The sequence below is a fragment of the Pectinophora gossypiella genome, chromosome 13, assembly GCF_024362695.1.
Source record: "Pectinophora gossypiella chromosome 13, ilPecGoss1.1, whole genome shotgun sequence".
NCBI classification, from domain to species: Eukaryota; Metazoa; Arthropoda; class Insecta; order Lepidoptera; family Gelechiidae; genus Pectinophora; species Pectinophora gossypiella.
Genome location: NC_065416.1, coordinates 739 through 256,743, shown reverse-complemented (window position 1 = coordinate 256,743; position 256,005 = coordinate 739). Strand labels below are relative to the sequence as shown.

Genomic DNA, 256,005 nt, shown 5'->3' with positions numbered 1-256,005 from the left:
ACCCGGGACCCAACGCCCAACGCTCAACCACAGGACCATGGAGGTCGTTAAGTATATTGAACTACACATTGACAGTCAATTTCCCAACTAACGCTCATTACCTTAAGATAGTATATCATGTTGCAGAGGACTGAATCCAGTAGTCAACTGTGTTCTTCTATTTATTTTATTTAACGTTTTTTTTGTACATAGAACATGAGATAAAAATTACATAACACACCAGACAACCAAACAGGTTTATTTCCAGCAGCAAAACACTTCCAAGACTTAGAATTTTTTCTTGCTTACGAAGACAAACAGAGCGTTTTGTGTTCCTAAAGATTACTAAAGTTTTATTGTAATTGTTTTCTTATTTTGATTCAATAAAGTCTAATTGTGTTTGTTTATCTTGTCCATCCTTAATCTATGCGTTCAATAGACCATAACACAGACAACAGAGTGACATGTCGGCGCGTCTCATTGAGGCAACTGGCGATCCGAGAGCTGGCAGTTATTTTGCGCAGAGAATAGGCCTGGCAGTTCAGAGGGGCAATGCTGCCAGCGTTTTGGGCGCTCTGCATCAGTATGGCGCGCTGGAGGAGATATTCTATTTATAATAAGCTCGTATTGTTATTATTGATATTATTAGATCATTTTATATTATCATAAGTCGTGACAAAATAGATATATTTTACGAAATCACAGCTTAACAAGCAACTAAACGCATCCTTAATACTCAGTCCAGCAAAGTTTGTTCAAACCTATATTTTCTTCTAGTCTCCAAAGCGTTTGTATACCGGCTCCAAAACATCCCCGCTTCCCGCGGGTTTCGCAGCCACTCACCACAGCGAGTCCAATCGGCCGTGAAGACAGGAGCATCCTACAAGTGATAGTGTCATCCATCTCTGGTTGTCAAACACCAACAGAGACACAACTTCAGACAGATTGGCAAAATTTTATGCGCTACTGATTTTCAAATTTCCGCAAGTGAAAAGAATAGAAAGAGTAGCTTTTAAGGAAAATGTTTTGTTGAAGAAAAAGGCTGTAAAAGATTTTATTATTAGGTATATATTGTAAAAAACGAAATATATTCCAGAAGATAGCATCATGCCCATATCCCAGAGGAGATAGGCAGAGATGTACATAGTATACAAACCCTGACCTCGCCAGCTATGTTTAAATCCTACTTAATTGAGGAAGTGCTTATTGCCATTAACCGGGCACAAATCCTGAAAACAACGTAATATCAATTATCTATGATTCAAACATGAATTCATCATCATCATCAATTTAAGAGCCATGCTCTTGTCGGTGTAGCATTTTCCATTCCAGTCTTTCAATGGTCAATTCCTTGACTTCCCTATAAGACACGACGATGAGAGGAAGGGGATGAATTCAAACTAAAAAAAATATTTTTTTGGAGATTCAGAACCAAACCCGGGATTCGAACCAACGACACTGCGATGTGAGTCAAGCATTCTTCGAAGATGTTGCGGATCATGGATTTTCTTCTGATTATTTTGATGGTTGAGATTAGACGTTGTCGAAATCACTTTGTGAGACTGTCCTTTGTTTGGTAAGGACTTTTCAGGCTTGAATCACCTGATTGTTCGAAAAAGTAAGATGATTCCGTGCTTCGGAGGGCACGTTAAGCCGTTGGTCCCGGCTATTAGCCGTAAAAACACCTCTAGCAACCCGCACTGGAGCAGCGCGGTGGAGTATGCTCCATACCCCCTCCGGTTGATAGAGGGGAGGCCTATGCCCAGCAGTGGGACGTATAATTATAGGCTGTTTATGTTATGTTATGTATGAGATTAGACGAGAATTATAAAGTTCTGCGCATAAGTGTTATCTGTGTGTTTCGGTACCTATTACAAAAGAAAAAGTCTGTTTACAATACCGGCGAGTTACAAAGATGGAAACATAAATAATGGGCGAGGCATAAGTGCGGCAGTAAATCTAACGTCCCATACTCACTAACAGTAACTGGTTTTATCTTCCGCCACCACAAATCCTACTTGACTCTCTAAGGTCAGTCACGATCATTATCGTCTTATTCCTTTCGTGTAGCAATTAAATATTTATCAATCTAAGGATGTACAAACAAATTGTTAGTGCAATATTATGAAGGTTTAGGAAATATAGTTGTTCCGGATATTTATAATGAGTAGTTTATAAATAGTCATAAATTATCAAATATGTCAAGAATGATAATGGTGCTAATACCTGTAGACAGCATTGATATTTATTTTAAGTTATACTTACCTGTCATTTTCTTATCCACCGAAAAAAAAGGGACGGGTAATCGACAAGCATAAAATTTATGGAACACACGTCAATTTTAAGCACAAATCTAAAACAACCATATAAAAAAATACATTGGCTTATAATTCGACAAAATTAAGTTGACAGGCACGTCAAACGGTTTGTATACCAGCGAGATAGCTATTTGATTTGCCCGCGTTATTCATTCATTTACTCATTCTTCCTAAAATTAACAACTGTCAATCATCCGTCCCTTTCCTTTTCGGCGGATAAGACAATGACGGGTATAACTTAAAGTATTAGGAGGTGTCTGCAAGGATTGGGGCCATTTATATGCTTAGAAAGGAATTTCGTAGACTCTGCTTATTAGAAGTGTCACTGTAGGAATTATAAGCATGAAATGTATGTTTATATGTTGACGTGTTAAGAATATTATCTTGGCGGTTTGTAAGGTGCGTATAATTTCAGCCACACATTATTACATCAGTCATCGGATATAATCAGAGCAGAAGCTAAGCGATGATCGATCATGTCTGTGGTATAAAGCCAGTCAGTGGCTGTAGGCTGGAACTGCTCAATAGCTCCACTCATTTGGAATGTGCTAATGCTGTTGGTGACAATAGGTTGTAGTATTCATTGTACTGCTACGCTCGAGCCAAGTAATCAATACCACATGAAGCACATCTACGAAAAGTCTCGTCAAATGTACCGACAAACAGTTTGAACCTCAAAAAGTGTATTATTTCATTAGACTTATGTCTGTAACCTGTTACGTGTGTTTATTAAATAAATAAATAAATAAACCTCACAAAGATGATACAATGGTGCAGTAAATGATTTGATTGATTGATATAGAGAATTGATTCAGACAGAATATGAAGACATTTGCTTCCGCAACAATTGAAATTACTATAGCCCGTGGTTTCGTGGACACTACAACTAGTTCCTCAGTTTTCTTTGGAGACATAGACAAGAGTGTAGTTGGCGGTATAGCGACGAAGATTGGCACACTGCCGGCCCTTATCCTGTCTAATACGGTATATAAAATACTAGCGACCCGCCCCGGCTTCGCTCGGGTGATGAAGAAAAAAATAAATTATTTACGACATCACAATAAAAACCTCAAAAATAACAGTATTTCTTAACTGTTTAATGGACGTTATTATACATATAGGCCTTCCTCTTGAATCACTCTATCTATTAAAAAAACCGCATCAAAATCCGTTGCGTAGTTTTAAAGATTTAAGCGTATGTAGGGATATAGGGACAGAAAAAGCGACTTTGTTTTATACTATGTAGTGATAAACAGCCTATATCATCGTAAGGCCCAAATGCCTTTTAAAATCCAAATCCCATTGTTTAACTATTGTGTCTGGAAATCCAGGCGTTACGAGGATATAGGTACGTACTAGTGCTGGACACAGGCCTCCCCTCAATCAACCGGATGGGGTATGAAGCATACTTCACCACGCTGCTCCAGTTGCGCACTAAAGTGCACTATTAATTACAAAACACCTCGTTTTACACAGACACTACACATTGACGTTATCGTACACGCGCATCTGTGTGTATGACGTCTGACGACTATCGGATTGAAGACTAAAGTAAGACGGATTTGTAACCCTAGCTCAGCCGCTGGTGGGGAGCGGAGAGTTGCCGTTCTATATATAGTGTTGTTCCTTATTCTACGATATAGTGTATTTTACCAAAAATCTGCTACTACGCGCATAAATAAGCAACTTATTCAGAAACATGAACCACCATTAAAACCATGTACCTACTTAATAATTAATGACTCGTGGGACGCTGAAACGCTCTCGATTCAATCAAGTGGAAGCTCAAACTTTTAACTGCGGAGATACACCCATCAACTAACGTAGGGTGTCCATAATGTATGCCATGAAATGGATTATACTAAAACGTAATATTATTATAATATAAGCTCACGACTATATTCCCAATTGTGCTAATCAGAAGTACATGTTAACACTTTCAAGGACAGAACGTCTAATGACGTTCCGATTCCAAGTTGTCGTACTACCTGTTATGAACCAGCAATGACCCATGGTCTCTGTCCGTGAAAGGGTTAAGTGCAGTTTTCACTAACACGGTTGGTTTGACCATTATAAACGGCGATACGGCTCACCACCTATCACGTTGATCTAACTCGGTGAGGTGTGGATACTCAGTTCGTTTTGTGATGAATATACTTCTGACTACCCTAATTGGGATATAGTCGTGAGCTTATGGGTGTGTGTATACGTGAGATGAACTGAATATTAAAGACGGCGAGACGGCTCTTTGCGAGGACTTTGCAGGCTTGCATCGCCTGATGGACCGAAAAAGTAAGCATAAGAGGACACGTGAAGCCGTTGATCCTGGCTGGCTGGTTGAGCCGTAAAAAATCGCCTCCACCAACCCGCAAAAGAGCAGCGTGGTGGAGTATGTTCCCTCCGGTTTATTGAGAGGAGGACTGTACCCAACAGTGGGACTTATATGGGCTGTGTATGTTATGTTTATAAAAAAATACAATAAAAAAGTTTTTATTTGTTGTTTTCAACAGCATAAAGTTATGAGGCCAGGAAGCAAAGTTAATGCTTGAGTTGGGGGTGAATATTTTGTTTAATAAAAGTAAAGGAGTGAGAATGAGAAAGGAAAAGAAATTCCACGATCTGATAACAAAAGTCACATCGAAATGTGACGTTGCCAAAATGCGCTTACGAGGTATTCATTATAAAGCGACGTTACAACATACTTTAAATATTAAATCTTATTGTCACCCTACACTAACTTCACGGACAAAGTATCGAGGCATCTTCGCTCTCATGACACCGCACACAGTTCGAGGCTTTGTGTCAAATTAATTAATTTGCCAAATACTTTCCCTGAGCTATTTTTGGAGCTCATTGGGAAAGGGAGATAAGAAATCAATTATGGTATGTCTGCCGTTTACATTAATGAGATGAACTTGCCGAAAATTGAATGGAAAAGTTGTATCGGAGCCTCAAAGAAAGTCAAACAGTATGTACTTTATCATCATCAATTTAGGAGCCACGCTCTTGTCGGTGTAGCATTTTCCATTCCAGTCTGTCAAAGGCCAATTCCTTGTAAGCTCTTCGTGAACTTACTTGTTGTATGTACTTACTTAAGAAAAACGCTAGAGCTTGAACTTTGCACTATTACTTCGCACTACTACTTGTAGGTACCCCAGTAGAATATAAGTAAGAGTGCTCAATAGGGTAAATCAGAGTATGTTAGCTAATATTTGGCAATATCTTTTTCCTGAAGACTTATAGACTTTCCTATGTGTTATAAGTTTGTGGGCACTGTGAGTCATAAATATTATCGTCTCTTGGCCTCTCTAGCCATAACACACCGAGTGACTGGCCATCCTGACGTCTGAACAGCCGGTCACCTTTAAATGTTACTTTATTGCTAAATTACGTTGGAAGCAATTCTCTAGTGACAGGCACTAGGCGGCACTAATTGGGCAGCAATTATCGAGCACTATTTCTACTTAAAATACTCCGACAAAATACGACTACCCGGCGATTCTGACGGACACTAATCATCTTATCACTTGCTTTCGGGTATAATTTTGAATAAATAAATAAACATTTATTACTCCCAGACACCACAGACACAGACAAACAGGTAAGTACATTACATTCAACACAGGACAGAAACCACAAGGAAATCAATACACACACAAAAAAAGAAAAACTAAAAGAAAACCAAGATCAAAAATCATTAACAAAAAAAAAAAAAGAAAAACGAACCAAATTCATAAAAAATAATAAAATAAAAATAAGTGTCCTAAATGCAACGCACTATTACGCGCTATTTTGCTATATGTTGGTAGGAGATACCTCATTCGAACATTTCTGAACTAAGATTATTAGTTGGCAACTTTGCCGTCAATACTCATGTTTCGTAAATAAATCTTAAGAATTCTCTAATAAAAGTTCACTGTTTTCAACACACATTTGTTCAAGTTTCTTTTCATTTAGATTTTTCGAATAGTGTGAGAAATAAGTTTACGACTATATCCCAATCGGGGTAGACAGAGGTACATCCATCGTAATATCAACTAAGTACCCACACCTCACCGTAGTCGAACCAACTGTGTCACTTAAGATGTAATTCTGATTAGAAAAAATATATCAAAAAAAATAATAATATGATGTCGCGGTAAATATGTCTGGAATGTTTTCTTTTTTTAATTACTTACTGCAGAAATAGGCAGTGAGCCGCCCTTCGTCAAACAAGGAGAGTCTTAATCGATTCCAATGGAAGCTTCGAAACTGGGTCAAAAGCTGAACGGTAATTGAATTTCCTCCCCTCTATTCTTCGTTTGTTTATTCACTAGTGGTCCTTCATCTACTGTGAGACATTCATATGTCGCGCTGCCTTCAATGCCTTTCAATGGTAACCTTAATTCATCGAGGCTGTTTTGAGTGTTTTTACATTGTATTGGGGATAAATCAGAGCCATTAAAAACTCATTTTTAATCTTAAAATGAGAAACTGACCGTAAGTGCAAGCGAGACAGATAGTCTACATATTCTTTAATGGTTAATGGCCATTTAGACCCAGCGCGGCGGGGGGAATTTAGCTCGACACCGATAACGAATTGGTGCGGGACGAAGAGTGTCCATTATATACAATTTGTTATTATTTATTCTATGCTTTGGCTATAACTGCTGCCTTTTGTCACACCCCGGACACTTCATAAAAACTATCTCGTTTTACACAGACACCACACATTAACATTACCGTTCACGCGCACCTGTGTGTGTGATGTCTGATGCCATACGATTCAAGACTAAACTATGTTCGAGGGGGTGAGGTAAACCTAGCTCTGCCGCTGGTGGGGAGCGGAGAGTTGCCGTTCTATACGTAGTATTATTACTTATTCTAATCTTTTTTGCAAGAAAATACATCGAAGGCTTTAATATACCTACATATATAAACTCAGCCTCGTAATCCCTAATGGGGTGGGCGGAGAAACTAGCAGGTACCTATCTACCTAATCTTAAATCAATTATGATGGATGAAAGTATTAACCAAGCAATTTAAAATAATTATTTGAATCTCAGCTAAACGTAAGTGGGTATGCATGATATAATTCATATGAGAGATATTTCTTAATTTCGTTTTCGTTGTAAACATCTCGCCGCTTCTTATAGAATAAGATAGCTCTGGAGCATACTCCACCACTCTGCTCAATTTTAGGTTTGTTGATTTGGTAAGTGCCTGTCGAGAGGTCTGAGTGAGCGAACTCAAGAATTTGACTGAGCAAGACTTTTTTTTACTGAACTAAGCGTTTATCAATGAAGGGGAAATTATAATATTTTATACAAAATGTTACAGGTGCTTTGGATAATAAAAAAAAAGAAAACAACGGAAACATCGCGCTCTAAAATTATGAAACTCTTTTATTTATTTTATTTTATTTATTTATTATTATTTCAAGTTCTTATACCTAATTTACACCACTATCCAAAACAGACCCAAAGAGCGTGTTAACGCGATAAATTGTTTTTAATGCAGTGTTACAGTAGCAACCCAAAAAGACCGAAGCCTGTGATAGGGTTAGCTACAAATTTCGTCTTAAAACAATGACATAAATATTCAGTAGGTAGACAGCGCGGCGTAATTTTAATACAAAAAAAAAAACTTAAAATAGATATTAAAGGATTAGTAATTAATTTAAAATTATGAAGTTAGTAAATAATGCTAAAGTTAGTAACAGCATTGTAAACAAATTATTTTAAAAGCTCAGAGTAAGCATACATGAAATCATCTAAATCCATGTTTAATAGAAACTGTTTTAGTTTAAAGTTGATGTTCTTAACATTATACGGCTGCGAGTTCAATATTCGGTCTCTAATGAGATCTATCTGCTGTTGCACTTCGTCTGGCAAATTCTCATACATTTTCTTCTTTTAATTCTTCCCAATAGTGATGTTTAGAAGATACCCGTGGTCGTATGCCGTGGTAAGCAAAGACTTAGGACAGATTATCATACGACCACGGCTATCTTCTAAACATCACTATTCGGAAGAATTTCAGAGATATATACCTATTTTCTTGTTTCATACTTTTTAGACCGTGATTTTTGTGTAGTCGGGTTTTAGTTTTTAAACTTAATTTGTTAGTTATATTTTTTAAGGTCTTATTTATTAAGATAACGTGCTTCACATACGTTTTATATGCAAGATTTTGAGATAAAACCTATTATCTAGTAAATACAAGAGAACTCGCTACTAAAAACTAGTAAATATGTAGGTACATATTTGAAATTTTCAAATTAAGCCTTTCCATTTGATACCCACTATCTTTTGAAAAAATCCTTGTTTTAATACCTAATATTGTAGAGAAAAATTGCACTTCTACTTATTATTTACAAACCAAGGGATAGCTGTAACTGGGTTTTTATTGTAATAACGTATTTTATGTTTTAACATCTACAAACTTCGTTAAGTATCTACCTTTGTAAAGTTTAAATTAATTATCACCAAGCAAATATAAAATAAATGAATTGAAATATATTTTGATTTCCCTAGTAACTGATAATTATTATACAGTGTATATTTATGGAATATGTTTCGTGAAGTAAATTACAACGTAATCAATCATCCAAGGAATATGAACAGACAGATAATCACATATTATGTATATTAAGATAATTGTTTCCGCCATATGAGCAGATACTTAACTCGATTACCTACTAGATATCTCTAAGATGATGGCTCGTGGAAGGTATATTCTTATAATGTGTAGTGTTTCGTATCATGTCCACTGGGTGAGACTGGTGAGAGCCTTCAGCGCTCTCCATTTGTCCGGCCAAGTAGTTAATGCTATCCGAGGCAAACCTGCATAAACAGGAGCACTGACTCGCTTCGCGGACTACCGCGCAGTCCACTGCAATGTATGATAACCGTTTCATTGTAAAAAATAATAGAATATAAATCAATTTATTTTAAATTAAGTAGGTATAGGAGTTCACACAGTAGGAGTGAACATAATAATTAAACTTTATCTTTAAAAAGGGATGTAAATGGTCGGCAGCGAGTGAGCGGAAATAAAAAGAAAAACTAAACGAATATCACTTTATTAATACATACATACATACATAAACTCACGCCCGTAATCCCAAATGGGGTGGGCAGAGCCACAAGTAATCAAAAACAACCTGCAGCCACTGTTGATACGAAGTCCTAAGATGGATATGATGAACCTTATGGTGATAAGGGATCAGCCTATCGCCCATAACATTAGTCCATCATGTTAGAGGACGCAATCCCTCTGTCGGTTTTTACGACATGCCCGGGAAGACAAGCAGCTGAACTTTATTAATACAAAGGAAAATACATAAATAAAAGTAACTTAAAAATTAACGACCGTTCTTAGAGTGCAAAAATTTAAGAGAAAAACAAAAGACAGTCACATCATATAGAAGTTAAAATATAGAAAATCTTATAAACTAAGGAGATTGTATATACATACATACATAAACTCACGCCTATTTCCCACCGGGGTAAGCAGAGACTATAGAATTCCATTTGCTTCGATCCTGACACACTTCTCTTGTTTCCTCCACATTCATCAATTGCTTCATACACGCACGCCGGTTCAGAGTAGAGATTGTATATAATTTATAAAAAATATAAAGTCCGTATAAAAACGTTCGTTCGTCGTTTACAAGGTACTTATTAAAAAAGGCGTGGTGAGGTAGTGCTCGTTTAAGAATCGACGGTAAGTACAGTCGTGAGTAATATCATGCACCCACTTTAGAACCCTGTCGCACTATCATGTTTGACATTTAATGAGACTTACCGTTTTATTTGTCAAAAAAGTTAATGTGACATGGTATCAAAGTGTATACATATTAGTACTCGTGACCGTACATAAGTCAAAACCACATCGCGTCCGCGTCGTGTGATAACCGCCTAAGTCACGTCAAAAAATATTATTATGTGTGCCTTCAGTACTGCGACTGACTACTTCTTTTTCTTTGCGAGTCGATGGCGATCGAAACTAATTTTTTGCTGACCAATAATTGTCCACGCTTACGGCATTGTGAGTGGCTTCGTAAAGGTCTTTAATAGTGCAGGTGTTAGGGCACTTAGGACAGCACAAAAGGTGAGCCATAGTTTGTGGTGATACTCCACACTCGCAATCATCGCAACCAACGACTGACTGACTACTTAAAACTAAAACGAATGTAACGCTTACAAATCGGTCCGCGGAGGTCCGTGTTGCTCTATGTTACAGATCGATACTCTGCGGGAAAAGCTTTATATAGATGGTGGTAAATTTAGCAATAAGGAAAAAGGAGAAGATTTGTCGAAAGTTTCAATTAACCCGTTAAATTTAAGAGCAATTAAGTTTACTTTCCCAAATATCTCCGCTAAATTACAACCATTCAAAGTGAAGAGTTAAGTGTAGCGCAACTTTACGCCGGTGTTTGATGACCAGCTCAGTTAAAGATGGGTATATTAAAGAGGAGATTGTGTATTAACGTATTTCACAAGGTATCAATGTTATTTAAATTATGTTGTTTTTTTAACACTCATTCGTTTTTAAGAAAACTCAAAAAAATCCCGGTATGACTAGTAGTAGAACCTCTTCATACAACTGGTTGCATCACAGGATTCCTTTCTCCCGATGAGCCAACCGCCAAATGGTAGTCCCTATGGAAAAATGAATTATTCTGGTAGGTACTGAAAATAAACAAAACATTATCAATCTGACTCGTGCAAGATGTGAATCCGCAGTTCTAGTCAAACCAGGACTTATGTATATAGCTAAGGTATCATTCTTGCGATCAGTTGAAACAGTGGCGGTCCTAGGGATGCGAGGTGTGACACCGCACCGGGCGTCGAAATAGTGGGGGCGCCAAAATCAACCAAGACTGGCTGACCCCGGCCACAAACTAACTTCATCGGGTTAGATTAAGGCCACATAAGACTCATACCGGGAGGCCGTAAACTAATCGAAGAAAAAAATATTTAGAGGGGCTGAAGGGCACCACTTTGAGGTCCACATAAATATTTTGCGAGAGCCACCACTGAGTTAAAATCTATATTGTAGACTTATAAGTCAGAAAATATTAATAAGTACTTAATAAAGTTTCTTTTTTTGACGTGACGTGACTTATTGTAAATTTGCCGCAGATGGCATTAACTGTTTGGCCGGACAAAAATTAATCAAGTGTGTTTAGTCATATATTATGGGGAACTATTAAAATTTAAGAACACTCATCAGTAGCGACACCTGATGGAAGAAATATATAGATTTTATCCTCTACAAGTGGAACATAGCGGGCTCGACTATAATAAAATTAAATAGATGTTGTACTGTCATAATCACATTTGACAGTAACTGATGAAGCAGCCTTTGTTTCAGTTGTTCTGTTCGTTCATAAAGCCACACCACGATCCTGGGCGAGCCAGGGATCAAAATGACGCAAACATTGTCCTGCCCAATCCAGTTTCAAATTACATATGCTATTGGGCATTATACTACATGTACAATATGTCTTGCGAAACCACAACGGCTCTCGGGTTCCTAACCTCCGCCTCGCCATATCTCAACAAGCGAATTTGTAAATGAGATTACGTCTAAGCTGGCTTGTGTACTTGAAGACAGAGGTATTATGTGAACATGTTAGAGGACGAAAATCGATTATTTGGAAATGAAGGTTACAAACGTATTAGCTCAGTTGGAAGAGCATTTATCATTCACTGTAAAGTGGCAAGTTCGAATCTAACACAGGCCTAACCAAAGATTTTTGAAATTGTTTTTAATTTTATGTTTGGATCATAAAGTGATTATCGTGATCAGCAGTGAAGGACATCGTGAGAGCCACATTCTCCAGAAATGCGTTATGGAGGTATGTGACCTAATCCGTATCTAGTTGGTTTTCCCTTCGCGGGTTAGAAGGTCAGATAGGCAGTAGCTTCCGTTAAAACAGCGGACCTGAAAAGTCTTCATGTTAGGTTAGGGCCACGGAATAATTTAAATTCAAAAAATATCTATATTCAGTAGGTATTACCTGCTAGGTAACATAGTTACACGTTGAATTTGTTTGAATGTCGTTTTTAAACCGCAAGGAACGTCTCATCCGCCTAAAACAAATAAAGAAGTATCAAAATCATCATAGTATGCAAATAAAGAATATTGAATATTGAAACTACTGCAGCTTCTCACAACCTGTATAGCCGGGGAAAAGAAGCTGTGAAGAGCAAAGAGGTAATGACGAAGGTTGTAAAATGAATTGAAAATTTGTCTAGAGAAGGCTATATAATGTTTTCCTTTTTCCCACTTACATTTGCATTATAATTCTGTTTCGTCAACCGTCAGCCGTCCGAGGACTAGGTACGATACTTGAAGCTCAGTAAGTACCTAAATGTTTCTTGTTAAAACAATAACTAATTATACCTCCGAGTGAAGCGTCTGAAATGATTATCCAACTAAATAGAAAAGCGACTGGGCTCAGTTAAGTCAAACTGAATGTAGGTAACAGTCCATAAACTTCGGAATCAGTGACATTAATTGGACTCGAACTACGATTTACGAGCAATAATATAGCGGCCAAATACGTATACTACTTATGTTACTTATGTTTAACCTAGCCTATGTACTTAATGGAGTTTTCATGTTTTGTTTTGTTTACGTGACTTATTCGGGATTCTCTTAAAATGCATAAATGTTTTTGTCATAATGTTAATTATCATAATCCTTTTTGCATAAGGTTTTTTAGCATAATAGTACTTTCCCATAATAACATCTAGGAATACTGGTTTGTTAGGTATAACTTACTTTTGGACTAATATTTGTTGGCATAATTTTTTTTTGATTCGCATATAAATAGCTTTCCATAATTCTTTTTTAGAATAATAGTGTTTTGTCATAATTTTTACAAGGGATAATAATAGTAGGTTAGGGTGCGGCGGAGGTGGCCCTTGGGCCACCCCTACGCCGCCAGCATGTTTATCTTACAAATCAAAAGTATACTGAATGATGACCAACAGCATGAAATAGTCTCAAAAAATATAAAAGTTACAATCATGAACCAAATGCAGCCAAGGATAAGTAAGTTTCGAAAATGTTCAAAGTTGTGCCAAAACTTTCTTATTCGGAGTATAGTTTTTATGCTTATAATAATTATGCTTATTTATCATTATTGTCATTAATTATTATGCTTACAGTAGTTATGAGTTTCAAAATTATGCTTAAAAGGTTATGACAAATTAATACTATGCGTAACTAATAATAGGACAAGTAACAGTATGCCAAGTTAAATTATTACATAAAATTTTATGAGTAAAAATAGAGAACCGACTTATTCCCCTATTCCCATTAGTCTTACCAGTTGAACTATTGGGAATTTCCTTCCCAATAGACATACTAATAAGACCACTAAGAATTTTGTCCCCTTAGACTTCCAGTAAAACAAAATTCTCAATAGTACTACTCGTTTTAGGTTTATCGCACTTGTCAATTACCACTTGGGCGGGCAAATGGGGAGAGCTGAGAGTTTTCACCCGGTATAAAATTTAAGACTGCAAGACTAAGGGTGCATATTTCAAAGAATCAATCGAACCTTGTGTCTCGATTGCGATAAGCGATGAATGTAAGAAAACGTCAACCACACCGGCGGCGGGGCGCTACGTGATTCTGTTATTGGTGAAAAGGTAAGAGACGGAATGATGCGCATGACATGAGGCGTGCGGGGCATATGTTTGTACCCGGGTTAACAACAAAAGATACGAGTACTTGAGTTACATTGGTTTGTTTTTAATTTTATTTATGTTCCATATATGTATAACATTAATTATTCATACGATTTTCTACAGTAGATTGAACCTGCTTTGTTATGTTTGTCATCATAATTCCCATTGAATTTTCAATATCGGTTGAAAGTAATTTAAGTGGCACAATTTGTTTTATGACAAAAACCAACAGTAATATTTTACATTATGATACCTTTTTAACCGACTTCAACAAAGAAGGATATTTTTCTCGATCGTATCCAAGGTTCGATGATGCCCTTATTTGCAGCCAGTACTGTATAAAACCATTCAAGAATGCGACCGAAAACCCGACATAGAAGTTCAACCGATTTTCGGAATCTTACTTCCTCCCCCGCCTTGCTACCTGAAACTTAAAACGAGTTCCAGGCTTAACTCAATGAGTAACCGTAATTTCCTTTACGTGATTGTACTTCATAACATCATAGCTTTCAGTTTTGTAACAAAGTTATACTACCAATTATGGAAATATTTGTTTGAAGAGTGATATGTTTTTGACATAATAAGTTAGTTATTACATTGTTAATTCATATTATCCTAGACACAGATACTGCCTAGCAAAAAACTCACTATAATATTGCTCTAACGAACTATGTCGCCGGATAACAACTGTGTAGCCGCATAAAATAGGTTGTTACAGATTGAATACCTTAGTATTCCCGCCAATATCTTCCCTATAGAAATAACAACAAAACGCACCTCGTGGACCGGGTGAGAGCCTTCAGCGCTCCCCATTTGTCCGGCCAAGTAGTTAATGCCATCTGCGGCAAATATACAATAAGTCACGTCAAAAAAAAAAAAAAGCACCTCGTGGATCAATTTAAAGCAAAACAAAACGCATCAAGTGTCATTTTGTATTAGAACCGCGCGCGCGCCGCCGACGACAGTTACAAAATAATTCAAAATTATAGAAAATCTGTGTCTTTATAGCTCATATTTTCTTAGTTCATAGTGCCTTTCCTATCATCAGTTATTAGTTTGTGCTTTTTCGCGATTTGTCATCGCAGGTTTCGATTTCCACTTGTCCCTAAGGGAGCTGTTTAGAGAAATAAATAATATATACTGACGGTCGCAAGTCAAATATTTATGAAAACATTACGTATGTAAGTACATAAAAATATTTCCTTCCGAACTGTGAAAGACATACTTACAATACAAGAAATAAAAATATAATCGCTATTCAAAATTATAGATTAATTAAATTAAATTCTTCTTTTTTGGTGTTATGTTATGTGCTGAAATCCCTTCAAACAATTGAAATGTTACTCAATAGTTCTAAAGCTTTCAGCTGAAAACAATGTAGGGCTGCAGCTGCTGAATACCCAGAAATATTTAAGCTTTTCCTTGTTTACCTATACAAAGAAACGACAAAACCGTCATTAATTAATAACTTTAACGTTTTCGTTTGAAATCCTATACAAATTGACAGAATTAAGTGTCACTAAGTAATAATCAAGCAAGTAATCTCAAATGCAATATGAGTGTCTAAGATGCAGAGTTATTTCGATGTGATTTGATCGATTGCTTACCAAACACTGACTTTGATTGACGTAAATTCGAGCATAACTATGTTCGAACAGGAAAGCCGTATGTCAATGCTCTTAAGTCTAGGTCAGTGCGTAAATTATTACGCACCTAACTTAACCGCTGACCTAATCTTTATACAGTATTCCAATAAATAATTATATACAGTATAAAGATGTATTTTGTACCTATTCGAAAAGAGACTTTATAGAGTAATAATTTGTTTGCTAATGGATATTAAAGTACTGATAACAAACAAACAAAGTGTACAACGGGGAAAGTCTTTCACAGTGAATTCACAGCGAAGCACCCACACAGACGTCAGACAGCATCTTGATAAGGCCGGATAATTGAGGCACCGGCAATCAATTAGATACTGATCAGTTGTATTCTCGTCGGCTAATGAACACTTCACTTTCAATTGATTATCTCGCTATTGCTCTTCAGTCGTGTTTACAACGAGACGTTTAGTTTCATAGACTTTATGAGCAGGGAACTCAGGAAATTCCAACAAAATGAGATGTAATAATTCATACAACATAAACATAAACAGCCTATATATGTCCCACTGCTGGATACAGGCCTCCCCTCAATCAACCGGAGGGGGTATGGACCATACTGGAGTACGCTGCTGCTGGCTGCTCCAATGCGGGTTGGTGGAGGTGTTTTCACGGCATATAATAATTCAATAAATAAAAGTTTTTAAGCCCTATCGCGGTGAACAGAGCCACAAATAGGAAGACATCTCATAGCCACACTTGATATTGAACCCACCTGTGTACCACTCTGTGAATATGATGCTAACTTTTGGGATTTATCTAAATATCACTTAAGAATTTGATTTATTTGTTACACCAACAAGTTACTGCGATATTTCCGTGCATCATAGTACATTTTAATAATTTAGTCTAATTGAGTAACTAAATAAAGGTGAACAACGCATGGAAAACACAAAAAAAGGTTTACAAATATCAAAATAACATAAAATTGGGTGCCTCCCTATCTATTTGACTAAGGCAAAAATAAATTACAAAAATACTAATCGAGAAACAGAAGCCTGTCTAAGGTGGTCACAATAATAATATACTTTATTGCACTTAACAACTAGTTACATCACAAACAAGAAATGGACGTTTACAAGGGTGGACTTATCTCTAAGAGAGATCTCTTCCAGCCAACCCAGAGGTAGTATTAGAGTAACTGCGGAAGAATAAAAAGAGGTGCAATATATTAAATACATTATAATAATTATATCTACATATAAAACCGTTTAAAAAAATATATATACACAAACATATGCCTAAGCCTCTATAAATATATACACATATAAAATATACTATACCTACATACATACCTATTATATATAACAATATACTTAGACTACGAATACTCTATGGATAAAAAGTGCTCTTTGACTCTCTTCTTAAAAATTAGGTAAGAGGAACTCTCCTGAACACAAGTCTAAGGTGATTAGATACATACGTAACATCACGCCTATTTCCCATTGGGGTAGAGTGAATTCCACTTACCACGATCCTACGATCCATGTTCGCTTCTTCCACTCTCACGAAAGGCTCCATGAAAGTTCGCCGGTTTAGTGTACTCTTGACTTGGCTACACAAATTCTATACACACCCTCACATCCTATATTTTCTCATTACTTCCATTCCCAATCCATCTAAAGTTACAGCTCAGTAACTAATAGGGAAATAGCTGAAATTATGTTGGCTCCCTCACTCACTAGTACCTACGTGTCGGTATTCAATGTGACTCTATTCATGTGGAATAGAATTCAAACATTCCAGCTGCAACAGAATGCTCTAAAAATACTGCCCTTACATGAAATTCTATTCCAACGTTTCATTCGCACGTGACCTTTTCAAATAAGTACCGCCGTATTGTCACCCGCATAACGACCTCCGTGGTCCAGTGGTTACGCGTTGAGCTCACGATCCGGAGGTCCCGGGTTCGAATCCCGCTGGGGACATAATAATATCACAAAAATCACTTTGTGATCCCTAGTTTGGTTAGAACATTACAGGCTGATCACCTGATTGTACCAAAAGTAAGATGATCATCCGTGCTTCGGAAGGCACGTTAAGCTGTTGGTCCCGGTTACTACTTATTGATGTAAGTAAGTCGTCGTTACATGAGCCATGTCAGGAGCTTTTGGCGGCTCAATGATAACCCTGACACCAGAGTTAATGAGGTTGGTATTCCACCTCACAAGCCACATGATAAGGAAACTGCTAGGTAGTGGCATCTTCCTTTCTTATCAATAATGTTATAGTGCCTCTAGTGACATTACTGATTGGACGGACGAATCCCATAATATAATTTGAGCTCTGTCCAGGATGTATTTAAGCTGTATATCGTCGCCATAATAGTAAAAACCAGGGGCCTTTCGGCTCAATGGTAACCCTGACACCAGGGTTGGTAAATCACCTCGCAACCCACACGATAGGAGAAGTCACCCGCGGGTCCCACCTCGCATGACCTCACAATAACCGGCAATACAAGCAAGGAGCGCGTAAAATTTTATGATCCGCTTAGATGTAGTCACATGTAAAGGGATACAATCTCACACGCCACAGGCAAAGTTTTATTATGAACCGTGTCTCTCTCTGGCCGAGTAGTCACATACGGCAAATCTACAACAAGTAATGCCAAAGACCTAACATAGTGGGATCGTGTCCTTACTAACATGATGGAACTTAAAAACAAACATAAAAAGCCTATTACTTCCCGCTGTTGAGCACAGGCCCACACTACGTACACACACACTGTCATATTTCTTTTTTTTTTAATATGAATTCTTTCTGCGCCTAAAAACAATCAAGTATAATCTAGAAATACGCAGCTGAATCGCGCGTGACAAGTAGTACCTTCATCATCACAAATTTAAGAGCTACGCTCTTGTCGGTGTAGCATTCTCCAGAGATTTTAGGGAAAAATAGAGCAGTGGTTTCTGTCTTGCCTTCTGCAGTAGTCTGTCTGACGCGAGTGGGATAGCGCCCAGAGTAGTAGGTATATTTCAAAGCCGTACTAGGACTCCTGTCCTTCACGTCTGAATAGTACTGACAGTTACGCTGCCCTCTGTCAGTTTCCAGGTGACTCACCTCAAGTACACCTTCAAAGAGTAAAATCGAAATAGTCTGATTTGGGCGCGATTTGAATCCGCAGCTCTCAAATACGAAAACTATGTACAAAAAGCATACCAATAACTGAACCGTTACATTCATCTCACGATAGATTCCAACGTTCTGCGAGTACGATCACTCATCCGACTAGAGAAAAAAAAATACCTGTTCCATTCAGTATTGTGTAAAACAGCCGAGCTTATGTGTGTTATTCACAGTTAAGGCGCGTTTATAACCGCGTGTGTATTTCGGTTTCACGAGATGTATCCGCCTTTATTGCAGGCTTGCGAGGAAACGAGAGGATTACTGGGTCGGGTTTAGTGAAGGTTTCACAGTATGAGATAATGAGCTATCAAATAAAGCTATTCTTTTTCGTAACATCAGTACATAATTATTATTAACGGGTTTGCGTAGTTTCTAATGGGGTGGACAGATTTAGAAGTCATCACAAAGTTAAACGTCGTTGGTAGGTATAATCATAGAAATTGTGGACAGGCTAATTTACAAAGGAAGCTGGAAACAGCAGTATATAGGTCACATTGCGAGCAATAACAAGTATAGGTAAATATTTCTACAATTGATAATCTTCGGGTCAATCCTAAGACGCCGTTGACCAGGCAGACGAAAGATATCTTGGTTTTGTATATGGTACAGACTTGGATACGATATTGTGGTATTGTACGGATTGAGCATTTGATTTGTGCGGCTGCGAAAAAAAAAACGATCGCTGTATTGATGATCAACCTCCGGTAGATCGGAAATTATATTCTTCGGCATAAAGTTAGATACTCGATGTCGACAATCAGCAATAACAAACTTGCGAAAGGTCAATTATTACAATGATGGTTTATGGTTACACGCTATAATGATTCCTTTATAGATTACCCATAATTCCCCGTGTAATTTGAAGACTATTATACTGAAACTTGAAGACAAAAACACTGAATCTTTGAAGATTTTAAACTTTTCTTGTGCCGTGAAAATTTTATCTGTCTACGATGAGACCTAATGTCATAAAACAGCCAGAGAATAAGGAATAATACTACGAATAGAACGGCAACTTTCCGCTTCCCACCAGCGGCTGAGCTAGGTTTACCTCACCTCTCCTCGGTTTTACTTTAGTCTTCAATCATGGACGTCAGATGTGACACACACACATGCGCGGGTGCGATAACATCAGTGTGTAGTGTCTGTGTAAAACGACATGTTTTTTATGAAGTGTCCGCGGTGTGCTACATCGGTCTTACAAAGTTTTATTTCCAAATAGCTGCGTATTTTATAATTCTTTTGATCGCGAAGTCACAAAGCGAGCAGGCTTCACATAAGTATGAATCTGTTCAACTGAAGGCATACTTGAGTGCTGCACCTAAGTGCATGGTTTAAGCTAAGTGCTCTCATAGGACTCATGTTTCTGATATCTGATGTGGTTCTAGACCTAAAATATCATATTGGTACATGTTTATCTGTGGTTTAATGTTAAAGTGTGACGGCGTGGGCGATACCTAAGTAAAAATGGAGGCAAAATAGAAATCAAAAGTATTTGCCTAGCGCTATGAATCAGGCGTAATACCTGTATATCGTCGAGTTAAATAGTGAAAACAGAGAAGTGTGTTTAAAAAATCACATTCGGATATGACTTTGTTATCAAAACCTCGAAATAGGCAAGGTAATTTCAATCCAGATAAGAATTTATGGTTTAATTTTTTATCCGGATTAAAATGAATTAAAAAAGAAAACAATTAAAAAAAAAATTAAGAAAAAAGACGCTTAGGTCCGTGGTGGTCATTATAAGCGACTTTATTTATTTCTGAGTCGTCAGATGGAGTATATGCAATTGATAGAGTATTTCAACCGCACACAGTCTACATCTACATAGAAACGCCCAAGGAGGGGGTTAAGCATTCTTAGAGAAACATTTCCCCCTTAAAGTAAAAGCAGATCAGAATTTTCCCATATCGTGCGCACTGGCAGTATGTTCATATTTAACATGGAAATTATTATAACTATTACTGAACAGATTTAGTCGAAATTGCTTTGTCTAAAAATTGAACGTGTTATTTCAAATACCGCACAGTGTGTGATGTCCGTTGCTTTTTTTTTTTATTAGGCACAAACACACAACAATTAATATAACTTTCTTAAGGCTAGTATTAGTGCTTGCACCAATTACAGACGTGCAGAACTTATGTAATTAACATGTATGTAGAATTTGGATTAGGTAGTTAAAGAACAAAAAAAAAACGGAATAACAAAAGGTCTTAAAAGTTGCAGCCAGGCAACACTACAAAAAAAAGAAGAATAGGTTCTTTTCTAAATGAGCAAAACTAAAAAGTTCTAGCAGTGCGTATGATTCGAAAGAACGCTGATGCGCTTCCAGCATTACATACCTTTGGCTGTATTTTCTTTTCTATCGTATTTTCGAACATAATACGAAAAAGATTTCTTCAAAAGCAACATAGACCGAAAATATCTTTGATTTGTTCGTGAACGAAAGTAATTTCCTTTCCTTTTCTATTACAGTGGAGAACTCTGATCCACAATGGGGAGTTATGAAAAATCATTTACGAACATCTACTGACTATTGTATTTTAATAACAGTAACTCTCAATAAACACCTCTCAATAAAGTTTCGGGTACCAAACCTTTTAAATGAAACGACGACAAAAATAATTCTTGACACATTTTGAAACCTTTGTGGGTTTTTTGCTTTCCGAGAATGATGTCATTGCAACATACTTCAATTTATGGTTGATAAATAATGTCTATAACGGTGACGGCATAATGTTTGCAACTTGTTTGTGTGATGCATGAAAGTAAGACAGTATTTCAAACGCTAATGCTTCTTAGTTCTGTTCTATAATTCGGTTTTATAATCATTATTATATAATACAATACAATACAAATAAACTTTATTGCACACAACATACAAAATAACTTTTACACAAAACATAAGTGTTTTTAACATAATATAAGATAATTAAATAGAAAAAGTTTGACTCAAAACGGGACATCGTGTTGTTTGTCATCATCGTCAGCCCATTAACGTCCCCACTGCTGGGGCACGGGCCTTCCCTATGGATGGATAGGGAGATCGGGCCTTAAACCACCACGCGGGCCCAGTGCGGATTGATGGTTATTAACGACTGCTAATGCAGCCGGGACCAACGGCTTAACGTGCCTTCCGAAGCACGGAGGAGCTCGAGATGAAAACTTTTTTTTTTGGTCACCCATCCTATGACCGGCCTTTGCGAAAGTTGTTTTACTTCAACAATCGCAGACCGAACGCGTTAACCGCTGCGCCACCGAGCTCTTCGTGTGTTATGTGTTGTTTAACGCAATTAATTTCTAAAATGTTACAATTATAGGTTAGTACTAAAAATACTTTTTTATAAGTTAGCTATGACTAATTATAAACCGCTAGACAATAATTTGTTATCATTATACAATTATTATATCGCATGAACATTGAACATGTACTTTGTATATTGGACCTATATAAACAGATGGATTGCTAACAAAGGCAGACATGAGGAAACGTCGATAAAATACCTATTAGCGTTGACAACCTATTAGTATTCTGTGGCCCAGGGGTTTGAGCGTTGGGCTCACGATTCGGAGGTCCCGGGTTCAAATCCCGGTGGGACATAACATGAAAATCACTTTGTGATCCCTAGATTGGTTAAGATGTCATGAGATCATCATCATCATCAAGACATTACATGCAAATCAATTGATTGTCCAAAAGTAAGATGATCCATGCATCGGAAGGCACGTTAAGCCTTTGGTTCCGGTTACTACTTACTGATGTAAGTTAGAAGTCGATACATTGACGATGTCAGGTACCTTTGGCGGCTCAATAGTAACCCTGACACCAGAGTTGATGGGGTTGGTAGTCCACCTCAGAGCCCACACGATAGAAGTAGAGAAGAAGTGTTGACAAAATATAATAGAAAGCTATCAGCCACACTTGCTACTAAAGTAATTCCAACTATTACTACACTACGCCTATAACGTTTGATCACAATCTAATCTAAGGGTTCCCAAACTTTTAAGTTAACGGAGTCTGGGGCCATGAGCAAACCCATCAAAGGTAAAAAAAAAAAACGGAAAACCCACCAAACACTTTTTGTTTCATGAAACCCTACATCAAAGTATTACAAATTACGAATACTGTCATTTAAATACGAATAAAATCATCCATTACAAATATTTTCAAAGTGAAACCCGGCTATTGGCCGTAAAAACACCTCCACCAACTCGCACTGGAGCAGCGTGGTGGAGTATGCTCCATACCCCCTCCGGTTGATTGAGGGGAGGCCTGTGCCCAGCAGTGGGACGTATATAGGCAGTTTATGTTATGTATTTAAGTAAAACCTACGACACACATATGCATTTACAACATTAAAATTTACACACATTAATATTTAGTTGGAAAACATATATATATATATATATATATATATATATATATATATATATATATATAACTATATTATGTATATATACTTGAAGTTTTAATGTGAATTTGTTTCAATATTTTATCAATAAATTGCTTTAAAATTCCAAGAAGAAATAACATAGTGGACCCCTTAGGTTCCGCGAAACTCGCTTTAGGAACTCGTGGATCTAATCTACACGTGTAACTGGGCTTAGGTGAGGTATCAAATCGTAATACGTATTAATCTCTCCCTCGTACACAATTAATAAAACGAAGTATCAGACTCTGAAGTAACAAGCTAAGTCTGAGTGAAGTGCCGAAATTACATCTTAACCGGATTCCGTTCCGGGACGCAATCAAATTTCTTCGGAACCCAGTTACGAACTTCAACTTTCCGTAAAACAATTATTGTTTTGATTACAGACCTCGTTAACGAGTGTTACTGTAGATTTTGTACCACAATATGGATATGAATAAAACTTGTGATTAATAAAAAAAGAAAACCACAAACAATAAATTAAATTTCGTAGGTAACTGTTGTAATTTTCTTGTCCATAAAGTCTGTTATATAATTCTCAAGCAAGGTATTAATTGAATAAATATAAAAACGTTTAACAGTACTACATAATCTACATATTTTTAAGTTGTGGGTGAAAAGGAGCAGCCGCAGAATTGCAATATATCAGAATACATAATTTGACATTGATCGATATTTATGTAATTAATTGAATATAGTAATGTCAAACCCGCAGTGGAGCAGCGTGGTGGAGTATGCTCCATACCCCCTGGGAGGACCACCGTGGGAAGTATATAGGTTGTTTATGTTTATGTAGTAATACAGAAAAATATAAAATATTACAATACATTTTTTTTAATTTATTTCACAAAGAAAAAAAAACAATAAGTAACAATAAAGAATATTGAAATTTACCAAGAGGAAAAAGGGCATCTTCAAAAGATTCCACTACGTTCAATATTCAAAAATTCTCACACCTCGATGGTATCCCATAAATAATAGAAGATCACCATCGAAAATGAAAAGCAAAAAACTGAATCCTATTCCAACACGGGGAAATTTTATCACTTGTAAATGTTTCAGCAAGTGAGATTGCAAAATGAAAAAATAAGAATAAAATCCAATGTTTGCTCGAACGCTATTTTCAGACGCATGATATTGTTGAGAAGATTGGAATGGCAATACACTCATCCAGGAGGAAATTGAGGTTCCACACACTGAATATTAAAAGCGAACGTAGCTCCCTGTAGACGCGTATGTAAATGTACTGAACACTTGAGAAACTGGTCACATACTTGGAACATACCTAAACTAAGTTCATATCAGTTCACAATGTATTTCGTGGGTGATTTAAGATAGAAATTTACTACATTTTTTTGCCGTCTAAAGATATGAAACAAGTGTGCCTACTACTCGTATCACTCTCAATAAAGGAATACTAAAGCTCATTTTGGATGACATGTCTCCCACGCTCGGTTACCTAATGTGATGTGATCATGTGACTAATCACATCACTATATGCTCTATCACTTGTACACCCCCAGCTACGGAGTAAATAACAGTACCTATCCTACCTTAGAAATACAAAATACGTGACCTTGCCCTATGCCCAACACGTGGAACTTCATCTGGCAGGTTAAAAATCACGCATTTAACCTTCAGAATTTGTTTTCAACATTGAACGCCCGCCCACCTTCAGCAAACAATTTTCAAAAATAGATGGAAAGCGGCGCCCCAGAGGTGAAACGGTCCATTTTTTCTAGCCTCACACACCATTGTAACACAGTAAAGATACAGACAGATACACAGCATGGTTTTGGTAACATAGAAATCGTATTTCATCAAACTTACCAATTTGCCCATTTTTGTCCTTAACATAATAGATCTTCTTTTTCTTCTAATCCTTTTATCTTCTATTGGGATGTAGGGCTCATAATAGGTAAGAAAGAAAAATCTAGAAGTTTCTGCATACGGGAAGGAGACGAAACGTAATAATTTAAGTTAAGGAACAATATAAATAAGTGTCACACACCCGCCCCGTCTGTGCAGTACAGTGTAAGTATGTTCTTTCACATAAAGGGTAATTTTCTATGGAACAATATTTCCAAAATCTACTGTCATGATTTTATGTCACAAGGGAATATCAACGTCAAACGGGACGATGATGAAGTGACAATAGTGGCGTCATCAATCATTAACCTTCAAGAGTGGTTTCAAAATTTGGATTGGCAAGGGGGACTGGCATTCGGAAAACAACAACCGAAGAAGTCGGACGTGTGGTGACTTACAGAGTAGCGCTGGGCTCCGCTATATTAGAACGGGTTGGTCTGGAGAACAGTATCATTACTAGTACTTTTATACATCTGCACCAAATCGTTACATTTTGTAGCAGTAACACGATAATTGACACGCCTACATGCCGACGAAGACTTTTGTGTCTCTACATAATATATACAATATTGTGTTCGAAGCTGTGCTACTGGTTTTGTTTGTTCGCTGTATACGTACTAGATGGTTGATGTTATCGGCTGAGGGATGGCCGCCGCGGCATCACTCAGTGCGGATAAACCTGCGTCATAAATATCCCGTCGGCTCTGCTCTCCTGGTACAAAGGCTGACTGATGCAAAACCTATAATGGTAATATTCTCTAATGCATACACAACAAGAAATAATTGAATATTCTTTTTAGTTTTTTCTTTGGTTTAAATGTCGATGGTGTAGGTAGGTACTGTGATGTGTACACACACATCGTGTGTGTTGCTTGTCGAGAACTATGTGCACAATCTTTATTAAAACATTATCGCTATAATGTTGTGAGATTTTATAAAAAAAAGAAAATATTTGCTTCTGTCCTCTTACATTAAAACATACATACATACATAAACTCACGACTATTTCCCACCGGGGTAAGCAGAGACTATAGAATTCCATTTGCTTCGATCCTGACACACTTCTCTTGCTTCCTCCACATTCATCAACCGCTTCATACACGCACGCCGGTTCAGAGTAGATCGTATTAAACCTTTTCTAAGGACATCTCACATTTTATATTAAAAAAAAATGCTTATATACAGTGCTAATAAAGAACAAAGAGACGATGTTCAGGAATATTGCTCACTTTGTCTACATGTGCTGTGGTGTAGACCATAGTAATCAATCAGAGAAGAAAAAAAAGGATCGAGGATAAAAAAGGCTACATAAGAAATGTTGTCCATTTGTTCTCATAACCCGGAGAATCCGATAACATGAGATCCTATCTCGGAGGGTACAACCTGCAATTTGAGAGGTCAAGTGAGGGCAAGCTTTTGGTTAGATAAGAATACAGTGAAAATTTAGAAATTTTCGGTAAAATATTTTGTTGTTTTGGCGCGTTATGTTTATGATTTTTGAGTATTATAAGGGCTACTATATTTTATGTTAAGTCAGTTCGGTTCGGTTGAATTTTTTTACCAAATCCAGTAAAATAAAAAGCGGCATTGGAAATATGAAGCTAATAGTTCACCCAACCACCGCTTGCTATGCATTTGAATGGGTGCGGGCTGCGGGCCATTCCAATTGCTTTTCAATGCGTAGGTAAATCTTATCGAGAAAATTCGACGTTGGAAGGTATTTTTTTTATATGCATACGTACATTTGTGTATTTTTTTTCCCGGTTCGATCACGGGTCGTATTCGGATCACTGGCGCGTGTCATGGCCGCTAGTGTGGATGCAAAACGCAGAAACGATACGATCACACGACACGGGGATACCCTCAGAATGATGGACATTGTTATGGAAGCAAAATTAAGGGGAGTCCTATGTATTTTATTCGCTCTCAGTCCAACATAGAAGCAATATCATGTGTTAAGAAAGAAAGAAAAGAAACATTAATTTAGTTACTTCTACGTCATATCAATTTTACTTTTACTTAAAATTCAATTTTATTATTCAATTTTATTTTTACTTTTTTTTTTTAATTTTACTTTTTTTTATTTTAGTGAACTATTGTATTTGGATAGTCTTGTAAAGATAGTCTAAATTATCAATAGTTCTAAATTATCAATGAAGGGAAACAATTCCACTCATTTGAAATGTATTTATTATCTTGTGTATTCAATACACATAGTCATTACAGGTACATGTCTAATGCGACATATATGTTAACAATTATACTTACTTCTATAAATAAGCCTGCAAAAAGCAAGAGCCAATAATACCTCCCTAGATACTCCGATACAAAACGTACGTCAACAAAACGAATGCAGTGAGATTGTGTATAGTCGCATTGCGAGGACAATCTACATTATTATCATACTGGAGCTGCACATGTCGCCCGCGTCGCTACATGCCTCTGATTGAAACTAATAAATTGTCCTTAGTTGGACCCGCTTGCACCAACAGCTGTTAGCGAGCTTCCTCACGGTCCGGTGCGACATCGAAACAAGGTGACGATTTGAATTAAACGACAACTAACACACACTTTTTACAAGTCGTGTCTAGTTGTCACGTCACAATAAAATCATTTTGTATGGAACCCCCTTCCCCAGAGAGCGTATCTCTTCGGAATACAGGCGCAATGTTGTGTATGTGTGGTAATGTGACGTACGAAACGGAAGCGACTGTCTCACTCTAGAAGCTAGAAGAATACGATTTTTTATAGAGTATCCGGGACGTGACGTCACGATATGGGGAAGACCGGCATACTGTTCTAAAATATGAGTTTGACTGGATTTATTGAAGAAGATTATTATTTGTAGACCAAGTGATATAATCGGGTATGATAGATAATTTACTTGACTATGTTTATAAGTTTAAATATAAGAGAAAGCGAACTTAGTAAGTAGACGGTCTTCCAGTGAAGTTTGAGGCAAGTCAGTCCACAAAAGAAAGGATTTTGATAAAAATCCGCCACTGGGCATTGCAGTCAGATGCGCGAAATGGACCGATATTATCCAAACTAAATTATACTAGCGCCATCTACGGTTTTCAACTCGGGCTAGCTATTTAGGGACTGTTTTATCGACAGAGACGTAAGGCGCTAGTTATTCAAAAGAATTCAAAATCAGAAGCTATTGGTATTAGAGAGTCTTCCCCACATTACATGTGACCTAATAGCTGGCAACGCGATGTTACCGTAAAACTACATTCATGTGATATCCGATCGCGTGGTAAGGAAACTCTCGTAATAGCAATAAAATGACGACTTTACTGTCTTGAGCACAACGTTGCAACATTACACCTGACACTGCGTCAGAGGGACGGCGTACGTACAGAAGTTAATCCCTTTTGAGCCGACGAGTGTATAGGAGACAGTTTGTGACACAACTTTGGGATAATAGTCCTAAGTTGAATAGCTTTGTATAAGTTTATGCAATAGATGAATGCGTAATGAACGGAATAGTGACTTTTTATCCCATTACATACATACACATACATAAACTCACGCCCGTAATCCCAAATGGGGTGGGCAGAGCCACAAGTAATCAAAGACAACTTGCAGCCACTGTTTATCCCATTATTTATTATATAATGTTGATTACCTTTGATTGTTTATTTTTACACAGCTATTTGCTCTTCTTCTTATCGTGTGAATTGTGAGGTGAAATACCAGCCACATCAACCCTGGTACCCTGCTATTATTGAACTGCCATAGGCCCCTGACATGACTCATGTAACGACTACGTAGTTACATCAGTAAGTAGTACTGGGACCAACGGCTTAGCGTGCCTTCTGAATCACGGATCATTTTACTTTCGGACAATCAGGTGATCAGCCTGTAATGTCCTAACCAAACTAGGGATCACAAAGTGTTTTTTGTAATATGTCCCCACCTAGAGCTATTTACTAAGAATTTGTCTACATTTTTAATGTTCGCTGTCTCGTTATAGCTAATCAGATGAACTTATCAATAAAAGTAATGCTTATATCTGACTGCGATTGCAATCAATGAACTAAACGTTATTTTGTTGTGATGTTTTACCCATCTATCTGCATACATCTACTAGATACTGGCAGGGAAAACCCATCACTATATTTTTTATAGTCAAGGCTGGCTGATAAGAATAACTTTGAATGATACGACGTAAAAATGACTAAACAATTCTCGTAATAAGAACAAAGGTATTTATTTGTTTAATTATAAACGCCCTGGCTGATCAGGGTACTGGTCATTCTACAAAAAAAAAAACACACTTGAACGTAACGTAATGTTTTTAATGTAACACTGGGACTTGCGCAGAAGAGATTGACTGTCAAGCAACTGTCCAATGGATACTTTGGGAGGGATTCGACAGCACAGCAACCTTTCTGAAATGTTTTTATTTCAAATAGTACGAGTAAACGGACATTTTACAACTATAAAACATATAAAAATAAATTCAGTTATCCGTAATAATCAACCATTATAGGCCAGTTTCCAACTAATCAAATCAATTTCTTTTTACGTTACATTTTGCAAAAACACACTGTGACCTCTTATAAAAACGTGATCAAATATCGACATACATACATACATACATAAACTCACGCCCGTAGTCCCAAATGGGGTGGGCAGAGCCACAAGTAATCAAAGACAACTTGCAGCCACTGTTGATACCAAGTCCTAAGAAAAAAAAAAAATCAAAAAAATCAAATGTCGAATTTATTATTATACGTATTTTCCTTGATTAAAGTTCATACTGAGTTAAATAGAAAAAAAAATGTTTTAAGCCAGTTTTAGATGTGTCTTTATTTAGTAAAATCAGAATTTCATTTATGTTTAACTTATGATACTATCCAATTGATAGTGCAACCGGTCCCCATACAGCAGAAGGATCGCGAATGGAAATCGAGGAATAAAAACGGAGGCATTCGAGCTTATTTATTCTATTAGGAAAACATGCTGAGCGCCGGCGCGGCGTGTAACGAGCTCGAGACATGACGAGATACGACGAAATATGCCGAGATGTGCCGAGATATTCCGAGATGTGCCGAGGTGCAAACATACTAATGATATTCGAATAACGTCCTCAAGTGACGAGACTAGTTGTTAAGCTAACGTAATTACAAAGACGCTTCCTATTGCATTGTTCTCAACAGGGTGAAGAGTACTCATGCATGCATTTCTATTTGTTAGAATGCAATGCTCTTTCATATGTGCTACATACACTGTAAACTTAGGTCTGAAATTTCATTCACATTATAATTATTCATATTACATCTGGGAGGGGTCATTAGTTTGCATTGCGCGCTTACTTTTAAATGCACCAATGTCAAATTGCAATATTGTTGCTATTGTTGTTTCTCTTTTGTTTTGTATTTTGTTTTTTCTGTCTGTGCAATAAAGTATTTGTTATGTTATGTTGTTATGTTATTGCTTTTTTAGATGAATTGCCTCGCTGTGGCCTTTTTAACCCCCCTGTTATCTAACGAACGTTGAGTTTAACTAGACTGCTAACTTGTGATACCTATATACACCTATATACATTGATGTATAATATTTTACCATATACACAGTATATAATATCACGCTTACTTCTCGTTGGATTACTCTAACTCATTTATTTTTATACGTGTTATTTTTTATTTATTTGATTGTGTTTCATTTATTTTCTGCGGAAAAAATCCATTAACTTTTTTTAAAATAATATTAGGATACGTATAGCATCAAAGTATTGTTTCGTCCTGCGAATTAATCCACACGAGGTCCTTAGTCCAGCATTATCCGGTGCTTGGTTAAATTAATAGAGGTCACGACTACGGAGCCACGTAATTAACGTAATCTGTAAAATGGACACACACGGGTTACGACGGCAAATAGTCCATAAACGTACCCGTACAAGGTCCCTGGCATTGTACGGGATAAAAAATACTTACGTCCCGATTCCAGGAATATTTATTTATTTTATTATTTCAATCAAGCAACTAAAGGCCATACAATATATACTTAAGAATACATACAATATTATAATTTTAATTAAAGTAAACTATTTAACAGCCTCCGTGGTCTAGTGATTAGAGAGTTAGGCTCACGATCTGGAGGTCCGGGTTCGATTCCCGATGAGGACATTGTCAAAATCACTTCCTTTGTTTGGTAAGGACTTTTTAGGCTTGAATCACCTGATTGTCCGAAAAATTAAGATGATTCCGTACTTCGGAGGGCACGTTAAGTCGTTGGTCCCGGCTATTTATTTATTTATTCATTGAGTACAACTACATCATATATATAAAACATTCACAAGTAATACAATTATTAAAATTAAGACTTATATATATGACAATTACAGTGTACATAGCATCTACAAATTAGTAATAAAATTAACACAGCAGTCTCTACTTATTTAAATATGAATAAAATATGAAAGTAAAATAGAATAAAAAAAAAAAAATATGAGCTTATGAATTTACTTATTACTTACTAAATAGTTAAGAATTTGGACTTAAGTATTTCAGGACATTTCTCACAAATCTTGAATGAGTGTCATGGAACACATCAAGGTTTTCAACGCGACCATTGGCGAAATTGTATTGGTTTAAAATTCTAGTCATCGGTGATTGCAAACCCAAGTTTGTTTTAGACGGAGGGGTGTAAAAGATGTTTTTAATTTTATATCGAGGATATTTATAGGGAATTTTGAGTGAAACTCTGTTAAGTAGGTGATCGCAGTGAATATGTCCATTGATTAGCTTGTGTAGGAATTTCATGTCCAGTAGAAATCTTCTGTTGGCCAGAGTAAGCATGTCAAACTTATCGAGACGCTGTCCATAAGGTTGCCGATGAGAAAAACCTCTGCTACAGTAAGCCAAATGTCTGGTAAAAGCTCTTTGTATGCCCTCAACACGTTGTGAATGAATTGCATAGAATGGACTCCATGACGTACTGGCATATTCGAGATGGCTACGCACAAGAGCATTATAGAGGAGGACCTTGGTTTCGAGGCGTTTAAAACTAACCGTATTTCGATTAAGAAAAACTGTCTTATCAACATGAGATGCGAATGTCAATTGACTATCCATAATAACGCCCAGGTCGCGTACTTCCTTCACCTCCTTTACAGCTACGCCGCCTATCTCGTACATAGTAACAAGTGGTTTCTTTTTTCTAGTGTATTTAATATGAAAACATTTGTTAACATTGAGGGACATACAATTTTGCTCGCACCAGGTTTTAATCGCATTCAAGTCATTCTGCATAAGGAAAGCATCGGCATTGGAATGTATAGAATTATACATTTTTAGGTCATCTGCAAACAGAGAAAATTTTGAATTTTTGATATGATCTGTAATGTCATTGATGAAGACCAAAAAAAGTATTGGCCCAATATGGGAGCCTTGGGGAACTCCTGATTTAGCAAAATATGCTTCAGATTCATAACCGTCAACCACCACGCTCTGAGATCTACTAGAGAGGTAGGACTTGAACCATTTGAGCAGCGATCCTTCGATACCATATATTTTAAGTTTTTGTAGAAGAATGTTGTGATTAACTCTATCAAAGGCGCTGCTAAAGTCCGTATATATGGCGTCGACTTCTGATCCCTTATCCACCTCATCAGATATATCTGAAATAAATGGTACTAAGTTGGTCAGTGTAGAACGACCTTTTCTGAAGCCATGTTGGTTATCAGAGATATTTTTATCGACATACGATGTTAACACAGGACACACGAGCGACTCGAATAGCTTAGAAAAACCTGAGAGAATTGATATAGGTCGATAGTTTTGTATATCATCATGATTCCCTTTTTTAAAAACTGGGACAATACGTGCTTTTTTCCATTGATCAGGAAATACCCCTTCATCAAGAGAGCGATTAAAAATCAAAGTTAGTGGTAGAGCTAGCGATGTACCACAGCGTTTTATGAACAGAGGAGGGATAGAATCAGGTCCTGCTCCCTTTAGTGCGTCAATTTTTTTGATATTTTTCAACACATCGCGCTCATGGAATTGTAACTTATTTATACAATTATCAGAAGAAATGTTGGTTATGTTTAATGATTGAAGAGGTATGTCTGAAGAATAGGCCGATTGAAAGTGAGTAGCAAACAAATTGGCGATATCTGAACCTGACTCAACAGCAACACCATTCAATTGCATTCTAGCTGGTATATTAGAGTGACCACCACGTTTATTTTTGATGAAGCTCCAAAACAATTTAGGATTTTTTGGGATAGAAGATTCTATACTATTTTTGTATTCATTATAGCATTTATCGTACAACTTATGACAACGACTTCGAAGTAATTTATATTCGATTTCATCGCGAGGATTTCCATATTTACGGTGTCTAATACGAACCCTGTCTTTTTCTGCCAAGAGCTTAGAAAGCGCGAATGAAAACCATGATGGTACGTTGGATTTCTTAATGTTACGTTTAGGTACAAATTTATTAATGGTGTGATATAAAATATCGTAAAATACGCTAACCATTTCGTTTACAGTACTACAACATACTAGTTCGCGCTGCCAGTCCACTTTTTTAAAACTACATATAATACCCTCATAATCAGCCTTATAATAATTAGGTTTAATATTAATTTTAGGACGTATATAACTAACATCACAGTAAGAAATATTTAAAACTAAGGCAGGGTGGTTTTGGTAACATTTTGTTAGGTTGCTAAGAGGACTAGTCACATATGCTTGGGATGATTTACATAGGATTAGATCAAGAAATCGACCTTCGCTATTACTAATACTATTAACTTGGTATAGATTATTACTAGCTATAAAATCTATTAAAGAATAACCCAGAGCTGCGTTATAATTAGATGGCTCCATATAATTACAGTTTTCTTTGACATTCCAGTCAATAAATCTTAAATTAAAATCTCCTAAAATAACGAGATCATCTGTGTATGGAATAACATTATCAATACTTTCAAGGAGACGCGATAAAGATTCTAGTTTCACTGGTGGAGGCAAATATACTACACAAATGGAAAGCTTTCTTACCGAGCCATTAACGATAATTTCCAATGTCACCCAAAGATTTTCCAAGTTAGTCTCCCAACTTTGTACACGAACTGAAGGAATATCTTTTGAAACCGCTAGCATTACGCCTCCACCCTCTTTTTTTGTACTATTTAAGCAAGTTCTGTCTCTGCGATATAACACATACTCATCACCTACCAACTCACCATTCGAAATGTTACTATTTAACCATGTCTCAGTAAAAGCGATAACTTTATAATTGCAATTATGAACACTTTTAAACAACTCATTAGTCTTTGTTCTGAGTCCCTGAACGTTTTGATAGTAAATATCAAGCATTTTTAACAAATTAGATCTAAATCATTTACTGACATAACAATATGTTTAATTGAGGCTATTAAGGCTTTCAATACTTTTAATGTAAAGTGCTTGATGAGTTTCATCTTTCCGAACAAAAATACGCCCATTTCGAATCCAGATGAATTTGTAGGAGAGCTCCTTGGCTTTTTTACGAGTCGCGGCGTGTAGGTGTTTGTTCGCAGGTGTGAGATGCTCAGTGACGTAGACCGGAGTACGGGTTCCCCCAATTCCGAGGTGGCGAGAGCTCAGCTTGTCTTGGGGGTTCTTCTTGTTGAAGTTGGTGACAGCGGCTAGCACCGTATCGCGAACTCGTGCGCTGCGCAACTTAACCACTACAGCTCGCGGTCTGTCGTTGTCTCGAGCCAATTTAGCGACCCTGGTTGCATGTAGAATATCATCGGGCTGAAGAGGAATCTGTACAGCTTTTGTTAGTTGTGTGAAAGTGTCCATCAAATTCTCTGAGCGGTGTTCTGGTATGCCATTGACTTCGATGTTTCCCTCCCTCATGTGCAATTCGACTGAATTGAGTCTATCAGCTAGTACAGATACTGTAGATTTTAGAGCCTCGTTGTCAGTTTTGAGCTGAGCAATCGTAGCGGACCTTTCTTCCAGGGCCGTTTTCATGTCCTCGAATTGTTTATTGAAGAAATTAACTGACTCCTGGAAGTTATCAATTTTATTATTGATGGTTTCAAGTTCCGCCTTAACGAGCTTCTTTAGAGTCACGCTCATTGCGGTTTGAAGCTCTTGTTGTATAATTTCACGGAGCCTTTCCTCAGCAAAGTGGCTATGAGAACACGGTGGCGGCGGTGTTAGCGGGAGAGACTCAGAAGGCATGACAGCGGCAGTGGTGGCACCCATAAAATTCGATTGACCGTCAATTTTTTGCGTCTTTGATTGGCAAGCACCATTTGGGCGAGATGTAGGCGCGTTAGTATTACCTACTTTGGGTTGTTTTCTGAGGCAATCAGGACATTTCCAGCTTTTTCGTGGTTTATCCATCAACTGGAACAGCTTGTATGACACGTTGGCACAGTGTAAATCATATTTAAGCTTGCAAACAAAGCAAGATAAAAACTCTCTTTTCGGTATTGCGTTATGGCATTTAGCACATTCATTCGTCTCATTTCCCTTCAAATTATTATTAGTGGTTGCCATTTTACTTACTAATAAATTTCAACAATGTTTACTTGCCAATCAATCACGAAGTAAAATACACCTTATTACGCCGCACTAGAGCTAGAAGTAGAGATTGCGCCATTCACGAACTCGCGGCCGGTTGGCTACTAGCGAGCGCGGGGTCAATGAATTTCGGGAAGCGCGGGCGCGGTTCCTGGAAGCGCGCGCGTACAAACTTCGGCAATAATTTAGGTAGGTAAGTAATTTCTAACCTTTAAAATGTTATTGTTTATTGCACGTCAATTAAAGGAAAATTCACTTATTTGCACACACTACACTGTAACACTATTGATTTTCGATATAACTGTAGTATTTTTATAACTTTATGTAAGGTATTTATCAGTAAAAGCAAATAAAATTTTTTTAATTTTTTAATTTTAGCTATTAGTCGTAAAATCACCTCCACCAACCCGCATTGGAGCAGCGTGGTGAAGTATGCTCCATAACCCCTCCGGTTGATTGAGGGGAGGCCTGTGCCCAGCAATGGGACGTAAATAGGCTGTTTATGTGGTTGTTGTATGTTGTAAAGTATTTAGGGATTTATTCTTCGACTTCGCGTCTCTGAAGCGTTGGAACACCACTCCCTCTGGCCAGAAGTCCGCTCGAAGCAGCTCAGCAGCTTGAAGATTGAAAGACCTGAAGCTTATAGGTCTCTCGGACTCGAGGAGTGTAACCTCCTCCGCATCGGCTTCGCTAGATCAGCCGCTATAGGTATGACGTACAGTCACGAGCATGGTACCATGTCACATTAACTTTTTTGACAAATTGAACTGTAAGTCTCACTAAATGTCAAATATGTTAATGCGACAGAGTCCTAAAGTGGGTACATTATATTACTCATGACTGTATTCATGCATCGGTATGTACTTACGTCGTATCCTACGGCTGACTACTTTCTATCATAAGATGGACAGAATAACTTAAGCTTTGAGGACATTGTAAGATAATTTATTGGTGGCCTTTTCATATTTATTGTTTATTTATCTCAGACGACTTGATCTACTCGGCATAATCGTAAATACAAAAGATAATAGTCTTCTTATGTTGTGTGGTTTGTGAGGCTAATAACCAACCTCATCAACCGTGGTGTGAGGATTACTATTGAGCTGACAAAGCTCATGTAACGACTACATACTTAAGATAAAAATATCCGGGTCCAACTGCTTAACGTCACATCCGAAGCACAGCAGCTTTTAGGAAATCAGGTGATGTACATAATATCAGCTATAGCCAGTCAGACAATGATAATAAGTCAGCAAAATCTTATCGGAATTAATACGTAAAAAAATAGACAGGATTTGATAAGGTCTAGATACAGACGACGACGTCACCACGGTATGCAGACAGAGCACGTTTTATGGACATGGCGAGATTAATAGGACGATAGAAGAAATTGCGCCGTAATTTATGTTAGCTGAAACTTTACAGAAAAGGTTATTATAAAGTTAGTGATTATTTAGAAGATATGAATGCATGGGATTAACTGTCTGAGAACTGGTATTAGGCAGGTAAATTACTCAATTGTTTAACAGTATTTTATGGTTTTTTTTTTAAAAAGAACGTCTAGGGCCTTAGGTTTTTCTTGCAGCTTCTTTTCCCCGGCTATACAGGTTGTGAGAAGCTGCAGTAGTTTTACGCGGATGAGACGTTCGTTATGTAAAAATTGACGATTCAAAGTGTAAAGAACTATGTTACCTACTGGATAAAGATACTTTTGAATTTGAATTTATGGTAACTCAAGTCAAAATATATTTTTATTCCAATATAGGATTATAACCAAACTGGGGATCACAAAGTGATTTTTGTGAACCCAACACTCCTAGGTACTAAACCACGGTGGCCGCAGTTTGTTCACGACATTGTCGGTTGATCATCCGATTGTCCGAAAGTAAGATGGACACGTTAAGTATGAAGTCGTTACCTGTGCCATATCAGGGGACTTTGGCTGCAAAATTCAACCCTGACACCAGGGCTTATGAAGTCGGCCCTTGACCTCACAACCCACACCAGAGTAGAAGAAGAATGTAGGATCATTAGAGAACGTTTATTGAAGGATCTAGATCCTTAAATATATTTTTCCCTCGCTTATTAAAAGTGTTAAATATCAATGACCATTTTATATTCATGTGCTCTACATAAAACACTGAAACGTGTTTGATAAGAATAACGCCAGTCATTGCAATAAAATTTAATGTTGATTCACAATTCTTCAAACGAAAAATGCGTGAAGAGACGCATGACTCCTTGTAAATTGTATTATTATACCTAATGATTTTATCGAAGAACTTTGTACCTTATCAATTTATTATTTGATGCTATAAATTAGTTCACTTTTTTTAAGAAAGCATTTTACTATCTTTCAGTTTTTTTAAGGTGTCTTAATTAGAGGTTTGCCTCACATAACATTAACCACTTGGGCGGACGAATGGGAAGCCCTGAGGGGTCTCACTCGGTACAAAAATTTAAGGCAGAAGGGCTGAGAGTCTCAGTTGGGTGTACCTAGGCTCAGAGCATCGCCTGAGAAGATTATATTTTAAAGAATAAATCAACCCTAGTGGACGGATAGCGATAAATTAAGGGGTAAACGTCAACCACGCCGCTGGTATCGGGGTCTTGAAGTGTTTGTAGTCATGAACTGATTGGCCACCTCTTTAGCTAAAGTAGGTCTTCAAAATGGTACCTATATTACTTTACCTTCGGGCGATGTTACTTTTCACTACCATTCTTAAGCTTATGTATTCGGAAGCCGCAACTACCGGAGATTTGAGTGGCGCGGAACAGAATTATGATTTATGATAAAAATTTTATGTTCTACCTCTTGACCTTTGCTTAACGTAAAATAACCTCGAGTTTTCTCTTTGTTCATTGTTATTAGAATCACATTTCACAACTGATAACAAATTCACATTATGTTCGCAATCTTACACGGTGAGAGGGATTCTAATTTTTCCAGCGTATTACAAAGGACCTGAATATTAAATTACCTGCGTGAAATACACGCGGTGTGCAGTAAACTGAGCCTGTTACAGGAAACTGTCACAGTACTGGCGATAGAGCGAATACAATTTTATTTTTTTCACGTGTCTGCTTTTTTTTTCTTTTTATCCTTAATATTCACGCATACATAAGAGGACGCTTATTTACAAAACCTAGTATGATCTTGACACGACATCCAAACAACATCTAACATCCTTACATTTATTTCATCACTATGAAACAAACTTCAATAGCGATAAACAAGACTATTATAATAAATCAATAACTTATTTTATGCCTTTAATATTGAATAGTTATTTTAATCCCAAACAGGGTGGGTACGACCTAGTATTGCAGTCATAAGACAACTAATGGTATTATCAAATCGCTCTCCGCGTCTCGCCATCAGTAGGCCAGGTACCCCACAACACAGACAGCCATCATATTACACAGAATAATAAGAATAATACCCTAATATCTTTGAATACATTATCTTTATCATTACTTCTTATATACAGTAACAGATTTTTCTCATAACGCGAAAAGGGTTGCGATTTAGGAAAAGAATTTCTTTTACGTAGTTTACCTGAGTTGGGTCTTTTTATATTAGTTCCCAGGAAGGAATTTATTGTGCTAATATTCAATATGAATGAGTGTCTTACATACACGTTTACTGCTGATGTGAGGATTAGAATGGATTATAAATATCTTGCTTGCGCTAGAGATACCTAAAGACTATATTTTGTCCGGATAAACGAATATAAGGACAGGATTACAGTAAGTGGAATTCCGTAGTTTCTGTCAACCCCACAGGAAAATATAGGTGTCTTATACAGGGTGTTAGTGACATCGTAACGAAAACTGAGGGGGATGATTCATACCATGATTCTGAGCTGATATTAAGTGGATTTTTTTGTCCAAAATTCGTGATATATTTTTAGTTTGTTTTCACTTCTATACTTTTGGGATGGTAAATTCCACTTGATATTAGCTCAGAATAATGAGCTGAATCATCCCTTTTAGTATTCGTTACGATGTCACTATCACCTCGTACAAGTACATACAGGTAGTCATACAAGTAGGTATGGGTGTTTGTGACAACGTAACAAATAGTGAGGGAGATGATTTCCTAACGGAAAATTCATGAATATTTTGTGGTTTTTTAATTAATTTCAATTACATACTTTTGCGACTGAAAATTCCACTGGATATCAACTCGGAATCATTGTCTGAATTAACCCTCAAAGTTTTTGATACGATGTCACTAACACCCTGTATAAGACACCTATATTCCGTCCGTGCTTCGGAGGGCACGTTAAGCCGTTGGTCCCGGCTATTAGCCGTAAAAAAAAACACCTCCACCAACCCGCAGTGGAGCAGCGTGGTGGAGTATGCTCCATACCCCCTCCGGTTGATTGAGGGGAGGCCTGTGCCCAGCAGTGGGACGTATATAGGCAGTTTATGTTTATGTTTATGTATGTCACTAACACCCTGTATATGTGTTGATTATAAGCAGAGTCTGGCGTATGGAAATATATATAATATCAAGTCGATAATATTTCCTTAAAACAATGGAATCAGAACGAATGACATTAATATATCCGAGAGCGAGTCGATGGCGAGTCTTGACCTATCAGTGCGATGGCGCGCCGGCAAGTGGTACTGCTGCTGTGGTGTGGACTTGTGGGTTGCGCCGTGAGCTGGCAGGAGGTCTTCGACCAGCAGATGTACCAAGATGTTGTAGATGAAGAGCTCTGTACAAAGCAGCTTGACTTGATTGCACGTCAGCAATCACAATCGCTGAGACTTCAGTGTAAGTTTGCATATCCAAACTATTTTGGCACAGGAGATCACCAATCGCAATCATAATTATTATTGAAATCAGAAATCACAATCATTTATTCAACGTAATTATCATGGATAAACTTGTCTTGTTAAAAGTCAATATAACATTTTTGAATTTACGTCATTTCGCAAGGTGTTATGTCTGAGGAGAAGAAATGACAAGAAACTGCAACAGCAAGATTTATTTATTTTTACTTTCAAAATTGCACATATATTATATGGTTAATATAATAACGTTTATGGAAATAACTTATTCTTGTGGTAAATTTTATTCAGCTTTAAACAGTCTAAATGCCTAATACTACCACAACACAATGTGCCAACATTGTTTTTAACACATACTCATAATATGTTCTTTAGTTATCGACGCGAGTGCCAAAATACCAACTGGTATCGCTTTGGGAAATATAAACGACTTCGGCGACTATTACCAATGTCTAAGCATCGAAGGCACAGTGCAAGAGATGGTGGTTCAGGGGAAGTACTGCGCGATTCTGGTTCCTCTACAGCAAGAACCCATCGATTGGTCCAAGGTGCCAGATTGGAACATCACATGGCCTCAGATTCCAGGTCTAAACAATACCGCACCAAACATAACGATGACAGAAATTAAACCTAAACTCCACTCGAACAAGTGGACGCAAAAATTGGCTAGCTATGATGAAGATGTGCAATCTAGGTCAGCAAATTTTTATTACTCTTTCTGTCAACATACATACATAAGATCACGCCTATTGGGGTAGGCAGAGACCACGGAATTCCACTAACTATGATCGTGACATACCACCTTAAATTCTTCCACTCTCATCAAAGACTTAATGCATGCTCGCCGGTTGAGAGCACTCTTGATTTGACCTTTCTTTAACACATCCTGGATCTGATCACGGTATGTACGCCTAGGTGTTCCGCTTCCAGCCCTACCACTTACACCCGTATTATAAATCTATTTCGTAAGTCTACTTTTAATCATTCTCTCTACATGTCCGTCGAACCATCCAAACATCCCTTTCGTAATTCTCAATTTCTGTCAAATTGGTATAAAATGAAATTTCATGATCATGATTATTCAATTATAATTTCCACAGAATATTCCCAGGATTGGTCCAAATCCAGCACGGCTCGTTCTTAGGGGTATGCGTGCCGAAGGTTTGTACGCCTCATCAGGCGCTGACTCATTGGCAGCAGGCCATACCCTTCTTGAACATCCACTTTCAAGATTTCTACTGCCGCTTGCCCGGAGACAAGCCTTTTTTTGCAATTGACCACGTTGCTATGTGAGTTCGTGTATATACCTCTACATAGTACCGGTCACAATAAAGAGAATATTCGACTTTTGATTTTAATTTCAATGGCGCAAATAACAAATACATAATATTATTATAAAGATGTTATAGAAATCCAATAAATATAAGCGTTATATTTCTACATATTTCAGAATCTTTATCACGTTTCTCTTGCTGATCACTGCGATAAGCACCACGTATGACCTGATGCAGAAGTTTTACTGGAAGCGAGGTATAATAGTTTACTGTTAATACACCTAAACTTTTAGATTAAATTGTTTTAAGGGGCCTTTAAAGTCTCAAGTGTTGGCTTTGGCCCCACGCACTCCTTCCAAATGTCCGGGACTCCATGGGCCCGAGATATGGAAACGACTTACAATAATAATAATCATAATGATATACAAGCTGAGCACAGTGCAGGGACTGTCGCATATCTATTACAATTAGTCATGGTTATTCTGTTTGTGTTATCATTGCATAATATTCACACCTGTATTCTAAGATACGGAACTTCCTCTACTCGAGTGGGGTTTAGCTAACGATTTTGGTATTTTCAGTTGACATTGACATTGTCTAAGAATACCGATTTTAAGCTGAATCAGAGAGAGTCTTCCTTAAGGTCGCCTCAGCTGAGGGCGGAGTCCAGGAAAGTTCGAGTAATCTTAGAATAAGGGTGTTAGTTTTCTATAACTATTGTTTTAATATAATATTTTTTGTACAATATCGTTGTCAGAAGCATCCGAAGGTAGCGACCTGTTCCGATGTTTCTCAGTGTATACAAACACCGGTCGGCTGCTGAACTTCAGCTCCAACTCCAGAGCGCTGGACTGCATTGACGGCGTCCGATCCATCGCCTTGCTGTGGATCATCGTCGTTCACACATTCTCTTTCACAATACTCGGATACATTCACAATCAGAAGAACTTGGTCAAGGTGTGTAGTGATGTTATTGTGACGAGGTCATACACACGTATTACTCAAAATTCCACCTATTTTCCGACGGAATAGGAAAATTCCACTTACTACAATCCTGACACACCTCTTCCGACTGCTTTGTTTTGAGTTTAATTCTGTGGGCAAAATTTTGCACCAATCGCAACGTAAAGCTATTATTTATTCTTTAGATTCTGCAATAATTTATTCGTGATAAGAAGTTAAATGTACAGTTCAATCATTATAGTGGATGAGTCACTACCCGATCGTGTTGGTCTATTCGGCGTCTGTCAGCGTGGACACGTTCTTCTTTCTCAGCGGCTTGCTCCTCGTCTATACTACCATCGGCAAGGTACCCAAAAGTAAGTGTTTTGACAAATCGCAAGAAATTCTTGCTATGAGGTACTCTATCTCCTGCGAGTAAAAAAATAAATATGTTTAAAGCACAAATGGATTAGTAGTGAATGATTGAATTGGTAGTGTGGGATGCAACGAATGTGGGATGTTATCAGCTGGGCACACCTGACTGGCGACACTGATAGAATTCACGAAAGCATTGAAAGTATCACCTTTCAGAAATATTCCTGACTTCGTTACACCTGTTTTATCTGAACCGGTTCCTACGCTTGTTTCCACTGCTGGCTATGGGAGTGCTGTTGTCCGCGTCCTTGGTTAACCACATGGCTGACGGACCGTTCTGGCTCAACGTGGCTCAAAACGCGCAAAACTGCCGCGAGTATTGGTGGAGCACGGTGTTTCATATCCAGAACTACGTGAACCCCTTAAGGACTGTAAGTTGGAATGTTACATTTTACTATTTAGACAGTAACATTGTAATTTCTTGGAACATTTTTTTACCAGTCACAATGCCACATTTTTCGTAACTTTAGATGGCATTACCTATAACTATGAGTCTATGTATTTAGCATGAAAAGAAATCGATCTTTAATTACTTTATTATTGTTAGGGATGTCAAATAAATTATTGCTAATTATCTATTCCCAGTGCATGGCACAAACATGGTACCTGTCAGTAGACACGCAGCTGTACATTGTGTCGCCGCTGGTGCTGTGGTGGCTGTGGGGGCAACACAAGCGCGCGTGGGTCGCGCTCACTGCGGTCACGCTGCTCTCGCTCGTTTGCACTACTGTCATCAGCTACGTCAACAACTTCTCCGCTGCTATAGAAGACATAAAGTACATCATAATCATTATTATCATCATCATTATTGTTAGATGAAGCGAAATCAACCGACTAGATATCTCACTTAATTAAGCCACAAAAAAGTTTGAAAATTGTCTAAGTGTTATCTCCCTGCATTGAAGTTGTTGTGAAAGTTAGTCTTTATTAAAATTATAATATTTTATGCAGCCACATTTATTTTCGGTATTGAAATTATGCAAAGACTACTGTCTGCATACTTTTTAGGTTTCTGCATGAAGTGGATGAGGTTAGTGAAAGTGAAACCATATTTAAGTTAAATCTATAACAACATAACATATTTTGTTCCCTACAGCCGCCTCTCAGAGTACAATAACTACCTGATGAAGTATTACGTAAACACGTTTGCTCGCGCGCCGCCTTTCTTTATTGGAATGTTCTTCGGATATATACTAATTCTGAGTAAAGATAAGAAGATAAAGATATCCAAGGTAAGGTTTAGAAATCCTTTTCTATGGTTTATAAACTAGTAGTACTAGTAGAAAAGACAGATAATATATAATTCAGCTTCCTAATATCCCAAGTATTTGAAAGAATTTATTTAGAAACGGGTGGTAGAAACTTGTAGAAGAGGTAGAAAGAGAGGTAAAGATCCTGAAAGCTAAAGGTATATCTTATAATTTTCTTCAAGAGAAACGCAAGCCTGTTGTGGGTGGGATCGTTGTTTATATTGGCATTCTGCATTACGGCGATATACCCAGTTCTACAAGAAGACCACACCGCGCAATGGTTCGACAACTTCCTCAACTCGTACATGCGAGCCATATGGGCGGCCGCGCTGGGCTGGATTATCTTTGCTTGTGCTGAAGGATATGGAGGTTAGTATGAACAAAGTAAATAATACTGTCTAACTGCTACCTAGGAGCTTGAAACACAACGAACCTAACCTTCTTCTTTGTAAGACATCTCTATCCAGAGGTCGCTACGGGCAGCCAGAGGTCCATCCGTCGCAAGATGTACTAAGTACATACATCTCACTGAGCTTTCTCAGATCAACATGGTGCAAAAGGCAGATAATACCTTGATAATTATATTATATTTATAATGATGATGTACCTTATAGACTCTGACGGTTAGTTCTATTATGGATGTTAAATATAAAGTGATGCAGTTGAAGAAGGATATGATGTACTGTTGATCAGGTCCAGTGAACTGGTTCTTGTCGCTGTCGATGTGGAAGCTGACGGCGCGGCTGTCGTACGGCTTGTACCTCGTCCACGTGCCAATCATGCTGATCGCCAACGGGACCTGGGTCAAGACGCACTACGTCACCAGCGGAGAGTTGGTTGGTAGCTTCTTGTTTAGTTTGTTTATTTTTAGGTGATATAAAAAAAATGAATTGAATGCATGGGATTAACTGTCTAAGAACTGATATTAGGCAGCTAAATTACTCAATTGTATAACAATATTTTATGGTCCGAGGTTTTTCTTGCAGCTTCTTTTACCCGGCTATACAGGTTGTGAGAAGCTGCAGTAGTTTTAGTCGGATGAGACGTTCGTTATGTAAAAATTGACGATTCAAAGTGTACCTACTGAATAAAGATATTTTTAAATTTTAATTTTAATTTGAAAGAATAACCAGTATTACATTATTCCTTTTTTTCTCTTTAAAAAAATCCTATACCTGTGCTGTGTTCGTGTTTGCCATTGCATATTGCAAGTGTTTATTCATTAATTCAAACTGAGCATCAAACCGTACCTTTATTTATTTTTTTATTTTTAAAAAGGTACACCAATAGCTTATATAATAAAACATTAAATAAAATTAAATTTACATTAGGAATTAGACTGTTACATAAGCTAATTATAAGTGCACGCAACATTTGCAGTGTAAGACAACGTAATCGTTTAGGAAGATAACTAAATTATACAAATACAATTATACAGATAATTAAAAAAAAATTACAATAAATATACAATGCTGGAGGAGATAAGAAATTATAAATTTTATCCTTATACTACCTAAGAGAATTGAAAAATAAGTTTCGATCAGACATTGCGGCACTTAGTTCATTATGAGTCACGCAGGCGCGTCTCAACACTGTACAGTCATGAGCAATATCATGTACCCATTTTAGAACCCTTCGGTTTAAATTGTCAAAAAAGTTAATGTGACAAGGTTGCAAAGTATATACATACTGGTACTCGTGACCGTACACCCAACGCCTGTTCACCCTTACACCGTTCGACCGATTTCGATGTTTGGTATAAAGATAATTCTAGACTCAGGAAAAAACATAGGACAAGTTTATCGCGGAAATCACCTCTTCCGAAGGGGGATACAAATAAAAACGTGATGGGGTCGTTAACCGAAATCCACATGGATCGAGTTGCGGGCGAAAATATAGTACCTTTATAGTGTAAATGGAAGTATGTTTGGGTTAATCTCGAGAAGTTAGTTTTTTTTATGTAAGTACCTATATTGTTCTGAGTCAGGGTAATTTACCCAGTTAAAGACGGTTCGAGAAGCACACATAAAATAATCTGTCACAGTAGACTTAATGTTGACATCGCGTTGCGGCAGCGCTGCTGTCGCACGTCAATCGCACTGTTTGATAAATCCATACAAAATGATATTTGAATATTTGAGAAGTCGGTGTAGTCGGTGTAGACTTTTTTAAATAATTAGAAGAATTTCGTTTACTTACCAAGTTCAACAATGATGCTAATGTCATATTTATATATATACTTACTTATAATTACGTACAACATCGTCAACAAAAACATTCCTCACATAATTTATGTGACAGACTTTGGCACCCAAGTTGCGTGCTATGGATACGTGTTTATAGCTGTTGTATTAGTCACAGTAGCAATAGTTCAGGGGTCTAAAACGTATGTTTGACAAACGCATATAAAAAACAATATTTCCATTTGTCATTTGCTTATACAAACATTAGTCAAAAATATTGTTTTCTAAAATAATTACTTCAATTTGGCTTTTTTAGACCCCCAGTTAGATATCTTTATACGCAGATAATTTAAGATCAAACCTATTTCCTGTTAGGATAAGCAGATATCTCGTAGTTCTACCTTCGCTTCTTCCACTCTCAATAAAGTCTTCATGTATGCTCGATGGTTAGAATACTCTTAATAAGATTAAGAAGATTATCGATTATGATGTTTTTGTCAAATCGGATTAGAATCATTAAAGAAAGAAAGAATGTACCTATTTATTATTATAATACACATTAACAATACAAAAAAATAATAGTGGAAAATTTAAACGCACACGAAATTACATATTAACAGAAACGTAAAAAGAACAGAAATAAAATAAAAGCAAAATGTTGGTCATTACAAACATGTGGTGGTGATGGACATCCTCAATAAATGGACCTCGCTCAGCATTTATAAGCCGCGGCGACAGCCACGACGCTACGCATTAAGGGTTAGGTAAAAATCAACGAGAGTTGAGTATTAGTACGGTCACGATTACTAATAAGTTTACACTTTAAAACCATGTCACATTTAACTTTTTTGACAAACTAAACCGTAAGTCTCATTAAATGTCCAATATGATAGTGCGACAGGGTTCTAAAGACGGTACATGTTATTGCTCATGACTGTACGAGTTTCACGCACACATGCAAATCATTACCAAGGTGCTTGTAAGTAGATAACCTACTGATCTCTTTTTGCTATGTTAAAGTGTACAAGGTACAAGTGTACAAGGGTGGTGTTCGTCCGAGGGAATACAAACAATTATTTAGTTTCACGCATCAAGTTTTTATGGCTAGAAATAAATTGTACGGTTTGCTCTTGCGGTTGCTGGTTTTATTGCTGCAATTTGTATTTTAGGAAATTTCACGAGGTGGTTTTCTATTTTATAAGATGCTAGCAAGCACTAGTATGGCTCATACTCCACCACCCTGTTCCACTGCGGGTCGGTGAAGGTTTTTTTTTCTACGGCTAGTAGCCAAGACAAACGTTTTAACTCCTCAAAAGCACAGAATCATCTCACTTTTTAGGGCAATCAGTTGATTCAAGCCTGCAATGTCGCTACCAGAGAATGCAGTCTTACAAAGTAATTTCGTCAATTTTTATTCTATTTTCTTTAATGATTCGAACCCTGACCATGAGCTCAACGGACTGTTATGATAATAGTATTTTATTATTTATTATTTCAGTTGTACCGGTTCGCAGCGGACTTCGTGTTCTCAGTGATTGCGGCGTTCACACTATGTGTCCTGGTAGACGCGCCGTGCATTACGCTGCAAAAACTATTGATTCAACAGCTCGGAGGTGACACCACATTTTATTCTACTTTATCCTTTATCACAACCTCCGCCCAACAGCCTCCGTGGTCTAGTGGTTAGAGCGTTAGGCTCACGATCTGGAGGTCCGGGTTCGATTCCCGATGAGGACATTGTCGAAATCACTTTGTGAGACTGTCCTTTGTTTGGTAAGGACTTTTCAGGCTTGAATCACGTGATTGTATGAAAAAAGTAAGATGATTCCGTGCTTCGGAGGGCACGTTAAGCCGTTGGTCCCGGCTATTAGCCGTAAAAACACCTCCACCAACCCGCATTGGAGCAGCGTGGTGGAGGATGCTCCATATACCCTCCGGTTGATTGAGGGGAGGCCTGTGCCCAGCAATGGGACGTATATAGGCGTAGGTGGGCGTATATGTATGTTTATGTCATCCCATATCATGCGGGCCTTAAGTGCACTTTTACTCCAACACTGACTCGACCATTATAGACGGCTCAACACATATCGACGCTGATGCTGACAAATCTGAAATTTTCGGCTAATCTGATTTGTACCTTTTTCTATTGTCTATAAGACACAAATTAGTTTAGCAAAAAATTGCAGATACGTCAGTTTGCAAAGTCAACCACGACATCACGTTGGTCTCACAGAAAGCTCGATGATGTGTGGATACTAAGTGGATACTAATTATTATTTACGATGGATGTACTTCTGACTACCCCGATAGGGATATAGTCGTGGGTTTATGTTATGAGTTGTTATTTTATCTTGAGTAATTAAGATTATGAACTCGTTGTTATATTTTTTTTTTCAGGAAAACCACCACAAAGAACTAAAAAAACGGAATCCACAGCTAATATAGTAGAAGATGGCGAGGCGACAGTCAAAACTTCTTTATAAAGTTCACTGTAGTTAGAAGAAATTAGGATTTACTAAATTTGTATTTTAAAAATATAAAATACAATTTGCAGACAGATAATTTTTTGCTATATTATATAATCTCGGAAAATGATGAAGAAATCTCTCTTTGTAACACTGTATCCAATCAAAAACATAAATGTGAAGTGAGAGCCAAGTTCAATATTACGATTAATGCCTTGGTTGTTGACTTCAACGACAAAAGAAGTGAGATGTAAATGGGTGCCAAGTTCAATGGTCAGTTCTGAAATTTATTTATAAGTAACAGTATAACATAATGTCATATCTTCTTATAACATAGGATAATGTATTGTAGCCTAAGGTCTCTCTTGGCTAGTTTTTATAAACCTACCAAAGAATTATTATGTTCGATCGCTAGTTTCTACCAACAATCCAAATTTTCAGAATTATAAAATAAGAACCGACAAATACTTGTAGGTTTAGAACTTGCGAAGGCTATAATAAATTCATATATGAAAATTAGCCAAGACAGACCTTAGGCTACTAAACATTATCCTATGTAATAAGAAGATATGATACTATGTTATACTGTTACTTATAAATAAATTTAAGAACTGACCATTGAACTTAGCACCCATTTAGATCTCACTTCTTTTGTCATTCAAGTCAACAATCAAGGCATTAATCGTAATATTGAACTTGGCTCTCACTTCTCATTTCTGTTTTTTATTGGATATCATTACTTTTTGCAGGAACTTACCTACTAAAACGGAAATACCTAAGTATCATGAATCGATGAAATATTTCTAAGCGTTGCTACTCATAGTCAATACATCTGCATAAATTTTACCCTTGAGTAGTAAGTTTGACCTAAGAATGCTGTCGACTCCTTCGACCAACCTTCATTGATCAATCAAATATACAATTATCTAGGAGTTGCTACTCAAAGTCAATACATTTGCATCAATTTTATCCACAAGTAGTAAGTTTGGCCTAAGAATGCTGTCGACTCCTTCCACCCACCTTCATGAATCGATGAAATATACAGTTTTTTAAGAGTTGCCACTCAAAGTCAATACATTTGCATCAATTTTACCCCTAGGTAGTAAGTTTGACCTAAGAATGCTGTCGACTCCTTCCAACAACCTTCATGAATCGATGAAATATACAGTTTCCTAAGCGTCGCTACTCAAAGTCAATACATTTGCATTAATTGTACCCTTGAGTAGTAAGTTTGACCTGAGAATGATGTAGATTCCTTCGACCAACCTTCATTGATCGATAAAATATACAGTTATCTAGGAGTTGCTACTCAAAGGCAATACATTTACATCAATTTATTTCCTAAGTAGTGAGTTTGGCCTAAGAATGCTGTCGACTACTTCCAACAACCTTCATGAATCGAAGAAATATAAAGTTTTCTGAACGTTGCTACTCAAAGTCAATACATTTGCATTAATTTTACCCCTGAGGAGTAAGATTGGCCTAAGAATGCTGTCGACTCCTTCCAATAACCTACATGAATCGACCAAATATACAGTTTTCTAAGAGTTGCCACTCAAACTTAATGCATATGCATTATTTTACCCCAAAGTAGTAGGTTTGGCCTAAGAATGCTGTCGACTCCTTCCAACAACCTTCATAAATCGATGAAATATACAGTTTTTAAGAGTTGCCAATAAAAGTTAAAACATTTGCATCAATTTCATCCCCAAGTAGTAAGTTTGGCCTAAGGATGCTGTCGACTCCTTTCACCAACCTTCATGAATCGATCAAATATACAGTTTTCTAAGCGTTGCCACTCAAAGTCAATACATCTGCACCATTTTTAACCTCAAGTAGTAAGTTTGGCCTAAGGATGCTGTCGACTCCTTTCACCAACCTTCATGAATCGATCAAATATACAGTTTTCTAAGCGTTGCCACTCAAAGTCAATACATTTGCATAAATTTTACCCCAAAGTAGTAAGTTTCGCCTAAGAATGCTGTCGACGCCTTCAGACAACCTTCATGAATCGACGAAATATACAGTTTTCTAAGCGTTGCCACTCATAGTCAATACATTTGCATAAATTTTACCCCAAAGTAGTAAGTTTCGCCTAAGAATGCTGTCGACTCCTTTTACCAACCTTCATGAATCGATCAAATATACAGTTTTCTAAGCGTTGCCACTCAAAGTCAATATATCTGCACCAGTTTTATCCCCAAGTAGTAAGTTTGGCCTAAGGATGCTGTCGACTCCTTTCACCAACCTTCATGAATCGATCAAATATACAGTTTTCTAAGCGTTGCCACTCAAAGTCAATACATTTGCATAAATTTTACCCCAAAGTAGTAAGTTTCGCCTAAGAATGCTGTCGACGCCTTCAGACAACCTTCATGAATCGACGAAATATACAGTTTTCTAAGCGTTGCCACTCATAGTCAATACATTTGCAAAAATTTTACCCCAAAGTAGAAAGTTTGGCCAAAGGATGCTGTCGACTCCTTTTACCGACCTTTATGAATCGATCAAATATACAGTTTTCTAAGCGTTGCCACTCATAGTCAATACATTTGCATAAATTTTACCCCAAAGTAGTAAGTTTCGCCTAAGAATGCTGTCGACTCCTTTCACCAACCTTCATGAATCGATCAAATATACAGTTTTCTAAGCGTTGCCACTCATAGTCAATACATTTGCATAAATTTTACCTCAAAGTAGTAAGTTTCGCCTAAGAATGCTGTCGACTCCTTTCACCAACCTTCATGAATCGATCAAATATACAGTTTTCTAAGCGTTGCCGTTCATAGTCAATACATCTGCACCATTTTTATCCCCAAGTAGTAAATTTGGCCTAAGGATGCTGTCGACTCCTTTCACCAACCTTCATGAATCGATCAAATATACAGTTTTCTAAGCGTTGCCACTCAAAGTCAATACATTTGCATAAATTTTACCCCAAAGTAGTAAGTTTCGCCTAAGAATGCTGTCGACGCCTTCAGACAACCTTCATGAATCGACGAAATATACAGTTTTCTAAGCGTTGCCACTCATAGTCAATACATTTGCATAAATTTTACCCCAAAGTAGTAAGTTTCGCCTAAGAATGCTGTCGACTCCTTTCACCAACCTTCATGAATCGATCAAATATACAGTTTTCTAAGCGTTGCCGTTCATAGTCAATACATCTGCACCATTTTTATCCCCAAGTAGTAAATTTGGCCTAAGGATGCTGTCGACTCCTTTCACCAACCTTCATGAATCGACCAAATATACAGTTTTCTAAGCGTTGCCACTCATAGTCAATACATTTGCATAAATTTTACCCCAAAGTAGTAAGTTTCGCCTAAGAATGCTGTCGACTCCTTCAGACAACCTTCACGAATCGATCAAATAAACAGTTTTCTAAGCGTTGCCACTCATATTCAATACATTTGCAAAAATTTTACCCCAAAGTAGAAAGTTTGGCCAAAGGATGCTGTCGACTCCTTTCACCAACCTTCATGAATCGATCAAATATATAGTTTTCGAAGCGTTGCCACTCATAGTCAATACATTTGCATATTTTTTTTCCGAAAGTAGTAAGTTTCGCCTAAGAATGCTGTCGACTCCTTTCACCAACCTTCATGAATCGATCAAATATACAGTTTTCTACGCGTTGCCACTCAAAGTCAATACATTTGCATAAATTTTACCCCAAAGTAGTAAGTTTCGCCTAAGAATGCTGTCGACTCCTTCAGACAACCTTCACGAATCGATCAAATAGACAGTTTTCTAAGCGTTGCCACTCATAGTCAATACATTTGCAAAAATTTTACTCCAAAGTAGAAAGTTTGGCCTAAGAATGCTGTCGACTTCTTTCACCAACCTTCATGAATCGATCAAATATACAGTTTTCTAAGCGTTGCCACTCATAGTCAATACATTTGCATAAATTTTACCCCAAAGTAGTAAGTTTCGCCTAAGAATGCTGTCGACTCCTTTTACCAACCTTCATGAATCGATCAAATATACAGTTTTCTAAGCGTTGCCACTCAAAGTCAATATATCTGCACCAGTTTTATCCCCAAGTAGTAGGTTTGGCCTAAGGATGCTGTCGACTCCTTTCACCAACCTTCATGAATCGATCAAATATACAGTTTTCTAAGCGTTGCTACTCAAAGACAATACATCTGCACCATTTTTATCCCCAAGGAGTAAGTTTGGCCTAAGGATGCTGTCGACTCCTTTCACTAACCTTCATGAATCGATCAAATATATAGTTTTCTAAGCTTTGCCACTCATATTCAATACATTTGCATAAATTTTACCCCAAAGTAGTAAGTTTCGCCTAAGAATGCTGTCGACTCCTTTCACCAACCTTCATGAATCGATCAAATATACAGTTTTCTAAGCGATGCCACTCATAGTCAATACATTTGCATAAATTTTACCCCAAAGTAGAAAGTTTCGCCTAAGAATGCTGTCGACTTCTTTCACCAACCTTCATGAATCGATCAAATATACAGTTTTCTAAGCGTTGCCACTCATAGTCAATACATTTGCATAAATTTTACCCCAAAGTAGTAAGTTTCGCCTAAGAATGCTGTCGACTCCTTTTACCAACCTTTATGAATCGATCAAATATACAGTTTTCTTAGCGTTGCTACTCAAAGTCAATACATGTGCACCATTTTTATCCCCAAGTAGTAAGTTTGGCCTAAGGATGCTGTCGACTCCTTCCAACAACCTTCATGAATCGATCAAATATACAGTTTTCTAAGCGTTGCCACTCAAATTCAATACATTTGCATAAATTTTACCCCAAAGTAGAAAGTTTCGCCTAAGAATGCTGTCGACTCCTTTTACCGACCTTTATGAATCGATCAAATATACAGTTTTCTAAGCGTTGCCACTCATAGTCAATACATTTGCATAAATTTTACCTCAAAGTAGTAAGTTTCGCCTAAGAATGCTGTCGACTCCTTTCACCAACCTTCATGAATCGATCAAATATACAGTTTTCTAAGCGTTGCCACTCATAGTCAATACATTTGCATAAATTTTACCTCAAAGTAGTAAGTTTCGCCTAAGAATGCTGTCGACTCCTTTCACCAACCTTCATGAATCGATCAAATATACAGTTTTCTAAGCGTTGCCACTCAAAGTCAATACATTTGCATAAATTTTACCCCAAAGTAGTAAGTTTCGCCTAAGAATGCTGTCGACTCCTTCAGACAACCTTCACGAATCGATCAAATATACAGTTTTCTAAGCTTTGCCACTCATATTCAATACATTTGCAAAAATTTTACCCCAAAGTAGAAAGTTTGGCCTAAGGATGCTGTCGACTCCTTTCACCAACCTTCATGAATCGATCAAATATATAGTTTTCGAAGCGTTGCCACTCATAGTCAATACATTTGCATAAATTTTACCCCAAAGTAGTAAGTTTCGCCTAAGAATGCTGTCGACTCCTTTCACCAACCTTCATGAATCGATCAAATATACAGTTTTCTAAGCGATGCCACTCATAGTCAATACATTTGCATAAATTTTGCCCCAAAGTAGAAAGTTTCGCCTAAGAATGCTGTCGACTTCTTTCACCAACCTTCATGAATCGATCAAATATACAGTTTTCTAAGCGTTGCCACTCATAGTCAATACATTTGCATAAATTTTACCCCAAAGTAGTAAGTTTCGCCTAAGAATGCTGTCGACTCCTTTTACCAACCTTTATGAATCGATCAAATATACAGTTTTCTAAGCGTTGCTACTCAAAGTCAATACATGTGCACCATTTTTATCCCCAAGTAGTAAGTTTGGCCTAAGGATGCTGTCGACTCCTTCCAACAACCTTCATGAATCGATCAAATATACAGTTTTCTAAGCGTTGCCACTCATAGTCAATACATTTGCATAAATTTTACCCCAAAGTAGAAAGTTTCGCCTAAGAATGCTGTCGACTCCTTTTACCGACCTTTATGAATCGATCAAATATACAGTTTTCTAAGCGTTGCCACTCATAGTCAATACATTTGCATAAATTTTACCCCAAAGTAGTAAGTTTCGCCTAAGAATGCTGTCGACTCCTTTCACCAACCTTCATGAATCGATCAAATATACAGTTTTCTAAGCGTTGCCACTCATAGTCAATACATTTGCATAAATTTTACCCCAAAGTAGAAAGTTTCGCCTAAGAATGCTGTCGACTCCTTTCACCAACCTTCATGAATCGATCAAATATACAGTTTTCTAAGCGTTGCCACTCATAGTCAATACATTTGCATAAATTTTACCCCAAAGTAGTAAGTTTCGCCTAAGAATGCTGTCGACTCCTTTTACCAACCTTTATGAATCGATCAAATATACAGTTTTCTTAGCGTTGCTACTCAAAGTCAATACATCTGCACCATGTTTATCCCCAAGTAGTAAGTTTGGCCTAAGGATGCTGTCGACTCCTTTCACCAACCTTCATGAATCGATCAAATATACAGTTTTCTAAGCGTTGCCACTCATAGTCAATACATTTGCATAAATTTTACCCCAAAGTAGAAAGTTTGGCCTAAGAATGCTGTCGACTCCTTTTACCAACCTTCATGAATCGATCAAATATACAGTTTTCTAAGCGTTGCCACTCATAGTCAATACATTTGCATAAATTTTACCCCAAAGTAGTAAGTTTCGCCTAAGAATGCTGTCGACTCCTTTCACCAACCTTCATGAATCGACCAAATATACAGTTTTCTAAGCGTTGCCACTCATATTCAATACATTTGCATAAATTTTACCCCAAAGTAGAAAGTTTCGCCTAAGAATGCTGTCGACTCCTTTCACCAACCTTCATGAATCGACCAAATATACAGTTTTCTAAGCGTTGCCACTCATATTCAATACATTTGCATAAATTTTACCCCAAAGTAGAAAGTTTCGCCTAAGAATGCTGTCGACTCCTTTTACCAACCTTTATGTATCGATCAAATATACAGTTTTCTAAGCGTTGCTACTCAAAGTCAATACATCTGCACCATTTTTATCCCCAAATAGTAAGTTTGGCCTAAGGATGCTGTCGACTCCTTTCACCAACCTTCATGAATCGATCAAATATACAGTTTTCTAAGCGTTGCCACTCAAAGTCAATACATTTGCATAAATTTTACCCCAAAGTAGTAAGTTTCGCCTAAGAATGCTGTCGACGCCTTCAGACAACCTTCATGAATCGACGAAATATACAGTTTTCTAAGCGTTGCCACTCATAGTCAATACATTTGCATAAATTTTATCCCCAAGTAGTAAATTTGGCCTAAGGATGCTGTCGACTCCTTTCACCAACCTTCATGAATCGACCAAATATACAGTTTTCTAAGCGTTGCCACTCAAAGTCAATACATTTGCATAAATTTTACCCCAAAGTAGTAAGTTTCGCCTAAGAATGCTGTCGACTCCTTCAGACAACCTTCACGAATCGATCAAATATACAGTTTTCTAAGCGTTGCCACTCATATTCAATACATTTGCAAAAATTTTACCCCAAAGTAGAAAGTTTGGCCAAAGGATGCTGTCGACTCCTTTCACCAACCTTCATGAATCGATCAAATATATAGTTTTCGAAGCGTTGCCACTCATAGTCAATACATTTGCATATTTTTTTTCCGAAAGTAGTAAGTTTCGCCTAAGAATGCTGTCGACTCCTTTCACCAACCTTCATGAATCGATCAAATATACAGTTTTCTACGCGTTGCCACTCAAAGTCAATACATTTGCATAAATTTTACCCCAAAGTAGTAAGTTTCGCCTAAGAATGCTGTCGACTCCTTCAGACAACCTTCACGAATCGATCAAATATACAGTTTTCTAAGCGTTGCCACTCATAGTCAATACATTTGCAAAAATTTTACTCCAAAGTAGAAAGTTTGGCCTAAGAATGCTGTCGACTCCTTTTACCAACCTTCATGAATCGATCAAATATACAGTTTTCTAAGCGTTGCCACTCATAGTCAATACATTTGCATAAATTTTACCCCAAAGTAGTAAGTTTCGCCTAAGAATGCTGTCGACTCCTTTCACCAACCTTCATGAATCGACCAAATATACAGTTTTCTAAGCGTTGCCACTCAAAGTCAATACATTTGCATAAATTTTACCCCAAAGTAGAAAGTTTCGCCTAAGAATGCTGTCGACTCCTTTTACCAACCTTCATGAATCGATCAAATATACAGTTTTCTAAGCGTTGCTACTCAAAGTCAATATATCTGCACCAGTTTTATCCCCAAGTAGTAAGTTTGGCCTAAGGATGCTGTCGACTCCTTTCACCAACCTTCATGAATCGATCAAATATACAGTTTTCTAAGCGTTGCTACTCAAAGACAATACATCTGCACCATTTTTATCCCCAAGGAGTAAGTTTGGCCTAAGGATGCTGTCGACTCCTTTCACTAACCTTCATGAATCGATCAAATATACAGTTTTCTAAGCTTTGCCACTCATATTCAATACATTTGCATAAATTCTACCCCAAAGTAGTAAATTTGGCCTAAAGATGCTGTCGACTCATTCCAACAACCTTCATGATACGATCAAATATACAGTTTTCTAAGCGTTGCTACTCATAGTCAATACATCTGCACGATTTTTATCCCCAAGTAGTAAATTTGGCCAAGAATGCTGTCAACTCCTTCCAACAACCTTCATGATACGATCAAATATACAGTTTTCTAAGCGTTGCTACTCAATGTCAATACATCTACACCATTTTTATCCCCAAGTAGTAAGTCTCGCCTAAGAATGCTGTCGACTACTTCCAACAACTTTCATTAATCAATCAAATATATTGTTTCCATGCGTTGCTACTCAAAGTCAATACATTTGCATAAATTTTACCCCTAGGTAGTAAGTTTGGCCTAAGAATGCTGTCGACCCCTTCCACCAACCTTCATGAATCGATTAAATATACAGTTTTCAGATTAGTGATTCCCGTCTTCTCTGCAATGATTCACGTTACGAATTGTTTACGCGATCGCTTGCAGTTTGTTGTTGTCCCTGCCGCCCGCTACCCGCCCGCACGTCAACGAGCCGGCCAGCCGCTCATTGCGTCATCCGTGACACGAGTGAAATAGTTAAAATACTCAAAAAGTTATTAAAACAGTGCTGTATGTATGTGCTGCATGTAAGAACAATGAGTGGGCGAAAAATATCAGGTGTTTGGACTTTCTTTTTAGAAGTAAATCAACCAAACAAAGTAAAAAATGTAGTTTGTATGCGAGTCACTAATATCTTGTGGTGGTAGTAATTCTGAGTTTTATTTAAATAATGCCATTGACTTTGAGTACCTCCTCAAAAAAAAAAAAAAATTCCATAACACATTTACATAATTAATACATAAATAAGTCCATAATACATTCCACCTATCTAAACCTATAATCAAATTATATAAATGAACATATTTATTTTTTATGAACGTTCTACCCCGCAAGGGATCTGGGCGTGACATGTATGAATGCTCGCTCGTCAACCTAATGACGAATTTCGGCCGAAGTTCGGTTTTGTGAACCGAATTTCGGCCGAATGACGAAATTCGGTTAAACCTGCCGAATTTCAGTTAAACCGAATGTGAAACGAACTTCGGCCCTTCCCTAATATTTATCAATTGATAAAAACAAAAAAATACGCTCTTGAATGTGCATGTTGATGAAAAGTTCGCTCCTTTCATAATGGCATTAACAGCAAAAGCTCATCCTTTTCCTAAATTCATGTTTGGAGAATCATTCAAAAGCACCCGCCCTTTATTGTGTCGGACTTTTGTGACTATAGAAGATGAAGAAAGATGGCCAGAAAAAGAAAGTTCATTAAATTTTGTGAACAGTTATTAACCGCAACCGCTTCAACTGCGGCATTAGAAATACGTTTTTCAACATTCGGGCTAGTGCAGTCGAACAGATTGTGCAATGAAAAGGCTGTAAAGCTTGTATTTTTGTTTAAATATTATAACCAAGACAACTAAACCAAGAAGCAAGATATAAGTTGGATTTTGGGAGAACAAATTAGTTGTACTTCAGCTACAGCAGTGTCCAGACCAATGGAAATAGATTCATCAGCTATACTTCATGCATGTATGCATACAATAAAAAATTAAAAAGGTAAAAATGAAAAATTATCAGATAATTATTGGTTATGATAATTATCAAGAAACATAATTATCTTGATAATTTCGAAACCTGGTTGTATGTTAAGTTAATAACATAACATAACATAACATTAATCCACATACCTACCACATAAAGACCGGCTGTTATGAGTTTTGATTACTTACTGATTTTTACATCTTACATGTATGTACTTATGTATTCATTTAACTAAGAAGAGCGGCGGTTCTCTGCTTACCTATATACATTTACACACACAAAAAAATATGGTAGGTAGGTAAGTACTTCTACTATTTGAGCTACATTCTTCCATTATGACATAAGGTGGGTATTTTGTTTTGATAAAACAATTTAAAATAGATAAACTATTAAGCATAGGTAGTAGCACGGAAAGTTCAATCACCTTTGCATTTTTATTCCTCACATTTCGGCGACGACGAAATCACTATTAGTTGACAAATAATGCGCAACCATTAATCCATCTATTTTAGGTAGATTATCCGATTGCCCTTTTTCGAATCCTTCATCCATTTTATTAATCGAATAATATTTACTATTATTAGGACGAAAACAACAAAATACTGCGCAAACTTTTACACCTATTACTACCTATAAAAAAACAAATCATCAGCCGTATGACGCCCACTGCTGGGCATAGGCCTCCCCCAAGGATCTCCACGACAAAAAAATGCAAAGGTGATTGAACTTTCCGTGCTACTACCTATGCTTAATAGTTTATCTATTTTAAATTGTTTTATCAAAACAAAAAACAAATAATTTTGTTTAATTTTTTTGTTATCAAAATGAGAGATGTGGTGTAAAATAGTCTCTGCTTACCAAGGTGGGAAATAGGCGTAAATCGTTTTCGTATCTTCGACCTGTAGAGTCCTGGACTTTAAGAATGCGTGCGTGGAGCCGAAGACAACACGTAGAGGCCCCTAGCTAATGTGGTGGGACACCAACCGGCGGTTATCCTTGCACGTTCTATGGGAGTGATCTCAAAGACAACTACCGGTTCGTGTAGGACTATTCCGTATCATTATTAACGTAGAAACATTTTCTTTATTTTCATCAGTCGTGCGTGCTGCGACTAATAATATCCAATGAATATCTACTTAATAAAAGTGCGAGGCGACCTCATTCGGAGTGGACACTGGCTGCTCGACTCCAACAACGAGAAACAATGTAATTGGGTTCCACAACTCGTTACAACTTCTTACTAAAGGTTACTTAACTGGGACTCCGCTAACTTCTATTAGTCGCGAATAAAGATTATGTTCTTGTAGCGGGGATTCACAGGAACGGGGGAAGTTAGGAGAGAGGTGTTGTGTACTTATGTCGGACTGCGAGCGAATAGTAACGCATTCAGATGGTTATCTCTTTGGGCATTTACTTATTTATTTATTTAGATAGGTATACCAACAGTACACATATTGTAAAGTTATAAAATGCAAGTCTTAAAAACTACTTCCTTTCATAACACACTATATAATTACGCCTGTATCTTTGTAGGTAGAGGTATATAGTAATACACCTACACCTTGCCAGCTATTATTATTATTTCTAGCCTACCCCATCCCACTGCAGGGCAAAGGCCTCTCTCCCTTTCTCCCAGTCTTCCAGATGTTGGCCGCCATACCATTAACAAATACAAATTCAAATTCAGATGTATTTATTGCATTGCTACAGGTCAAGAAGGTCTCAAACAATATTACATACATCCTTTGCAGCATACCAGTCTAGGTGTACAATTTTTAATGTTAATATATTTAAATTACAATTTTAATTAGATATTAAAATAATGTGAGTCAATATAAATGTGAATATGATTAAAATTAATTTGACTAGGTACGCTTAACTAAATACATTGTCAAAATTATAAGATAAGGTCAGTCAATATAAATGTCAATATTCTTAAAATTAAATTGATTTACGCTTAATTAAATACAATGACAAAATTATAATTATCAATATTAAATCCATAACTCATAAAACTCCAACCGGGCTTATGCCTACGTGGTACCAATTATCTATGTTCCAAACATGAATTCAAAGTTATTTATTTACTTGTCGTAAAAAATCAACAGAGGGACAGTATTGTTAGCATGATTTCATGGCAACAGTGGCTGCAAGTTGTCTGCCCACGCCATTACGGTCGCAAGTTTATGTATATGTAGGTATGTGTGTATTACAGTGTTTTATAATAAAAAATACTAGTAACTTCTTATTGCAACTACTTTATTACTATTTAAAAAGAAAGTGTTTATTTATAGCATTAGAAATACAATTGTTGTGTTGTATTGTTACTTTTATAGTAATGTGTCATTGTTACTTATAATGTAACAAAGTAACATTGTTACTTTTATAAGTAACAATGATTAATTTTAGAAAATTCGTACAATTATAATTACCTATTTCAATTGATTACCAATAATTGTTTGTTTGTAAAAGACAGATAACAATTATATTCTGCACGCACGCCACCTAATAATAACCGGTATTGTGCGAATCTTATCAGGTTTGCTCATTCATAATGTGATCTTTAATACAGTTTCGTGACTCATACAAAGGGTAACTAATATACGAATTATATCCACAGTATATAAAATTCCGGGGCAGTCTATTTGCGCAATCGATTGCAAAAATCGCAATAGGACAAATTCGTTAGTGGGAAAATTAATAGCTTTTTTAAATACACAAGTGGACCTATGAGATAATAATGCTATGACGTAAGATTGTTGTTGCATATTTTGGCCTTATACATAGACAGAGCAGATACCGCATATTGAAAGAAATTTTGGAGGGGAAAATAGATGGGAAACGGGGAAGGGGAAGAAGGAAGATAAACTGGCTGGATAATATAAAAAATGGACTGACAATAGGGACGCAGCCGTGCTCTCCGGACTGGCTCAGAACAGGGAAGACTTTGCGGTGATGGGCACCGACGCCCGATAGGAAATTTCACTTAGAAGAAGAAGACTTATGGCAGTACATAATAATGAAAAAGCTAGCCAAGTGGGTTCATACGGATAAGTGATTTTGAAAACATTGTGCAACGTACTTTGCTAAAATTATTCGACAGTTTTATCCTTCCTTCTCATGTAAGGGAACAAACGCTTTTCCGTGCCAAATTAATTAACTTTCACCCAAAAATCTTTCCAAATTATAAAATGAAATTAGAAACATAATGATTAAACTCTCCTGTTATGAGTAATCAGCAACTATTAATTGATAAAACTCGTATCTGTATCAACAGAAGACAGTTATACCATTATCTGATATTTCGATAATATTTGTTTAAATCCTTAATAAATTAATTTATAGACTTGCTGTTCGTTCGTATTAATTTAATCCAATATGAAGACATAAATAAAATCAATTAATACATTGTCGGAGCCAGTAGAGCTACAAAACAACAGAAGTATTTTACCAGACACTTTTAGAAGCTATCCCGAAGCTATCGATGTCCAAAATTGATTTGTGTGTAAGGGGATTATCACACGACGACGCAGCACGCCGCTGCACGCCACATGACAGGCGGACGCGGTGAATCGTATTTGTACCGGTGTGGTACACCGAGCGGCGCGGCGTGGATTGACCGCGAGGATTGTCGCCGTCCTGTGTGGACGGTCTTCAGTCAGTACCTTCATACCATACATTCCCTAGACAGCAGTGATCCGCGGGGTAAAGCGATTTGTCGTGTGCCAAGCACCGGCCCACTGCGCGGTATTCTAAAACGTAAGAAAAAAAAAATGATTTGTTCCATTTGGAGGGGAGTTCATCTGCGCGGACAGGCCGTGACAATGTGTTAGGAATCTATGGACTACCATACAAGTCAACGCTACTTACAATCCGCGTCAATACACGGTGTTGTGTGTTGCGCCGTAGGCCTGTAATAATAAACCGATACCAGACTTTATTTCTTAATAGATCGCAGAACAATATTTTCACGAAACATACAACTTGTGAGCACATCGAAGTAACAAATGAACAACTACACAAATAGTCAATTCACACGTTATACGAGTACGTAGTAAACTTATTTTAACGGATCGATACGTGATTAAATGTAAATAAGACAAAAAACCATTACCAAGTTGTGTTGGCGTCTAAAAAAATAGTTGTGAAGTGAGGGTAGTTACACGTACAACACCTTCGCAATGAGCACTCTTCGCGTCATTCACCCCACGACCACGGTCGCTGCAACGCATCTGAAATGATGGGAAAACAAAATTATTTAACAATTAATTAGGCATCGATTCGTTAAAAAATTTACTATATACAAAAATAATAATTATAAACACACAAAGTCAGGTGCAAATAATATCATATCGATAAAAATTTCTTTAAAACAATCCGATTAGAACGACTGTTACTAATTGATCTGAAAACGAGTGGTCGACAAGTTGAGACCATTGTACAATTAATATTAGTAATTACTAAGTAAATAGTAGCAGTGGTAAATAATAGCACATAATAGTGCAATGGGACGACTGCAAGTGATAATATTGTTGTCGTGTGGATTTATGGGTTCGGTGGTGAGCTGGCAGGATGCCTTCGACCAGCAGATGTACCAAGATGTTCTAGATGAAGAGATCTGCAATCGGCAGCTGGAATTACTCAACGAGCATCCACTCAGGCGTCAATGTAAGTGTATACCAGAGAAAGAAATAAGCATTTAATATTTACAAAACTAAATAGTAACGTCCATACTGTAGATTTTTTGCTGAAATAATCAAATAATATTCTACGAACAACAAGTAGAAGTCCACAAAAAATGGGCCTATATTTATTTTATTTTGTTTATTCACCATAACCTTAAAGTAATATTTTAATTATTCGAAATATCAAGAATTAAATCCAGGGCATATAAAGCCAGACAAACCAACCATATATGGTTAATTGTCACGCGTCGAAAGAAAAATTTTACCTAGTTAATAAATAATAAATTGTACTTAATTAAACAGATACTTTTTTGACAAGAAAGATCAAACTGATTAGTCCCTATGCCATAGGTAGAGTATTAATAAAATAAATGTTTCAATACGGATCCTGCCCCCAGAAATTAACTATTCTGAGAAAACTAAAACAATGTTATAGAGCTATCAAAACTCAAATCTACCACAACAAACTGACACCATGTCATTACTGAATAACAACCCAGGAATTTATTTTCCAGTTTTGGATGCAAGCGCAAAAATTCCAAGTGGTATCTTAACGGGAAACCTTGCTAACTTTGGCGACTACCACCAATGTCTCAGTATCGACGGTCTTGTGCAGAACATGAGAGTTCAGGGCAAGTATTGCGCGATCCTGGTTCCTCTCCAACAAGAACCTATCGATTGGCCTAGTATACCAGATTGGAACATAACATTGCCGGAGATCCCAGGGCTGAATTTTACCACGCCAAGCCCTGGGTTGCCAGAAGTTGATCCCGAAACCGTCGCAGTGGTGGAGAGATATTCTAAGATCAACTTGTGGGCGCACAAATTTGCTGGCCATAACGAAGATGATCACTCCAGGTTAGTTGCTAGCTTAATATTACAATTATTAACCTTCATTACGCTCGTGGCTGTTTCCTCAGCAAACGTTGGAACAAGGGTTTCATTCGTTTCGACGGATAATGAACAAGAATTGTTAGCAATTATCACTTAAAGCGACATCGTCTAAGTGGCTAGGAGAGTGGAAGGTGGAGTGGAAAGAAAGAAAGAAAATATTTCAATTACGATCCTGCTTTAAATCATACAAACAAATTAAAAAAACGTAAGAGTCCACTAGATTCAAATTTACAAGAAAATAAAACAAATCTTTATTTATTCATCTTCCGCAGGATATTTCCAGTATTGTTGACAGCCCAGTACGGAATGACTCTAGGTGTTTGCATACCGAAGGCGTGCACGGCTCGACAGGCGCTAACGCACTGGCAGCAGGCCGTGCCTTTCCTTAACGTCGAGTTTCAGGAGTTCTACTATCGCCTGCCCGGAGACAAACCCTTCGTTGCTGGTGACTACGTTGCTATGTGAGTTACTGTAACTTGCTATTGGTTAAGTTTCATAACATGATGATTTCTACATCGTAGAACGAATCAAAAAGTGTACGGGATGAATATATAATATTTATAATTATGATTTGCATTGAAAAATAATGTTTTATTACAAAGATGAACACATATTAATGAAAGATACGTATTTCAATCTTATTTATTTAAGATTTCATATTGCTTTATTTTCTATCTTTTGTAAAACATTGTGTTGAACAAAGTCACAAAACTAATATCAATGACTGCTGGCTTGTTTCAGAGCTCTTTTATCGTTCATCTTACTGCTTACTGCGATAAGCACTTCGTATGATCTCATGCAGAAGTTCTACTTCAAGAAAGGTCAGTATATCTTCTACATATTATTCATCAAGTCCAATTTCCTCCTTCTTTTGAAATTCACTTACTAATGAATCAAGTAGTAGTCTTATTTGCAACAAACTTTCTCTATGAACTGTAACACAGCCAGTAAGTAATTCACTAACTGGTACATTAATGTTACCAGATACGTCAGAAGGAAGCGACCTGTTCCGAAGCTTCTCAGTGTACACCAACTCCCGTCGACTGCTGAACTTCAGCTCGAACCCCGGAGCCTTGGACTGCATCGACGGCATCCGATCCATATCTATGATGTGGATTGTGGCTGGACATACCTACTCCTTCACTATACTCGGGTACATTCATAACCAGATGGATATTCTTAAGGTTTGTAGTGCTATAGTTTTCTTTTACATTAAATACCTACCTAGCTTTTTTAACTTTTTGATGTTATAATGTGTATTATTCAAGAAGTCATATAATTAAATAGGTACACCTTTATGACATTCTTAAAAAACAAGTTGTCAGGAGGAGTATTTGGGTGCTTTTTTACAAGTACCTGTGTATGTGATTTCAATGGCGCATCTGTTGCATGCTTTTTAAAGGCCGTTCAAATGTTCTATATTTATGATGTGTTCTATAGTGGATGACGGACTTCTCGAGCACATGGATCAATGCGGCGCCCATCACCGTGGATACCTTCTTCCTCTTCACCGGCCTGCTCATCGTATACACCACTGTCGGCAAGATGCGCAAAGGTTAGTGTGACGTCATCGTTTTTTTCTTTTTCGTCATTTTTCAGCATAGGTGGGGGCTTAGAAGTTCAAGTACCACCATATAGTTCTTAGATACTTAGTTTAATAAAAAATATGAGGGCACGAAGAGCTAAAAGACGTAGACTCACTCATCTGATATATCATCTTTTTTTAAATTTCTATTCATGGGCATCTCTTATCTTAATATTATTAATTTATTTGCGCATATTATTCCACTATCAGCTAATTATTTAGTTTTGTGTCAATTTCTGAAGGTTACATTATTTCCAATGTTCTTCCTATTTTCATAATACAGCTTAATTTATCAGAATGCCTTGAACATCATTATTGAATTATTATGAAATGCAACTCTTGTGACTCACTTAAATAGGTATACCAGTACTTATACTGTAGGTAGGAAGCCGTAACAAAAAATATCTATATCGTTGATGATAAAAATTTACACTCGTAATTGATTTATTTGCGAATGACGCCACGACAAAATGTGAATTACTAGAAATATAATCAGTGTGACTAATTCTGACGCTAATCTTATTGGATTAATTTAAATCGTGATTATAAGGTTTACCTTAATCGTTTCCTTGAATTTTATTTCAGATTCAGTAGTGTTATTTTTAGAAGAAAATATTCGAAGTATTGTTAAAACTTTAAATGGATAAAGCTTCATAGTGTAGCGTCTCTTCATTGTAAATCTTACTGAAAGAAAATTTGTTGTAAATTTTAACAGCTGAATAGCCGAGGCTGTTATATTCACCAGGACCAAACCAAAATAAAAACAAAGCCTTCTTCAATGCTCTTCGTTTGTCGACAACGATCTGGCAGCGATGAACCTTTGTATTTTTAAGATGACTAAACTAGATGAATAGTTTTATCTCGCGCCGTTACAAACGCTAGTGTCGATTCTATATAATCTCGATGGCAATAGCAATGCCTTAGATAGAGAATCACATTGCAGGTAAAAATAATTGTTGCAATAATTTTGTTCTTTCAGAACGTTTCCTGCCTTTGTTGCACCTGTTCTATCTGAACCGGTTCCTGCGCATGTTCCCGTTGCTTGCCGTAGTCGTCTTACTATCGTCGTCACTAGTTCACCACATGGCTGACGGTCCCTTCTGGCTCAACGTGGCGCAGAGCACACACAACTGTCGCGAGTATTGGTGGAGCGCGCTGCTCCATGTCCAGAACTACGTTAACCCGATGCAAGTTGTAAGTAGATTCTGGTAGTAGCATGCTATTAAAAGCGTGATATAGAAATTGACTCCACCAAATGGAAAACCCTTGAGCGTCTGTATTAAGATCGATCATTTTTACCTTAAGATGTCCATTCATTATCACATTGTGTTGTTTCAGCCATTTGACTATGGTAAACGCGTGACAATTTGCGCAACTCGACGTCCAAACGCCCCTTTCTCCCAATAAATGATTACTGTTTTTCCTGCTAGTGCCTGCAACAGACGTGGTACCTGTCGGTGGACACTCAGCTGTACATCCTGTCACCGCTGGTGCTGTGGTGGCTGTGGGGTCACCGCCGCGGCGCGTGGATTGCACTCACTGCCTTCACCCTGCTGGCTCTTGCCTCCTCCTCTGCTATTAGCTACCTCAACAACTTCTCCGCTGCTCTCGCCAACTTCAAGTAAATTATACTTATAATTAATATTATTTTTTTAATATTATTATTGTGAATATCATATGGCCTAGTAAGTCTAAAGGTTGTTTTCTTATGTTTAGCTCTTAGATTAAAAGTAATATCAATATCAATGTTTTATCACGGACAAAATAGAATATCTTAAGACTTACTAGTTACCTTATTAATATTTTCTCAAAATAATTAATATATGACGCCATATTTATTATCTAGATTATTTACTACAAACGTGTCAGTAGCTAATGACTTTATTATACCTAATTAGATATAATATAATTATTCTATTTTGTATGAGTATAATGCTATAGGAATTATTATGCCATATTATAAAATTGTGATATATTAGTACATTATTAATATGATACTAATTATGTTTGTACCCTACAGCCGCGTTGCAGAGTTCAATGACTACTTGAAGTACTATTATATCAACACACTTGCGCGTGCGCCGCCCTTCTTCATCGGAATGATCTACGGATACATGCTGGTTTTGTACAAGGACAAGAAGATTAGAATCTCCACGGTGAGTTTTGGAAACATATTTATTTTTTGCACTATATTTGTAAGTATACGTATAGACTAGCTTTTTCCCGCGACTTCGTCCGCGTGGCGTGTTATAAAAGAGAGATCTTTGTGTGTGGGAGTGCGCATATCAAATTTCAAGCATCTAACTTATGCAGTTTAGATCTTTTCATACATTTTTTTTCCCGCTAGCTCCCATTTTTCAAAATACAGCCATAACTAAACTTTATATTTACTAAGGTATGCATGCATGCTAGATTGAAAACACATATATCTTACGCGATTTCGATATTTTCATACAAATGTTTTTTTCCGCTAACTCCCGTTTTCGTGGGAATTTTGCAATATCCTGTTCCAACTAAGCTTTAAGTTAACTAAGGTACCTGTCCTGTATGCCAAATTTCAAGCGTCTAACTTAAGCGGTTTAGATTATTCATACAAAAGGATTTTCCCGCTAATTCCCGTTCCCGTGGAAATTCCGGGAATTCCTTTCTTAGTGCACCTCTACGGTACCTAAGCTACGTCTCTTACAAATTTCAAGTGCCTACGTTTAGCCGTTTAGGCTGTGCGTTGATATGTCAGTCAGTCAGTTTCTCCTTTTATATATTTAGATAATGTTCCAATTTGTTTATTTGTAGTTGTAATGTACTTGGGTTTTCCATACTATGTTTGTATCTGTGGCAGCAAGTTGTCTTTGCTTCCTTGTGACTCTGTCCACCCTTGTGTTGATGTATATTTACGAGTTTATAATCACAGATTTTCATATTTTATTATAGATTTTTTTTTGTAGAGGAAGCAAGAGAAGTATGTATGAATTCCATAGTCTCCGCTTACCCCGGTGGGAAATAGGCGTGAGTTTATGTATGTATTTTCATATTCTATCTAGTTGCCATTGAAAATGATTATGACCACACACACACGCAGAACACATCGATATTGTAATCGAAATGCTTTCTTGATCGACAACAGATTCGGAATATCGATTACTTTGTTTTGTGGATTTTTTTTTTGTTAGACAGAGATAAGGATTTCACCTGCTTGTAGATAAACGCGAAAAAACGATAACGCTAATTTTGTTTGCCAAATGATCTTTTAAAAATTATCGTAAGTATAAGTTTGTTGATAACTATATTAATGGTCTTTATCAAGGCATTAAATCTCAGTCAGATTTGTTGGAACTATAAATCATAGATAGTGACACAGTGACGCAAGAGTGATATGTGAGGAAATATTTACTATTTACTTACTCTCGTTGATAATACAAGTAGCGATGACAACTACGTAACTTTCTTATAACGCACGATGATAATTATGCATTTGTGTAGTGAATTATTTCTTAACTTACAGTAAGTGTAAAATACGAAGAATAGGTGTCTTTATTCGTTATTTTAGCGCCTACTTTACATTTACATTATCCCCTAGCCCAATAGAATGTTTTGAAAAAACATTAAAATTAGCTACATTAGCAACGTTATAATAAATTTTATTATTTATTTATTTTTATTTATTTTACAGTTAAATAATGTTTTAAAACTTTTTGTCGCCCAACATCGGATGGAAATAAATTAAAGTTCGCAGAAGAATGATTATTTCTAATAATATTCTTGCACTGTGGCTTATTTGCGCTTAAGGAGCATCACGGTTATAAGTAAAGACGATATCTGATTCTCACGATTGTTTTATTATTGCACTGTTTGATTGTAGACACATAAGCGTGGCCAATTATTGGTCAGCTAAAATTTAGCTTCGATCGCCATCGACTCGCAAAGAAGAAGAAGAGAAGATTGTAGACACATCATATTGTATGGTTTACTATAACATTCTTTACGCGAGTGGTCTGTATGGCGGTTCTTGATGGCGGCTATTGTTACTGACAACTTGACACGCGCTGGTAGCCAGCGCTGGTGGCCAGTTCTCTGCGTACTGCCATGCAGGTACTCGTCGAAGGAGTCCTCATTCAACAAATATTACTTCTTCCCTCAGACGAACACCGCTCTCCTATGGGTGCTGTCACTCTTGATAATGGCATTCTGTCTGGTGTCCATATACCCGGTGATGCAGGCGGACCACACCGCGCAGTGGTTCGACAACTTCCTCAACTCATACATGCGAGCGATGTGGGCGGCCGCGCTGGGATGGCTCATCTTCGCCTGTGCTAAGGGATATGGAGGTTAGTAATGGAGACTATGATGATTGGAAAACAAACATTATTCTACTGGTGGATAATGGGATACCTTGGTGTTGGGCTAACACTCACATAACATAAGATATGTTCACAACTATATCCCGATTGGGATAGTCAGAAGTACATCCATCGCTAGATGAATTAAGTACTCACACCTCACCGAATTTTCTGTTAGACTAACGTGATAGATGGTGAGCCCTATTGCCGTCTATAATGGTCGAGCCAACCGTGTTAGTAAAAACTGCACTTAAGATTAATTAATAACTTATTGGTACTAATTGGGTGCCGGGGTTTGATACCGATGAAAACAAGCCGGTGTACCACAGAACCATAGTAACTAATGTGGACTGACAATAGTTTGATGATATTAAATTTACATATTTATTTATTTATTTATTTATTTATTACATATTCACACACATTATCATAACAGGCCAGGCCCAATTCGATAATGCTTAATACAATCCAATTACAACTAAACATTAATCAATAGATAACAAAAATAATAATCAAATACATCATCAATAATTCCCATAAATAAAAACAAAAAATTAGAACATTATTAAATTATTATTTCAAAAATTAACAATTAGTCAAATTTACAATCAATTGATATTTTAAATTAGGCAATGAATTCCTAGTTCCTAGATCTTAAATTCCATTTACCTGCTTAAGTACTCTAAAGTGACAACCGTGAATTTATTTTTTTATAAAACGATTTTTTTATGTGAACATTCTTCAACAGGTCCAGTGAACTGGTTCCTATCTCTGAAGATGTGGAAGCTGCCGGCCAGGCTCTCCTTCGCCATGTACCTCGTTCACGTGCCCATCATACTCGTCGCCAACGGCACCTGGAGCAAGACTCACTACTTCACCGAAGGAGAGACGGTTGGTATTACCTACTATAAATGTAAGAGTCACATTGTATAGATCGGAGAGCCACATGATTAAGAATGTCGACCAACAAGCTTAATAAAAAGAAGCGAGAACAAACAGATATTAAGTACACTTTATTACAGACGCCAAACAAATTTCTCTATTGTGATACATGCTGCATTGCAAATTGTTATAATTAAGTGCTTACTGAACAATTTTATCAATGATAAAAAACTATACAAAACAAACCTCGCAATTATTTCTAAAACTACAACTATTATAACATACATAAATTACATAATAATGTAAACTCACGCCTGTAACCTTTAATAGAGTGGGCAGAGTCACAAGTAATCAAAAAGTACTTGCAACCGCTACTACTATATTACGGAAACAGATATTATATTTTCTATTTAAATACATAAAAATCGTGGACGTGAAGTGCACCAAAGTCTAGGTTTTTGCCCCGCTTTGTTCAAAATTTACAAGTATAAATTGTCGATCAATACTCATTTTACTAAAGCCAAATAAGCAGAGGAAATGTATTGTGATGAGTTTGTAATAGGTAACATTAAAGTTTGAAAAAAATATAATAGGATTATTGTTTAATAATTCTATCTGCATGTAGCTGGGCCATTATGCTACCGATTGAAAGAGGATTCAGATTTCTCAAAGGTATTATGGATCACACATATTTCTGGAAAGTTATGTTAACTTATCTCGGGATTTGAATAAAAGTATAATCCCTCATTATATTATATACATTTTGGTCTAAATAGCCAAATTAAGTTATTTCGAATTTGAATATTTAAATGAAATAGCAGGATAGATAATCTGTAATAATTGAGACTCATTACTGTGTGAGGTCTGTACCCACCAATGCTGAGCGAATAAATGATTACTAGTTGAAGCTTATCACTGAAAATATTATGCTGTATTTCGCACGGATTGACAGTCCACTAACGAACGTCAATCGGAATTTTGGATTAAATTTACCTTGCCTATCATTTTTTTACCATTGATTTATAATTATGTTACATAATAACATCATATTACTAACACAGGATAAGTATATTCTTACTAACAGAAATGAGTCTTCTTTCTTCGTGTCAAAGTGCTAATGATAGATTTTTAGCGAGGTTAACAATTATGTTTTGATTCTTAATAAATATTGTTTCTTTATAGTTCTACCGGTTCATGTCTGACCTCGGGTTCACGTTCGTGGCAGCGTTCGTGCTGTGTCTCGTGGTGGACGCGCCCTTCTCCACGCTCCAGAAACTCATGATGGGAGGTAATCGTTTGTTTTCATTTCTATATCTTTACAATGTACCCGCCTCACTGCTAGGTAGTGGTCATCTTTCTTACTTATCAATAATGGTATAGTGCCTCTAGCACATTACTGATTGGACAATCGAATCCCATAATATAATATGAGCTCTGTCCAGGATGTACTTAGCGATATACCTACACGTCGTATAATAGTAAAAACCATTTAAGCGCCTTATTTATTAATCACATTCAGGTGTTATTTTTCTTAATAAAACCTCGCAACAACAACAACGAGCTAAGCTATGACTTTTTTTTACTTTTGCTCTTGGCCCCAGACTTGCCCGAAGGAATCGCCCAGAAGGTGCCTGTTCACTCTGGCCTTGAAATCACCCGGGTTATATGCATTCGGGAATACAGGAGATGGCAGATAATTCCACTCCCTAAGACAAAATAATTTCAATCCAGCTCCAAATTTATGTTGACAATTTTACCCTGACTGAAATCGAGGATTTTTTCAAAGAAAATTGCACCCGAATGTGACTTTGCAAAAAGGCGTTGACGTAGTTGGCGACGATATAATACATTTATGTTTTGTTTCTCTAGGATGATGATTTTCGTATTTTTAATCATGAATTGGTCCCGAAAAGTTCTTAGGTTAAAAAATATAACTATAAATATATAATATTTTCTTTTACAGGTAACAAGAAAAGACCACAAAAGCCTAATATCAGCGAGCCTACCATCGTAATAGAAGACGGCAGAGTGTTCAAAACTACTCTCTAGTGATCATAGTTTTATTATTTATACACTTATATATAAAGTAGGCATTAAATCTCAGTATTTACAATTATAATAATATTAAATTAAGCTCGCGGATCGAATGAACGAAATAAATATGTTAATCTCTCTTATAGAATTGTAAAATAAAGTAGATCTATAGGTCTATAGGTATTTAATAATAAATAAAATAATTATGTGATTACGTAAGATTTAAATTAGTTTATGAAAATATTTGAAGTGATATGAATGCGCATAAATATTGAATAAATGCCAGGGTAATAATATAATGTGGAAATTGATTGATTGTGACTAAATATATCAACGGAATATAACTACGACTTATTATTTCCGGCGACCAGTGATAAGCGGGTCTTATTCTTATTATCTTTATGTCAGGTTCTAATTAATTATGCTACTGTTCTATAATCTGTAAAATATTTATTTAAATACTGGATTTAAAATCGTACCTAATTTTGTGACATTTATTTTTCCGGTCTTCTGTAATTCTATAAATACCTACTTTAGCAATGCGCAATAAAAATAATTGCCATAATATAATTAAAACACATAATAACGGGTTCTTACCGCGTTTAAAATAGGGATATTGCAAGTGCCATGATCACGGGATGACTGATGAGATTGGAGTGGAGTAGGTAGATCCATAATTTCCCGTTATGATGTGTTTTAATATTATTATTATGCTACGAATAAATATTATGATAATAACCGCGTAAACTTGAATCAGACGCAAAATTAAAAGCTCGCTAGTATGCACCCGTTAGACGTTGCTGTTGAGTTAATTCTATCGGGTTTTGGTTTGTTTACGTTTTCTGCCTAAAACATATATTTTTAGACCCTCTCCTTTTTGGCGGATAAAATAAGAAGAGGTTTCTGCTAGAAACAACACAAATATATAGTTAAATGTAGGTGTTGTAGGTTCCGCACCCAACAGACACCAGGTGTCAACTACATTCGTTTTTTCTGGTGTCGTATACTTCTGTATGTTTAGCAAATCTATATTTATACATCTAACTACTGTATTACCATTTAAATTTTGTCTGTCATTATCAGAACGTACACATACTTAAGTCTTAAAGTCTGTCACAATTGTATGTGTCGTGTAAATATTTCACGATTTAATGAAAATATTGCGAAATACGAAACACGTGTTTTGTGAAAATGAGCTCTGCCACCTATCGTGTTGGTCTAACGGAAAGCTCTGTGAAGCGTGGGTACCTAGTCAATTCATCTTGCGATGGATGTGCCTCTGACTGTTCCACAATTTGTTAAAGGACAACAACAACAGCCTCCGCCGGTGTAGTAGTTAGAACGTTAGGGCTCACGATCTGGAGGTGCGGGCTCGATTCCCGACATCACTTTGAGACCTTGAGATTGTTTTAGTTTGGAAACGACTTAGCAGGCTTGAATCACCTGATTGCCCAAAAAATAAGATGATTCCGTGCTTTGGAGGGCACGTTAAAGCGTTGGTTGCGGCTCTTAGCCGTAAAAACACCTTTAACAACCCGCAGTGGTGAAGCCCGGTGAAGTACGCTCCATACCGCCTCCGGTTGATTAAGGGGAGGCCTGTGCCCTGAGTGTTATATAACACTAAGTGACAGTGCGGTAAATAATGAAGCCAATTCCATGGTAATGAGACCAAGTTCATGGACAAAGAACGTAGGTAAGAGTCTGGTTGAAGGTGGATAGCACCAAGGCGCTGATTAGCATGACTGAAGACATAATGACTAGTATAGACAAGTGGTCACAGACCCCTGGGATCGAGATGGAACTTGATGCAGAAGGTGATGTCTCCTAAGCCCTGTATAAATCATCTCGAACAGATCTGATGATATCAAATGGTATTCGTTGCCTTTCACCCACTTGCTTTCTGGGCAAATCTGCGTAAGTTACAAAAATAATCTAATAATGATGTATGCGCCATTCACAAAAATATAATTCGATCCAGCAATTTAGACAAAGTGAACAGAAAGAGGTAGTATTAGGCTTGGAAGGAATTAGTTTTGTTGACTTTGATAATTACAATACCAAAAATAATTTATGTATTTATTATGTCTTCTGAATATTTTCTTTAATTTTCGCTACGGCAACGACCCTTATTTTAATCACAATTTAAAGTTTTAATTGATTGTAATTGTTTCCGTTGAAGTATCTATAATTATAATTTGTTTGACCTGAATCCTGTTACGTACGGATCGGGTCGCAATGTCAATTACAAAGGTACTATTGATTAATATGTATAATTATAAGACTGTACGGACCATCAGGGGTCCGTGCCACTGTTTCGAAGATGTTGTTATTAGTTTGTCTATAAACATCGATTTTCTGTCGTTTGTTCTCTGGTGGCAAAGTTCACAGCAGGTCACATTCCTCTACTACTTCTACATCTACCCTTCCAGAAGACGTAGGTTATACTATCTGCGTAATGGATCCTTTTAAGAAATCTCTTCCACGGAACCTTTGAAAAGCTGTGTAGTTTTCTCGCTTGGCCATAACTTACTCTGGTTGCTTTATCTGTGTCGCCTGTTTGATGTCGGTAAATAAAGTTAACTATAATAGTGTGGCGCCAGCAGCAGCTCTTGTCAGTCCGTACCGCCTGCGCCCGCGCCGCTCGGTCTCTTCTATCAGTGACGTAAGGAATGCATAGAACAGAAAAAAGAGTGTCGAAAACTTGCAGAGAAGAGTGTGAAAATAAATCTTTAGAAGTAACTTAACTTGAATAGAACATCTATACCTACTCTGTGGTTTGAAAATTTAGTTTTGTGTTAGTAGTGCAGCAGACATATCTGAACATGAGTGAAGACACGTGCAAGGGATGTCCGGAAAAGCAAATAACAAGCAACACGGACACCAAAAGTAAATTATAGTTCTATATTTATTTTATACATACAATACTAAACATAAATAGATTATTTACATACCACTGCTGGACTCAGGCCTCTCCTCAATCAACTGGAGGGTTTGGGAGCATGCTCCACCACGATTCTCCACTGCGGGTTGGTGGAGATGTTTGGCCTAGTAGTCCGGCAGTAGTAGCATTAACTCAATATGCCACTTTATAATCCATCTGTCTACCTCACCTGTATCCATCATCTTGTTAATAAAGATCAGAGACCTTAGTTTCAAACGTATGTCTCCCAATGACGCCATTCTTTCTGGCATCTGTTCTTTCTGGTTTCTGGTCATCAAACTCCTAGAGCAGAATCGATTGATAGCGTCCCGGGTCTAATTGAAATATTTTTCTGGGCCCGCAGTACAACTGCTGATTTCTGATTATAACTAAAAATTACTGTTTTTTTTAGTTGTTCGATTTTATTCACAAAATTAATATATTTTTCTTTTTTGTTAATAAACATGCTTATTATACTAATAATTATAAAAGGCATTTACACTTTCAAAGTAAAAAAGTGGGTAGAAGAACATTATCATGTCACACAGCCGCGTGGCAGCGAAATGCAGCCCTCACTGGTTTGTGTCGTAGTAAACTGCATTATTGCTGGTTTTCTCTAAAACACTAGCTAACGAAACAAGACTCTTAGCCAACAATTTAACACTTGACTGAACCAAACGATGTTGAGTATGGTAAGTCGATAACATTATTTCCGCATTAAGTATTTTAACGAGAAATTGCTTGGAGCCTTTTGGATAAAGGCTCTATTTAACCATCCTTTAAGTTCGACAAAACACACAGTGTCTTTGACTAAACTTAGCCTGTTTCAGCACTTACTGTGTAACAATTCGCAGACGGATAATATCTGGAAACACTATCCAGACTTTTAGCAAATGAGAACCAAGACCTTACAAATGGCAACGATATATGAAGCCGTATATAATAACTGTTTTACAATACTATCGTGTTGCAGGACTGGGGTGGGGTGTGCGACACATACAAGCGGCGTGTATGTGTGTGTGCGTGACGTCACTATTCATGGTGCGCAGCAGCATGGGCGTCGCCATACTGGCTATGACTGACCGACGCGGCGAGAACGAGAATATCACGGTATGTATGAACAATAAACCCCCTTGGTCCTGCTCGGTCCCTGTTACCAAACGGGTCAACGATATAGCGCTCAGTTTATTCAGCCATAGTTTAGAGAGGCTAATAATCGTGTGGCATAAGGAAGAAAGACGCATCAGGGGAAGGAGGTGTTCCGATGTAGTGAGAAGAATAGTTAATCATGCATCGAGCTGAAAGAAATTTCGTAGTACGATTGATCTTCAACAATGAATGATCAGTGAAGATGTGTGTGTATATGTTCGCGTGTATATAATAATGTTAACTATGTATTTTTACAGTAGGCATAATTATATAAGATACTTTTTGTTTGGCACAGGTATACGACTGGGACAAGAATACTCAGGGTGTGATCCTGTCATCGTTTTTTTGGGGCTACGTGGTGATGCAGGTCCCGGCCGGAGTGCTATCCAAAAGGTTCGGAGGCAAGGCCATACTGCTAGCGGCGCTGCTCATCAACACCGTGATATCCTTGCTACTACCAGTATTCGCTTCTCTGGTAAGTTGCATTTTGATTTTTAAGATCTCAAAAAACACATCCAAAGTGTCCCAGTAGACCTTTATTGCGCATTCGTTTTCGTTTATTGTTGTATAAGGATTTTCCACCCGCTTCCACTTTACGCCGAGAATTCATTACTTAAATCTGTGAACAAAATGGAAAATTATTTTTTTCTTTTTCGTGTGGATAGTAAAGTCGATGTAACATAATATCCCAAGTAGCATTGGCGAGTCTAAAAAGGGGATATTAGATATCTAATAGAATGCGATTTGATTGTCTACCTCTAGAGTAAAATATCCCTCAAGTTATCTTCAAGAACGCTTATAGATAGCCTCTAGCCAAGTGGGCACAACCTTGTAGCTATTCATAAGAAGGAGTTAAGAACGCACGAATAGATAGAGTTAAGAGTTGAAAATTTTCAAAGTCTAAAGGCGTACTTCTAGAGTCTTTCTAAACTGTTTATAGACCACAATGTGCACTAGTAGATAGTCTATAGATAATGTTAAGAGCTAAACAGAAATCTTTGCATGTGAAGTTTTAAGACCAAATTTTCTTAACATTAACAGCTTTAAGATAATTTATATTTGAAATAGACAACGATTCATAATGGCGCAGATCTCACAAGAATAAAAGTTAATACTACAACATGGCGTTACAAATTTATAAATTCCTATTTATTTACCGCTTATACGAGCTGATACTGTCACCTAGACATGAAAACCTAATGCGGATGAAAGTCTCTCGTGGAATTTGTGTAAAACTCTCTTAAAATAAGAGCGCCCGCTTTAAATGTAATATTTAATTAATAATTTACCAAATAAAAAAATATTTTGTAAAAATAATATTTTTTAAATTAGATTTAAATGCTTTAACCATTTATTTCATTCATAATATAGTATTTTAAAACGTGTAGAATGATTTATTAGACATAATTTATTCATAAAAACACGAATAAATAGTTAGTTATAATAATGTAAAAACGTATCAAGCAATAAAAATGGCGTCTAGTTAAAATTGTCTAGAAAATCGATTCCTTTAGAACAAACATTCTAAAGAATTATCTGTAGTATGGCTCTAGATAATGACAAGACTATTTGTACTTGTTACATACTAAACTTACTAGTCGAAGAAAAAGCAGGTTTATGAGTGATTTAAGATTGCCTATAAACTGTCATTTTTGTATACTGTTTTATCTTCTCGGAGTATTTCTAGACATTCATCAGAGAACTGTATTTTTTACGTTGTGAACAATTATGGATGGAATTGTGCAGAAGCAATCGATTGCATTAATTGACGAGGGAAAGAAAAATATTTTTATTTGTAAACAATGCGAAATATAATCTTAAGTCATTTAGATCTTTCGTTAAATTCAGTCTAGTATGGTTTAAAGAAGGCGATAAAATGTATGAGTGGTATTACATCTATCCAAAAATGCTCAGACGATAACCTCTTGTATATAAACATAGTTACTTTGTTTTTAACTCCCGTGGAGACACTTCGTGCGTATGCGTAACCCTGTGGTATTAGCGTCAAAACGATATTGAATTCTCTTTTATAAATAAACCTACCATTTGTAACATTTTTCAAATTTTTGTGTTCATCATTATCCACCTTAGGATTTTGTATCATAAGTGGCTGCAAATAGTTTCTTGATTTGTATTTCTGCCTACCCCTTCAGGGAATACGGGCGTGAGTTTATGTATGTATGTATTTTTTTTTTTTTTTTTTAAGTAAATATAAAGAAATTTAATGATAGACGTTCTGTACGTTTTTCTACCTCTTAGGTGAATTTTATTATTGGACTTACTTGCAATATTAGAGATTCCTAGAGTTTTAGTTTTTTCAAATCTAGCATATTTCTTTTTTTTTTACTGGTATATAATGACGATGACACAGGTCCGTTATTTTCTCCTGATATTATTCATTTTCCAAAATAGAACTCGCTATTGCAAAATAGAATTCACTTTTATCCGTGCGGCGACGGAGAAAGAATACGATTGTCGCCGCCCCCCTCTTCCCGTGGGTGTCGTAAGAGTTGACTAAGGGTAATTCCAAACATAACACCTCTTTTAGCTGGTGGTAGACCCCGCCACCTGGTTAGCTACCACCCTCCCGCCGGAGCCAGGCGCCAAGCCACTTGCTGCGTTCCGTCTGTGCGCGGGAGTACCAGTGCCTTTGGGGGATGTAAGGGTATCAGTTGTGTTGCTTAGAACTGATTTGGTTCCTTAAGCGACGTCAGGCCGGGAAGCTCCCTCTGGAGGGTAGTGGGATTCGAGACACGGTCTTGCCGGTGGCCGACCGCAGCTAGTTGGGGGCCCTGTGGTATTCCGTCAATCAGCACACGACCCTAAAATGATTTGTGACCGCAGTGAAGTAATAATAAGGTCGCTTTTTCTAAACTTCATTTTTGTGCATTTCTTTTGTCTATGGTGGTGGTTTGGTGGTTTGTCCATGGCAATCCGTCAATCAGCATACGACCCTACAAATACCAATAACAATCACATTGAAGTAATAATAAAGTCGATTTTTGTTTGAATAAAAGTCATGATTGACAAATAAGTTTTAAATTTAAATTGGTGGATAGATTAATACCCCTCTTACAGGTATAAGTGGCAAATCGCTTCACCAGCCCCCTCCATCTCAAAGGCACCACCACAAAGATCACCTTTATACTCGGCGCTGCGTCAATTTGTACACATCCATGAATAATATAAAATGTTATGTCATTACGATCTAAGAAATTAACACATCCAAGTTCCTCTAAGACCTCTAAGTCGGTCCAAAGCATTTAATCTCTCGCCTCTTGAACTATATCTTGAGTATGAGGCAATATATCGGCAATATATCGACTGAACGCTCACGCCAGGACCAGCTGGGAACCCCAAAAAATGAGATCGTGATCTTTAAATTTTTACTGTCTCCGTTGCATAAAGCCAATCGATCTAGTAAAATTGCACTTAGTTATGCTATTGTTAGGCAAATAAACACTGGAAACACTGTTTCACTAGCAAATTTTTAGAATAACTATAACATATCTATAAAAGTAGTTTATTTAGACTTTAGTGTCTCTCTAAAACAAAGATAAGAGTACCACTAGCTAAAATTGAATATTTGTAGAAAGTTATATCTTAAAATATACCATCTTATCTATAAAATATCTTGAAAATAGGTTCCTCTAGGCTTTATTCGTTACTTATAGATAATATTGTCTTAAGATAATCGTCATACCTAGAAATGTACTTAAAATAAGTGCTCTATAGAGCAAATTATCTAAAAATAATCAAATATTAGTGAAGATACTCTATAAGAATACTAATACTTTATAGAAGCCATCTGTAGAAAGCCCTTGTCTAGAAATAAACCACGAATAGACTATCAATAGATAATTTCGTTTTAAGCCTCCAGACCGATGCTACTTGGGATCGACCTTTACTAACAATCTGGTTTTAGGGTTCTAACCTTAAAACCAGATTGTTAGTAAAGGTAAAAATAATAGGTAATTCCCGAGACCAACAACTTAACGCATTTTATTTCGGATAATCTGCTTGACAGCAGACAGAGTAGTGCGGGGCGAAAGGCAAGAGGGAAACCACTGCTCTATTTTTCCTTAAAAAAGTAGCATGGAGAATGCTACGCCGACAAGAGCGTGGCTCTTAAATTAGTGATTGCAGCTTGCAATAAACCAAACCAGGAACAGTCTCATAATGTAGTGGTAAATTTTATGCAATTGTGTGTTCAGGGTGGGTGGCAGTTGACCTGCGCAGCACGCGTGGTAACAGGTCTTGCGCAGGCGTGCACATTCCCCGCGTCGCACACGCTGCTCGGTCGCTGGTTCCCCGACCACGAACGAGTCATGCTCTCTGGCTTCGTGTACTCCGGTGAGCTGCAACTTTTTACTTTCATTTTAACACTTTCAGGGATGCAAACCACCGGTCATTCACTTTTTATTTATGACGCTGGACATCGGGACATCCCGAAGGCAAGGAAGGCATTGAGCTCATTTTGTGCCCCTAAAAGTGATAACTACAAAACTGGTAACTGAAAAAGCACTTCCTTTCCTTTTGTTTTAGTAATTCTTTTTAGTACAAAATAGACTTTCAATGTTTGTTGTTTTTTTATATTATTCCACCTTAAATTTACCTGTCTCAAGATTCAATTGTATTTGTCGTGTTTTTTCATAAATTGTTGCTTGTTCATCCAGGCTCTCAGCTGGGTACAATCCTGGGTATGCCGATCTCCGGCTGGCTAGCAGGCACGACCCTCGGCTGGCCGCTGGTGTTCTACGCGATGGCGGCGCAACTGTTGGCGGTGGCTGCTCTGTGGCACTTCCTTACCGCCTCCACGCCTGGTGAACATCGGTTCATGACGGCTCTAGAGAGGGAATACATTGAAAAAGGGCTGAATACCTCGAAGGTAAAAGTCGTCTTTAACAATTTTTCACGATTTGTCAAGTCGATTCACGCACGACATACAGACGAATAATTTGTTACCTACTTCAAATATTTTGAGTCGATAATGCATTGTTTTTCCATTGTTGTGCTTGCTTTAACAAAACTATCGCGTCCTTATTATTCGCGTCCAGTTTTGACGCTATTGACAAGTCTGGACTAACTATGATTGAATTTTGTTACTTTTTAGAATGAGCGGCGTGTGCGCACTCCATGGCGTCAGATCCTGACAGCGCGGCCGCTGTGGGGCATCGTGTTGGCGCACATCGGCTGTGCATACGGCTTCGTGCTCTTCTTCGTCGACCTACCCACCTTCCTCGAAAAGGGACTCAACATATCGATGCGGAGTGTAAGATATTTATTTTGGTTATTAATTCGATGGCTGAATGCTATCAGCGATGGCCTACTGTACTCAATGTAGTTTCATAACAATAATTATTTATTATTATACACATACATACATAACATACATAAATAGCCTATACACGTCCCACTGCTGGGCACAGGCCTCCTCTCAATCAACCGGAGAGGGTATGGAGCATACTCCACCACGCTGCTCCACTGCGGGTTGGTGGAGGTGTTTTTACGGCCAATAGCCGGGACCAACGGCTTAACGTGCCCTCCGAAGCACGGAATCAACTTACTTTTTCGGACAATCAGGTGATTCAAGCCTGAAAAGTCCTTACCAAACAAAGGACAGTCTCACAAAGTGATTTCGACAATGTCCCCATCGGGAATCGAACCCGGACCTCCAGATCGTGAGCCTAACGCTCTTACCACTAGACCACGGAGGCTGTTCTTAGTATTTATTATTATACTAAGCTTTAAGCGTTGAGGTTGTCGAGCAAACTTTTATGGGGTCATCCTTGTTTTTTGGAGTACGACGGCTCCAGGTCCAGTGCTATACTGCCTCCAAATCGCTTTGGATACATGCGATAAACATGTTCGGTCCAGTCTCACTTTAATTTGGCAGATTTATTCCCAACATCAGTGATACCTGTTGAATTGTGGTAATTTCGGACGTGATCGATTTGGTGGACCCTATCCATCCAGCAGACCCGGTCCATTGCTCTTTAAGTTACTTTATGAAGTAAGTAAAACATTTCAGAGCGCGATCCTGTCAGCGCTGCCATACATCGGCATGTGGGCGGGCGGCTTGTTCGCGACCAGTGCGTGTGAGCGCGTCTACAACAAGGGGCTGCTCTCCGGCCTCGCCTGCCGCAAGATCTTCAACACCATTGGTACATGCTTGCATCTTAAGTACAATTATCTTTGCCTTTAATGTATCTCTGACTATTTCAATTGAGAATATAGTCGCGAGCTCTAGATTTTTACGATTTTTTTTGACATGGTTCCAGGAGCGGTTGGCATCTCCGTGGGGCTGGTAGGTCTAGCGTTCACTGGCCCGGGACACACCACGCTGGCCATTGTGTGGCTCGTCGCCGCGCTCACTTTCAGCGGCTTTTGCGCCGCAGGGTTCATGGTGAGATTCTTCCACTTCTTCTTTGTCCATCTCTTCATCGTGCTGACTCACCCCACACCCCAGACTTACACAGACACTACACAGATGTAGTTTTTGTACTCGCACAACTGTGTCTGTGCCACCTTATCATATGCATGGGAAGTCTTGCTTCCCATTCTTACTTCTTACGTCTTGCAGATGGACGAGGTTACCCAAAATAGGGGTGGAGTCAGAGTACGGATTAATTTGGAGTGGAAAGTATCCCTTCTATATGTTTTGATTTAAGAATACTTACAATAATGGCGTTTTCCCAGGTCAACCACTTGGATCTGTCTCCGAACTTCGCGGGTCTACTGTTGTCGCTGACTAACTTCATCGCCAACATCGTCTGCGTGTTCGTGCCTATCCTCACCAGCTTCCTGCTGCAGAATGACCCCGTCAGTATTATCAATACTTCTAACTTAACTATCAGTTTCAAGTACTAAAACCGGCATCTATATTAAGAATTTGATTACCAAGAGTATGCCAGTCATCAGAGGTAATACATTTAGCAACCACACTCGTCGTGATGGAAGTCCAAAAATGGCTATGATGAACCACAAATGGTGACAATATACCAGCCTATGACGCGAGTTTAGATAGTACAAGGTGTTAAAAAAGTATAAACATAAGTAAGTAAATAGTAAGTAGTAGTAGTAAGTAGTGTATAAGTATAGTGTATACTAATAAATTCTGTCAACTTTGACGACGTGTTCGGGTTTTGGTGTTATTCCAGCTAAGCAGTCTTCTTCTACTATCGTGTAGGTTGTGAGGAAGAATACCAACTTTATCAACCCTGACGTCAGGGTTATTATAGAGCCGCCAAAGGCCCCAGGAACCCACCATGTTAGGGACATGATTCATGTAACGACTACGTACTTACATCAGTAAATATTAACCGGGACCAACGGCTTAACGTGCCTTCCGAAACACGGATCATCTTACTTTTGGACAATCAGGTGATCAGCCTGTAATGTCCTTACCAAAATAGGGTATAAAATGCATAAAATGCATGTTAGAAAATTTTGACTAAAGCTTATGGATTACCTATTGTGCCGGCTAGCACAGTTCAGGGTCTCGTAGGGTATCAGCAAGGAAACAACGTAGGTATTTAGGTATCCTAGGTATTTATTGCTTGCGATAATTCTCCCCACTCACTACAATCAGTGTGGGCCTAAGATGGAAAGGTCACTGGCCTGAGTAAGTCCAGTCTTCTAAGAGTAGCACGGAGTAGCCCACTGGCGTCCTTTGCAACAGGTTAGGCAACAGGGTTTTTATCTTATAGTGTTTTGTTGATTGAGAAATGTATCTGTCCAGACGGATCTAAGCCGATGGCGCATAGTGTTCCTGGTGGCGGCGGGCATGAGCGTTGTCACCAATGTGGTGTACGTGATGTTCGGCTCAGCAGAGTTGCAGCCCTGGGATGACCCCGACTTCCTGGACAAGAAGGTTGCACAGCCAGGTAACGATATTCGATTACATACATACACAAGGTCACGTCTATTTCCCACACATCTACGACTCTGACACATCATTTTCTTCAACTGTCTTAAAAATCTTCTTGCATACTCGCTGCTTTAGATATACAAAATCAAAATCAAATCAAATATACTTTATTGCACAGAACTACATTTAAATATATACCTGATTGCCAATCGGACATCGGGGTACAGTTATCACTTTGGCACTCCGATGTCGACCGGTGTAGTCAACATTTTCCCTTCTTTAGCGCTTATAACTGTAGCAGAGTACAAACTCTGCACATACTGGCCTTCCCTTCTGACCGTCAATCATTTTAAATTTCGAAATTCTCATTCCATTCTGCATTTCTTTTCATTTTTACACTGATTCATTGCATCCTCGACCTTCATAAGAACAACATAAATATATTATCCTGTTTAGCTCTGGCCGTGCCCTCTAATTTTGGTTTTGATCTTATATCTAAGCATCGTTATATTTTTTTTGTGAAGTGTTGTTAATAAACTAGATATTTCTGTTGAATTTAAAACGTTATTTTGTCGTCGTTATTACCAATCATCCCACTACTCTGCCGGCACGTAGGGACTCCATCACCACCCATCGTGCCACATAACTATCGGCCCAGTTTGGCTGGTTCTCTCTGATATACCTGATACTGCTCAAACGACGCCATGGGCCGAGGCTCGCGCTCATTTAACCTCCTTAATACACGGGATAAGTTGATATATTTATGTTAAAGTAATTGATTGTTTGTATTATTATTGCAGAGGAGATGAATCCCGTGTTGACACAGGAACCGGAGAAGCCGGAGAAATCTGAGAAGGACAACAACAAATTGCTCGAGCGGGTTTGAAACTTGGAATAGATTTGGTATGAAGAAGATCACAATTTCTAAAAACGGTATTAAAGTTAACTTTTTCTCAGAAAGAGCTCGTTGCATTGCTGATATTGGTCTGTAAGACGTAGACTGGTATATAGTTATTTTTTAACTTTAGTAAAGTTATAATATTTTTCTTTATCTGTAACTAACCCATAAAAATGAGTTATAATGTAAATACATTAATTTATTAACACCTGACCCAATAGAGATATTTTATTATAACAAGTTGTACTATTATCTTGTAAATATTCTGTTTAAAAACCAAAAAAAAAACAACTAACATAGGTAATATAACAAATAATTTACATAGAAAATACAAATCAAAAGTGACATAGAAAGAATACAATTTGCTAACATAGTGTCGTGATTTGCGTATAATCATTAGCATATTGGTTGTAAGAATAGAGTTATCAGTAGCATATTTACAGAGAGCATGATATGATAACAAATATGCGAGCCAGCACGATTAAACAAAACACATCAGCATGCAAATACCGTAAGCTGCCACCACAAAGCACCGTTCGACGAGATAACTCGTCTCGTCAGATAACTCGTCGCCGAGACCTCTGCTTACCCACAGTTGGTTGTATTGGCAGTGCGCTCAACTATTGTCTAACATATCGAGAATTCAATTTCCGACTTGTGCTTAGTCTCTCAGTACTAACTTTACAAGGAAACCGTCGTAGTCTCCATATGACAGAGTTTTCTGTCAGTGCGGGTGAACAAATATCAAGATAATGGAGCCAGTTAGTAAAATGCCCGACTCCCACTGTGAGGTCGCAGGTTCAACATGGGCCTAAACTAATGATGTTCGAGTTTTTTTTGTTATTGCGGTTTAGAAGATCAGATCGCAGTCGCTTCTGTACAAAAATATTGGACCCGTCAAAGCCTGCAGGTTAGTTTAAAGGCCTGGTAAAAAATATAATATAGAAGAAAACGCTAGGATGATGTCAAAGATGACTACTTAATAGAATGAATCGTGAGGAAAACCTAGAAAGACGTACATTGACCAAATTGGAGATGTTCTTAGAAAAGGTTTAGTACGATCTACTCTGAACCGGCGTGCGTGTATGAAACAATGATGAATGTGGAGGAAGCAAGAGAAGTGTGTCAGGATCGCAGCAAATTGAATTCCATAGTCTCTGCTTGCCCCGGTGGGAAATAGGCGTGAGTTTATGTATGTATGTATTAATCGTGACCATATATAATATAAACTCACGCTCGTGATACCCAACGACGTGGATAGACTCACAAGTAACCAAAGACAATTTGTCGGCACTATGGATACGAAGTCCTAAGATGAATAATGATGAACCTTATGGTAACATGATTAGATTCATTTATTTCACATTTAGTTATACAACACATTTTAGACACAATATAAATCGGTAACAACATAAATATGATCGACGAAAATGATAATAAAAGAATGTCAACAAAGAAGATAATAAATTAAATCAAAATGTCAAAAGATAATAAATTAATAACAATGTCATGGCTAATAAGAGTAATAAATTAATTATGTATAAAATAAAATTACATTCAAGTAATGGGACCAGTCTATCGTCCATAACGATTGTCCACCATGTTAGAAAGGACAGCGGGAAGACAGGCAGCTGCACGTGTTCTATGATTTTTATTCGCTCCCAAAATCGCATCATCATCATCAGCATCTATCGTAAATGATTCTTGCAGCACTTGTGAGTCTTCGGGTTCCCGCAGACTCACAAGTCCAAAATAGCATACTAATAGTAATCCCATAACAACAGATTATTAATACATGGCCTGATATGCATTATATATGGTGGCAAAACAGGTGTTCTGTTGTGGTCTTGTGGTCTTGCGCATAGAGAGGAGGTTGGGGGGTGCTCCACATTATGCATTACGAACCAGCTATTTGTCTGTTAATAGCTAATCACATCAATAACCTGTAAACCAGATAATTATCCCAATTTGCTTGTAGGTATTATAAATTCAGTTTACGATTTAAATTTGGAGATTAGATATTCAAATGAATTTCGTTCCTATTGTTTTATTTCAGTAGCCACTGAAGAATTGTAAATGTGGTGTCAATGTGAACAAAATTCTAATTGCCTGCAATAAAGGCTTTTTATTACACTTTCTTCTTCTCGGTTTTACGACTTAAGGTCACATACATGAATATCTTCATCTTGAATTCTTTATTTAAAGTAGGGGAAGATAATGAGGTCTAGAAATGAATATGAAACGATTTTTTTACTTGCTGCACAGAGTATGTCTATGTATATTAGGGTCTAAGTACCTCACAGTTAATTATTAACTAAATATTGTAATGACTTCAGTGCAAATAAAGTAAACTAAAATGGTCTACGTGGCTTTTTTGTGGGTGACTTTTATTGTTACTCGTAACTTGTTTGGTCGTTTCTGCACATTTGTTAAAACAATAAGTATTGGATTTCATAGACGTGTGTATATCGCTGAACAAAAGACGATCGCGAGGCAGTTTACCTCACACAAAACAAAGACACTTGCCCCACCGGGCACTAGGAAGCGATTAGCTATGGACAATTTTCTCTCCCAAGAAATAAACAAAAGACAAAGATTCCGGAAAAGGCACATTTATATATTTATTTAATATTTGGGAGGCCAACAGCTCCTAACTAGTGTTGTAAAACTGAGCGCTGAGGGTCGAGCGTTTAGCGCTGAGTCGACGCTTTGGAGCGTTTTAGACTCGAGCGTAAACCGCTTGAGTGTTTAAGGCTTGCGAGGGTTGAAGGCTCAAGACTTCTACGCTCGAGTCACGCGCTCAAGCGTCTGAGCGTTGTATTAATATTTTAATATTTCATTCATTTAATTAATTCATTATAATTTTTTTTTATCTAAAAGCATTTTATTTCGCGTATAATATAATACCTTTTTTTAACAATTCCTCTTATTAATTACTATTCAATCTAGACGCTCACGCTCAAGCTTGAGCCTCGTAATAGACTTTTTCACTTAAACGCTCAAGCCACTGCTCAAGCGTCAAGCGCCTCAGTCGAGTCCCGACTTGCAATCTGCTCGAGCGTCGACTCCAGCGTTTAAGCGCTGACTCGAGCGGTTTTACAACACTACTCCTAACAACTATAGCAAAACTAGCGCGAATTTTGGCTCGGTACCACTGAATTAGACTTTATTAGTTTTAATTATATTAATGGCAATAGGGCCGCCCCCTATTACACGGGACTTAAACATATGGTTGGCGTGGAGTAGGTGTATATGAATAGTGCACATCTTGCCTACACTAAACAGGCGATGCTATGTTATGTTCGCTTCTCGCTCAACGTCGTCACTGGAACAAGTACCTAAGTAAAGAATAAACTGAAAAGTATACAGAATATTTCTATTCTTCACAATAATAACTTCACGTCGCGTCCGTGTAAGTTTCAGTTCAGCGCAACACCGTCTTGTATACAAGGACGCTAGTTTATAACTACATGTAGGTAGTTGGAAACTCGGAGTATAAGTTGCCAAGTTGTGGGGGACTACGTCTATCACGCGTATCTGATACAACAGACAAAATCGATTTCAAACTGAGTTTGTTGGTTCTTCTTTACAGATTGAATTTGTCAGTTTGTATTTTAAAATTAGTTTCGAACGTTAGATTTTTTTTTACATACATACATAAACTCACGCCCGTTATCCCTAATGGGGTGGGCAGAGCCACAAGTCAACTTGCGGCCACTGTTGATATGATGTCGTAAGCTGGATATGACGAACCGTATGGTGATAAGGGATCAGCCTATCGCCCATAACATTAGTCTTAGAGATGTTCTAGATGTTAAAGGACACAATCCCTCTGTCGGTTTTTACGACATGCCCGGGAAGACAAGCAGCTGAACGTGTTTTATGTTTTTTTTTTGACGTGACTTATTGTAGATTTGCCGCAGATGGCATTAACTACTTAGCCGGACAATAAATGGGGAGCGCTGAAGACTCTCACCCGGTACAACGTTTAAGACAACAGGTCTGAGAGTGCCCAGTTGGCAGTTGGGCGCGAACCTCGGCTCAGGGCGTCGTCTGAGAGGAAAAATAACTGTAAGAATTAATCGACCCCAGCGGGTCGATAGTAATAAACGCTGAATAAGGGAAATTGTCGAACACGCCGGCGGGGAATGGAATTCTATAGTCTCTGCTTACCCCGGTGGGAAATAGGCGTGAGTTTATGTATATATGTATGTATGTACGCCGGCGGGGTCGGTATCGGGGTCATGAAGTGTTTGGTGTCGCGAGCTGATTGGCTGCCTCTATGGCTAGAGTAATCGGGTCGTCAGGAAAACGTTAGCCTTCGTATCGCAACGTACGTGTACCTCATTAGAGATTATCCTCTTGCCATTAACCGGCCACAAACCCTGGAAACCACGTGATATCAATTATCTGTGATCCAAACACAATCACTCGCTACATAATTACGCTCGCTTGCCACTAGGACATAAACTTACCTCTATTAATATTTCCTTGCATATTCCTTACATTGACTTTAATAGACGGCCTCCGTGGTCCAGTGGTTGAGCGTTGGGCTCACGATCCGGAGGTCCCGGGTTAGAATCCCAGTGGGGCAAATCACAAAAATCACTTTGTGATCCCTAGTTTGGTTAGGACATTACAGGCTGATCACCTGGTTGTCCGAAAGTAAGACGATCCGTGCTTCGGTAGGCACGTTAAGTCGTTGGTCCCGGTTACTACTTACTGATGTAAGTACGTAGTCGTTACATGAGTCATATCAGGCGCTTTGGCAGCTCAATAGTAACCCTGACCCCAGGGTTGATGAGGTTGGTAATCCACCTCACAACTCACACGATAGAAGAAGAAGACTTTAACAGTCGTTCTAATAATAATAAATTCATCTTTTTGAGGTTATGTATACGTTTTTATATTGTCAGAAAATAAATTTAAAGCTCATGTGAAGCTTACTTCATAAAATACCTAGTAAAAATACAATACAAAAACGCTTTATTGCACATATAAACACAACACTAAAAACATTAAAACAACAAATTAATGTGTAAAACAATAAATGTGTTCCTCTAGTTATTAAATAACATGTTTACCTACATTTATTTAAAAGATGTGTTGCTGTTGCAGTTTCTTGTCATTTTGTCTCCTGAGCCATAACGCCTTGCGAAATTAAGTAGATTCAAAAGTGTTAAATTGACCTTCAGCAAGTCTATGCATGATAACTACGTTGAATAATTCAAACACATAACGAGTTCTTTCCGCGTTTAAATGGAGATATGAGACTCGATATTTCGACACTGTTGCAAGTGCCATGATCACGGGGTGACCCGTAAGAACCCGTTATTATGTGTTTGAATTATGATAATAACCGCGTAAACTTAAAACTACGTTGAATAATTGATTCTAATTTCTGATTATTTTGAGATTTCAAAGCTGAAAGAGCCTAGACCATTGTTTCACCTCATAACGCATCTTTTCTTCGCTCCGATGGTGATTATGGTAATATAATTAAAAATAAATTGAAATAAAAAAAAGAAGATTTTTTGTATCCAATATCTTATCCTACGGAATGTTTAAGCTTTAATAATACTTGAGTAAGCTTAGTGGGCTACAATCTGATTCCCTCTTACGTACAAAATATATCAAGTTTGCAAGAAATATTGTTACATAATTTTATGAGAGCTCTTCTTTGATATTTCGAAGGTTCTGCTCAGCTGCCGGTCCATTAAACTTTAGGTACCTGGAATTCATTAAGTACATCGAATATACATTTTTTTCCTCAACCTATAAGTATTTACCTTATTTAGCTATTTTATACAATAAATTGCCTCATTTTAACGTCTTAATGAAATTAATGGTCGTCGTAAATATATTTTCTTAGCATAAAAAATAAAAAGTGTTGGCAAAATTTACGTTACGTTATGCTACTACATTATTTATCAAGTATCAAATAGTTGATGGTGTCAATGGTATGTTTGACCAAAACTTGAATTCAAACCCATATTGCCGGATTCAGTAGATTAAAGACCTCCGGCGTGGTCGACGATTTTCCTCATTCAGCGCTTATCGCTATCGACCCACTAGGGTCGATTAATTCTTTCAAATATTTTTCCTCTCAGACGACGCCCTGAGCCGAGGTTCGCGCCCAACTGGGCACCCTCAGGCCTGTTGTCCTAAACGTTGTACCGGGTGAGAGCCTTCAGTGCTCCCCATTTGTCCGGCCAAGTAGTTAATGCCATCTGCGGCAAATCTACAATAAGTCACGTCAAAAAAGTAGATTAAAGCCCAAGTCGGAATTCGAACATATAACACTATGAAATCAATTATTGTTAAATCTAAAAATCGCTACATAACATCTGTTTTAAACCATAATTCGTACCTCCCTGTTCTACCGCCCCAGGGCCCTCGATCACTCAACTACGTCCCTGGCGGAAACGTCAATGTTTAATGTTATTGTTAGCGAGGGTGTTTGTGAAGTGACGCGGAGATCGCATCGACACCAATGACGACGAAACAATGAACCAAGTGAAATCTTGGCAACACATATAATAACAAATACATTTTTTGTTGTTACATTTCTGTGTTATTTCCTTTGGAATGAACTATTGAACTGTATGGTCACATTCTATATGAATAGAATAAAGTTATGTCTATAGGGTCATCATCATCAGCCCATTAACGTCCCCACTGCTGGGGCACGGGCCTTCCCTATGGATGGATAGGGAAACCGGGCCTTAAACCATCACGCGGGCCCAGTGCGGATTGATGGTTATTAGCGACTGCTAATGCAGCCGGGACCAACAGCTTAACGTGCCTTCCAAAGCACGAAGGAGCTCGAAACGAAAACTTTTTTTTGTGGTCACCCATCCTATGACCGGCCTTTGCGAGAGTTGCTTAACTTCAACAATCGCAGACCTAGCGCGTTTACCGCTGCGCCACCGAGCTCCTCATAAGGACATTAGAGAGAAATTTTATAAGAATTCAGTAGGTAAGTAGGTATGGCGGCCTAAAATAACATAAAAAAATCATGTCGGCAACGCGCACGCATATTGGCGACCTGTCTCCGACAAGTATCATATTAGTGGAGTCAATAAAACCCAAACTTCCTAACTAACTTTTAATTTGCCAGGGACAGGTCCGATTTTCATGATTTTTTCTTTTGTAAGCGAATGTTTTATATCATTACATGTCATAACGGCATACTTATAGGTAATCACACAGTATTAATGTTTTTTTTAAGATTGTCAAAACCAACGACTTGCTGTTCGTTTGGAGTTGTAAGATAGACGTCGTCATAACACAGATTGTATTCAATAAGTAATCGTGTATTTTTATAGAACCATACAATACAATACAATACAACACAATACAAATACACTTTATTGCACCAAAATAAAAATAAATAATAACAAAAAGTCTCTTAACTAAGTACAACCATATCAATGCTATATATTTTTTAAAACCTATCTTCTTCACAGCGCCATCTGTGTAACAATGTCGGAATTATCAGGGTAACTGAACTAACACGAGAGTTCACGAGACGCGACCCTTGCTTGAAGTACTCTACAGTCAGGTCCCTCTCAATAAGGAGACATAGTACTATTTAATTGTCAACAGATGGCACTACAGTACTGTTTTTCTTACAGTAATGGATTCATGCTTATCATAAATGCAAATATTAAATTATGGAAAGATTTTCAAAAAATATACTTGCATATTATGTATATTTCTTGTCAGAGAAAACTTTATAGTCTATAGTGTAAAACAGTCTCTAGGTACACTTTCAGTTCTATTTGCAATTTTCTTAGCACTTTCTCGAGTGACTTAGGTGCTATAACGTGTCTTTAGCCAACTAAGATTTGCTTTCGCATTAATCAAGCACTCGATTAAGGTCAGTCGAAGCCAGACTATTCCTCTTCATTAATTTATTGCGGTTCAGTGCGCAGCCAGCGACCGCAGTGGTCCGGTCCCCTCTAATGTTACTAGACCATCCGAATTTTCCTGACATGTGCTCTGTTTTGGCCCTCTGCCAGGCTAATAAGAAAATCCTGTAATTGATAGTAATTTTTGATATTGGAAAAACAAAATGTTGTCATCTATCTTAAGTGCAGTTTTCCCTAACACAGTTGGGTCAACCATTACAGACGGCGATATGACTCCCCACCTATCACGTTAGCGTAACAGAAAGTTCGGTGAGGTGTGGGTACATAGTTCATTTGCGATGGATGTCCCTCTGACTACCCCAATTGGGATATAGTCATGAGCTGATTTTATGTTATTTCTACAACATTCAAATAAATTATCAAGTTCTCGTAAGAAAACTTACTTTATTTGGTTAGAATGTGTTTTATGCACCTTCACCGTATTGGAGCTGTGCCCATTAGTTCCAGAAACTTGGTGCAAGAGCCAACAGACAGTCCGGGATCGCTTTTCTAGTCGTATATTTACTTACTAACCATTCTGCGATTTAAACAAGGTTTTACGACTATTATGTTCGAGTATACGTACCTATGTATTGTATTGAATTGAGTCAGTCATGTGAGTTTGCCTCAGATGGTATTAATTATTTGGCCGGAAGTCATTAGATAAAATTGGTGTTGAAGTCCCAATAAAAATGTTTAGCACTTACCACACCTATAGGTAAATATTTAATTATTCAACCATTTATAAGCTCCCTGTCTGTAAATTTATAAGTAGTTCCTAGTTAGTGTCTTCTCTCTCTCTCTCTTTCTGCTATAAAGGAGCGGAGTCTCAAAAGGCATTGTTATACTTAAAAGGAAACTCCATCTACTAGTATAGTAATTATTTTATAATCACCTAAAGGACTTTACGAAATACTCCGAATGTAATGCCGAGGAAATCGTTCTGTTGTCTCTTTCCCCCCATCCCAAACATGAATACCTCTAATTTAACGTTATTATCAGAGTATTTGATTTGAAAGGCGTTTATAGAAAGCCACAGAGGCGGAACAGCATGGAATTTTGCGTGCTTTCAAATACTGCACGACCCCTATTGTACGGTGGGCTATTCAACTCTTTTCAGAGCACACGGCGCAATCCCAATTCATGTTTCATAGTCAAGCTTGCATGTTTGATCCGATTATACGCTCAGCTGACAGTAGCTGCTCTCACCAGTATCCGAAAAGCTTTACTGGATATCACCCGTCGTATTGTGTCGATATTCTGTAGTACCTACTATAGTGTGGAATCCAATTTAACTGCAGTATACGTAATAATATATCATACTCCACAACGTTCGATATCAGTTAACCATCAGCGAAAATTAATTTCGCCGCGTTCCACGCGATTATTTCGATTCAAATTGGCTCAATCGCGTCACTGATACATAGGTACATACATAAACTCACACCTGTAATCTCTAATGGGGTGGCCAGAACCAGTACAAGACAACTTGCAGATGCTGTTGATGCGTAGTCTATTGATACTCCTGAGTATAAATGCCTGGGAACCAATTGCAGGCAGCCAAATAACTGAAATTGTATAAGTTTAAATAGAAAAAAGAAAATGTTCTCGTTATTTTTAGATCTGTCTTTATTCAGCAATCAGAATTTCATAATTTATCTTGAACCTAGTACATAACTCAATTAGCGAAAATTGATTATGACGCGTTCCGCGCGATTATTTCGCTTCAAATCGCTTGGCTGATATTTCTGACATTCAAGACCACAAAGTATGAAATAATCCTAAACTCTTTCAAGTCCAACTGGCGATGTTTATTTCGCAGCAACAAAGTTAAAGTTTGTCACGTGAATATTTCTATTGAAATGTTTCAAAGACACTGTTCAAGAAGTTTCTTGTTCATACTAATTTCTCAGTAAGTTTGATTGAAAAGGACCAGCTTGGCACCTGTGTCATTCCATTGACCTTAATATTATCTGAGTGTTTGTATATTCATTTGATATTAGATGTCAAACATGGATAAAGCAACGGAGAGACGTGCACAGGATACAGGGTAAATAGAAAAAATACATTAAAAAGATAACGTAAACATAATAACTATCAAAATTACCACGTAAATATTTTGTATCATTTTATTGTTTTATCTACCTATATAAATGTAAGTACTTTTTCTTTTCCCTTTTGAAGTTTGTTGTTGTGTTATAATATTTGCGTATTATACCTAATAGATATCATGTGTATTAGGTACGTATATTATGAATTTTGTGTATTAATTTGTTTTGTTTGCACCCACCATCTTTGCACTTACTTACACATATTTTCCTCCCTTATGTTTGCCTGGAAGAAATCGTTTTAAACGATAATGCCACCATTTGCTATAAAATTTTGAATATATTCCCAACTGAGCCAAAAAAATAATCTAAAAAAGAACAAAAACGTGTAGGATAATTAAAACACATAATACCTGGTTCTTAACGCGTTAAATCAGGGATATGAGACTCCCGATATTTCAACACCGTTGAGTGCCATCATCACGGGACGACTGATGAAATTGGAGTGGAATAGGTAGATCCATAATTTCCTAAGGGAAAACATATCTGTTTACCCTCCACCTGTCTGCGATAAGAACCCGGTATTATGTGTTTGATTATGATTATAACTGAACTGGAGGAGAGATTATAACTCCGTAAACCTCAAACAATGTACAACTTGTAGGATAACAATCAATTCTATACCTACTTGCAAAACAGCACGAGTACGCATCATTAACCATTGAATGATTTTCCAAAGTCGTGCGAAAGTTTTTCTGCAAATCGTCGGAAGTCAGCAAACGACTTCTGGTTAATGTCCTTGCGGCTTACGACGGAGAGAGGATCACCTCGCACCGCGGAGCGCCCGACTGGTGCCATTGTGACTAATGATGCTTCAAATTGTTTAACGTTTTCTATATATATCGCAAATCATCCCCTTACTTTTTTTATGACGTTTCTTATAGAAGATGGGCCGCATTGGCATCAAACATTTGAGCGGACACCATGGGAAGAGCTGACAACAGGCCTAGTTGGGCGCGAACCTTAACTCAAGTAGTTAATGTCATCTGCGGCAAATCTACAATAAGTCACGTCACAAAAAAACCTTGACTCAGGGCGTCATCTGAGAGGATTTATTTGAATGCCTTGAACGATCGTGTAAGCGCAAATCGTGGAAATGAGGCAAATCGTCAATCACGTCAGTACCGGAGTCCATCTACACTTAATAGAAATAAGAATTAAGAGAGTTTAATGCTGAATTTTTAAAGTACTTAGAAGCGTTTTGTTAACAATTTCCAAATTAAAGTTCAGAAAAGTTTAGGATTATGTAAATTCAATTAAGTAAAAAAATAAAATTCACCTTTTGTGAATATTCAGACAATTCAAACTTTAACAAAATTGAGTTTTTAAGATCAGCAAAGAGCTGATCACGTTCTTTTGAGACGAGTCAAGTTCGTGATCTTAGTTTTATTAGAAAAGTTTAATTTATTTCGACATTAAACACTTACAATTAATTTATTCTGAGGGTGAAATTGTAAGACTCTCTGAATATTCAAAACCTTGGCTGGTGTTATAGTTACTGTAACAAACCCGTCTCTAGTATGGAAGCACGCTCTGTATACGTAATATTCACAGTTTTGACAGAAAACAGTTTTTTCGCGTCGTGGGATAAGGAAAAATTAGAGGATTTGATATATGTATTTTTATCACGACATCCAATTTCTGTCATTTGGCTTATCCTGAATTCGATCGCTTATGATAGGAATATGCAGATATTTGACGTTTAGAACCCAATAAGAGTTTGTATTATGTAATTTGAATTACACATTAACGCAACATAACTATGCCGGTGCATTTTTATAGCAAGTGGTTGCGTGTTGTTTGGGGAAAGACAATTTGGAACGCTTATCCCAGCCCGAGTACTTATTTAAGTAGATACAGTGAATAGGTAGTATTCATCATTTAATTTTAATCAATCCAAGAGCCCACAAGTCAGCAGTAGTATTGACGGAGGCCGGTCAAATATTTGCGTAGTGTAACCAGTTAACATCGATGGTACAACCAGGTAGACGCCTATGTGTTTTTTTTTTTTTCACATAGTATTCACTCTGACATCTCGGTCTTAAAAGCGGTTAAGATATACAAGCATTTACGATTAAGTTACCGTTTATCATACCGATATTTTTCCGTTGAGGAAAAAATATGAAATTACGGTACCGATAGGAATGATCCATAAAACGGTAGCGGTTGAATATCAAAATTTCAAGTTTGGTGGCGAAATTTCATATTATTTTTAGTGAAAAATTGGGTTCCGACATGAAAAAGATCCAAAAGGATCCTCAGTTCCGACATGAACTTGGCACATTTTGATATTCACGTAACTTTAACCGCTTTCAAGTCCTGCCGTCATCTACCTGAGGTGAAGGAGAGAAAGAGGAACACTGCATGCTACAAACATATATTTATATTAGATATTTCTACTGGAACGCGAAATTGATCGCAATCGGGCGACATCACATATCTGATTTATTAGTCATATGTGTTAACAAACCCGTTCGTCTATTACCAAGCGTTTAGAGGTTGTATCGTCGATACAAATTAACTACGCCGGCTGAGGAATCAATAGGTACGGCTCGCGGGGCCTATTACCTTGTAAACAACCCTTCGCCTCCAAAAGTTCCGGTTGTAATATTTTTTGTTTGTTCTGATACTTACAGACTTAATCGAAAAGTCAAAATTTAGTGAAATCTTTATTTATTTGAGTTCACATCACACTCAAATATCCCAAATAAAGATTTCACTAAAATTAGACTGCACAAAAAGCTAGGTATCTGGTTTCCGAACCCACACGCGTGCGTACCTACATTTACATATGGCCCGTACGGACTATGAGATTGCTCCCTTTGAAACGTATTAATTGGATGAGCAATCAGTTTAGCGCAAAAAGTAGATAGTCATTCTTAAGTTGTAAGGTCAATGACCGACCTTATCCGACCCGGTGTCAGTAGGGTTTCCAATGAGCCGACAACGGGTCCTGGATGTGGCTTAAATATTTGTAGCCACGACCAACTGCTTAAAATGCCCTCCAAAGAATGTATCGTTCAAACTCAAATACCAATGCTAAAGCCATGAGATTACAAGTATCAATATGTATCAGGAAATCAACGTTGTTTGATATTACATGAAATCAAATTACTCTGCCGATGGTTATGGTATCCGTGTAACGGAACGGAAGCCCCTGTACATTACGTTCAGTATACCGCGCGACCACTCCCACTGATGAACGAATGGCGGGGCCAGCTATGGATTATTTAAACAGACTAACTATAAGTATTACAGAATAACAAATTATATATTTGTATTCTATCTATAAGAAAATATGATAGAATAAAATGAACTGTTTTTTAAGGAAATAAAGACGTTATGTGTCACCTGAGACGCGGGATTAAAAATAAAATTTATAACAAAAAAAAACCGACTTCAAACGCAAAACTAATAAAAAGCAATAATAATGTTTTATAAGCTCAGTAGACAGAACGCTTGCCTCTCACTTTGAGGTCACATGTTCGAATCCAGCACAGGCCTAAATAAATGATTTTCGGATTCATGTTTGGATCATAAATTATTATCACGTGCTCAGCGGTGAAGGAAAACATCGAGAGGAAACCCACAATCCTAAGAAATTCATTTTCAGAGGTATGTGATCTAACCTGTATTGGACTGGTTTTCCCTTCGCGGGTTGGAAGGTCAGACAGGCAGTCGTTTCTGTAAAAATCCGGTCCTGTCAAATCTGCAGGGTAGGTAAGCGGACCCTGTGAAAAACGGGATAATGCTAGGGAGATGATGATGAAGTAGAAGATAATACCTGCCATTTTCTTACCCGACGAATAGGATAGGGACGGATGACCGGTAATGCAGCTATTACCTGGGTGTCTCGCTGGTATGCAACTCGTTTGACGAATCACTTACGCAACTTAGTTTTGTCGGATTGTACGCCAACTTTAAAATTTTGTTTCTACCTAAATTTTACGTGTGTTCCATAAATTTCCAACCCTTCGATTACTGGTAGTTGGCCTGCGGGTCCTTTCCTTGTTGGCATATAAGAACACTAAATCACCGAAATAGCTGCAAGTACTTTATTCGGTTCTTCCTACATGTGAATGTGACTATTCAAAATTATTAGGATTCTCGTTAAGTGATCTCTCAGTGCGCGCTATATTGAGATTTACTTATGAACTAGTGTTTTATTCAGTTCCTCTTAAGTCCTACATTGTGTGTGATTATTCAAAATTTTCGGGATTCTCGTTAAGTGACCCCTCAGTACGCGCTCTTGTGTCGCTACAAACGTTTGAATACACCGCACGCCAGTCGTGCCTTCACAAACTAGGTCTAAGCGTTAGTATTATATGATCTGTGGTCTAAGCTAGAGTGTATACCTCATCCACTCTCCACCGAGTACAATTTAAACATAATATTGCCATCTCTATTCCAAAATGCAGTCTCAACTCTTTAGCATATTACTAGCTCGTTCCATTTGCATACTATAGGGAGTTTTATTATCGTATGTAGCGCACATTACAGAAACTATAACATAAGAATAAAAGTGGTACTTACTTAGTAAAACTATCTCCTCTCGTACTATAAGTTGCAAAAACTATGGCGATGTGAGTTTTATGGTCGTTTATAATCAGTTTGTAGCCAAGTTGGAAACTAAGTAGTTCCTAATTTGCGGATAGTTTGCGTATTCTTGGCAGCTGCAGTTTTTTGAGAATGTCATAGTCAAGTAGTCAGAGGTATAGAATAATCTGAGGTACCTACATTCATTGCAAGATGAACTAAGTACCCGCACCTCACCGAGGTTTCTGTTAGACTAACGTCGAGCCAACTGTGTTAGTGAAAATTTCACTTAAGATAAATTAATAACTGTAAGTCCGGTACCGGAGTTTGAACTAGGGCTACCCGTTTGAGAACGAAGTCGGTATACCACAAGACTACAGTAAGGTATAGTAACATAATTAATACGAGATTGCTGTCTTACAGCTGGCGTTTAGTTAATTTAACCATCAAGTCAGCGGTTAAAGCAATAGGGGCCCTCACCACAAGCGGGCTTTTACAGACACTTAAGCACCATTGTTTGGTAAATTATGCACTTTCGTAGATGGAAAAATCTTACTTAATTTCCCACCTAAGTGTACTAATAGGTATATTACTACCTGGATTGTCCACTGGAAACAATTACGTAAAAATGGGGCCCGCACTATCGGGGCCACAGGTCCTCAATGCTGCGGAGGAAGGCTCGAATGCCTTGTGAGTTTGGAGATTTAACTAGTTTAAATTACTCGTGCGTGTAGCTAGTGCATGGTACTATTTAATATACTAGTTCACGACCGAATGCATCCTGGATGACGTCACACACCCCCCGCCCGCGAGCCCCCCCGCACCCGTCGACTGCTCGTCCAGTACAATGTTTGCAGTTCACTCAGTGTAGCTCGACGATATTAAATTCCTGAGGAGTTTGAAGATGTTACATACATCACCATGATATTGTGCCTCGGATTCAAAGAGAAGAGTCTATTTCTAGACTTTCAAATGAAAATAATCCCTTTTGGGGCACATGTGGGTCACATATTTAAAAAAAAACAGGCTGCATCGTTAGAAGAAGTGAAAGCAACAGATTTATTGAGTTCAGTTTATTTTGTTTCAGGTATTTATATGCAAAAGAAAAAACACAATAAATGTAAAGCAAACGCCGGACTTACTTTATCAAGTGACGGCTTAACCTCTGACTACCCCAATGAGTTAAAGCCCTAACATTATATTTATCTACGTAGTTGGCCTACACATAATAAAGTATTTATTGAACTGTAAGAAACATATTCTTCAACATTACCTATGTTAAAGAATATGTTTCTTACAGTTCAATAAATACTTAATTATAGCCAGGAAATTCATTTTTACCGTAATGGAATTTCGTTGTGAGCCGAGTAAAGACGAAAATCCGTACAAAAGGCTGGCATGCAGTATAAAACACTTTGCAGAACAATGTAGTATTAATGTGAACTTGGATACCTTGATATAGGTGAAGTAGGTGCAGTCAGCGCACTGACACCAGTAGGTATACACACTTATTACGGCCTCTTTAAAGGCAATTGGTTGCTTATTAAATGGTTATTCTACTATCAAAACTTTCTGTGATGTATGTAAAAATATATTAAAATCAAATGTTACTACGTTTTGCATGTCAGCCAGTACAGTCGGGTATGTAGTCACATGAAATATCAAAATCTTTCATATCACATCTTCTAAATCTTACGTTCTCACTGACATACAACACTTGACAACATTTACTACAACATTAGTGTCTATTTGGAAGACGGGATTGCTTGGGAATAATCATCTGGGAACCACTATTAGATAGGAAATATAAAAAAAATAAATAATAATAAAAAATGTTTATTTAGGTAAAACCTACGACACACATATGCATTTACAACATTAAAATATACACACATTAATATACTGAAACTGTACTTGCAACATTTTTAAGAATGTTTTGGGTCCCGTGCCGTACTTTTCCTTGAGAAGTCATCCGCCTAGAACTATTGCAGCATTGATAAAAAACTTTAAATCGATATAAAAATTACCGATTCAAAATTTAACTAAGTTACCAACTGAATAAAGACTATGTTTGAGTTTAAATTGAGACACTTGACTGTTTTGTATGTGTTTATTTTTTATCAACATTTGTTTTTGGGACAAGATTACTCTGACTGCAAGCATACCCGTATCCTGCATTTAATATTTCTGTCAAACAAGTTATACCTTTACATCTGTCTTTAGAATCTACAACTGATATTAACTTGGTAAACGGAAATGAGATTGGTATTACTTTAATACATGTAGCAGTTGTGGTTCTGTGTGTAATAAAGGAACATTTTGTTTACACATGTTTTAAACTTAAGGTTTCATTTCCAGTATAGCAAAACCAGTTTAATAACAATAAAATATTCAAAGAAGGAAATTGGAACAACAACTGAATGCAAACTAGCGGAATAAACAGAGAGTTTCCAGTTAAAGCAAGAGAAAATAAATGACTATGCAACGATGCTTCTAAACATGTTAATGAAAAGACCGTCGCGACCCAACAAGGATAAAAGAAGCACAAAAAATGCTTTTCAACATCGAGCACTTATAAACATAATTATATTACGCAATTTTCCTGTAAGTCAGACAATCTAAATGTACCATTACTGAATAGTAAACAATAATAACGCGAATTTCTATTCCCAGCGTAAAAGTTTGAAACGTTGTGGTTTATTTTTCGTTGTCGTTTGACAGCAAGTAAAGATAAAGGGTGTATTCTCATTCGCATTCGGAAGCATTAACAGAGATTAGGGTTAGGTTTTGTGGTAAATTTATAATAAGTGACGTCTAAAAAGTACTTCTCTTCTACAAGCAACGTTTTCGGTTTTAATTTTTCATTATGGTTGTAAGGCCCAAAGTCCTTTTAAAATCCAAATCCCATTGTTTAACTATTGTGTCTGGAACTCCGGGCCTTACGAGGTTAAGTTATTTTCAGGATTGAGAGACTAAGTAATTTTCTTTAGAACCGACTGCGGCGAAACAGATGGGAGGACTATGTTTTTCATTCTAATTCGATGAGTGTTCTCTCGATTTTATAAAATTAGATTTTTTTACTTGACCCCTGCCTATAAGCACGTAGCGACTTCGAAAGTATAACGAAATTGCGAGGACTACAAGGAGTTTCTTCAATAAGCTACTTCTATATTAGCTCATCGCCCCCGTTACGACCCATTGCACTCCACAGCTGGCTCTCATTGGTAGAAATTTACAAAAGCATTTTGCCATGATTACCACGCTTTAACAGGGAATATCTTTCCGTATTTCCAACTGACTTGTAGCTTTATACCTTATATTTTTTTACAATAGTACTATGTGCATGGTATGCTCCATACCCCCTCCGGTTGATTGAGGGGAGGCCTGTATCCAGCAGTGGGACGTATATAGGCAGTTTATGTTTATGTACTATGTGCATGGAAATAATACAAGAAAACAAGTTAGGTACCTATTATCATTACTTGCGTATATATTTGTGCGAATCTGACGTCATCATAATATTACCATCATTGGAATCTCCAATATTCTATGGATATTATCGAAATGTTAAATAACGTAACCATATACTTTCAGTTATCAGTATCACATTATGCACTATCATTATAACAATAAGTAAGTACGAATATTTTATTGAAAGTTCGAAATTGCTCCATTAAATAAACGAAATTTTTATTTTACCTATTTTATTTTTGATTTTATTTATTTTTCACATAGATGTCTGTCCCGTTACGCTTTTATTAAATTCATTTCCTTCACCAATAGGTTGGGCGGAAGGCAAGATGGAAACCACTGCCCTAACTGCTTTTTCCCTAAAAAGTAGCATGGAGAATGCTACACCGACAAAAGCGTGGCTCTTAAATTAGTCATGACCTAAAGGTTGCCTGGAAGAGATTGCTTCATTAGCAGAAAAGTCGCCTACCTAACTGATTATAATTGTGTATTTTTTTAATGTAGCAACATATGCCGTCACTAATGAAAATACCAGGTAGGTAGAAAGTATGATGTTATATCATGAGAAGGAATTACCCTCCGCCCCTCACCGACCTGAGCTACCTCGCCGCATATTTACCACTTAGTCTGTGTAACTTCATTTGTGTAGTGTCTGTGTAAAACGGCACGTAACGAGATTTTTGTATCCGAGGTGTACCCAGAAGGTATTCAGTGCTTTAGGCTTCCCAAGGGATTTAATCTGATATTAAAAGCCTGCTTGCTCAGGTGGGTTTGTTGGAAGCCAGTAAAATAATTACCTTGGTTGTACAATGTTCAGCCCTTTCATCATGATCTATTGCTGAGATTATACTTAGTTAGTTACTTGTTTAAAATATTAGTTTGATGGAAGAACGACCTACCTTAGGGCTTGTGATATTGTTCTAATAATTTTATTGTGTTAATTTATTTATTTATTTATTTAATGTTCGGAGAAACAACAGCTATAATTAATTTAGTAGCAACTTATGGTAAAAACAGAAAGCCAATTATAGTTCCTCGCAGATAGCAAATTGAAAAAAAAAAAACAAACAAAAAGGTTTGCACTAATGCACATTACACTAGGCATAATAACAAAGTCAGCAGTTAACCATTACTGTCTCAAAAACACAAAATGTACAAAAAGGCTACACTCACAATGCACGCGTCATTCAACCTAGATACACTACTATTTATTCTATGCTACAGGTTAAAGAATTGCTTGCTAATCTCACGTCTCGCTGCCTCACAACCAGTGTTGAACAAATCTAATTCAGTTGTAGCGCATAGGTTATTAAAACTATTTGCGGCTCGCCAAATATAAGTATTCTGCCGATAGTTAGTAGTAGCGCGCGGAAGAAAAATCAAATTATTGTGACGCAGACTTCTATAAGGGGGCTTAATATATATTTTTGATAGCAGGCTTGGACAATCAACAACACCAGTAGTTATTTTTAACAAGTAAATCAAGTCTGCTATTTCCCGTCGTTTCTCGAGAGGGAGCAAATGAAATCTCCTGCACATATCCAAATACATACTAGATGAATATCGCTGTTTAAACCGGTAGCAAACATAACGCACAAACTTCTTTTGTATGTTCTCAATTTGATGGATGTATTTTTGGTACATAGGATTCCAGATCTGCGACGCATACTCCAAGTTACTGCGCACAAAGGTACAGTACAGTATCTTAAACGTTTTAATTTTGACGAAGTCTTTTGATGAACGCATCACAAACCCAAGTGCTTTATACGCCTTAGCAGTAATTTTCTATTAATAATTACTTTATTGCTGAAAATGCTATCCGACTGGCAAAATACTGGACTGAAAAAATCTGGAACGACAAGAAGAAGAAGATTACTTTATTCAAATTCAAATTCAAGAATATCTTTATTCAGTAAGTAACATAGTTACACTTTGTAACAATCATTGTAACAACTATGAATGAATGAATGAATGAAATATTTATTTCAGATATGTTTCCAATTACTATGGTTCAGTATGCCATACGATACAGTTCTACATCATGAAACTAATAAACATAACAAACACAACATTCATAAAATGTTATTATCGGGACGTAATTTAAATCCCCATTACGTAACAGTCCGAGTTTCACTATAATTAATTTTGAGGATTAATAAATTTCTCGTGAAAATTACAATTGTGTGCGGCAGCGACACAGCGCAGTTCTCGTTGTTTAATGCGGTTTTAGCCATGGACAGTATGACATGTAAATCATTAATTGGATTTTCTGAAATACAATCGGTAAAATGAGAGACAAGATTATTGTTGGAAAGTAATTATTGTGCGTCCAATATTTACATGGGCGAAACCAATTTCAATCATGTTTTTACAGCGTCAGCAATGTTATAGACAAGTAAGTTGTTTCAATATTGGTGGTTAAGCACCATTAAATTTGTATTTATTTAATTATTAAATATGTGTGTTCTGATTGCTTCGAGTAAAAACATTTGAGATTCCCGCTGTTTGTGCACGGCGCTCGCTTGACCGTGAGTAGCTAGTGTTGCTGGATGGCTCGCAGAGGTGGCGCTAGTTACACCATTTTCCAATGAAAAACTGCGTGCTGATTGGTCGTGATCGACGCGGCCCTCTCTCGAATTGTTCGTCGGCTTCATGGCGGCTGCATAATTTTTAGCTCCGTCAAATAAATAAATATTTTTAGTGTTCTTTGACTAAAAAAGCCACCGGATTTCTTTCAAATAACTTTATAAACTTGTGCTCGTGTGTGTGAAGTGTTATTATACGAGGTACCTCGCCATCTTCCTGACTTTTTCGTCACCGACTTCCACGCTGTGACTCGCTGTGACTGTGCGACGAGTTTTCTTTAAAATTACTTTGAAGAGGAGTCGAATCTTCGCCTCCTGCAGCTAGAAGGCGGCACTTTGTCAAAGCAGGTGAGTGAGTGGCTTTGGACTTGCACGGGAGTCTGTTTGTGTTACTTGAAGCAATCCACATAAACTTAAAATTTTTACTAGGGTAAATCACCCACCCAAGATTGGGCTATTTACACGCCCTTTCAATTGTGTTACTGGAAATTACTAAAACTCTACAATACACTGACAGATGTCAATAACTTTCCTGCACTCTCATGAAAAATTCATGCGACATCCGACATATTGTATTGTAAGTATAATATACACCCACTTCTCATCAGATATATAATGTTTAAGTCTCATGTGGGTGAGATAAATATATAAATCCTGGAAATCAAGTAATATATATCATATAATATGGTCTAAAAATTGATTCAAACTCGTGTGTATAGCTGTAAGTGATCCATTAAATAAATAAATAGTCTACTCTTTACGTTTTGATATCTTAGAGCGTGGAGTTTCCTTTCGTCGCTACTATCTGTACTAAGAAATAAAGCATCGGGAACTTTGTCACGTGTCATGTGGAAGTATGAAACAAGTTGGTAGCTTCCTGTTCTAAGTTATTACAGGTTATTTTATCACTCAACAATGCAAAGGACAGCTGAATGAGTTGACTCACGCGCCAGTCGCAGTCGTCTGGGAGTTATTTGTGTCTGTCGAACAACGCGGGTCGCTCGCGCGCTCCCGTCCGCGCCGACCTCGATTGCAGCAATTCATATTTTACGCTTCAGTGGTCTGTCCAGTCTGCTGCTTCTGTTGATAAAAGTCATTATTCGCTACATTAAATCAGCTTGCTTAGTACTGTCGAAAAGTACTTATATACAATTTGAATTGAAAACCGCCTTAAAGACCACTCAGAAGAGATCTTGAGCATCCAAGCAATGTTCTTCTGCATTATTTTACTGTACGTTCTAGTTTTTTAATGGCGTGACTGTTTATCTATTGTAGATTTCCTCAGATGGTATTCGCTATTTGGTAGGAATGTCTATTTCCGATAATGAAACTTCAGATTCCGCCACATGTTTCAGTCGCATGAGGCACTACGTGTAACCCACAGTCACATTGCACAAATATTTGAATTTTTCCCAAACGTAAACTCAATTTCCATTCTTCCTCTAAAACGAGAATTTCACTGAAAATTTTATAAAATTAAAGTTTGCAAAATTATTTGATACGTGCAGAGCTTTGTAGAATGAAAATAACAGCTGAGTTACAATAACATCAAAGTCCATTAGGAATTCCACTATACTCCGTTTCATATAAGTCGGAGGTAAAAGCAGAAAAATATTCAGCTGCCGAATGAATCTCGAATGAGGTTAATAGCTATTCATAACAGATATGTTGTACATTAATGTAGGCACTCTACTTTTGAACAAGTATTACAGCACCATATTTTATTTGACGTATAAAATATGGTGGTGCCTCTCTGAGTGATCACATGACAACAACGAGTTGTTTGATGTCCTCGTCAGTTTCCGAGCGGTTGATGGATACTCTGTCAATGTAATTGATCACAAAATCTATACGAGGTACTACGGGAAAATATTTTTGTTAGGTATTGTATTATGTAGCAGCTATCAGGCCTGATCATGGGTGGAAGTATGAGCATAGAATGTTTCACGTTGATTTTCATACCTGCGCCTAGCCGTCTAGTTAACGGTTGGCGCAGACCGAGCGATCCCTCACTTGGTTGCTAACGAGCTCGCAAAGTGCATATCGTACGAGTAACGATATTTTTTTTTACGTGACTTATTGTAGATTTGCGGCAGATAACTACTTGGCCGGACAAATGGGGAGCGCTGAAGGCTCTCACCCGGCACAACGTTCAAGACAACAGGCCTGAGGGTACCCAGTTGGGCGCGAGCCTCGGCTCAGGGCGTCGTCTGAGAGGAAAAAAATATTTGAAAGAATTAATCGACCCTAATGGGTCGATAGCGATAAGCGCTGATTGAGGGAAGTCATCGACCATGCCGGTGGGGTCGGTATCGGGGTCCTGAAGTGTTTGGTGTCGCGAGCTGATTGGCTGCCTCTATGGCTAAAGCAATCGGGTAACGAGTAACGACAGACTCTTGTCGCCTGAAGTGAATTTTTCAGTGTTATCCTCATATTCTCTCCGCTGCTCTCAGTCTGCGCTGACCCTAAGGAGTAACGTTTTGCCTGATGCAATAGTTTTATGTCGTCTTATCAACGTTTGTACGACAATAATATTGCAACATATCTTCTAACGACTTACGTAAGTAACTCACTAGAATGAAAATAGCGACACTTTATGGTTGCATAAAAGACATAAATGTTACTGTGTGGAGAGAATTGTATACATGGATATAATGTATGCAGCCTCAACTTAATTATATCATAAAAACGAGGGGGAAAAATAAAGAGACATAAAAGGTCCTTTTATACCTTTTAATTATAATTACGTTTATGTTGTCGTATTTCATAAAAGTGACTACTGAAAAGGTAACATTCATAAGTATCAGCTTCGTATCTTCCTCAGCCTTTGGCTCTATATACAGGTACGTAATTATGTTTTAGGATCCGTATTAAAAAAAAAGTGTAATTAGGTAAAACCTACGACACACATATATATTATATAATACACATACAAAAATAATATACAATAATATACCTACATTTAATACACTTTTTTTTTCATAGAAATACATGTCTATAGTAAACAAAAGCCGGAACCGACTTCTTAAAATGCCGTCCGAAGTACGGATCATCTTACTTTCGGAGAATTGGATGATCAGCCTGCGAAGTCCTAACCAAACGATTGTTTGTGATAATTATGTCCCCACCGGGATTCGAATTTGGAACGTCCGGTAGCCTCGTAACCCACAGAAGAGTAGATGTGTAGGTAAAGTCATTCCCTATTCTAAGGCATAATATGGGTCTAGTTTTTAGAAAATGTTTGAGGAGTAAATAAATATATAACAGCGAAGCAGAGGTACATCCTAATCCAATATGCTTCGAGTCATAAAATATAGATAGAACGGCTTTCCTTCCAGGATTTAGGTTTGAGCAGTTGGCTGATACAAAAATATTCTAAAATAGAATGTTCTGTTATTCTATCCAATCTAAAATAAAATCAAATATTATAAATAATAAGTGACTCTATTTGATTTTCTGTTAAACTTTTCCCTCCAAAACAGCTGGACCGTTGGATTTCGGTGCAAATAAGCAACTTGAACCCTGTTAGAAGTGGTATTTTTTTTTACTAACCTGATTATTGTCCCGCTGCTTAGCAAAGGGCTCCCCACTGAGCTTCCTCTAATTATATTTTTTTTAAATAATCATTAAAATTATTCAAAAATAATTAAATATTACTTAAACGATACCTTTTAGATACGTCCTAGCTAATTCTGGTAAAATAGTTTATATTCCTTATTACTCTATAATATCTTAACTTTAAAATATTGTGATAGCAAACTATTTATAATGATCATTTAGAAGTATGTCAGGATCAAAGCAATAAATGGAATTCCATAGTCCATTAGAGACTCATTCCTGCAAACAAACTTCTTAATTTATAAAGCCCTGTAAACCTGTATAATTATTTAGTATTCAATAAATACATAAATAATAACAATATCCTTGTGCACAATTCTTCGCATAAGTTATTCTTAGCCTGGCGTCTGCTGCTGCCAGGCAAAGGTGGCAAAGGTCTCTTTCTACTTCGCGGCAAACCGAGACGGAATAAGATGATCACCTTTCTGCACAACTGGCCGGAAGCACAGGAGAAACATCATTAGCTACTAAATAAAACACCGCTGTTTATTTGACATGCGAGTCTCCCAGACAGATACAAGTTACACCACGCCCTGCGGCCTGTCGGCTGCTTTATAAATATCTCCCTCCTTTGGTAAATTGTATCTAATTAACAAAAGAAAACCTTTTCTGTCGCGCGTGAGGGGCGGCGCGGGAGAGGCTGACATCATTAATTTCCCTCATGGAAAAGGTATATTCAAATGTTTAGTGTAAAAATGAAGCGAACCTTCACTGTTTTTAACTTTTTTTTTTTTTTCAAACAACCGTTTTTGTCGTAAAAACCGACAGAGGGATTGTGTCCTCTAACATGATGGACTAATGTTATGGGCGATAGGCTGATCCCTTTTCACCATAAGGTTCATCATATCCATCTTTGGACTTCGTATCAACAGTGGCTGCAAGTTGTCTTTGATTACTTGTGGCTCTGCCCACCCCATTAGGGATTACGGGCGTGAGTTTATGTATGTGTATGTGTTATTTTTTTTTATCGTTACCATGCCAGGAGCGGCTCAATATTATGAAGTCGGTCATTGATCACACAACCCACAAGAGAAAAGAAGAGATCTGTTTGTTAATATTTTCGACTTGCTCACAGTAATGCAATTATTATTTAGTTAACATTATAGGAATTGAGATTGTTTATTTTTTTGGAGTTTGAGGTCGATAACAAACCATATTAACCCTTTTGGTGGTTCAACACAATAGTATTAAACCCACACTTAGCGACTATTACAAAATATGTGCTAATGCTGCTTATAGCCATGTCCACGAATTACTTTAATAACATTACGTCATCTGTTACATCCGTCGGTTTTTTTCCTATCTATCTATATCAGCCTAAATTCATATCCAATTATGGATGTAGGCCTCTTCCATGTTTTTCCACTTCCGACGATCACACAGGCACGGAGGATACGACTGTATGTCGATAGCCCAAGATCGTCGGCTTTTTTTTTACGCGTCAAATATTGCCAGACTAGATGAAGCTAGCCATAAAATATGCCCGACATTTTGTTTTGTCATAAAATCGTATCGTAAAAGTGAATCTCACCGTACCTACCCGCTGTCGTTAAAATAAATGAGGCGATCTCAATGCAAAACGATAGCAATAACCTCAGTCAACCTACAGTCACTTAATCCCCTTTTATTAGCTCACGTTTACGAAAAAATATCAAATACATAACATAAAAGATTATAGCAATACTTACACACATCACATTACATTTATGGCGTAAAGGAAACTACCTTATATTCCTGGCCAAAACTGCCTCTACCCCAAGCCTTAAAAAAAAGTTCAGTTGACGTACCGCCACCGCGCGTGTTTCTTTGCGAGAACTATAAAAACGTGGTAAAAGCATATTATTAAACCTAATGATCTCGTCTAAAAGCCATTGAACAGTGCATCAGCAGCCTCCAGGGTGCTCTGGGACAGAAGACGATCAATACGGAAGGAATCCTGTGTGTGAGTGGCTTTCCATAAATAAGTATTTTAATTTGTTTTTTTTAATTTGTGGTGCGCTGGAGGAGGTATTCTATTTATAATTAGCTCGTGTTGTTTTTTTTGTAATTTTAAGATTATTTGATTTGATAATTATGTTGTACTAAATAAATTACTTTTATTTGTGAGATTATATTGTCAAATGTCATTAAATCGTAACGGCCTCCGTTGTCCAAGTTGAGCGTTGGGTTCACGATGTGGAGGTCCCGGGTTCTAATCCCGACGGGGACATAACCAAAATCACTTTGTGATGCCTAGTTTAGTTAGGACGTTACAGATACGTTATGGCGGCTTAATTTTAACCGTTTGGTCATTGATTTAATAACAAACACGACAGAAGAAGCTTGTTAGTAGATACTCGTGTTCTTAATACGAAATCTTCTTAAACTTTTCTTTAACCTTGACGCGTGAAACGAGCACGCTACAAACGTGTCGTTAGCTGAGAACGTTTCCGGCGCGCATTGTGTCTGCAGTTAGCCGAGAGTCGCCATTGTGTAAGGTTTCCTGCTCTCTGCTCGCTCCACACGGGAAGCGGCACAATGTTGCTGGGAAGTTCACGCTTGACAGTATAAAGGAGGCAAAAGGGAACGTATCACGCGGTGTGATGACGACTTATACTCACTTATTAAGTACTTCGGCCAAGTAGTTAATGCCATCTGCGGAAAAACAACAAAGAGTCACGTCAAAAAAAAAACTTAAGTACTTACTAAAGAGCCTGAACTTGTTCCAACTTAATTTTATTCATTCAGCATCACGCCTGTATCGCCGAAGATGTAGGCAGAGATGTTAAATTATACACCCACTCGCCAGCTATGTTTAAGTTCAATGTAACAAAAATATATAACTTTAAAAACCAAAATGCGGAAAATTCGCGCTCTAAAAAGTATGAAATAAGAGATAGGTATATTTTTACCGTGGTAAGCAAAGTCTTAGGACAGATTAGCATACGGCTATTACCTAAACATCATTATTCGGATGAATTTTCTAATTTCATACTTTTTAGAGCGTGAATTTTCCGTAGCCGGGTTTTAGTTTTTAAACTTATATTTGTATTATTTTGGGGTCTTATTTATAAAGATAACATGCTTCTTATATGTTTTATATGCAAAATTTGCTGATAAAACCTATCCGGAACATGTCTGGGTAGACATGTTATCAATTCAACGTAATTATCGAGTAAATACAAGAAAACCCGCAAGTAAAAGCTAGTAATATGTACATATTGGAAATGTGCAAATTAAGCCCTTTTATATGATACCCAGAAATTTTTATTTTGTCCTCACGTTATGCCCTCTAGAGGGCGCCACGTCGAGTTCAGCGTGATGTCGCATAACCTATAACTACCGCTGACAGGTAGTGTGGAGACGTTCATACACACATAAGTACATACATACATGACTAAGGACCAATGTTGGCTATGTCTTGTTCTTTTGTCTTCTTGTCATTTTTGTGTGTCTTTTTATTACAATATTTTTACTAAAGGCGAACCTCATTTTTATCTCTAACCTGACCAGCACTCCTTAATACTTGGTCCTTCGACCGAAATGTGCCAATATTCTAACGCAGAAAATGTATGTCGCCTACGTAATAGTTTACAAGGTGAATGCAGCCAGCACTCCTTAATAACCCTGGTGATCTACTGGTTGAATTGCTTATGATAATGCCCAGACGTTGTGTGACAGAGCCGCGTGTGTAATTAAGCTGGAAATTGCTCCCACAGCTGATACCTGGAGCTGGAGGTAATTAAACTAACAATATGTCGCCGGACAAGCTGACCATTAGCATCAAAATGGCGGGACCAGTTGCCTAATGTTGAAATTCCATGTTGTTAGTTACAGTACTGATCCAGTACTATTTGGCAACTCTCGGCTCCCCACCAGCGGCTGAGCTAAGTTTACCCCACCCCCCTTCGATCTTACTTTAGTCTTGAATCGTATAGTGGGCGTCAGATGTCATACACACGTCAATGCGTAGTGTCTGTGTAAAGCGAGGTTTTTTATATGAAGTGTCAGAGCTAAGCAAAAAAACCTAATACCTTTCACTTTCAAAAGATATACATATTAAACTGTAGTTCCGCCATGTTGACGTCAAGATAAATTCTGAGACACTCAGGACAGTAATACTGTTGCCCTACTCTCTATCTTATACTAAAAAGCTATAGTGATTCGAATATATAGAAATGATAAATTTAAAATCGAAAATAAATTCACCCTCACTACACGCTCGTCCCGGCTTGACAAGAGCTGCGGGTTCAAGCCACGTCCGAATCGATTTTTTTATTTTGAAACTCATTCACTAAGCTCGGGTGAGTGATATAAAAAAAAAACAAAAAGAAAACCAATACGAGTACAATGAGATTTCGACGTCTGACTTCGTAATATGAACCCGGTCCCGTTGGCGTCGCAGTATGCAGCATTCAGCATTGAATTATTATGACTTATCATTTAATTATATTGAAATCTGCGGGATTCTTTCGAGGCGCGTACTCTAGTGATATCAAAACCCGGATTTGTATTCTGGCGGCACATTTTAGTATATGTATATGTCATGTTAAAATGACGTACTTACCTAATTTATTAAATTTAGGTTTAGGCCATTACTAAACTTCGGTTAAGGCTACAAAAAGCGATTTTAGCAAATATTGACGTAAATTTTTTATTCTACACTTATTTTATACGGTTTTATAAACTTTCCGGTATGTCTTTTCCAGCCATTTTGTCATATTATTTGTAACGTTATGGAGAATTATACGAAACCTGTTGTCGCAGATGTTGTGTTAATTGCGGTTGAGAGTAGGGTGTGTGGGCAAACATACCGGTCCATTAGCCACCCACTTACCACCTTATAAAATCCTCGTCTGAAAGTAAATACGGCTCAAAAGGATTAGAAATGCTTCTAACCCTTTTGAGCTAACAGACGACATATTTATAAAGCTGTTCCGGCTGCCATGGAGAGCAGGACTATTCCTAGTAGGCATATTGGAAGACATACGGTTGGAACGAGGAACAATTCCCAAATATCTTAAGGTATAATAAATGTATTTTATCATTTAGTAAATACCGGGATATGAGTAAAAGTAATTTTGTGTATGCTGTTATAAGTTGTATAAGTGTTCTGAAAGTGGATGCACGGAAGATAATTAAAAGTCACAAATTACCACATATAACTATTTATTACGCACGGACACAGTACACGTTACATAACGAAACATGAAAGGATACGACTGGCGATGCCAGGGCGCGACGCGGTGCGCGTCTTACCTAAGTCAGCACATTCATGTTGCTATAGTAATTTAACAAAACAAGTTGTTCATTACTTGGTTTTGATTTTACAACAAGTCATCGCCGCTGTACATTTATTTTCACCTGGTAGCTAGCAAGATGCAATCAGGGAGGACAGTCTGCTTGGTCGGAGCCCGCCAACAGCAAGCTGCTGTATAAACGTTATTACCAAAGCGATTGTTAAAGAGCTGGCTCATGCATCGATACAATTTTCCACAACACCAGAAGAGGTACAAAAAAAGTTTGTGTTTATTAGGTACTCAACTGAAATCTTTCTACTTTATGTTGCGGTCCAATTTGATTTTTGATTGTATTGAACCGGGCAATGAAGCGATTCTAATGTCACATTGACTTTTAAGTTTTTTTAACATCCGCTAATGCCTATTGCTCATCCGTGCAGCGAGGCAGATTACGCGACCTCAAAAACCGCTTCACCACCGACCATGTCGGTACGCAATGTCTTGTAATAATCACCATAAGGAGAGTTCCTTCTTACCCTTTGTGAGTAACACGTTCGCATGCAAGAGCTCTACCATGAACTCTTCGTTCATCCAGCGCCGTGCTTCTAACGGCTCTCTTGGCTGCCGCCAAAACATTTTTAATAATTTTTACACGCTTAAAACTCAAAGGAAACTTTAAAAGACCATACAAACGCGCTATACTGCGCGTAACGGCGAACTGTCAGTACTTTTTTAAACATGATTTAATGCATTTATTTATTGTATTTCCTAATAATACACATGAATTATGCTTTTGTATACCTTCGTGTGAAATTATATTAAAAAAACACGAGCTTTTTGTCCAAATCCGAACACAACGGCAGAAAGAACGCTACAGATGGTTGACAGTCTTTTATTAAATTTAAACGTATCGAAAATCGTCTAACTACATTTAATTTTATTTTAGAGGAACCGGACTCTGGAACTAAGATAAAATTATCTCTCTAAAATTAATCTTGATTTAAAATGGCGCCTGCAGGAATCGGCACCATTAACTTCTCCCCAATTTCCCAGGGGTCCTAGTGACTTTTAAGATCGCCGTTATTTTTACTCTAGAACAAAATTTAATAAGTTCCCTTTAAGTTTTCCGTTGCTTTAGTTCTAAAGACAACTTTTTATTTTATTTAGCCTAGTTAACGCTGTCTAAAGAAAAATGAATAAAAAGTGCTTCTGGAACATTCAATGGGATGGGCACAATGCCACCAAGTTGACGATTTTTCCTTTTAATTTATTTATTTTGATTATTTTCTTTGTTTTGGCTGTAATAATGAGTATGAAGTTAAATAATGAGGGTGGCTATTTTCCACTTCATAATAAATCTCGATGTGATCCGACGAAACTCGTTGTGAATCAATTTCTGAACTAATATGGCTTTGGGATAAAGTCGTCTTTATGGTTTTTATCACCCTCGGTATCAGACTTATTATAGAGAAATTAGGCTTTTTAGGATTTGTCCCATGGCTCACGACGCACTTATTCAAGTAAATAGTAGCTGAAACTAAAGACTAGCTAGAAACACCATCGTCGAATGGTTTCTGTTCTTATGAAATCGCCAATAAGTATTTATTTTGTATCTCTCTTATTACCTCTAGCAAATAAAACTCCGGGCTAGGCCCTCTTGTCCCACACACAGCATGCATTACTATACACAAACTGTATGTGTGTAGTCTGCGTTTGAATGAGGTTTCGGTATGGAGAGTGCGGGGAGTAGTCGCGTACTGCGTGTCTACACAGCGACGGAGGGATATCTTTCGAGTGCAGCCGCCAGCACACAATGCAGAATGACGAGAAATGAAATGTCCTTCGTGTCATAGATAAGAGCGAGAGTGCGCAACCACCTACAACACAGAATAGCATTTGTTGTTTGTATTCCTTTGCTTATTATCTCTGTAATCTAGTCGTGCCGTCAGGTAAAGTAATGAGCAGAGATGCGAACCGTGGCAGAAAATATTATAACATCACATTTAAGATCCTATTCCATTTGATATGAAAAATGGAAAGGTTGTATTTCCATTACTTTCTGTCGTAAATACATATATTTATACTAATATTATAAATGCGAAAGTGTATGTGTGTGTCTGTCTGTTTGTTTGTCCATCTTTCACGGCAAAACGGAGCGACGAATTGATGTGATTTTTTTAAGTGGAGATAGTTTAAGGGATGGAGAGTGACATAGGCTGCTTTATATATGTTCAAGGTAGAAAGCTAAACATTGGTATGCGGACTATTTGTGACTCAAAAAAAAAAATTCTCCAAACCCCTTCACAGGGGCGGAGGGGGTGGGGGGTTAGTTTTATATGGATCTTTTCGCATTTTTCAAGGTAGGAAGTTAAAAATTGAACATTAGTAAAGGGGAACCGTGTCACCCCGATTATAACGCGAGCGAAGCCGTAGGCAAAATCTAGTAAATAATAATGTTATTATAGATAACATAACATTACATAGTATGAACAATGCATCATAGTGCATATGTACGGGCGAATCTTGAGAACTCCGGAACACATAAGCATGCGATGTTTACTGTTATGATCTCTAGGTAAAGGTGGATTTAGACAAAGTACAAGGCAGATAGACTAAGCTCAAGACTATGTTTCCAATTAGGCTAGTCAAAAGTACATAATATCACAAGATGAACTGAGTACCCACGTTTTACCTAGCTATATTTAGACCAACATGATAGGCAGTAAGCCCTATCGCCGCGGTCGTCTTGGTCGACCCCACTTTGTTCGTGTTAGGTAGTCAATCATTAGCCTTGTTCAATTCAAAACATTTTTTTTAACTTTTTATAGGTTTGTTCTCGGCCTCAGACTTGCCCGAAGGCATTGATGAGGCCTAAGATGGAGCGAGCTCGCCTAGAAGTTGCCTGTTCACTCTGGCCTTGAAAGCACCCGAGTTATAATGCATTCGGAAATACAAAAGACGGCAGAGAATTCCACTCCTTTATTGCATGTAAATACAACTTAAAGGAAATGTCTTTGTTTTGACTTTTGACTCCATCGCGACTGCATGGATATTATTCCAAATGTAATTTTATGTCAAAGGACTTTGTCTATATCAAAACGGTTTGCCTTCTCGAGCCGCTGCCATCTCCCAACATAAATTATCGATACCTCCACGATTGAATTTACCACATCGATAGTACCTATTGGGTTGAGTTTTATTTATATTGCGAATCGAAAATGATAGCCTGTACTGTTGATGTATATAAAACTATAACTGCAAAACTATAAACTAAAACTGCATTTTGATAGCTGATCCATTAAGCTGAAAGCAGACTAAGATTGCGCTGTAAGAATTGACAATTTTAGTGAAGTTGTAATCAGCACACACTATCACAGCACAGATAACTTAGCCAAGGCCCGAGTGATTATGATAATCGATAAAAACATGATAAAATGACGGTGACGTCACTAGAAGAATTCAATCCGATGAATCGATGTTCTCTCAACTTTTTACTATCATCATCGTCTTGATTATCGATAGTGTATAGTCAGTTAGTATGGATTGCCAACACTAGTCGATTTTAAGTTCAGTGAATTGAGACGGGCCGCGCGGGAGTTGCTTCTCCAACAGATTTAATACCGGGTGCTAGTTTTAAACTATTTTAATTAACTTGTCGGAAAACGTTTATTATCCTCACGCATGGTTTTGACATCTGTACACAGTTGTATATTTAAACGACGAGTGTTTTTGCACAATTTCTCATCCTCTTTAGTTATATTCAGTTTTTTTTATTATTATTTATTTATGTACGATTTTTTGTTTTTTTTTTATACGATCTACTCTGAACCGGCGTGCGTGTATGAAGCGATTGATGAATGTGGAGGAAGCAAGAGAAGTGTGTCAGGATCGAAGCAAATGGAATTCTATAGTCTCTGCTTACCCCGGTGGGAAAGAGGCGTGAGTTTATGTATGTATGTATGTATTTATTTATGTAATAAAAGTATTACATAGTTAGGCAATCCTCTGATACCGTCAAATCACAATACATCCGTATTGTGATGTAACTATTATTTTTTATTTTTTTGCACAATTCATATCATTTCCTTTCACTGTCTTTCGACTCGAGCAGACAAAACGATCATTCAACATTTCAATCATTTATCCAAATGATTATGATATGAATTGTGCAAAAAATCAAAAAGAATACCTTATGTATAGTTACAAAGGTGTTGAAGTAGTCTACAAAGGGAACGGGCGCGGTTTGATAAAAGTCACATTTAAATTCAAAATTAAAAATGTCTTTATTTACTAGATAACACTTTGCATCGTCTCATCTGCCTTAAATATTGCAGCGTCTCATAACTTGCCCTTAAACTGTGTTATAACCTGTATTACGATTACCGGGGAAAAGAAAAACCTGAGGCAAAATTTAGTGAGACGTAATTTGCAACTACCTATAACTGCAACTATTTACCTAAATTTATGCACAATAAATTCTTTATCTTTATCTTTCTTTCAGCACAGGGCCCTACATTCTTTAAATAAAATACATACAATATTGTTATACAATTTGGTAAAAATGTTTTCAGGTTTCGTATTCCCGAGACTGCTAATAAATTAATGGTATTGTATTTATATTATTTTGTCCCCGACGATAGATATATTGTGCAAGTCGACTAAGAATATCAACATTTTTTTCGTAAGATGAAGATACAGTTTATCATCTTCCTAGCGTTATCCCGTTTTCACAGGGTCCGCTTACCTAACCTATTTTTTTAACAGGGCCGGTTTTTGCAGAAGCGACTGTCTAACCTTCGAACCCGCGAAGGGAAAACCAGCCCATACAGGTGAAGTCACATACCCTCTAAACGCATTTCTCGGGAATGAAGTTACAGTTGATGTATCGAATTAAAACTTCGTTTACCTTATACCGTATTGACAAATACGTTTGTGTTTTTATAAAGTATTTTCCTATTATTTCCTACACGAGTCTTTGTTATAAAACTTCTGTTTCTCTGAATAAGTACTTTAACTTTTTATTTGGTAGAATTTATCAAAAGTATTCTTAACAGTCCAAGCATCATTTAATGATAAACATTTTTGTTTGAAACATTCATAAGGACTTCTTCTCAAGTTACGCTATACCTATAACGTTTTCTAATCAAATATTTGATGAACGGTAACTCAGCGGATATTTTGTTAACAGACCTCTCGTCCCAGATCCATTAACCCCGGGACCAAATTAATTCCGGTCGTTTACTGAAAAGGTATAAAATTAAAAAAGAAAAATACTTACGTACGTTAAGTTCTAAACGTTCATTTGTTTCTTTACGAAAACTTAAATACAATATAAATAATTTATTAATAAATGACAGTAGTGCATGCCTTCCGTAGCACGCGTAACGTTATTAAGTAAACTACACCAACACACAACTACTACAACTACGCATCACTCCACCGATATATCCATGACTGTAGGGTTCGTCTTACAATAATAGTTGTCTTTTGTTACACGTTGTCTGTAACGAGAGCAAAAATAACGCAGCGACAAGTATTGTATGACAAACGTAAACAACTTGCGACGCCACGCACTGGGGGTGTGTTGGACGGAGAGAAGAAAAGACAGGGATATCAATATCCGTCACAGCCCTGTTCAAACAACACGTGACTTACATCACAGTGTCATTCAAATCCCGGAGTTTAAACCACTGAATTCAACTTATATGAGTTTGAATTTATGTTTGGATTATAGTTAATTGATATTACGTGGTTTTCGCCGGTTATTGGCAATATAGACTCGTCAAAGAAAATTTTGTGCTATGTCCCCACCGGGATTCGAACCCGGAACCTCCGGATTGTGAGCTCAACGCTCAACCACTGGACCACGGAGGTCGAACTCATTGATTAAGTATTTATATCCCAAACCAATTTAAAAATATCCCAAGAGATATCGCCCCTCGTCCACAACACGTTTAGTCATAAACAAGTATGGTGCTCGTTAGCTTGTGCAAATATTTCCTTGATAATTCAACGTCACCACTACCTCTCCAGTCCGTTGCCTCAAATTTTAGTTTTTCGGTGAAACGGAAAATTTTATTGGGTTACTGCTTCGCGTCAGTGTTTATTGGGTACCTCATCTTTTGTTTTATCATTTTAAAACCGAAGTCTTACAAGGATAACAGAAACTGCCATCGATAAACAAATACTTCGGTTAAAATACAGAACAGTAGATTGAAGACCTCTGCGTTCGGTTCTGCTCAAACCAATTTTCATAAGCAGAATTTACAAAAAATAAATCCCTTTTTACAAGGAGTAAGGAAAATATTTCCGTAAATATATTTCTATAATACATTTAACGCTATATAAATATTATAGAATCATACTTAGGAGACATAGAACGTTGAGTAACGAATTTACGTTGATTCGAGCTTCGCCAAGTCAGAGTTCGCGTTGTGGAGAGGTAGGCGATATTAGACATTGAATTATGTATAGGATTATGTAAATGCATTGCAAGCGTTACTTAAGAATAAGAATAAAATAAATTACATGTTGCTTTGCTTACCCCGATAGGAAATAGGCGTGATATTGTATGTAAGTGTACTTATTGCCTCAGTTAAGGTGTTTTCAGTTGTACAAATGTTATTGATAATAATAATATTAGGTATTATGATGAATATTACTCAATGTTTCTGCTTGTCAGATCAGCAGATCTATAATACAGTCGATTTTGTTCTATCAATCACTAAATTCGTAAAGTTGGAACCCCCGATTTGTCAAGATACGAGACACAACAGATTTTATTATTGTTTCTCGTGTAGATCTCCGACATTCTAGATGTTAATAAAGCGGCGTTTGGTCGCAGATAATTCGGCGACGACCTAAGGCGGGCGCGGCCCCGACCGATATAGCCCGTGCTCCGACGACAACCAAGCCATAGTAGACAAAGGACAGCAGGTACATTATATCTGAACCTGGATATTCCACGCTGAACTACATTAGTAGAGTCCTTAAAGCTGAAGCTTCTGACTAGCTTCTCATTTGACAGGGACAAGTCCGATTTCGACGGTTGTTTTTTTCAGCTTCAAGGGAGAGTTTTATTTTTCTGACGTGACTTATTGTAGATTTGCCGCAAATGGCATTAACTACTTGGCCAGACAAATGGGGAGCGCTGAAGGCTCTCACCCTATACAAAATTTAAGACAACAGTCCTGAAAGTGCCCAGTTGTGCTCAAACCTCGGCTCAGGGCGACGTCTGAGATAATAATATTTTAAAGAATTCTAGTGATAGACCACGCCGGCGGGGTCGCTATCAGGGTAAAGGAAGAGTTTTGTGGTTGAATGTTTAAATGAAACATGCATGCTACTATCGTGATGGTAAATAAATGTAGTTACTGCTCTATTTACACTATGATGAAGGCACATTAAGTAATTCAAGTCTAGAAACTAAATAATATCTTACGCAATATTGTAATAGTTGGTAACTTACAGTCATTTTCTAGAATTGGATACGCTTGTTATCTATAAAATAAACGCTAAGCCATGTTTAGACTAAATGATAGTTACGTAGAAAATCAATAGAACAGAACAGACGTAGGTCACACGCTACTCCTGGTAGAAATTGAATAAATTATGTCGACATCATCACTTTTTACTACGCAAAGATTTCACTTAGTACAATGGACATATTATCTAAGCTCACGACTGTATCCCAATTGGGGTAGTCAGAGTTATATCCATAGCATAATAGACTGAGATTTCAGTCACTGCAATGCGAAAATAAAAATATTTGTTGACGTGTAATGTTTATTATGAATAAAGAATTGAATTGAATTGAATGAAATAATACCTAAACTTTTACTTTTTAAATGGGGGGAATTATCTTTTGTTAAAACTCGATAAAATACATCACTTATACACAAAGCTGTTTAACAAACATCAAGTTCATCACTAGCTTAAGAGCCACGCTCTTGTCGGTGTAGCGTTCTCCATGCTACTTTTTTAGGGTAAAATAGGGCAGTGGTTTCCCTCTTGCCTTCCGCCCCGCAGTACTCTGCGCGACGCGAGTGAGATGACGCCCAGAGTAGTGTATTTCAAAACCGTACTAGGACAACATCACGTTACATTTTGGCGTTCATTGCATCATCAGCATGAAGCTATAAAATCAAGCCACACACGCACTCTGTAATGTACATTGAAATTTAACTATTTCATATACGCCTTAGACTAAGTTCTAAGCCTATATAAACACAATAAGCACCGCTCTGTGTCCCGCTAAGTCTGTGGCCCGCACTTCATCATCCCGGTTGAGGGTTAATTCCGCCGATCTCTCGCTGCCTTTGTCCTGCTAACTCTTTGTTTTGATATCCGATGTTATTCTCGGTACAAAAGGTTTCACGATTCGTTTACTTCTCGATTTAATTATTGACAACGGTCCGTTTGCTTAATGCCTTGTGGTTCATGGCGCGTCATAGGGCGGGTAAATATTGTTTAGTACATTTTTGAAGAGCTTGGTTTGAGGGGCATAATGCCTTCGTTAGTGCGCCTACTTGTCAAGTACAGGGTTCGATTCATTCATCTGTGCCAACCCTCTTTAAAAAGATTTTTTTATGTATATTAGCCTACTTATTTATATATTTACTGTAGGCTTTCTTGGAATTAAATAATGTAAACAAACTCTTATTACCGTTTGATTAATATTCCGCGTGTGCCTCTATAGGTAGTCATTTGCATTGTATAATGTCACCCAGATCGAGATCGCGTCACACACCTCCGACAGCTCGTGAACATCAACATGAATCTGTTCTGGATATCCTTGGATTACTGCATAATAAATTCTCATCGGTTGATTGAGAGACGAGGCGTGTGTAGGTATAGAAGCTGGTAGTGGATTTCATGGTTTTGATGATTTAATGTACATACAGGGTGTTAGTGACATCGTAACGAAAACTTATCGTATGTAATGTAGAGCAAGCAACCAGCAGAGCAATAAGCCGTCGTAGCTCATTGTTGTCCTACATTAAGTATACTGCGAGTCAACCGTGCTTTTAAAAACATTCTAAAGCCAAGTGGCACCACCGATTATGAGTTCCAAAAATGAAACTTAAATCGTATTACATGTTGGTTACTTTTAGGTTTCCCACTGTCCCTCGACTGTTTTTATTGTCCCTTTCGTAAACTAAAGTATTTTCCATTTACCTACCGTGGTGTTAAACCGGCGGATGCGGCGTCACCTACGAAACTAGATAACGGGTATACTAATCGTATCAGTGAACGTTTACAACGCCATAGTAAAGGCAAAACAGCCGTGCAATTCACGACATCACCTTTTCTGTTATTGTGTTTGAAGTGAATAACAATTACACAAGCCCTCTGAATACCTACCAAATAATACCAGAATTAGATCCGACCTAGTAGTGAATGTCTCACGTCACGTACGGTATATCGACAATAAAATAACAATACATAAAGTCCCACAGTGCTGAGTGCTGAGCACAGGTCTTCTCTCAATCAACCACTGGGCCTTAACGTGCCTTCCGAAGCACGGAATCATCTTTCTTTCTTGGAAAACCAGGTGATTCAGCCTGCAATATCTTAGCAAAACAAAGAACAGTCTCACAAAGTGATTTTCGACAGCATCCCCATCGGGAATCGAACCCGGGTCTCCGGCCGAGTAGTTAATGCCATCTGCGGCAAATCTACAATATGTCACGTCAAAAAAAAACCTGGTTTTCCAGATCGTGCGCCAATGCTCTAACCGCTAGACCACGGAGGCTGTTAGAATATAAGTTGCACAAAAAGTCACATTTTGACTCATGTGTAGTACGTTTTGTTGTTCCTCTGACCAGCCCAATTGGGAATATAGTCGTGAGTTTATGTATATGTGATGCATGTTTTGCTACCGTAGTTTAGATATAAATTGAATCTTGACTTTCAACTGTTATGTCTAGGTGGAAAACGTCTTGGCTTGGTTTTGTTTACTGGTCTCTTCTTACTATGGTAATACGATTGTGTACGGGGCCGTGGTGCTCGGTTTAAACTGTTCGCAGCTCGCCCCCGGGGACGTGTGAGGTTGTCGGACGAGTAGGACGTGCGGGGCGTGCGGGGGACGGGGCGCGTTAAGGTGGCATTGTATTGGAAGTTTGTTCCCCATTGTCACGTCCCGAGTTTTTACTACCGAATTTATTTGCTGAAAACATGTTTGGGTGTTTGGGTTTTTATCCAGCACAGGCCTAAACCAATGATTGTCGAATTTGTTTTCGAATTCATGTTTGGAACATAAATGATTATCACGTGTTGCCCTGGTGTCCAACATTTACAAGTGCATTTCTTAATATAGTTTTAAAATCTTAGATCGTGTAATTAGGTCAAAAATTTATAACACTCGTGGATTCTTCTAGTTGGGTTTGGGATTAACTTACATAAAACTACATAGAACATGAATATTATCAAGTTAATGAAAAGAAAGTACTACCTATATTTTACGTATTATCTGTATGTATTCTTTGTTTTTTTTTTTTTTAATTTTAATAAAGTATGTTGTGAACGCGGGTTGTCAATCATAAGAGTTTGTTGCATGTCTCTCGAAATAGGAGCTGTGTTCCGCGGTCTGTAGACTCAGTTTTAAACTTTTTGAGTATGAATTTTATCCTAATTACTCATCATAATCCTTAGGATGGCAATGACAAAACTGAAAAAGGACTAATTACTGACCTAGTTTATGTCGGATGTGCCCCAGACCACTGAAGTCCATTATACTCCATTTTGCGGGTCATTTTGTCCTTCAGTTGGGACCTACAATGTAACATCACTCATCAAAATGTGGAAACTGACGTGAGCAGTGTCAAGGCGGCTATAAAGCTTCTGAAGTCTCGACCTAGATAAAAAATGTCAGCTCTATCTACAACGGCCGGGACATATCACTCGCGATGCTAAGAGACGCGAATGCGTGTTGGTTTTTGTACTTACTTCTTAATGATATTCGTCTCTAACCATGAAATATGATGCGATACGTTTAGATAGATACATACTAGACGGGATTTTTTAAACTACGTACCTAGAGATATAATGTTTCACAATCTTTAGATATCCGAGGTAGAGGTAGTAACATTTTAGGTACACCAATGCCGCAATTTGGATCTCAGCTGCTATAGCAACATTATACATAATTATTGCCTTAGCAATAAAACATAAACGGTTGGTGAACATGGTATGTAAGTATTTGACAGCCTAGAAAAGTTCAAAATTTTGCTTGACGGACAAATACTTAAAATACAGCTTGTTAATTGTTATTAGTAAAACGGTAAGTCTTTTACGTTTTCGCTCATTTTTTTCCCCCGGTTCTGTTCGCATATTTATGCGTCGCGTATTAGCATCGCTGGTGGTGTGTTACAGGCTTCTATACCGACTGTCCCCACGCCCGTGTTAAGAGCGGCGTGTCATACTTATCTCGGCAAATGTTCCCTCGACACACATACATGCACACTCCCCACAGAGATCTCTTACGTGTTCCACTGGAGGGTAACTAAAAAGTTGACTCATCACAATGTGGAACCAAGTTGGCGATTGTTTGTGAACAAACACACATTACGAGTTGAGCTCGTTACCTAGTTGCTTTCCAATGGAAACGACCATCGAACTACAGCTAACTAGATAATTCCGGATTACACTTAGTTTGCAGTTTCTTTTTTATTTAATGGAGGAACTTAAAACTGTTGTGTTGTGCCGGTGTAAGCCGGCCCATTGTGATAATATCTGTTCGAGGTTAGTTGCTCACACTATGTTAAGCGATTTTAGTTTAATAAATAAATAAATAAATAAACACAATGAATGTTCTGTTTTATTAACGGCACTACACCAATCAACTCATCCGCAAATTCTTATTATTATAGTATCTGAACTGAAATATGACTGTCTTTTGACGACCGTTGTTTTCTGTTCTTGTGGGAAAGTATTTTTTTATATATAGATAGGTACTTACCAATTGCGGCCACTTCTCGTATTAGTGTTCAATGATACTAATTGATCAGTTATCAGTTCTAAATCATTGCCTAAGCATGGTTCATGTACAAACAAACACGCATTAACTCAAACAGTTACACTACATTCCTAAAAACCTAAACTACTTATGTCGCCACATTTTGTAAATGCAACTCAGCAGTTGCTGCAGTTACTGTCCAAAATTCGTATTTAAATAGTTAGTATTTCGTGTTCGAAGATTTAACACGTTCCGTGCCGCGGTGCCGCGGGCGAGTGCTAACGACAACCAAGTTGGAGTATTTGCGACCCGTTTGTAAACGGTGCATTTACGGCAGTATTTTTGCGTTACTACTACAATTCTTTCATTTTAATTTATTAAAAAGTGTAAATTTTCTTTTTTGCTTGAACGGCTCACATAATATTTTGTCATTTGTTACATTTTTAATGGATTATTTTATATAAAAATGCATCGTTAAGTTAATACGGCAATGTCTTCAGATCATATTATTATTTTATTTAAAGACAGATAATATACACGCATGTGTGCTTTCTAATTTAGAAACAATTTAAATGTTCACATTAATAATAATTCCATTTGTTTGTTACCATAAAAGTTTTACGTAATAAGATGGTAAATAGTTATCATCATCATCAATTTAAGAGCCATGCTCTTGACGGTGCAGCATTTTCCATGCTACTTTTAAAATAAAAATAATTAATTTTGGTAAATAGTTATAACAGTATTATTTCACCTCTACAGGGCTAACGGCGTCGCCGGCGCCGGTGCTCATCCAGCTTGATGTTCCGTGGAGTTAATCGCCGTTGCAGCTTAAAGTGTACTCAACATCAATTTTATGTTGGTGAGTGTTACATCATTAAGAATTTTACATGAAAAACATAAACAGCATCCACACGTCTGGGTACATGCTTCGATTAGCCTCAATTAAAACGTTTACGAAACCATACATAAAAAAAATATTTGATTAATTTATAAAGACGATACATTTGTTTATAGTGACAATAATACATACGATGATTAATATTTAATAGTAAGATACATGAGATCGAAACAAACATGTTAGGCAGAGTCAATTTATTTTATTTATTCAGATATCCAACAGCATTTACAATAGGTGTTTGCTTATAATAGACAAGACAAGCCAAGACAAATTGCAGCCACTGTTGTTACGACGACCTAAGGAGGACCTGATGAGCCCAATGGTGACAACGCATCAGCCTAACGCCCATAACGATTGTTCACCATGATAGAAAGGACACAATCACCTTGTTAGATTTTACGACATGTCCGGATGACAAACAGCTGGGCGTGTTATATGAATTTAATACTCATCGCTTATCGAGTTTCCAAATATATGCGGGGTCTGTTAGTAGTTCCCAATGAAAAATATATTTGAACATTGTTCAACATAAAGCATCTCTGTGTCTCCCGGCGAAGCACGTAGCGGACATTTTAATTGCAAGAGTTCCACACAGCCAATATCGGACTCGGTCGGAACCAGCCATGTTTTTTACAACTGCGACGAGATTTCAATAAAGTTTCCATTCCACGCTGATTTTAGTAGAACTTCCTCGTCGTGAGTATTATTATTTGCGTAGTGACATTTACCTAGCGATATTATATTAGTGAATTATATTTATGAAACATAAGCTCTCCGCTGCGTCTCCGTCCGCGTAGACTTTAGTCATTTGTTTTCATACCCGTGATTTTTGAGATACAACTGTGCTATACTATTCCCTGTGTCTCAAATTAAATCTAATCTAAATTAGTAGTAGCATCATGGTCATTAGCAGCTTAAACTAAACAGAGTTACTTTCATAATATGAGGACAAATCATAAAAATCACTTTGTAACCCTACTATGGTTAGGGCATTACAGGCTGATCACCTGATTGTCTGAAAGTAAGATGATCCGTGCTTCGGAAAGCACGTTAAGCCGTTGGTCCCGGATACTACTGAATTATATAAGTGCGTAGTCGTAACATGAACCATGTCAGGGCCTTTGGCGGCTCAGTAGTAACCCTGACACCACGGTTTATAAGGTTGGTCATCTACCTCACAACCCGTGTGGTACTTGCATTAGTTAGAAGCATGGATCATTTTACTTTCGAACAATCAGGTGATCAGCCTGTAATGTCCTAACGAAACTAGGGGTCACAAAGTGACTTAAGTGAAGTGAATTTATAATTATTAGTGCGGATCTATATTAATATATCGGGAGTAATACTTATTAATTTGAAGTTTCATTTGTATCAATATACCTACATATATTTATGAACCTTAATAATATCGAAACCCGAGCAAAGTTGGTTTTGATTAATGTTTCGATAGCTAACAAGTTAACGGGTTGGCTGTTTGCTGAAGGCTATACTGATTCCATCTCACAGCAAATATTATTAACGGTCTGCGCTTGATAAGTTTATATTTATAGATTGACCTTTCAAACCCTTAACTGGTATTTGCTTGAAATCTAATAAAACAGCTTCTCAACAAATAAGACCAGATATCCAATACCTACTTATGTAGTATTACATTTTCCAGTAGCACAAATAGTAATCGTGAAGTTGTTTTCAAAACTTCGACTCGTTTATCATTGAACAACAACAATATGATCTTCTATTTGCACACAACGCGTGTGTGGTGTCGTGAAATCATCACCAAGTGACTTACACTACATGACCCACACGGTCTCACACGTTTCACGGAACCTTAAGCGAGTCGGCCCTGTGCGGAGTACGGCCCTGCCATTACTTTGCCTACGTCACGCAGCATCGCAACGGCAACGCGGCGCGCGGGCGCCGGGAGATCCATTCGACAGCCTGCCCCTACCTGGGCCCGCGCCTGTCGCTCCCTAGACTACATACTGAATGCACGTCGCTATGTCTCGCGCTTCCCGCCTATTCTATTACGCAATCCTTACTTTTGGCTCATCGATATTTAATTTGGGTCCATTTCATGCTTTTCTCTTGTACGTAGGTACCTCACTGATTGGGATGCGAAGAATAAACCTGTGTCGTTGAACCTACATTGGAGTATAATTGAAGAGTGCCTTTACATATTCCAGCACACTACACACTCAATTACCACGTGTTTAAACTCTATGAAGAAAATATAACATTATTATTTTAATTTCTTAGTAAGTTACTTTACATGACAACATATTAGAAAGAGTTGATAGTTTCAAATATCTTGGAAGTATAATAAATAGTGACTCTAGATGCACACAAGACATAATAGCCAGAATTGCAATAGCCAAACAAGCATTTAACAGGAAAAAATACATTTTGAAAACCAAAAACATATCATTAAAAATAAGGAAACGGTTTATTAAATCATATATTTGGAGCATTGCACTCTATGGAAGTGAAACGTGGACTATGACACAGAGAGACAGAGAGAGATTGGAAGCGTTTGAGATGTGGTGTTGGCGAAGGATGGAGGGTATAAGCTGGACTGAAATGGTGTCAAATGAAAAAGTGCTGGAAAGAGTTGAAGAAAAGAGAACCATATTGAAGACTATAGAGAACCGGAGAGGAAATATGATTGGCCACCTGATACGACACGATTCATTTATAACAAACATTATAGAAGGAAAAATTGAAGGGAAGAGAGGAAGGGGTAGACTTAGGATAACATTTATGAAACAAATAAAAGAGAAGGTGCAGGTCGTGTCGTATCGGGAGGTGAAGGTTTTGGCGGGAAGAAGAGAGGAATGGCGGTTACTCCACCGACAAGAGCGCAGCTCTTAAATAGAGAGAGAGAGAGATGTAAGTACCTACATTGTTTGAGATTTACGGGTAACTATAAACCGGGTCCCGGACTCTTACCGTGTAAAATCAGGAATATGAGGCTCCTAATTAGTCCTAATATGAAATGTGACACTTTAGGGAAAGTGTGTTGAACCCGGTATCATAATGGTTTTACATTTCTTGTTAGTAAGTGACGATTCGGTCTAAAATAGGACACGCAATAGGTACACACTCTAGCTTTCATAACTCCAAAATGATTGTAACAATACTGTGCGTTTGTGACGTTGGTAGTGTTGTGGTGTGGGTAGTATGGTTACTGTGGTCTACAACTATTTTCATAATTTTACGATTATAGTTAAGGAAATGCTGTAATGTAAACCATGTGTCAGTACTTGGAACAGTTTCAGCGTTCGGAAACACAGAACGCTGAAACTGTTCCAGTTATTACAAAGAAAGATGCGAAATCGGGACACTACTGAAAATATAATTAATATTTGTCGCATAACACAGAACTTAATAAACCTTACAATTGTAGTGAATTATGTTTTAGTATATTTATAAAACATAAAATATTTATTAAAAGTACCGGTGCCTCAGCTAATTCTATGTCAAAGTTATAAATTGTAGCACAAGTTATAAAATATTGCACATTTTTTTGATCAATGGCGTTTGTTTTGACAGTCGTCAAAGTTTATACGAGTTTGTTTTCATTCTATATTTTTGTCCCACGTTGATTGTCGCAGAAACCAGAATCATTTATTCAACTTTATTTTCATGGATAAACTTGTTAAAGGTCAATTTAACATTTTTGTATCTACGTCATTCGCAAGGTGTTATGGCTGAGGAGAAGAAATAACAAGAAACTGCAACAGCAACATATCTGTTAAATCGATGTAGGTATACATTGCAAGTTATTAATTTCATAACTAGAAGAACACATTTAATACCAGGAAAATTTATCATAATAAGCTTTTTTACATAAAGCTCTACTAATGTAGTTAAATTTATTTTCCGACAAATTCAAAATGTTATCTGGCGATTAATACAATTTGGTTTTACTGCTCAAATTATAATTATGTTTGAATGAACTTTCTAAAACTGAACCAAGACTACCTATCGACTATGAACTATTCAGTGAAATAATATTCCCACATTAAATAATTCTATACTTATACCAAACTTATCCCAAATCAAAATTGCAGTAAACAAATAAATAAAAACATATATTTTTATTTTCCGGGTGAGAACCCTTAGCACGATAAATTCAAGATTACTTCCTGATAAATATTTCAAGTCTTCAATAAGCATAGGTACTACTCAGTATAATCCTATCGCGTGTATTAAGACTACCATGTCACACCTTACTCTATGTAACTTTGCAATAAAATAATATAAATACCTATTACATACTTTGGGTATTCGGTTATGCGGACGGCTGACCCTACAAATACTATTTACGAGTATTTAACGAAGTGAAACCCTAGTCTTTGAAATAAGTTATCTTTAGCTTTATCTTGCTCCACCCGCTCCGCTCGCTTCGCCCGCTCCGACTGCTTCTATTAATTAAATAAATTAAATCTTGACTCGTTCGTCCGCACTTGTCCTCGGTCCAAGCTGCTTTATTCAATAGGTTAAGGTATTAGTAAATGTCATTTGAACATTAAAGAACCCATTGATTTTACATACTCCTCGGCGTCTACATCGATATAAACCTAAAATGGTCTCACCTAATAGATAAACTTACCACCAGAAATAGACGTCTTATTTATGCAACTGACTCTTAAACAATTAAAATAGTATATCACGCTCTGCTATCTACGCTACTGCGTCTCTGTTTGGGGCTGCGTTGCTGCAAAATCGTCCCTTTAGTAGAGAGAAAGCAAATAGCTGTGCTTAAGGTTATTCATTTCAAGCACTTTAGATTCCCTTCTGAAGACCTATATATTATTATGCCGGAGTACTCACTGTGAGACAACTCTTTGTGCTTCGTACAATTTTACGTAGACATTTGCAAGTTCCTCTACCGGATTCTTTACAAACGAAAACAAATTATGTCTGTCGCGTTCTTCTCTATAAAACAACCTTTTCATCTCAGCATTTCATTATAGCTAGTCGTATCATCTCTAAATAAGTTTGAGGTGAAACGTAAAATAAAGAATTGGTTTTTAAACCTGAATTATGAAGACACAGAAAAAATAATTCCGAGCTACAATCAACCTTACGCACTTACTTACACACACCCATCCACACACGCGCACACACACTCTACTACACTAAACACACTTTTAGCGTTAGCGGAAGCTGCTGTCTCATAGCAGGCATAGCAGCTTCCGATCGCAAGACACAGTCATAGGGCTAACTCACACAACTCACACACACACCCAGTACGCTCATGCATATGCACTCATCTTTCACACACATCCGCGTACTCGATCACCAGTTCTTTTTTGTTCCCTTAATTTTCAACTCTTACTAACAATTCTCTCCATTTTTTTACTGTAACTACACCAATACTTATCTTATACTACCTATATACTCCTTGTAAAATTGTCTGGATGACTGAGCCAAAGATGACTGACTTATCGGCTTGTTATTGTGTTTTAAATAAGCTAAAGCCAATTTGGTTTCAGCCGGAATAGGCCAACTGGCGATCTTCTTGTATACGCTACACACTTATGGAGCGTGGCCATCGAAAATCATGGCGATGCTCTTGCCGCGTCTCTTTAATATCTCAAAGGCCTTTGACAGGGTTTGGCACGATAGCCTTATTGAAAAGCTTCCGGCATATGGGATCCCTTCTAGCCTATGTAATTGGATATCTGACTTGCTGCTCTGCCGCTCTTTTTCTGCTTCATATCAATGATCTGCTGATTATGCCCGGTTTTTTTGGTTATACAGACGATAGCACTGTGTCGGAGAGATATACATATGTCCAATGCATGTCAAAGCATCACAGGCGTGTCTGTTCACTGCAAAACGGAGTCCATTCCTCCTGTCTCCGACTTTCCAGGGTGTATCCATACCAGAATCCAGAAAAGTATCATAATTTAACATATTTATCAGAATTTATTATAGCCGTAGCGAACATTTCCGTAAACACACATACTTTAACAAGACAGTAAATGTTATTTATGTGTGTCCGGGTCCCCATCCGTCACTCAATACCGCCGCGTGACCCGCTGGCCCGCGGCGTACTCAATACCTCATGTTGGACCGCTCTACATACATGTTATGGATGGAATGATTTTACTGGCATACTCGTACTGAGTCATTATTAATTTGTCATACTTCATACTGTAAACGCTTATTGGTGTGGTGTATGAATACCATGCAATGTGGGTTGTTCAATGAAACGTTTGGTATATTGACTCTGCCTAATACATTAGCCTATGTACTAACTTATGAATAATGTAGAGCTATATAAGGAGATAGATATTCTATACACCACACTGGAACTATGCTGGATTGGGAGCCCACGAAAGCATAGAACGTGTTCAGCTGCTTATTTTCATCATCCTGTGCCCCTTGTAACACGATGAGCATTCTATGGGTGATGGACTGATCGATACGGGTCATCAAGTCTGTCCTTTGGACTTCGTATTAAAACTCTGCACGTCTTCTGATTACTTGTGACTCTGCCCACCCTATGACCGATTACGAGCGTATATTAAATGTATGTATGCTATAGAATTGACAAAATCGCTCTCGGTCTGGCTTATGTTGTTTTAAAAATAATCCCGGTTGAAATGTGTCCCGGCACCGGCCAGCGACGCGGCGTCGTCGCCGGTGCGAGTGACCTGGTTTCACTATCGTCGGCCGCAGAGCCCACGGCTCGACACTAATACAACAGATACGACCACTAACATTGGCTTCATCTTAGTGGAACCACTCACCGACAAATTAAGGACGATTTTTCTAAAATATATTAAATATTGTTTTGGCTTATAGATTGAAAGACATTAGGAATAGACGGGGCGTCCAGTCAGTTTTACATACCAACCGTTGTCGCCACTGGTTTATCGTCCGCGATGGCCTAATTGGGGCAAAAACTATGGCAATAAGACGGACTATGTATGATGATTTTTTTCGGCCTCGCTTGTGCCCTTTAATATCCGTTCTATTCGAAGAAAAAGCTACCTTATTCGTTGTGTGTTTTGGATGCGGGTTGTGTTACTGGTAATTTAAGTATTTGCCCACCCGCGTAAAGAAGTAAGTACGAGCGAGACCATTTGTATGTGTTTTAGGTTTGTAACTGTTACGTAACTAAGAAAATATTGATCTTAAGACACCGGTAGTAAGAATAGCTGCTGAAGCTGTCTTTTGGTAAATTGTGACTCTGTTCATCCCGATACGGATTACTGGCGTGAATTATGTCACAGTCTGTGTGTAGTTACGTCAGTAATTTCCAATTAATCTGGAGATGCGACCTCAATTTGTCGCAGCAATGTACTTTCACTGAAAACAAAGTATATCGCCATTTCACTTGCTTTATATTCACGTCTCATCAGACGCTTTTGAATATTCTACGTGACTGTGTGGTGTATCATAGTATACTGTAACATAAACGATGCGTAAAAAAGATACGATATTTCTACTTTTCCGACCAATTGCACAGAGACAGGATGCTTCCACAAGCAAAATGTGATCCGAAAATTCACTTCAGTAACTTTATGAAATATGTAAAAAATAACAATATCCAATGATATTCCTTTTAAGTTTCAGCTGCTCTTTGCATATTAAGCGGTTTGCAATGGAAAATTCATATTTCCTCAACGGCTTTCAATAAGAAGCTTTGCACTTTTTGTAACGAAGTTTGAATCTGAAATGTGGCGTTGATATTCTACGATTCGTAACGGCTTCGTAGCTGATAAGCCGCTACGGCACGCTACGATGGTGCAAGCGTTACGAATAGAAGTAAGAACGCTTGATTCTTACTGTGAGGTCGCAGATTCAAATCCATAACAGATATAAACCAAATTTTCGCATTTGTTTTGGCATTCATGCATGTTTATATCAAAAAATATAATCATGTACTCAGCGGTAAAGGAAAACATCGCGAACAAACTCAAATGCACGAGATTTTTCGTAGTTACGGAGTGTGACCTAACATGCGTTGGGCTGTTTAACCCTTCAGGTTGGAAGGTCAGATTGACAGTCGCTTCTAAAAGACCGGAACTGTCAAATTTTCAGGTACACCCGTGAAAACGGGATAACGCTATGGAGATGATAATTCACTCGATGTCGATTCCGCTAGTTTATTTTATTTCTAATATACTAATTTAAAAATATAAGAAATAACATTTATACTCGTACATAAACTGTTAGGGTAATAAGAAACAATAATTTGTTTCGATCTTGTCATTCTCTTCCCCAGCTTCCTCTACATTCGTTGAAATAAAAAAGTTATCGTCATTTTCGTATTCAAAAGTTCAGCTGACGTTGTTATATTTTCATTGTTTGTCAATTCTTTGTTTGCGCAATGGATACTTTGTTCGTCGTTTTATATTCCAACTAGCTCGTAACTTTTATATTTCCTGCGTCCCTGTTGTTTACGTGTGTTACGATTGAAAACAATCACACTAAGAATAGATATTATAATTGAAATATTCAACACTTTACATTATTTTTTTATGATGCCTCTGTCGCTGTGTCGGTACGAATGACTGATTATTATTGAATGTTACCTTAATCTTACCCATATTATAATGTATTTCTTCTCTCCTAGCGTAAAATCAAAGAATAGGTAAATAGGTAGGCAGCTACACATCCCAAGCATGACGAAAGTTGGCTGGTAATCTGACACCGAATAGTTCATTACACCCCTCACGATCATGAGATATATTTTCCTGAATAAATTCCCCAAATAGACGAACGGTTCATTTCTCACTACAGTTCTGAAGGCACAATACGTTGGGATTTGTATGCGGCAAATAAAGCCCCTAGGTTTATTCTCAAGGTGTGCAATAAGGAAACAGATCGACTCCAATTTGCCGAGATTATTGCTGGCGGGGTTAGATGCCGCATGAAGACAGGGGTAGCAAACATTTATACACTATAATTATTTGTACATTAGGTGCCACCAAATCAAAATTCTACAGCACGGTGTGCACTGTCCATAGCGTTGTGATTGTACAGTTTGGATGTCATCTCTACAATACGCGCTAAATTATTATAATGATGTCATTGTCTTTTTTCTAATTAACAAATGTCAACTTTTCCTTTTCTGGGGATAGTAATTAAACTTCTGTATAAAACTGAATATTCTGACAATTGTGAACCGAAAAAAGAACGAATTATGATAGTCGAAATGTATGTCTCGGTACATGGACAGTGTTAAATGAAAAAAAGCCTAAATTTTGACTTGTAAAATTTGCGCCTCAAATGACACTGTGCCTAATCAATTGTACCCCTGGCTGCAAATCTCTGCGTACGGGAGTTATATAGTGCGAAAATAGCACGAGGAAAATATGGAAAGAACAGGCAGCGAAACGTTTGACAGCGATAAGGTGGGGATACGATTGAAGTTAAGGAAGAACTTAGTAGTTATTAAGAAAAATATTTATAGGTATTTTTATTGTAAGTCCAAAGGAAATATAAATATATTATATTTTCATCTTTTTTTAGTCCTTTAAATTAGTTTTATGAGGATTCTGAAGTTATTGACAGACAGTTTTTTTACAGAGACGATTATCGTCGAACTTTCCATCTGGCATGATACTCCACTACATATGTATATAATAATATCATTCGATAACAGCCGCCTCATCGCGTGAGTGCGAGCGAGACAGACAGTCCACGCGCGCTCCTCTTTACTCCTTAGCGGCTTACGGTCATTTAGACTAAAGTAAGACCCAGAGGGAGTGAAATAGCGCCAAAATATATATGACATAAATCGAAGTTGCCTGCTATTAATACTGATTATAATTAATTTTTAAACTGAAAATTCATACGATGTGAACAAATTTTGGTCTACTTTCAGTTTCAGTGTGCTTGTATACTTAACATGTAAGTACGTTCACCGTACATATAATCCACCTGCAGCCTCTGTATTGCAGCATACTCTTTACTTTTGTGTACGAGAGATTTACGTTGTGGTCTAACAAGCTCTAACACCGGCAAACACACGTACGTATTTAGAACTGCAACTTGCAAAATTTACCAGAAACACACACGATATGTGATAGAACACGTTCAGTTGCTTGTCTTCCAGGGCATGTCGTAATATCCGACACAATTGTTATGGGATATAGGGTCACTATAAGCTTCATCTTTATCCATCTTAGGACTTCGCGTAAAAGTGGCTGCAAACTCTTCTGATTACTTGTGGCTCTGCCCACCCCATTAAGGATTACGGGCGGGAGTTTATGTATGTATGTAAATAATGGCATATTTCTTATTTCTATCGCCTCAACAAAAAAGAAAATGTACGCCAAAATTGAACTAAAAAGTTATTTGTGTCTCGAGCGAGGGTCGTCCCAGAAAAAATAGAACTTACTCAGCGTAAGCCGGGACGAAACCGAGGCTTATACTGGGAGCTAATGCCGTACGTGACGTGGTTACTGCACTTATAGTATTTACAGACAGACACAGCTTACCTCCTAATCCGTATCATGATGGTAGTAGCCTCATCTCACGATTATCATAAAAATTATGATCACCCACCGAAATGAAAACATGTTTTTGGTGCCTTTGGTATCATATTAAAAAAATAAAAAAAATCATTTTGGTCGTAATATGGATAATGATGAACCGAACGGTGACAAGCTATCACCTCTTCACCTGCCATACGTAGTTACTAGACTTACCACGTAGCTGGAATGATCGACAGTTCGATTAGAGAAGTTATATAAGGGCTATATCTCAGTAGAACACCACAACCACATGGCAACCGCGCCACCAACAAAATGGTGTCTTGTTGGTACGCGACTGTGGTGGCGCATGACCTTAATTATACGCGTTACGTAGTTTTTCTGTCCGCATTTATTCATCCGCGAAAATAACGATGCTGTTATTCGTAAACCTACTGTTCCATTCAAACAGCTAACACAATATATCTCATTTAAATCCGTTTTCATTCCGATACTTTATTTCAATTCGACAGTTTATGTGGCTGTTTGCATATTTTATCTGCTTGTAGAATGTGTTATAAATTGAAAAACTGGTATTATTGTGAAATCTAAATAATATATGGTAACGATCGGTCGTTGCTTTTCTGGAAACTACTTTAAAAGGTTTCATCGACTTACACTCGAGGATAAATATATTATGAACTCTACTTGAGATATTGTGCAGTTTCTTATATATAATTGCCTTGTAAGTATCTCTCTTTATCTGTCATTATAAAGCCCATATTTTAAGACACCAAATTCAAAAGTTTTCATTTCGGGTAATCAAAGTTAGTTTCGATCGTATAAATAATAAACAAAACTGAATAAGGATTTGTGTAGAAATGTGAGTACAGAAATGAAGACTGACAGAGATGAATGTTACAAGTAATGTCTGCCACCCTTAGAGTGGGACAAGGATAGAAGAATGATGATGATCATAAAACAAAAGTGTGAAAATGTTTAACGCACACTCTTTTTTGCTCTCATAACAGGAGATTTAAGAAGGAAACCTTCAAGTGTTTGTAAAACACTTTCGACTCAAAACAATGGCTTCCCATCACCCAGTAACATTTTCATCGTCTGCGATTCTCCGCAGATATTGCCAACAAAGTGAACTTCCATTAAGAGCATTTTCGCGTTCATTTTCAATTTCAGTTGTCACAAGTGAGCTCAATATCGTCATTTGCCATTCAGCCTTCGGGCGGCGAGTCTTTATTATAATCCAAGTTGCAATAACTTTGGAACAGAGCCGATGATGTATGATCACATTTAAAAATATATCTATGTAAGTATACTTTAAGACTGTCGCATTAAGTTATTTTTGTACAATGGAAGCAGTCTCACATAATTTAGCTTACTTAGGCCATAGACATTTTTGATGTTAATTTATGTAGTTTAAATGATGTTATTACAATTTGCAAATACAAACAAAACAACTCCGAAATATCCCATTCAAGGCATAAATGGATTCGTACAAAAGCTGACAATATAGAAGCAATTAAAGTTTCTTATTCAACTTTTCCTTGTGTGACCAAGACAGCTGCAGTAAGTCGATAAATAACTAACTGTCAAGACAGAGATTTCATTTTGGCAGCGGTATTATAAAACCATCAAAAGTATTTATTCTACCGATTTCTGCAATGTCCCACTTTCGTACTTTGCTTCAAGTCAAAACCTATTTGTGTAGATTTGCCTCGGTATTCACTTCTTGGCCTGCCAAATGGGGAATGTCCCCCCGTGTCTGAGCCCCGCCGCACCCCGCCACTTATTTGCTATTTATTATTAACGAATTCCGATTAATCTTTCAATCACACTTACTTATTTCTGCCGGTATAATTTATTTTCGTTTGACACAAAAATATGAAAACCTTTTGAAAATACTTTTCAGCTGAATACATTCGTTTGATCGTTCATAAAATAAATATAATTTCGTAACTTATTTAAATTATGAATTTGGCACAAATTTTACGATAGACTTCGCACAAAAGCGACCCTAATAATTTCATTCAGTAAGGAATTTCCATGAGACGAGGGACGGCTTCATTTTTAGGGAAATGCGGAACTTGAATTTAGAGGTGTGGTTGCAATAATGAACATAATAAAGTGCCCCATGAATTACACAGACGGGAACAGCCGGAAAGTGCTGAAAGTAAAGTGCCACAAATAAATTCGTAGTGTGACCTAGTGATATCGACCTATCCGCATCAGAGACGCTAACTTTTTAACCTGCACCTTGGTTTTCTTCTTGAACCCGTATTGAGCTGGTTTTCCCTTCGGGTTAGAAGGTTAGATTGGCATTCGCAAATCTTAAGATTAGGTAAACACCGTGCAAATGAGATGACGCTTGAAAGATGATGACGTGAATAAAAGTTCAATTTGAAATAAAAGTTGCTGCTGCTGAGCCGTGTTGAGACGTCAACAGACGTAATGTAGTAACTATGCGACAGTATTTAGTTCCATCAAAGCAAGTATCAAAATAATAAGTTCTACCAAAATCAGCCACGAGTTATATTGCGCCACAGAAATAAATATCTTCGCCCCAAGCTAACCCTTCTTTGTGTGAACAAAAAGTTTGTTGTGTTCATTACGGCATCGTTACGATATCGAACTTGTTTGGTTTTGTTATGGGCTGTTTGTAACAAGGATTGCTACCAGACAGGACTAGGATAAGGGTCGTCTCCATTGTAAGGACACGAGGGTCCTCTTACAATTACGTCTTTATATTTCAGTCCTTCAGCCCCAATTAAGAATCAAAGACAGAATTTTTTAGGGTAGTAATAAATTGATAATGTATTACAGAATATTAATACTCTCTGATTGAGATGTATTCATTCGAATATTATGAGTAACTATCACCAAGGGTGATGAGGTCCGTTATGATGAGCGCTGCAGGTAGTTATCTAGCGGCCTACTTCCCCGTAAGTGCCAACTTTGTTTGTGTGATTTTTCCCTCACCACATTCATTCATTTCATTACATATATATCTTAATTTAAGACCCTGGAAATATAAAATTAACTATTAAATACTAACCGAACTACGAGTTTTTTTACTCAAATTAGGAGTTCTTGAATAAGAACGTCCTCCTCTTTTAAATCGGTGAAATAGATGGATCTTAATTCGTGTTAAAAATCTCAGAGATGCGTGAGAGATATCTAAGATATAGCTAAATGCGTCACGTCAATCAAGTTGATCGGAAATCAATGCTTGTGTTCGAGAGAGGGATCGCGACCGCCGGCGATAAATAGCTGCGAGGATTGATGGCTCGTGCGGGAAAATGAGCCGGCCGTGGCCGGGTTGAGAGCTGCGGCTGGCACGCAAGTGTTCACTACTGTTTACTTCTAGCAGATCAGATTGCTTTTAGAGTACAAATTCCTTCTTTTTAAAAAATCACGCACTTTATGCATTGTAAACTATTCGATTTAATGTTAGGTAAAAAAACTTTCATTATTATTTATAGGTAATAAAATTTTAATTTAGACACTTTAACAGAGAAGGCAGCGCGCCACAATATTTATAACGTCGCGGTCGGTTTCAATTTGAAATCGGGAATTCGAGAGACAGACGTGATGACAGGACTTTTTAGAACAGATGACAAGAAGACGTACCTAAATACTCCAGAACACGATAATTATAATAACATCGCTTAGTGCTCAAGAGAAGCATGATGCGTGAGGTTGACTCCATATTTATTTATTTATTTATTTGTACACAATGAAACAGACACAAGAAATATACAAAGAAAACAGATAGTACAGGCAAGCTTATCTGTAAACAAAGAGATTTCTTCCAGCTGACCTACGTGACAAGAGAGACTTTCAACGTATAATATTATATAGATAGACATACATACGCGTACAAATTATTTAGAAATTACTTATACTAATATAAGACACAATATTAACCTAAACCTACAAACCACATTTAAATAAATTATAATATAATATATATTTCATAGATATATAAACATATTATATACTTTCTATATTGGTTTATAAAAAATACACACTATATACTATATATATATATATATATATATATATACCTAAATAAATAAGTAAACGCATACAAATACGACTAATGCAACTCAAGCAAGACTCAAATAATAATCCTTCAAGTTCCTTTTAAAACTACCCACCGTTTCACATTTCCGAGTGACCCTGGGTAGCGCGTTCCACAGTTTGACGGCCTGCACGGTAAAAGAGTCACCGTACATTTGCGTAGAATAGGGGGGAGTTTTCAGGTGCAAGTTGTAAAGGGGACGGTGAGTGCGACCAGATAAGGCGAAATACGTGAAACGCTCCCGCAGGTATCGTGGCGATGAGGGATTATTTAAAACATTGAAAAGAAGAACAAGTATATGATATCGCCGTCGATACCTAATCGGGAGCCATCTCAACTGTTTTCTGTGTTCCGAAACATGATCATACTTGTCACACAGAGCATGTGCCAAGACCAAGTTAAACATCAAACAACTATCTCCTAATTTGTATTCGCTCCAGGCGAATGTGTACTTTAATTACACTGAGTAGGCATTCAATTGGAGGAGCAGAAGTTGTTATATCGAAACACAGATAACCCTTCATATATACCGCATCATATAAGTTTTATTCGATACAATTTCATTGCACACATATCGCATAAATGTCGCAGATTGTGCGAGAGTGTATTATAATAATATGTATTCACTTGAAAATCTGTGTTTTTCTAGGTGAGAAAAGTTATGAAGTAAGCTCCCTTTGAATAAATCACCTACTTATCAATGTTTATATACAGTGTCTATAGAAGCTTATCTGTGTGTCGCCGGCACTTGTTACATCGACAAATAGCGTTCATCATGTAATTAGTGTAGCGAGCACGTCTGCGATTGATCACTGCGTGAGAGTGGCGGCGCGGGAATACAAAGCAGGGCGGGCCTCTTATCGGATATAAGGGTCGCAATTCGGTACACCGAACCTGGCAATTTTCATTTTTGTAGAAATATATTTTTTTCTACGTATTTTGTCTACTACATACTCGTTGTGCTACCTTTCGTTTAAATTGGGCCTAATGAAATGCGTGAAAATGCGGAACGGCCTGATTGAAGTCGGTACCTACTGGATTGCAATCCCTAATCGGGTACATCTGATCACGCGCCTGTTAATATACGGCGTGTAGCGACGGGCGCCGACCGCCAATTGCTCAGCCATTAACCAGGTTCCATGTAACGATTTATTCGTCTCTATGGTCTGGTGGTCAGAGGAATTGGGTCGAGAAGTTTCGTTTACCAGTGCAAACAATGTAAAAAACATATTTTAAGTGAGACCTCGTAACCCTGCTATTATTTAATTAAGTACGCACGTGATAAGAATCTAGTACCCCATGTCAAAGGTATGTTATGACTCAATAATAACTTGGGAATCGCTCTTCCACGCACAAGATGGTATTCTTCTCCTCTCCTGCGAGACCAATGTTCGATCTCAGTAATCCTGGTGGCGGGGTTACTATTGGCCGAAGGATTTTCATATGGCTCATGTAACGACAACATACTTACTTAAGTATACAATTACTCAAATCTCTCAGCCAAACAAGGGACTGCAAAGATGGTGGTAATTTGAAGTTGAGGAAACAGCCGTTTGTTTTACTTCAGTCTTTCCATTACTGATTAATGTCCAAAGAGGCTTAGTCTTTGTACAGGTGTTAATCCCCATTAAAAGTACAAACTCACTCTAACTAATCAAATAATTATGTCCGCTCCACACATAAACTGTTTGGGACAGAATAATGAGAAATAAAGCACGTTTCAATTATGGCTTAGCGAATTGTTACGGCGCAGCTAATGATGTAGATCGTAGCTAATGCTACTTTGTTCAAATTATTATTCGTTCTGTTTTTCTCGCAACTTCCTCAATATTTTGTTGCAAATAAATTATTACAGTAAAATGAAACAGCATTACGTTTTAAATATAAAAGCATCGTATGATATACAAATAATTTCTTATCTTGAATTTATTTTATTCTTATTCTATGAAAATCTGATTATTTCCTTTTAGCTTTGTCTTCTGACATCTAGTAATTTTATTAATGTGTTATTATGTATGATGTTTAGATCACGGGACGAGACCCTCTAGTGGTAGTTTCCGTTAAATTCCGGAATGACCATGGCAGGGATAGTTTTATTTAGGCACTTGACTACATCTTTTCATTTAGAAACTTTTTTAGTTATCATACTTTGTCTCCCACAGATGGAATTGTTGTTTGTAGCTGTTCCACTGATCTCACTTCAGTTCAAAGTCTAGCTCCCAATGGATCTTGTCTTTCCACTTGCTTTTTAGGATATAGAGATAATCTTGCAGCTCCCATTTTTCTGCCATGTTTTCGAGATGAATCTTCCAAATAGCACGTTTAAAGGGTTAAACTTGAGTGCTTGTCGTCGCATTGGGTAGTTTTTTACGATCCGCACTAAGTTCTTCCTGATGCTCACTGTTATTTTGGTGTGATGTGTCTTGTTGAGATGTTCCGGCAGTCAGCTCTTTGTTAGTTGACAAGCCACTCTTACGAGATAATATGTCTTCTCTTACCTCTTTATACGTCGTTAGAGTGTGCTCGTAAATATTTTCCTGAAAATACGTATCATCAGTATCATTAGGTTCGTTAGTCTGAATAAGGTTCCGTAGCCTCTAAGAGATCACCAAGTTCTTCGTAGTAAGTTGTTGAAGTATGTGCCGTTGATACGTGTAACGACATAAGTTATGTTAGCACCTTCTCAATAAGATTGGTGAGCTCCGCTTGTGGGAGGCCAACCGCACTGATCCGCTATCACTGTACTCCGTAGCTGTACTCACACTACACTAACAACGGCTCGAAGGACACAATGAACCTCAATTTGTAGCCCATATATCTTAATGTTGGTTAAGTAGAATTTAACTTTCGAGTGCACAGAAGTCAAAGATGAAAGATAAAAGTGCAGAGAAGAAATTAACTAATTATAGCTAATATCCAATATCACGCGGCGCATAAATGCAGGTCGCCGCTTCAGCATAAAGTTATATTCGGCCGTGTCCCGTACATAACTCTACTTACGTTAATTCCCGAAATCTTTATTAAACCGTTTTCATTCAATATTTCCTTTCAATGTGGCGGTTTATTATTTGCAATAATTTATGTCGCCGTTTTCATACTTTATCTGTTTGCAAATTTGATCAAAAAGGGAATTGGTATTTTCAGCGTGGAATGATTAACAGCCGCGGACGCGTCCTACTTTCCACATATTATCATACTTTACAAATATTTCATTGGCTCACACTCAAAAAGAAAACACATGTATGCGACATCTCATATCACGCTTGACAACCTTTTCTGGGTAGGCAGAGCAACAAGTTTCTAATACGTAACTCTTCTTCTTTTCAATTGGCTTGAGAACTGAATTGTTCTAAAATGTTCTGGGCCGTTTTTTTGTGTACTTTACAGCCTTTTTCACACAATAGATATTTATAGGTATAAACAAATGCCAATTTAAAAGCTACCAGCTTGTTTAACTATTGTATTTTGAAGTCTAGGACCGCAGGAGGATATCGCGAAATAGTAATTAATAACTTGAGTAATTAAGTTAGTAATGTAATAACTACTTCAGCACCTAACTCTATTAAGAAATTCCGAACTCCCATTAAGCAAGAATAGTTTGAAAATTTGATTTCGGACACGAGCCTCAATTTATCGACTCTCGCCATATTGGGAACATTCCAGAAGGTTCTAGAACACTCCAGCTCTCATACAGTAATTACTAGTTAGAAAACTTTCATTTGGAACTTGTAACGTTCATTTCTCATGTTTTCTTATAATTAGGTAACTTTAGTATCGTTCGAAGAAACAATTTCCTTCCGTCGTATTTGGAGAAATTCTGTATTAAGTACTTCATACAGAATTTCTAAGGAGTCGCCATAGTTATTGTACTATGAAGCATTAAGGCCAAGTCAAGGGCACTCAAAATCACCGGGCATGCATGAAGACTTTGATGAGATTAGAAGAAGCATAAGTGGTGTGTCAGGATCGTATTAAGTAAAGTTGTCTCTGCCTACCCCAACGAGAAATAGGCGTGATACGTACATACCTTACACAGGGTGTTAGTGACATCGTAACGAAACTTTGAGGGATGATTCAGACCTTTATTCTGAGTTGATATCAACTTGAATTTTCCGTCGCAAAACAAAATAAAGCCGTCGCAAAGTATGGGTACTGAAAAAAATTATAAAAGACACTAAAATTTTCATGAATTTTTCATGAAAAAATTTATGAAATTCCATTATTATTTTTATTTTAACAATGGAATGACTTCATACAATGGGCCGCAATAAGCTTCAAACTTTGTTGTCAAGCTTTTTGAGAAGATTGTCCCCGACAGCAGCGACGTCGTAAATTGTGCAACTATTTGAAAAGCAAGAAATAATACACGCCTCAATAAAATCAATAAAGCCACGTATTCATTCCTTCTTAATATATACCGCCCTTCCTTATTATGGTAAACAAATAATATGGCATACGAAGTGGATTCCCTATAGAACTAAACAAAGTGCCTATTTCACGAACACAATTCGTTTGCGAAGCCGCGCGGTGAATACATTCATGTTAAAAATAAGCAAATGTATCTTAGTTGTGGCGAGAGGCGTCTTTTTCAAGGGCGGACGGAAAAATATTTTACTATTTAAACGTCGAAATCTTCTTTCGTGTGGGATGTCAACCTGAACCACTCTGGTGTCAGGGTTATTATTGAGCCGCTAAAGCCCCTGACATGACTCATGTAACAACTACGTACTAACATCAGTAAGTAGTAACCGGGACCAATGGCTTAACGTGCTTTCAGAAACATGGATCACATGGACAATCAGGTGATCCGTCTATAATGTCTTAAACAAACGGGATCACAAAGTGTTTTCTGTCCGGGATTCGCACCCGGGACCTCCGGATCGTGACCGCAATGCTCAACCACTGGACCAGAGGCTTTTGATGGAAATAACACGATACGTATCGCTCTCAATACACTTCCTTTTCGCTTATATTTTTTACGTCGTTTAGTGGTACGAGGTGTGTTTACTGTAAGTCATTGTCCTGTTTTCCACTTGCTCTGCAAACTTACACACAGACAGACACACACTTTACTGGAAAGCTAGACCACTCCAGGCCTTAACCTTGACTTTGACAAACTTTACCTATACATTATAGTATACTAGATATAGTTATCGTTTTAACGTTACATTATATTTAAACTAATCTCTAGCGATCTATTTCAAGCGAGGAAAGCTAGATGAAGGTCACATAAATCTTGGTGATAAAAATACAGTAAAATTTTAAAGAGGTCATAAAACCAACCGTCATCTGCACGCGATAACGTAGTCTTAACTCGCAACAGGTATACTTAGTCGGTATATAAATTCGCGCCCGTAATTAGGGTAGGCAGAGCTACAAGGCACCTGTGCACATTTTTTGCTTATTCTCAGGCCGTGTGTGAACTTAAACCTAAAAACATTTACTGCGTTTTGTGTGTGAAATCCGTAACAGGTATGTTCGGAATATGCGTGACGTACATCTTATTATTACGGGTTCGAATTCCGGCTCGGGCTCAAAACTAAATTCGACTTTGATGTTGGCTCGCCTCTATTCCATGGGACTAAACATAGAAATAAAACATAGCTGGCGAAGAATGGGTGAATTACTTTAAACATCTACCTACCCCTGTAGGGGATACAGGTGTGTTACTACATACTATCTTTGTTTGTTTTTATGCTATTTTCTGTTTTCTGCCAAGTAACTAACCTATTACTTATTATGTTAGGATAAAAACTTTTACATAAACTAAATTAAGTACCGAAACGAAGTGCTTTGACTTCTAATGTGGGTGGGTTTATGTGGGTAGATATATGCATTAAGGTATATTGCACTTTCAGTTCAAAGCAATATATTTGAGAGCTAAATATTAGCTCGACTCTGATAGATCTAGATCTAGATTGCTAGTTATAGTATATTAGGTAGATTGCAAGTCGGCACCACTAACTAACTAGTAAGTTAGTTACTTTTTAGTAAAATATAAAAATAAAAGTGACAAATTATTATAAAAACCATGAAAACGCGAACAGTCGGGGCGACTAAACGTAAACGTTTTATTTTTTTTCGTTACGGCGTCACTAACACTCTGTATTGTTCCCAGAACTACTGTTTGTCAGGAGTGAAATGATTGGATGGGGCCTCGCTGCCGACAGGGTCAATTTTACATGAGAATAATATACACGTCTGGTTTATTACGAACGGGAAGCTGAAATCAAACTCGACGCAATATTTGGCACCTCGTAATAGTACTTTTTATTATGTAGTAGTAGTTGAAATACATATAATAGAGCCTCGTAAATCCAAAGAACGAAACTAACTTCCCTATCCGTACAATAAGCGAGGAATAGGTATACTTATATATCTTTCCCGAGCACAGCTTTAGTGAATATTTACGGCGGTTTCCTTCAAAACTAATTTAGAAAAAGTGAAAACGAAATTGAATTCTATCTAATAGAATTTGAAGAGTAACACAAACAACAATAATAAAATGAAAGTGATTGCTACTTATCCACAAGGCCAGTGTGCTCCCTGTAATGAAGTATTTTGTCATGTACTTAACCAATATTACAGCATAAGTCTCAATATATGAGCCAAATTTGATACGTTTATGTGGAATACTTTTTGTTTTATGAGGGGGTCAAAAGTGGCTCCAAATGGTTCGTGTAATATTTCACACGGTGCGGCTCGCCAGTTCTGTTTCTTGAACTTGGCTTGACACGCGACCGCGTGTCTAGATTTGTCATGTATATGTCATGAAGTTTTGTGCCTCGCACACAAGCAGTGCTTATGAACACTTGATTGTGTAACTGAGTCGCTGTTATATGGATCATTATACCTATTACTACAATACTTACTGGAAAGACTACAATGTTCTACTCCTTTATTTAAGTAGTAATTAGAGGATAGCTGTTATTGGCTTTGTTTTAGTTAGTAACATTATAAAACATTTAGATTAAGCTGTTGTTATCCCAAATAAACATAAATAAATAAATAAAATAAATGTACTTAACCAATATTACAGCATGAACATTAAAAAGATGTGAGACTTGGAGCCCCGCCCATTTGCATGAAGACGGCCGCGGGTGTATGTGTGTAGCGAAACTTAGAAATATAAATCGAAATCTTTTATTATAATATTCGCTAGAATTGAATATTCAGTCAGGCAACGATCAACCCTTGTCATTACTCTGTCCTCTTTAATGTTCCTACGCCCTTCTAAATTAAAAGTTGTATATTTTTCCATTGCGAGTCGCGGTAGCCCAGTTGGTAGAACGCTTGCCTCTCACTTTGAGGTCGCAGGTTCGACTCCAGCACAGGCCTAAACTAATGATTGTCAAATTCGTTTTCGAATTCATGTTTGGATCATAAATAATTATCACGTGCTTAGCGGTGAAGGAAAACATCGTGAAGAAACCCTTATTCCCGAGAAACGCATTTACGGCTCGTATGTGACCTCATATGTAATCAATCACCTGGTTTTCCCTTCGCGGGTTGGAAGGTCAGACAGGCAGTCGCTTCTGTAAAAACCGGACCTGTCAAAATCTTGAGGTTAGGTAAGCGGACCCTGTTAAAAACGAGATAATGCTAGGGAGATGATGATGATATTTTTTTCCGTTGGTTCAAAAACATTTTTGCAATACCTTTTGAAACAGTTCCATATGTTCTTTTCATAAAGTCATTGAAGTCGACATTCGTATTGCTTTTGTCAGTGAATGTGTTGACACGTTGACGGTAAAGTCTCCTGTCGAAATGCCGTTGCTTGTAAAAGTAAATACCTATAAACATTCTCGAAACCTTCCTCATACATCGCTTACAATACACACCGAGTTATCACAGGTAGGATATTCATTGATGTGGGAATAATATATCCTGAAATGAGAATAACGAGTCCACACGTGTGTGTGTGTGTGTGTGTGTGTGTGTGTGTGTGTGTGTGTGTGTGTGTGTGTGTGTGTGTGTGTCGGGGTGACAAGAGTGTTGTGAATCAACGTGTGGTGTAATTATGTCAACGAGTAAAAAATATGTTTCATTATTATAAATTATTTTTCCCGCGGACTACTGGCGCAGACGCGTCTGGGTTATTATGGTGCTGCAACACACACACACACACACACACACACGTCGCAACATACACTCACCCTAGGTAAAATAACACACTAAGTCTCCGCCCGCGAGTTTTTCCGGGTGGACTTCGTTTATCAGTACATCTTTTTCCATCCCCTTTTCATCTCATTAGGGAGTAATTTCCGGGATAAAAGTATCTTACTTTTTTCGCAAGGACCTTCTGTCATACCCAATGATACCCAGTTTCATCTAAATCGGTTCAGCTGTTTAACCGTGAAAAGGTAACGAACAGACTAATTACTTTCGCGTTTAACACACACTAATAATAGTGTGGATAAATATACGTGGATAAATTTAACAACCAACAAACAAGAAACAGTAACTACATATTTAAAAAATTAGGTTTTTCAGCACACTTTATTTCTTTAGTCCTTTAGAAATCCAACTCTAGTTCGTCGCCGCCTGGGAAGTAATGGAGTAGGGTTTACGCATGTTTATCGCTTGGAAATCCTAGTTAAGGTCTCGGCTCAGCAAAACTACATGTAACATCCCAAAATTGACTTTACTGTATTCGAACCGAAGGTTAAAGTAATGTTATTCATGATTCGTTCAACTCGTTACGCGGGCCAATATGAAACTGATATTGAATTACGGCGCGGAGTCCCCGGGGTCACGACGACTCTGCATACGGGAGTAGGGAAACCCCGGAAACACATAAATAACATTCGCTGTAATAGTGAAATATGATGTTTGTGAAAACGTTCCCTTAATGTTCTAGCTACATACTTAAAAGGAGGTCATAAAATATCTAATTATTGATATTACGTAAAGAGCAGAGTTCTCTTATAGCTTATCCTTTCATAGGTACCTATTCAGATCTTGGTTTAGATACAATTTATACTAGGTAGTACCTACTTTTGTTGTAGGTGGGTCTTTTTTCTACCTTACAATATTCCAGGGACTGAAGGTTTAATTATTCGTATTTTCCTTAGCAACTAGTGTGGGTGGAAGCATTGTTAAATTGTTACGTCAGGTTACTAGTTACCTACCTAATTAAGTAATACATCTCAGTGAGAATATCACAGAGCATTGTTAGATCTAGCAATGTGTTAATGAGCTCGTTAGTATTGTACCCCGCGACTCCAACGGCCCGCTCAAGTCCACATTTACACATGAATAGCATTAATTTCATAATTTTGAATTGATGTTTGGATCCTAGATAAAGGCACTTGCTGCCTCGCTATTGTCAATTAGTTAGTTATATCGTAACACGCAACGGTTACCTGGAAGAAGTTGCTACTTTAGCCATAAGGTCGCAATAAAGAATTTTGTATTGTATTGTATAATATAATTGATATCAAATGGTTTCCAGGATTTGCGACAATTAATAATTTATTTATTTATTTTGAAAAATATGTACATTGTAACATAACAGAAAAATGCACAGCTGTTACAAAGTTTCTCTTAAAAATACTTAACATACATGACACACACAAAAAATAAATAAAGAAATGAGTTCAAAAATTATTCCTGAATTGCAGGCATCATGCTTTCAGAAGTCTTCAAATGGCAAAAGACTCGCCCCTATTATATGGGACTTAAACTTATCTGGCGAGAAGTGGGTGTATAAATACTACACACCTTTATCTACCCCTTCAGGAGACAGGCGTGATGCCATGTTACGTTTATATTAATATCAGGAGCGGACTGGGGTTGGCGCCGCCGAGAGTGAATTATAGCGCTGAGTGTAATCTATTACATAGCGCGAACTTCATATTGAATACTTAATGTTCAAAATATACTACACTATATAAGATGAAACTCTAAGGAATATCGTCGTTGATACTTGCCTAAAAGTTATTACAAAACACGAGCCGGACGCGGATTTCCTCTAGCTAAGATATTCGGTTTCTTGATAGCATATTGCGTGCCACAGTTGTCGGTTGTATCAGTAGTTACGACACCATTTGTGAACATCTAACTTTTACGGGACTTGTTGTACACGATTGAGAACTACTTTTAGTAGCGTCACGGGTCCGAATCCGAGATCGTACCATACTACTATGCATGGATTTGAATATGTTTGGATGACAAATAATATTAGGATATATGCCCGGTTAATGACACTAGCCTTGTCCCCTATTACACAAGACTTAAACGTAACTGGCGAGGAGTGGTTGTATGGTTGGTAACCTGGTAGGTACTATGATATATAATAGACGTCTGCGTCTACTATGTTATGGTATATTAAATGTTTGTTTTACGATTGAGAGCGAATACCAATTAATAATGAATGGTAGAACAAAACAATCGTCCTCATGGTCGATTACGGCGATACGTCTTTCGGCGTTTCGTTTTCTTTGTATATGAATACAGTATCTATTGATCTGGAAAACGTATCGCCATCAGCAAACAGCCGCCGACTCCCCAATCTATTTTCTGTCGATACATTAAGCCCAGACGGATATCACCCGGATCATTTAAATATTATTATTGTTTGCTCGAGTTAATACGTATTGGATTGGCGGATTGTCAATAATTAATTAATATTCAATCCGGAAACATGATACGAATACATTGTATTGTGGTATTTACCAAGTGATGTATGAATTAAAACTGTATGTAAACTTTACTCAAGTTATTATGAAAATCTGGTTCCAACCGGATCCAATATTGACTATAATGCCAGTAATGAGATCCGCTGGGAGACGCAGATAGAGTTGCATGAAGTTGCGCAATGTTGGCAAATACAATCAATTTAGTGATTCTAAACGACAAAATAAATATGGTTTTAAAAATTGTAAACATCTCGAGGTGGCTTCTGTATCTCCATGAGAAGTTTTGAGGATAACCATCTGATATTTTCTTGTTATTCTGTATGGCGTCCTTTTATAATGGACAATTTCTATTATTTTTTTCTATTCTACGTTCTCTTTGGTATCGATTTATTTTTTCTGACATCCTCATGGATACATGAACAACTTGATAATATATACATATAGGTACACCTGACTTACTACGGCAGGCTTTATTACAAAAGAGATGGACAATTTTAGTTTAGGTAAGGACACATAAACGTATCGAAACACGTGTAGACTTCGTCAGGGATCTTATTCATAGCAAAAAAAAAACTTGGTCCTGTTCAAAGAACGCGTGACTTACTTCACTCTGCTCCAAACCACTGAATACGTGAACTTGAATTCGTATTTGGATTATCAGAGAATTAATATTAAGGAGGTTTCCAGGATTTGCTGGCTCGCCCCTTTTTACATGGGGCTTAAACATAGCTGGCGATGAACTGGGTGCATTTAAGATACGTCTACCCCGTCGGGGGTGCAGGCGTGGTGCTATGTACAAACTTATCTATAAATAAAATACATACGCCTCCTTAAAACTAGTAAGATAGTAATACTATAACTGTAAAATATTTCTGCTATAAAATTTCCACATTATAATTTCCGTTTAAAATAGAAACCATTTTCTTAAACTGAACGCTGTGCGTCCGTCGCAATAACAGGAAGTATGAAAATAAAACAGATAAAGCAGTCACGGTAATATGGAATGTATTTAGAATATTAAACAGTGTTTAAATGCAAGTTTTAGTTTTCAATTGTAGATTCTGTTTGTGAATATTACGTGGAAGCACAAGCGGTGGTTGGAGGCCAGATGTGATTACCTGGTACTGTGTGTAGACGGCACTCCACAGATTACTTACTAAGTAATGTTGTGATATAGTTTCCGCCACGTTTTCTAACCCACTCTCTACTGTGGGGTTTTACGATAAGAATGCATGATGTTAAGTCATCATCTCCCTAGCATAATCCCGTTTTTCACAGGGTCCGCTTACCTAACTTTATGATTTGACAGATCCGGTTTTTAACCTCCGACGCAAAAACGACGTGGTGTTATTACAGAAGCGACTGCCTGTCTGACCTTCCAACCCGCGAAGGGAAAACCAGCCCAATACAGATTAGATCCCATACCTCCGAAAATGCATTTCTTGGGAATGTAGGTTTCCCCACGATGTTTTCTTTCACCGCTGAGCACGTGATAATCATTATGATCCAAACATGAATTCGAAAATAAATTTGACAATCATTAGTTTAGGACTGTGCTGGATTCGAACCTGCGACCTCAAAGTTTGAGGCAAGTGTTTTAGGAACTGGACTACCCCGGCCCTATGCATGATGTTAAGGTAGGGACTATAATAGTAGAACGTTAGTGTGGATGTCAGCGGCGTTTTTGGCCGTAACGACCGCAAGCGGCGAGTCGCGGCCACTGCTGTAGCGAGTGGCTGCCGTCTGCCTCACGTGAGCAGCAAAATGTACCAAATAGCGTGTCAACTGCTCGTCGATGGCTACAGGTGCTTGTGGTCGGTAATCTTAAAAATTATCGCAATCATTATTAGTTTATTATGAATTGATACGTAGAGCGGATGAAGGATATTAGGATTACGAAAGCGGTATATAAAACGAAGCCTGGTGGTAGCCCTGGTAAAGGGAGATCTAGAAGGACGTACATTGACCAAGTTGGAGATGTCCTTAGAGAAGGTTCAGTACGGTCTACCTACCAGCCTACAGAAACAAAACAAATGCAATCCAATTAAATTTTTGCTTGGTAGAAATATGTTTTTATTCGTATGTTTATGTCCTTTGTATATGTCGTTGTGCAATAAATTATTATTGATTGATTGATTGATCTACACTGAACCGGCATGCGTATGTGATACGATTGATGAATGTGGAGGAAGCAAGAGAAGTATGTCAGGATCGATGCAAATGGAATTCTATAGTCTGCTTACCCTGGTGGCAAAGATGCGTGACTTTATGTATGTATGTATGAATTGTTAAAGTTGGTCTATCTCATGTCCGTTCTATCATCTTTGCCGCAAGTTGCAATAATTCATTATTTAATTTCCCCCTGGTTGAACATGAAGGAATGTGGGCAGATGTGGGTGTACGTGTGTGTCGAGGGAACATTTACTGAGATAAGTGCGACACGTCGCTCTTAACGCGGGCCTGGGGATAGTCGGATTACATACAACTAGATAAAATTTATATTACATATACAATAATAATATTCTTTCTAAATGAGTACGTAACCATTAAATATGTTAGCATGGTTTATTCACTTTCAGACACATTTCCCTACAACCATATTTGTTAGAAACAATTTCTGAAACAGTTACAGTAGTGTAAGCGAACTCCGATACATACGAGTACACCTGACCGCGGCCTCATATAGTATACACGTAACAGTAGGCCAGCTACATTCACACGCGTCAAACCATTACATTAAGGTACTTACTTTTCTTTCCGAGCCGTTCCGTGGGACCGTGGTAGCCCAGTTGGTAGAACGCTTGCCTCTCACGTTGAAGTCGCGGGTTCGAATCCAGCACAGGCCTGAACCAATGATTGTCGAATTTGTTTTACGTGCTCAGCGGTGAAGGAAAACATCGTGAGGAAACCCACATTCCCGAGAAATGCATTTTCGGAGGTATGTGACCTAACCTGTATTGGGCTAGTTTTCCCTTCGCGGGTTGGAGAGTCAGACAGACAGTCGCTTCTGTAAAAAACTGGACTTGTCAAATCAACAAGTGAGGTAAGCGGATTCTGTGAAAACGGCATAATGCTAGGGAAATGATGGTGACTTACTCTTCTTTCACAGTAAGTGTTCAAATACGCACATGACGGAATCATTTTATTTTGACATGATTTATTTTAGATGATAGCATTAACCACTTGGAATACAAGGAAAGCGATACTCAAGCCTTTATATGGATATATTTTATTCATTCAATACTTAAACAACTGACCGAAGACTCAAGCAATAATCGCCTCAACCAAAAATTATGGAAGCCAGGTTGGGGTTAAATGAACTGTACGTCAGTGATAAAAACTCTAATTTACTGTGACTGTATACAGATAACCTACTGTTATATGTTTACTACAAGTTTTATATCCGGAGCTGCCGTAAGACTGCACGGTCCCCGGCGCCCGCGGCCAATCCGAAAACAGTTTAAACTTGGTCACTGCAGTCCCGGGATTCAATTCTATTGTCCACAGTTCTAATACACGTGTAGTTGAGTCGCAGTTGGCGATTCAATATCCAATCGTATAAAGTTTCGTTTGTGATATGGAACTTCAAAAGCCAAACTACATGTTTCGTATTCGATACATTCCCACTTTAACCTCTTGCGGTCCAGATTTCCCGCCACAACAATTAAACAATGGTGTTAGAATTTTGAGAGGACTTTCGAAATATAGTGATCGATAATGTTGGAGTGGAACGAATAATAAACCATGAATATATTCAATATTGAATATTGAATGTAAGTTTCCCTCAAATTCAAATACATAGTTATATTTTTACGTAACGAATGTCTCGTCCGCCTAAAACTACTGCAGCTCCTCACAACCTGTGTAGCCGAGGAAAAGTAGCTGCAAGAAAACCTTCGGCACAGGGCTCTAGACGTTCTTTAAAAAAAAACACACAAAAATATCTGATTGTAGTGATGATATATGCAGCTGTCGCCTGCACATGTAAGATTGGGGTCACACAATGCTTTACGAGTCCGTTGCGACGCCAGAGCGATAGCGCTCCATCGTTCTACATTAATATCACCACGTGACACCACACGATGGGTCGCGGCGCTGCAGACCTCTGTGACCTCTCTTAATCGCCAACTACGTCGAGACCGTTCTATTTCACAGCCGAGTAATCTGCTAGACTTGATTAGACTACATTCCCTTTGAGTTTATTAAACCTCTTTACAAAAACCACTTTGCCAGTTTATGAAATTGAATGCGCTTTAACTACGATCATTTGCACGAATAAAAACCTTATACTATGAAGTCTTCAGCAAGTAATAATTCTTGCGTTTTATTTGCATCTTTATTAGGACGCTAAAGCAATAAATTGCACAAATTTATTAATGTTCCGAGCACTTTTAGCTCTGGCTTCTCCAAAAGGGAGTTGTAGTGTGAGTATAATGTATGTAGGAAGATACAGCCTCCAATCCTGACCCGCGTTATATCACCAGCAATGCATTATCATTAACATTGCCCCGAAACTATTTTTCGATTTAACCTTATTAAAAAATAATATAACATGTAAATACTCTTCAGATTATTGAACGTAAGTTATTTATCAAATAAAGTAAAAGATTATAATCTAAAAACGTCTTTGATACTTTATTCAACATTGAATGTCTTCTAGACTTTTTGAATGACGACGATTATTTATGTAAAGCTAAATTGGATTCTTTGGAATATTGATACTCTGATCAATTTTGCTCAACTGTACACCGTCTTACCCTCTGTACACCGTCCTGGGCGGGTAAATCAGCAATTTACCAAATAGATTCGACTTTTTCTAGTAGCGAAATACTGTCAATCAAGCTACGGCACGACAAACTTCTCTTTTCACTTCGTTCAATACAAACATCCACTCAATATGTTTGATACTCGATCGCAATAATAAATTTGTCTTTGTGGGGTGAAAGTTGTAAGTTTTAGAATTTTCTTGTTATTTATGTACTAGCCAACAACGAATACTAGCTTACATCCCAAGTTTCAGCTTTCTAAAACATCTGGAAGTACCTTATAATTATGATGATGGTTAGTAAGTGACCTTCCCAGACCTACGGGTTATAACCTAGAACCCTTGCCCAGGGATACGGGTGAAGACCTCAACGGTTGCAAAGGCGGAGATGGGAGCCGTCGGTTCGGCAATGCAGGACGGAAGGGGCAAGTCACAGGGACTGTAACCTGGAACCTGACAGAGGGCAGCAGTAACTGTCAGTACTATTTAGAGGCGGAGGAAAGGAGTCCTAGTACAGCTTTGAAATAGACTACTCTGGGCGACACCCCACACGCGTCAGACAGACTACTGCGGGATCCTCCCCGCAGTAGTCTTTCCTTCCTAGGAAAGAGGGAAACGACTGCCCTATTTTTCCCTAAAAATAAGCATGGAGAATGCTAAACCGATAAGAGCGTGGTTCTTAAATTAGTAATTAGTAGAGTCAGTCAGTGAGTGTCAAAATCGGTGATTTTTGCATATCAATAAAATCTAAATAATAGCTATGCGTTTGAAACTTTATATCAAAATAAATTCACTGCTGACTACATATCTTGAGAATTTGGCTTATCTGGTACAATCTAAACCAGCGTTATGAGGGTTCAAATAATCGACGAAACGTGACGAAACCTTGATCTAAACGATTAAAAACCACAAACATCTCTCTTCTTCTAATTATTTTATCCCCTGTTGGGATGTTGGTCTCGAATAACAGACACATCGATACACAATTAGGATGGTGAAACTAAACGCTTACTGAACAAAACCAAGAGTTTATTTATATCACCTACATCTTTATTCATAGTGTGTTCTAACCGAGTAAGCGGAACACTATGGAACTACGACGACGCAGAACAAACTTGAGTCCTTAGACAAGTTCTTAGCAACAAGTTTTAGCTAGAATACGAGTATCTCTCGTAGAAGCAGTAAAGTGGGATGGTCCCGGTGTCGCCTGTAGGTGCCGCTCACCGCACGCTGCGCCCACGACCTGCGCCCACCCGCGCCCTTGCGCCCACTCCACCGTGGTAGACGTTATTACACCACAAGATATTAATTTATACCTCTCTCACACCTTTAATTCTTTCCGGGCTCTCACCGCAATGAATGTGGCAATTTCGTGGTCCCATAAATTAGGACGTAATCAAACGAGTATGAATTACTCCAACACTTTTTTCACCATAAATTCAAATATAGAGCTGTAGTTTGGTGCCAGATTTTGAATTTTTGTATACTGCCATTTACAGTTATCGTCACATTTAAGTCCTTTAAAACTGTTTCCTTTTTAAAAACAAAATAACTTCATGTAAATTGAAAAATTCTATGCTCGATTTCTCCCACGGCGTTCCAATATTTTTGTTAAGTCTTCAAGTTTATAAGTCATTACATTAATATTCGCTATCAAGCCTCTGGTTTTAAACAGGGGCTTACACTAATTACATTTTGAATTATTTATTCCGGCGACGTGATAGACATTGTTGACGGCGCCCTACCTGCGGGGAAATAACACAATTTCATTTTCCGTTTAACCAAAAAAATACATTTGACGCAGAGAGGTAAAGTGACGTTGAATTATCAAAGAAATATTTGCACAAGCTAACGAGCACGATGTTTGTGTACATCTGAGTGTGTCGGCGGCGAGGGTGACTTCCCCAGATAAATTTTCACGCCGTTTTTAGTCACACTCGATGTGTTATTTTTACACATTTCACAGTGCTTCTCATTCAAGTTATTAAAAGGTTACGTGCTCATTCTTCTAGGTAACAGCTTTGTACGTAGATAAAGGCACAAATTATACAATAGGGTCGTTTCCAACTAATCAAATCAGTTACTTTTTAATTAACGTCAAAACAAGAAATTAGTATGGAATTTGTAGGAAACAGCAACCCGTGACGTCATAGACAAACGTGACAAAATGTCGCACTTATTACATATTACATTTTTCTTTATTAAAATTCATAAATAGGTTATAGTATTTTATGCAACAGTTGTATAAGAAGGGTCAAAAAATGCGAGTGGCGTGAGTTGCGATGTGAGCCTTGGCGAACATCGCAATAAGAGACGCCACGAGCATTTTTTGACCTAGTTATACAACGTTGCATACAATACTTTTTCTACGACGACGTAATTTTAAATGAAACAAAAATTATACAAAGAAAAATTTTATTTATAAAATAAAAATGAAGATGTAAATTTTGAATGTATGGGAAAATGGCGGCAAATGTATACTTTTTTTTTATAGTATATCTATGGCACCAAACAAAGTAAAGGTGCCAGTTTCCAGGTCAAAAAAAAAAAAACAACAACAATGCTTTTTTGGCGACATTATAGTACAGTTACACTTTGTAAACAATGCTTTTATAGGCCATAGAGCGTACACTTTTTCAAAGAGTTTAATTATGTATGTACTTATATTAGACTTTTTGGTTATTTAAATGCCAGATTAAAGTAGAGGAGTAGAAAAAATAGAAAAAGAAAACGTTTTTTATCACCTTTAGATCTGTCTTTATTTATAAAAAAGGGAATTGGGTCGTGTACTAGGTTCAAGATAAATTATTAAATTCTGATTACTAAATAAAGACACATCTAAAAGTAACGAAAAACGTTTTCTTTTTTCAATTTTACTCATTTTTGAATTTTAAACAAGAAAAACGTAATAATAAGTCCGACAATTTATCACGTTTTTCTATGACGTCACAAAGTGCTTTTTCAAACAAATTCTATAGTAATTTCGTGTTTTGACGTTTAGTAAAAAGTAACTGATTTGACTAGTTGGAAACTAGCCTATTTTATAATTTATCTTTGACTTAGGAAACTACCCAATTATAAAATTGCATCTACTCCAATATTTATAATAATAATTAAATAAATGAAAATATAAAATGAAATAAAAGTTTATTGCGAACAAGCTAAACCACAACATGTCTGACTATGGTATTAGTTACGGGCTGATCCCTGACTTCTATTTAATTTAGGACTTGGTATCAAAATTGTGACTCTGACCAGACCACGAGCATCACTTTATGCATGTATTGTTTCTTTTGGGAGACAGTATATTGTTTGTGTTTGTCATATAGTATTAGCTGCATTATTATTCCTCCTTGTTCTTGACATGGATGATTATAATAATCAACAATAACCTGTAGGTATCACATCAAAATCATACTTATTTAGTTCAAGAAAAACATTGTAATTCTGTCAAACTCTTAAGATGTTATTTCTTCCCAGTCCCGATGGGTTATGGATGAAATCCATCCAGCTGAATATGTTTTACACCACAAAGCCACCAGGATTTCAAAGCAGTAATCAACAAGTGTTCTCCGTTAGCACCCAGCAGCTGACAGGACCGCATGACGACAGCATCGTACCCACAACAACAACAACAACTAGCCCGTTGTTGCTTACGTAGTTGTTGTGGTAATAAAGTAACTAGATTTTATCGACAACAATTTTTAAACGAAATTTATTACCTACATTTATAAACTTTATTTCAAAGATACGCTGGCGATAGCAATGTGTCGACAAACTTTTATTCTTTTTAAAGTTTTTAGTAGGAACTAAAGTAGTTTTTGGCTGGGAATAGCAGTTTCCTAACAATGTGTCACACGTACGCCAGGGTACCAACAAAAAGACAAATATTCCGGGTCTTTATTATAAGACTGTGAATGGTTACCCTGTCTTCATTTATAACAAATAATTACATTTATTATGAAAAGTTTACTATACTTGTGGTGATGGTTTGTATCGAATGTTTATTTTTCATTTCATTTAGAAGGCACTTTTTGTTAAAATATTTTATAATCAAAAAGCCTTGCTGAAAAAATATCTGAAGAAATCCTGCAATTTTTTTCCAGTTGAGCTTATATCAAATATTTATAATGAGTCGAGGGAAAAATTTAACGCATAAAATTATTCATTACTTCAAAGACCTGTGTTTTATTAATTATTTATACAAGGGTGTCTAATATAACCTAATTAACTTTTTTCTTACAATTATCTGAATAGGCAAAATATATATATTTTTTATACAGGGTGTTAGTGACATCGTAACGAAAAAAAAAATGGAACGCCTATTTTATTGTACTAAAAACGATGGTGGGTGTTTTTCTTGTCGCAAATGTTTAATTAAGATTTTCAATTTTTACTGTCCCGCAATGTAAGTCGAACAACGCGCCACACAGACGCTAAACTTACGCGCGGCTACGTTACGCGTGCGTGATACGATGTTGATATCTAGGTAGGAGTTTTCATTCTCTTGTATTTAGATGCTTAGTGGTTCAACGTTTAAAAATGTTGTTTGTTGAAGTAGAACACCTACTGCCACGATTTTTCACGCACGGTACCTACCTACCAGTTATTAAAACGTTCCTAACTTATTAACAATAAAAACCCTACTCTTGCCTTACCTTAATTGTTATTCCTTCGGATGAAGTACCTAGGTAGGTACCCTAGAACATGTCACGTCACGTAGGTATGCAACATCGCGTTTCCTCCGCGGTAGGTAGGTATCACACGCACTCACAAACACAACACCTTGCTCTTTAATAAACATCAACAATCTTCCATACTTTTGCGCAGTAAATGGTCTATGATCTATCATCATAGTCGACACTACTCATTTACAGAATGAAACAAACACTCACAAACACGAAAAAAATATCCTCGAAAAACATCACGCGATTCGGGTCAAGCTTAGTATTCGACTGAGCGGAAGCGCGCGGCGGCGGCGTTAGCGCAAAGCATCAAAGGCGCCGACTAAGGGCGCCGACGACGCACCGGCCGCGGCCGAGTCGAGCCGACGACTAGAGAGAGAGAGAGAAGTATGTTTATGGTGCAAGTGACAGAGAAAGAAATAGTATCTGTTCGTATGCCTACTTTATTGGCGAGCGTTGCCCTTGACCCGTGCGCCGGCTATTCACCTGCGCATAGCTGAAGTTGTAGAGATACGTTATTATTATTATTGATGACATTGATAAAATTTAATAATTAGTAATTTTTATTTGTTTATTTTAAATGTGCGTTCTATGCAGCTTAAAACACAATATGGGACTGAAAAAAATCTAATTTTTTTTATGAATTTGGCGACAGGAAACTTCACTTGATACCTATCAACTCAAAGAAATACCTAGTATCTGTTCGTAATGCCTACTTTATTGGCGCGCGTTGCCCTTGATCCGTGAGGCTATTCACGTCCGAGTATCCATCAAGACAGATCAAACAAGCCCTAACTCGGAGATCTTGCGTCTCAGGATCCTTTAATTATGTCTTAGAACCTTCTTGGCCTATGTGGTCCAGTGGTTGAGCGATGGGATGCGGAGGGTCCGGGTTCGTATTCCGGTGGGGACATATCACAAAAATCTGTTTATAAGGCCTTTGGTTGGGACGTTACAGGCTGATCACCTGATTGTCCGAAAGTAAAATGATCCGTGCTTCGGAAGGTACGTTAAGTCGTTGCTCCCGTCTACTAGGTACTTATGTAAGCACGTAGCCGTTACATGAATATTGTACACAGAACAGGATAGGTTTAATTAGTTCTTTACTGATGATTTAACAATGAGATTTAAAACCACGAATAACTTAGTACTTAGTACCTCGGTACGGTACCAACATGTAACAAGAAAAATAAGATCACTCCTCTCGGACAATTTTTTTCTTTGAACATGCCGACATTGCCTACGCGGCGGAGTTGCCGAACTATCGATAGGTAGATTATCAATTGTTGAACTTGAAAATTGTCTAAACTATCGAAAGTAGTGATAGTACATTTAGATCGATACTAGCGATAGTACCGATAGGTCTTGCTTTGTAACAATAATGGGTATTGATCTAAAAGATCTATCGATAGGTACCTACTATTGGTTTTTTTTTTAACTAGGTATCGATAGAATATCGATAGGCAACACTCTGGCGGAGTGTCCGCCCAATTCTAGACGCGATCTCGCTCGATTTTTGTGTAGCGAGGTTTTGCGTAGGTACTTACATACTAAGTTGGTGGATGGTTGACATAGTAGGTAACTAATTACCTAATCTGTGGTGGTTGTGTTAGTTGGTTGTTAGTTATTCTAATGACAACAAAGAATACAATTATTTACTGTTTCAACTGTTTTAGGTAGATAATGGCCCTGATTCCTATGAGTAAATGAATGAATAACCCGGTCGAATCAAAAAGGTATCTCGCTGGTAACTTAATTCTGTCGGTTGTTTTAGATTTCTGCTTAAAATTGACGTGTATTCCATAAATTTTATGCCTGTTGATTATCCGTCCATTTAAGAATAAGAATAAAATAAATTTATAATTTACGATAGACAGAGAAAGAAATAGGATCGGTTCGTAGTGCCTACTTTGTAGGCCGCGCCGCCGCCGCGCCGCCGCCGGCGTGCGGCGCGGGGCGCGCGGAGCGGGGCGTGCGGAGCGGGGCGCGCGGCGCGGTGCGTGTGGCCGTTGACCCGTTCGAGCAGCTGTTGTCTCCATTACATCGAAAATTTTCGATAATTTGTCATTATTGTTTTTTTTATTGAAATTTGGGTTCTATGCAGCTAAAAGCACAATATGGAATTGAAAATAATTAAAAACAAAACTCAAAATTTCATGAATTTTGCGACGGAAAATTCCACTAGATATTAACTCAGAATCATGGTCTGAATCATCCCTCTCAGTATTCGTTACGATGTCACTAACACCCAGTATAACCACACATTTTTGTGCTTGGAACAGCTACTAATTTATAAAGGCACAATTTCAAAGCACTTCACATGAAAATACATGGCCGCATTAAACCACGACATATTTATGTCAAAACAAGTTTTATACATTTTGTTGCGCAAACTTGCGAGCATGAAACCTGAAACACATTGTAATGTCGACACGGCGCACAAAACCGCAAATCTTCTCTTTGTACGAATTCTTTTATATTTACAGTAAGTGTACTCTTTAGGAATTTTTTGGAGCATTCATATCATTTCCTTTGTCATATTATGTTTGTGAATACAAGCGGGTCGAGCGGACTAAGCGGTCTCCATACAAACGGAAATGAGACACATCACGCGGTCCATCATGTAAGCTCATGTTATAGGACACAGCCTGTACGTGTGTGTAGCTACATACATAGCCAGTACCTATACAGGATTCATTCGGCTGAGTAAAATGACTTAGCAGAGTTATGGTCTTTCAATACGATGAACTGTCTATACTCTCTACTTGGGCTAATCTACTACTTCATTTATGGTGGGTCGTGAGGTCAACACATAGTTTCAACAGAACTGGGGGGTTAAAAGGGCCACGTCGAAGCAATTTGCGTGTATAAAAGTAAGTGCGCAATGCAAACAACTGTCAAATAGCAATATTGCTTTCTTAGATGAATTGCTTCGATGTGGCCATTTTAACCCCCCAGTACTAATTAAAACCCAAACAACAGTGTAAAATTACTCACAAAGTTACAGATTTTTATAACATTCCTAACCCAGCTAACAAACAAAGTTAACATAATCTTTTCTTAGTCAAACCGTTGTACTTAATAAGTGAGCAACTAAGCGCTGGATAACATTTACGTTGGTTTGAGAGTTCAAAACGTTCGCTGGATAACTTCTCCGTATACAAACATTTTCAACGACTTAATTAAAGTAGTTGAGAACTACCGCTGAGAAGAAATGAAGATTAATTAAGCTGGCACTGCGCACCAGGGTCGACAGGGATACTGCCTTTGTTGTAAACATGACTTCTGGCACTTAATTTAATCCAATCAGTTAATAAAGTTTGTCTATTTTATCAAACTGACATATTCTTGAACTATCTTATCTTCGTAGTATCCCGCATGACATTACACAGTTTATGAAGAATTATACACAGAGCCGGGGATGCGGGGCGCGGGGAGAGCGACCTGGTTTGGCAGGATTTAGTAGAGATGAGGATTACAGAGATTCTCTGCAAATGCCTGATTATCTTGTAGGAGGTTGCGCGTCGTCTTGCTACTTTGTAATGGATTTTCAGTTATTCAGTATTGTTCTGTCGCTGTAGCTGCATTGTCACGATAACCCTCCGTCGCTCTGCAGACGCGTTCTTGTTGCACGGTATTTGCGAAGCGATAATTATTGCCCACTGCAACTAACAGACGCGTTCAGTCTGCGCGATAGACGTACGGGTGTCGTACCGCATGGGGGGTTATGGGGGTGTGAGCATGCGCGGCGCGGCACCGCACGCTACACGCGCGACGTGACGCGCCTCTAATTTAACACGTGCGACACATCCCGAGAGAAATATCCAGCGTGACCGTGTACTGGCCTCCGCACCAACAACCGTCGTCGTTGTGACCAGAACAACAACACGAAATGTCAAAGAATATTTATGGAAATGAATTGCCAACTTGCTGGCATTATCCGCGCCCGTTGAGACCAAACTCTCTTCTTTATTTTTTGCTTGAGGCAGCGCTAACTTTTCCATTGGCTAAATAAGATAAAGATTTATCTTCAGCGCTAAAGAAACGAGGAAAGTTTGTCTCGTCTTCAATTAAAAAATAAATAAACGGTGAATGCCGATATTTCATAAGGTTAAGTTTTTAAATTGAAAATCCTACATATACAATCCATACATTCCTTTCAGTCTATCGTTCATCGTTTAAGTATACATCGTGTATTGTCTAGTTAATAATCCCTCACTCCCGTGTATACACAAATACGTTATATATTACGAGCTTAATTAAGATCACACGCAGTCGTTGACGTTTTGTTCTGAGTCAACAAATTATCGGAGTGGATGTGGGTCAGTTGCCTTCTGTCCGTGTAATTATCTGTCAGCGGCGACCGCCCCGGGCACGATGTGCCGTGTAAGGGAACTTCATAATAATTGCTTCGGAAGACATTCACTATTGGCCGAACGGTCAGGCCAGTGACAGGTACATATTAAAATTGTAAGGAAGCCAAGTTTTCTACTAGAATTACGTTGCCAGCCCTTCCCCCGTCACAGGCCACGGGAAAAGGTATACAGCGTTTTGTTAATTAGATGCAATTTCCCAAATGAGAGAGATAATTAATTAGTAGCCTGTAGATCGCGGAAGGTGGCTGTAACATGATTCGCTGTAAACTGAACATTTAGTAAATGTCAAGTCAAATGACAGTGACGGATAATTCGGGAACACTCCACGGCTAGGGAAATGGCGAGAACATTATACACTATGGATCAATGACAGGCGATCACTCAGAGATCTATAGGTACTTAGCAACATGCTTTGAAGACTCACGTGGAAAGATTTACGCTTCAAACTTTCAAATAAGGAATATAGTTCTGCCCAAGAAGTTAATGCCATCTCAGGCAAACAAAAAAAACACCTTATAAAAATTAACGCTTTTTAAATATAAAAACCGCCTTTTAAAACACCACGGCACCGACTCCAAATATAATTGATTATTGTAAATATTGAAATTGGTTTTAGTTTTGTTTATAATTTTGATATCTAAGTCCGATAAGAAGTTTGATTTCAACGGTTTGGGTAGGAAATCGTATCATCATATGTCGAATGGTACATTTTATTTTATGCCGGGCTGTGGCCGCGCAGTTTATGCCTCTAGTTTTATAGGGTATAGCTCTTATAGAAACAAAGCTGTTATAGATTTGAGAAAAAAGAACTTTGCTAAGGGTCAAGTATATGTCGCTCTCAGCAGAGTCAAGACTTTAGAAGAAATAGCTCTATCTTATTTGGAACGCTCCAAACTGTTACGTAAACCCCACGATGAACGAGCATTAGCAGAAATGCAACGCTTGAGAAATCTCCTGACCAAGGCCGGCAAGTTTATCTGCATTCAGTATTGTAACATGACATACATAATATAAACATCCTATTCAGTTTGTTGTTGCAGCAGCAGCTTGAGGGCGCAGCGACCCACCATCTTTGTCGCATATTTGTTTAAGAAATCCCTTGGTTTATTGTTAAACTTCATGGACATACATCATGTGTGTTACTGTGTAATATATCAGTGCAGTGCAACGTAGCAAATAGCCGGAGATCGGTTGTAGCCGGCGGGAGCGGGAAATGTGATTTGTGGACCGTGTGGCGCGCGGCCGCGTGTGTGGCGCGGGCGGCACGGACGAGTGGCTACCAGTTACGCGTTGCGGGGCAGATTGCACAGGTACGATACGTGAGGAGGTTGTACCTATCTATATGCTTGTTTTAACACACCAAAAATCCGCGTCAATACACGATTCGTTATAAGATTTTACATAGTTGTATGATTCTAAATTAATCGAAGTCAATTCAAGATAGAGTTACGTAATCGTCGAAAATGTGAGTTACTTAAATAATGAAAACATCACCGTAATGTATCTTGACTAAGTATTAGTTCTAGAGATAGCGTATTGAGTTTGCGGCTATTCAAGAATGGTGCTTATAACTTTGGGAACAAAAACGATGGCAGTATGTTATTTCAAGTTAAACACTCAACTCCTGTTCAAATATCAGGAGATGTTCCTTTAAGGTATTCAATCTTCTTTTCATCATCAATTAGGTTGAACTTGGTGAGTTATTAATGTTGGTAGGTAACCAAAGGTTGGTAGGTAAAACAGCTTATATTATACAACATATTTCGCTGTAACCAGAAAGTTTCAATACTGAACATGCCGTGAAAATCGAATAATGAAAAAGAGGGATTCAACAGATGCAGGTAACATATCTAAACATGATGGACCGTTATAATTATGGACGGCTCAACCTGTGAATAAAAAATATTATTCCTTTTATTAAGTTTCGTGCTTCGATTACAAATGTCTATTTTTGTTATGTTTTCTTGTTTGTTAGGAACACTCCTAATGTTTTTTTCATATGTGCGTGTTACCAGGAAGTTATAAAACTGCGATAGAACGACGGCGAAAAACTTCAAAGAACTTGATGAGAAACAAAATATTGTAAGAGCGGCAAATAATATCGCCCTCTGATGTTTAATGCAACGCGGCGATTGGCGCGGTGGCTGATAGCGACGGTGGCGGGGCGCGGGGGGAACCAGGTCGTGTTGAGGGGACTAGTGCAGATTTATGACCGTACTTTACTTCTGGTTTGAATCCCGGCGACGACTCTATTTTAAACCACTTAGTTAGAATTTATGAATTCGTTTGGATGAAGTGAATGAACAAATTGCTACAAGTGCGGAAGAAAACGTAAACAATTCAGTGTGCACCGATTGAAGATGTGTTCATGGACACGTCGATCACAAGCCTCATGTAACGTAACGGAGGAGATATCGGTACGTTCAGTTTGCGCAACCACCTACTCGTAATATTTGCCACCTACTCGTGGCATCTCTGGTGCTGGGGGCACGACGCGTGGGCGGGACCTCATTATACTCGCTCCTTGTTCGAGAGGTTTTTAACAGTGTAGTCTACGTCTTATGCTCCAGCATCGTCACAATTTTCAAAGCTCATATCCAAAGCTAAAAAAAAAGTTAGTTTCCCGCTTCCTGAACGCAGCTGTCAACTAATGTCATTACGGTTTTTGTGCACCGGCGCGTCACTTCGCCTCCGTAAATAAACTTATTGAAAACTAATATTTAATACAAAAACATGATTGATATAGTGCGAAAAATCTGTTACTTACATAATCAAGTGCTTTTTTTTCTAAAAAAGCTAGAAACAGTACCAAAGAAAAAATGTGGATGACGACGAGCGTAAGTTCTTTTTGATAAAACAAAATGTGGATTAAACTGGTAAGTCTTAACATTATCCATCTACTAAAACAAGAGAAGATATAATTATGATCAATTCAATTTAATTCCTTTTATTGTCGAAAACAAATTACTTTTTTGAGGTTATAATTTTATAATCCTAACATTCAAAGAAGTAACTTAAGTTGGTACTTATTACTAATAAAAGTAACTAGTTTTATTAACAGAAATAATAATAATATTAAAATTGTATCGTGTTCGTGTTATAACAGTGATTTAAAAGTTATACTTTATTCCGATGTTGATGTTGTTTAAATTCGCCTTATATAAGGCAGGCAAAGATCTGAGGACTATACAGTCTTGACTTTAGTAATTTAATATTCGAAAATCACTTCAGTCCCTGATTGCCGCGTTTTTATTTTCATCTGTCAAAAAAAAAAAAAAAACAATTTTGTTTCTTTTTGTAATTCGTGTTCTTGGCTTATGTTGCGGTTGATAACTTACTATCAGCGAATGAAATGAGCAGTTTTATTATAAAACAAAGAGAACCAGTGAAATATAACCGCAGAATGGCATAGAAAAGTAAATAATTAACTCGGAAATAATTTGACAAGTTCAGATAATTAGATGACAGAAGCACTTCATGTTTACCCTGTTCATCAAGAAGTACCTATGACACAGTAGTACTCGATATCACAGAGGTCATCTACACCATTGGTAGACAAGATACATAACTTATTCAAGATAACACTTAAAACATTTAGAGGATTATAATTGGTTTACTACAAGATAACCATACTTAAAAATGATATTATATATATTATAACAGTACATAATCCCTTCTCACAGTCTCTGTTAAGTGGTGTTAATAATGTTATCTTCTCCGAATGATACTTACAATATAAGATGATGATAATATACCCTAACAATAAAAACAGAAAGAGTGTTAAGAGAGTACAGGCAAAAGATAGCCTTATTATAGTAAGCAATTTCTTCCAAATTACTCTAATCTTATTATAATTCAAGCTTCCAACGTATGGGTGATGATTATTGGTACCAACCTAACCAACAAGAGAACACCACTTGGAGAGTCACCTAGTTAAGCACTAGTAGTGAACTGTCGGACTAGAGAATAGACAGACTATTTGTTTCCTTTTAGAGCTATCACAATAGAGGATAGACAATGGACTTGATGTATCAACCCTATTAACATAAAAATCAACCACTAAGACTGTTGCAAAGCGCAAATATACCTATGCCTTATTTTAATACCTACAGCTATCATTTAGCGGATGGACAGTGGATTTGATGGTACCAACTTAATGTACATAAGAGCTATCACTAGGAAGTTTGCCATTGCTAAGCGCTAATATACCTATTTTATATTTCCATACCTAGAGCTATCACTTAGAGGATAGACAATGGACTTAAAGGCACAATGCACATAAGAGCTACCATTAGGAAGGTCGCCATTGATAAGCGCTAATATACCTATTTGTCATTTCCATACCTAGAGCTATCACTTAGAGGATAGACAATATACTTGAAGGTATCAATGCAATGAACATAAGAGCTACCACTAGGAAGGTCGCCACTGACAAGCGCTAACATACCTATTTCTCATTTCCATACTTAGAGCTATCACTTAGAGGATAGACAATGGACTTGATGGTATCAACCTAATTAACAAAAGATCTACCACCAGGAAGGTCGCCATTGCCAAGCGCTAATATACCTATTTATCATTTCCATGCCTAGAGCTATCACTTAGAGGATAGACAATGGACTTGAAGGTATCAACACAATGAATGTAAGAGCTACCACTAAGAAAGTCGCCATTGACAAGCGCTAACATACCTATTTGTCATTTCCATACTTAGAGCTATCACGTAGAGGATAGACAATGGACTTGATGGTATGAACCCTATTAACATAAGAGCTACCACGATTATGGTCGGCATTGGCAAGCGCTATATACCTATTTCTCATTTCCATACTTAGAGCTATCACTTAGAGGATAGACAATGGACTATATGGTATGAACCCTATTAATATAAGAGCTACCACGATTATGGTCGGCATTGGCAAGCGCTATATACCTATTTCTCATTTCCATACCTAGAGCTATCACTTAGAGGATAGACAATGGACTTGATGGTATCAACTCAAACAACATAAAGCTACCACTACAAGTATCGCCTTTTGCTAAACGCTAGTAGATAGCTAGAACATAGACCAACTATTTTTTATACTTTTATTTCCATGTTTGGTTTGTGACTTGAGGAATCGAAGATAAACCATTGAATTGTCGGGGCTTACCTACCCATGTTGAAACTCAAGATTAGACTAATGCTGAGAAACAATAGACTATTATGTCAAATTGATTATTATAAAATAATGAGAGTACAAATTCTGAAGAAATAACCGACAATTCAAAACCTAAAAGCCTCTGTTCTATTAATCAACCTCAACTGTGCTAGAAATCAAAGTATAAATAGTATGTAATGTCAGAGATTACTTTCAAAAGAGATAACTGTACACAAGACATGGTTAGAGAATACTGCTATTAAATTCTTTCAACCAACATCATAAAATTCAAATAGCACATAAATAATAATGAATAACATTGCCCGAAGAGTGAGTAAAGATAGCAACAGGATCTGTGGAACAGAGACAACAGTATCAGCAGGCAGCCCCACAGCCAACAGCATGAACAGAAAGCCCACAAGGAACAGTATCAGCAGGCCGCCCCACAGCCAGCAATAAAAGCAGTGATGCAACCAATCATGATCAGCAGTGCCATAACCAGCAGTACCAGCAGCCCTACAGCCAGCAGTAGTAGCAGAGCTACAACCAGATGTATTAGCAGTCTCACAGCCATTAGTATCAACAGTGGCCCAGGCAGCAAGGCCGTTTAAGAATAGTACCTCATGAGGAGGAAGAATTCCCTATAAAGTTATAATGGGAAAATTTGCACAAGCAAATATACCTACCTTTATGATATTTACTTTTTCAAAATTCTGGTAAAATTAATTCCGAATGTCTATCACTAAAAGTTTTAGCATTATCATTAAGACATGGGATTCAAATCCTGTCTTTGTTAATCAGGAATAACAATACTAATCTCAGTATAAATTGAGGTACCTACCTGATAATATTATAACTTCAATGAAAATCTCCTTCAAGTATTACATTCGAAATTGTAAAATTTTGATACCTAGTTCGGTTAGATAGAATAGTTGCCCTTTTTATTATTAACTCATAGGTGAAAAGAAAGGAAAAATAGTTCATTAGTAACATATAACTTACATCACCATTAGCGTTTTCTCTAAATTATGTTGTTGTAGATTTATTATGTTGTTGCTGATCAGCCCAAAACACAGTTTACAATTAATATAAAAATTACAACAATAATGTCCCTCCACTTAATCAATCGGAACCAAACTGCAGTGGAGAAGTAACAATAATATTTTCATGATAAATATATGTTTATCCTATTTTTCGGTTAGTGTTGTAACGTAAATCAGGCAGGTCCCTTCACTAAATAACCTGACATATTAAATCTTCAGGATGGGTACGAGAAGTGAATCCCTGTGCAAACAACAGGATCATGTTAAGTTAGGTTAAAGGAAAGGATGATTTTTACGAACGATGATAATATACCTACACGACCGATAATTAATAAATTAATGTTATCCTTATATGTAACTGCATACCTAAGGGTAAAATATGTTTTATTCATTTATTTATTTTTTCCAGTAAATAATAGGACGTTACTATTACTGTCCTAAAAACAAATTCAATAATTATTACACTAAAGAGATAGCTGCGTAAACAATGTTACGTGTGTTAATGTGTTGTGTGTACGTTGTTCTATCATCTGATTGGTGGGTGAAAGGTTGCATAGAGGAATAGGAAAAAATCCACAACAAGTTATATTTATTATTACCACATAAAAAAATATACTAAATATTATTACCAAGCCCATATGGTCGATATTAGGTAATACACAATAACGTGGGCTCAGGTAATCTATTTTAATAAAAACAAAATCTTAATTATTACGAAGATAATTATCACACAAGTACATAATGTAAATGCACTTCCCCTCTTTATACTTTCAGCCTCATTTAACAATATCTTATAATAAAGAGGAAAGTTTAGTTCAGTGGTTCTGAATATTTTAATGAAAAAGGTCATTTGAATAAATGTATCGAAATTCTTACTTGCACTTATATTTGTATTTTCTCTAATCAATTTGACATGTTGTCTTAGGATTCATTTAACTACTCAATGTCGACAACAATTGCCAACTTAGCACAGGATGTTACAATCAATCTTGTGTCTGGGTGCCCTCGTCATTACCCTTTCTTCTTTATGTATTTCTTCTTATTTTATGTATGTAAACAAATAATGTGTAACTTTGATAATTATTGTAGCCCTTGGTGTGCCAATGAAAAATGAGTGTTATACTATATGATGAAGTCTCACAGTCCTTTCGACTATAACTATCGTTGTTGTTCAAGAGCTTCGGAAATGTGCTCTATGGTGAGGTCCCTGTGAGGCTCTTATAGCCAATCTTGATGTTGAGCTCCATCAGAAATTTGTTCTTGTGTAGTTCTTTTGTTGTGAAATTGATAGTAATGTGAAATAGGTATTTAATGTACTTGCTCAACTTCAACTTTATTATTTAGAACTATGTATCTATTCTAGTACAGTATAGTATAACCATATATAACATACTAATATCGATTCCATTCTTGAGAATTGGTGAAACTTTGTTTAGCGAACAGTTATTATTCTTATTGTTTTTTACATGATAATATCAAAACGTTTGGTGGAACGCCGCGCTGAGTTTATCAGGCGACGGCTGTGCCTCTGACTGCCTTTATTGGGATTAAAGTCATGGGCAGCTTAATTAGCTTTTGTGATAACAATGTACTTTATTCATTAATGAATAATCATATTATTGGTACTCGTTTCAATTTAAATGTTTCATTCCCAACTAAACTTTGAACATCTACACTGTTAAAAACCTCTCGAACAAGGAGCGAGTATAATTATGAGATTAAACGAACTTACCTGTAAGTGAAGTTCTATCTCAATTATACGAAGCTCCTTGTTCGAGAGGACTCCCTCCCTTCAATTTTAATATCCCGCCCTAAAGCTTCCACAGGTGATGGAGTTGTCCATGAAACATGCTTTAAACATAATGACATTAGTTGACAGCTGCGTTCAGGAAGCGGGAAACTAACTTTTTTTTTAGCTTTGGATATGAGCTTTGAAAATTGTGACGATGCTGGAGCATAAGACGTAGACTACACTGTTAAAAACCTCTCGAACAAGGAGCTTCGTATAATTGAGATAGAACTTCACTTACAGGTAAGTTCGTTTAATCTCATAATTATATTTGCTTTCACTGTAATCATATATTGGAGTATTTTTTGTTTTACGTAAATCATTGTTAATTTTTGGTGAAATAAACATTTAGGTATATAAAAATCAAATTATTGTGTCCTTTATTTAGGTAATATATATAGGTATATAAAAATTAGGAATATAAAACCATACTTACTCATGGTTTTATTGCTATGTTGCTGTCTGCTGAACAGCTGTTAACTATCCCGACCAAGTCAACTGCGGTTATATTAGTACCTACTTTTGCCCTTAAATTGCAATTAGTCATTTTTCTCATAACAGTGCCTAATTAGTAACTCAATATATTAAAATATATCCAGATAACATTGAATTAATGGAAATCTATTGAAATCTATTTATTTGGCTGTAGTATGATGGGAATCAAGAATATTGGAATGTTAGAAGGTTTACTGAAAAAGCAAAATAACATAATAATATTCAAATGTGTATAGGATATTTTTACTACTGTTTTAACTATTATTTATTTATTTTTTAACCCGCAATTTGATCAATTATATAATAATACAACACTTAATAAAAACTGCTTTAACATTGAGGCCGCCTGTTGTGCCTGTTTTTATTTTTTCTCATTACGGTATCATGTGTCCTGTGTGCTCAATACATTTTATTTATTATCAAGTATTAAGATTAGTTGTATCCTATCGCTAGCTACCGCTCCGAGGCGTATTACAGTGTTGAGGTGAAAAAGTTGTAGCGTAAAAAGTGTCCCAAGAACATGCAACTTTTTATTTTAGTTTTATGAGTAGTGGCGCGGTGCGCGGCAGCTCGCGCGCGCTTGACGACACTTTATTTTATGAGTTAGAGCAGAAAGTTACCAGTTGCACGCGGCGTGATGCCGTGACGGATGACTACACTTTAAAACAAGTAACATTATAACAGTTTCTAAGTGTTCTAGTGTGATGATAACTGGAGTCTAGGTAGACAAAACATCATTTTTTTTTTTTCATTTTATTTCTAACCTATATCGTCCCACCGACAAGCAAAGGCCTCCCATTCACATTTCCACCCCTCGCGGTTGGCGGTACACAATAATTACGTTTAACAAAAGCTTTCTATTAATAAGAGTACCTACTTACTATATTTATATTATACAAAAATACTATGGTCCTTTATTGTAATTAAAATATAAACTTTACCGCTAACATAACATAAGATGGACAACACTATTCTTAAGTCACAACACTAGTGTTCTATACTCTGTGAGCTGTCATTTTTTATTCTTTATGGTTTCTTTCGCAAATAAAACGACGTATTCTAAATTAAATACTTTTAATCTTTTATTTAAAATAACAACAGGTTATGGGCCCAGCCCACCTGTTTTCTTCTAAAAGTAGTGAAAGTAAAACAGTGAAAATAAAAGTCAGAAAAGTAATTGTGCTAATACGAAGTTCGGTATTACGAATAACCTCAAAGTGACCACGCGTTACTGTGCACATTCTTCATCAGCAAAAATGTCATCAAATAATACAATGGCACTGATTGAAAAGCTGACTGGAAGAGAGAATTATCCAACGTGGAGATTTGCCGTCCGTACATATCTTGAACACGAGGATTTATGGCATTGTGTCACAGCGGATAACGAAATCGATGTCAAACTAGATACGAAAGCTAAATCAAAAATAATTTTATTGGTTCATCCCATCAACTATGTTCATATACAAGACGCTAAAACTGCCAAAGAAGTGTGGAATAACCTGTCTAAAGCTTTCGACGACAAGGGATTGACGCGCAGGGTTGGCTTATTGAGAGATCTGATAACTACTACGTTAGAAACATGTCAAAACATCGAAGATTATGTGAACAAAATAATGTCCACCGCACACAAATTGAGAAACATAGATTTTGATATAAACGACGAATGGCTAGGCACCTTGTTGCTGGCTGGTTTGCCCGAAGTCTACCAGCCAATGATTATGGCACTTGAAAGCTCGGGTGTGGCAATATCATCTGATTCTGTGAAAACAAAACTTCTTCAAGATGTCAGAAACTCTGAATCAACTGCATTGTATGTTAATAAGAACAAAGGGAATCAGCCGCACAATTCCACACAAGCTTCAGACAAAAACAATAAGCCTAAAGGCCCCAGATGTTTTGCATGCAACAAATATGGACATATCAGTAAATATTGCAGAAATAAGAAGCAACAAAAGTCAGAACAGAGTACCAATTATGTTGCTGTATTTTCTGCGACAACTAGCAATGATAACGGATGGTACATAGACTCGGGAGCATCAATGCATATGACTATGCACGGTGACTGGCTCTATGATAAAATCCCACCTCCGATCAGTACAATAAAGGTGGCGGATGATAAGAAACTTCATGTAGAAGCTTGTGGAAAAGTTAATTTAAATGTTATCAATGGAAACGGAAAGATGAACACAATTCAAGTAAAGAATGTTCTTTATGTTCCAGGATTGGCCACCAATCTTCTATCTGTTAGTCAAATTATTAAAAATGGATCTCAAGTACAATTTGATCAGAATGGCTGCATAGTATTGAACCAAAACAATGACCAAGTCGCTGCTGCAAAGATGATAAATAATATGTACAGGCTAAATACTCACAGTGTTCCAGCATACATATCGGCATCAGCTAAAGACAATGATTGTTTTTTGTGGCATCAAAGGTTGGCCCATTTAAATTTTGAAGATCTGAATAAACTAACAGAAGCTGCAGGAATTAAATTAGAAAATAAAGAAAAAGTGATGTGCATTTCTTGTCTGCAAGGAAAACAATCAAGAGTGCCTTTTTCTTCTGAAGGATCTAGAGCAAAAGCAAAGCTAGAGCTTGTACACTCAGATGTCTGCGGTCCTATGGAGGTACCGTCCCTTGGTGGAGCTCGATATTATGTCACCTTCATAGACGATTTCACAAGGAAAGTATTTATATACATAATAAAGAAGAAATCTGAAGTCTTTGAGAAATTCAAGGAATATAAAGCCCTTGTTGAAAACCAACTTAATACAACTATAAAGACTCTCCGTACAGACAATGGAACTGAGTATCTAAGTAACGAATTTCAAGCTTTCCTTAAGAAGTCCGGAATTTCACATCAAACTACTGTTCCCTACACTCCCCAACAAAACGGCCTCGCAGAACGAATGAATCGAACTCTCTTAGATCGGGCGAGATGCATGCTACTAAATGCTAAACTTCAGAAACACTATTGGGCTGAAGCTGTGTCAACTGCAGCTTACATCACTAATCGGTGCCCTACCAGAGTGTTAGACTTTTCAACACCCGAAGAGAAGTGGAGTGGTAAGTCGCCTGACATTACCAATTTGAAGATTTTTGGATGTGAAGCCATGGTACATGTTCCAAAAGAAAAGGCCAGGAAATGGGACTCAAAATCAAATAAAATGATTTTTATTGGCTACAGTGAACAAACGAAAGGATACAGACTGTTAGATCCGAAAACAAAGAAGGTGTTAATAAGCAGAGATGTTACATTTATTGAAAGTACAGTTAAGAGGGATTATGCGATAATGCCATTATCGGGGTCAGACCCAGAATTCAAGCTAAAGGAAGACAGTTTTACGACAAACGATACAACATTGGAAAATGAATCTGAAGAAAGTGAAGAATCTTTTCACTCCGATGAAGGATCTCTGTACGAACCAGATGAAACAATCGATGAAACAGAATTTACACGGAATATAAATACAAGATCTAAACAAAGAGAGGCTAAAATGCAAGCTAATACATACAGATGTGTGAATGACGTTTTAGAGCAAATGAATATTCCAAATACATACACTGAAGCCATCTGTTCAGACAATAAGAATGCAAAGGAGTGGAAAGAGTCAATTAAAGAAGAGTTGAGAGCACATGAAAAAAATAAAACTTGGAGCCTAATTGAAAAGCCAGAAGGTGCACGATTAATTGACTGTAAATGGGTCTTCAGAATAAAAGATGATTCATCTGGTCCACTCTTTAAGTCAAGACTATGTGCTAAAGGATGTGGACAAAAATCAGGCATAGATTACACAGAAATTTACTCTCCTACAGTGAGATACGATTCGATCAGAGTTTTACTTTCAGAAGCTGCACAACATAAGTTTGAAGTTTTTCAGTTTGATATTAAAACTGCATTCCTGTATGGAGATCTAGAGGAAAATATATTCATGAAGCCGCCTGAAGGTTTGAACGTCCCATCGAATCTGGTATGTAAACTCAATCGTTCTCTGTATGGCTTGAAACAAGCACCAAGGTGCTGGAATCAAAAATTCGATAGTCTGCTGAAGAAATTTGGCTTTATCAATAGTCATGCAGACAGATGTGTTTACATTGGGGATGTAGACGACAACAAAGTTTACTTGCTGCTGTATGTTGATGATGGTCTTCTAATGTCTAGTTCAAAAGACTCTCTGAACAAGGTTATTCTTGAGCTAAAAGACAATTTTGAAATTAAGCAGTGTGAACCAAATAACTTTGTAGGGTTAGAGATCGAGAAATCAGAGGAGTGTATTTTCATACACCAAACAAAATATATTGAACGCCTATTAAAGAGATTTAATTTGCAGGATGCTAACTGCAATAACATTCCAGTCGACCCTCATACTACTCTGGAGACCAGCACTGAGCCACCAGACAAGAATATTCAGTACAGAGAGGCTGTGGGTTCACTCATGCACCTCGCCGTGGTAAGCAGGCCAGATATCATGTATGGAGTCAGTCTGGTGAGTAGATATCTCAATTGCTATAATCAGACTCATTGGAATGTCGTGAAGAAAATAATGAGATACCTGAAAGGTACAAAAGACTATGGGCTGTACTACTCTACCTCAACAAGTGGTCTCGAAGCTTATAGTGACGCAGATTATGCTAAAGACACATACTCACGCAGGTCCCTAACTGGATATGTGTTTATGAAAAATGAGGCTGCTGTAACATGGGCAACACAACGTCAACAAAGTGTTGCATTATCTACCACTGAAGCGGAGTTCATGGCCGCTTGTGCTGCTACAAAGGAGGCTTTATGGCTTAAAAGATTATTAATAGACATAAGTGCATTTAAACAGAACACTATTTCTTTGAACATAGACAATCAAAGTGCAATTTGTTTAATTAAGAATAATATATATCACAAAAGATGTAAACATATAGACGTAAGGTATAACTTTATCAAAGAAAAGTATTTAGAGAAACAAATTGATCTCAAATATGTTTGTACTAAAGAGCAATATGCTGATATATTTGCTAAAGCTTTATCTAAAGACAGGTTTCAATATCTCAGAAGTAAAATTGGTGTAAAGCAATTAAAGTTATAGTGGGTACAAATGCAAATTTCTATTGTTATTATTTTTGATAAAATGTTGTCCAGTCACTTATTGTTGTTTGAAGTAAGTAAAGTTCAAATTTGCTGGGAGTATTGTAATTAAAATATAAACTTTACCGCTAACATAACATAAGATGGACAACACTATTCTTAAGTCACAACACTAGTGTTCTATACTCTGTGAGCTGTCATTTTTTATTCTTTATGGTTTCTTTCGCAAATAAAACGACGTATTCTAAATTAAATACTTTTAATCTTTTATTTAAAATAACAACATCCTTAGTTCTAATAGAGTACTTTTAATCAAAATAAAGCTAAGTTCATTTTTCTTTACAAGTGTATTAAATTTCATTTAACTAGACTATCGCCACTTGTTAGATAGCCCGAGAAAAATCTTAAATTAAATATTTTGCCCCTGGAGTATTCTTTGATGCTCAAAAATAGATCTAAGTAATAATAAACTTGAGTACAGCTACTAGTCTAAAACAGTATAGTAAATTACTAAAAACAAAACCACTTCAATTATTTTCGATATCATAAAAAGCTGTAAAACGCAATTATCTCTATGGTAGCTCCATTTTAAAACACCTTTTTGTCTTTTCACAAATAGACGTTATATTTCATCTGCCGAAGCAATTACTGGAAGATTATTATCGTATTTTATTGCGCTTTTAACAATGGTCATACATAGTACCTCGCAGGGATAACATACATAAATTCTTACAACACAAACAAACTGTAACAAATCTTCTATCACGATTGCAAGCTCGCCGCGTCGGAAATTGATTGTCCGAAGTGATTTCCGCTTACCATGTTTATTGGAGATTCTTAAGGCAGACTTTGAGATCGAATTAACTACCAAATTATCTTTATAGACCCTTGAATAAAACATTTATACAGTAGATAATGTAGTACAGGTTTTAAATTTAGACTACGTACATACTTTGCAACTTCCAACGGCAATACGTTGTATTAGCATCGCATCGCATTTCGTCGCTTTTAAATATTGTATAAGTACTTATTATAAGATTCGTGCCCGATTTATGGCAACAGACTTTTTGCATGATGATACTCATATGTTATGTTGTTATGCATTACAAATACGTCAGCGCTTATCGCTGTCGACCCGCTAGGATCGATTAATTCTTTCAAATATTTTTCCTCTCAGACGACGCCCAGAGCCGAGGTTCGCGCCCAACAGGGCACCCTCAGGCCTGTTGTCTTAAACGTTGTACCGGGTGAGTGCCTTCAGCGCTTCCCATTTGTCCGGCCAAGTAATTAATGCCATCTGCGGCAAATCTACAATTAATCACGTCAAAACAAAAGAAAAAAAAACAAAAGAAAAGCATTACAAATTATAGATAATAATTATCGTGGAGTGTTTTTTTTTTTGTTTTCGATTACCGACCAGCTTGTTTGATTCCTATTCAAATAATTGGATTGACGATACAATTTCAATATCAATTTATTACCGTTGCCAGGCGATGATGATATTCGATATCCAATAATGATGTCATCAGGGACTCGACCACTTTCGTATTTCCTCCGAACAAATATCAATTACTCTCATCTAGACGATTATTGACGATTATTTGACAAGACTGACAGAATGATATAACGTACTCTTTTATATATAAAATTGTCCTGTTTAAGGACATGTAACTAAAAGAAAACACAAATTGCAACGTAATTGTTTACTCTTCGGTAACAGACTGGCGGTACAAAACGCATGGCGGACACTTTTTAGCAAATCAATTGCGGTCTACCCTCAGATACAACAAAAATATATTATTATTTTTGATTTATATTAGAGCCACTTTTTACCTGTTGTTTATTTGGAATGTCTGTGTAAAATAACCTTTATACAAAATCGTCTGTATCCAAATTTTTAACACATCGCGATCGAGCTTTCTACCATCACATACCACCACAGACTGATAAGATTCATGCTGTAACAAACATAATAAATTTGAAGCTGGCTACGCGGCGTAGCTTTTGCTACGAACTACGCCATTTTAACAATGTAACGTACCTTTCGCTCTATTTTATAAACGAAGAGAATTTTGTTTTGTATAATTTACGCCAGGTATGTGTGTGTGTGTTGCACCAGTGCAGAACGGTCATAGCTCAGCGCAAGTTTTTGATCTCACGAACAAAACGCTGATTTTCAGCTACAACATGTCTGGAGAAATCCGCGGCTAATATATCGGGCTAGTCAGAGGTACATTCATCGCAAGATAAACTGAGAACTTAGCTTTTTTGTTAGACCAACGTGACAGGTTGTAGCCGTATCGCGGTCTATACAATAGTCGAGCTAACTGTATTATTGATTGGTGCAAGTCTGGTTAGAACCGGCGCTCCCGTTTTGAGAAACCAGCCGGTAACACACAGGACCACAGTGAATCTATAGTGACAGTTTATCATAATTAATTGTGAATTCCAACATCACAAGTGACTGCAATATTGTTTGTACTACTTTACTTTCCCTTATAAGGATTTCAAACTATTGAAATATTTTCCAAATACTTGAGGTATTGACTTGATGAGGTAAGAACGTTCACTAATTGGACGTTCGAATGTGCACAATGGGAGCGCGGAGGGCCCTCATACCCCAACCAGCAGGATCACAATGTAAGGATTAATAGATAGCTTGAAGAAGGATGGGCGCCATTGTGTGGTGGCTACGGTGGATGGCTGCTAGACAATAACGGCAATGGTAGATGCACCCGTTGTCATTGTTCTCTCAATAAAGTCTATTTTCATCACACATTGCGACGACTGGACGAATTGGCTGGTACATATTTTAATCTATGACTGCACTTGTCTCGAAGTTCTGAATGAAAGTAAACTATACAAGTAAAACCTACAAATAGCTACGCTAGGTCCAGTGGTTGAGCGTTGGGCTCAAAAAAATCACTTTCTGATCCCTAGTTTGGTTAAGACATTACAGGCTGATCATTTGATTGTCCAAAAAGTAAGATGATCCGTGCTTCGGAAGTCATGTTAAGCCGTTGGTCCCGGTTACTACTTACTGATGTAATAAAGGCTCTATAATGACACCAGGGTTGATGAGGTTGTTAATTCACCTCACAACCCACAGGATAGAAGAAGAAGCTACTTGGGGGCTATAAATAATAATATAGAGGTAAAAGTATCGTCAGTAAAACTATCCTCTGGCGAGAAACTTTATTTAATTTTTATGGTAGTTTTATCATTCCTTCTCACTCGAAGTCAATAAAAACGCTTGAAAGTGGATCTCATAAAAACCTACAATTGCATTATCTTCACAATTATTAATTATCACTGAACATGTCATAAAATCGACAGGCTACATGTTACGTTAATTTCAAAAATTATAACATCTCTCCACAAAAAACCGTGAAAATTGTCCCCATCAGGTCGCTGGTACACCCTGCACGCCGCAGCTTCATTTCCCTGTGCGCTGCGGACGTCGGTATCATGTTTCCTCGAAACTGTAGCGGAAGAGACGGCGTAATTTGTGAAATTGGGTTTAAATCAATATGTGTGCTGTTGACGAGCTTGTATCCGAGCCCCACCAATATTTCTTCATGATTCGCTTTAATTTTCGCAAATTGCGATTTTCAACAGTAATTACATGTGCTTTCATGGTGAAATGATATGCCGATATAGTTAGATATGTCAGTTGTTTATGCAGATTAGCTAACGTGAGTCGGATACAATATAACATATGATATATCAGGGGTATATCGCGTGATGAACTGAGTACCCACGCTTCACCGAGCTATATCGCTCCAAAATGGCGCCGCACTGTCTGGCAAAAAGGAGTTCGTCCACACACGGTTAAGAAAACAATAAAAGAAAATATACATCATTTTATCCATGTAAAGAGATTAAATCTCTTTAAATAATCTCCTTGAAATTGCCGCTGGCTGTAACGCAATAATTGTTTTGTTTTTTTTTTTTCAAGTGTCAAAGTTGACATCTGACACTTGATTATTTTAAGTTACGTAGACTAATTTGTATTTTATATAATATTTCTAACTGGCTTAAAAATAAGCATAAATGTCGTTTCTTTGATTACAGGTATGTTCTTAGTTAGCATGTTTAATTATTAAGTGTATTTTGTTATGATAACATTATAGTAAAGAAATAAAATTCTTTGATTACAGAGCAACACATAATCTTATTATATTAGCCAAAATCCATATAAATCTTATAAAACGACATATTTATATACAAAAGTCGCTTAGAAATGGAGAAATTACGATTTGAATTTACATTACTGCCATCAGAAGACCGAAAATCAAATATTTTGTGCATAACCTCAATCACTACAAGTGAGAACAAAATATATGCTATACCGCTGGAACTTCAAGCTGCTGCTTATCATAAAGAAATAACAAAAACAACTGCTTATGCTAAAATTAAAAACAGTTTGGCAAAAAGACATCAGATAAGAAGAGTTTGGATAACAATGACGGAAGAACTAAGTAAGATTTATATGGATGAAGACGGTAATTTACAGTTTGGAAATCAGTATTTAGAAGAACTGGACCATCAAGAAAAAATTGCTGTCTCACATCAAGAAGGAACGAGTACATTAGAAAAGTTATTAGAGAAATTTATGGAAAAAACACAGGAAAGTAAACATCAAAGCTTAAAACATATTGCAGAAAAGTTTGTAATTGAAAAATTTACAAGCAAAAATTCAAATGCAAACCTGTGGATCGATACTTTTGAAAAAGAATGTGAACGTTTCGAAGTAACAACAGATGAGAAGAAGATTGAGATATTGAGATTATTTATGGACAAGAGTTGTGCAGACTGGTACAGTTCCATGCTAATAAGATTTACAATGAATGCAGAATGGTCAATGTGGAAAGCAAAATTTTGTGAAACATTTACAAACAAAGGATGGAACCCAGTAACATATGCACTATTATTTAAATATAAAGATGGATCATTGTTGGATTATGCTATAAGGAAAGAAAAACTTTTACTGGATATGAGAAGAACAATAGATACTGGTACCTTGGTGGATCTTATTGCAACTGGTTTACCAGAATTTATACTAAACAAGATTAATAGAGAAGCAATTAAAGACACCATTGATTTATTCAATGAGGTAAGCAAGTATGAAAACATGATAAATAAACAGAGTTATGTTGTAAAAAGAAGGTATGGATATGCCAGCCAAAGCCAAAATCTAGCAGAGAAAATTGAGGAGAAAAAAGCATGTAAAATATGTGAGAAACTTAACAAAGGCACACGTTATCATCCTGAAGCTATATGTTGGTTTAAAACAAGAGAAAATGAAAAGATAAAAAAGAACTTCATTAAACACGTAAACAATTCGGTGATAGAAGCGGAATTAAATGAAACTGAACAAAAAAACGAATAATAACACCATTAATTAAAATCAAACTGCTATTAGAAGATAAATTAGAAATATATGGAATTTACGATTCAGGCTCAAACGTTTCTCTCATAAATTCCAAGTTATTGAAATTAAAACGAACAGAAAATAATTTAAACATAGCGGATTTAGTAACGATTAATGGTGTTAAAAAGACAAGTGGTTTGACGAAATTAAAAATAAAAATATTTGAGGTAGAAGAAACAGTTGATGTATATATTATCGAAGAACAAAATTTCAAATATGATTTTTTGATAGGATTGGACATGATAAAAATGTTTAAACTGACCCAAAATGAAGACTTAAAAATTACCCAGAAACAGTACCAAAAGGACCAAAACGAAAACGAAGCGGAAGAAAAACATACGAAAATAGAAACAGTACATACAGAAATTAAAAATCTGGAAAATAAAAACAAGTCAATAAAGGAGTACAGAATAAATTTTAATGAACATTTTAAAGAAGAAGATTTTGAAATAAAAATAAGACATTTAAATGGACATCAAAAAGCAGAAATAGATACGCTGGTTAACAAATATAAAACAGTGTTTGCAAAACATAAATATGACGTGGGCACAGTGAATGGATATGAAGCGAGGATAGATTTAATGGTTGACAAATATTGCAGTAAGAGACCGTACAGGTGTACTATGGAAGATAAAAAAGAGATAGAAGAACAAGTAGCAAAATTACTAGACCATCAGTTGATAGAAGAATCCTGTAGTCCATTTGCAGCACCAGTCACTTTGGCTTTTAAAAAAGAAGATAACAGAAAATCTCGATTATGTATAGACTTCAGAAACTTGAATAAAATAGTAGTTCCTCAAGCGCAACCATTCCCTTTAATTGAAGACCTAATGACGAAAACCAGAAAATGCAAATACTTTTCAACTTTGGATATAAATTCAGCATTTTGGTCTATTCCCTTAAGAATAGAAGATAGACAAAAGACAGGATTCGTAACACAAGAAGGGCACTTTCAATGGACTTGTCTGCCTTTTGGACTTAAAACTTCACCGGCAATTTTTCAAAGGATATTAAGCAATATATTGAGAAAGTATAAACTTACTAATTTTGCCGTGAATTATATTGATGACATTCTTATATTTTCAAGAACGTTTGAAGAACACATTGAGCATTTAACAAGGTTGCTAGAAGCCATCAAAGTAGAAGGTTTTAGATTGAAATTCACGAAATGCACATTTGCAACAAATTTAGTAAAATATCTAGGGCATATAATTCAAAATAATACAGTTCAACCATTAAAAGATAATTTGATTTCAATAAAAAATTTCCCAGTTCCGAAAACACAGAAGAATGTTAGACAATTTCTAGGAAAAATCAACTTCTATCATGAGTACATACCAAAGAGTGCAATAATTTTAGATCCATTGCATAATTTACTCAGGAAAAATCAAAAATTCATTTGGTCTGATGAATGTCAAAAAGCATTTGAAATGATAAAAAGCTTGTTGTGCTCCCAACCAATCCTAGAAATTTATGATCCTGATTTACCAATTAATATTTATACAGATGCCTCTATAGAAGGAATTGGAGCCATCTTGAAACAAACACAGACAGACGGAAAAGAAAAACCTGTGGCATATTTTTCAAAAAAATTAAATGAGACCCAAAAAAAGAAAAAAGCAATATACTTGGAATGTATAGCTATTAAAGAAGCGGTAAAATACTGGCAATACTGGTTAATTGGTAAATCATTTACAGTATATTCTGACCACAAACCATTGGAAAATATGAACCTAAAATCAAGAACCGATGAAGAACTGGGTGATCTAACTTACTATTTATCACAATACGATTTTAAGATAAAATATGCACCAGGAAAACAAAATTTAGAAGCAGATTGCCTAAGCAGGAACCCAGTATTGGAATCAAATGAAAATACTGATGAACAATTAAAAGTTGTTAATATAATAAAACTGGAAGACATTATAAAAGATCAAAATGAAAACGAAGAAATACAGAGAAATAAAAACAAATTAATAAGAAGACACAATTTATACTTTAAAAAATACAAAAATAAAGAAAAAATAATCTTATCAGAAACATTTAGCAAAAAAATAATAAAAACTATACATGAAGATTTATGTCATATTGGCATTAGACAAATGCAGAAGACGATTAGTCCGTTCTATACATCAGAATGTTTGATAAAAAATATAAAAAAAGTTTGTAGAAACTGTGAAACTTGTATAAAAAACAAATCTAGAGGACATCACAAGTATGGTCTAATGTCCTATCTCGGTCCAGCTACAAAACCTTGGGATATTATCTCTATAGATACAATTGGAGGTTTCGGAGGTTCAAGATCAACAAAGAAATATTTACATTTATTGGTAGACCACTTTACTAGATACGCATTTATATTAACATCTAAGACACAAAATGCAGATGATTTTATAAAGTTGGTTAAAAACATAACAGACACGGAAGGCGCAGACATTGGAATGGTTCTGACAGATCAATACCCAGGGATTAATTCGAAAGAATTCAAAAAATTCTTGAGTCAAAAGCATATACCAATTATATTTACAGCAGTAAATGCACCATTCTCAAATGGATTGAATGAGAGGCTAAATCAAACTATAGTGAACAAAATAAGATGCAAAGTAAATGAGACAGGAAAAAAGAAGGCCTGGACAAAAATAGCTCAAGAGTGTGTAAAGGTTTATAACCAAACAATTCACACATCTACTGGTTTTTCACCAGGATATCTTTTATATGGTACAGATGACACGGTTTTACCAAAAGAACTAAAACAGGAAAAAATACTCAATAATTGGATCACAGACAGAAAAACAGCACTTATAAGATCAATTAGAACACACAATTACAACAAAACACTATTTGACAAAAACAGAAAATGCTACGAATTTAATATAGGAGATATGGTATATGTGGAAAATGGAAACAAGCTAAATAGAAGGAAATTAGATGAACTCAAAATTGGTCCCTATGAGATAATGGAAAAAATTTCAAACACAATATACAGAATAAACACAGGTCACAAGAAGACGGAATCAAATCTTTTCCATGTTACAAAACTTATTCCAGTCCCAGCATCAGAAGGACTTCAAGATGAAATAAATATAATGGAAGAAAATTAAAATGTAAATTTTCTTCTCCTTAAGGGGGGAGATGTAAAGAGATTAAATCTCTTTAAATAATCTCCTTGAAATTGCCGCTGGCTGTAACGCAATAATTGTTTTGTTTTTTTTTTTTCAAGTGTCAAAGTTGACATCTGACACTTGATTATTTTAAGTTACGTAGACTAATTTGTATTTTATATAATATTTCTAACTGGCTTAAAAATAAGCATAAATGTCGTTTCTTTGATTACAGGTATGTTCTTAGTTAGCATGTTTAATTATTAAGTGTATTTTGTTATGATAACATTATAGTAAAGAAATAAAATTCTTTGATTACAGAGCAACACATAATCTTATTATATTAGCCAAAATCCATATAAATCTTATATCCATAATAATTTTTCAGTAAATAGTTGTTTTACATGGTATATTTATGCAACGCGAAACATATTTGGACAAACGAGAAAGTAACCGACATGAAAGCGGGAATAGGGGAACTGAAACGAAGTACGGAAAAGTTGTTCAAACGTTTGAGAAGTTATCAATATTTGGCTTTCAACTTCCTTTGCTTACTTTTTGAGACGCAGAATGTATTTATAAAACATCTACCACTTTTTCATAGCAAAATAAAATACACTGAATTTCTAACTTTAAGTACAGAACTTTGTTTCCGTACAGATACAACATAGTTTTTAATTGTTCTTAAAACCACATATCAACATGTTTCACGAGACTGGCTTTGATAATATTAGGGAAGTACCTACATTATATAAAACGATATCATAGTAATACATAATATACCAGTAACACATAATATTTAGATTTTTACACCGCAACGAGCCTCGCGAGTTAAGAGTGATTTTATTTTCTGCCAGTAATCATCGAGCAATATGAAGAGAATAGGAAAGTTTAGAATGAAGCTTTAAGACTAACACATAAAGTTGTCACAAAATTAAATACTCGAGAGCTCGAACGTGTGGAAGTTAAACCGTAAATAAGATTTTTTATGTTTCTCATAGTCATACCAAAAGTGTCTTTTATGGACGAACACATTCATCTCTCGATCAACTTCCAACTATAATACCCTTTTTAGTGATTTGATACTTATGCTTTATCTATACATACTGAAACGTTTTGCGAAAAAAATAATTAAACTAAATTAGTTCTAAACTTCAGCTTATAATGACAACAGTTTAAATCTTATACACAGGTGGTTTAGGTTTACAAGCCTTCTTTTATTATATCTTTAATCATCTGTAACATTGCCAGTTATTTTTATAATTACTTATAGCATCTTAATGATTTAATATTCTAAGCTTAGCATTGTATCACTAGTTTTGTTACTATTCTCATAGAGTTCTACGGCCTCTGTGGTCCAGTGGTTGAGCATTGGATTCACAATCCGGAGGCCCCGAATCCCGGTGGGGACATATCACACAACGCTTTGTGATCCCTAGATTGGTTAGGACACTGCAGGCTGATCACCTGATTGTCCGAAAGTGAGATGATCCGTGCTTCGGTAGGCACGTTAAGCTGTTGATCCCTGTTACTATTTACTGATGTAACCACCCACACGATAAGAAGAAGAAAAAGATTTAATTCTACAATTCATTCTATTTGTATCCTGTGATTGGCAAACAAACATTGTACTTATTATAACTATTCTTCGTTAATTCATAAGCTGATATTCTCCAAAAAATAAATTAATAAATCATTACCTGTCTAAAAATAAATTTCGTATGTTGCTGGCTTCAAGCCAGTTTGGGCTCTAATTATAACACAAAATTTAGATTTTGATGGAATATAATTTATCATCACTAAGGAAACGTTATGATATTAAATGGAAGGTTCAATGATAGTCACATCTATAAAAAAACTGGTGCTTGCCAGTAATTTTAGTCTAGCTAAGTGAACGTAGGATATCGGGACAAAAGGTAAAGAGATTATTTTATAAATGCTAAAATGTGTTACTAACAAAGAGGTCTTTCTATTAGGAATATTACTTTCGTGACGTAAGCCGATTAACTACGTGTGTTGGTGTACCTGTGACACGCGGGGAGATGTCCCAGGCGTGTGACGAGGGGACAATTAAGTGAGCACGCAAATCCCCTGGTAGTTGCGGCTTCCGAATACATCCCACTTAGGGACGGTACTGAAAAGTATCGGCGTCCGAAGGATGTAATATACGATCCCGACGACCCGATTACTCTAGCCATAGAGGCAGCAATTCAGCTCGCGACACCAAACACTTCAGGACTCCGTTACCGACCCCGCCGGCGTGGTCGACGACTTCCCTCAATCAGCGCTTATCGCTATCGACCCACTAGGGTTGATTAATTCTTTCAAATATTTTTCCTCTCAGACGACGCCCTGAGTCGAAGTTGGCTCCCAACTGGGCACCCTCAGGCCTGTTGTCTTAAAACGTTGTACCAGGTGAGAGCCTTCAGCGCTCCTCATTTGTCCGGCCAAGTAGTTAATGCCACCTGCGGCAAATCTACAATAAGTCACGTCAAAAAAAAACGCGTGAGTGGCGCCGGTGGCGGCGGCAGATTGATGTTTTTTTATTATGTCATGATTGGATTTGAAATATCTAATACGGCTGGCCAGCGACTTCCCCTGTATATATATATTATATATCTTTATAAATTATACTATGCATTATTTTGATGGTTTACTTTGATGTTACATTAGTTTTTGCGTAAAAGAGTAAGACACGTCCTGCGTTCATAACAATTAGTAGCAAGTAGGATGTTTCGAAAATGTAAAGGGAAGAATGAAAGAATATTAACGATACAGATCTACGAAGCGAATGTATTATGGAATCTAAAGAGGAACGTCTAGATGGACGTACCTTAATCACATTGAGGACTTCTTAAGGAAAGGTCAGGTGGAGTGTACTCTCAACTGACGAGGGTCTATAAAGCCGATTAACAAAACCTGAAACGTGTAAGTATTCCTCGATGAGAATTAAAGAAGGGCAAGGGTTGTGTCAAGAAAGGAGCAAATGAATTTATATAATTTCAGCTTACCCTCTTGGGAGATAGGAGTGATCTTATTTATTTACGATTATTGTCCAAAACATGAAAAACTCTGTACAAATATTAATGTAAGGCGCTGTGGCGTTGTAGAAGGCCAGACAGACTAATCAAGTTTATAATAAGACCTACGAATCACCCACACTCCCTCTAAGTTACTTTCATCTACTTCTAAATATAACTCATCAGAGTCGCGTCACAAGTTTACACCGAGTTGGCAAGTAGCAACGAAGTTGCCGTGACGGGGGAACTAATTGTTGGAAACAATGAACAATGGCGGCTACACGGCTTCGTCATAAACGTTATTGTTTCTATTATATTATTATTAAAGTATTTATTTCGTTATCCTCTCGATTAATTTAAATATATTTAGGTAGGGACGGCGATGATTCGTCGTTTGTTATTATTATATTTATACAATACAATACAAATACACTTATTATTACTTCATTTATTATTTATTTATACATTTATTCAAAATCAAATCAAATCAAATCATTTATTCGCGTAGGATTCATGGTTTTGTATAACAGTTGATGGGTTTTATGTTCCAAGTATCACATGATCCGCTAGATATAAGCATGCGAAAATTTAGGAGGTAAGTAGGTGGGTACTTAATTAACTAATTAAATCTACTTACTAACTTAACTAACCTAACATAAATCTAATAAAAACAAAAATAATTAAAGAAAACAAGCTTACAATAATTAACAAAAATAAATATATAGCCTCAAAATTCTCTAGACATTATTAATATTAAACTTCTTAGCATCTTCAAAATAATCTTTTATACAATAATAACATTTATCACATAGCCAAATATACAGTTGAGATTTAAAATAATTTGTTTGCAATTCTTTAATGTATCTGGGAATATGATTGTAAATTTGTACGGACATTATGTGACAACTTTTACTGTAGAAAGCGCTGTTACAGTTTGGCTTCTGTAATAGCGTTGGATCCCTTGGTCGCAATCTAGTGTCGTGCTTTGGTCTTAATGGGAACAGGTGTCGATTCGCTCTGACAAAGACACCCACCTCATAGATGTATAAACATGTTAATGTAAGGATGCGTAATTGTTTAAACAATGGACGACAACTTTCCAGTGGTCCAACTCCAATAATAGCTCTGATACATTTCTTTTGAGTGAAATGAAAACTATTGTCAGAAAACATGGTTACAAACATTATTAATATGACATCATAAAACCCCGAAGGGTTTTCCCGACACCATACCCACAACACATATTAACGTTGTATTGTATTGTGAGATACGACGAAAGGGCCCGCCCGATGCTTCCAAGAAGGTAGAACAAAGTCAGCAATCTACACCGAATTACACTACCGCTGGATAATACTCACACATTAAATAATACATAGCAGAGAGGCCAAGTCGTACAAGTGGCGGCTCGCGTCGCAGCGCACTGTGAGAACCTGTCCTGCGGTCACGCTATATGTATGTATAGGATGCTCCGAGGGATAGTGTTCCTCATAACTACTGAAGAAATTATTTTTTAACTTCGAAGCTAATGTTTTGGTGGCAACTTTTAACCTTGACGATAATGCCAACTTATTTATTAGGTCAGATACAATATATTGCGAGGTTTACTTACAGTTACTTGTTATATTATTACTTGTCCTAAGGCCTCTGAGAGCTCTTAGAGCGTTGTCTGTTATTACAATTCTTTCATCCTATTTACAATTGTTACTTTCCTTATGTGTTTGTGCAATAAAGTTTGAACTGCAGCTGCAGTCGATCTGTGTCGGCACCTTACTAGTGAGTAAGACTAAATGTTAGTATACTTAGTAACAGGACACCAACTTATTGTCTATATCATAATAATATAATTCGTAATAATAGAAACGAGAAAAACTATATTATTATATTTGTTAGTAGTGCAGAAAACTTCTACAACGGGACTCCGGCTATATCCACTTGTTACTATAATGATACTCCGGGTTTTCCAACAATACAAAATTAGTTCCTAATTCACTACGCAGTACTTGATGGATGGCGGCATCTTCGCTCACTCGTCGACGACGACGTGATATATTGCAGCCGTTGAAGACGATACTTCTCCGGTCAGACCCGCTTAGTATTCACTGTTAAAAAACCGCAACTTCTCGACAGATATAAGATGGATTTATGCGTTTTGATGAAAAAAAAAGTTTCAGAACTTTAAGTGATAGAGCACATATTATTTAGTATTTTGGGTTTATAACATAACTCAGCAACACGGCTGTATCAGCTGCCCTTCGCTGCTATACTGTAGTATACATCATGTTTAAGACCCATGTAATAGGGGACAAATCCTGGAAACCACGTCATATCAACCATCGTCAATTGGCTTTGTAGGTAGGTACTATATTATTCGTCGTAATAGTGGCAAGTAGTGGAGTTGATCTCACATCGTGGAATGTCTCTCCACACTTGTCTTATATACTAATATGCTAATTATTCCACGTACACATCATAGTGATGGAGCGCAGACGAACTCGCTAATTGCTTGATGAAAGCTGTTTGACAACGTGGCAAGTGCCAACAGCTGCTCCTGTGTTTGAACATGTTACATGTACCTAATATACATACACTCAGGCATTATATCATAAGGCATTGTTCTCATCAAATTGATTATAAAAAAGCCGGTCAAAGTGTTTGGCAGCGGGTCCCCAAACGTCCAAAGTCGATCCCGCTACGGCGTCGAGTCTCTTTACATCGAGTGGCTCTACGTTGCGTCTGCCATTTGTTCGTATATTTTTTGAATTGGCCTTGATTCCCCTTTAATTTCAACTTGATACTTCCACAGGATCCCGAGAAGGGTTTTGACAGACAGATAGTCAGTCTGTCATAACAAAGTGATCCTATAAAGGTCCCGTTTCTGCTTTTGAGGAACCTAAAAAAGGAATTAAAACTAAGTCACGAAGCGAAAACAATTCTAATTAATAAACGTGTAATTGATGTAAGACCACTACACGCGTATATTCGCAAGAAAAATATTCGGTTAGTACGCTAAGGATGTCGTAACGAACGCTCTAGGTACAGCACAAATACTTACAGAAATCTTTTTGCAGATACGAAGGGTTTGGTTTGGAGAGAGATGTAATTATGATGAGTTACTCTTGCTGTTGGTAGTCATTTGTGGACTTTACTTTTGTTTACAAAAACAAAACCCTCTGAAATGCTAAAAGTAAATACTGAATTTCTTTTTTGTACGACGTCTCTGTTTATTTGTCCTCGTTAGACTTAAGTAACTTTTATATACTAAAAATACAATTTCGTTCTTTACCATGTTTTGTTTTCGTTAGTAATACACTGTCGCTATACCGGTTTCATGGGATAAGAAATATTTGTAGAGACATATTACCTATAGTTTAGAGACCACTCTAAATTGAAGATGTATATTTTGAGTATTTTCGTCCCGTCTATCCCGTCTATTGTCGTCCGATGGCACCAACTTGTATTTGATGGCATTAGACTACCATTGCACAATAAACTTGGCTTCCGGTATCACTCGGCTGCTCTCGGTAACTCACGCCAGTTCTCGACAGTTCTCAGTATTTCTCGGCAGTTCTCGGCCGGCCGTTCCCGCATATTCTAAAAACAAAGCAGAAAATTCATGTCATAGAATTTCCGATGCTTTTGCTCGAGAACTATTGCAATGTACGTGTCTCCTTGAATGCGGTTTAAATCAGTATTTTACATAGAGACCTATAAATAACGGTCCATACAGTCGTAGCTGTAAAATTCACAGTCTCTCTAAGGTAATAAGTACTTGATAGTTTTCAGAGCAAGTATACAAAAATAAATTTTCACGTTAAATCGAATTAATATTGCCACAAATTATTTTATAACTAGACACACATTGACAGAGAAAATTGTAGTGTTCTCGAAATTAGTGGATAAATATTTGTCGGTGATTTAGCGCGAAACAATATTTACTCGCGTAAACTTTACATCGTTGTTTAGTGGAGCGAGCCATTATACAGCTCAAGTATGATTTTATGTAATATTTTTTTGTCTTTTTATTTTTTACATAAAAAAATAAAGCCACATGCCTCAGCAAATTTGTCTATTTCACGCGCAGTACTAACTTTTAAAGAATTCGCTACTATTATTTTTGAACACCGACCTTGCGGAGAACTTACATAAAAAAATATATCACATATTCCCAAAGCCATCGTCAGCCGTCGGCTGAACCGGAAATTACTTTTGAAACGCAAACGATTTATTTTGGGATAATATTCAACTTTATCTTTCGTTGCGAATAAGTGTATAATATATTCAAACCATTTATATGACTGGCATTACCTAATTATTATTATGGCTGACAATATTACGCGATGGTCCACTAGATAATTAATTACGATAATAATAGAATAAGGATCTACGCACCTCATCCAATATCTTCCTGCTCCTTATTCGGTATTTGTTATACAATGTCCAGTCATTTCCCGATCGAGCAAAGAAATATCTGTACACTCACAGGATATGTACCATTATGGACGGTAAGTCGGCTAATTATCAATCACGTTGGTATAAAAAAGCTTGGAAAAGTGTGGGTACTTATTAGATCGTGCGATATATGTACCTCTGACGACTTTTCTTGGTGTGATTTATCGTAGATTTTCCGCAAATAGGATTAACTACTTGGCCGGACCTTTGACAACTATACCTCCGTTCGTATAGTAAAATGCGTAAGTATGACCGTGTGTTCGACTAGCCGCGATATCATGTGCCCGCGACTGGTCCTCGCCACTCTGTAGCATTACGACTTTATTCCCATATGGGGTAGTTAGATGTCATCCACCACACATACCGAGCTTTTTGTTAGATCAACATGATAAGTGGTGAGCAGTATCGCCGTCTATAATGGTCGGTGGTCAACTAGGACTCTGTACCGAACCCAAGAACATCACCAGCCGTCACCAGGGACGGCGCTGCACCCAACTAAATTACCAGCTCCATTATGTTAAAATGAACCAGCAATTTTCACTGCTGGTGATTTTCAAACATACCATAAATAGTGTATACACGCCCCACTGCTGGACACCGGCCACCCCTCTATCAACTGGCTATACGGAACCAAAACGAAACCACGAACCAAACGGGGTAACTAGCCCAAACACGTCCACCCCGCCCTGGAGCAGCATGGTAGATTTTATTACAAGTTTTGATTAAAATTCAGTCTTCGGTATGCAATCATTTGTAATACTATGAAACAAACAGCCGCCATCCGCGACCGGCGAGCTGACACGCAACTCGAACAAAAGAACCATTTTATTAATGCTCGTTAGAATTTATACACTCCGAGATGTTCACGCCAGTCCAGCTTCACTTTGTCTGATTAGTTCTTCTTGAACTTTCTTACATAATAATTATGAACATTAAATCTCACCACTACTCGGTAATAAAGCAGCGGTAGTTTATTCCCGCGACGGTCGCCAGTAACGACCTCCGCGCGCCCTCACGGCCCTCGCAGCCAACTGTAATAACGGCCAAGATTACGAAGAGCTCCTAATGTAGTTAATAAAGTGGACAATATTTTGGATTATTATCTCTCAGCTCGTGAGGACGGCGAGCAAATATAATAAATCATAGAGCCCCCTCCCGCCCCGCGCCGCAGCGCGACATCGCAGATAAACTCTCTGATTTGTCTTGTTCTGATTTATGGTCAACTAACCGATGGACGTTTAAGTAATCGACTTTGTTATGAATTTACGACCAACCAATACACGAACGCTTGCTCTTTCCATTAGCTACTATAAATAAATTAGAGAATACATCGTCTGCAAACCTCGTTTGTGAATTGTTAGCGCGGTAGTGTTTGCAAATGATAGAGGATTTTTTCCTACTTCATATATAAAATATACTTATTGTAATTTTTTTTAAAATCCTTGGGGTAAATTATTTACAGTTATTCCGTATTTCATTTTAATCACGGTTTAGTTATAATTCTCTTTTTCTTCTTCTTGTAACCCTTTTATCTCCTGTTATTTTCACTCCTAGTTAAAAGTATGACCCAAATACCCAATAACCCCAGCTCTTTGATATAGTATTCTCAATAGCGGGGGCGGCTGACGTCGTCAACTACAGGCGGGGCGCGGGGGGCCGCACCGTGGCCTTGCCTACTCTAAACTATGAAGTACATTCAGGTTCTGGTTAATATTGCGTATTAATTTCTGTAACAGACTTTGACGATACACCTAAAAGTTTAGAGATAAATTACTGGAGACAGTGTTGCGGCGCGGCACAAGTCTAGTGGTCGGAGATATTAAATTCACCTCTCCAGTTGCGGCCATGTTGGTTTTTGTGCTCGCCCGCTGCCTGCCCGCTGCGGTGCGGCGCGGGGCGGGGCGGGGGCGGGGGGTAGTGCTCGGGCGGAGGCCGCACATGCCAACTTATATTCATGATTATATGAAAGCTTAACAAACGCGTAAAACAAAAAAACGAAACCGTCAATGCTAAATTACGTCAGTGGGATTCTTAAAATGATTTTCCGCAAACAGCTTTATGAAAATTCGCGTGAGCGACGGCTGGATGGCTATCAAACAAATAGCTTCAGAGAACAAACTTGCCAGGGTTGGGAGGATAAATAAAACGAAATTTAAAAGGCGGCATGAAAGGGCCGGTATTACTCCGGCCGGCTGGGACATATAACGGAACACGGACGCAAGAACGTTGCTACGGACTGTACGATCTCAAGCGAGATGATTGTGGCAGCCAGACGCCGCAGGCTGTGCTGTGACGCGGTGCCTGATGTTGGTGCGGCACCTCGCCAGACACGAACACTAATCGTATTCCGTATGCTTGCTTTGCAGCACAATCTGAATCAATAAATATCTATACATAGAGAAAGGATACACAGCATATTTTAATCCCCATAATGTTCTAAATCAATTTGCTAACATCACGTAAAATATAAATCACTCAAACGTAGGTACCTATGAAAAGTGGAGCTCGTCGATAATATCATCCATCTTACAAGATTACATGTTTAATACCCTTTTAAATTTCCGCCGCGCATTGAAGAATGATGACAGCCCGCGCACGAAGCAATCGCTCACCTGAATACGAGTACCTACATGCAGCAACATTATATCGGCGCTACTTGAACGATATCATACACTACTTATATAATACCCAGATCGCATTTTTAGTTTGTATCGGATACACCAATAATGAATAATGACCTTTGACAGGAATCAGTTATTGGATGAGATATCTAAATATTCGACGTCCTATTTATTTCTTACATGTGTTTTTTAATTTTACGGCTAATATCCGGGACCAACGGCTTAACGTGCCCTCCGAAGCACGGAACCATCTTACTTACCCGCATTGGAGCAGCGTGGTGGAGTATGCTCCATACCCCCTCCGGTTGATTGAGGGGAGGCCTGTGCCCAGCAGTGGGACGTATATAGGCTGTTCATGTATGTATCATTCGTGTCATGTGTGTTTTTTAAGTTAATTTTGATACAACGTCCTTCATCTAATTATGTTAAAATCCCCAAAACCAATAGTCAGCATGCAACAACTGACCGCAACTAAATTTCCTAACTCTTATACTGGAGGAGTCCTTAAGGAATTCGGAGGAATTCCTTAAACACTGTAAATACGAAAACTAACCGCTGACTAACTGCTGCTGGTGCTGCTACTGTGAATAATAATTATGATAGGTACCTATACAATAATTCAGTACAGAGTTTCAATTTGTTCATAATTAGCTTATTGACGTCTACCATGAACAGAATACATAACCCGTTTTGTATAAGAATAATAAAACCAAATTACTCGATTAGTATTTTACGATTACGACTACGAATCGTTATTCTTTACGATTCCTTAAATTGTGTGTATTTAGATGCAATTGAGACATAAATAAAAATACATAATTAGTACCTCACTGAGAATATACTCGTAAGTAGTATAAGTATTTGTAGGTATATGTCACTGTTATGTGAGCAAAGTTAACTAACGTCCCGAAACTAACAAAATAAATTACACTTAAATGACAGGAACACTTTATTTCCTCGTGTCCCTCGTTTACCACATCACATCCACAGTTTTCGCGTCGCATAATGTTCTACATTAAAGTTTAACATCAAATATATTTGTATGAGAGTGAGTCGGCCGCACTCGCCGCTATCGGGACTTTCCTTTTGTGAGAAAAAAAAACGTTAAGCCTCAGTTCATTACCAGTATCCAAATTCAATTTGTAAGTGATTATTTTACTTCTTCCCCAGTCCTTCACACCATCGACGATAGTATCCCGGTACTGCCTCTGAATGTCTGATTTCTTCCTACCGTGTTCGAACGTGTTCGGATTACCAAATAAATTGCGGACAAAAGTTTTAAACGTGATCTTTATCCTGTTGAATATGAAACACCCGTTTACATAGCCCGGTACAATAGTGGTGCAACAAATCATTTAAAATCGTGCGCATGTTTACATTACAGAACGAAGTAATAATTATTAGAAGAATTAATAAATCTGAATGTGTATTTTTTCTCATCAGTTTAAATTATAGAACAATCACGTGAAAGTTGTGTTTTTTAAGACAAGCATGTTTTGGAAGCTTAAATACGCCGTGCTCGGTACACGTCGCGTTTCAGCTGTTTTAGACAATAGAGAACTCGCGGATCGTGAACAAATGTTCCGCGACATCGCGCCGTTCAAACGCTTTTTATCTTGCGCTTGTTACATGCAGCTCGCGACAGAGTGGCGCGGGCTGAAAACAACTTGAGTCCTGTGTCGCTGTTTACATCCGCATACTGAGGATAAATCCACTCCCTTGTCGCGGACCACACGTCCTGTTACGGACATTTCGTACGAACCCACTATACGTGTACGGTATACGTACACCACCCCTCATTAATTTGGCGTTGAACGATACTTTTGTAAATTTACACATATACAGACATGATACATCAGTTCATACCTATTTAATAAATTCTACTTACATATTATAATCTTGGCATACCACTTTCGCTTCTTCCACTCTCATAAAATTCTTCATGCATGCTCGCCGGTTTAGAGTACTCTTAACCAGAAAGAAAAACTTGTTCAACACATCCTGAATTTTATCGCGGTAGGATCGCCTGGGCCACCCTCCTGTGACCATTTACATATACTTTAAACTTAAATTAATTAATTCAACGTGACCAAGAAGACTTTGCGTAAGAATGACAATGCCCGTTGAAGGCTGGCGCGGCGCCAACGCGACTCCAATCCGAACTATTACTACATTCCATTGTATTACTTTCTATGTCGTCCCTCACGGAACTAACGCTATTTATTACAGCAATTGTACCAATAAACATTGTTATCTATGAAAGTAAGCAGCAGTAATGTACTGTTTGGCGACGTTTTGCGCACAATATCGCTTTCACGCAAGGTATCCGAATGTCGCGGCGCGTGTATCTATACCGTTAGATGAAGTCTCACTGTGTTTAGTACAATATATAATAAATGCAGTTCTAAGATTAAATCTTCTGTCGTTAGTTGAAATTAATGACGACAGGAACATGTCGTGGGCTCACGAGCTCCACGCGTCTACGTCACTCCCTCTTGCAACGAGGAATAAACAGGTGTTATGTCAAAATCATTTATATTGGGCTGGTTTTGCCTTTGCAGTTGGAAAGTCAGACAGGCAGTCGTTTCAGTAAAAAACCGGACCTGGCAAATCTACAGGTTAGGTAAACGGACCCTGAAAAAATCGGGATAACGCTAGGACGATCATCATCATCAGAATATTAATCGCAAAAAACCCGAATAGGGGAAAAATAATGGTGATGAAATAAAATAGGTTTGGAACAAATGAGGCGCTAAAATGTCCACTACACAAAATGGCGTCGTCTCCCGCGGGATGCAGCCGAGATATGTTATGTCGCGGCGAGTGATTTATATGACGACGCTTAGAATAAAAGACGCCAAGTAAACAAATAACTTATACACAGTAGGTACATGAGAAGTCCGATCACAAAACAAAGGAAGTACTTAATATTAAAAAATGGCCTATAGTTTTACAGTCCAATGTAGTCCGGGGTCCGTGGCAACGTAACTCGATATTGCAATGGGAATATTTATTTCCGCCGTAAAATAATACTAGTAGCGGCGAGTATGAATAACAGCGGGTTAATTAAGACGCGGCCGCGGGCCACGGCGAGATCGGGGCTTCGAACTCGGAAACATTACGACTCAAGGTCGACGTGTATTGTTTCCTGTCGCTGACTTTTATATTCAATTTAGCCACGAAGGGTGAAAATGCTAGGTTTCCTGATCCCTGGTGCAGCGCGTGTGAGGCCTGGACATGTACTTACATGTTTCCATGCTCATCGTATGTTCCTTACCTTAGCCTGTCCACTAGTACAACTCGCGTCAATGAACCTACATCACATTTGTTGTCCTCAATCAAACCAGACACTCCATTTCTCTCCACTTGACAATAACTTCACTGCCAATTCATGACTCTTTGACCAAAAAGCGCAGAGCAATAAGGAAAATATTTGCCCCAACAAAATACGTGACAGATACAATCGCGGCGAATAGGTCTGTGCTCTCCCCCGCGCCCCGCGCCCCGCGCCCCGCGCACTTGCCATCTTGTAAGAAATGAGATTTATTGTCATCATTGTCCAGCCTCTATTATATGTTATTATGAAAATAACCTCGTACTGCCAATGCCTACTTTACAGTTTCAGCTTTGTTACGTTTTAAACTTCGATGTATTAGCATAATGACCATCCCGCCGGCTACTGCTGGACAAAAGAACTATAACAACTAACTTAATTAACTTAATAAAGAAAAATAAAATAAAATAAAATAAACAATACAGTTACAAGGTAAAAGTATATTTGTTTTGTAACCCTTTTTGTACGAGAGTTTATTATTTTTTGACTAACTATTTTAAGTAGAAATGCAAATTCGTGTGATTCTATTTTTCATCGTGAATGCCTGAAGGATATCTATGCAGTGGGGTACTTAATTTCAAGGTCAGGTCGCATGTTGGAGACATTGTGTTCGCGACCGCATATCCTCTACGTGAAGCGAGGTTCCGACCAAGCATAAATATCTGAACTGTAAAACGAAATGGAATAATGGCAGTACTTGTGCTTTACGACAGGTTCGATGTAAAATGTTTACAGCCTCCGGTCTGATTGTCATCCACTTTGTAACGAGGAGGAAACCATTCCGGTGTGTTTACGATTATATGCCGACAGTAAATATTGGTAATTCCACGCTGCTGCTTCACCCGGCATTGATAGGTACCTATCGGCGAACATTCGCAACGTATTGATAATTTAAAATACAAAGGTAAACACGAGTACTTATTCTTTATTTTTTATATTTGAAACTTAAGAAATACAAAAAATCTGATGGACATCTCAAAATTCATAACAAATTAAACTTTAGTAAGAGGTAGTGCAGTCTTAATCAGAATTACGTATTGACAAAGGAAGGCTAGTGATCCTATGCGTCACTGGCTTCCTTCTCAAACGGGGACCGTCGGTTCGATCCCCGGTATCAGACTGAGTTAGTTATTTATTTATTTTGTGCAATTTCGTGTAGTGCAACCACTACAGGCGGCAATACGACTCACCGCCTATTGCGTCGGTCTAAACACAAAGCTAACGTGCAAACAGGAATCGTGCGTACTTAATACATATTGTTGCGATGGATGTAGGTACCTCTGACGTATGGTCGTGAGATTATGTTATGTATTGACAATGAACGATTAGGATTTTTTGCGCAGAAATCAAAACAAAATTTATATTTATCAATTCAATGCAAATGAGGTCCTATTGAAAGTTCCCCCACCGCATCGGCGGCGGAACACCAACTTTTGCTGCTAACGCGTTTTACGAAGTGGAATAGGTAATTATTAAAAAGGGGAACATATTTTTTAAAATCCCCACTTATCTGCCCGCTAAAGTACTTTGTGATTTCCCCGGCCGAGTGCTTCTACAAAGTTAGAAAAAGTCTGCAGAATTATCCTTGCACAACAATATGCATAGACTTTGTATCGTGGTCAGAAATTCTTAGTATAATCCGTTTTTTCCGGAAATGTGTACATGTATTTCCGGAAATGTATAACACAAAATCTGTCAAAATTGTAATATTGAGTTACGGTGTCACTTTCCCAACCACAACTTGGAAATGCTCTTAACCGGCTCGTTGGCACTGCACTGAATCTATACGAGGTCACATTGATGTTAAGCCAAGTGTAGTAAAGTGTACTTTGGCTTACTGGCTCGCGACACCAGCCAAGGTAAAGTGAGAGTCGACACGCGCTCGCCTCAGCGGACATAAATGAAGCTTTCCTGCCGCTTTATAATTACGTTTCATTCACAGTTCATGTTCCTTTGTCGTTTTCTTCAGAACGTTTACATAAGTGCTTCTACTGAAATCATCAAGCAAGAGTTTCCGCTCTTAATCATTAATCTGATGTAATAACAAACATCATATTAAAGGGTGAAGTTTATGTTCATATTTATGTTGGACATATAATTAAAACGGGATATTAATTGCTACCAGTATTCACTTATTTTATTTCTCCCTGAAAAAAATACAATCCAACACCGTACTTCTTGCAAACTTATGTCATAGACAAACTACATTATTTAAAAAAAAAATCGTCCCCTCCCATTTTCATCAACCATTCTACATTCATACCATACCATAAACAATTAAACCTCATTCATTATCCATCCATAGTATTCTCTATCTATCATTGTTACGTTTCGTTCTACTCACTTTCCTACATTCTATCGTTAGTTGTGTATCTACAATAACTGTCCTCGTTTCTCGACAAAGGAAAGATTCGGTAATAATGGTGTGAGAAATAGTATATTTTCATGGCAGAATGTGTAGCATTAGTGCAATAATGTCTGCGCTGAGGCAGCGGGACGAAAACACAATGGCGTGGCCCAGGCGGCCGGCCGGTGATCACTCAGCCGAGCCCGCGCCGCGTCTCCTGCGACACCTCACTCCCATCAAACAAAGAGAGAGTAGTAAATGAAAAAGAAATATCGACGTGAGCATGGCATGGATAGTACAATACTGACAAATAGATAAAATTATAAATAATAATTTTATTTTTAGTTAGTTTCATTATTTTAGTTTTATTGAATTTTATTTTTGTTTTGTTTGTTTAGTCTCTTTCCGTACTGATAAAATAATAATATATGAATCCTCTTTACAGTTTCGTATATTTTAAAACTGCCGTCTTATCGCTAAAGAAATACTTTTTAAATGAACGGATAAAATTATTTGCCGACGGTGCATAAAAAGAGAAATAATTAAGATGCAGTTTTAATTTTCGGCGCGCGTCTTTGCAGCGCTTTTTGAAAAGCTAAAACGCTTCTTGAGAAGGCAGTCTAGTGAGAGATGTGGCGAGTATATTCCCCTCCTTAGCTATGCACAAGAGGGCTCTCGGGGGCGCAGAGTGGCCTCATCGTCGCTGTGCTCTACAAAATTTATCACATTAAGGAAAACGCCGCGCTGTCTCTGTTTTAATGTGAGTAGGTAATTGTAATTTCCTCCACCCACCTGCTCTGCGCTTGATAAGGCGAACTGGTCTGTAATGGTAACTAAAAGCGAACTAGTTGAAAGCCAATACAAAATATTATGTTTTTTTACTAAAGAATCCTATCCTTAATGACTAGTCATATCTAATAGCAGTATTATAAATAAATAAATCTTGAGGACACGTTTCAACGTAGTATTCACTTTGATCTGTAGTTCTCCAAGTTATGCAGACATATTACATTTAGCTTTGAAAGTTTTACCTGGCTTTACAGAGGCCATGTCAGAGCTGCATAGGTAACAGCCACGCACGCACGAAGCGGGAAGTACGACACGAAATTCTGAGTATTTCATTGAATGCATTGAAAGCCAAGGAAGCCTTAGAGTAGTAGCAGTGTTTGTGCTCTCTTCACTACATACGACCTGTCAGCAACGTCCCAGACGCAATATTCTCTCCTCCATTCAATCAGCGCGTACATCCTACTTCAAAGGGAATCGATACCGAGTGGCTCCCGTCTGATAGAAATTCGCGAAGTATTCAGATTCCATTAACTAATCACATAAATAATGTACGTCCGCGGGACGTTGACGGATGGCCGCTGCCGGCGTCCCACTTATCCGGGACAAATCCCATGCTCTAGAAGGGTAAGATAAATGGAACAAAAGTTGTGAGTATTATGTATCAAGTTATTAGCCAAAGGCAATTTATTAGCTAGAAAGGCTATAAAAAGAACTCCATGAGTCATTTCAAATAACAAATCAACGTGGCAGTCGCGATCTGTCTACCCCGTTAGAGATTAATATTATTATTTTAGTAGTATTCTAAAAAACTAGACTACAAAAAACTTTAATACGGGACTCAGTTTCTCCATCCGGTCTCGATTTAAGTGAAGCGTGTGAGAATGAATCATGGCTGAACTCACGTCGGCAATCCGTTCAATGCTCGCGGCCGAGTGATCGCGCCCTCAAGCGCCCAAGAGCGCCCGCCCGCGCCATTCCGCGCCCGCCTGCGCCCGGCCGCGCGGTAATGCAATCTCTCGCTGACGTCGGGACGTGACCTCTTTACTCGGAGCAATACTCTGTAATATAACGAGCGGTGGAAACGACGGAAATGTAATACAAGCTAAATATTTAAGGGCGCTCATAACACGCTGTGTAGGTACATGAAATGTAATGTTTCCAGTTTTATACAAAATGTGGCGCGCCGGCGCACTTGGCTCACTTTCTTGGCTTTGTAATGCTCGCTGGCATGCAAAAAGCATTATGGTTTCGCCTACCCCGACTATGGCATAACCAATTATGGCGATGACAGCTACCCCCGCTACGGCGCGTGGCTTCACGTCGCGGCTGTCATTTGTTTGTGCAGTTCAAAACACAAATTATAATCATGCTACCTACATACAATTACGAATGGATATTAAAATTTTTGGATCATTTTCATTTCATAACATTTTTGAAAAAATTCCAGCCTATTTTATTTATTAACCGCAGTAAGTTCTTGGGAGTAAATATGTGCTATAATAATAAAAATCGACAAAAGCCATTTTACAACATTTTTGAGATCTGAATATAAGGTACGCGGGCAAAGTTTCAAAATACATATATATTTCAGCTGATGCCTAAAATAGACTGAAGACTGTGCTATAGGATCTGCCATCTTTATCTACAACAATAATATTAAATGTGATTCATATTAGTAGATAACTAGGTCTTAAAGTCTCATTTGTAATACGTAATGGGAATAGCATCGTTTGGCTTTGTGATGAGACGCGCAACAAAATATTAAACATTGCTTGTTTGCATGCGTATCTATTCTGTGAGCGTAAAATTTCACCTCGTTTCAAACTTCCAACAACTAAAATTATTTAGGAACGTGATCTCAGACTTTTGAAATAATCATAAAGTAACGTAATTTATACCTATAGAGCTGCACCATACTCCAAGGTCGTTGAATATTGACATTTTAATCTGTCACGACCGGACGCATTTACCTTCGCGATGGTATTATATTAATGAGGAGGCGCACGTCACGAGGCCGCACTAATTGTTGCAGGACGCGACCGGAACGAGAACAACATTAAAAAGATTACAAATAAACCTCCGCCGGCCCACGGCGAGTAAATTATTCCAGAGCTGTTGCGAGCAGCAGGAGCAGCGTTTAATATAACATTTCCTGTTTGTTTGTATTTCAGCACAAAACCACAGAGTGGTGTGTGTATGTGAAGCCCACGAGATCGAGCCTCCTCACACAATGGAACACTCCAGTGGAGCACACACGAATTTCCACAAAACACGAATTTCCAGCAAATAAAATAAAGTTGCGAATTTTCAGAGTCACACGGACAAAGTCCTTTTCTGTTTGTTCGCCTAAGCTGCGCCAAATGACTTCACAGTATCGGAATAGAATGATAACACTCCAATACTTCCAGTGAATCCGCACGACAAAGGCAGCTGACACATTCCGCCGCGGCTGAGGCGCCCCGCGCTGAACGACGTCATTAAGACGAGGGCTTTTTAATCGCGTCGCTCTCGCTTGTAAATCGGTTGTCATCAAAAGAGGTCTGAATTCAGCAGTGAATTACAAATGTTTCACTTGCTCACTGTATAAGCCATTGTAGATGTATAGAGCAGCGTCGTCTGCAGTTGTGTGATCTCTTTGATCTTCTTAGCTTTGTGGTGTCAGTGTAGGAAGTAGTTTGACAAGTAAACCAGTATAATGTTGGATACATATCGTTCGACTGGCGACATATACCGCGCGCGATATTGAGATATTTTCGCGTCACGTTACATTATTTCATTTTATGGTCGACTTTCAGATCTGTAACTGTCTTCGTGAAACGATTATAATTATAGTTATTATAGAGAAAACATCGACTTAAGGCGGATGTTACAATCCACGGCCAATACTTTTCCATATTGCGTGTCGGTCGATATAGATCTCCAAATACAAGAAAACTTTCAACTGTTACAAGATGAACAAGCCCTACTCACTTTAATAGGAAAGGAATAACGGACGTCAGTTGTATGATAGTTTGTTTAAAGTTTAGCTGAACGGCCTCCCCACTAATGTCCACTTTTCCGTACAAGTATTATGAAAGTTCCGCCACAAGACGATTTCATACTATATTTCCACATTTAAAAGTTTAAGGCGCTTGCGGCGTCACGCTACATCAATATGTGTTCCACGCTCCTGTTGACTGAAGTAAAGCTTATGCGTGTAGTGAGACGAATAATAATAGACTGGTTATGTTCTGTAGATAATGGACAAATCATGTCCAAGATAACTCAAGTGCCCAGATTAAATAGCCAATCTCGGCGGGTGACTGTCAGTGATCGATACCTACATCCCGCGACATCCACACGAACATGTCGCTACATGTGCTATAGTAAGTTATTATCGTTTACAATCGTGTTTGATAAAAGTATTTTGATTTGATCGATATTATTTTTTTTATTGATATTACATTCTTCATCATCATCAGCCGTATGACGCCCACTGCTGGGCATAGGCCAATAATAAAGTAAGGAACAAAACTAAACTATCTTATTTACCTTCTTTATATGGCTTTCCCGAATTTTCGACTACATTGTAGCGATGACAGTATACACGGTATGATTGAAAAAGTGTTTTGTAGCAAAATGATACGAAACGACATAACAAGTAGCATGGTAGCTACACGAAGAGCAGACTCATTAATTCGTCGTGACGCCATGCTTTATGGAGCAATGATACCCTCACAGGATCCGAATACCATTAAGGAGACATGAATACGTACGTGAGCGAAATCCGGTAATTTCAATGAAGCTCTATTGTGTGTCATTGTGACGTAATGGAGACAGGTCGTACTGCGCCCGTGAGTGATGCGTCCACGACGTGGGGCGCGCCCGCAGCTCCACTAGCGTCTACTTGTTAATACCGACTAGCTGGATTACTAAACTTTCCTGGTACATTTGTGTCTTTCAAAATCGCCGGGCACTCGTAATTTATCGGCGTATCTTAAGTTGAAATGCTGCCTAGTGCCTATGATCACACTTTTGCTTCCAACGTATTTTAGATATCATACTACAGCACCGCACTCTATCAGAATATCTTTCACTCATAATCATCTATCTTTATTTTTTTTTCTTTTTGGCTCTACACTATCCTTAGTATGTTAAAAAACTATGAAATCAGTCAAAAGTACCTGTTTATCGAGTGATCCTTGTCACCGGACGATTTTGATGTAACAGTCAACGTTGCGACAAGATCCAACCACCGCGACGGTTCCCAAATTATTACGACGTGTGCGTGTGGAAAGATTACGTAGAGAACCGTTTTCATACATACTCACGCCTATTAATTATCATTGTCATATTGGGGGAAGCAGACACTATGGGTATCAGTTTTCTTCTATCTGCACGCACGTTCAGAGCGATTTCCATTTTAATTCCCTAACAATTGTCTATTGTGAATGTAGGTTCGTACACCTACTTACCACAATTATTACGGATGAAAACATTTAATAATTCAACCTCGAGATGAAATTGTGAATTGTAAGCACGTGCCGATATAATAATGATAATTTTTGATGCTTACACCGTTGGTGACAATGTTCTAATACCTAAATAAAATCAGGATAATTTAACACTCCATTACCTCAAAAGTGTTAAAATACTTATATTTGTTCAATGTATAACAACGACGGATATGTATACAATTTTAAATCCATACAGCACTTTTGGCCCGTTGTGAGAATCAACCGGTCTCTGTTACTACGCAATTGTCTCGACATCATTGGCTGTACAAAGCAAAATACGAAAGAAGCTTCAATATGTTCGCTTGTGATTTGTGTCAGTTGTGTCTGTCTGAATCACATGGTAAGCAGAGACTATTTATTTATTTATTTATTTATACCTCTAGAATTCCATTTGTTTTGATCCTGACACACTTCACTCATGAATATTCCTTTTGGCGCGGACATAATAATGAAAGCATAGTACAAACAAGTTTTATATTAAATTACTTTTACCAATACTTCACAAACCCCATTTTCTTATTCAATCTAAGCTTCCTTTGATAGTTTTGTCATAATATTTGACTTGAAAGAGAAGAGAAAGAAAAGTGTGTCAGGATCAAAACAAATGGAATTCTAGAGGTATAAATAAATAAATAGTCTCTGCTTACCCCGGTGGGAAATAGGCGTGAGTTTATATATGTATTTGATTTGAAATATTATTAGCTTTGTAAGTTGTTATAGATTATACGTATATAATTATGTTAAAATACCGATCATTATAAATATACCCAGTAAATAAATATAACTAAATTAACAACAACGACAACATTTTGAGGGTTCCGAACCTCAAAAGGTAAAACGGAAACCTTGTAGGGTCACTTTGTTGTCCGTCCGTCTGGCAGTCTGTCCGTCAGACCTTTTTCTCGGAAACGTGTGTAGATATCAAGTTGAAATTAACATGAAACACATATGTCTACGGTCTCCTGAAGCTGTATAAAAATCTAGTATTCTAAATCAATGCAATCCAAAGATATCAACTATTTAGCCTTATTTTCATACGTTTCACTATTACGAATTTGTGGCGGATCTAACTACGATGACCAACTACGTTGACGATGTAGTTCCACTCATATCAACAGATGGCAGTAGTGCAGATATATCGATAAATGTCGCTGTAGACACACTAAAATTACCAAGAACGCTCCTCATCAAGTAAAATACTACTACTACCCCCTACGTATTTATATTTGTTTCTTTACACCCATTATACCATGGGTGCTAGGTGATACCAATCATCTGTGACCCAAACATGTGCAAATGTGACCCCCCGGACCCCCTGGCCCCCGGCCTCGCACGGCAGCGCGGCGGGAGACCTAAATCACGCCACTATAATGAAGCTGTTAGGGTTAGCCAGAGACTATTATAATTTCTTATTGTTCAATTTTACTTTTCTTACTTTCTCTGCAAACACTCAGTAACTGTGCCATGCACACGCGGTGTAATCATGCTACAAGGTGACTTCAATGCCTGGTGGATACAAAACAAAATTCGACTGTTTCGCCTAATTGACGGTTAGTTATAACACAGACCGGACAGGACACGCATACCTGATAAATTGTTTACAAACTCCAGTATTAAAATGTCCGGTTCAAGATATTCCAGTTTTTCGTTATTTGCGTCGGGAAGGAATGTGCAAAGCAATCGAATTATATGATTAGATCTTCTCTAAGTGACAACCTTACATATTGAAAGTATGCATCTGTGTGTGTAATGAAAATACATGTATAAAATAATGTCCGTGCAGCTTGTGCTTGAAACACCTTGTATAAATCCATACTTTCATTTGAAGATCAAAAATGAAATACCGCGGTTTCGCGCCAATTTAATATATGGAGATATTCGTCATCTTCCGCAGATAACCTGAGCTTATATTATTAGCGACTCACCGTCGACGCCACTCGCACCAACTTTATATTAAATTAGTCTCGTTGCGAGCTCATACGAGCGCGAGTACCTGCACTCCAGTTAGTCACGCCCACGTGGCTGCTTTGACATGTTCTCATATCATCTTCCAAAACACAACACTCGCACAGTAGACAATTCGTAAAGTATATTACAAAATAAAAATATAAGTTTAAAATCTAAAACCTGACTACGGAAAATGTATGAAAAAAGAAAATGGGTTTGCATTTACTCGATCATTACGTTGAATTGATAAGAACTGCTCAAACATGTTCCGGATGGGTTTTATCTATACATCACTATTCGGAAGAATTTCAGAGGCATATACCTATTTTCCTGCTTCATACTTTTTCCTTAGACGGGATTTAGATTTAAAACTTATATTTTTATTTATAAATAGGAAAAAATTCTAATAAAATGGTAATCTTATTCATTGTATGATCGGCGAATAAAACCACGCTTATGTTTACAGATACAAAGTTCCAAGTTTGCATGTATTTATTGGTAAGTTGTACTTATAGTTTGTACCCGCAATCTTTCAATTTTTTTAAATTTTTCCTCACCTTATGGTTATCTGGAAGAAATCGCTTTAAGCTATAAGGCCACCATTTGCCATTTACTTAGTTAAGAGTATTTTTGTAATTATTTCTTTTTATTATGGTGCAATAAAGTGTATTTGTATTGTATTGTAGTTCCGACAAACAGGTTTAACTTCAGACCAGGGTACAATCACTAAACAAACTAGCTACTCGTGAACTGCTGCTGTGGTATGAGCGGTGCAAAGTTGTGGAATGCGGGCGACGACTAGTGCCACCACTAGACCGGGCAAGTGTATTGCCGATTGAACTGAGAAGTGAATTATGCAGACAATACTTACCTTTGAACACAGGTACACTACAGCAGCTGAAGTTTTACTTGGCTGAATAGAGAAATGTTGAACAATGTTATCCGAAGTTGTCACAGAGTTGCTGCAGTGTTTGGAGTAAGTTGGTGGAATTTGTTAACGGATTTTACTCAGCTGTGGAATCTAATATTCTTTGCTGTTCTTTTTATTCCCGGGCTATTGTAAATCGAGTAGATACTTTCAAAACTACAGTTTCAACAATACTATGATATATTCTACTATACATTAACATGAACAATCTGTAGGAAATAACAACCACACTGATCTATTACCAATCTACAAAAGATGAATAACGATTGACTTTAGTAACAGCGTAATAAAGTATCGAAAGAGACGGGTGAACCTGTCATAAGTTAGATCACAGAGGATATCTGGTCGTTATTAATCTGACAAATAGTTCACGTGAGCACAAAGGTCTGGCTGATATATGAACGTCCTTTGTGGCGCGCAACTAACGACGTCCATTACGCGTCCGCCGCCTGTAAGCCCGGCCGCGGTCGCCGCCGACCAGCTCTCTGATCACAAATGCACTCATAGATAGAGTATTAGTTTTACAAAATGTCACTCAAAGGTACTTCTTCTGCAATGTTACTTACGGTAGCTACTATCCGCTCAGTATCGTCCTTCAATAAATATTGTACCCAATTTAAACCCCATAGGAGACGGTATCTGTTTACTTACACTGCTTTACCTACTAACAACACTCACGCTATTGTCGTAGGCGCAGGTAGGCTCTGAGCTGGTAGCTTAGAATTTTCATAGTAATTGTGTGCAATTGGTTTAATAACTGCGAGCAGCGTTAGCGGGGAACAGCGGCGGCGGCGGCGCGGCTGTAAACATAAAATCTTACTTACTGCCACAATCCCGGCGCGTCTCATTATTATTAATGATACCAACGTTTTCCTATTTCCTACTCCAGCACAATACCCGACAAAGCCCAATTCTTCAAGAAAATTAATAAACAAATTTCATTAAAGTCCGGAGAACAATTTAATTATAATTTTCATTGGAAAGGTTTTTAATCCCCTACAATAAGGGATAATGAACTTGTCACCATTGACACAGGCTCGATAATTAATTGCGCGCCGACTGCGAGCCAGTCAATAGAGATATTTTATTGGCCCTACACCCCGTGACGCGCCCCACAGCCGAACATTGCTTCTGCCAATATAATATACAACTTTAGGCGTACAAATCGAGGCCGGTCCAACTCATGCAATATTTCATAATCCTATCGCAGCACATTTTTTCTCTGAAAAGGGGAATACAAATTTGCTTCGTTTATCGAGTCGAGAGTTTGAGAGTGTTACGATGTAACGTAGTTAATTTTTTGTAGCGCGTAGCAGATGCTACGCTGCCTACCACGATATTAAATTTTAGTTACGCTTATGTTGTAAAGATTTTAGCTTTTACAGTTACTTAATATCCTTTTTTGTATTATACAGGAAAGCTTATAGAAGATTCTACGTATAGGTTTGCAGATCCGCGCAATGGGTTTCAGATCCCCGTAATCAGCGCTTGTCACCAACAAATGGGCGGAATTATTAGACTTGCGTCATATAAGAGCGCATGAGTAACTTTTCAAATTTTGCCTAAATAAAAGGAATTATATTATATTTTTATTGTACGTAATTTTTTTTCTATTATTTACAACCTACAAATGTTGTCAACCTTTATCGTAGGCTTCCCAACAAAGTCTGAATTTACACAATGCTTTGGTTCCACCGCCCTTACAATCTTACCCTCGTCACTTCCCCGGGGCATACAGCTCCATTCATTAAGTGAATGCCAAAATTATCACAAAATTGTGTCTGTGTTTATCATAAAAACGAAAAATAACACGAAAAGCAATGCACTGCAGCAAAAGTATTTCATCGCTTATTTATTTAAATATGTCCAATGTCCATACTACACAAGCTTTGAATAGGTACGGAAAATAAATTCTTCAGCCGAACAAATTACATTTACTTTGCAACGAAAAGGCATAACATTTTAGAAGTTCTGAGGATTGAAGAATTATGTTAAGTGATTGTGTTTATAATGGATGATCGTTTTGCTAGGATTTGCTAAAAGTATTGAAGATGTTGAGAAATGTGTGTTACCCCGCCTCGCCGTTGTACATTAAAGTTTTTCTTATATCTTTATGTAGAATACATATATTTTTTTTATGTAGGTAAATAATGTATGTCGCCGTAGGACGTTTATATATGACCTCCACAGTCTTGGTAAAAATTCAAAATTCGTTTCATGATCTCAATTCTATTTGCATAAGGAAAACATTTATAAAATATTGAAGCTATGATATACCAGTATATATCGTGTAAGATTTCGTAGCGTGCTACGGCTGGCTACGCGACCCGTAGCTACGAGTAGGACGTCGTAGCAGTCGTAGCAAGTCGTACATCACAGAAGTTATCCCGCCTCGTATCTTGTTCCAATGCAGTAAAGATAACCAACTGCATCAGTGGAGCGCGGAGACGTAGTGTACATTGTAACTTGTGACATTCTAACACCGAACGGGTGTTACACACTGCAAATAAGAATACTGGCAACACCACCGCGGTGGCCGCTGTACTCGAGGCACCACACAATTACTCATCCACAGTAAAATACGCAGACTTTACTGCAATTATTCAGTTTGAACCGTGTTTTGTATTTACAGAAAAAATAACGTTTGAATATCAAATTGCAGTGTTGTAATTTAGAGAACTTGTCAAGTGTAAAATCGTATTACATCAGCTCGAGCTAGTTTGCTTTAAGTACAAAGTGAATAAAAATGCTTGAATAAGTAAACTTCGTAACGGCTCAATAGCTTTTATATAGAGGTACCCTTTGTCAAGTCTAGAAGAATTCTAGATCCATGTAACTCCATAAACACGCATAAATAAAATTAACTGTGAAGATGAAAAGTATGTTTGCGAACATCTCCTTTAACTTCATTTTCATAAATTTAAACTCAAGAACCAAGTTCGCAACTTTACCGAAATTTTCTACAGACTGACGACGACCATGAGTTACCTCAAGTTTGAAGCGCACGCTGAATGTGTCCTGACATAATCAGTTATTCATAAAAAAAATCCTCAGTATTAGCTGCGTGAGTACAGCCTGCTTTTGGAGCATTTAGTACAAATTTAAATTATAATATTAAATTATGATTTATATCTGTTGAAATATTACGTCATATTTCAATGAAATTCCCTATGACAATATTGTCGTATCTGATCACAATGTTAACATGGGACGCGCGGAAGGACAGCTTGTGTTTTATTTTTCTTCCCTCATGTCTTTGATGGTAGGGGCAGGTTACACTAACAACTTCAGGGGCCGCTGAATCAACATCATTAAATATGTATGGACAACTGTTACAACCTTTCTGTATTGGTCAAATGTAGATTTTTTTATTTTAACGATTTACATGCTTGTCAAGTGAAGTCTTCAAAAGAAATATACGAAGGATGAAAAATAATTACAAAGATAGGTAATTTATTATTGCCATTATGATACAGAACGACGACCGGCAGCTGCCCACACCCTACCACACGTGGCACCACCCTGCCACACGCGGCACCACCCCGCCACACGCGGCACCACTCCGCCACATGCGACCACGGTGCGACGACACCACGCACAACACACAACAGTAGCTGACATTTTATTTGATATCCCCAATTAGATGGCTCCCGTCCCGCCGGCGCCGCTAACATCTAAATTATGCACATACATAAGCCTAGACTCTCCAACTTGCTTCGTAATGAAAGCGAACGCAGCTCGAGATGATTGATGTGTTGAAAGCTCAGCTGTAATGCCCGCCACAGCGCCGCGACCGCGCTCGTGAGCTGAACACGACCAGTCGGGTGTGAAAAACGCACAATTAGCGAACACTTCCCGCGTGACTATCGTGATACTTAGTCGTAGTATAAATCAAGTAGATCACTTCCAGGTGAAGTCACTCGAATCAGTGCGATCAGGAAGCAGCCCCGGTGTGCGGTGAACCGTGATGTCCTTACAGACGTCGTTAGTGGATAGCCGGCTGCGAGAACCTCGACCTTAATGTCATAGCAGTTAGTACTTCTATCTAAGTGATGCGTGTCGTTGTTCGTCCTCGCAGCAAGCTTCTTGATATAGTCTGCTCTCCTGGTAGTTCGCATTCAACACATCTGTTAGCGCCGGTCGACCCTCCGATTATCATAAACCACACTGCTTACAAACAGAAATACACGATTGTGTACCTATCAATGAAAAATATTTCTTTATTTTGCTGAGTAAATTTTGTTTGTGTGGGAATAAGTAACAATGATTGATGTAATCCGAAAGTTTATTTTGTAGTTATCTACTAAAACTTTAAGCGCAGTCGCACAGACAGTTTTCTAATTCCCTGGTAATTGTCAGCCGCGGCTCGCCACACAAGCTCACGTGTCACCAGTCACCGGACACAGACACAAGCAGAATAATTCCCGGCATCAGCAGCGGAGACGCCCTCACTGCGCCCTAATTACACCACATTATCTAGTTACGACCTCTAATTCTACGCTACGACCTTTTCTCCTCGCAAATAATTGTTCAAATATGAACATTGGACCTTGCTCCGGCGCCTGCCATAATAAGGGATCGCTCTCGTGACGGAGCACAACACGGACTTTTTATCATTTAGTGTCTGAGAGGTCCGCCGGCCGCGGGCGGCACGGGCGGGCGGCGGGACAAAGCCCGGTGTAATCGCTGTTCTTACATCGTTCATCCGTTTTATACCTCGCTAAACTCGCGCTGCAGACACTCATGTACGTAAATATAAGCTTGATCAACGCATTTGATCAAGTTTTATTTCGGAATAGCTATTCATATATTTCATGCTATGTAGCATCTATCGACATGCTACATGTATATATTTTTTAAATAAAATCTATTCTGGTACAGAACTATAATGGACCTCAGTATCAGAAGTACTTACTAAGCAGCGGCGAGGTCGACTGGCCTACACAATGGCGGAAGGCTGTTTAAATGGCGGCTTTTACCTGCCAATCTGAGGTCGTTATGAGGTCTAAAGTAATCCGGGCTTTAACGACTACGCCGACCATTATGCCCAAAACGTTAACGTGTCTTCAAACGACGCCACATCTAAAGACTTAATTACGTAGCAATAGCAAGTAAGGGTATAAAAGGACCTTTACTTTCTGTATGAGTGTGCTAACTGCAACCCGCTAGATCGAGTCGTGCCGGTGTGTGGCGGAGTGTCCCTGCTGCTCCTAGTACGTGTATCATTTTTTAGTCTATGCCACACGTAGACACGCCGCGGTAAGTTTCCGTCCGCATTCCGCCGTAATGGAATGAAACAACCGTCGGCCGCTCGCCGCCCGCTGCCCGCGCGGCCCTGTATCTAGTTTGTATCTCTATATAATATCTGCACTTTCCATAGCTATCTCGCTCCGCCGCATGTTAGGTACTGCTGTCATTGCTCGGAACAAATCGCCGTCGTTCCCCGAGCCACTGACATTGCTTGTTGGTCGTTACTCTCACCAACAACAACGCCACTTTATGTCTGCAAACGCTATTCAAAAAATTATCATCAACGTTTGTGCACTTCCATAGCCATTTCCAGTAGCTCATTTATTTAAAATGGCCATCGTCGCCGTGACCTCAAATCTGTTAGTGAATCCTCTCACGTCGTCCCCTACGCAGTTTCATTAAAAACTCACTGGTAGGGCCGACGACAACATCTTATCTTTAGGATCTCAGCGCGTGGGTACGAACAAAGAGTTATGTTCTATTCTCGTCCCAGTAAGAGAGAAAGAAAAGAAATGAATTTGTATAAGATATACATGTACAACGTTCGATCTGTGACGTTGATATTATTTTAGTTCTAACAAATATGATTCAATGCAATAAACACTCTTCATAGAAAATATAAATACTCTTTTCTTGCCTTTGAAAAGGGTACAACGAAAACTTTTTACAACAGTTGTGTTTTAACTGATTTATCTTAGCTTGAACTTTAACTGCTCGGTATACAACTGCATAGAGGCATCAGCGCCTACAGAAGTTATTACAAGCGGCCGCCCGCGGCTTTGTCTGTATACTTCATAAATGATAGCCTAGTTTTATTCTGATGTATGTATGGGCTATATAACTATTTTGCGAAGAGTAACAAATGAAGATGGAACTTTGCCGCGAAGCGCAGCGGGGGCGTCCCTCCAGCTGATCCCAGGCCTCATTCACTCGCAGTATTCTTATCTTATTACATTTTCATAACACCTAATATGATAACAAGGATCACCCATCTCGTGTTCCAGCAGAACATTTTCGGGGATAATGCAGAGGGCGCGGTGTGCGCGGTGTGCGGGCAAATGTCCCGGCCATCGCAGCCGGCCGACTGTTTAACCAGAGCTTATGAAAATGCATGCGGCGGCGCCGGGAATTAGCATGTCTCCGTTACCGGAGAGAACAATGCCTGACTTATGTAAATTCTGTTCATTCCTCGCGCCTAAGTAAAGGTTTTAAATTAACGCGAAGTAAACATGCGGACAAAGGGTAGTTTCCAATTAGTCAAATCAGTTACTTCTTTCTAAACGTCAAAATACGAAATTAATATGGAATTTATATGAAATAGCAACCTGTGACGTCATATGAAAACGTGACAAATATCGCAATTATTATTATTAATTATTTATTTATTTATAAAAAAAAGTTACACCAATTATTACATTTTTCTTAATTAAAATTCATAAATAAGTCAAATAGGAAAAATAAAACTTTTTTGTTACCTTTAGATCTGTCTTTATTTAGTAATCAGAATCTCATAGTTTATCTTTAACCTAGATATCCACCCAAGCTCCGTCTCACACGGAGCAACTGAAACTAGTTACTAGCTACAGTTTGTACTACCTAACAGTAACAAAATTAAAACTGTAGCTCTGTCTGGTAATTTCGAAGTAATCGGTGTACATACATAAATAATAATAATAAAATGAGTACGCATTGAATTAAGAACCATCGCCTTGTTACTACTTAAGTAAAAAAGTCGTGCCCAGTACAATACGAGTATCGCGTTACTAATTATTATTAATCAATAACAGTGCATTAGAATGTATCGGCGGTGACGCCGTAGCACATCGTTAGTGATTTGTGTTTGTAACTAGTATCTTTTGAGCCTTGTGATACGGGGCTAATACGAGCTGCCGCCGTGTGTGGCCCGCATGTGTGCGTGGCTGCGTGTGCGTTGCATAATATTATGATGATTCACAGTAACATATTGCGGACAATTTAACATTTTAGAAGCGAAAATAATTGTACCCACTTAATAGTCGTTAATAAATTGCTGTAATTTAAAATAAAAGCACCGCGTTTATAACGTGAAATGAAAGTACAATTTAGTGTAAAATTCACGCACCCCGTTGGTTTTCACGTTTAATAACAGTGGCTTAGTGTAAAGCTGCAGTGCTGGCCACAACACCACGCGACCCTCGCGCCCGGGACTCGGGTTGCTCTGGAAAACTAAATGCTCATTGTTGAAATATAAAATTATACTTTCATTTTTCTATACTTTTGAGTAAAGTACAGAAAACTTTAGCTCGCTCACGACGCTGCTCAAATTGCAATATTTATTGTCATTGAATTGCAACTGTGCGGCTTACGCCGCAGCGGCAGGAGAAGTATGTCGCTAAACTTGAGTTGAGAGCCGCTGGTAACGAACCCATTGTGTGTCCGACGTCGACCCACTGTGCGGACACCCGGCACAAGCCGTGGTACAGGTCCAGCACGCGATGATACCACTGGGAGGCCTTTACTAAATCAAAACAGCTTTTAGTTTTCTCAAATTGTTTATTCAACTTTTACAAATAATAAATCAGGTCAGTACCACGACATGATGGCTTCATAAATGTCACAAAATAGTTTATTAAATTAATATAGATAATTCAAAAAGTGAAATTCTACAAGTTACCGTATTCTGTACGCGTGCTGCGTTACGGTTATGCTCACGTTATGTGTAGTACTCACTGACATACTATATATATATATAGAAATAGACTCACAATCACTAAGGATTTTTTCTACAAAAAAGTTCAAACCGTGTTGTAAATACGTATACATTCAATTATATAGGTAGTATTCGTTCCCTCAAATTAAGATAGAATAGAATAATTGATGTTTTGTTGTGTTATTTTTTTTTTTGATGTTATGTTTGATAAACTAAAGAATAATATCGGTTGTACATTGTCGTCATTGCGATTGAATTTGATTTTGACACGCTATCTCTTAGTGACAAGATGCGCCGCGGACACTTTTTTATAGTGATTGGTAGTCTCCTTGTATTTATACGAGGTCAATGGTAGTAGTGCTTATGTTCGTGTTCGTGGTGCGAACAGTCAAGACGTCCGGCCGTGTAGTGGCTCTGATCGCAAACTATATATTTCCCCTAGAATGCTTTCTATATTTATTCAAAAGGCAACTTATTTTTTAAGTTTCTCCGGCAAGCTCAACTCAATTCCATGTAAGCTATATATTTTTTCCGTTACGATTCTATCGAGTTCATGCATTATCGGCGGCGGCTACTCGAAAATCTTGCCTCGCGGCGATAGATACGCTCGTGATCGTACGCCGCAAGCTCATCTGGACAACGTGGTCCACGTTATTTGTCTAATGAATAATAACTAGGACTAGGCGTCTGTCGACCGTCAACTTCGGGCGATCGAAGTCCATGTTTTTAAAGTATAAAAAATGTAAGTATGTAACTTTATATTAAAACGTTCATAATAGGTGCGTAGAAGAATCATATAGTCGCGATTCCCGCGGGGTGCGTCCCTATAGGATGTTTTATGAGTGCAGTATATCGGGCAGCAGGCTGGGCTCGTCCGTGTGGTCGTGCGGCGCCAGGTGGCACTTGAAGTCCCGCGACGCTCGCGCCCGCACGGCGGCCGCCGCCCGGCACCACGCGCCCGCCGCGCCGCCCGCCGCCGCGCTCAGCGCGCCCTCCGCCACCGCGCCCGTCCACCTGCCACACACACACGTCACACGCCCGCCGGGGCAGTACGCGGACAGCGCGGCGACACTCACCGCGCGTTGTACATGAGGTAGACGCGCTTGGCGCCGCCGGGCGGGATCACGAGCCGCGACGGCCGCAGCTTGAAGTCCTCGCACCCCGACCACTGCAGCCACACCGTCAGAGTCTCCGTGCCTGTTTGGTGTATACCAAACGATATACTGTTCTATTTATATTCAACCACGTTTATCGTTAGCGATATTACTGGAAGTTGACGCTCATTACAAACTCACGGCTAGAATGTGTGACGGTGAAGTAAGTCTTGCGCGTGTCGGCGTCGCACACGTAGCCGAAGTCGAAGTGGTCGGGGGTCACGCGCAGCACCGGCAGCTCCAGCTGCAGCAGCAGCGGCACCGCCTGCGGCACGAGCTACACGTGACACCTGACACGGTACGTGCGACATGACACAGTACGAATGGCGTGGTGCGACACGGTCGGCACGTCGTACAGGCGGCGTGACACGGCACCGTCGCGTCGCAATGACGGTACACAACATATTTTTTAATCTATCTCGCTCGCGTGATTAATAAAGCATTAGCGCAAGCTATAGGCAAAAGCTAACAAAAAGTGATTTCAACCTCACGATCCAGAGGTCCCGGGTTCGAAGCCCAGTGGGGACGTACCACAAAATCTACTTTGTGATCCCTGGTTTGGTTAGAACATTACAGGCTGATCACCTGATTTTCCGAAAGTAAGATGATCCATACTTCAGAAGGCACGTTAAGCCGTTGGTACCGATTACTACTTACTGATGTAAGTTATTAGTCGTTACATGAGCCATGTCAGGGGATTTTGGCGGCTCAATTGTACTCCTGACACCAGGGTTGATGAGGTTGGTAATACATATCACAACCCACACGATAGAAGAAGAAGATATTTGCATGTACCTACGTCCAGCGCGTTACACCATAACTTTATGCTATTACAATATGAGGTAACTACTACCTCGTCATGTATTATATTACTCATGTGTTACACCGCGCAGCTGCGATATATCGGTGCATTAACTATTAACTGTGATGTATTACCATGAATATTATTTAACGTGGATATTGTTGTCAATTGTCTGTACACCTCTGCGTACCCCTTCCGAGATACAGGCGTTTATGTTATATTAGAAATTGTTAAGAGTGTGTGTAACAAGGCCAAAGGCCTCCTCCATACTCGAAACAATATAAAGCTTGCTTGCCTTGAGCACGTTGTAGTCGTCGTGGAACAGCAGCTCGCCGCTGTAGGTGCACGTGTCGTCGTAGCCGGGCCGGGCGGCCGTCACGCTGGCGCCCCCCAGCGACACGGCGCCCGCGTCCCCGGCCGCGCCGCCGGCGCCGCGCGCCTCGCCCAGCACGCCGAGGGCCGCGCCCGGCGGCTCCGTGGCGCTCGAGCGCTCCAACCCCTCCGCCGCCGGCGCGGGCCACACGTCGTCCGCGCGCACGGACACCTCCACCGTCACTTGTACCGCGCTATGCGGCGGCAGCTGCAGCGCGGCCGTGACGTCTCGCTCGGCAGCCGCCGCGCCCGCGCAGCCGGCGCCGCACGCGCCGCGCAGCACGTGCCACAGCGCGGCCGCACCGTCGGGCTGCGGCGCCACTCGCGCCGTCACCGCCATGGCGCCGTCGCCCACGTTGCGCACGTACATGTGCTTGCGGACCCTGCGGACGCACGTACCGCGATCACGAACTCCCGCATGGAGGCGGTCGTTCCGTTAGTGCACTCACCTCAAGACGTCACCGGTGGGCAGCGCGAGCGCACACAGCCTCACGACGAGCGTATCGTGCGAGGTCTGCAGCTGGCCCTCCCCACGCCGTGCACTTCGCAGCTGCACCAGCGACACCGCCGGCTCCGGGCGGAACCAGCCCGGCCTGCATCGACAACCTCCACTCATACGATTTTGTAACTTCTCATCATACTACGATATAACTAGGTCTACAAGATTTCTAAAAAGAGTTCAGCCGAGAAACGATATCTACTGGGAGAGCTGTTTCATGGAATGGAAACTATTTCGACACGCTGGAATCCGTAAGGCCGTAAAAGAATTTCTTGAGGTTCTGCATCTCACTCAGACGGTCAACAAATCCTGGACAAAAGTAGCTGCTGTGTACCCGCGCGGCTGCAGCGGCAGCGTGCGCAGCAGCAGCGTGTGCGGCGGCAGCAGCAGCGGCGGCGCGGCGGGCGGGCAGCACGTCACGCGCCAGCTGCAGCGCTCGCCCGGGGCCACCTGCTGCTGGCGCGGCCACACCTGTATCAATAGCCGTTACTCGACATTCAGAATGATCATAAAATGTTGCTGCTCATAAGCAGGGGTTCAGGCTGTGAACTGCTCCAATACCCCAGTGTGCACTGCTGAAGGGGACTCCAATAGTTGACCTATGAATATGCTAGATCGCAGACCTCCCGTTGTTGTCCCGGTCTGGAGAGCGGTGGGAGTAAAGCATGGTGTGGTAGAGTATGGCCGGTGAGGCTGGTTACCTGGAAGTACTCGCCGTCCTGTACACCGCAGTCGGGCGCGAAGTACAGCTCCACGCCGGTGTCCATCTCCATCTCCACGCCGGCGCTGCCGCCGCTGCTGCTCTGCTCACCGCAAACGCTAGACATCGCTGGACACACAAGCAACATAAACTCAACGTGAAAGTTATCGCGAAGCATCCAGCTCGCAGGAAAATATCAAACTGATCGCGCTCTTTTGCTATAAAATATTAGCAGAGTACGCTTCTGTGCGTTCGGTCAAGTAGAGCACTTCAATAGGTTTAAAATGTTTATTGTCTTCATGCGCCACTCCGCGTTCGCTTCCAGATTACTCACATTAGACGACGCGTCAGAAACTTGTTGTAAAATTGTGGTACAACATATTATGTAGCACTTACAGTCGTCGTCGTTTTGGAAGAGGCCGCTGCACTTGCAGGTGGCGGGCGCCACGTCGAACAGCCGCACGCACACACGGAACGGGAGCCGGTCCTGCACGTACTCTGCACGCAAACAACTTAACTACAACGCTATGCACCTCATAATCATAATCAATGTTTCGTGTTGGTTCACTATGAATGGAGATATAGATTCAATGGCTAGTAGAGTGTATTAACGTTAATTACTTTGCTTTACTCACTGACAGGATAAAACAGTTGGTACGCCATCGGTACATTAAATGGGCGCCGACGACAATAAAACTACTACAAGTTATATAATATAGTGACATGAACTAGGTAGTTCTACAATGAGATATTTCAAGTCTAATATGAATAATGGAGTTAAATCCAGACTCTCAGACGGTCGCCGTCCAACTTCAACAAGTGAATACATTTAATTCAGCACTCGCTACCTAATGCGCATGGCGTGTTTGACTGCAGCCGGAATTATATAACATTCCTCATTTTAGTTTACCCGAGACTAAGACTAGCTTTCTTGGTCGGTAAAGGATACGGTTTAACAATACTTTAGCGTCACACAGGAAGCCGCTGTATAACTACAAATCAACTTGACGGGCAAAAGATTAAAGATTTCCTTAGCGACAAGTGGTATATTTTCAATGGTGTATCCTCGCATGCTCGGTGCAGTGGTCCGCTCGCTTGCAATAGTTTCGCGCGGGGCAAGTTAATCATTCAGCCCCGGAGGCGGCGCGCGCATGGTTAACGGCCGCTTCCAATGTGACAACGCTTGCGGCACGAGATGGGGAACTTTTCAGTTGCTATCGGCAGTGTGAATAAATGTGAGTGACTTGGGGGCAGATGAGTTACCTTGTAATAGAGGAGAATCTATAATATTTTAAACGCAATGTAAGACAACCTCTTTAACAACATACGAAAGAGTATTTTTAGTTTAAACTCTAGAAGTCAGCTGCTTTACAATAATTTTTGACATCTGGGGGGTTTAAATGGTCAAAGAAAGCAATATTGCTGTTTGACATTTGTTTGCAATGCGCACTTACTTTTATATGCGCAAATGTCAAATTGCAATATTGCTTTCTTAGATGAATTGTTCGATGTGGCAATTTTAACCTCCCTGTATTTGACCCACAGTGCCGAAATTAGGTTGTCCCTTGAATAGGTTGAATGTAAACGGTAAAAAGTCCTCCGCCGACCATCAGCCGCGGCCCACAGCGACAGCGGAGCAACGCTCGTAACCCGGGTCGCCATTTACTCAATATTTCGCTTTTTAATTTTCTCTCCACTCCCACCCAAGTCGTTCGATCCCTTCGTAATTGATTCTAAATTTTACGGTTAATTTCATTTTCAAGTTGCATTAACATCGGAAAATTACAATGGAATCACATCGAGCGACGATAATGGCACGCTGATGCGCGTGTGTGTGTGTGTGTGTGTGTGTGTGTGTGTGTGCGTGTGTGTGTGTGTGCGTGTGTGCGTGTCACCCACCGTGGTCGCGCAGCACGTAAGCGTGCACGGCGAGCGGCGCCCGCGACGTGTTCCGCACGTGCAGCGTGTGCTCCGGGTCCTGCGCTGACACCCTGCACATTTCGAGCACATTATCACTATAACTACTTGCTTGACATTCGACACTCACTTTTTATTTACTTTGAATCTACTTTGAATACACATCATGAGAATGTGATAACGATGCGACGGTAAGTATATCTTAAAACGAATTCATTTAACAACTATGTACGGCTCAAGGCCCGCTGACTGACAACTCACTGATAATAATATAATTTTTCTCCCAGAAGGAGCGTCGGGGAGTAAACATTATGTGATTGGGACGTCCTAGGTCCTGGCAGAACTATATATAACAGCTAGATCTAGAAGAACATTCCACGGGCGATGGGGCGGTTCAACAGAATGTGACAATAACACGACGTAAATGTAATAATTCAATTTGGTTCCATACAAAATCGTCACCGGCACGCACGCGGCGCGCATTATTTACAGCGCGCGGTAATTGGCCGGAACCAATTGTGCCAAATAACGCCCGAATTCACTCCCGGATTTATGGAATTATACCTCCTGAAATTGTATTACCACATTTTTTGTAGGCACAAGCCCTGTGCCGAGGTTTTTCTTGCAGCTACTTTTCCTCGGCTATACGAAACAGGGTACGAAGCTGCAGTAGATACGGTTGAGACGTTCGCTTCAAAATGTAGGTACTTAACTATGTTACCTACTGATAAAAACTACTACCTACTACTAATGATTAAACATATTTTTGAGTTTGAGTTTGACAATATTTAAGTATTTTAGTCCAACTTTAATTTAAAAGACTGTTTATGATACTACGTACGCATTTAGTCCGCGCAGCAGACATTTTTAGGAATAATGAATACAATCAGACAATCGAGTCTCCGAACAAAAAAATACTCGCATCGCTTACCGGACACGGCGCAGCAAGCAATGCGGCCCCACTTATCTCCAAAAACGCTAACTCGAAAATTCTCAACCCAAATTTAAGTAATATCTAAAGAACATTTGAGATTATTAACTTTCTACAGTACAGGTTGAGTAGGTTGTTCCTTTTCGTGTAAAATATAGTGTTAATAACCATAGTGTGGGCGGCTCGTCGGTGTAGTGGTGCTCGTCGAGCGGCGCGCGAGGCGGCGGCGGGCGCAGGGCGAACTGCAGCGGGCTGCCCACCGCCTCCACCCACAGGTCCAGCACCAGCGGCGGCAGCGCCTCCACCTGCAACCACCACACTTTACTCCCCGTACACGTCACACGCTCCCGTCCGCACTCAAGCATCATCCTGAATAATATACTTACGCAGAGAGACGTGCGTACGTCGTTCGTACAATGTACTATTATTGTTTATTTTCGATTGACAGCGGCATCTCCCCGCGCCGTGTCCCGCGCCACATATTACCACTTCCAGTAATTAGATTAACGTACAACCACTCCCTGAGGCCGCGGCCCAAACGGTGAGAGATGTTCCGACTAATTACTGCACACCCTGCCCGGGAGTTCTCTACATCATAACTACATAATACAATATTTTATTAATTACATGGTATTTTCACAGTCAAACATACGTCGAACAAAATACTACATGAAACGTTTCCAGTGACATACTCAGAGGACAACCTTCTTATATCGTTTGGATCAGATCCCAATATCAACATCGTTTGTCAAGGAAACGGCACTAGTATAATCGCGCGAATATTATGTGAAAGAAGTTGGCGTGTTGGGTGGTACATGATCCTTGAGAACTTACCTACATACGTAAATTCAACCCTATTTCTCACCGGGGTAAGCAGAGATTATGAAATTCTGAGAACAAGTTCGCCGCCGTAAAAAGAATATAATACCAGCTGCAGGCTAGACCAACCGCGCTATAAACAAGCTGCTTAGACTCGCGCGCGTCTCAACTTATTTCACGGGCCATTTACTTAATATAATTTTCTTTACGCCGCTCTTAATCCAGACAATTGCTAACGGAAAGCATTTTCCGTTTAGACACAAGTTGAGCTGAAAGAATATAGCATATTTGTATAAGAACTCGTTAGGGAGTATAAAGTGAACATATCTGACTACGCCCTGGAGCTTAAAGAGGTTATCTGTTATTACTTATTATAGTTACCTACATCTGCACGCAGCCCGCAGCGTGGTCACAGCGAGCCGCGACCCGCGACGTATCCCCGGCTATCTACATACCCCGGCTCCAGGCGCCCTCCGCTAAGTATCTCAGCGCTATAAATCTAATATTACCCGGCTCTTAATAAATTATTAGGAAGCGAAAGATAAACGTAAGCTATTGGAGAAGGAAAATACACTTCAGTGACAAACGTAACATCGTGGAGTGAGAGAGTTAAGTCGCGTTAAAGTAAGTGTGTTAGTTACCAGCAGCAACACCTGGTCGTGGTAGAGCCCCCAGGTGTCGGCGTAGGCGGCGACGGCGACGGTGGTGGCGGCGGGGGGGGCGCCGGCGGCGGCCGGCCGCGGCCGCAGCTCTCCCTGCGCCGGCGTCACCTGCACGCCCAGCCCGCTCGGCCGCACGCGGGCAGACCATGCATCTGACACAACATTATACTGAACCGCTAGCGACCATTACGCTTCATGCACATTTTTGTTATTAAATATTCAAAATTCGCTCATAAACGACCAGCTTGGTACCACCCAGTCGTTAAACCACATGCTCGTGCATCCGTGGGCAGTTTGTGGAGCGGACGGCAAAACTAGGAATGAAACAAATTCCGCGTACGTCTCGATAACAACCCGTGGTGGAGCGACAACGTTCAGGTCCTAGTAACAATATTTCCCACTGATCCCGATAGTCCCCGCCAGCCGACGTTTACTGAACTCGTAACATAAACTACAATGTATCGCTGCGGGGAGGATGGGCGCAAATGGCACAAACTAAGCCCCGCGTCGCCGGCTCCAGCGACCTCAAGTACTCGCGCCGATACACTTATCAAGGAATTAACGTATACTGAAAAAACAAACGTAAGTATATTACGAGTATGTTCCAATGCATAAATCAGAAAATTAATAACACGACGTAAATAGCCTATATACGACCCACAGCTAGGTACAATCCTCCCCTCGCCAACCGCGTATTTCTTCTTCGAGTTAAAATAAAAAAGTATTTTCCGTTACCAAATACAGAAAATAAAATCAGAGGATGACTTGTACATTGATTATAATGTAATAGTGATCCTAAGATGAAAAATACTAATTCCAATAAGTAGGTAAGTAAATCATCGCAGTAATTGGCTTGTCATCGAGCAAGTTGGAGGAAATTACCCGTCTTTGAGCGGCGCTAAGTGGTTTAACGAACAACGAAGGAGATGGACCCGCCGCCGCCGTCCGCGCGCCGCGGGATCTCGCCAGCGAGAGGACCATCCACCGGACACTACGCGGCTAATGAGCCCGCCGCCCCCCCCACCGCCCCCCACCGGATACACAGAGCAAGTGTATCGAATCCCTCTCAACCAGAATAACGAGGGAAACTTTACCGCTATCAACTTATATTAGCAAAGTTGTATCAAGTTATTATGGACCGTACCAAACTATGGCCCTCTAGAACAGACCGAGTACATGGAACAGGAGCGGAGGCGATGACGTCACGCGAGAGCCGTAAGGTGAGCGGCGCGCGGCGGCGGCGGTGCGACCCGCGCGGTGGCGCCGCCACCTACGTTAGCGGCCTATTCCCGTCCCTGCCGCGCTACAGTCAGGCGTAAACCATTGGTGCGCTGTGATTACACTCTGTCTCAAATTAGCGGTCCTTAAGTGCCAAACTCGTTAGCGTTGATTTACATAATTAACAATCCTTAGTTTAGTAAAAACTTAAAGTCCCACTAATTCGTGACATTATTACGAAAACTTTTCTTTTTCTTAAGACCAAACCCAAACGTCATCGAGAAGCACTACTAGCAATGGAATGGATATAACGTGTTGTAGTGTTGTGTAGCGTGTACGTATCACGTGTTGTTACCGGGCGCGAGGGTCCTCGGCGCCGGCTGCGTGCCGAGCCGCGCGGCCGCCGCCCACTTGGCCGGCAAACCACATACACTGCGCACACGCAGCCGCAACACGCGCTCTGTGGGGGTGGGCGCACGTTATACTAGGTACGCATGACGAGTCGACGGGACATCGAACAACGACACCGACTGTCATCTTCGTCGCCGGTCACACGTTGGTCGGTTACAACACACAGATAATTAGTGTAAGTTAGACAATAAACACCCGTCGAAGAGAAGACATGTTTCTTTTAAGAACGATCTCTACGCCCGCTACTGAGTGCAAGCCGAGGGAAGTATAGAGGGGTGTGAGCTCCGTGGCTGGTTACCGGTCCTCAGCGGCGTGCGGCGCATGTGCAGCGCGGGCGGCCGCGGCAGCGGCGCGGCCGGCGCCCGGCACCGCCAGCACGGGCACACGCGCGTCAGCGGCGGCGGAGCGCGGACTGCGCACACGTCGATAAACACAACTGTACCATTTTAAGATTACAGATGAACAGACAGAAAACACCGTCTGTCGGAGTTGTTCTACGCCGTAGTTATGTTACGCCGTAATAGCGCTACTCCATAGTTGCGCTACTGACTCCCGAGGACAAAAATGAATCTGGAGAGTGGAATTTGTACCCGGTATACTCTGGGCGCCACCTGAGGTACGAGAGCGGGGAGGCTGCAAGTGCCTCATTGGCAAAATGAGTCAGCTTGATTAGTACCTCTCCCGTCTTGCCATGAGCATACGAGTACCATGGTCGACAAAAACTTGTTGCAGACAACTATCACGTTTTATATAAGTACTTAAGTACTAAAATGTAAAAAAAGATAAAAGATAAAGATAATTTATTTGCTTAAACATGAGACAAACAAATCAACACCATGTCATGCTAAGTTTACTAGAAACGTATTAGACCAGCTCACCTACTTCGACGGAGGGCGTCTCAAACCACAGCTTCGGTGGCTTCGGCGGCGGCGCCACCCACTCCATCCACGTCTTGCACTGACACAGGTCCTCTGGGGCACACGCAACATGTAAATAATAACGACGGGAACAATATAATACACAATGTCGACGACTCCCTGCGGATCAACACATTTCTCAGTTTATATTAAAACAAGATACGAAAAAGTTTACTGAAAAATGACACTGACAGGAAGCTAAAATTAAATCGAAAAAGTGTGACTCAGATGAGACTTGAATCCGCAGCTAATGACAAGCTGACACCAGCGTGTTAACGGCCACACCACCGGGTCCTCATACTGTCCATGTTCCACCCGAGTCAGACTTTTTCGATTTAATTTTCTGTTATGAGATTTCCTAAGGACGGGTCAGTGCTATAAGTACAAAAAATCATTTGAAAACTTCCCGTGTTCATGACGTGATGACAAAAGTTGTGTTTTTTGTTTACCTCGGGCGTGTCTCCGGCGCTCGTCCTCGTAGGTGAAGGCCTGCGCCGGCGTGGTTGGCAGCGGCGCCGACCACGGGAACTGCTCGCGCTGCAACCAACACACACAGTCCGCGCACCGCTGGAGGCACGCCTCCAATACGAGTGTAATACGATACACGGCCGTACTCCGCGACGCTAGTGCACGTGTTAGTAGAGAAGCAAATATCCATGAATCAATTTAGAAAAGTTCGTTTCCTAAATTGCGTCGAGCGGGACAAATACATTTTTTTAGTTTGTTTGACATCGATATCAAGATTACTTTTCGCGTGAGACTGGCGGGCTGGTGCTGCAGTAGAGCGTTGCAGCGGTCGTCAATCTTCCCCCAACTTTGTACCTCAGCGACGAGGGATGTGTCCCGTCCCGAGCGACGGAATAAAAAAGCAATTCATCCGAGCGCGTGACTCGGACAGGAAAATAAACAAATAGAATTTTAAATGGACAGTAAACCATTCGGCGGCCCGTCTCCACCTTTACGAGCACCTGTTCTTTGCATAAACATGTTCCCTGTACACCTGCAATAATATATGTAGGTATGTGTGTGGGAGATAGCTTTGTGGTACTGCCGTTGCTTTACTACATCGCATTCACCATTACACATTTGACAATTGTTGGGTAAGTTAGGTACCATGTAGGTATTTGGAGAACACTGCTGCGCCAGTGCAATAAACGGCCTCGCTCTGAACGCACGTAGTTTCATTTATAACACGTGGCGACGATCGGTTTAATTACATACCTACTCACGCAATAAAAGTTGAAGTTGTAATAAATATTCATAATGAACAGTGCTATCGGGAATTTACCTTGTTACGAAGTAGGAAGTGATTGGCGAGTTTTTAAGGAAAGATTAAAAATTTGGTTAGATGTGAATACCGTCAAACAAGAAAGCAAGGAATTTTCGAAGAGCGAATGGCACCGGGCTGTGTTACTCAGCGCACTCAACGAAACGGCGTATAAGTTGGTACGCGAATTAATTGCTCCGAAAACAGTGACGGAGTTGTCGTATGACGAGATTATAACTGCAATAGACAAGCACCTTTTGCCAAAAAAATCTCTGTTTGCGGAGCGGCACCATTTTCACAGTGCGACACAGAGGGTTGGCGAGGAATATGCACATTGGGCCGCACGAGTTCGTCGCTTGTCTACGGATTGCGAGTTTGGTTCAGTTGTCGATGAAATGTTGCGGGATCGCTTTATACTGGGTATGCAACCTGGTGCGGAACGCAATAAATTGTTCTTAGAAGAACCGAAAGCGTTGACGCTGAATAAAGCACTCGACATAGCTGTGTCGGTACACAGCGCGAGACAAGCGGCGAGGCAGTCAGAGTCGGCGCCGGCGGCGTCGGCGGTGGGTACAGCGCAGGCGCAGCTCGCACTTGCGGACGTGTATAGGGTTGCTGCAAGTTCGTCTAACGGTGTACAGTGTGAAGTATGCGGGTATAAAAATCACAGTGCCGAAAAGTGCAGATTTAAAGGCTACAAGTGTAAAAATTGCGGGCTTAAGGGCCATTTAAAGCGCATGTGTAAAAGCGATAAGCGCGTAAATATGTTACAAGTTCAATCTTCTGACGGAAGTAACGATGATGACGGTAAGGACGTGAACATTTATAATATTCGTAGTGTTCGTGGTGAGGCCATGAAGTTGTCCGTCGTTGTGGGGGGAGAAACCGTACAATTTGAAGTTGACAGCGGTTCTTGTGCCACTGCAATACCAATCGGTATCTACGAATCTCGTTTTAGAAATTTTCCTTTAATAACTCCGAAAATAGTTTTAAAATCGTATACGGGAGAAATTCTAGATACAGTTGGTAGTATTAACATACCTGTTACATATGAAAGAGAAACGAAGAATCTTGATATTTATATAGTCAATAATGCCGGGCCAGCCCTATTAGGTAGGGATTTCTTATCAGCGTTCAAATTACAACTTTGTAAGGTAAATTATTGTGCGGCACAGTCGGAGGTACATTATTATGAGAGTAAATACCCTCACCTGTTCTCTGATAAATTAGGTTGTTTAAATAAATTTAACGTAAAATTAACGCTTAAGCCGAATAGTCAACCGATTTTTTTTAGACCACGGCCGGTGCCGTTTGCGTTGAGGGACAAAGTTGAAAAGGAACTCGATAAGTTGGTAAACTCAAATGTAATAGAACCGGTTGACCATTCCGATTTTGCGAGTCCAACGGTCGCTGTCTTAAAGCATAATGGAGAGATACGGTTGTGCGCGGATTACTCAGTAACCTTAAATAAAGTGTTACAAATCGAAAAGTACCCTTTACCAAAAACAGATGAATTATTTAGCAAATTACATGGTGGGCAACAATTTTCGCAGTTAGACTTAAGCAAGGCCTACTTACAATTAAAATTAGAAGAGGAATCTCAATTGTTGACAACAATAAACACCCACAAAGGATTATTTAAATTTAAAAGGTTGGTGTTCGGACTTTCTAGCGCGCCCGCCATTTTCCAAAGAACGATGGAGGAGTTATTACAGGGTATCGATGGGGTTATCTGTCTACTGGATGATGTATTAGTAACAGGAACTACAAAGGAACAACATTCAGATAGATTAGAACAAGTTTTTAGTCGGTTGCAGGACGCGGGGTTGGTACTGAACAAAGATAAATGTCATTTGTTTATGGATAATGTGACTTATCTGGGATTTGTTATTGATAAAAATGGAGTCCATAAATCACCAGAGAAGATCAAGTCAATGTTAATGGCAAAGGAACCTAGTAACGTACAGGAATTAAAGTCTTTCCTGGGTTTGATTAATTATTACAGGAGGTTTGTGCCGAATGCATCTTCCATTCTTAACCCTTTAAATCGTCTTTTGCAACAGGGAGTCCAATGGCGTTGGACAGAGGAGCACCAATCAGCTTTTAGACGGATTAAAGAAGAATTAGCGTCGGAAAGAGTTTTAGCTCATTACAATCCGGCTCTTAAATTAGTGCTAACTGTAGACGCGTCCCCCACAGGTTTAGGCGCGATACTAGCACAAGTAGAAAACGAAGTCGAACGGCCGATAGCTTACGCCTCTCGTTCCCTAAATAGTGCTGAAAAAGGTTACAGCCAAATCCAAAAAGAGGCAACGGCTATTATTTTTGGAATTCGTAAATTTCATCAATATCTGTACGGATTAGAAGCACCTTTCATTCTCCGTACAGATCACAAACCGTTGATGTTTATTTTTCATCCTCATAAAGGAGTCCCCGAAGTCACAGCAAATCGGTTACAGCGGTATGCGTTGTTCCTTAATAGCTATAACTATGAGATTCAATATGTACAAAGCGCCAACAACTGTGCCGATTATCTAAGTCGATCAGCTGTGAGCGCATCGCCGCCGGCTGATAGTTGGTCGGACACGTCACCGCAACCGGTTTACGCGCCGGCCGATACAGCTACTTACATTTGTTTTGTTACGGATGGAGATTTGCCTATAACGTTAAGCGAAATGCGAGTTGAAACAGAGAAAGATACACTTTTACGTTCGGTAAAAAACCTAATATTATCAGGGTGGCCTAAAAAGATCACAGACAAGGACCTGCATCTGTTTTTCAACTGTAGGCATGGCTTGTCATTCGAGGGAGGGGTGATTATGAGGGGACATAAGATTGTAGTTCCTTTTAGTTTACGTAACAGGATCTTAGATGAGTTGCATAGAACGCATTTAGGTATTAATAAAATGAAATCCGAAGCCAGGTCTAGATTTTGGTGGCCGAATATAGATCTAGAGATTGAGTCTAGAATATCTGGTTGTCAAATCTGTATGCAACTAAAAACTAATCCTCCGCGCGTACCATTAACGCCCTGGCCTTTCCCTCGCGCCCCGTGGGACCGAGTACATTTAGATTTCTTTGGCCCGTTACATGGGAAAATGTTCCTCATTGCTGTAGACGCCTACACGAAGTGGGTAGAGTGTTTTCCATTGAATAATAATTACTCCACGGCGGTTGTTGTTGAAAAGTTAGAAGAAATTATGTCTCGGTTTGGGGTAATGCGTGTCTTAGTAACTGATAACGGGACATCGTTCACGTCTAGGGAATTTCAGGATTTTTGTACGCTTAATGGGATAAAACATGTAACTTCGCCGACATATAATCCAGCAAGCAATGGTCAGGCAGAGATATATGTGAAAATTGTAAAAAAATATTTAAAAAGTCAATTATTAGAAGGCAAAACCATAAATAATATTAACCGACGTTTATTAGAATTTTTATTCAGATATAGGAACTCTAAACACACAACGACGGATAAATCACCGGCGGAGCTATTGTTTGGACGTAATTTACGAACAAGACTGGATGGCTTGAACGTTCACACGGAAAAATCAACGTCACTTCCGTCACATACCTTACTACATGAAATTGTTCAAGGGAAACAGTGTTTGCAAACTAAGTATTACAAAGGGAATAGAAATGTAAATCTAGATATAAGTGACAGTGTGTTAGTAAAACTTAATAATCATAACAGATGGTATAAAGGAATTATAAAGAGCAAGATTGGAAACAGTTTATTCGAAATTTTTATACCAGAACTTAACCAAAAAATAAAAAAGCATAAGAATCAGATATACAAGTTAAAAGTGACTTCAGAGACCGCAGACGCCAAGGCCAAGTCATGCGGTGAAGAATTACAATGGGAGTTATTGCAATCACCTTCGGAAGCACCTAGAACGACCAATTCAGAGGCAATGCGAGAAGAAATGTCTAGTGGGGAAGGATCGGTATTAGACAGAGTCTCGGGAAGAGAGTGTGGCACGACATCAGAGGGAGCAGACACAGCCGAGCCTCCAGCACCGGGGCCCGCCGAGCTTCCGGGACTCGCAGCAGGCACAGGGTGGCGTTCAAGATTAAGAGATATTCCGCGGTTTGATTATAGCCCTTATTTTTAGTTTTAAGGATTTAAGGTGGAGGGATGTTGGGTAAGTTAGGTACCATGTAGGTATTTGGAGAACACTGCTGCGCCAGTGCAATAAACGGCCTCGCTCTGAACGCACGTAGTTTCATTTATAACAACAATGTACCTATTCTTATACGTTAACACAAAAACATACTCATCATATATATAAAAACCGCAAAAGGCATCACAATACCGCAGCGGGCCCATACAATATCACCTACTAATATAACAAGATAGTACTTATACAATATCCATAAACGCGACTGACGAGCGCAACGATGCACGACGCAGCAAGTGTCCGACAAAGTAGGAACATTAAAGTGTGGCGCGGGGCAACTTGTGAAAGTTTGTAAGTGGTCGGCGCCGACCGGCGGGGCCGCGCCGCCACGCTGCATGTCGGCTTACGACCACCTATCACTCCAGTATCTACTTACCGCATTTAGAGCAACGAAAGGAAGCTCTATACAGCATTATACCTAGTTACAATTACTGCACTTTCCGTGACGACCACACTCGCTGTAAGTAGCAACTATACTCGTGCGATAAAATATTATAGTAGGTGAAACGATGGACCTCTTTCTAATGTGATGTGTAATGTGACATTGTAATTTATTTTATTATTATTTTATAATTAATGTACTCATTGACATTCAAATTATCCATTTTATTTTATTTTGCTATTTGCATGTTATAATTTAAATAATTAATAAATAAAATAAATAAATAAATAACTAAAAATGTAGACCAAATGTTTAATGCTGACCAACTGCAAACTGTTATACCATTTTTATTGCGAAAAAATGATTATGAATTATGGACGCCTCAAAAGGGACAAGTACACACAGTCTTAACGTACCCACGCGTTTCAGTTGCCTCATTACAGGCAGCTAATTACACGGCACCCGCGCGGCTTGTGGTTACTTAAGAACTGCTCCTCGGACGAATAAAACGTACCTAGTTTCCAAACTGGGGCCGCAACTTGAACCGCCAGTTTAATGGAAAGAGTTGTCGCTAAATGTAACTACTCCGACACTCACGAGCAGCGCGGGGACCACAGCCGGGGACACGACTACTAACTAAATACAATCCATGTCTAGTTTTACAGGTTTCACATTACACTCTGTAAATGAGTACGTGTGTGTGTGCTGTTTACGTGTCTGTGTGTATGTACCTCTGACAGCCGCACGCACACACTGGCGTCTAACGTCGGCAACCAGCATTCCACCTCCAGGCCCTGCCAATAAATATTCTGACTAATAAATATTGTAAGTTGAATTATTATATTTTTTATCTTTATTTACTTTCACTGTACTAGACGTGTAATTCATTTCAAATCCAGAAATCCCTTTCGAAAGCAATTTTAGCAATTCGAGCTTGACGAGACAACGTTTAGTCGTAACGAAGATTGACATTTCATCGCACGCGCCCCGCCCCGCCCCGCCCCTCGCGCCGCATCCGGAACAATGAAAAACAAACTAGGTACGGATTTTACGAAGCTCATTCCACTACATTATACATTACATTAGTTCTCAGTATTCTCTTCGACAGATTACCTGCTTGTTCAATATTATTGTGTTCGTTCGTTATTCGAGTTGAGATCAACGAGCACATAGATGAAAGTGAAAGTAGGTAGTATATAGTGTGTGCGTGGTGTGGTAGTGGTACTGACGTGCACCGCGGCGTCGAGCAGCACGCAGAGCGGGCGCGGCGCGTGGCGCACGGCGGCCGCCCGCACGTGCAGCCGGCGCGAGCACACGCGGCCCGCGTACACGCGGACCTGCGCATACGCACCTCTGCTAGTCATAAGCACAATCATTCCGGAACTCTGTGCTCCTGTACTCTGACATACGGACATGACAAACATAATAAATACCTAATAATATAAACTTTTATTAAATAACTATAAGAGTTTTCTGGAGAAATATGCCAATTTTAGGTTCAGTTCGAGAAATTTTAAGGACTAACAATCGATCAATCAGATCATTTATATTGCTCCTTCGAGTATCTACAACATTTTAGAAGATATACCTATCAGCCAAGCGCGAATCGGACTCGTTCACGAAGGGTTCCGTAGATTCTTTAGGTATTTTTGATATCCAGCAAAAATAGGCAAAAATGACCTTTTAGTATTTATTATTAAAATAAAAATTCAACTGAATATTTTGTAAATAATATTTCAAGTACCTTCCTGTTGCCATTATTGATACTTAGCGAGCAAAAAAGAGCAAAACAATCGCGTTTGTTGTATGGGAGCCCTCCTTGTACATTAATTTAATAATTTTTAAAGAGAATATTAGAAGTGTGTCAGGATCGAAGCAAATTGAATTCTATAGTCTCTGCTTACCCCGGTGGGAAATAGGCGTGAGTTTATGTATGTATGTGTATGTATGTAATATTAGAAAAACTAAATATTCTGTGAATATTTTAAGCGTCTACAATATTGTCATGAATATTGAGCCAAAACGAACAAAAAATCTCGTTTATTGTAATATGACTTAAATATTTATTTTATTGTTTTTTAGTATTTGTAGTTATATCGGCAACAGAAATATATCATCTGTGAACATTTCAACTATCTGACTATCACGGTTCATGAGATACAGCCTGGTGACAGGCGGACGGACGGACAGCGGAGTCTCAGTAGTAATAGGGTCCTGTTTTTTACCGTAAAAACGGTAATCGCTAGAATACGCACATGGACATCCACTTGCTCGTGGCCGCCGACGTCAAATTCGTTCGGAATAAATATGATACGCAAGTGATCTTCTTTCTCTGCAACAAAAGCTAAAGTATAGATAGAGATCGCAGCACCGGCTGCGGTATGGCGGCGGCGGCGCTCGCACTCGTGTGGTTCCGATAAGTTGTTAAAGAGGAAGTCGGCATTCAGCCACTAAGCCGAGCGCTCACCGGGCGGCGGCTCCCAGCTGACGCGCGTCGGCAGCGGCGTGAGGTTGCTGACGCGCAGCGTGTAGCACGAGCTGGTCCGCGCAGCAGCGCGCGCAGCGGCCCGCAGCACCGCGCCCGCCGACGCCGATATCGCACAGCTCGTACCTGCAACCAGACCAGCGACAACCGGCGTCACTACTTGGCTTCATTCGATCTTCAGAAGGTTCCGAAATAAGCAAGACATAAAGCGTAGAGCAGGTGAACTGACAGCAAGCCCCGCCGGCCGCGGCGCCGGCGCAGGCCCGCGCGCGCAGCACGAGGCGCGGCGCCAGCACGCGGTACAGCAGCACGCGCCGCGCTGCCCGCCGCGCCCGCCAGCGTCGCCACGCCGCCCTCCTCCTGCGGCCACACCACCATCACTGTAGCCCCTGTACGCGAGTTCGGCTCGTCTTGTATGGAAATATTGGAAAGCGACTCCTCCTCTACGAAAACAGTAAAAAATGACAAGAAAACTGTTCCACTGTTCAACTGTTCCACTGCGAGCTGTGAAAATATCATCGAGCGTAATTCTGTCCCGATGGTCGTCGGCACTGACGTCAGGCGCGTTGACGGAGTAGTGCAGCGCGGCCTGGTCGCCGCGAGGCAGCGCGCCGCCCGCAGGCCGCAGCAGCCGGCACGAGCAGCGGCGCTCGTGGCACGTGTCGCACATCGGCCCGCCCCAGGCACGCCTCCGCCACAGGGTTCTCGCCGTGCCACCGGAACACTTCCGCCCACCAGTAGATCTGCAACCGAGTCCGTTCATTTTATATGGAAGAGCATGCCGATCCTGCCGGTATATCGTATGAGCGGCTCACGTCCTGGTAGGTGTCGTTGACGAGCGAGAGGTCGGCCGCCAGGGCGGCGCGCGGCGGCACGATCCCCAGCCAGACGCGGGCCGGCCGCAGCCGCGGGCCGCGCGGCGCCGCCGCCGGGCTCACGACGCTCGACGCCGCCCACTCCCCGCCCGCCGCCTGCAGCCTGCACGGGCCACGACGTCACCACGGTTTATCACATCACACGCTACAATCTAACAACACCATAACGCTGCATCGTTCGATTCTAACTGTTATCGGTATGTGTTGACAAATTATGTTTCTAACACGAGAAGGTTTGAATTTGCAAAGGCAATAGACGTAAGCTTGTCTCATAAAAGAACAAGATGAATGAACGATATAATGGCATCTCACGTAATGACTACGTCGTGCGGCGCAGCATTGTCCCCGACGTGTAGCGGTAGGCGCAGCGGCACCAGCGCGGGCTGGTCGCTGCCCAACGTCAGGGGCGGCGGCAGCGCAGTCGGCGCCGACACGGCTCGTGCCGCTGTGGTCGGCTCCGACACGGTCCACGCCGCCGACGTCACCCCGCCGCTGAACAGCTGCGTCGCCCGCAGCATCAGTTCCACCTCCGATACTCTGCGGTTGGCGTAACACGCAACAACGCATTACACAATTTTATGGCTTTATTGTACATTACTACTACTTTCTTTGACCTCCGAATTAGTCAAATAGTAATGCAGCACCTGCGAGAGTGCGGCAGGTCGATGTGCGGCGGGTCGAGCTGGAACCGCAGCGGCGCCACGTGCCACCACACCTCCAGCTGCGCCACCAGCACCTCGCACACCTCGCGCTGCGCCTCCTGCGGACACACGTCGTCACAGCCGTCACACGCCGGCTCACGCCCGGCGCGCTCGTACACCGAACATCAAGGCACTGACCTCAAAACCAGGTATTGGCTCCACCGGGACGATAGTGGACGACACGACCGTCGGCTCACAGTCCGGTGAGAAACTTTCTCTCGGAATGTCTTTCAACATTAATCTGAAATAAAATTCATTCACGGGTTTCGTCAAGGCGCCAAGTTAAAAAAAATGTCTTCATCAATTCATCTAGGTGATCGAAGCGTTACCAATATTAATGTAACCGATCACCACATTTCACTAAATTCATGAAATGGAAATCGGTAAAATTAATATCGTCAGGTCGAAGTACCTAGCAAAGTGAAGCAAGATGTGTGTATGAAGATTTTGTACATGTTATGTAGTAACGTATACGTACAGGAGCACGGCGCGGTGCGTGCCTAGCGCGGCGCCGACGTCGGGCGCGGCCACGTGCAGCGTCCGGCTGGAGCGCGGGGCCACCGTGCCGTGCGCTGGCTCCACGCGCAGCGCCGCCGCGTCCGCCGCGTCCTCCGCCGCGTCCGCCCCGTCCGCCGCGTCCGTGCCCTCCGCCCGCCGCCAGCTCGCTCGCCCGCGCCGCCGCCGCGCCGGGACACAGCCGCTCCGGGTCGTCCTCCGCGCCCAGCCACGTCTCGCGCTCCTCCACCCAGCACGAGCACGAGCCCCACACGCGAACACTCCAGTAAAAGCAGTAACTAACGGGGCTGCCCGCCCGCACATATTTTCGAAAATTATCATTAATATCAATCATAAAGTTACACCGCGACAGGCGCCAGGCTACGCGATAGAGCGGTCGACTCACCTGCTATTATGCAAGACGATCGTCGAAGAGAGTGCGCGACCCGGGAACGCAGTACCCAGGTGCACGTAATACTCGCACGCCGGGTCGTCGTCGCTGCAGATGTCGTAGTCCTTCACGTGCGCCTGCGAACGGAGGCGAACAAAGAGTCACCGAAAAAACCACACGGACGTACATATCAACAAATTGGCAGCGGTCGCACCTGGAGCTTGAGATGGTCGGGCCGGAAGTAGACGGCGTCGGCCAGCAGCGTGAGCGGGCGCGCGGCCGCCGTGCTGCTGAGCAGCTGCAGGCGCAGCTCTTGCAGCCCGGCGGCCCTCGCGCGGCACCACGCCGCGCCGCGCAGCGCGCCGCCGCCGCGCCAGCTGGCCGGCCACAGCGCGAAGGCGCCGCCGCGCAGCGCGCCGCCCGCCAGCAGCTGCGCCGCCCGCTGGCGCCACGCCTCCTCCGTCACCGCGAAGAAGCGCGCGTGCGCGGCGCTGCAGCGCAGCAGCAGCCGCGCGCAGTGCGTGTCGCCCAGCAGCCGCGCGCCCAGGTCCACCGTCTCGCCGTCGGCGGACAGCGCGCCGCCCTCCACGTCCACGACGCCCGCGCACGATATCATCGACGACGACAGGTTCGGGACGAGCACTGAGGGGGAGAGGGCGGTCACCACCGGATCGAACCGCTCCCGCGATATTCCCCTGGGCGCTCACCTTCGAGAAGCGGCGGGCGCATGTAGCAGGCGATGCGCACTTTCAGGCGGCTGCCCCGCGACACGCGCACGCGCACCTCGTCGTGCAGCTCGCGGATGTCGCGCGGCCGGAAGTAGACGCGCAGCTCGAGGCGGGCGCCGGCCGTGAGCCCCAGCGGGCCGCCCAGCTGCAGGTCCAGCTCGCGCCGCGCTGGCGGCCGCACCGACAGCCGCACGTCCGCGCTAGACATGTTCACCAGCCGCAACGTCCGCTGCAACACCCGCCCCCGGGTCATTTTCCGTAGGCGCGAGATCCTCGTCATATTATTCCGCCCCACTCACCGTGTACAGCTCGCCGACGGTGAAGTTGACGTAGTGGAGGTCCTGCGGGACGCACACGACGTCCTGGGGAGGCGGCGGGCCCGGCGGCGGCGGGATCGGGGGCGGAGGTTTGCGGTCCGCCACCGCGCCGATGCTGCGGACACGAGCACGGGTCAGCGCGGGCCACGCGGGCGCCGGCGCCGGGGGCGGCGTCTCACCTCATGGACTGCTCGGAGCGGCACTCGGACTGCGGGGACATCGGCTCCTCGGGCGACTGCGACACCGCCACCGGCGTCCCGACCGCCTCGAGCCCGCTCACGTCCCCGGAACTTCGGTTCATGACGTTCTTCACCCAGAGGGCTTCCTCGCCTACAAGTCGAATTGAAAGCATTCAACGCGACGCGACGGCGGCATCGCTACAGATAAAGGTAATCACCCGCTGGCGAGCGACCCTTTTCGATCGTTCGAAGTTCGGTTGTTAATCTCGGATCACTCACGCGTAGCGTTCTGGTCGATGCCGGGCATGAGGTCGGCGCGGCGCAGCCGTGGCGGGTCGGGCGCGGGCGGGGGCGGCGCGCGGGGCCGCGGGGGCGCGCGGGGCCGCGGGGGCGCGCGGGGCCGCGGGGGCGCGAGGGGCCGGGGGGGCGCGTGCAGCGTGTAGGGGTGTGCGGGCGGGCGCCGCGCCAGGCGCCGCGCGCGCTGCGCCCGCAGCGCCGCCTCCGCGCGCCGAAGCGCCGCGGCCGCGCCGGCGCCGCGCGCACTCGCCGCCCGCGACGCCGCCTCGGCCGGCACGCCGCCCGCCCGCGGCGCCGCCTCGGTCGGCGCGCCCCCCAGCGGCGGCAGGCGCGCGCTGCGCTCGCGGAGCACGGAGCGCAGCACGGGCCGCACGTCGCCGCCGCAGCCGTGCCTGCACAGCGACGTCGCCGGTCAGTCGTGTGGCGAGACGGCCTCCGTGGCGACGTCGGCGTCGATCACTAGAGTGCTCCCTCACCCTTTATTCGGTATCAGAGGCAAGTTGTCCGCACTTGCCATTGTGGTGGTTCTCGTTCACGAAACTCGAACTGATGTATTATAAAAAATATCCTCCCGAACGGTACGTGACGATACGGTACATTCTCGTTGTGATGTTGTAGTGATCGTCCGCTATGTACACGGGCTATGTACGACAAACTTGCAATACATGTTTAATTATTCATAAATTTCAATGAGAGCCGTAAACGTTGACATAAGCTTACGTTTAGAAATGTCATTCTTGACATGATTGTTATTGTTATCGAATGACAGATGCAAATAAAAAAGATTTAACACTTTGTAGCCATAGAGCGACACGGGCCTCCGCGGACCGGAGGCAGTAGCCATGGCGTTAGTTGTCAATACGACATTTTGATGCCACTTCTCGCAGGCGGGAAGGTGTGACACGTCACATTGTAGTCACACCATTGTAAAATAAAAATTATAAAAAAATGACTATCGATAAATTAAAAAAATCGTTTAGAGAAATCAGGTTTAAAATAAGATGTAAAAGATAGTTATAAAATTGACAAAAATGGAGTTCAGGAAATATTACTGATGAAATGACAGGTAAAACAGAAAAGTGGCAAGCTTAGTACGTTGAAATAATCGCTAGAACTACGATATTTTGCATTATCTTTTTACCCACGACGGAACGGAGCAAGTATATGCGTTTAGGGTGAGAGATGTTTGTGTATGCGTTTGTGCAAAGTAAAGTTCCCACCTATCTTCTAAACTAATGATCCGATTTTGATGCGGTTTTCAATAACGGGTTTTTGTTTGATGAGTTCATGTTCTTAGATAGGTGTCATGGCTGTAACTCACTAGGGGGCGCCACAATATTAGTGCAAAACAATGTTGCAATATAATCAAAACGAAATGTCCGATTACAATTCTGTTTTCAGCAATGTGTACGTGGTAGCTTAATGCTTGTTCCCAAATAATAAAAATTACGTCTTTAACTCACTAGAGGGCGCTACAATATTAGTGGAAAATAGTATTGCAATAATATTAAAACGTATTGGGGTCGTTCTTCTTTTTTATCGACAATAAAAAGACATTTTCCCAATTAATCGGACTTAACATCTTAAAAATTATAACGGCAATAAATATTTTAAAACATCATATAAAGATCTGTCCGTAAAGGACTATTTAGTGGTTCTCTTTATCTTGGTAACATACTTTTCTTTGCAGGCGTATTCCAAAAAATATTGTGACAGAGTGGCCCTTTTCATCGGAGACAGCATTTCAATATACCACTCTGTCACAAAATTTTGTGAAAAACAATGAAGCTACGTTAATAACTAATTGAGGAACCGATTAGTATTTTGCTTCTATTTTGAGTATAATAAGATAACTATATTTTTGGACAATGGAAACATGAAATAAAATTCTAAAACAACTTATCAAAAGCAGAACGTAAGACAGATCATTGTCGATAAAAAAGAAGAACGACCCATTGTCCAATTTCAATGCGGTTTTCAGCAATGGGTTCGTAGTTGATTGGTGCATGGTCTAAAATAAATCTTATGATATTAACTCACTAGGGGGCGCTGCTATATTAGTGTGAAACGTTTATATTGCAATATTATTAAAATTAAAACGTATTGTCTGATTTCAATGCGGTTTTCAGCAATGGGTTCGTGGGTGATTGGTGCATGTTCTCAGATGAGTGTTATAGAGGTAACTTTTAACAATGTTTAATGTAATAGTCGGAGTAAAATTTCAAAATTAATGCATAGCGATACCTAGACGGCGTATTTGTAATAGATTTTAGAGCCGTTACGAGCTTTCTTCTATTTTATCATCATCACTTTGCGTAAAGTCTTACCTACACATTATATAGATTATAATTCCTGTATGCTCTCTAAAAAGTCTGAGTGAGTCAAAAGTGAGTAGAATGAAAGGAAATGCGAATGGAATGGAATGAGAATTTCGTAATTTCAAATGATGATAGTCCGAACAAAAGGCCAGTATGTGCAGAGTTTGTACTCTGCTACACAACTACTGTTAAAAATTGAATAGAACCAGTCGCATTGCAAACCTCAATCTAACAAGGTGTCTTATTATTTTTTTCCTCAAAACCAACAAACGTTGTGAACATTAAACACTCAAACACCCACGACGGTAAAAATCTCAACGAAAAAGAATAAAATAACTCAAAACCCCCGACTTAACCCAATTATTATGTAACGAAATATTATAATAGACTTAAAAATACTTTCTAAAAAAGAGTTGATATCTCGAGAAATCGGTAATAGATACCTTTACTTAAGTACCTAAACAATGAATATGGATGTTTACAGGTTTTTCCTAACGTGTCTGTTTCTCGAAGATATACTTAAATGTAGCGAAAATAATTTTACCATAATACATACCTAACCGAGGAATATCCGTCGGGGGCTGCCATTAACCCAGCTAAAATTTTTCTAGTGATGTGAATACAAATATTGAAGAATTGTAGATGTTTAACGACGACATAAAATACACTTATGAGTATGATTAAATTTTTGTTGAAATTTTATATCGAAAACAATACAATCTCCTTCACAACTAGAACTTGCTTTACAAGTCAGTCGATTCATAAGATTACTAAATCTTTTAAGGGGCAATGTATACGTTTTTACAATAAGTTCCCATTGACATTCAGAATTTGCTTTCAACTGCTTTAAGACAGTAGTTAACAAAAACTTTACAAAAAAGGTTATTATAAAGTTAGTGATTATTTAGAAGATATGAATGCATGGATTAACTGTCTGAGAACTGATATTAGGCAGCTAAATTACTCATTGTATATCAATATTTTATGTTTATTTTTATTTTTTTTTAAAGAACGTCTAGGGCCTGTGCGAGGTTTTTACTTGCAGCTTCTTTTCCCCGGCTATACAGGTTGTGAGAAGCTGCAGTAGTTTTAGGCGGATGAGACGTTCGTTAATGTAAAAAATTGACGATTCAAAGTGTAAACTATGTTACCTACTGAATAAGATATATTTTGAAATTTGAAATTTGAGTTTGAAAACAATCGCCAATAGTCGCTTGACTGATCCGCATAACGGTCAACAAAACTGTAAACAACATACCGGCAATATGGAGCCAACAGTAGAGCCGACACCATCTTTTTTACGTCGCGATTTGTTAACGAACTGCAAATATAAGTTTGTAAATGTAAAAACAGTCAAAAATTGTGATATTTTTGGTTTGCATTGATTTAGAAGCTTGATTTTATACAGCTTCATAAGGCCGCAGACATATGTATTACATGTTAATTTAAACTTGATATAATACCTACACGCGTTTCTGAGAAAAAACTCTTCATTGACTCCACTAACAGACCGGAGACCCGTGTTGCTGCGATGATACTACCTCAAGTAGTGGGTACACTACTAGGACAAGAGCTCCTAGAAATTTGAGTTTGACTCAAACTAAAATAATTAAAGTTGCGTGTAACAAGGGCGGGCGGGTGTTTTATGCATATTTTATTGTTAATACACATTGATAAACATTTAATTACTAACATGGCTGTCTGAAGGCTTAAAGGGAGAGGTCCCTTTAGGAGACGTCGCGGGTGACAAGGTCTGATTTGTCTAGTAGATTGTGCCCAAAAATTAGACTCCGCTCCCAGTTGATACCCGGTTAATTATAAATGAAGCAAGTAAGTGCTACTATAACAAAGTACTCTTTTTACAAGCTTTTATTGTTACAACCTTTTTTAAATCACTTGCGCTAGTACAATATTGGTTACTACGTCTGGCACCCAACTTGTCTGCTATTCGGCTGTCAAAGTTTTACAGTAGATCTGACGACAATTAGTGGCACCGTAGCCGCGGCGCCCGCCGCGTGCCGCCCGCGACGCGGCGGCACTACCGTGCGGCAGTGGCCCGCAGCCCGCCCGCCGCCACGAGCGTGCCGCGCGCGACCGCTCCATGGAAAACTTTACGATACTTTACACGCGTTGTCCTACTCTTCGTACTCCACGTATTATGAGCTCGCCGCAACTTTATTCAGTGAAATAATGTGATGTCGGTCGCTGATTTTATTCGGCCGCGAGACACGCTTCGAAAGAGTGTCGAGCGATAAGTTTCGAAAGTTTGAATGTGATGCCTAAATGTGGTTATCGGTGGTGCAAAGTTGAATTGACAGAATCACACTGGCAATGAGTGGAGTCGGTGGTCACGTCGCGCGGTGAAAGCGGCATGCGGGCCCCGGCCGGCGCCGTGCTGGCGGCCTTGCTGGCGCTGCTGCTGGCGGGGACGCGCGCCTGCGGTCCTGAGGCCGCGGGGAACCGCTCGCTCTCCGCCCGCCTCCACCACCACCCGGCGCGGTCGCTCCTCCCCGCGCATCTCCGCTCCCGAAGAGAGTCCCATTCACTTATAGGAACGTTCGACATTTCTAAAATATTTAAAAAGAAAAAATACACTAAGAGACCGGAGAGTGCAGCGCGACCCAGTGCTTCCTCGCTGCGAGCGCGCGGCCCGCGACCCGAGACCGCGCCGCACGCGCCGCTGGAGCCCACCACCTCGCTGCCGCCGGTGGCCGGCGGGGTCGAGACGGACAGGATCGGATCTCTCGCCCTGCCCGAGGCCACCGCGGGGACCGTTTCGAAATCACGATCGCCGCCGACGATGGAGACCCCGAGATCTTTGACTAGAAAAAACGGAACGCGGACGTCTTCCGACGAAAGCCCGAGATCTATATCGAAAAAGAAATCTCGAAAGTCGAAAGCGGCGACGAAACCCCCACCTCCTGATACGAGCGGTGGGCGCGGCGCCCGACTGGCGGCGGCCGGGCGCGATGTGTGGCCCGTCAAGCACGCCGCCGTCGTCGAGGGGGACATCGTGCTCGGCGGGCTCATGATGGTGATGTAGCACTGTGTTCCGACGGAGTCGCCATCAGCAGGCTCGGGCGCCATGTAACGGTATGTGTGTGTGTGTGCAGGTGCACTCGCGGTCGGAGGGCGCCACGTGCGGCCGCGTGATGCCGCAGGGCGGCGTGCAGGCGCTGGAGGCGATGTTGTTCGCGCTGGACCACGCGCAGCGCCTCGCGCCACCCGGCGTGCGCCTCGGAGCGCACGTGCTCGACGACTGCGACAACGACACCTACGGCCTCGAGATGGCCCTCGACTTCATTAAGGGTATTCGTCTCTCCCGCCACTCCTAGTTATGATTGGCCGATGTATTTCTTTTTTCTCCTCAACGATTTGGCGTTCCAGGTTCAATAAGCAACATCGACGACGCAGAGTACGCGTGCAATGCGACGGCGGTGCGCAAGGTGATCTCAGGGGTGGTGGGCGCCGCGTCCTCCGTCACCTCCGTGCAGGTGGCCAACCTGCTGCGACTCTTCAAGATCCCGCAGGTGCGTCCCGACCCCACACTCTAAACTCAATCATACACCAATGACGTCATCACGCAAGGTGATCTCGGGCGTGGTGGGCGCCGCGTCCTCCGTCACCTCCGTGCAGGTAGAATACCTATGTCAATGTATTGAGACAATAGTTTTGTAAGGTCTCGCACTTGACCCGATTTACATAGTAATGTACGAGTATTGCATCATTATTCGTTCCCTGTGCAGGTGTCGTTCTTCTCGACGTCGCCGGAGCTGTCGAACAAGGCACGTTTCGAGTACTTCACACGCACCATCCCCTCCGACCTGCACCAGGTGCGCGCCATCGTCGAGATCGTCAAGAGGCTCGGCTGGAGCTACGTATCTATAATATACGAGGAATCCAACTATGGCATTAAGGTAAAAGGTAATTTAACGCTATTGTACTCGATATAATAAAATGCCGTTGTGTACGTTCTCTTTCCTCGCGACAGGCGTTTGAGGAGTTGGAGACGATGCTGGCGCGCAACGACATCTGCATCGCGGTGAAGGAGCGCCTCGTGAAGGACTCCGGCGAGGCGGACGCGCAAGCCTACGACGCGCTCGTGCTGCGCCTGCTGTCCCGCCCGCGCGCTCGAGGTATAACGTAGCGTCACGCAGGGTACGCAGATATACATAGTACGTAAACTCCTCACCAGCTATGTTCAAGTCAAATGTAATAATGGGCGAGCCTATTGCCATTAACCGGACACTAACCACCACAATTTGCAAACCACATCATATCAATTGTCTATGACCCAAACATTAATTCAAAGTCAAATTCAGTGGTTTATAGCTCGAGCTAGGATTCAAACCCGTGACAGTACGATTGTCGGACTGGTTGTTCTCCGAACAAGGCTATAAGGGATTCTATAGAGAGGTATACCATTGCACATTTCTGAGATTTCGTTAATATATTATTCAGCATAATAATGCTTGGGGCAGTTTTATGAACGTCAGAAGTGTTCCGTTTGCATATATGTGAAAGTTCCCCGGCATGCATTGCAGGGGTGATAGTGTTCGGGTCGGACCAGGAGGTGGCGGGCGTGATGGCGGCGGTGACGCGGCTGAACGCGACGGACGCGTTCTCTTGGGTGGGCTCCGACGGGTGGTCGGCGCGGGCGCTCGTGTCCGCCGGCCGCGAGCGGGCCGTCGAGGGGACCATCAGCGTGCAGCCGCAGGCCAACCCCGTGCGCGGCTTCAAGGAGTACTTCCTCAACCTCACCGTCGAGAATAACCGCAGGAACCCCTGGTTTGTCGGTAAATACTAATTCCGCCCACGGTAGTTAGTTCGTCCAATATGTCGTGTCGACGACATACGGTCGTAATCGTATATTCGGCTCGATGACAGAGTTCTGGGAGGACCAGTTCCGCTGCCGCTACCCGGGCAGCGCGCGTACGCCGTACAACGCGGAGTACACGCGCTCGTGCTCGCCGCGTGCGCGCCTCGCCGCCGACCACGTGGAGTTCGAGGCGCAGCTGCAGTTCGTGGCCGACGCCGTGCTCGCCTTCGCGCACGCCATCCGGTGAGCTGATCACACACTCTACCGCCCAGCTGTCCTTCATGTTCACCCCGAAGTAATCCTCTTTTGTTTACATATTCTTAGAGACATGCATCGAGAATTATGCGGAGGTGCGCCTGGGCTCTGCGACGCGATGCGGCCCGCTAGCGGATCGACGCTTTTGCGTTATCTGCGGCGCGTGCGGTTCACGGGTGAGAAAAGCGTCCATATTTAACTTCGGCATCCCGCGAAGACACGCTGACCTCATTCCTCGGCAGGTCTCAGCGGGGACGAGTTCCACTTCGACGGCAACGGCGACGGGCCGGCGCGCTACAACATCCTGCACTTCAAGCAGACCGCGCCGGGCGCGTGGCGCTGGGTGCGCGTGGGCCGCTACCTGGACGGCTCGCTGCAGCTGCGCCTCGACGAGCTGCGCTTCAAGCGCGAGCTGGCGCCGCCCGCCTCCGTGTGCAGCGCGCCCTGCCTCACCGGCCAGGCCAAGCAGTACGTCGAGGGCGAGAGCTGCTGCTGGCACTGCTTCAACTGCACGCACTACGAGGTCGGTGACAATCGTAAGCCATGCGAAACGGTTTCCGTCCGAACGTGGACGTGGTAACGAGAGTGTTCGTCGACAGATCCGCTCGCCGCTGCTGGAGACGGCGTGCGAGGAGTGTCCGCTGGGCACGCTGCCCGACGCGCGGCGCATGCGCTGTGCGCCGCTGCCCGCGCTGCACATGCGGCCCGACGCGCCGCCCGCCATCGCCGCCATGGCCTTCTCCGCGGTGGGCATCGCCGCCACGCTGTGAGTGTCCGCCCTGCGTTGCCGCAGCCACCTTCGCCACCGCTACTCACGTTGTCGTGTGCAGGTTCGTGGCGGGCGTGTGGGCGGCCCGCGGCGACACGCCCGTGGTGCGCGCCAGCGGCCGCGAGCTGTCCTTCGTGCTGCTCGGCGGCATCCTCACCTGCTACCTGCTCACCTTCGTGCTCGTGCTGCGCCCCACCGACCTGCTGTGCGCGCTGCAGCGGTGAGTGTGCCAGCCCGGCTGCGCCCCCCCCCCCCCGCCCCCCCGCCACCTCCTCCACTCACCGTGTCCGTGTATGCAGATTCGGCACCGGCTGCTGCTTCACCGTCGTGTACGCAGCTCTACTGACGAAAACTAACCGTATCGCCCGAATCTTCGCAGCGAGTCGCAAGTCCGCGCGCCGACCTTCCCTCATATCTCCGAAGTCGCAGCTCGTCATCTGCTCGATATTGGTCTCCATCCAGGTACCGAAACTCAAAAAAATTGTTTACGGTTCCTTTGTCAGATACTCGTGTATGTGTCGTAAGCCTATTACATAAACAGCCTATATACGTTCCACTGTTGGGCACAGGCCTCCACTCTTGATGTAGAAACCGCGCGATTAGTTTATTTTGCCTACTTCCACAGTCTAATGTCGTACGGCATCTTGCTGTGGGGTCATGCTGCAGATATGAACAGCATTTTTGTTCTGCAAAAGCGAGCCATTCGGGCGATTTACAAATTGGGACCCAAGATGTCACTTAGAAATAAATTTAAAGAAATTAATATTTTAACTTTGGCATCACAATATATCTTTGAAAACTTAATATATGTAAAAAAACATATAGGATTATTTGCAAAAAATAGCGATCGGCACATTGTTAATACCAGGAACAAAAATAAACTTGCTTTACAAGTCAGTCGATTACATAAGGTTACTAAATCTTTTAAGGGGCAATGTATACGTTTTTACAATAAGATTCCCATTGACATTCAGAATTTGCCTTTCAACTGTTTTAAGACAGTAGTTAAACAAAAACTTTACAAAAAAGGTTATTATAAAGTTAGTGATTATTTAGAAGATATGAATGCATGGGATTAACTGTCTGAGAACTGATATTAGGCAGCTAAATTACTCAATTGTATACCAATATTTTATGTTTATTTTTATTTTTTTAAAGAACGTCTAGGGCCCTGTGCCGAGGTTTTTCTTGCAGCTTCTTTTCCCCGGCTATACAGGTTGTGAGAAGCTGCAGTAGTTTTAGGCGGATGAGACGTTCGTTATGTAAAATTGACGATTCAAAGTGTAACTATGTTACCTACTGAATAAAGATATTTTTGAATTTGAATTTGAATTTGACTCAATCAACCGGGAGGGGTATGGAGCGTACTCCACCACGCTTCTACACTGCGGATGTTGGGTCGTAAACCTGTTATGGATTGCGTGTGTAAAATTAAATAATAAAAATAGTAAGCGTAACGCGTTTCGAACGTATCTCGCCCGGTGGCAGGTGGTGGTGCTGGGCGTGTGGCAGGTGGCGTGGCCGGCGCGGGCCGTGCGGCACTTCCCAGCGCGCGAGCTGCAGCTGCTGGTGTGCGACTCGCACGTGGGCGCGTCCATCGCCATCGCCTTCTCCTACCCCGGCGCGCTCGTGCTCGTCTGCACCGTGTACGCCGTGCTCACGCGCAAGATCCCCGAGGCTTTCAACGAGAGCAAGCATATAGGTGTGTGCTACGTCGCGACCGGTCGCCTCTTCGACGTTTCGCAACCGTCTCCTATAACGGAAGTCTGTCGCAGGATTCACGATGTACACGACGTGCGTGATCTGGCTCGCGTTCGTGCCGCTGTACTTCGGGACGGCGTCCCACGTCCCGCTGCGCGTCACCAGCATGGCGGTCACCATCTCGCTCAGCGCCAGCGTCACGCTCGTCTGCCTCTTCTCGCCGAAGGTGAGCTCCCCGGCCCGACGGCCCCCCGTCCGAGTGTCGACCGCCCGAGTAACGACTCCCAAATCGATCCCCCGCAGCTGTACATCATCTTGATGCGGCCGGAGCGCAACGTGCGCGCCAGCCTGATGCCGGCCAAGTGGCGCGGCGCGGGCGCCACGGCGGCGGGCGGCGCCGTGAGCGCGGCGCTGCTGGGCTCCGCGGCCGCCGCGCCGCTGCGGCCGCCGCCCGACCCCACGCCCTCCACCGACCGCTCCACGCTGCCCGACACCGGTGAGTGCCCCGGGGCGCCCGACCACGCGCGGCCTATTCTACGTACTCATGAGGGTGTGTCTCCGCAGAGCGCGCCGCGGCCGACCGGCAGGTACAGACGGAGGAGTCGGCGCTGTACCCGCGCCTCGAGCTGCTGCCGGCGGCGGCGGACGACGGCGTGCGGCTGGACGCGCGGCGCCTGGGCTCGCAGCCGGGCGGGCTGCCCGCCTTCCCGCCGCCGCAGCGGGCCGGGCCGCCGGCGGCCGCGCGGCGCCGCCTGGCCCCGCGGCTGGTGGCGCTGGGCGCGGAGGTGCCCTTATAGCGGCGGTTGCTCGACCGCCCGAGCCGCCTCCCCGTGCTCGTGTAGACGACGTCGGGAGCCCTCGCCTGATTTTGTTCCGTATCTATCGTTGCGAGGATTCATATTGTATGTTTTGTAAATACCCGTACCTATTATAAGAGATATGTGAATCGTTCCGATTTGTGATATTAGATTAAGAATTTAAAAATAAAAGATGTTGACATTTATTTTTTTATTCGCCCTCAATCTAAACCGCCACAAAGTAAATTAACTCGAACCTAAAAATAAGGAAACAAGTAAGTAAATAATATTCAGCAGAAATTATTAGGAAGGAATAGGAGGAAGGAAGGTGCAGAAGAAATTAGTAGATATGTCCTATATAGGTACATAAATAAGTAAAAAAATAAAAATTTTAACAAAAAAAAAAGACTAAAAAGACTTCAAACGCAAAACTAAAAAGCAATAAATAAATTTACTTCGCACAAAGTAATAAGTACGTATTTTCAATTAGTTAATTAATTATATAATTTTGAAGTCGGTGTCAAGTAAATATACGTATAGAATTTGACCAAGATTTAAATAAGTTTCGTGGAAACAGAAAAGTTCCAGGTGCCATAGGTTTGCCAAGCCGTAGGATGTCTCCCTGATGCGGAACAGTTTTCAAAGATGACGTTCCAATCACCCCTATGCATCATTTTTACCCCCGATACATTTTCTAGAAAAACAAAATTTTGTATGGCGGCCATTTTGTTTATTCACAATTTTGATTTTTTTTTTCACCGGCAAACAAATTGGACCAATATTTAAATAGGTTTCGTGAAAGCATAATTGGTTCAAGTGCGATAGTTTCGCCAGACCGTAGGGTGTCACCCTGATGCGGAGCAGTTTTCGAAAATCGGGAGATATTTCAATATTTTACATGACGTTCCGATCACAGCCCCGATATATAATTTTTACCCCGGAAACATTTTCTGGAAAAAAATTTTGTATGGCGGCCATCTTGCTTTTCCGCTATTTTGTTTTTTTCAACGGCGATTGGATTTGACCACGATTTATATACGGCACGTCAAAGAAAAATTGCTTTACATTTTATAGTTTTGCCAGACC

General features: G+C 39.2%; 4 protein-coding genes across 5 annotated transcripts; all 4 read left to right on the top strand.

The window, feature by feature from the left end:
* Nucleotides 1-63,459: 63,459 nt before the first annotated feature.
* LOC126371704 (nose resistant to fluoxetine protein 6-like) lies at nucleotides 63,460-73,809 on the top strand. The gene is made up of 13 exons (XM_050017017.1): nucleotides 63,460-63,716; nucleotides 64,249-64,591; nucleotides 64,900-65,088; nucleotides 65,369-65,448; nucleotides 65,612-65,811; nucleotides 66,068-66,182; nucleotides 67,192-67,406; nucleotides 67,643-67,833; nucleotides 68,233-68,368; nucleotides 70,351-70,537; nucleotides 71,298-71,440; nucleotides 72,614-72,719; nucleotides 73,395-73,809. The coding sequence occupies exons 1-13, from the start codon at nucleotides 63,554-63,556 to the stop codon at nucleotides 73,478-73,480; spliced, it is 2,154 nt and encodes a 717-aa protein (XP_049872974.1). The 5' UTR covers nucleotides 63,460-63,553; the 3' UTR covers nucleotides 73,481-73,809.
* Nucleotides 73,810-76,077: 2,268 nt separating this feature from the next.
* Nucleotides 76,078-88,623, top strand: LOC126371725 (putative inorganic phosphate cotransporter). The gene is made up of 11 exons (XM_050017059.1): nucleotides 76,078-76,351; nucleotides 77,359-77,495; nucleotides 77,830-78,009; nucleotides 81,749-81,887; nucleotides 82,211-82,422; nucleotides 82,648-82,806; nucleotides 83,566-83,698; nucleotides 83,816-83,940; nucleotides 84,234-84,356; nucleotides 85,276-85,420; nucleotides 86,205-88,623. Exons 1-11 carry the CDS (start codon nucleotides 76,288-76,290, stop codon nucleotides 86,288-86,290), a joined length of 1,503 nt encoding a protein of 500 aa, XP_049873016.1. The 5' UTR covers nucleotides 76,078-76,287; the 3' UTR covers nucleotides 86,291-88,623.
* A 39,852-nt stretch (nucleotides 88,624-128,475) lies between these two features.
* On the top strand, nucleotides 128,476-254,919 carry LOC126371976 (metabotropic glutamate receptor 2-like). The gene is made up of 16 exons (XM_050017471.1): nucleotides 128,476-128,570; nucleotides 249,692-249,887; nucleotides 249,966-250,108; nucleotides 250,325-250,495; nucleotides 250,570-250,714; nucleotides 251,123-251,374; nucleotides 251,466-251,640; nucleotides 251,722-251,828; nucleotides 251,895-252,175; nucleotides 252,252-252,418; nucleotides 252,483-252,641; nucleotides 252,721-252,883; nucleotides 253,910-254,123; nucleotides 254,197-254,348; nucleotides 254,426-254,618; nucleotides 254,687-254,919. The coding sequence occupies exons 1-16, from the start codon at nucleotides 128,565-128,567 to the stop codon at nucleotides 254,917-254,919; spliced, it is 2,757 nt and encodes a 918-aa protein (XP_049873428.1). The 5' UTR covers nucleotides 128,476-128,564.
* Nucleotides 233,064-237,442, top strand: LOC126371739 (uncharacterized). 2 transcript variants are annotated; one of them, XM_050017080.1, is made up of 2 exons: nucleotides 233,064-234,036; nucleotides 236,835-237,442. In XM_050017080.1, exons 1-2 carry the CDS (start codon nucleotides 233,226-233,228, stop codon nucleotides 236,846-236,848), a joined length of 825 nt encoding a protein of 274 aa, XP_049873037.1. In that variant the 5' UTR covers nucleotides 233,064-233,225; the 3' UTR covers nucleotides 236,849-237,442. The 2 variants fall into 2 exon arrangements, with proteins under 2 accessions (XP_049873037.1, XP_049873036.1); XM_050017079.1 differs by having other exon boundaries at nucleotides 236,827-237,442.
* Nucleotides 254,920-256,005: the final 1,086 nt, after the last annotated feature.

What these genes read in the sequence shown, in the direction of transcription:
- LOC126371704 (XM_050017017.1), top strand. Translation starts at nt 63,554, where the DNA reads ATGGGACGACTGCAAGTGATAATATTGTTGTCGTGTGGATTTATGGGT. An exon ending in GCTGCTCTCGCCAACTTCAA is followed by an intron (nt 67,834 to 68,232) that starts GTAAATTATACT and finishes TGTACCCTACAG; the next exon opens with CCGCGTTGCAGAGTTCAATG. An exon ending in CTGTGCTAAGGGATATGGAG is followed by an intron (nt 70,538 to 71,297) that starts GTTAGTAATGGA and finishes ATTCTTCAACAG; the next exon opens with GTCCAGTGAACTGGTTCCTA.
- LOC126371725 (XM_050017059.1), top strand. Translation starts at nt 76,288, where the DNA reads ATGAGTGAAGACACGTGCAAGGGATGTCCGGAAAAGCAAATAACAAGC. An exon ending in GCGAGAACGAGAATATCACG is followed by an intron (nt 77,496 to 77,829) that starts GTATGTATGAAC and finishes TGTTTGGCACAG; the next exon opens with GTATACGACTGGGACAAGAA. An exon ending in CTCTGGCTTCGTGTACTCCG is followed by an intron (nt 81,888 to 82,210) that starts GTGAGCTGCAAC and finishes TTGTTCATCCAG; the next exon opens with GCTCTCAGCTGGGTACAATC.
- LOC126371976 (XM_050017471.1), top strand. An exon ending in GTCCCGCCCGCGCGCTCGAG is followed by an intron (nt 250,715 to 251,122) that starts GTATAACGTAGC and finishes CATGCATTGCAG; the next exon opens with GGGTGATAGTGTTCGGGTCG. An exon ending in GCCTTCGCGCACGCCATCCG is followed by an intron (nt 251,641 to 251,721) that starts GTGAGCTGATCA and finishes ACATATTCTTAG; the next exon opens with AGACATGCATCGAGAATTAT.
- LOC126371739 (XM_050017079.1), top strand. Translation starts at nt 233,226, where the DNA reads ATGAACAGTGCTATCGGGAATTTACCTTGTTACGAAGTAGGAAGTGAT. An exon ending in CGGAAGTAACGATGATGACG is followed by an intron (nt 234,037 to 236,826) that starts GTAAGGACGTGA and finishes AAATTGTTCAAG; the next exon opens with GGAAACAGTGTTTGCAAACT.